Here is a 288358-nt window from a genome sequence, read left to right on the forward strand (position 1 = left end):
GCCAAGGCTACCTGGCCTGTACGCAAAAGTAGGCTTACAAATGTGCCCAATTTGGATATGTCTGACAGTATTTTTGATTATCTTAACTCAACACCACTAATGAGCTGCAGACTTTCTCAAAGTAAATTTTTCTTCACTTCAAACTGCAAGTAATCAGTCTGTTTTTAGAATCCATTGATAGACAATAGTTCCTCATTGTATTTGAAAAATATTTCGAGCTCTCTCCCTTTCGATAAACATTTGACATGAAAGGGAAAAATGTAATGTTCTGATCCAATGCGATTTACTTCATATCACTTGCACAAATAGCCTACAGCTGTGTCTGTTCTAAGTTCACTGGTGCAGTAAACTGAGGGCCCAGAATATATTTTTTTAAAAGTGAGTTTCAGGCCAGACACAGTTGGTAGTTGCTACAATGTTTCAAGTACGTTGCAGACAGGTCATGCGTAGCCAATGTGATTTATAGGATAGTTCTTTTTAGCAGGATATTTTGTACCTGCAGGCTGCAATGTTATGTTGGTTTTATGTAGGCTATTACATAGTTGGCAGTGGCAATTTAATTAAGTAACATTTAGGTTTGTATCATTTTAATTTAGATTAACCAAATAAATAAAAAAATTACATAAAGACTATTATAAATTTTATTTTAGCCTATTCCTGGCAACTTCAGGAGCGTAACGGAAGTATCTGCGAAGGCCATCTGGAGGAGGGTCGAACTTTTTTTTCTTTTTTTCTGGTTAGGCTATCTTCATCTCTTGCTCCTTATTGAGTCATTTTGTGTTGTAATTATTTAATCAAACAGCGTGCTTAAAGCATCAGACAAGCTGTGTATATATAGTTGATTTTATTAAAACGCATGGGGAAAATACACTTTTTAAAAATTCGACCATTCGATTGGTGGAAAGAAAAGACGTATTGATCGAACCAAGATTGTTTTTAGTTGGGAACAGCCCTAGACTGTTAGGATGGTTTCAGCAATTACAGCTTTCTTATGATCCATGCTATGTGGTCAGGAAATACTTCTCTCCCTATGTATATAAGAACATTTTTGGAGCCTAAAATGTCCTTCTAGGACACTGTTTGTCAGATACTGCAAAAGTCATATGTTGGTCAATGATGTTATGTAAAAGGTCTGACGCCCAGTTCCCACTCCCTGCTATCCGTCGGCTCCCAACAGCCCCTGCTCTACCCCCAGCATGCTCTAGTTGTGCATCGTTGGACACAGGGGCTGCTGACATAGAGGATAACCTCACATCCTGTGTCTCTAAGAGACCATGGCGTCACTGTGTTGATGGACATCCAACAGAACCAATCACTAAGGGGTATCAAGCTGTGGTACGGGGCTGGGCCGCTGATCTCAACTTTCAAACTGAGACCATACCTGTTTTCACAAACGCAAAAGGCAATGCTCTTTCCATTCACCTTAATGTGGCTGGGCCAATAAGAGATGCTGTTTTTTTTGTCGCACAACCCACCCAGCACACACTGACAGGCCACAGCGGGAAGGTGCTGGCGGCTCGTTTTCTTCTGGACAACACTCGCATCGTCTCCGGGAGCTACAACAGGACTTTAAAATTGTGGGACCTAAGTTGTATTTTTCCCCATTGGTGTTAGCATTTCGTTGACATTCCTCTTTCTGTTTCCTCTTTTAAAGGATTTTTTTTTCCAGCCACACAACGGCTTTTTTAAGAGATTAATGTGGATTGTTCTTTAAGAGATTCATGCGTGTATGTTCTACTCGTTGGGGATTCGTTTTTCTTGTGGGTGGAGCCTTTGGTCAGTTCTAAACGCCCACTCTGTTTCTTCCTCTCAGGCATGAAGACTGTATTTGCTGGATCCAGCTGTAATGACATAGTCTGCACAGAGCAGTTTGTCATGAGTGGCCAGTTCGATAAGAAAGTGCCGTTCTGGGACATCAGGTGAGTGTGGAGGGTGAAACTTTATTTGGATAGTCCCCAATAGATGGTTTATAGACGTCCACCTAACTATCTACTAACCTTAAAGGGGCAATCTACAGTTAAAACAAAGTCTTTTCCCTGTCCATTTCAGTGAAAAGCTGCGGGATAGGGCTGGAGAAATGTAACCACTCTCAAAATATATAAACCAGAGCTATGGATACAAGGACTGACCATCCATGATATCAAAATTAGTTTTGAGGCTATATACTGTTTTACAACTACTTTAACAAACATTGGAGTAAAATATGCTTGTATTTTGTGTTTTGATGTGGTAAGACAGTTGAACTAACCTCATGAGGCATTTATAAGTTATTTTCTTCAAGTCAATGGGTACATATCATTAATTTACCAAAACGGTAAACCTAACCATATCCCTAGTAAAGCTTAATGTATGCTTTCCATTTGTTTTTCAAGCTCTGACATGAAATTAGCAGCAGCAGTACAAAAACTAAGCAAGCAAACGCATTCCTTGCTCCTAGAAGAGGAAGAATTAAAGGGGAATTGCAATCAATCTAAATTTGTTTGTATTTTCCCCAGACTTAAATGGTCTTCGGATGTGATTTAGACTTGGAACATCCCATTTCGTTGTTTCTCTAAATAATTGCAATTCTGAATTAATAACACAATGATCCAAAACCAGGAAAAATGGTCCAACTGAAAACAGAATTTCATGTGAAGCACAATTTGATTTAACTTCCATTTATTTACTCATCTCCTATAGCTTATTGTGGCAGGGTAGCCTAGTGGTTAGAGCGTTGGACTAGTAACCGGAAGGTTGCAAGTTCAAACCCCCGAGCTGACAAGGTACAAATCTGTCAATCTGGCCCTGAACAGGCAGTTAACCCACTGTTCCTAGGCCGTCATTGAAAATAAGAATTTGTTCTTAACTGGCTTGCCTAGTTAAATAAAGGTAAAATGCAATCTGGTTTCCGAGCTGGTCATGGGTGCACCTCAGCCACGCTCAAGGTCCTAAACAATGTCATAACCGCCATCGATAAGAGACATTACTGTGCAGCCGTATTCATCGACCTGGCCAAGGCTTTCGACTGTCAATCACCACATTATATATATATATACAATATATATAAATATACATTATATTACCACTTATCGTCAGACTCAACAGCCTTGGTTTCTCAAATGACTGCCTCGCCTGGTTCACCAACTACTTCTCTGATAGAGTTCAGTGTGTCAAATCGGAGGGCCATTTGTCCAGACCTCTGGCAGTCTGGGGGTGCCACAGGGTTCAATTCTCTGGCTCACTCTCTTCTCTGTATACATCAATGATGTCGCTCTTGCTGCTGGTGATTCTCTGATCCACCTCTACGCAGACACCCTTCTGTATACGTCTGGCCCTTCTTTGGACACTGTGCTAACTAACCTCCAGACGGGCTTCAATGCCATACAACTCTCCTTCCGTGGCCTCCAACTGCTTTTAAATGCAAGTAAAACTAAACGCATGCTCTTCAACCGATCGCTGCCTACTATGGACGGTTCTGACCTAGGATATGTGGACAACTATAAATACCTGGATGGCTGGTTAGACTGTGAACTCTCCTTCCTTCCACATTAAGCATCTCCAATCCAAAATTAAATCTAGAATCGGCTTCCTATTTCGCAACAAAGCAGCCTTCACTCATGCTGCCAAACATACATACCCTCGTAAAACTCACTGTCCTACCGATTTTAGACTTCAGCGATGTCATTTACAAAATAGCCCCGAGGACAAACCATTCAGATGTTGTTGTTTTTTAAGTCACTGTCTTTTCAATATGCTTTCATGGGGAATCCAGAATTCTAATCGACTTTCCTGCAGTTCCTACCGCTTTCCACTGGATGTCACCAGTTTGGAAATTGGTTGATGTTTTTCCTTTGTAATAATGAAGGACCATAGCTCAGAACGAACGTCACTTCATGTGTACCTTTTGATAGAGGCGCGTAACCAGAAAAGTAGCGTCAGTTTGTTTTGCTCCTGTATTGAACACAGATCATCCCGTCTTCAATTTGATCGTATTATATAAGTTTAGAAATACCTAAAGTTGTATTACAAAAGTAGTTTGGAATGTTTTGGCAAAGTTTACAGGTAACTTTTGAGAGATTTTGTAGCGGCGTTGTGTAAGTTGGAAGCTGTGTTTTCCTGGATAAAATGATCCAAATAAATGGACATTTTGGATATATATCAACGGAATTAATCGAACAAAAGGACCATTTGTGATGTTTATGGGACATATAGGAGTGCCAACAAAAGAAGCTTGTCAAAGTTAAGGCATGATTTTATATTTTATTTCTGCGTTTTGTCACGCCTGCAGAGTTGAAATATGCTACTCTCATTGTTTACTGTTGTGCTATCATCAGATAATAGCATCTTATGCTTTAGCCGAAAAGCCTTTTTGAAATCTGACATGAGTGTAGCTTTAATTTGCTAACTTGCATTTCCCCTGGCTATTGGCCATGTGGGCCTAGCCCAGAGAGCTTAACCATTAACTTCTGGTGTAACAAGTGTTTGAAATTACAACCCCAAAAAAGTCCCTCCTATTTGAATAGTAATTCCATAATGTTCAATATCACAAACTTAAGACTTATACAGTTGTGGCCAAAAGTTTTGAGAATTACATATTAATTAAATATTAATTTTCAGTCTGCTGCCTCAGATTGTATGATGGCAATTTGCATATACTCCAGAATGTTACTGTGCGTGCAGATTCATCTGATCACCCTTTACACAAATATAAATTTTCAGTATGCTGCTTCAGATTGTATGATGGCAATTTGCATATACTCCAGAATGTTAACATTACTGATAGAAATTTGGTAACTGATTTGTCACCCTGCATTAAAGTCCCCAGCCACTAAGAGTGCCGCATCTGCATGAGCAGTTTTCTGTTTGCTTATTTCCTTATACAGCTGACGAGTGCCGTCTTAATGCCAGCATCTGTCTCTGGTGGTAAATAAACAGCCACAAAAAATATAGATTTATCATCAAAGTTTATCATGAGACTCTACTTCAGGCGAGCAAAATCTAGAGACTTCCTTAGATTTCGTGCTCCAGCTGTTGTATACAAATATACACAGCCTCCCCACCTCGTCTTACCGGAGTGTGCTGTTCTGTCTAGCTGGTGCAGCGTATATCCCGTCAGCTGAATGTTATCCATGTTGTCATTCAGCCACGATTTTTGTGAAACATAAGATATTACAGTTTTTGATGGTAGGATATTCGTGATCGTACCTCGTCCAATGATTGTACATTGGCAAATAATACTGTAGGTATGGGCAGCTTTCCCACTCGCCATCGGAGGATCCTTACAAGGCACCCCACCCTGTGTCCTATATACATGCGTCTCTTGCCAATCACTGGGGTTTTGGCCTTGTCGGGTGTCTGAAGTATACCCTGTGCGTCCTGCTTGTTGAAGAATTAATCTTTGTCTAATCCGAGGTGATTGATTGCTGTCCTGATATCCAGAAGATACGGTGGCAAACATTATGTACAAAATAAGTTACAAATAACTCTGAAAAAGAACACAATAGCACAATTAGTTAGGGCCCGTAAAACGGCTGCCATTTTTTCCGGCGCCATCTTATGGGGATATATGCCTTCTATTAACAATTTTCCAAGGAAGTGATACCCACTTCCCCCGGAGAGTAGTTATGGTTTTTGTGCCTATTAATTGGTCATGATACCTTGTTTTCGAACCAATACTGAAGCGTCTGCAGATTTACGACTGGAGATTACGGGTGACCAAATGTCTTATACCAGCCTCATATCATTGACAACACACATTACCAAAACTATTCAGTTGTCTTCCTATTTCCACATAGGGTTTCCCCTCCCAAAAGGGCATAAACCAACCTCTCTCCTTTTTGCTACTACAAATACACACATTTGAATATCTTTTTTTAATTTTTTTAACCATGAATGTGGCTTTTGTTCAGAATTTATAGACAACCTTATCACCATCCACATTACCTCCGGTTGGCCTTCTCCATGGACTACTACTTTACAACCTACCGTAGTAGTACACAAGCCTAACAATTTATCCATACAGGGCAACACCCCCACTAGGGACCTATCCTGAACGAAACCTACCAGACACTGTAGTGTCACTCACAGATCTCGCAAAGAACTAGCTCGACTCTGGATCTATCCTTATGGAACTTACATTAAAATATATGGTGTAGGGTATCTCGCTGACAAACACCTCCACTCAGGACCTATCCTTAAAGGAACCTACCCTACACCATATATTTATGACCTGTCGTTACACAATGGGCCTACTGAATAAACTTTCTAGGTCTGTATCCTATAATTGTTCAGCCTACGATTCTCATCTGCCCAATATGTCAGAATGAATGGTAACAGGTGTAGGAACTGAGCCTACCTTGGTGCTGGCTCCTGTTTCACTGATTCGGACTCTAGTTTGACTGTATAATTGTGGTGAACCCTGCTCGCAGAGCCAACTGTTAAGTTCTAAATAGTTTTTACTCTAACGGACAACTAGTCAAAGCTTAAACCAAGTGTATTCACCCAAAGGGTCAAACCGCTACAAAGACCTGTTTCCCCTAGCACAAGTATTTATACCCTGGTTTTAGGCAGCGTACCCTCCTTTTCTCTAAACACTAAACAATTTTTGTTGCTAGGCAGGAAGTTAATTTACGTGGGTAATAAACTATTCCTTCATCTGACCTCGACCCACATTCCACCCTTATCAGTGACCACAACATGTACATTTCTCCTTCATATAACCATTAACTTCTGGTGTAGCAAGTATTTCAAATTACAACCCAATACTTGCGACATGTTTACATTTTTAAAGTAGATCTCATGTTAGAAAAAAGGGGGGGGGGGGGTAGGTCTCATGCTGCTATAGGGGAATATCCAAATAATGAGAATGTTTGGAGGTGGAGAACCCAGCTGGGGAAATCATACATACCCAGTGCATTTGTGTCATGGGTAATGGTTGTATGGGGTCTTTGCCTAGGGGGTCATTTTATTATCATGACATTGGCTTTTTGTCCTGGGGTGTGTTCATTAGGAACCCAGAGGAACGAAAATCTGCCTTAACGGGGAGGGACCTACCTGAATTTGTACAATACGGTGTGCTCTAATAAATATCCCCTCTTGCAACACTTAACTTTTTTAGCTTGCGCCGTCTGTTCATTTTGGTTGTTCTGACTTTTTTTTTTAAGAGCGGAGAGTATAGTCTGCGAGCTGGAGCTTCTGGGCCGAGTCATGTCTCTTGACCTGAACCACGACCGCACCGAACTGCTCACCTTCTCTCGGGGCGACCTGGTTAAGATCATCGACTTGCGCAGCAACACGGTCCGTCAGACCTTCAGGTACAGGGACATGTCACTTTAGTACTGTAGACTCGAGCTCATTTACCTGACCACCACACCCCACTTGATGTCTTGTAAATTTGTAGTCCTGAATAGCCTCATCCATATTGTCAATTAAGATAATCTGAGGTGATTGCATGGGTGGTCAGAGATTCTCTTTATTCTTATTGGTGAATAGATGCTGTATGTGGGCAATGGAATAGTCCTAATAATGCAAACCCTGCCTGTCTGACACTCAACGTATTTCAAAGGAAACCTAATATTATTGGAACCCAGGTCTGCTATAGATTAGTGGTGTTGGTTTGTCAACAGTGTTTACCAATCTTTCCTCCCAGTGCTCAGGGCTTCAATTGTGGCACTGACTGGACCAGAGTCACCTTCAGGTGAGTGGACACCACTTTTTTATACCAATGGGTGTCCTAAATGTCACTCTATTCCCTATATGGTGCACTACTTTTGACCAGAGCCCAATCATTGGTTTATAGTTTTACGAACATTGGTCATGGTCAAATTCCCTACCATCCTCCGTGAAAGTGTGCACATGCTCACCTATCCAACCACAGTCCCATGAGTCTCCACTCGAGAACCTTGTTTTGATCCTCCTGTTTCCTTGTGTTCTCAGTCTCGATGGCAGTTATGTGGCGGGGGGCTCTGCAGACTGAGAGCTGTATGTGTGGAACGTCCTGACAGGCAAGTTGGACCGCACCCTGGGCCAGAACCACTGGTAAGTTTGAACTTCTGGAGTAGGATCGTCTCCCTTCGACAATTCTTTCTAGTCCATTTTGCATTTTTTAAGTTTCAGGTTCAGAATTTGAGGGATAAGCCATAGACTTGGATAGACAGATCTCGTGCCACAAAGCCTGTTTAACAGGCAGGGCCATTGAGGGCTTTTACAATTTTTAAGTAGTGAGCTGGGTGGGACTTTCTTTGCAGAGTTTCCCTTAAAATTTTAGCAGTTGTCAGGGAAGGATGGTGGGAGGAGGGTCTCAAGAGAGCCCCACTGGGAATGGACTGAAGGTCCAACAAGTCTACTATGGGGTTGTCTGATGCTGTTCATTACTCTTGTTGACCGAGGGAAAGTACTTGTTGATAGTTCTAGCATCTTCAAAGTGTGGCAGGTGGACGTGTGTTAGGGCACAGCTTGTCCCATCAATTAATCATAGAAAGTGTGGATTAGCTGATAACTACGAAACAAACATTCTGGATAATATATATATAGGATCTTGAACTATTTATTGATCAGCATTTTGATATGCTCGAAAAAGAATCGGATACACTGACGTGAACAAAATACATTTCCTCGAGCTCTGCGATCGAAACTGAAGGGAAGCCGCTGTCTAAAATTCTAAATTTAATATAGGGGAGGGATGTTTTTATAATATCTCCAGAAGATAGAGCATTGCTTATAAGCATGAGTGAGCCATTTAAAAAAAAAAAAAAGATCTATTGCCTGGGCTACTGGGGGAGGTTGAGGCCTTAAACAGGTATGGATTATAGTAGGGATGCACGATATATCGGTGAACATATCGGAATCGGCCAATGTTAGCTACAAATGGCAACATCGGTATCGGCCGATGTCTAGTTTTAATGGCCCGATGTTTAAAACCGTCAAATGCCAAAGCTGACGTGCGTACCTATATAATGTATGTACATGCCGTAATTACGCTACGTTAAGTTTTGCACTATACGTGCAACACAGCATTCCTAAACTAGCCCACAATGTTTGCTGTGTGGATTGAGCAGTAAACAAGTCGATATATGCACTGCATCGCAGTAATTAGTGTCACTACAAACCCAGATTCGATCCCAGGCTGTGTCACAACCGGGCCGAGGCCAGTGAGGCGACGCACAATTGGCCCAGTGTCGCCCAGGTTAGGGGAGGGATTGGCCGGCTAGGATTTCCTTGCTCTAACGACTAGTTGTGGCGGGCCGGGCACCTGCAAGCTGACTTCTCTCGCCAGCTGGACGGTGTTTCCTCCGACACATTGGTGCGGCTGGCTTCCGGGTTAAGCAAGCAGTGTGTCAAGAAGCAGTGCGGCTTGGCAAGGTCGTGTTCCAAAGGACACATGGGACTCGGGAGAGGCGAAGGTCGAGGGCCATTGCTGCAAATTCCCTACGGACAAGACTAACTACCAATTGGATATCACAAAATTGGGGAGGGAGAAAAATCCTCTATGGTGCTGCCCATGCTGTCATAGAAGCCATTATGGCACAGATGAAAGGAAGGGATCTTTCTCCATCTCTGAGATACCTTCTACCTGATACTCCTGTTCTGCCGTCCTGCTCAATTCTGACGTTCTGTTTTCTCTTCTCTCTCAGCTCGGCCATCAACTCTGTGTCCTGGTCACCGTCGGGAGCCTACATGATTAGTGTGGAGAAATTCAGCAAGGCCGTGCTCTGGTCCGACATGTGATTGGCTCTGCTCTAGCCCTCTGCCATTGGTTGACTGGCTGGCTGTCTGTCTGGACTGTTCAATGGAAGCACAGACTGGACAAGGGGTTCCCTAGCCCCACCCTCTAATGTCCAATCCCCCCATTGGCATTGGACCATTCTGTGCTCAAATGCGTGGGGGGTGGCTTGCCTATAGGGGGAGGTCATCTGTTGGGCAGCAGAGAATTAGTTTGTGTCCAGTTGGAAGTGTCAGTGGAAGAGCCATGAAGGCAGTTCTCTAAGTATAAAACTATCATATATCCGGAGGAGGGACTGGTGCACTGGTGCACTTCACAAAATAGATGGCATCATGAGGTAGGGAAATTATGTGGATATATTGAAGCAACATCTCAAGACATCAGTCAGGAAGTTAAAGCTTGGTCGCAAATTGTAAATGAGAACTTGTTCTCAACTCAATTGTTGCATGCTGCGTTTATATTTTTGTTCTACAGTTCAGCAGGGGCATAGTCATAAAGCATCTGAGTAGAAGTGCTGATCTAGGATCAGTTCACCCCTTTCATATCCATTATGTTCTAAAAGGCTAAACTGATCTGAGACATTTTATGCCCTGGAGGATGCAAGGCACTGATAAGAATGAACCTGGTTAAATAAAGGTTAAATAAAAAATATATATATATATGGGTCTTCCAAATCGACAATGACCTCAAGCATACTTCCAAAGTTGTGGCAAAATGGCTTAAAGGACAACAAAGTCAAGGTATTGGAGTGGCCATCACAAAGCCCTGACCACAATCCTATAGAAAATTTGTGGGCAGAACTGAAAAAGTGTGTGCGAGCAAGGAGGCATACAAACCTGACTCGGTTACACCAGCTCTGTCAGGAGGAATGGGCCAAAAATATCCCAACTTGTTGTGGGTAGCTTGTAGAAGGCTAACTGAAATGTTTGACCCAAGTTAAACAATTTGAAGGCAATACTACCAAATACTAATTGACTGTATGTAAACTTCTGACCCACTGGGAATGTGATGAAAGAAGTCAAAGCTGAAATAAATCACTCTCTCTACTATTCTGACATTTCACATTCCTAAAATAATGTGGTGATCCTAACTGACCTAAGACGAGGTGTATGTAAACTGTTCATAATGTATTTGTATCTGAACTTTTATGTTGGCCTAAAGCTGACCCCATCTTCCAAAGATGCTAAACAGACACTAGCCCCCCAGAGACTGGATTAGCTCCACTCAACACTTGCATGTTGTTTTTGTTTGTCTTTTTAATTACAATGGACTCGTTGACACACATGACATGTCAGCTTTACATAATGCTGTTCTAAATACCAATGACTTGTAATCTAAATATCTATATTTTGCCACATGGGCAGGGAACCCCTGTCCCTCAAGGATCACCTGGTCCAATGGGATCTGCTGACAAAGGGCCAGGTTCAGTAGTGAAACATTGCAGGTAGGAATACCCTAAATAGATTCAAAATGATTAATTGCTTCAATATGTCCGAGCCATGTTCTACATATTTATATCTGAACGTTCCACAACGTTGAGGCCTGAGGGTTATACTTCAAAACAAGTTAAATGCTTTAGCTTGCTAACTTGCCTAAATATTCTGAAAATGTATTTATTTTTTAGAAAGATAAGCTTGAAAAAGACATGGTATGATTGAAAAAATGTATCTTAGTTTAGCTTTCCTAATGAACCAGAAAATCTGTAGTTATTTGTTTATCAAAGTTGGCTGGCCATCTCATTGATCATGCTTTAATATACACTTCCACTGAAAGCACCCACATTTGCACTTGTAATTTTTCCTGAGGGGAAAAGTTGAAGGAAATGTTTGAAGGTGGATGGCGTTGTGTGTTTAGCTTTGTTAGTCGTGTTTTTCAATCACTGGTGCAAACGCTCACTAAATGTGTCCCAGAAAAGTATATATCACTCATTAATAATGGAATGGTCACTATCTGACTCACCTCAACAAAAATATAAATGCAAAATGTCAAGTGTTGGTCCCATGTTTCATAAACTGTGTGAACAGAGTGCCCCAAGGTGACTGGAGTTATGGTATGGGCAGGCATAAGCTACGGACAACAAACACAATTGCATTTTATCGATAGCAATTTTAATGCTCAGAAATATCTTGATGAGATCCTGAGGCCTATTTTATTTCAAGTTATCTTTGACCAACAGCTGCATATCTGTATTCCCAGTCATGTGAAATCCATAGATTAGGGCTAATGAATTTATTTAAATTGACTGATTTCCTTATGAACTGTAACTCAGTAAAACCTTTAATTGTTGCATGCTGCATTTATATTTTGTTCATTACAGTTTAGCAGGGGCGTAGTCATAAAGCATCTGAGTAGGAGTGCTGATCTAGGATCAATTCACCCCTTTCATATCCATTATGTTCTAAAAGGCTAAACTGATCTGAGACATGTTATGCCCTGGAGGATACAAGGCACTGATAAGAATGAACAAGGGATTCTCTCCTTTTAGCATGTCAGCATGTCCTGCCCTCTTCAGGGTCATTCATGTTCAGTAGGCACCAAACAGAAGAACCCTGATTTGAAACAGGGAGGGACTACCTGGACTTGTCCAATAACTCCTTTTCATTTACTGTTTTTAAAACATTTGTTGCATGCCCTAATCAACAAGACCCATTTAATGACATTTTACATCGTCACATCAGAGTGTACCTTCAATGTCCCTTGCCCAAGTGAGGGAGCGTGGTGTTCGGAGAGGCAATGTCCTTGAAAATCTTGAAGTTGAGCTTAAAAATAACCAACCTGAAGCTATTAATGCACCTAGCAAGTGAACGTAGCTAGCTAGCACTGCAGTCAGGTAGCTAGCTACAGTTACCCATAGCTGGCTTGTTAGTTTTATTCCAATACATTTCAGAATTCCCAAAAAAGGTATTTGAAGCTAGCTACGTTTTTATAGGCTCCTCCTCTACAAGACTAAGCCAATTTGCCAACGCTAAAATCAATGTAAATCTACTACTCTTTTTTTTTTGCAAGCTAGCGTCATTTTGTCCGAAAATACAGCAGTGTTGATTTAAATTTGACACTTCACTACCATCAGTTTGACACGTGACTACAGTTTGCATTGAATTGTGTGTCATCTCAACCCCACAAGTGGCAAAATCTTCACTCGCTCCCTCAAGGTAAATCGACGGCCGGAGGGGGCAACCTCGGCCAAGGTTTGTGAATTGGACCGCCACTTTAGATGACAATCGAACTGAATCATGTTCCCCCGAGGGAAAGTGGCTAGCGCAAGGGCTGATGGTGTAAAAAAATGTGTTTGTAGTGCAACCATGGTGTACAGGGGAAGGAGAGGTTGGTTTCGAAATGTGCTTGGTAAGCTGCTTATCAGCAGTCCCCTCTGCTGTCAGCAAGAAGATTGTAAAGCTTAAATGATATATTGATATGAAACATTCTGTTTGTGTTAGTGTATGCACACTGAGAAAGTGTGGGAACATTTGTGTTCTTTTTGGGTGGGGTTAGGCAGATGGGAGCTGATTTACAGATGACGTGTCAATGCGATGACAATCATGGTGGTAATGTGCACTAACTGAAACTAGAGCTACTACAATTAGTAATATGAGATACTCTATCTAGGCATATCATATTCTCCATAAAATGTTAGGGAAACCATACAAACGGACATATTTTCCACAAATTGTGTAATTGTTGCATAATCTCAGTTAACCCAGAACTAAAATGATCTGTGATTTGTTCTGATGCTCAATTGGGTGCTGGTAAGCATGTTAGAAATCAAGATGTCTGGTTTGTGAAGTCTCCACCCTTGCAAATGAAACTCAGCCTATGTTTATCATCTGTCGAGGCGAAACAGTTTAAGCACCGCCTTCACCCAATCCTGATATGTCCAAATAACCAGTGATGAAAATCCAAGAACTATCACTGATGCTGCTTGTTATCTCACGCATCCCATAAGATGGTGACAGATTCTATGGTACTAGAAGTTATTTTTACGTAGGTCTGTCCACGAGAGATTAATGGTTGCATAATGTCAGAAATATTGGATCCCTAAAAGTACAACTGTGATATTTACAGTAATTTCGATTAATGGTATACTTGTGGATTCTGTTTGATCCTGTATTTTACATTATAGCCATTACCATATATATGATTGAATATTATCTGCTGTTGGCTTGTGTGGATGTATGTATGTGTTATGCAACATAGCTGACTTGAAACATTGTTAAAAGTATCAGGGCCATGGGACTTTCTCATGATGGAACAATACAGAGAAGCATGAAGACAGGAACTGTTCAAATTAGTTGGGAGGGGGACACATTCAGAGCGGGGTGTTGCGAGAACAAGCGGTCTTTTGTTAGATAACAGGAGCCAGGTGCGAGATAACGGTATGGAGCATAAGAGCCTGGATGTTCTTCACATCTATCAACAGAAGCGCCAAGAGGCGGGGACCCGCCTGAGCGCCTGCAATAGGCTGTGCAAGTTTAAACCACGCCCAGTCTCTACTGTGATAGGCCAACAGACGGGTTGGAACTTTCTATCACAGTATAAAGAATACTGTTTTACATACGTCTCGTCAGTTCTCTGTTCTGCCCTGCGTGGTATTACAGTGAGCCCGTATATACGAAAGTTGCATTTGCCATTTATTACTTAGCTAAATAAATAAAAAATACATAGTATAAAATCGGTGACTCATTGTTATATTTATCCTGATACCAGATTTGAATTTACGCAACCCTAACAATTCTTAGTAAATAACTTTAATGAAAAGCCTCATGAGCTTAGTTGAACTGTCCAACCCCATCATAGCGCAACATAAGTATGTATATTTAAAATAGATCTTTACAAAGTGTTTCGTGCCACAGTACAAAACTATCATGTTGATCTCATTGACTAAGTCCCTTGCATCCATAGAATTGTTGTCCATTTTCCTTAGATGACATTTGTGCCTGCATTAGTTTGTTGGAAAGTTCCATAACGTGTTTTAGAAAGGGGTACTGTCTGTTTTACACACTTAGAGTAAATTATGCCCTATGCTAATATACTGGCAAAACACAATGGCCATGTTGCAGCAAACTTGCTGTATCTAAATTGCGTATATAATAAGTAGTAACATGCATATGGGCTGCAGTATTCTGGATAAGTTGAGGTCTGGGACTGTAGGAATCAAGCGTCTCTGAGTAAAAGTTCTGACCTAGGATAAAGTGTTAACAGGTGGTTTAGTGGGAGTGTGCAGAGATTGTGGAACAGGATTGGTGATTTCCAATTGAGATTTTGTTTGAACATGTGTAAACCATTGATTCTTGACTGTCGCTACTTTGCAGGACTGAGACAAACACACACACACACACACAGGATCATCGGGTTGAGGTTAGTGCCCCGTTTATTGTAGTCTGGCAACAAAAAAAAAGCACACCACGTAGGTGTTCAAATTAGAATCAGACGATTATGAATTTACATTCCTCTGTCTTCGTCATAATCATACATGAAAGGCCAAATGTAGCTATAATAATGCAAATCACGAGAACACTTTATTTTACAGTAACATGAACCAAGGCTCAAATGGATGAATGGTGGCATTTGGCAAAACTGAAAGCGCGGTCCACTGCATTTAACCATGGAAAGAGGTCTGGGGAGATGTCTGAATATAAAGTGTTGCTATTCCCTCCGTAGTGCAATCAAACAAGCAAAATGCCAGTACAGGGACAAGGTGGAGTCGTAATTCAATGGCTCAGACACAAGATGTATGTGGCAGGGTCTACAGGAAATCACAGACTACAAAAATAAATCCAGCCACGTCACGCTTCCAGATAAACTACACACCTTTGCCTGCTTTGAGAATAATACAGTGCCACCGTCGTGGCCCGTTTACGGGCATGATACACTAGCACAGGTTGCCATGCGGTGAAACACCAGTGAGAAGCGGAGAGGGCAGGGGACCTTTGGGCGGTGCGAAGGTGGCGTGGGAGGCGGTGGAAAAAGATGAACTTTTCCAACTTTATGCAAATCACCAGCGGCGACTGCTGGGTGATGACCAATCATATCGATTGGTTCCCATGACGAATTTGACTCTATGCGACCCAAGGCTGGAGACTTCCTTCAGCAAAGATGGCTGACAAAAATACTAGGATGGAAGCAAAGGTAAGTGGTCATAACAAATCATGCAAAAAATGTACAGTTGACAGGAATATGTTAATGTAGAGACAAACAAGTATGCATTTTTTAAAATCAAAGTTATTTTACGAAAATTGCGATTTAGCAAGCTAGCTGACTAGCTAACATTAGCCATCTAGCTGGCTAGCTTTATGGATGTTGTGACATAAGTATGAACTTGTAATTCTGGTTGTTTGTTTTAGGGACTCCTGAAACAACCAGCAAACCAGGCTGTCATTTTGTGAAACAGTGGATGTAAATAATCTAGCTAGCAAAAGCATTTACTGCAAGTTGAATGTACAATTTTGTAAGCTTCCCTTGCTGATATCTGCCATGCAATGCAGATAGCTAGCTCTGTTACTTCATCTATGTACTTGGTTATTGTGCAGTGGAGGATAAAAATACCTGTATGCCTATGGATGTGTAGCTAGCTATCTAGACGATCTGTGTATGGACCCAAACGTTTGGTATACATATTAGTCCAGAACCTAGCTATGAACCTTCGCTATCATAGCCAGTTGTATCAACTTCAAAACAGTCTGAATGACACTAATGAAGCCTATGGACTGAGTAGAATATAATTTAACTTTGTGCCAAGGCTGCAAGTCGTATATACATGTAGTTATTACCATGCGTGGGATCTACACATTGTAGCCTGTACTCTACATTGGCAAATAAAGGTGTAGTTCAGGTATGAATGTCTAAGATTTCAGTCATATCCAATACCAGGAGTTTCAAATTCCAGTCTGAATGATGCTGTCTGCATGTATGTATGTATTACAATTATACACTTCAGTGTTTACCAATCTTGGTCCTGGGTTATCAATGGTTACATATTGTAACTATTAGACTAGAAACAGGATTGAACTAGTTAAAGGGTGATTTGTCATTTATATACAGATATAATAAAACAAACAGTACACTATACTTCCTATGCATCATGTAAATACTCTAAAACCAGTTCATCTCAATATCTAATGCCCTTCAACTGCATTGATCAGCTACAGGATAGGTGTATTTCATAAAATGAGACTTAATTTCAACCAGTAGAGAATGTGAAACGCTTTATTGAAAGAAGTTCATTATCCAAGTGTTTAGTACATGCATTATAGTATTATAAATACAAGTTTAATCTGTACTTCAATGGCTGGCATCCTCTCTCACATCAAAACATATCTGCAGACGAGAGATGTTTTAAGCCTTTTGTTTTTTGTTTTTATTCTAACATGGTTAGTCATCATAATAATCAGGAGGTGAAATACAAAACTGACCTTGGATCATTAACTCTGGGACTTCTGTACTTCAATGTAAAGCATCTCTTTAATAATACTTCCTGTTGACCTGACCAAGTGACCTCTCACCTCTGATCATGCTGTGCCCTCTATGTAGCCAGTTCAGATGCGGAAGGGGTTCACCGACACAGCTGATTTAATCTACAGGATTTAGGGAGAAGAGAGAGGGATGAAGTGAAGGAGAGAGACTTTTTGAGAAAACAAGGTAGTTAAAGACACCGTGTTAAACAGGAATCTGTGTGCGTGGCCTCACCTGGTGTCCACACCCACACTAAGTTGCTGCAGACTACTTTATGCTAGAAAACATGAACGGACACAGGAACACAAACAATATAGCGTAGTTTTGAAATAATGAAGTGTCTTACTATTCACCATAGTTGGCCCTCTTGCCTGTTCTTTGAAGGTGGAAGGAGCCACAGTTATACACTTGAGCCTGCATACTGCACAACACAATCCATCAATTAGATTGTTACATGACTGTGTAGGTGTGGGTTATAGGGCGTCTAATTGTTCTACATTTTCTCAATATGGGTGATTTAAAATAGCCTGTTTTGTTTTTGTAGAGACATCATACCCTTACCTAAACAGCACCCCCACCTGAGAAGTAGAAATCAAAGGGAGAGAAACTGGGAATTTAATAACAGCTATGTCAACTGCAAAGTAAATGGAAGAATATTATTTTTGCAATGTAAATGACTCTTAAAAGAGCCTTTGGTTGTGCATAGTGTAGTCTATGGTGTTGCCAAGGAACAGCACCCTCTTCGAAGAAGTAGGAGGTGAAGATCTCCCGCACACGCATTGCCTCTTGCTGCGTTGTTGGACCCCATCCTTGAAACATCCTGCAGAGCAGCAAACTTCTCCTCTGGCACACGGTGGCGAGTTGCAGATCCCATACTGGTCCTCGTGTCCATCCTCATGAAGTTATGCAGGACAGAGATAGCCTTCACACACCTGAATTCCTCCAGGAGGCAGTCCCAGATGGCCCTGGTCACCAAACCCTGCAATGCCCTACACATTAACTAGGCAATTGTTTTGAAGGAATCTCCAGCTACAAGGTATCTGTTGGAATATGGAAGACAATGTAATAATGAGACTTTTACATCACCAGGTCATTGTGGACACCTAAAGTATAATATCCCTGATAGCAAATCATGATAACATTGGAAATATAGATGCACGGGCACACATGTAGCATGTGACAAAAACAGGATCATATCAAGGATAGCGTCACAAATTAATACATAAATACCACTTGAAGTTTGATGATGAGTTGATCATTTGAATCAGCTGTGCAAGGCGAAGGCAAAATAAAAAATGTGCACGAGGACTGAGAACCGCTGCTCTTCATATGTAGACAGGCTTTCATAGCTCTCTTTATCTGAGGACAGAAAACCTCACAAGAAACAGACTTCATTATAGTCAAATTACACCTCACTGAATATTATGTTACCGTTATCCCCATCCTCACTTCTAGGGACAGGAACTACACAAAGGTACCTACCCTATCCAGAATAGCCTACTCGCTCACTGATAGTTGAGGCTTCTATCCTATCACCCTCCTCCATGGCTGTTAGCTAGCTACCTATCTAAAAATTAATCAATTTCTTTTACAGTGATAAATACATCAAGATAGCTAGCTAATATGAAGTTAGGTAGATGGTGATATTTAATTCACTTAGCTAGCTATCTATACAGTGTGTGAAGTTAGCTAGCCAACTAGCTAGCTCATTTAGCAGCTCATTTGAGTTAGCCTGCACTGTAGCTAGTTAGCTAATAATACATGTTTTATACATATTCAAAATGTATTTACTTACTTGAATAGGTCCTCCCAGCTATCTGTACAATTGGAAACATGGCAAAAAAGTTTGTCACCAGAGCATTTAGAGGATAATTAGCTAATAATACATGTTTTATACATATTCAAAATGTATTTACTTACTTGAATAGGTCCTCCCAGCTATCTGTACAATTGGAAACATGGCAAAAAAGTTTGTCACCAGAGCATTTAGAGGATATTGAACTATGTACCCATTAATAACTAGACCTTCATACAAACTTGCTATGCTGAATTCTTAAAGCACAATCGAACATACTGCCAGAATGCCCACGAGCGAGTCACAATGGGTGGCCTAAGCGGCACGCGGCAATTTGGAGAGCCTCAAACCGCAAGGCTCTCCAGAGGGTGGTGCGGTTTGCACAACCCATCACCGGGGGCAAACTACCTGTCCTCCATGACACCTACAGCACCCGATGTCACAGGAAGGCCAAAAAGATAATCAAGGACATCAACCACCCGAGCCACTGCCTGTTCACACCGCTAACGTGTGTCTCACGGTCAATGCGTGAGAGTTGGCAACTCAGGAGTTGTTATTTTTCAGTTTCATCCTAATAACAGATTGTATTGGCAAAATACAATAAGGTAGACATTTTTTGGTGCCATTTAGGGAACATTTTATTCTCAGCATCACTCCAGTGAGGAGAGGCTCAGCAACAGTTTGTTTCAATTCTTTTGACATGGCTTCACAATAGTGTTCCAGCTCAGCCAACGTTACAATGATCTATTCCAGTGCTTAATTTGAACCGGATCCTGTCCAAACAGGATCAGGCACCTCTCCGTTTTGGACTGTTTCATTCTGGAATCTATTTGGCTGGATCCGATACCTCTAATGGCATGAAAGATAATTGTCACTTTTTGCAATGTAAACATTCTAATAAACGCAAAGTTCATTCGAGTTGCCTCTTACTTAATTCTCCTTGTATCTCTCACAGAACTAGAATGAGATTCACTTTCTTTGATCTCTCTCCCTCTGCTCAGATAGACATAAGCCTGCAACTCATCTCTCCAGCACTGCACTTAATAATTTATTTCCTTATAGAATCATAACCGCACGAAGTGTTCTGTAGGAACTGCAGCACACCTGATAAATTGAGACAGATTTGCAAAATTTATAGAGTTACTGCTGTCTGTTCAGAAAGAAATGAAATAATTCAGAATAGCCTACTATACCATGAGAAAGCCTACAATTTTGCCACAGAGGATAAACAGCTTATTTAAAAAATTGCCTAGCTGTGGAGTGTAGCACAATAACAAGTCGTTGTCTACTGCCGGGAACAAGGCCAATCTGTCAGTGAACAAACATCATGCAGACAAAATTGGCCTTTCGCAATATTTCAAATACCCTACAAATTCGGGAAAACACAGGTTGGAAAGCAAATGGCTCCTGCTGAAAAGAGAAGAGTCTAATCTGTTAGCTGTAAGCTACCAAAATATTTGATACAAAACGAGAGAGAGCAAGATAGAAAGGCTTTTGGTACGAGCATATAGGCCATCACCAGCTAGTGAGCTGGCATCATTGATTGAGTCAGTGAAAGTGGAAAGCATTTTTAGGACTATCATTTCCACCTGATATTGTAGCATTAAAATAGGTGTCTCCACACACGTAGGCCTAGGCTATTGATAGATTCAAGGAGATAGATTCGTCTCGTTTTGCTGCACGGAGTCCTTGCTTTAGGGTTTGCACAAAGCGCTCTTCCAGCCCATTGGTGGCAGGGTGGTACGGAGCTGAGGTTGAGTGTTTGATTCCATTTACTGACATGAATCTTGTAAACTCGTCACTTACAAAAGCTTGCGCGTTGTCACTTACCAGCTGCAGTGGCAAACCAAAGCGTGCAAACGTTGTTCTGAGACACTCTATCGTCTGAGCTGAGGTGGAGGAGTCAGTGCAAAACACCTCTGGCCATTTGGAATGGGCATCAACTATAACCAGAAACATGTGCTTTTCAAAGGGACCAGAGTAGTCCACAGGAATTCTCTGCCATGGCTCTGTGGGCCATTCCCATGGGTGGACTGGGACAGGAGCAGGCATGTGAAGGGTTTCCAAACATCCACTACAGTTCTTTGCCATATTTTCTATCTGTTGGTCCAGACCTGGCCACCAGAAGTGGCTCCTTGCGAGCAGCTTCATTTTGACAATTCCAACATGACCTTCATGTAGTTGCTGCAAGACTAGATGCTGGCATTTCTGGGGTATCATGACTCTCATTCCCCACATCAAACATCCTTGGTACGTTGTAATTTCGTTTATCTGCTGGAAATACGGAGTCAGCTCCTTTCTGCCAGTAGCTGGCCATCCTGACATGGTGTAGGTGTACACTTTTGACAAGGTCACATCTTTCCTTGTCTCCTGTTTGATAACTGTGCTTGTGACTGGTAGGGCCTCAAGCTGAGCGGTATGGAACATGTCCACTGCATCCACCCTCCTTTGTCTTTCTCTTGTACACGGCAGTCTGGATAATCCATCTGCATTTGTGTGGAGGGATGACGGCTTAAACTCAATGTCATACATATGACTGGCAAGGAACAGGGCATATCGCTGTAACCTGGCTGCTGTCATTGCCGGAATGCCTTTCTTTGGACTGAAAATGGAAAGCAATGGCTGGTGATCTGTAACCAGTGTGAAACGCTTGCCATATAGGTATGGGTGGAATTTCTTGACGCCCCGCACTAGTGCCAGTGCTTCTTTGTCGATTTGTGAGTAGTTTTTCTCTGCATCATTCAATGTTCGTGACGCAAATGCAACTGGCCTCTCTGACCCATCTTTCAGTGTGTGTGAAAGGACTGCCCCTAATCCATAAGGGGACGCATCACAAGCCAACTTCACTGGCATTTCCGGGTCGTAATACATCAGGCCCTGTTCAGATGTTATGAGCCGTTTTGCCTCCAGAAATGCATTTTCACACTGCTCTGTCCACCGCCATGTCCTATTCTTTTCCAGGAGCTGATTTAGAGGCTGGAGTACTGCTGAAAGGTTTGGGAGGAATCTTCTGTAGTAATTGATCAGTCCAGTGAAAGATCTCACTTCTGTGATATTTTGTGGTCGTGGTGCCTGTACCACTGCCTCAATTTTGTCCTGTGTTTCGTGCAATCCATTGCAGTCAATCTCATGTCCACAGAAGACAATCTTGTCTTTGAAGAACTCACACTTCTTTAAGTTTGCCTGTAGACCATACTCTTTCAGTCTTTTCAGGACCTCTTCCAGGTTAGCCAGGTGCTCTTTGTCGGTGCGTCCTGTTATGATCATGTCATCCAGGATACACTGGGTTCCTGGGATTCCTTGCAAAATCTGGTCAATAGTTCGTTGCCAAATGGCTGGGGCTGATGCAATGCCAAAAACCAGGCGGTTATACCTGTATAGACCTTTTTGTGTGTTTATTGTCAGGTACTGTTTGGAACTCTCTTCAACCGGTAGCTGCAGGTAAGCCTGTTTCAGATCGATTTTACTGAAGTGTTTCCCACCAGCTAGTGCAGCAAAGATGTCATCCAGACGTGGTAGGGGGTATTGGTCCACATGCAACATTGGATTCACAGTTACCTTGAAGTCCCCACACATTCTAACAGACCCGTCTTTCTTCACAATAGGAACTATGGGTGTGGCCCATTCGCTTCTGTCCACTTTCGTCAGGATCCCTGTATCCTGCAAGCGATCGATTTCCGCTTCCACCTTTGGTCTCAGGGAGTATGGAACAGATCTGGCTTTGCAGAATTTTGGGTTTGCGTCATCTCTTAGTACAAGTTTTGCTGTGAAGCCTTTTACTGTTCCCATCTGATCACTGAAAACTGTGTTGTATTTCTTCCGCAAGTGTTCCAGTGTTTGGTCTGTGCCTTTCTCTTTGGACTGGAACGTGTGGAGCATTTTCAAATCACACCAATTCAGCTTTATTTTTGAAAGCCATTCCCTGCCAAATAATGGGGGGCCAGTTCCAGGCACCACATACAGCTGTAACTGCTGTGTTTGCCCCCCATAATGCACTCTGACTTGCAACGCCCCCATTGGGCTCAATCTCTCTCCTGAGTATGTCTTCAGCAACACATTTGTGTTCTTCAGCTTGATAGCCTTAAAGTGCTCATTGTAGACAGTAGTGGAAATTATAGACACTACAGATCCTGTGTCCAGCTCCATTTTGAGGGGTTTGCCTTCGATATCTGGTGTCACCCATATTATGCTACTGCTGGGAGAAGTCACTGTGTTTAACTCCATTGTACCAATTAATCGTTCATCTGAATCACTGCCACTGTTCTCTGCTAGTGCATTCACAGACCCTTTAATTTTCCTGTTGTGACTGAATTTAGCTTTGCATGCTCTTTGAATGTGCCCCCTTCTACTGCATTTGTGACATATTTCGTCTTTGAAACGGCAGTCCTCTGCTCTGTGACCATCTCTGTCACACCTGTTGCATTTTTCGGCCACACGGGGGCGCTGTCGACTGCGTGAAAACTTGTGCAGGGAAATTTGTGACAGGTCAGTACTTCTTTTACTTTGCAACTCAATTGCATCTTTAGTCGCGATTTCCATAGCCACAGCAATTTCAACAGCCTTTGCAAACGTGAGCTCTGATTCTGTGAGCAAACGTTTTTGAATGTGTTCATGTTTCAGTCCACAAACAAATCTATCCCTTAATGTGTCATTTAGGTTCTCTCCCAACTGGCAATGTTCAGACAGTTTCTTCAACACTGCTACATATGTACTAACACCCTCCCCCTCATTCTGATCTCTCTTGTGGAACCGAAAACGTTCCGCGATGAGGAGTGGTTTGGGTGATAGGTGATTTTGCAATATCTCCACAATCTCTGTGAATGTTTTATTTGAGGGCTTCAGAGGGGCAGCCAGATCTCTTAGCAAACTGTATGTTTTTGGGCCAATTAAACTCAACAACGCTGGTACTCTTTTGTTATCAGCAATGTCGTTTGCAATGAAGTACTGTTCCAGTCGTTCAATGTAAGTTTCCCAGTTTTCTTGCGTGTCATCAAACACATCGATTTTCCCGATGCTAGCCATTCTCTTTACCTCTGGCTCCACGGGTCTTTGATCTGCCGCCTCGTTCTCGTCAGCTCTCCCCTCGTCTTCACTGCTTGCTAGCTGTTGTGCTACAGGGTCAAAATCTTCCTCTCTTCCTACGAACTCCATCTGTATTCGTGATGCACACTGCAGGTAATCATCCTCGTCGCCATTGTAGTGTCTTAACACTTAGTACTTATTTATGTAATAAGAAAGACTCTGAATACAAGTAATTGAACTGGAGCTTCACATTTACTCAAACTAGTTAGTACCAGAATAACATAGAACAACACTGCGCATGACCAAGGGTGCTCCTGCCTTAAAGGGGACATCAGTAATTAACAGAACATAACAAAGCTAGCCCAAGAACTACTGCAGTGAGAGCTCATAAAGCAGGGGTGCCCAACCAGTCTATCGCGATCTACTGGTTGATCACGGAGTGCTTGCCAGTCGATCGTGAGATGATTATACATCTACTAAAATTCAGCCACACAAATCAATGCCTATAATCTTTTTCTGTTTTAATGTTCGACAGTCCTCCATTCACAGCAATGTCTGAAAAGTGATTTACATAAAATATGACCTGTCCCTGCCCACTTATTGACGTATGCCTAGTTAGCGCGGTCAAATGGCGCCCGGCAAATCCAAGTCGAAGTAACAGTGATGCCAGTCAGGTAGCTAGCTAGCTAACTTTGTAGCCAGACTCGTTCTTAAATTGTTCTTAAATTGTGTGGTCGACAGCAGCAATAATGAGTGAAGGGAAGGATACAAAAAAAACGTATACCGTTTCCACAAGGAATGGGAGGATGATTATTTTTTCTTCATGTCATACTCAAAATGTGTGTGCCTTATCTGCCATAATAGCAATCGCTACCCCAAAGAAAGGTAACATAGAACAACCTTTTAAAACCACACAAAACCCAGGAAAGAGATTTTCCAAAGACTGAATTACAAAGAAGAAGAGAACAAGAACAAGAACTAAAAAATCAACTGGCAGCGCAGCAGCCAATTTCAACAAGGCCTGTGGCCAAAGGGAAGGCGGCAACCATAGCATCTTATCGTGTGATTCACGTTCTTGCTAAACATAAAACGCTGTTCAAAGATGGGGGGGATGATGAAGGAAGCATTTATTGAGGCTGCAGACTTGTTGTTTGGGCATTTTAAGAATAAGACTGAAATTATGGCTGCCATCAATGACATTCAGTTGCACAGAAAGGGGAGGGAATAGCGGAGAACCTCGAGGATCAATTGAAGAAGGATATTGACACCTGCGAGTGTTATTTCCTCAAGTTTGACAAGTCCACAGATATGGTAGATGTGGCACAGTTATGCATTTTCAGCAGAGGGGTATTTGACAACATGAGTATAGAGGAGGAACTACTCGCCATTTTGCCACTGAAAGGACGGCAAAGATATTTTTCAAGCTTTTATGAAATTTGCTAACAAATTCCAACTGCCCTTTTGTAAGCTTGTCTCCATTACTACCGATGGGGCACCCGCTATGGTAGGCTGCATTCGTGGGTTCGTTGCACTGTGCAAACGGGATGGTTCTTTCCCTGACTTTCTTAGTTATCACTGCGTAATTCATCAGCAAGCTTTGTGCGGGAAGATGTTAAACATGAAAGAGGTGATGGATGTTGCAATTAAGATTGTGTGTTCTAGTCAAGCAAGAAGCCTACAGCGGAGGCTAATTCCCGCTCACTTAGAAGAGACTGAAGTGGAGCACACAGACCTGTTGCTGCACACAGATGTGCGGTGGCTGAGCAGAGGTACATTTTTAGGGAGATTCAGTGAGTTGTTGCCTGAAATCGAGGAGTTTCTCAAGGTCTCCAAGCATGTAGAATATGCACAGTTAGAGGACACACAGTGGCTCCTGGATTTAGCTTTTCTCACTGACATAATTTACATGCTTAATGAATTGAATGTAGAGCTACAAGGAAAAGGCAAACATGTAATTGACATGATCAGCTGTGTGAACACTTTTAAATGCAAACTACAACTGCTCACAAGAAAGCTGCAACGTAAGGACCTGCACTTCTTTCAACACATGCATTTAAAACTTGAACGTCAGCGCAAGGATACAGCACAGCCTGACAGTGCACATTGCGTGGCGCAAGTCCAGAGCATCTTATCCGAGTTTGACAGTCGTTTCACTGACTTTGCATCACTTGAGCCTATTGCCACTTATATGTGCTTTCCCTTTGACACAGACATACATGTGGAAGTCATTGCCCCCAAAATGGGATCACTTTTTCAGTTGGACACAACCATAGCATAAACTGAAATTCTCACCCTTCAAAATGACATTCAGCTGAAATCCAGGGCAACCACTGACATGAAGGAGAGTTCTGGGAGCTACTGCTATCCCAACATAAGAAGATGTGCTCTCAACTTATCAGCTCCTTTTGGATCAACCTACCTCTAAGTCTGCATTTTCTCACATGAAGATAATAAAGTCCAAGTACAGATCTACTATGACTGATGACCACCTTGTGGCCTGCATGAGACTGCTACAGCCTTGACTATGAAAAACGACTTGCCTCCACCAATGCCAAAAATCACACTAAGGTAGGAAATTAAATGAGTTGTACTTATTTGTGGAAAACATGTTATTGGTCCACATTATATTTGGGTATCAAATAGGTATCATAGCAGCAGGTCCATACTCAGTGGTGTGTTGCTTTTCATACATTTTGTTGGTTGGTTTAGATTTAGAGACTGGTAGATCTCATCAGGCTAGCAAATGAAAAAGTAGATCTCACGTCAAAGAAGGTTGGGCACACCCGCCGTAAAGCAACCGCTAGAGTCAGCAGCACCCTCTGTTGGCCAAAACCAGCGCAACCCCACTTACATAAATAAATGATTAGCTAGAAATGACAAAGTTGACCATATATCTCACAATACTTCAGCATAGCACCATACACTACATACACTACATACATATACAATACACGGCCCAACATAGTCAGCACAGCTACCGCATGCCATAGGTAGTATGTCAAAGAATTGCATGTTCCTCTGTTCCTTTAGTTACTGCAATGACATTTTTTTATTTTTTTTATTTTGTCAGAAGTAGTTTCATTCAGAAATGTTAGAGCTTTGAAGATGCAATTTGTAATATTTACTGTCATTTTAATTAACGATACAGTCCATTCAGAAAGTATTCAGACCCCTTGACTTTTTACACATTTTGTTACGTTACAGCCTTATTGTAAAATGTATTAAATTGCTTTTCCCCCTAATCAATACACAAAAACCCATAAATATATCAACCCCTACAAAAAAAATATTAATTATAAGCTCCATAATATTTCACATGTCCTGTTGCTGCAGGATTATTTTCCTGCTGTGAGAAACTGGTCAAATTAAGATCTGTGCCTGTTGATTCTTGAAGAATATACCTATATGCCTCATGAGCTTTGTACCACTTGTAACCCCCATCATAGCTAAATATTAGGTCATAGTACTTCATCGTTTACTCCATGTTAAGAACATGTTTATATAGTTTCAAAATATTCATGATACTATAACATTGATCTCATGGACTATAAGTCCCTGCATATCCACAGTTCCAGCAAAGAAGAAGAATACTTTGTCTATTTTCCTTTCAGATGATGAAAATTTGTCTTTTTCTTTCAAACCCGGCTTGGAATACTGGGTCAGCCACAGTACAGCGCCCCTGAAAATGGCATTGGGATAACAAAGCCAGCAACCCTATGGTTGCCAGCTCACTGCTGTTGATAGCCCGCCTTTAAACTACTGCAAACAACCCCAAAATACATAAGACAACCCCAACTACCCCATGTCTATGTGTTTGATTCAGTTCAGCAGTACTCAATACACTACCACACTCCATATCCTAATCCTACTATACTCCAGCAAAAACACTAAACACTCGTACAATACACACCCCAACAAACAGTCAATACGGCTACCGACCGCATGTCAATATGTATGTCAAAGAATAAATGCATTACACGGTAACCTCAAACAACCCCAAACTATCCCTTCCACAAACAGCTACCACAGATTACCACAAACAACTCTAAACAATCTCAAAATACCAAAGTGCCCAAAACAGTTACCACAAACTACCACAAATAACCTAAAATAACCCCAAAATACCCATATACTGTAACATCAACAAACCACCACAAAATACCATAATCTTGGGTTGTTTCTAGTTTGTGCTATTTCGGGATTGTTTGTTGTAGTTTGTGGTATTTTTGGGGGGTTATTTGTGGTAGTCTTGGGTAATTCGTAGGAATGAAATTCCGTCACAAAGGGTCTATCTTTAATGTCACAAATAGTTTATTTCAGATATACTGGAGCTAAAATTCATGTAATATATAATAATCTATGCCAACAGCCACACAGGATCACATTAATGTGATTATACCATTAGACATTGAATACACCATCAGACATTGAATGCGGGAGCAACTCTTTCAGGTGCATGTGGGAAAATGCATGTCAGTATTGTCAGTATTAAATGCAGGAAGACTGTAAACTCCCTCTGCCCATCTTTCTGTTTACCTACACTCTTCGAAAAAAAGGGTCCAAAGGGTTCTGCGGCTGTCCCCATAGGAGAACCCTTTTTGGTTCCAGGTAGAACCTGCTGTGGAAAAGGTTTTACCTGGAACCAAAAGGGGTTCTTCAAAGGGTTCTCGTATGGGGACAGCCAAGGAACAGTTTTTGGTTATAAATAGCACCTTTTTTCCCGTAAGAGTGTACTGTAACGACAGTTGGTGTGTAGGGTGGTCTGTGAGAGAACAGATTGCAGTGATTCATCTCTGTTGATTTAATATTCAAAGTGAAATCCCATAAGGCCCTCTGATCAAGTCAGTCTGCAGACTGCTGATTTTGACAACAAGGTCTTTACAGCTCAGTCAGGCGAGAGAGACTGCACTGTAGTACACATGTACAGTGTCCATATTAGAACAGCCAAGTCCTAGTGAGATTGAGGCTGTCCTAATATGGACACCTAATTACAGACCTGACTGACTGACCCCCCAGGTCTAACAAGTTTTTATTTAACCTTTTATTTTGACAGGGAGTCAATGCTGAGACCAAGGTCTCTTTTCCAGATGAGCCCTGTATAGCACCACAATACAATACACATCAAAATACAATAACACATTAAACTACACATTCATAATCCCCTTGACTTATTCCACATTTTGCTCTGTTACAGCCTGAATTCAAAATGGATAAAATATATTTTTTAAATCCCATCCACACACAATACCACATAATGACAAATGTATTGAAAATGAAAAACAGAAAGATCTAATTTACATAAGTATTCACACCCATACATTACATTACTTTATAAAAGCATTTGCCCGTTATTATTTTCAAAATTCTTCAAGCTATGTCAAATTGGTGGTAGATCATTGCTAGACAACCATTTAAGTATTGCCATAGATTTTCAGGTAGATTTAAGTCTTCTATCACAGCCATTAAACTCTGTAACTGTTTTAAAGTGACCATTGACCTCATGGTGAAATCCCAGAACGGTTACTTTCCTCTCCGGCAAATGAGTTAGGTAGGACGCCTGTATCTTTATAGTGACTGGGTGTATTGATACACCATCCAAAGTGTAATTAATCTACCAATGCCTTTCTTTGTGAGGCATTGGGAAAACCTCCCTGGTCTTTGTGGTTGAATCTGTGTTTTAAATTCAGATAATTGTATGTGTGGGGTACAGAGATGAGGTAATACACAGATTCAAAGAGGAGTCCGTAAAGAAGTTCATGAATTCAAGAATTCATCATTCATTTCGATAGTATAGAAAATAGATTTTGGATTGTTCTTATTCTCCTCAATTAAGTTGGAAAAGCAGGCTGATCGAGCAGCAGTGAGGGATCTTTGATATTCCACTGTGCTGTCTTTCCAAGCTAGTCAAGAAGACTTCCTGTTTGGCAGAGAATGCACTCGGAGCATGAGAGTGTGGAGCATGGTAGAATGCATATTGTGTCTGCTGAACCTCTCTCCATCCATGATTTTGGGCCAGACGCAGGCAAACTGTCATGTCGACAGAGGCCAAAGACCCATTCATGTTCCCCTACAACATGGTGCAGGATGCCTCTCCACATGTTCTACAACATCGAAAACCATTTATCAGTAACCATTTATTTACTACACAATAGCCTGCCATATGATTAATCACTGTAATGACAGTGCTGAAATTACGGTTTTAGCGTGATTACCAGCCATTACAATATAAATCATCCAATAGTTGGATTTTCTTAGTGCCACAGTATTTCACTTACAATGAACTCTTCATATGTCCCAGCCTTTTTACAGCACCACCAGAAGTGGTTGACTATGTCCTTACTCCACTGGAGAAGGATGGAGTACCCTGCCTCCTGCCTTGCCTTTTTTGAGAGAACGTTTTGAGAGGGGGTTGAGAGAATTAAATGTACTTGCACACTGTTGATGAGACTGTTGTACTGATGATATTGTCAGTGTCCCCAATAGTCATTTGCATACAAGGTAAAACTTTTTTTGGCTATTATTAGTTTGAATTCATGCCCTCTTACCTGACCGACACAGTCTAGCTTGAAGCAATGCCAATGCTAGACAGAACATGCACTTCGAATGCTCCATCTTTGGCATGAGTGGATGTGGATTGACCTCATAGTCCCTTCTGGTATCTGAGGATATGTTACCAGAAGGATGAGGATATGTGATATGTTACTATGAGGATTATATGAGGATATAATATGAAAGATATTGCTGTGCATTACAACAACATATTCTCCCAATTACAGACACTATTTGGCAAACTATCCTAACCTTGCAAATTGGTTAATTAATGTTTACATAACGTTAGCTAGCTAGCCAGGCTGGGTAGTAATGTCACACATCACACAAACGGTAACAAATTGACAGTTGGTGTCGAAAGCTGCCGTGTCATTGTAGCTAGCTAGCTACTGTAGCAAAGAATAACAGAGCAGAGCATGTCACTGTGTACTGGTAGCTAGTAACAACTTTGTAGCCATTTTACAAATAGCTACTTTGTTTCAAGAGTGTCACTGTTAGAAGTAGACTAGTAGTTAGTTTGCTTAATTCGGTTATTTTGCCGGCTAGTCATTGACGAACACATCATCAGCTAACATTAGCTACAAGGAAGAAAGTGGTTGTATCTGTGATGTTCCTTTTCTATATATGTCTAGCATACTTTTACAATCTTTTTTATTCTGAAAAATTCCAGTTATGCTAGAAATACATTAAAACCTATAAAATGCCATTTAAAGCGGTATAAATCAATTACTAATTCGCCGTTTGTCACAGAAACATCAAACTAGGTATGATTTATTCTATAAAGGTCTAGCGTACTTTTACAATCTTTGCTTTGAGTAAACATTCCAGTTGTGATTTGATAGAAATACATAACATCTATAAAATGCCATTTAAAGCTATATAAATCAATAACTTTTTCACTGATTATGACAATCATCAAGCTAGGTATTCGTTATTCTATAAATGTCTAGCATACTTTTACAACATTTTGTTTTGATTAAACAGTTTTGGTTTGATAGAAATACATAAAATCGATAAGATGCCATTTTAAGCGGTATAAATCAATAACTAATTCACCTTTTGTCACAGAAACATCAAACTAGGTATGATTTATTATATAAATGTCTAGTATACTTTTTACAACCTTTTCTTTGAGTAGAAATCCCAGTTTTGATTTGATAGAAATGCATAAAACCTCAAATATTGCATTTAAAGATGAAGAAATCAATAACCAATTCAGTGATTGTAGCAGAAAAATTTGAAAATATGCATTTATTTGCAATAACTTTAAAGAAATTTTCATTTCAAGTGCAATTTCTTCTAAATTTTGTTAGACTCTGTTTACATAAAGTTGTACAATGTTTACAATCTTAAATTGTATGCCAAATCAATGTTTGCATTTTTAGTGCAACGGTTCCACATTTTAATTTAGTTACAAGGCACAACAGTCATTTATTTGTACATCTCTAATTTAACAGCAAAGAGGCCACTTGCAATCATTTTCTATTTTGGCTTTGTTGAAGTCATTCTTTGTCATCCCCAGGCAAGCTGAATGGTATCTCCTGAGGTAATATATTGAACTGTTCAACACTTACAGCAAAACACATTCTGGAAAAGTCTATAGATTCAGTGTTCACTTTATTAGGTACAAACCCTGTTGCATCTGGAACAGCGTGAATTCAAAAGTGTTGATGAACCTGGGAAAGGAGATAGTGTTCAAGTTAAGTCCAGTTGGAGTTTATTACAGTCAGTTCACGTTTTGGAACTTTTCTGAGTTACAAAATACAATCACAGACTGTGCTGTCATTTTGGACAATATAAAGTTCAAACAAACAGTAACAGAATACATTAATACTTCTCTGCATGCTTTAGTGTCTAGCAAGCCATGACCACGGGACTTGGTGTATGTAGGCGCAATTTATTTTTGTGAATAGGGTGGTGAACCTAATAAAGTGGCAAATGAGTGTAGATATCACAAACAACTCCTTTTGAGCAGTGTCTGTCTGTTATACGTTTGATCAATAGGTATAATGGTCAATCTGATCCCCAAGGTCCTCATAGGCTCACTTGGATATATAGAGTTGGAGGTAAAGAAAAAATATGAAAATATGAAACTTGGACATTAAAACACATTAAGTTTTACACACACAAGACAACACAAAGCAATATAAATAATATACTCAATTGGAAAAAATACAAATAATACATTTTTTTTTTTATCTTTAAAGATAGCATACTTTAGACAAGTTAAACACACCAGGCAGAAGGCTACAAAGGTTAAAGGGCAAACTATAGTACAGGGACAGAGCAAACACCTCACCATTGTTCCTGTAAACAGTCAAGAGATATTAATGGAGAAATGCAACCACTCACAGACAGTCATGGCCACAGACCGACCATCCACTGGACCAAAAATGAAATTATGAATAATAATCATTTTATGTAGGCATGAACAAAAAAAAATATATATATTTTTTTTTAAACGGGGAAAAAAAGCTCACATTTGAGTCTCTTACTGGGCAAGATGAACAAGGCATCCGTAGGTCACAATCAATAAGCACATCAACCTTAAAAAACACAAAGAAAAGCTCATCCAACCCTTAAGTTACAGGGGGGTAAAATGCAGACTTATTTTTGTTTTAATAGGAATGCCATCAGAGGATAGACTGTTTAAAGGTGTAAAGTAAGACCAGAATGGAGCCCAAGCCTCATTAAACAGTTTGGGGTTCCCACGTGAATTGAAATTTTTCTAGTTTCAGAGAGCACAATATCACTCAATATTTATAAGATGGGGGAGCTGCCATCTTCCAGTTCTGTAGTATTAGCCGTCTAGCTAAAATAATTGTATAAGCAACAGTGTCCGACTGGATTCTTGACAGGGGGGTACCTATGGGCAGTACTCCAAAAAGGGCTAAATATTAATTCCCAGAAACCTGACAGTTTATGACAGCCCCAAAACATATGCAACAGTGTGGCTAATTCGATTTTAGATCTGACACAGGTAGGATCAAAATCAGAGAATATTCTTCCAAGTGGCAGTAGATTGCACAGGGGTTCACATACAGTTCAGAGGAAAATCATAATGTATACATTTAGCCCAATAACAAAACATGTACCGTCCACTTCTTATATTAGTGTTTTTTTTTGTTATGCACCCTCTGGTATCTTTCAATACCCATGCTAATAGTTTGGGATCACTTAGAAATGATTGTTTCTGAAAGAAAAGCCATTTTTTAAATCAATTTAAAATAACATCAAATTGATCAGAAATACAGTGTAGACATTGTTAACGTTGTAAATGACTATTGTAGCTAGAAACGGCTGACTTTTAAGGGAATCATAGGCGTACAGAGGCCCATTATCAGCAACCATCATGCCTGTGTTCCAATGGCACATTGTGTTAGCCTTTTAAAATGATAAACTTGGATTAGCTAACTGATCAGTAGAAAATCCTTTTGCAATTATGTAAACACAGATGAAAACTGATTAAAGAAGCAATAAAATGGAGTGGCAGGGTAGCCTAGTGGTTAGAGTGTTGGGCTAGTAACCGAAAGGTTGCAAGTTCGAATCCCCAAGCTGACAAGATACAAATCTGTCATTCTGCTCCTCAACAAGGCTGTTAACCTACTGTTCCTAGGCCGTCATTGAAAATAAGAATTTGTTCTTAACTGACTTGCCTGGTAAAATAAAAACTGGCCTTCTTTAGACTAGTTGAGTATCTGGAGCATCAGCATTTGTGGGTTTGATTACAGGCAAAAAATGGCCAGAAACAAGTAACTTTCTTCTATTCTTGTTTTGAGGAATTAAGGCTATTCCAGGTGAGAAATTGCCAAGTAACTGAAGATCTCGTACAAAGCTGTGTACTTCTCCCTTCACAGAACAGCGCGTACTGGCTCTAACCAGAATAAAAAGAGGAGTGGGAGGCCCCAGTGCACAACTGAGCAAGAGGACAAGTACATTAGAATGTCTAGTTTGAGAAACAGACGCCTCACAAGTCCTCAACTGGCAGCTTCATTAAATAGTACCTGCAAAACACCAGTCTCAATGTCAACAGTGAAGAGGTGACTCCGGGATGCTGGCTTTCTAGGCAGAGTTGCAAAAGAAAAAGCTAAATCTCTGTCCAGTATCTATGTTATTTTGCCCATCTTAATCTCCTCTTTTTATTGGCCAGTCTGAGATATGGCTTTATCTTTGCAACTCTGCCTAGAAGGCCAGCATCCAGGATTTTTACCATTTTAAATAGCTTTTGGTGAATGTCTGTTGAATGTCTGAATGTGTGAATATCAAACCAACTTTACCTCGGTACTCCGCAGCTCCCGTCACCTTTCAAAACTGTCACCAATATTTACTCTTGACCTCCCAATATCTTGTTGTTGTTTTCATTTTTTCATTTTTTTCTTCGGTTGATAGTGACACTCAAAATATTGGGTAGCCAGGCATTTGTCTGTCATTTGATGAGATTTCCAAGAAGACGTTTGCTGCTTTGTGCCAGAGAACTGTCTTGTGAGAACAATGATTCCGATATAGTCTTGCTGTGTACATCTGATGCAAACACATTCCATAGATTTTTTTTTGTCACCCTAACATAACAAATAATTAATATAAACAAACTGATATAGCATATTTCGAACTGACACTTACTGAGTCTGGCTTTAATGTTTCATTTTTGTTCTGTAATATTACTAGCCACCTAGCAATTTTAAGAAGTTGGCTTTAGCTAGCCCATATACTGTAGGTTCCCAATCTCCCAACCTCATAACTAGCTACCAAGAAACAATTTCAAGCTATCAAACAGGTTATAGTAGCTAGCTTGTCTAACTGTCTTAGCTGGCATGCCTGCTGGCAAGGTTGGAAGACTTTAGAAAAGCAAGCAATTACTAAATGTACTGAATAAGACTCACATTCCTTTCAATCTTTTACCCAGATTTGAGCACAGATGCAGAGAAGCATATTTAGTTTTTTTTTTCGCAAGTCAGGATGATACAGACAGCTCAAGAAGTATGCTTATTATGCAGAAAAATATATACAGTTGAAGTCGGATGTTTACAACCGCCACTGCTCCTCGGTTACATTTTTATTGCTGACCAGTGTCATTGATATGTAACAGTTTGACCTATAAAAGTTTAATATATTATTATTTACTTGAGAGAAGGTTAAATATCATCCATTCTGCACTTCTTCTATATGCTTTATTGAAACTATCCTCACATTCAATATAGTTGCCTGGTTTGGCTCACTCGCATGGGTAAGCCATAATACACTGGAGAGAGTTGTACAAGTCAGTGGAAAGATAGGCTTTTGTTTACTCCCACTGAGACATATCCCACTGGGCACAAACTGGTTGAATCAATGTTGTTTGCACATAATTTCAACAACAACAATTCAGTCTTACCACTTCTGATGCCGCTGAATCAACGTGGAAAAGTGATTTGATTTGTAAAAAGTCAACAACGTAAAATAATTCTGTGACTTTTAACCTAAATCATGGTTCAAAGTTTTGTTGATTTCACTCGGAATTCATGTTAGTTGACAACTCCATCAAGTGTCAATCAAAACTAGACTTGAACTGATGGCTGTGCCGAGTGGATCTGAGACATCTAAAAATGTTCACCATAAAAATTCACATTTATTGTAAAATATTCCATGCATCATTGCATTACAGACTTAATCTTCTTTTTTTTAAACCAATAATTATTTTTCTATATTGTATTCATATGTTTTTAATTATTACTTCAAAACATAAATGTTTAATTTAATGCTGCTTCTTATCATAAAATAATAATTGCACTGCTAGTTTCTGTAGATTTCCGTCCGCTGCTTTGTAGGAAACCTTTTCTAACATTACAACACATGATAGCTTATTATTCGTAATGTGATGAGTAAATTGGATAGTCATAATTTAACTCAATTATTGTTTGCAAAAAAGACTGTTCAATGCATGGCTGAGCGCTTACACTCTTCGAAAAAAAGGTTCCAAAAGGGTTCTGTCGCTGTCCCCATAGGAGAACCCTTTTTGGTTCAAGATATAACTATTCTGTGGAAAGGGTTCTACATGGAATCCAAAAGGGTTCTACCTGGAACCAAAATGGTTTATTCAAAGGGTTATCATATGGTTCCCAATGTGTTTAGAAAAGGCAACATGTTGTGCAAAGAAAAAAGAAACGTATCTGATATAGCCTATAGCTTAGGTATACTCTATGCTATACACTCTTAGAAAAAAAGGTACCTTTTTTCTAAGAGTCTATAGTACATAGTATAGCGTAGAGTTCGTTCAATTAAGTTGAGAATTTTCATAGCCTAACTAAAAGACATATTAGAGTCTTTTCATTGTATTCTCTTTACAGCAATAGCAATTTGCTTTCAAAACTATGTTTTTACCACGATTGTATTTTGAAATATTGCAATATGCAATATATTTCCACTGACAGGAGCAAAAATGTTGTGCTATCCAGGAGCACGAGTAGAGGACATCAATAAGCTGCTCCCAAACATTTCAAACCAGCATCAGGAAATTGAGTCAGTTTGTCATAATTAATGTGGGATTCAATTGCATTATGAAGTGCAGCTCAGAACAGATTCATTTGAAAGAACTGATTGGGTCACGAATTGACACCAACTTCATACAAGCGCATTTTCGTAATCTTTCCTTCTCCTCGCCGCCTCTCCTCGATTACCTTTGACCCTTTTCCAAAAGAAGGCGAGAGGAGCAGGAGGATGCATGAGTTGAGAAAAACCCCGAGTGGTGCTGCTTTGCCCTGTCTTGACCACAAGGGGGTGCTAATTCCTCTTGACTCCACCTTCCACTCATTGTATATATAATTCCCTGGGGGCGAATGATATGGCGGTGGCAGTCCGAGTCGAGGCCACGGCAAGATGCCTGGATGAATCTTCGGACAGTGAACCAGAGCAGGAACATGGATCTCCGCAGAAATTAATACGCAAAGTTTCCACATCGGGTCAGATACGAAGCAAGGTAACCTGTAATTGCATTGGTAACATTGCAATTCAAAGCCAAAGGCGACCATACTTTTCGGTAGCTGTTCACTCCATCCGCTATGCTAATTTTCTAGCTTTGCGAGGCCAGATGGGAAACACCGCTCTTTCCTGTCTCTCTACATCCGCGAGATGGCGAGTAGGGTCCCCGGACAGGTCTCGCTTGCGCTAGCTGGAACTATAATAGCTCGAGCTCTCGATATCAGTAACGTTACTGTACTATCATCAGCACCACACCTAACGGTATCATTACTGAGTGTTGATAAATCGTAACGTTAGCTAACCTTCATCAAAACCTTAATCTATTTTAATTTAACATATATTAAATCCGTGGATTACTGCCGCTAAATAGCTCCATATGTGAATGGCCAGCTGTTTCATAGCAATATGATACTCCTCGATTCTGTTGGCCAGCTCTAGCTAGTTTTTGCTTCTAACTACTATCGCAATTGATTCATTCGGCATCTCGTTTGATATTCATAAATATATATACGTTTTCAGGAGCACTTATCTGCCAACAAATATGTTGTAATATACAATATTGTACATTGGAGACAGGCTATGTTTTGGCTAATGATTTTCCTTTCAAGAGTGATTTCACATATAGGCCCCCTTTTTTTTAAATAACCGATTTCAGTCCTCTTTAAAGTGAACTCTGAGAAGAAGAAAAAATAAGCTAAATAACAGTTGTCGTTGTATTCACACTGCCCTTTCCTTTGAAAGAGGACTCAACTGTTTTGCCACTTCACTTCACCTATTTTGTGGGCCGAGTCCTATTTGCGTTCACATTGCTGTATTTAGAAAGGAAGGAAAGAAAGGAACCAATATATTCTCTGGGTTTATACAAAGCATAGGACGAGCCATTCCATCAGAATGTGTTGTCAGTTGGCTGGCAGAAACATGGTCTCAGAGCATTTCGTATTATTCTGTACGTAAATCCGTTAGCTAGGCTAGGATTTAGGGTTAAGTTTAGGAGTTAGTTAAAAGGTTAAGTTTTGGTTAGGGGAAGGATTGCAGTTAAGGGACGTGTTAGCTAACATGCTAAGTTGCAAAGTAGCTAAAACATAGTAAGTAGTTAATTAGTTAAAATGCTAAAGTTGTCTGTGTAGTATCTGGGATCTACATCTGTTTATATTAGTTACTGTGCTGTTACTAAGCAGTAATGCATTACGGCAGTGTTACGTTACTACACCTAATAGGAAATGCACTGGGGTGCCGGGAACTGTAGAGCACGAGGGGTTTTGACTAAACGAAAACTAACTGTACTCCCGTCTCCTGCCTGGTCATTTCTCCACAACACAAATATTACAGTCTGTGATGAGATTTGAGCTCGCAACCTTTGTTGCTGGATGTTCGTGTTATACGCTCGTCCATCCACCCTGTCTTATGTAAGCGTACCAAACGCAACATATCATACTAATTTGCGTGTTCTTGATTTACGTTTACTACGTTACGTCTATGACACCAGGTGCGACAGCTAGATATACCTACTTACATTTTGAAAGCTAACAGATTTGAGTTAAAAGATGACACATTAATTGTAGTCAGAAAATATTATTAACATGTCAATATTATTGGTAACATAATAAATAAAAGAAGAATAATTGCAGATGAAAAACATTAATTCCACATCTATTCAATGTTGGTTCAATGTAATTTCATTGAAATGTGGAAACAACGTTGATTCAACCAGTGTGTGCCCAGTGGGAATGCTGTAATTCAACCGAGACTCTGAGCATTTTGTATTATTCTTTACCTAAATCCAAGCTGCTCCATTTATTATGTTATGTTTCGTATGGTATGTATTAATGTGGGAATGTCCATCATCCATTTCTTATGATATGTTACGAAATCCATTTAGTTGGGATAGCTGGCTAACATTAGCTAGGCTAGGTATTAGGGTTCAAGTCCTGTAAAATTGTATTTGTCACATGCCGAATACAACAACATTACCTTGAAATGCTTACTTACGAGCCCTTAACCAACAATGCATAATAATGCTAAAGAAAAAATAGTAACACAATAAAAAAGGAATAACGGGGCTATATAGAAGGGGTACAATGTGTAGGGCTACAGGGTAGTCAAGGTAATATCTACATGTAGGTATGGGTAACGTGACTATGCATAGATAATAAGCACAGAGTAGCAGCAGTGTTCAGTGCAGCAGTGTTCAGTGCATTCAGAAAGTATTCAGACTAGGTTTGCACAGTTTGGGGAATATTCAGAGGTGGAAACATCCCATAGGAATATTTGGGAAGTAACGGAAATATATGCAAATTAATATTAATACCATTTAAATGTAGATGTTTTTTGCAATGGATATATTTACCATATCATATGGAGACAGAAACATAAACCTTTTACCTTATCATAAGTAGACATAATTGAAAATGATTAAATCCTTCCAATAGAAATTTAAAAAAATATTTAGTTACGAACTTGAATGAAATGAGTTGACTCTTCACATGGGAGGATTTCACTGAACAACAAAAGAAAGGGAATATTGAATGATTCCCAATGATCCATCGTATCTCCCAAAAACGTTTTCAACATACATCTATAAAATAGTCTAGATAGTCTAGAAACTAAAGCTTTGGTTGTCTTCCTCTCAAGCTTCCATTGCTTCTCCCTGGACTTCCGCTTCTCCCTGGACCTCCTTAAAGTCCACCTCTTGAACATCAGACTCTGAGGCTCTGAGGCCTCATCTTCACGGTCACTTTCCAATCTTGTTGAGGATGGCTCGTTGTCAGGCTCAAAAAGCCTCAAATTTTCCCGGATGGCCACTAATTTTTCAACCCTTGTATTGGTAAAGCCCGTTGCGTGTTTTGGTGTGTGTGTTCCCAAACAAGAAACAGTTGCGCTCTAAGGCGGCTGATGTTGGTGGAATTTAGAGAATGATGGAGGCAACAGGGGAAAGAGCCTCAGATCCACAAAGTCCCTTCCACCAGGTGGCTGATGAGATATGTTGGCATGACTGCCATATTGCATCACCATCCCAAAGCCCTTGCTTGGACGTGTACTTTGCCAAACTGCCAAGAACCTTGCCCTCATCCAGGCCAAGGTGGCGTGACAAGGTACTGATGACCTTGTTGATCTCTGCACCAGACAGGATGTTCTTGCCAGCATACATGTACGCTGCGGCGTGTATTGACTTCAGGCAGAAGTCTTCACGCTTTTTGATGTATTTCAAAACTTCAGTTTCCTCTGCTTGGCGCAACAGTGAAGTGGGCAGGGCAGTACAGATTTCTTCTCTTACATCTGCAAGCAGAGTCTGAACATCAGACAGGATGGTCTCCCTGCTGGGAAGCTTCAATGTGGTGCTCTTATTCTTCTCACTTTGCTTGGTGAGGTAGATTGGTGCTTGATGATCCTTCATATACAGTTGAAGTCGGAAGATTACATACACTTAGGTTGGAGTCATTAAAACTAGTTTTTTAACCACTCCACAAATGTCTTGTTAATGTCCCTTTGATAGGATAGTCTTGAACGGAGCTTATTCAGTTTATTCTCCAGTGATTGCACGTTAGCCAGTAGAACTGAGGGTAAAGGTAGATTATCCACTCTCCTTCCAGACTCACATTAAGCATCTCCAATCCAAAGTTAAATCTAGAATTGGCTTCCTGTTTCACAACAAAGCATCCTTCACTCATGCTGCCAAACATACCATCGTAAAACTGACCATCCTACCGATCCTCGACTTCGGCGATGTCATTTACAAAATAGCCTCCAATACCCTACTCAATAAATTGGATGCAGTCTATTACAGTGCCGTCCGTTTGGTCACCAAAGCCCCATATACTACCCACCACTGCGACCTGTACACTCTCGTTGGCTGGCCCTCGCTTCATACTCGTCGCCAAACCCACTGGCTCCGGGTCATCTACAAGACCCTGCAAGGTAAAGGCCCCCCCCCCTTATCTCAGCTCGCTGGTCACCATGGCAGCACCCACCTGTAGCACGCGCTCCAGCAAGTATATCTCTGGTCACCCCCAAAACCAATTCTTTCTTTGGTCTCTCCTTCCAGTTCTCTGCTGCCAATGACTTGAACGAACTACAAAAATCTCTGAAACTGGAAAACTTATCTCCCTCACTAGCTTTAACCACCAGCTGTCAGAGTAGCTCACAGATTACTGCACCTGTACATAGCCCATCTATAATTTAGCCCAAACAACTCTCTTTCCCTACTGTATTTATTTTGCTCCTTTACACCCCATTATTTCTATCTCTACTTTGCACATTCTTCCACTGCAAATCTACCATTCCAGTGTTTTACTTGCTATATTTTTTTACTTCGCCACCATGGCCTTTTTTTCCTTTACCTCCCTTATCTCACCTCATTTTCTCACATTGTATATAGAGTTATTTTTCTACTGTATTATTGACTGTATGTTTGTTTTACTCCATGTGTAACTCTGTGTTGTTGTATGTGTCGAACTGCTTCGCTTTATCTTGCCCAGGTCGCAATTGTAAATGAGAACTTGTTCTCAACTTGCCTACCTGGTTAAATAAAAGTGAAATAAATAAAGAATTCTCCTATATTAATTTCACATTTCCACAAATGGCAAAGGGTTTCCTTTCAAATGGTATCAAGAATATGCATATCCTTGCTTCAGATCCTGAGCTACAGGCAGTTAGATTTGGGTATGTTATTTTGGGTGAAAATGGAAAAAAAGGGTCAGATCCTTAATTAAGTAATGGAGTACAAGATTGAAGCAGTCCACACCAACTACATCATTCTCATGGAAAACCAGGGGATTGCAGTAAACAAAAACTGTGTCCATCGGGGCTCTTCCTTTTCATGTTTAGCTGGCTCTCATTTCATTGTTGTTGTGCTTCAGTCTTGTTAATTACTTCCTTTTATATTTGTTCCTAAGCTGCTACATTTTGTGTGTACACAACACATTTTTCCTATACTAACCGTTGGTAGCGGAAGGCACACTAACGCCCTGGACCAGAGCTAAGCTGTCACCTGCTACCACCCATTGAGCAGCAGTTCCTATTGAAATGAATTTATAGCCGTGGTGACAGCTCTGTGCCCATTCTTACAGTCATATTGGCTACCACAGTATTAGGCTAACTTTCTTGTTAACAAGGAATCATATTCACCTCAGACCTTCAAAGCCTTTACATTTTTTTTTAAAGCTATGCTATGATGATAAAGCTGTTATGACTAGGGCTGTGGCGGACAACCAGTGATTGTCATGCAAATAACTTCAGGTCTCACAGGTATTGGACCATTAATTAACATTAACACGTTTAGTATCTATCTCCTGGCTTCCACACACAGCCTACAAGCCACTGATACAGACCTTTTGGAACATCTACATTTTCAGTCTAAATCCATGTAATATAGCCTACACCATCACAATAAATCCATTATTTATTTTAGACAGGTCTAAAGAAACATGATATGAAGAAAATGTAATCTATTTTAAAAGAACAGCATACCCTCATATCTGGCTATTTTATATGGCTGTGGGCTATGCTAGTTCATTTAGCAGACAAAATTAGCTTAGAATTCCTTGGCATTATTTTATAGTATGAAGAATACAATTGAACATAGCTGAATAAAATAGAAAATGCATTTTCTCCATGCGATTTCGAGGGAGTGTCAGGAGTGTGCAAATGTGGCTGTTCTGTGTGGAGCGGTTAACAAAGAAACAGGTTCTCATATGCTTCATTTTGAGTTATTTATGTAACTTTAGTTGTGATACAAAAGTTAAGCTATATGCTTTGATTTAATACATTCTAAGGCTGCATTCGACTCTAATGATTTGAAAGAAGTCGCATGAAAGGCATGCTCTCTCCTTGCTCAGGCTGCACACTTCATTAGTCTCATCACCTACTCCTGTTTATACCAAAAAAAATACAATCATTCAAAATAGGCTACTAAAACATGATTTTGGCCACAGAGATATTTAGCTTATTTTTTATAATAAGTTGGGTATTGTTTTAAATTGTATTGTTTACAGTCGGAAGGAAAGGCAGAAAGCAATTTGACCAGATTATTGTTGAGTTGCGTCTCTGTGAAAAGTAGAGGCCAAGCCAGGCATACCGCAATTTTCAAAATACAATTGCAGGTAAACATAATTTGGAAAGAAAATGGTTATTGCTATAGAACGAAGACAATGAAAGGACTATTATGTCTTTTTAGTTATCAAAAATTATCAACCTAATTGAGCGAACAACAGTATAGCACCAGCGGAGAGCATCTGTCATCTCCCCGGTGATTTCCCTGTGAGTGCGCACTGTGCATATTCACTATTTATCATTGTTGGTTCAGTGCTACTTAAAAGTTTGTTTTTGGAAAATAATTTCCTCCTCAAGGACGTTCAGAGACTTGTTCCAAAGTCTCACTCCTGCGTTGTCTTGGCTGTGTGCTTAGGGTCGTTGTCCTGTTGGAAGGTGAACCTTCGCCCCAGTCTGAGGTCCTGAGCGCTCTGTGGCAGGTTTTCATCAAGGATCTCTCTGTACTTTTCTCCATTCATCTTTCCCTCATGCAAAGACAGAAGAAACATAGGCCTACTATACGTGCTCAGCCATGCATTGAACTGTCTTTTTTTTTTTGCGAACAGTGATTGAGTTGTATTATTAGCCTAAATTATGACGATCCAATCTACTCATCACATTACCAATAGGTCTGCAATTGGTAGTAGGTCTGCAATTACATAGGTCTGCAAATGCGATTATGCATGTAATGCATTATTATAAAGGTGCATTTTTATGGTAACTGATTTTCCCCAAACTTGAAACTCAGGAGCCGCCGGTTAGGCTAACCCGGTTGTAAAGTGGATTAATGTGCTTAATTTTAAGCAGCACGAGAAAGCTGGATCCTCTTTTAGATAGTGGCCAGTCAAAACTCTCTTTTCACACGCTGGGCATCATTCACAAGTGATAGATAATACATCATTCACAAGTGATAATATTGTCGCCCATCAGACTATTGTTCATTTAACCTGGTCTTTTACATGTATTAAATAATATGTGACATTTTTAAAATATATTTTAGAATGGACTATTTATCATTCACCTGTCAGAAGCAGGGGGGGATGATCTATGCATATAAATAGCGAATGGAGGACGCTTTTCCCTTATTTCATTTTCATGCCAGCCAGGTAGGCTATACTCCTGTTATAAAGTGAAGCAATGTGCTTAATATAGTAGGCCTAGCCTATTAAGCTGATGGGATCCTCCTCTTTTTAATAGAGGCCATCAAAACTCTGTTTTCTCACGCAATTGCTTAACCAATAGAAAATTGGGCAACGTGAGCTCATGGTCTCTAATGATGTTTGATTTGATTTTCGAAAGCATTTGCATTGATGTCAGAGGGATTAGAGTGCCAATAGAGTGCTGAGTACCAGGCCATTACTGACTGGCATTTAGCACGTTTGGTAGATTATTATTGACCATCAGCAGCATCAAAGCACAGCTTTGGAGTTACACCGCGGTAATACGTCACTGTAACACTGTAGTTATGACTGACTGCTTAGATTTAGATGTATTCAAATCTGGACTTCAAAGCCAGTTCCACTGCTGATTTTCACCTGGGACTGATTTAGACCTGGGATACCAAGTGGGTAAAATTATCAGGTAGAACAGAAAACCAGCAGTACTCTGGACCTCCAGAATCGGATTTGAATATCCCTGCCTTAGGTGATGCTTTACTGCGCAGCACTGCTTTTCAAAGCAGAGGATGACTGTGGAGAGCATGCGGTCAGAGAAAAATGTTGGTTCATCAACAATTCTCTGGTTGCCCCTAATGCTAACATTGGATGCTCACCCAAAATGTTGTCTCCACTGGAAGGCTAAGTCCCAATACTCCACTCTCTGACTTTTTCGCATAGATTTAACAATGGTGAGCAACTTCTTCCAGTAACTTCTTCCTATGCATTTAAATCCATGCCATGGAGTTTGCAAGTGCACACTTTGGAAGAAGGTTGGAGATTTTGGAACACACCCTATCTTTTTTTGCTGAGTCTCTAATTGGTTAGGTAGAATTCAAGATAGTAGGCCTACCTCCTTCCTACATTTAGACACTAGGTGGGTTTATTTGTGAAATGACTGTGTGTCTCCGCTCTCCAGCTTTGGCAATGTCTTAATGTCAAGCCCAGTTCAGTGACTCTGCCTCCCTGGATATGTAAATCAACCATGGCCAATGCTACTGTCCAAACCCCCTATATGTCAGAGTAGAGGAGCTAGGCTAGGCTATATCTCTGTGCAGAGATGATATAACGGTGCTGGTGGTAAGAGTGCTCAGTGCTGCAGGGGTTCGGGTAGCTAAGCTTGGTAGATTAAGGGAGACATCGTTCAGACATTGTGAATGGCTGGCATTGTTAGTGCAGCTCAGGGGATTATACATTCGATTTCACAGACGTTCCCGAGAAAAGGTTGTGTGGTTCATGATGATATTATATTCTTACCTATTTATATAGTCATGGGGTTGATGTTTTGATAAGGCTGCACATTGATGATCCCATGCATCACTTGTGTTTGTGTGTATGTGCATGTACTTTAGTGTGTGTGTGTGTTTGGGAGGATGGGGACGTCACTGACTAGTCTCCCTACGTTGTCATCCTGTGCAGACGATCCTGAAGGAGGGCAAATTGGTAAAACAAACCAACTCGTTCCAGCGCTGGAAGAGACGCTACTTCAAACTGCGTGGGAGGACTCTGTACTATGCCAAGACTGCCAAGGTTGGTATTAATTTTTACCCTTTATGTATACAGTGAGACATTTTTTTGTTGTTTTGGCTCTGTACTTTAGCAAATGATACAATTACTATTAATTTGAAGATATTTTCATCCATATCGAGTAAACCATTTTAGGGGACCAAAAGTATTGGGACAAATTCATGTAATTGTATTTGTTTTTATTATCTATCCCCACTTCCTGGGGCCAATCAACATTAAGGCAATTATATACAATTTTAAAAACATTTCACAACACATTAAGTGTCTGCCCTCAGGCTACTACTCTACTACCACATATCCACATATCTACAATGCAAAATCTGTGTGTGTGTGTGTGTGTGTGTGTGTGTCTCCATAGTCCTCTCTGTTCCATAAAAAAAAAAAAAAAAGACCCCTTTTTCTCCCCAATTTCGTGGTGTCCAATTGTTTTTAATAGCTACTATCTTGTCTCATTACTACAACTCCCGTGCGGACTCGGGAGAGACGAAGGTTGAAAAAAGTAATGCGTCCTCCGACACACAACCCAACCAAGCCGCACTGCTTCTTAACACAGCGCGCATCCAACCTGGAAGCCAGCCGCACCAATGTGTTGGAGGAAACACCGTGCACCTGGCAACCTTGGTTGAAAAAAGTAATGCGTCCTCCGACACACAACCCAACCAAGCCGCACTGCTTCTTAACACAGCGCGCATCCAACCCGGAAGCCAGCCGCACCAATGTGTTGGAGGAAACACCGTGCACCTGGCAACCTTGGTTAGCGTGCACTGCACCCGGCCCGCCACAGGAGTCGCTGGTGCGCGATGAGTCAAGGATATCCTTGACTGGAACGAACTACAAAAATCTCTGAAACTGGAAACACTTATCTCCCTCACTAGCTTTAAGCACCAACTGTCAGAGCAGCTCACAGATTACTGCACCTGTACATAGCCCACCTATAATTTAGCCCAAACAACTACCTCTTTCCCAACTGTATTTAATTTTAATTAATTTATTTATTTTGCTCCTTTGCACCCCATTATTTTTATTTCTACTTTGCACATTCTTCCATTGCAAAACTACCATTCCAGTATTTTACTTGCTATATTGTATTTACTTTGCCATCATGGCCTTTTTTGCCTTTACCTCCCTTCTCACCTCATTTGCTCACATTGTATATAGACTTGTTTATACTGCATTATTGACTGTATGTTTGTTTTTACTCCATGTGTAACTCTGTGTCGTTTTATCTGTCGAACTGCTTTGCTTTATCTTGGCCAGGTCGCAATTGTAAATGAGAACTTGTTCTCAACTTGCCTACCTGGTTAAATAAAGGTAAAATAAAAATAAAATAAATAAATATCCCTACCGGCCAACCCCTCCCTAACCCGGACGACGCTGGGCCAATTGTGCGTCGCCCCACGGACCTCCTGGTCGCGGCCGGTTGCGACAGAGCAGTGCCCTTAACCACTGTGCCACCCGGGAGGCCCCCATAGGTGTATTTTTATCAGTTTTTTTTACATCAGATTTTACTGGTTGCATGAGTTACTTGATGTGGAATAGACTTCCATGTAGTCATAGCTCTATGTAGTACTGAAAAACAGCTTCTATCTCAAGGCCATCAGACTGTTAAACAGCCATCACTAACACATTAGAGGCTGCTGCCTATAGGCATAGACTAGGAATCACTGGCCACTTTAAGGAATGGAACACTAGTCACTTTAATAATGTTTACATGTGTGGAGTTACTTATCTCGTATGTATATACTGCATTTTATACTATTCTACTGTATCTCATTCACTTAATAATGCTTACATACCTTGCATTACTTATCTCATATGTACAGTTGAAGTCGAAGTTGCCAAGCACATTTAAACTTAGTTTTTCACAATTCCTGACATTTAATCCTAATAAAAATTCCCAGTCTTATGTCAGTTAGGATCACCACTATATTTTAAGAACGTGACAAGTCAGAATAATAGTAGAGAGGGATTTATTTCAGCTTTTATTTCTTTCATCACATTCCCAGTGGGTCAGAAGTTTACGTACTCTCAATTAGTATTTGGTAGCATTGCCTTTAAATTGTTTAATTTGGGTCCAATGTTTTGGGTAGCCTTCCACAAGCTTTCCACAATAAGTTGGGTGAATTTTGGCCCATTCCTTCTGACAGAGCTGGTGCAACTGAGTCAGGTTTGTAGGCCTCCTTGTTCGCACACACTTTTTCAGTTCTGCCCACAAATTTTCTATAGGATTGAGGTCAGGGATTTGTGATGGCCACTCCAATTGACTTTGTTGTCCTTAAGCCATTTTGCCACAACTTTGGAAGTATGCCTTGGGTCATTGTCCATTTGGAAGACCCATTTGCGACCAAGCTTTAACTGATGCCTTGATATGTTGCTTCAATATATCCACATACTTTCCTTCCTCATGATGCCATCTATTTTGTGAAGTGCACCAGTCCCTCCTGCAGCAAAATACCCCACAACATCATGCTGCCACCCCCGTGTTTCACGGTTGGGATGGTGTTCTTCGGCTTGCAAGCTTCCCCCTTTTTCCCCCAAACATAACGATGGTCCTAATGGCCAAACAGTTCTATTTTTGTTTCATCAGACCAGAGGACATTTCTCCAAAAAGTACGATCTTTGTCCCCATGTGCAGTTGCAAACCGTAGTCTGACTATTTTATGGCGGTTTTGGAGCAGTGGCTTCTTCCTTGCTGAGCGGCCTTTCAGGTTATGTTGATTTAGGACTTGTTTTACTGTGGATGTAGATATTTTGGTACCGGTTTCCTCCAGCATCTTCACAAGGTCTTTTGCTGCTGTTCTGGGATTGATTTGCACTTTTCACACCACGGTACGTTCATCTCTAGGAGATAGAACGCGTCTCCTTCCTGAGCGGTATGAAGGCTGCGTGGTCCCAGGGTGTTTATACTTGCATACTATTGTTTGTACAGATGAACGTGGTACCTTCAGGCGTTTGGAAATTGCTCCCACCGATGAACCAGACTTGTGGAGGTCTACAATTTTTTTCTGAGGTCTTGGCTGATTTCTTTCTATTTTCCCATGATGATGTCAAGCAGAGGCACCGAGTTTGAAGGTAGGCCTTGAAATACATCCACAGGTACACCTCCAATTGACTCAAATTATGTCAATTAGCCTATCAGAAGCTTCTAAAGCAATGACATAATTTTCTGGAATTTTCCAAGCTGTTTAAAGGCACAGTCATCTTAGTGTATGTAAACTTCTGACCCATTGGAATTGTGATACAGTGCATTTATAAGTGAAATCATCTGTCTGTAGACAATTGTTGAAAAAATTACTTGTGTCATGCGCACAGTAGATGTCCTAACCGACTTGCCAAAACTATAGTTTGTTAACAAGAAATTTGTGGAGTGGTTGAAAAACAAGTTTTAATAACTCCAACCTAATTGTATGTAAACTTCCGACTTCAACTGTATATGAAGGATCATCAAGCACCAATCTACCTCACCAAGCAAAGTGAGAAGAATAAGAGCACCACATTGAAGCTGCCCAGCAGGGAGACCATCCTGTCTGATGTTCAGACTCTGCTTGCAGATGTAAGAGAAGAAATCTGTACTGCCCTGCCCACTTCACTGTTGCGCCAAGCAGAGGAAACTGAAGTTTTGAAATACATCAAAAAGCGTGAAGACTTCTGCCTGAAGTCAATACACGCGTACCTGTATGCTGGCAAGAACATCCTGTCTGGTGCAGAGATCAACAAGGTCATCAGTACCTTGTCATGCCACCTTGGCCTGGATGAGGGCAAGTACTGTTTTTTTCTATACTATTCTACTGTGTCTTAGTCCGTTCCGCTCTGACATCACTTGTCCAAATGTATACAGTCTTAATTCATTCCTACTTAGAATTGTGTTTATTGGGTATACAGTGCCTTGCGAAAGTATTCGGCCCCCTTGAACTTTGCGACCTTTTGCCACATTTCAGGCTTCAAACATAAAGATATAAAACTGTATTTTTTGTGAAGAATCAACAACAAGTGGGACACAATCATGAAGTGGAACGACATTTATTGGATATTTCAAACTTTTTTAACAAATCAAAAACAGAAAAATTGGGCGTGCAAAATTATTCAGCCCCTTTACTTTCAGTGCAGCAAACTCTCTCCAGAAGTTCAGTGAGGATCTCTGAATGATCCAATGTTGACCTAAGTGACTAATGATGATAAATACAATCCCACCTGTGTGTAATCAAGTCTCCGTATAAATGCACCTGCACTGTGATAGTCTCAGAGGTCCGTTAAAAGCGTCAGCATCATGAAGAACAAGGAACACACCAGGCAGGTCCGATATACTGTTGTGAAGAAGTTTAAAGCCGGATTTGGATACAAAAATATTTCCCAAGCTTTAAACATCCCAAGGAGCACTGTGCAAGCGATAATATTGAAATGGAAGGAGTATCAGACCACTGCAAATCTACCAAGACCTGGCCGTCCCTCTAAACATTCAGCTCATACAAGGAGAAGACTGATCAGAGATGCAGCCCAGAGGCCCATGATCACTCTGGATGATCTGCAGAGATATACAGCTGAGGTGGGAGACTCTGTCCATAGGACAACAATCAGTCGTATATTGCACAAATCTGGCCTTTATGGAAGAGTGGCAAGAAGAAAGCCATTTCTTAAAGATATCCATAAAAAGTGTTGTTTAAAGTTTGCCACAAGCCACCTGGGAGACACACCAAACATGTGGAAGAAGGTGCTCTGGTCAGATGAAACCAAAATTGAACTTTTTGGCAACAATGCAAAACGTTATGTTTGGCGTAAAAGCAACACAGCTCATCACTCTGAACACAACATCCCCACTGTCAAACATGGTGGTGGCAGTATCATGGTTTGGGCTTGCTTTTCTTCAGCAGGGACAGGGAAGATGGTTAAAATTGATGGGAAGATGGATGGAGCCAAATACAGGACCATTCTGGAAGAAAACCTGATGGAGTCTGCAAAAGACCTGAGACTGGGACGGAGATTTGTCTTCCAACAAGACAATGATCCAAAACATAAAGCAAAATCTACACTGGAATGGTTCAAAAATAAACATATCCAGGTGTTAGAATGGCCAAGTCAAAGTCCAGACCTGAATCCAATCGAGAATCTGTGGAAAGAACTGAAAACTGCTGTTCACAAATGCTCTCCATCCAACCTCACTGAGCTCGAGCTGTTTTGCAAGGAGGAATGGGAAAAAATGTCAGTCTCTCGATGTGCAAAACTGATAGAGACATACCCCAAGCGACTTACAGCTGTAATCGCAGCAAAAGGTGGCGCTACAAAGTATTAACTTAAGGGGGCTGAATAATTTTGCACGCCCAATTTTTCAGTTTTTGATTTGTTAAAAACGTTTGAAATATCCAATAAATGTCGTTCCACTTCATGATTGTGTCCCACTTGTTGTTGATTCTTCACAAAAAAATACAGTTTTATATCTTTATGTTTGAAGCCTGAAATGTGGCAAAAGGTCGCAAAGTTCAAGGGGGCCGAATACTTTCGCAAGGCACTGTATGTCATGTAATTTGTTAAATATTACTGCACAATTGAAGCTAGAAGCACTAGCATTTTGCTACACCTGCAATAACATCTGCTAATCACGTGTATGTGACCAATAAAATGTTATTTTATTTACTGTGTGTCTGCCCATAGTCTGTGCTGGACTTGGGATCTGTGAATAGACCTCTGTTGGCATGTATTGGGTATGCATAGGTGTCTGAGCTGTGTGCTAGTTGTTTAAACAAACAACTCAGTGCATTCATCATATCAATTCTTCTCACAAATACAAGTAGTGATGAAGTCGATCTCTCCTCTACCTTGAGCCAGGAGAGATTGACATGCATATAATTAATTTTAGCTCTCCGTGTACATTTAAGGGCCAGCCGTGCTGCACTGTTCTGGGCCAGTTGTACATTTCCTACGTCCCTCTTTGTGGCACCTGACCACATAACTGGAAAGTAGTCCAGGTGCGACAAATCTAGGGCCTGTAGCACCTACCTTATTGGTAGCATTGTTAAGAAGGCTGATCAGCGCTTTATTATGGACAGACCTCTCCCCATCTTAGCTACTGTTGCATCAATATGTTTTGACCATGACAATGCTATCGGTATCGGCCAAAATTGTCATATCGGTGCATCACTACTAAGAATAGTAAAGCCCCCCTTACTGGCTCAAGCCAACCAGCAGTTTCGTCTCATCAACTTGTTAAATTTCCACATTATTCATTACAAGATTTAGTTGAGGTTTAGGGTTTAGTGAATGATTTGTCCCAAATAGAATGCTTTTAGTTTATGTAATATTTAGGACTAATTTATTTCTTGCCACCATTCTGAAACTGACTGCAGCTCTTTAAGTGTTGCAGTAATTTCACTTGCTGTAGTAGCTGACATGTATAGTGTTGAGTTATCAGCATGCATACAATAGACACAGGCTTTACTCAGAGCCAGTGGTAGGTCATTAGTTAAGATTGAAAAAATTAATGAGCCTAGACAGCTGCCCTGGGAAATGCCTGACTCTACCTGGAGGCCCCACTGAACACCCTCTGTGTTCTGTTAGATAGGTAACTCTCGATCCACAATATAGCAGGGGATGTAAAGCCATAACACTTATGTTTTTCCAGTAGCAGGCTATGATCGATAATGTCAAAAGCTGCACTGAAGTCTAACACAACAACGACCACAATCTTTTTATCTGCAATTTCTCTCAGCCATTCAGTCATTTGTGTAAGTGCTGTGCTTATTGAATGTCCTTCCCTATTAAGCATGCTGATAGTCTTGTCAATTTGTTTACTGTAAAATAGCATTGTATCTGGTCAAACACAATTTTTTGGTAACAGTCTGGTTGGCTTGAGCCAGTAAGGGGGGCTTTACTATTCTTAGTAGTGATGCACCGATATGACAATTTTGGCCGATACCGATATCCGATATTTTCCTTGCCAAAAAAAACCAGATACCGATAACCGATTATAAACATTCTAGTACAGTTAAATAGTTAACACACACACACACATGGACGCAGTGGTCTAAGGCACTGCATCTCAGTGCAAGAGGTGTCACTACAGTCCCTGGTTCGAATCCTGGCTATCACATCCGGCCGTGATCTGGAGTCCTAAAGGGCGGCGCACAATTAGCCCAGCGTCGTCAGGGTTTGGCCGGGATAGGCCGTCATTGTAAATAAGAATTTGTTCTTAACTGACTCGCCTAGTTAAATAAAGCTTACACACACACACACCGCACTGACCAAAAAGTTATTTTGTTGCCGTTTACGTATGTCCCCATTACCAGTAAAACATAATCAAAACCTATTTCTTTCACTTACTTGCTGTTCTATTTCGTTGTTAATTTGCTCAGTCGTTTCATTCTCAACCAGGATTTGAATGGAACGCCGTTTGGGTCTTTGCATGTCAAAAAATAAAACATTGACCAGTAGATAACACTATTTGACGTGTCAACTTAGCTCGTTGACCAATCAGGGCCTGACTATGAGTTCACATCACATAGTATTTTAACGCATACATACATTTTTTACGTTGTTATTACACATTGATTACACTATCACTTATATTTCATGTCACAACGTACGTAGGCTATGATGCTGGTAAAATTGTCTCGTGCACCTACAGTGCTGGTCATAAAAAAAAGAGTTTGTTTGCATCCATGAGCTAGCTATGTTCTTCCCCCAAAAACATAGAAAAACAACAATCTGTTTCAGTAGCTATAGTTAGCTAGCTAGCTAACTATATAGCTAGGTGGCATCATCTTAACTAACCCTAATTTATAATAATTGATTATTATAAACTAATTATAACTAATTTATATAATTGATTAATAGTGATCAGACCCATCTATGTGAAGATAGCCACAATAAGGATTAGCCCCAATAGTGGACTTTGCAGTTAGCCTTCAAAATAAAATTATGAGATAATTCTACTATTTGTTTTCATTTGCATCACTGTCAATGACATACTTTTATTTTGAAGGCAAACCGCATATTCCACTATTTGTGCCTAATCCTTATTGTGGCTAGCTTCACAACACATAACCAAGTCCAGTCGAGCCTCACTAGCCAGATTAAGCTAGCTGGTTGCTTATAACGGTAGATTTGGGCAACAGGGTTAAGTAGCTGGCTAGCTATTTATTTTCATTAACTAAAGTTCAATTTCAATAGGCAAAAAACAAGTGGCAACCTAGCTAATACTTACTCACAAGGATTCCTGAATCATTGCTAAGAATAATGAAAATGACTGCAGTTTCTACTGGTCGTTGTTTTCAGGCTGATTGTATTGGTGCTAGCCAGGTACCAAGCTAAAACTAGCTACCCCCGAAGTTGTGGTCGAACAAATTATGCTTTATTACCAATGCGGTTTTGTAAACACATCGTTCATGGCCGTTGTTTTCTTGTTTGCAGACTTTTTTTGTACAGCTTTGACAACGCTTGATAGCCCCCCATCTTTCTTCAGAGATCGTTCTGTTAGGTGACATAAACTGGGATATGCTTAACACCCCGGCAGTCCTACAATCTAAGCTAGATGCCCTCAATCTCACACAAATTCAATAAGTAAAATTTCAATAATTTCAATAAGCTGGCCATGCTACGGCTGGCCATGCTTTCCTCCTGGCCACCCCAACCTGGCCAACAGCTCCGCACCCCCCGCAGCTACTTGCCCAAGCCTCCCCAGCTTCTCCTTCACCCAAATCCAGATAGCAGATGTTCTGAAAGAGCTGCAAAACCTGGACCCGTACAAATCAACTGGGCGTTTTGTCACCAAAGCCCCATAACCACCCCCCACTGCGACCTAGTGTGCTGGCCCTCGCCAAATATTTGTCGCCAGAAACACTGGCTCCAGGTCATCTACGAGTCTATGCTAGGTAAAGCTCCGCCTTATTTCAGCTCACTGGTCACCATAGCAGCACCCATCCCAAAGCCAACACCTCTTTGGCCGCCTTTCCTTCCAGTTCTCTGCTGCCAATGACTGGAACGAACTGCAAAAATCACTGAAGCTAGCTTTAAGCCACAGCTGTCAGAGCAGCTCACAGATCACTGCACCTGTACATAGCCCATCTGTAAATAGCCCACCCAATCTACCTACCTCATCCCCATATTGTTTTTATTAACTTTTTTGCTCTTTTGCACACCAGTATTTCTACTTGCACATCACCATCTGCTCATCTATCACTCCAGTGTTAATTTGCTAAATTGTAATTACTTTACTACTATGGCCTATTTACTGCCTTACCTCCTCACGCCATTTGCACACACTGTATATAGACTTTCTTTTTTTATATTGTGTTATTGACTGTACGCTTGTTTATTCCATGTTAAACTCTGTGTTGTTGTTTGTGATGCACTGCTTTGCTTTATCTTGGCCAGAATGCAGTTGTATATGAGAACTTGTTCTCAATTTACCAGCTTACCTGGTTAAATAAAGGTGAAATTAAAAATAAATAAAAAAGTGCTACTGTATGTTTTTTTTACACGCAAAGACCCAAACAGCGTTCTATAGTATGTATGTTGTGAAGCTAATAGAAGTGACGCTATTACTGTGTAACTCCGGTAGGGCAACATCTGAAAAATAGAACACTTGGTAGTGTGTACCGGTGCTCGACCAGTCGGTGAAAGCCAACATCACCCATGGCAGAGAACGGTTGATTGTCAAGGGCAATGAATACCATTATCTTGGCTTTAATGGATTTCGTCTTTGAGTTGTCTCGCTGAAATGTTCTTTTTTTTTCAAATGACTGCTGGACTTGTTGACTGCTCGATCCACATAGCAGACATTGTGGGCTAGGTTATGAATGCTGTGTTGCAGGTGTAGTGCAACATTTTACGTGGAGTCATTAAGGCACGTTATATAGGTATGCACGTCAGCTTTGACATCGTTTTTGCACATCGGCGTTACACTAGACATCGGCCAATACTGATGTTGCCATTTTTAGCTAATGTCGGCCAATTCAGATATGTTCACCGATTATATCGTGCATCCCTAATTCTTAGGTAGCAGAATTACTTTCGCTTCCCACCAGGTCTGAGGGCACACACTTTGTAGTAGGCTTTAATTGAAGATATGGCAAAAAGGAGTGGTAATCTCATCCGCTATTATCCTCAGTAGTTTCCATCCAAGTTGTCAGACCCAAAATTTCATTGAATGTGCTCCAAAGCTTCTTTATTTAATTTATCTTGGTTTCAAAGTGTAGTTTATTTTTATTCAGTTTAGTCACATGATTTCTCTATTTGCAGTATGTTTGCCAATCGGTTGTGCAGCAACCATACCATTTTTTCAATTTCTCATCCATCCAAGGGGATTTTTACATTAATTTTCGTAATGTGTGCTTGCTTATTAGTAACTGGGATAAGCAATTTCATAAATGTGTCAAGTGCAACATCTGTTTGCTCCTCATTACACACCACGGACCAACAAATATTATTTACATCAACAACATAGGAATCACTACAAAACTTATTGTATGACCTCTTATACACTATTTTATGCCCAGCCTTTGGAACTTTGGTTTTCCTAGATATGGTTACTAAATTGTGATCACTACATCCGATCTGGATACTGCATTCAAGCACATTTCTGCAGCATTAGTAAAGATGTGATCAATACATATTGATGATTTGAGTCCTGTGCTGTTTGTAACTACTCTGGTAGGTTGACTGATAACCTGAACCAGGTTGCAGGCACTGGTTACAGTTTTAAGCTTTTTCTTGAGTGGACAGCTTGATAAAAGCCAGTCAATATTGAAATCACCCAGAAAATATACCTCTGTTGATATCACATACATTATCAAGCATTTCACACATGTTATCCAGATACTGACTGTTAGCACTTGGTGGTCTAAAACAGCTTCCCACAAGAATGGGTTTTTAGGTTAGGCAGGTGAACCTGTAGCCATATTATTTCAACAGCATTTGACATGAGATCCTCTCTAAGCCTTACAGGAATATGACTTTGAACATAAACGGCAACACTTCCAACATTGGCATGTGCCTCTTCTGAAGCTGTTGAACCATGTATTGCTACCACTGTATCATCAAAGGCATTATCTAAGTAAGTTTTAGAGTTAGTCAGTATATGCATGTCATCTGTTACTAGCAAGTTACCAATTTCATAAACCTTGCTTCTTAGGTTGCATATGTTAACGTGGGCTATTTTTAGCACTTTTCTGCGATTTTTGTTTTTATTGGTTTATTGGGAGACTTATCTGAGGTATACACGACAGTGCTATTTATGTTTGAGCTGAGGGTAAATTGTAGGGTGAGTTGCACACAGTGGACCTCCTACTAGGGAAAACTGCCTACGTGCTAACAGTATAATTCAGGTTCATAGGATCATGATTACTGCATACAATTGCTGCAAAATTGACAGAGGCATTTAGGGAAGTTAGAGGGACATACATTAGGTTACTTACATTATGACTGCCAACTCCCATGGGACAATGTACATTTGCAGCAGCACTATGACAACTCAGCGACACAATGGTAGGGATTATCTGAGCAGGGTTTGGGTCACTGATAAATCATTGTCTCAATGTAGCTTTGAAATGTGCGGACAGGGTCCAGGAGGCAAGATGATTTGGATAGACACTGTCATTCACTTTTATATGTAATTAAAGTTTAGTATTTGTTCCCATATTCGTAGCACGCAGTGACTATATCAAGCTTGTGACTACAAATTTGTGTGTGTTTCAGATTAATTTATTGTAAATAAGAATAGAATATGTTTCTAAACACCTCTACATTAATGTGGATGCTACCATGATTACAGATCATCCTGAATGAAACGTGGATATATATGAGTGAGGAAGTTAGAGGCATAAATATCTTATATATATTTGTGCGTCTAACTTTCTCACTCAGGACTATCCGTAATCGTGGTAGCATCCACATTAAGTGTTTAGAAACATATTATATTCTTATTTACAATAAAAGTTACTCCAAAATGACACAATACATTATTTACTATTCATTTCTATGGGCACAAAATAATCTGAAACACAACCAAACAAACCGCAAATACATCCAACAAGTTTGTAAAGTCACAAGCTTGAGGTAATCATTGTGTGTTAGGAATATGGGACAAAATACTAAACTTTTTACTACTTTAATACAAAAGTTAATTTGTCGGAATACTTTTGGTCCCCTAAAATGGAGGGACTATGTACAATAAGTGTAGTAATTTCAAAATGGTTCATCTGATATGGATGAAAATACCCTCAAATTAAAGCTGTTTGCACTTTAACCTGATAGTATTGAGAGCTATTGACATGTTGAAAGCACCGAGCCGTCTGTTTAAACGGCTAGCACACAGTTCAGACACCCACGCATATCCCACAAGACAAGCCACCAGAGGTCTCTTCACAGTCCCCAAGTCCAGAACAGACTATGGGAGACGCACAGTACTACATAGAGCCACGACTACATGGAACTCTATTCCACATCAGGTAACTGATGCCAGCAGTGGAATCAGATAAAAATACACCTTATGGAACAGAGGGGACTGTGAAGCAACACAAACATAGGCACAGACACACGCATACACACACATGATAACATACGCACTATACACACAAGTACACATGGATTGTGGAGTATGGGCCTGAGGGCAGATACTTAGTGTGTTGTGAATTCTGTAATGAATGTTTTGTAATGTTTTTTAAATTGTATAACTGCCTTAATTTTGCCGGACCCCAAGAAGAGTAGATGCTGCCTTGGCAGATAGTCATTGAATCATTTCAAATCCAAGGTGCTGGAGTACAGTTCCAGAACAACAAAACCTTTGTCACTGTCCCAATACCTTTGGAGCTAAATGTATATGTATTTTTTTATTGAGCCAGTATAGTGAAGAGGAGATAGGAAAGGTAGGAGGGATTGTGAGTCAGAAGGACAGTGGGTCCAATTCAAACTCATGCTTAATTCTGTAAGCCTAGGCTGTACGTGTGTGCCAGGGTCAGCGACACTAACCCCTGGACCACACAGGCCACATTACTTTTGAAAATAGTTCAGTAGTACCTATCTACAGACAGTTTTCTGTATTTTTGATTTAGACCTAACAGTCAGATGATGTAACAATTTCTTCTTTTTTTCCCTCAGTCCATCATCTTTGATGAGGTTGACCTGACAGATGCGAGCGTGGCCGAATCCAGCACTAAGAACGTCAACAATAGTTTCACTGTGGGTCCCTTCTTTCTATTTCTTTCTTTCTTTAGCCTACTTCTTTAGATTTTTCTGTCCGTCTTTCTATATTTACAGTACCAGTCAAAAGTTTGGACACACCTACTCATTCAAGGGTTTTTCTTTATTTTACTATGTTCTACATTTTAAAATATTAGTGAAGACATCAAAACTATGAAATAATACGTATGGAATCATGTAGTAACCAAAAAAGTGTTAAACAAATCAGCATTTATTTTATATTTTAAATTCTTCAAAGTAGCCACCCTTTGCCTTGATGACAGCTTTCCACACTCTTGCCATTCTCTCAACCAGCTTCATGAGGAATGCTTTTCCAACAATCTTCGAAGGAGTTCCCACATATGCTGAGCACTTGTTGGCTGCTTTCAATTCACTCTGCGGACCAATTCATCCCAAACCATCTAAATTGGGTAGAGGTTGGGTGATTGTGGAGGCCAGGTCATCTGATGCAGCACTCCATCACTCTCCTTGGTCAGATAGCCCTTACACAGCCTGGAGGTGTATTTTGGGTCATTGTCCTGTTGAAAAACAAATGATAGTCACACTGAGTGCAAACCAGATGGGATGGCGTATTGCTGCAGAATGCTGTGGTAGCCATGCTGGTTAAGTGTGCCTTGAATTCTAAATAAATCACTGACATTGTCACCAGCAAAGCACCCCCACACCATCACACCTCATCTTCCATGCTTCACGGTGGGGAACCACACAATGCGGAGATCATGCATTCACCTACTCTGCATCTCACAAAGACACAGCGGTTGGGACCAAAAATGTAAAATCTGGACTCGTCAGACCAAAGGACAGATTTCCACCAGTCTAATGTCCATTGCTCATGTTTCTTGGCCCAAGCAAGTCACTTCTTATTATTAATGTCCTTTAGTAGTTTCCTCTGAACACTTGATTTTGAGATGTGTCTGTTACTTGAAGTCTGTGAAGCTTTTATTTGGGCTGCAATCTGAGGTGCAGTTAAATTTAATGAACTTCTCCTCTGCAGCAGAGGTAACTCCGGGTCTTCCTTTCCTTTGGCAGTCCTCATAAGAGACAGTTTCATCATAGCGCTTGATAGTTTTAGCGACTGCACTTGAAGAAACTTTCAAAGACCTTGACATTTTTGGGATTTACCTTCATGTCTTAAAGTAATGATGATGGACTGTCATTTCTCTCTGCTTATTTGAGATGTTCTTGCCATAATATGGACTTGGTCTTTTACTAAATAGGGCTATCTTCTGTATACCACCCCTACCTAACACAACTAATTGGCTGAAAAGCATTAATAAGGAAAGAAATTCCACAAATGAACTTTTAACAAGGCACACCTGTTAATTGCAATGCATTCCAGGTGACTACCCCATGAAGCTGGTTGAGAGAATTTCAAGAGTGTGCGAAGCTGTCATCAAGGCAAAGGGTGGCTACTTTGAAGAATCTCAAATATAAAATAGATTTTTATTTGTTTAACACTTTTTTGGTTACTACATGATTCCATACGTGTTATTTCATAGTTTTGATTTATTCACTATTATTCTACAATGCAGAAAATAGTAAAAAAAACAACAAAAAAACACTTGAATGAGTATAGGTGTGTCCAAACTTTTGACTGGTACTGTATGTCTTTCTGTCTCTTGGCTACTGTCCAGCCATATATCAGCCCTGTGTTGGCCGTGGTCATTCTAACCTAAGGGTCATCATCATGTGGTCATGCGGTGGTCAAACGACCAAACTGCAGGATGAACACCACTAAAAGTGTTGCGGTGTGTTTATAGGTTGCCTTTGGGGTCGTTTCACCATAAAAAGCAAATGAAAGAGGATTTTGACACCCGCCATCTGATTTGTTCTGAAATTGTTTTGGTTGTTGGAAACGGATAAGTTTAGCATTCCTGCAAAACGATTTTGTTGAAGTATAATCCCCACGCCAATCCCACCCCAACAACAAGTATTTAGTATCAGTTCTTTGTTTGACAAGTAGAATGGAGCTGCAGATGAAATCATTTATGAGGAAAGTGCATAGTGATGAGTTCGATGCTCATTTCCAATAAATATTGAGGGTTTTGTTCTGGTGACATGATGATTTGATGCTTGGCTGCCGTTTGACAAGTAAATAATCTCGCTCCTTTGTCCATAATAATCTGATCATGTAGGCTTATACCTGCAAGTTTTTGGCTAGAGCGCACGTGCCAAGACCGGAGTGGGCACATTTACTATATAACGCAACAGGTTTTGTAACAAAACCATCAGTGGAGTTAAAAATAATATGGCAACCCATTTAAAGTGGTGCGTATCCTAGTGGTTAGAGCGTTGGACTAGTAACCGAAAGGTTGCAAGATCGCATCCCTGAGCTGACAAGGTACAAAATCTGTCATTCTGCCCCTGAACAAGGCAGTTAACCCACTGTTCCTAGGCTGTCATTGAAAATAAGAATTTGTTCTTAACTGACTTGCCTAGTTAAATAAAGGTAAAATGAAAATTAATTTTAAAAAAGCAAGATTGACCTATTTTGAATGTCATATTGTTTTTGTGCATCTCTGAGCGATGTTCTATTTAGACCCTGGGTAATTTCATGTTTATCTGAGCTATTGCCGTTCAAAGAAACTACACTATGAAACAGAGATAAAAGACAAAGAATGATAGTAAAAAGCTTTTGGGTTAAAAAATACACTCAGCTACATTATTCATTGAATCAGATGATTATGATGATTTTTTCATTGGCAAGATTACCAAACTTAGGCATGACATGCTGGCAACAAACGCTGACACTACACTTCCAAGTATATCTGACCAAATTGTGAAAGACACAAATTGTAATTTTTAATTCCGTAAAGCGAGTGTGGAAGAAGTGAAACAATTATTGTTGTCTATGAACAATGACAAGCCACCAGGGTCTGACAATTTGGATGGAAAATTACTGAATATAATAGCGGACAATATTGCCACTCCTATTTGCCATATCTTTAATTTAAGCCTACTAGAAAGTGTGTGCCCTCTGGCACGGAGGGAAGCAAAAGTAATTCCGCTATCAAAGAATAGTAAAGCCCCCTTTACTGGCTCAAATATCTGACCAATCAGCCTGTTACCAACCTTTTAGTAATGTTTTGGAAAAAATTGTCTTTGACCAGATACAATGCTATTTTACAGTAAACAAATTGACCACAGACTTTCAGCACACTTATAGGGAAGGAAATTCAACAAGCACTTAAACTGAGAGACTGAGAGAAATTTATGATAAAAATATTGTTGGGGCTGTTTTGTTAGACTTCAGTGTAGCTTTTGACATTATCGATCATAATCTGCTGCTGGAAAAAGTGATGTGTTATGGCTTTCCACCCTCTGATATATTATGGATATATATTATTGTGGATAAAGAGTTACCTGTCTAACAGAACACAGAGGGTGTTCTTTTAATGGAAGCCTGTCCAACATAATCCAGGTAGAATCAGGAATTCCCCAGGGTAGCTGTCTAGGCCCCTTACTTTTTTTTCAATCTTTACTAACGACATGTCACTGGCTTTGAGTAAAGCCAGTGTTTCTATGTATGCGGATGACTCAACACTATACACGTCAGCTATTACAGCAACTGAAATGACTGCAACACTTAACAAAGAGCTGCAGTTAGTTTCAGAATGGGTGGCACGGAATAAGTCAGTCTGAAATATTTAAAAAACTAAAAGCATTGTGTTTGCGACAAATCATTCACTAAACCCTAAACCTCAACTAAATCTTGTAATGAATCATGTGGAAATTCAGCAAGTTGAGGTCAACTGTCTTGGTCAAAACATTGATACAAAAGTAGCTAATATCGGGAGAAGTCTGTCCATAATAAAGTGCAGCTCTGACTTCTTAACAGCACTATCAACAAGGCAGGTCATACAGGTCCTAGTTTAGTCACACCTGCACTACTGTTCAGTCGTGTGGTCAGGTGCCACAGAGGGACTTAGGAAAATTGCAATTGGCTCAGAACAGGGCAGCAAAGCTGGCCCTTGGATGTATACAGTAGAGGTCGACCGATTAATCGGAATGGCCGATTAATTAGGGCCGATTTAAAGTTTTCATAACAATCGGGAATCAGTATTTTTGGACACCAATTTGTCCGATTTAATTTTAATTTTAATTTGATTTAACTAGGAAAGTCAGTTAAGAACACTTATTTTCAATGACGGCCTAGGAATGGTGAGTTAACTGCCTTGTTCAGTGGCAGAACGACAGATTTTGGACCTTGTCAGCTCGAGGATTCAATCTTGCAACCTTAGGGTTAACTAGTCCAACGCTCTAACCACCTGCTTTACATTGCACTCCACCAGGAGCCTGCCTGTTACGCGAATGCAGTAAGAAGCCACAGTAAGTTGCTAGCTAGCATTAAACTTATCTTATAACAAACAATCAATCAATCAATCATAATCACTAGTTAACTAAACATGGTTGATGATATTACTAGTTTATCTAGCGTGTCCTGCGTTGCATATAATCGATGCGGTGCCCATTCGCGAAAAAGGACTGTTGTTGCTCCAACATGTACCTAACCGTAAACATCAATGCCCTTCTTAAAATCAATGCACAGAAGTATATATTTTTAAACCTGCATATTTAGCTAAAAGAAATCCAGGTTAGCAGGCAATATTAACCAGGGGAAATTGTGTCACTTCTCTTGCGTTCATTGCACGCAGAGTCAGGGTATATGCAACAGTTTGGGCCTCCTGGCTCGTTGCAAACTAATTTGCCAGAATTTGACGTAATTATGACATAAAATTGAAGGTTGTGCAATGTAACAGGAATATTTAGACTTATTGATGATTAGATAAAATACGGAACGGTTCCGTATTTCATTGAAAGAATAAACGTCTTGTTTTCAAGATGATAGTTTCCAGATTCGACCATATTGATGACCTAAGGCTCGTATTTCTGTGTGTTATTATGTTATAATTAAGTCTATGATTTGATAGAGCAGTCTGAGCGATGGTAGGCACCAGCAGGCTAGTAAGCATTCATTCAAACAGCACTTTCGTGCGGTTTGCCAGCTTTGTTTTTGCATTATTTAATCCAAATTGAACATGTTTCATTATTTATTTGAGGAATTGATTTTATTGATGTATTATATTAAGTTAAAATAAGTGTTCATTCAATATTGTTGTAATTGTCATTATTACAAATAAATGTTTAAAAAAAACAATCGGCTGATTAAACGGTATCGGCTTTTTTGGTCCTCCAATAATCGGTATCGGCGTTGAAAAATCATAATCGGTCGACCTCTAGAACACAGAGAGCAAACATTAATAATATGAATGTGAATCTCTCATCGCTCAAAGTGGAGAAAAAAAAAAGTGGAAAAGTGGAACGTTTTCACAAGCTGAATGCACCTATCTGTCTGTTTAAACAGCTCAGACACCCATGCATACCCCACAAGACATGCCATCAGTGGTCTCTTCACAGTCCACTAGTCCAGAACAGACTATGGGAGGCGCACAGTACCACCTACAGCCATGACTACATGGAAATCTATTCCACATCAGGTAACTGATGCAAGCAGTGGAATCAGTTTTAAATAACATATACACATTACACCTTATGGAACAGCGTGGACTGTGAAGCAACATAAACATAGAAACATGCATACACACATGTACACATGGATTTTGTGTTGTAGATATATGGTAGTGGAGTGTGGGCATGAGGGCACACACTTCGTGTGTTGTGAATTCTGTAATTAATGTATTGTAATGCTTTTAAAAATGTATCACTGTTAATTTTGCCGGATCCCAGGAAGAGTAGATGCTGCTAAATACAAATTAATGAAAAGGTTTGCATTTGAATCAGTGACCAGGTAAAATAGCCTAATTTCTCAGAGATCAAATTATATTTAAACAAAATTAATGTTGCAGGAACGCTCATCTTATCTGTTTCTAACTGTTTCTAAAAGATTTCAGAACGATCTGAGATGGTGGGTGTCATGGCTTGATGAAATGATATGGAACAACCCCTTGGACTCATTTACATTTAATAACTGGGTGGGGCTGTGTTAGTCAGTGAGTATCCGGAAGTGGCGGCTTGTGTTTGTGTGTGTGTGTGTGCATGTCTGTGCATGCGTGATAGAGAATGTTGACAGTATGCGAATGCGTCCACAGAGCTGCATTTTCTGTGTTGAGGTTAATTCCTCCTGCTCTATTTCTATTGGTTTCTCACGCTGGCTGGAGTGGAGCTCTCCTAGTGTCTTGTTGATGAAAGCCCAAACCCAAGCAGACCTGTGTACAAATACTATTTGAAATAGTTTCTAATACTTTAGTTTTGCTTGATTTAACTTGACTGCTGCAATGGAACCAATAGAATAATCGCAAACTATCTGGCACTCCAGGAAGCCTAAAGCAAACACTCAAAGTATTTGGAAGATTTCAAATAGTATCTGAACCCAGGTCTGAGCTCAGGCGAAGGTGGTCTTTCAGTTCCAGACAGCCAAATTAAGTACTTGCCTTTCACCGCCTGTCTCTCTGTGTTGTAAAGAGGGGCTGCTTTGTGGCCTTCAACACCCCCACTCACACCCCTCCCTCCACTCCAGCCCCCTGTGTGGGATCGCCTTGACGACAGGAAGTTTATATATGTGAGTCAGAGAACAGAGGCAGGCGGATGGGGGAGGGGCCTGCACCACGGTTCCCTGCTCTCTCCCAGTAAGAGACCGCTAAGCTGGCTAGGCTAACAGAGCTAACAGCCGAGTGGGGAGAGAAGGAAAACCCTCCTGGAACACCTTCCACTACAGAGATCCACAGAAGGAAATGACTAAGAGAATTCTGGGAATTCTCTGCTGGCTAGAACACTCAGACTACGGGAAAAAAGGAACAAAAGCCAGGCAGTAACGGAAGGTACCTCTTTCGCGACTCCGGAGTGAGAGGCTTCCTTGGGCCAGTTTTTAGATAAGATAGGAGAACTCTACGCCAGCCACGTAGAACTGTTTGTCATTGCTTCGTCAGGAGGACTTCAGGAAAGAGACTGCAGCCGGTAGAGCCAGTGACTTGCTGTCAAGGAGTAAATAGTGATAGTACAGCTCCTAGACCTGGACCTGACCCATTCTCTCCCAACCCCAGACCAAATATAGCAGAGCACACTCAGCACAGTCTGGAGAAGAAGAGAGGAGAGGGGGAGAGAGAAGGAGAACCACCGGAGCCAAATTTGACTGGACTTCACGCTGGAAGTAAGGCAGAAGAATGTCAGGAATGAGAGTGTGTGGGGGAGCACAGAGACGTGTGTTAGTGGTGCGCGGGTCGGCTGTTTGTTCACCCTCACCTGCCATCAATTGCTAATAACCCATCTGTAACCGCCGACTATGTGATAAAGTGAAAATCTGTGGCTGAAGGGTGGGTGGCGGGATGTTTTATAAAGAGAAACAATACTTGAAAAAAAACATACATTTATAATTATTGTTCAATATCTATTGGCTACATGTAGTTTTTTTCTCTATTATTTTAGGCTCTGGTATTAGTGCATGAGCCTAAGCTTTAGGGCTTAACTGTACCAAATAGCCTACATCGCCAAATAATTAAAAAGTTACCGTCAGTCCACGGAAATGTTATTCAATAAGACGAAAGCTGCGAAAGGAAAGTTGAAAAAAGAGCAGGGAGGGCCAGAAAAGTCATGTTTGGGAAATATTTGGTGAAGTGGTAAAAAAGGATCATGTGTGATGTCGACAGTCACAAGACGGGACTTCAAATAGGCCTATGGCATGTCAATGGAACTGTAGTCTACTGTTTAGATGGGTTAAATGGAAACTGAAATCTGGGCGGGCCCCCGAGTGGCTCAGCGGTCTAAGGCAGTGCATCTCAGTGCTAGAGGCGTCACTAAAGACACTGGTTCGACTCCAGGCTGTGATTGGGAGTCCCATAGGGCGGCTCACAATTGGCCCAGCGCTGTCCAGTTTAGGGTTTTGCCGGGGTAGGCCGTCATTATAAATAATAATTTGTTCTTAACTAACTTGCTTAGTTAAATAAAATAACAATTACAAAAATGGACTGTAGGTCTATCACCTCTCACATAGCCTTAATAATAACTCCTGCAGAATTAAGCATTTCTTGCAGTAAAATGATACACCAAATGTAGGCAAAATTTGGACTTGGGAACAGGAGTGGAGAAACATGATTTCTTTCTTTCTGCTTCTTGAGAGATCGCAATGCTCAGTTAGATACCATCTGTAGATGTGCTGTCTTCATCATAAAAGCATCACAAATGCTGATAGTATTTCAACCTTATAAAATATGCATCGAAGACAAACTGAAATCTTATGGGAAACACGTTGGGTAGTTTTCACAGCTTTCTTTTTCAAACTGATGACATTTTGTACAGAAAATCTTTCCAAGTCTCTAAATGTCTTTGCTATGCAAAAGATAACAGAGAACTTTACCGATGTCAACAAGATTGAAGCATTCATTCTATCGATCTATTACATTATTCTGTTGAGAAAGAGTTTATTTAGTCTTCTAGGGCAGCATATAATGACAAAAGATAAGGTACATAATAATTATAGACAAGTTGACTAACAAATAGCCTACCAAAATGTTTGAAATTATAAGCAGAAACATATCTAAAATCAGGAACAAAAAAAATCCTGCACCCTGTCAAATCGTTCTGCAGTCTTTGTCAAATCGTTCTGCAGTCAGCATTTTCTATATTTGCGGGTTATGGTTGGATGCGGGCCTCCAGATTTTCACTTTATCACATATATTTGGGCGGTTGCGGATGGGTTATTAGCAATTGCGGACAGGTGCGGGTGAACAAACAGCTGACCCGCGCACCACTAGCTCACTTACACTTTATCAGTGCTGTATCTTCTCTCCATCTCTCTATAGTAGGGGTCTCCAACCATGTGCTAGATTAGGGTTGGGGTGAAAACCTACAGGACAGTAGCTCTCCATGAACAGGGTTGGAGAGCCCTGCCAATAGCCTAGAAGTGTCTAGTGCACGAGTCAATCTCATTCCACGGAGGGCAGAGTGTCTTCGGGTTTTCGCTCCTTCCTTGAACTTTATTTATGAATTAAGGTCACAAATTAAGGAACTCCCCTCACCTGGTTGTCTTAATTGAAAGGAAAAACCAAAAACCAGCATACACTAGGCCCTCCATGGAATGAGTTTCAAACCCCTGCTCTAGTGGGTAAGCCATGCATTGTCCGCTCACTTTTTGGCATACACAGTGATGGCGTCCCAAATGGCACCCTATTCCCTACATAGTGTGCTACTTTTGAACAGAGCCCCATGTGCCCAGGTCAAAAGTAGTGTTCTATATAGGGAATAGGGTTCCATTTGGGACACAACCACCGTGTATGCCCGAGTGTGTGGACAACACATTGTTGGACTGCCAGTGCGTGTGTATTACATCAGCCTTTTTAGATATAGGCAACTGTGCCTTTTGAGGGCCTTTCGCTTTAAGTAGGTGCGTGCGTGGGTGTGTGCGTGCGCCATAGACTTACATAGACAACTCTAGTAGCTTAAAGCCTGTTTTACCATGGACGGCGCCATTGAAGAACTTCCTATAGGTTAAGTAAGGGTCACATAATTCCATCCTCGTCGTCAGAAGGGATCAGCCAATAAATTATACTCTAAAGCAAACATTCCATAACTGCAGGTGATAGTACAGTGTATTCGGAAAGTATTCAGACCCCTTGACTTTTTCCACGTATTGCTACATTACAGCCTTATTGTAAAATGGATTAAATTGTTTTTTCTCCCTCATAAATCTATACACAATACCCCATAATGACAAAGCAAAAACTGTTTTTTATAAATATTTCCAAAAAACAAGTAAAAAAAAACCTCACTGAAAAATCCCATTCACATAAGTATTCAGACCCTTTACTCAGTACTTTGTTGAAGGATCTTTGGCAGTTATTACAGCCTTGAGTCTTCTTGGGTATGACGCTACAAGCTTGGCACACCTGTATTTGGGGAGTTTCTCCCAGTCTTCTCTGCAGATCCTCTCAAGCCCTGTCAGATTGGATGGGGAGCGTCACTACACAGCTATTTTCAGGTCTCTCCACAGGGTTCAAGTCCGGGCTCTGGCTGGGCCACTCAAGGACATTCAGAGACTTGTCCCGAAGCCACACCTGCGTTGTCTTTGCTATGTGCTTACGGTCATTGTCCTGTTGGAAGGTGAACCTTCACCCTAGCCTGAGGTTCTGAGCGCTCTGTAGCGGGTTTTCATCAAGGATCTCTCTGTACTTTGCTGTTTCCCTCGATCCTAATAATCAAGTCAAATTTTATTTGTCACATGCGCCAAATACAACCTTACAGTGAAATGCTTACTTACAAGCCAATAAGCAACAATGCAGTTTTAAGACAAGTAAGAAATAAGAAATTAAAGTAACAAGTAATTAAAGAGCAGTAAAATAACAATAGCGAGGCTATATACCGGGGGTACCAGTACAGAGTCAATGTGCGGAGGCACCGGTTAGTCGAGGTAATTTTTTATTTATTTTTATTTATTTTACCTTTATTTAACCAGGTAGGCAAGTTGAGAACAAGTTCTCATTTACAATTGCGACCTGGCCAAGATAAAGCAAAGCAGTTCGACAGATAAAACGACACAGAGTTACACATGGAGTAAAAACAAACATACAGTCAATAATGCAGTATAAACAAGTCTATATACAATGTGAGCAAATGAGGTGAGAAGGGAGGTAAAGGCAAAAAAGGCCATGATGGCAAAGTAAATACAATATAGCAAGTAAAATACTGGAATGGTAGTTTTGCAATGGAAGAATGTGCAAAGTAGAAATAAAAAATAATGGGGTGCAAAGGAGCATAATAAATAAATAAATTAAAATTAAATACAGTTGGGAAAGAGGTAGTTGTTTGGGCTAAATTATAGGTGGGCTATGTACGGGTGCAGTAATCTGTGAGCTGCTCTGACAGTTGGTGCTTAAAGCTAGTGAGGGAGATAAGTGTTTCCAGTTTCAGAGATTTTTGTAGTTCGTTCCAGTCATTGGCAGCAGAGGCGGCCAAAGAAAGAATTGGTTTTGGGGGTGACTAGAGAGATATACCTGCTGGAGCGTGTGCTACAGGTGGGAGATGCTATGGTGACCAGCGAGCTGAGATAAGGGGGGACTTTACCTAGCAGGGTCTTGTAGATGACATGGAGCCAGTGGGTTTGGCGACGAGTATGAAGCGAGGGCCAGCCAACGAGAGCGTACAGGTCGCAATGGTGGGTAGTATATGGGGCTTTGGTGATAAAACGGATTGCACTGTGATAGACTGCATCCAATTTGTTGAGTAGGGTATTGGAGGCTATTTTGTAAATGACATCGCCAAAGTCGAGGATTGGTAGGATGGTCAGTTTTACAAGGGTATGTTTGGCAGCATGAGTGAAGGATGCTTTGTTGCGAAATAGGAAGCCAATTCTAGATTTAACTTTGGATTGGAGATGTTTGATATGGGTCTGGAAGGAGAGTTTACAGTCTAACCAGACACCTAAGTATTTGTAGTTGTCCACGTATTCTAAGTCAGAGCCGTCCAGAGTAGTGATGTTGGACAGGCGGGTAGGTGCAGGTAGCGATCGGTTGAAGAGCATGCATTTAGTTTTACTTGTATTTAAGAGCAATTGGAGGCCACGGAAGGAGAGTTGTATGGCATTGAAGCTTGCCTGGAGGGTTGTTAACACAGTGTCCAAAGAAGGGCCGGAAGTATACAGAATGGTGTCGTCTGCGTAGAGGTGGATCAGGGACTCACCAGCAGCAAGAGCGACCTCATTGATGTATACAGAGAAGAGAGTCGGTCCAAGAATTGAACCCTGTGGCACCCCCATAGAGACTGCCAGAGGTCCGGACAGCAGACCCTCCGATTTGACACACTGAACTCTATCAGAGAAGTAGTTGGTGAACCAGGCGAGGCAATCATTTGAGAAACCAAGGCTGTCGAGTCTGCCGATGAGGATATGGTGATTGACAGAGTCGAAAGCCTTGGCCAGATCAATGAATACGGCTGCACAGTAATGTTTCTAATCGATGGCGGTTAAGATATCGTTTAGGACCTTGAGGTAATATGTACATGTAGATTAAAGTGACAATGTATCGATAATAAACAGAGAATAGCATCAGTGCTACCGCTTGCCATGCAGTAGCAGAGAGAACAGTCTAGGGTGGCTGGAGTCTTTGACACCTTTTATGGCCTTCCTCTGACACTGCCTGGTATAGAGGTCTTGGATGGCAGGAAGCTTTGCCCCAGTGAATTACTGGGCCGTACGGCCGGAGGCCGAGCAGTTGCCATACCAGGCAGTGATGCTCCCAATGGTGTAGCTGTAGAACTTTTTGAGGATCTGAGGACCCATGCCAAATATTTTCAGTCTCCTGAGGGGGAATAGGTTTTGTCGTGCCTTCTTCACGACTGTCTTGGTCTGCTTGGACCATGTTAGTTTGTTGGTGATGTGGACACCAAGGAACTTGAAGCTCTCAAACTGCTCCACTACAACCCCGTTGATGAGAATGGGGGCATGCTCTGTCCTCCTTTTCCTGTAGTCCACAATCATTAAATTTTTCTGGATCACGTTGATGGAGAGGTAGTTGTCCTGGCACCACACGGTCAGGTCTCTGACCTCCTTCCTATAGACTCATTGTTGTCGGTGATCGGGCCTACCACTGTTGTGTCATCAGCAAACTTAATGATGGTGTTGGAGTCGTTCCTGGCCATGCAGTCATGAGTGAACAGGGAGTAAATGAGGGGACTGAGCACGCCCCTGAGGGGCCCCCGTGTTGAGGATCAGCGTGGCGGATGTGTTGTTACCTACCCTTGTTACCGGCCCATCAGGAAGTCCAGGATCCAGTTTCAGAGGTAGGTGTTTAGTCCCAGGGTCCTTAGCTTAGTGATGAGCTTTGAGGGCACTATGGTGTTGAACGCTGAGCTGTAGTCAGTGAATAGTAGTCTCACATATGTGTTTTTTTGTCCAGGTGGGAAAGGGCAGTGTGAATGCAATACCGATTGTGTCATCTGTGGATCTGTTGGGGTGGTATGCAAATTCCGGGGTAATGGTGTTGATGTGAGCCATGACCAGCCTTTCAAAGCACTTCATGGCTACAGATGTGAGTGCTATGGGTCGTTAGTCATTTAGGCAGGTTACCTTAGTGTTCTTGGGCACAGGGACTATGGTGGACTGCTTGAAACATGTTGGTATTACAGACTCAGTCAGGGAGAGGTTGAAAATGTCAGTGAAAACACTTGCCAGTTGGTCAGTACATATCCTGGTAATCCGTCTGGCCCTTGTGAATGTTTGACCTGTTTTAAAGGTCTTACTATATATCGGCTATGGAGAGCGTGATCACACAATCGTCCGGCACAGCTAATGGTCTCATGCATGTTTCAGTATTATATGCCTCGAAGCGAGCATAGAAGTAATTTAGCTTTTCTGGTAGGCCTGTGTCACTGGGCAGCTCGCGGCTGCGCTTCCTTCCTTGTAGTTTGTAATTGTTTGCAAGCCCTGCCACATCCGACAGGCGTCAGAGCCGGTGTGGTGTGATGGGATCTTAGTCCTGTATTGATGCTTTGCCTGTTTGGTGGTTCGTCTGAGAGCATAGCGGGATTTCTTACAAGCTTCCGGGTTGGAGTCCCGCTCCTTGAAAGCGGCAGCTCTACCCTTTAGCTCAGTACGGATGTTGCCTGAAATCTATGGCTTCTGGTCGTGGTATGTACAGTCACTGTGGTGACTTGATGCACTTATTGATGAAGCCAGTGACTGATGTGGTGTACTCCTCAATGCCATCGGACTAATCCCAGAACATATTCCAGTCTGTGCTAGCAAAACAGTCCTGTAGTTTAGCATCTGCTTCATCTGACCACTTTTTTATTGACAGAGTCATTGGTGCTTCCTGCTTTAGTTATTAGCAGGAATCAGGAGGATAGAATTATGGTCAGATTTGCCAAATGGAGGGTGAGGGAGAGCTTTGTATGCATCTCTGTGTGTGAAGTAAAGGTGGTCTAGAGTTTTTTCCCTCTGGTTGCACATTTAACAAGCTGGCAGAAAGTTGGTGAAATGGATTTAAGTTTCCCTGCATTAAAGTCCCTGGCCACTAGGAGCGCCTCCTCTGGATGAGATTTTTCCTGTTTGCTTATGGCCCTATACAGCTCATTGAGTGCGGTCTTAGTGCCAGCATCGGTTTGTGGTGGTAAATAGACAGCGACATTGAATATAGATAAACTCTCTTGGTAAATAGTGTGGTCTACAGCTTATCATGAGATACTCTACCTCAGGCGAGCAAACCTTGAGACTTTTAGATATCATGCACTAGCTGTTGTTTACAAATATACATAGACCGACACTCCTTGTCTTACCAGAGGCTACTCTTCTATCCTGCTGATACATTGTATAATCCGCCAACTGTATGCTATTCATGTCATCGTTCAGCCACGACTCGGTGAAACATACGTTTATAAAAAAAATGTAATGTCCTGTTGGTAGGATATACGTGCTTGTAGTTCGTGTTTTTTTATTATTCAATGATTGTACCTTGGCTAATAGGACCCATGGTAAGGGAAAATTACTCACTCATCACGGGATCCTTACAAGGCACCTTGACCTTTGTCCTCGATGTCTCATTCTCTTTCTCCTGCGAATGACGAGTTAAGGGCCTTGTCGGTTGTCTGGAGTAAATGTCTCTCGTCCGACTGCTTAAAGATTAAGTTGTCTTTCAGTACGAGGTGAGTAATCACTGTTCTGATTTCTAGAAGTTATTTTCGGTCATAACATGTGTCAGAAACATTATGTACAAAATTAGGAGACCGTAAAACGTCAGCCATTCTCTCCGGTGCCATCATCATCATCATTAGTCTACTTGCCACTGAAAAACATCCCCATAGCATGATGCTGCCACCACCGTGCTTCACCGTAGGGATGGTGCCAGGTTTCCTCCAGATGTGATGCTTGGCATTCAGGCCAAAGAGTTCCATTGTAGTTTCATCAGACAAGATAATCTTGTTTCTCATTGTCTGAGAGTCCTTTGGCAAACTCCAAGCGGGCTGTCATGTGCCTTTTACTGAGGAGTGGCTTTCGTCTGGCCACTCTACCATAAAGGCCGGATTGTTGGAGTGCTAAAGAGATGGTTGTCCTTCTGGAAGGTTCTCCCATCTTCACAGAGGAACTCTGGAGCTCTGTCAGAGTGACCGTCGGGTTCTTGGTCACATCCCTGACCAAGGCCCTTCTCCCCCGATTGCTCAGTTTGGCCAGGCAGCCAGCTTTAGGAAGAGTGTAGGTGGTTCCAATCTTCTTTCATTTAGGAATGATGGATGCCACTGTGAGCTTGGGGACCTTCATTGCTGCAGACATTTTTTGGTACCCTTCACCAGACCTGTGCCTCGACACAATCCTGGCTCAACGGACAATTCTTTCGACCTCATGGCTTGGTTTTTGTTCACACATGCTCTGTAAACTGTGGGACTTTATATAGACAGTGTGTGCCTTTCCAAATCATGCCCAATCCATTGAATTTACCACAGGTGGACTCTAATCAAGTTGTAGAAACATCTCAAGGATGATAAATCGACACAGTTTGCACCTGAGCTCAACTGGTCTGAATACTTATGTTAAAAAAATAATGTTTTTCCTTTGTCATTATGGGGTATTGTGTGTAGAATGTTGAGGGGGAAAAAAGATTTGATCCATTTTAGAATAAGGCTGTAACGTAACAAAATGTGGAAAAAGGGAAGGGGCCAAGAATACTTTCCGAATGCACTGTATACCAAAATTGGCTTTATACCTGTTTCAACAACACACTCCAGGTGGCAGTATGTACCCTTACAGTTTGTTTACCAACTCATAGAAGAAGAAATGGACTACTTTAAAATGGAGATGGCCTCAATGGTCCCCCATGGTGTCACAGATGCCATAATGCGACAGATGCAAAGAGGAGAAGTCTTACTAAGTCTATAGTGTGTGTGTGTGGGTGGATGGGCCATCTTAAGTGCGTGCGTGTTTGCGGTGCTGGTCTCTGGGAGAGAGGAAAGGCGTGCGACTATTTTTATCCATCTGGGAACAGGAGCCCCTTTGTGAAGAAGCTGTGGAGGAAAGGAAATGGACGTCCGCTCTGTGGAAATAGCGCTACTTATCCACATTCATCCACATCCTCTGACCCAATCAATCTATCAATACATACACACAAGCACAGACTTCACAATGTTTCCAAAAACGTTGTACATCTAATAAAGCTGATACACAATACACAGGCACGTTCACCCTCACACACATCTTTGTGTCACATGTGTGTACACACACATACTCAAGTTGGCCCATCAACTCAGTCAGAGTGCCAAAGCATGGGACTGGATGTGCTTCCTCCTCTGTTTGTATTCCTGGCCACATGGCATTGCACAACCCCTGGTTTCATTTCTCTGAGCACTTGGTGTGTCTTGCGCTCTCTCTCGCTCTCTCTTTCTGTCAAGTGATATTTGTCTTGTCCTCTCTCTGTGTAGATCATCACTCCTTGTCGCCGGCTGATTCTGTGTGCAGAGAGCAGGAAAGAGATGGAGGACTGGATGGCAGCCCTGAAGAGCGTTCAGAACAGAGAACACTTTGAGGTGAGGGCAAGGTCACAGAGTCAGGGGTAAGAGGTCAAGGTTCACTCTTCTACCTGTTTTCTCATCCAATCCCAGGGTAAGTCCCATTAATCTCTCCTTCCTCTTGAAGTGTGCGCTCATTCACTACTCCACACAAATGGAAAAGCATTAGATTGGTGTAGGCATGGGCTAGAGGGAGATTCCATGTACCAGTCATTTCCTTCCAAATCCCTGAAGGTATGTGATGCACACTTTGGTAAGCAGAGATACCTGGGACCCCCCTCCCCCCAAAAAATTGACCGCTGGACTTTACTCTCCTAGCCTAGACACTTGTGTGGAAGGAAAGGAGAAGCGAGGTACCTAGTCAGTTGTCCAACTGAATGTGTTCAACTGAAATGTGTCTTCCCGGGAAAGGATACATACGACAGGTATAAGTAATATGGTAGTAGCAACGATTTGACCTTTAGTAGGTTACAGTGGTTCTTCCTTTAAAAGTTTTGAGCTCATGCCGCGACCATTAGTGGTAGATGGTGGCATTCTGTCATTGCACCACCCTATCACTAGGACGAGTTAGAATGCTAATCTATCGGTAGTCTAAACTGTGGCACAAATGGACTATCTTTTCGTAAATTAATGGAGGTGTTTTCAGTTTGAGTCTTTTCTCTGGCACTAGAGTCCTGCATCAGGGAACAACAACAAAAAACAGTTGGAGAGAACTTGGGTAAATACAATGGGGGAATTTCACTTGACCAGGCACTGGTTTCTCTCCCTCTAAAAACAAATAAATAATTCTAAATAACAAATTGGCTTTATTTATATTTTTTTAGACTTACTATATAACGTATTGGATCACAAAAAAATACAACTTTTCCATTTGCGTGTAGTTTACCAATAAAATGGACTGACGGGGATGTGGACATACTCGATATACATATCCCGGAAGAAAGAAATGATCTCACTCCAGTACATTTAATAGAAAGCTGGCAAAAATAGTTAGATCTTGCTACCATGGAAAGGAAAATAGCTGTCTATTTGTGGAAAAATCACCCTGATTAACTCTTTAGTCACATCACAGTTGAACTGTTTGCTTATGGTTTTTCCTACACCTAGCGACCTATTTAAATTATATGAGAATGGCAAACCAGACATAATTAAAAGGGCCTATTGTCTCAAGAATGGCCTTTTTCCCTTTATTCAGATTACATCTGCTCACTTTCAGTTATTTGACTTCTTTTTAAACAAGCCAAAGAAAGTTAGTTGCAATTTCAGTTTAATCCACCAGAAAATACAAATAATACAACAAATATTGTGGTTAAATTCAAATATACTGTAACGGCGTTCGTCTGTAGAAGGAGAAGCGGACCAAAATGCAGCGTGGTGGTTACTCATGTTCTTTAATAAAGATGAACAAACAAACAATACAAAACAACAAACGTAACACGAAAACCTATACAGCCTATCTTATGACAACTAACACAGAGACAGGAACAATCACCCACAAACACACAGTGAAACCCGGGCTACCTAAATATGGTTCCCAATCAGAGACAACGAAAATCACCTGACTCTGATTGAGAACCGCTCAGGCAGCCATAGACTTTACTAGACAACCCTACTCAGCCACAATCCCAATACCTACTAAAACCCCAATACAAAAACACAACACAAAATAAACCCATGTCACACCCTGGCCTGACCAAATAAATATATAAACACAAAATACTAAGACCAGGGCGTGACAGAACCCCCCCCCCCCCCCCCCCCCCCCAAGGTGCGGACTCCCGGCCGCACACTAAAACCCATAGGGGAGGGTCCGGGTGGGCGTCTGTCCACGGTGGCGGCTCCGGCTCGGGACGTGGACCCCACTCCAACCAAGTCTTAGTCCCCCTGTAACGCGTCCTTTGATTGGCGACCCTCGCCGCCGACCTTGGCCTAATAACCCTCACCAAGGACCCCACTGGACTGAGGGGGAGCTCGGGACTGAGGTAGAAGCTCGGGACTGAGGGGAAGCTCGGGACTGAGGGGAAGCTCGGCACTGAGAGGAAGCTCAGCACAGAGGGGAAGCTCAGTACCGAGAGGAAGCCCAGTATTGAGAGGAAGCCCAGTATTGAGAGGAAACTCAGGCAGGTAGTATGCTCTGGCAGATCCTGGCTAACTGGCGGATCCTGGCTGACTGGCGGATCTGGAGGATCATGGCTGACTGGCGGATACTGGCGGATCTGGAAGATCATGGCTGACTGGCGGATCTGGAGGATCATGGCTGACTGGCGGATACTGGCGGATCTGGAAGATCATGGCTGACTGGCGGATCCTGGCTGAATGGCGGATCTGGAAGATCCTGGCTGACTGGTGGATCCTGGCTGACAGGCGGATCTGGAAGATCCTGGCTGAATGGCGCATCTGGAGGATCATGGCTGACTGGCGGATCCTGGCTGACTGGCGGATCTGGAAGATCCTGGCTGACTGGCGGATCTGGAAGATCCTGGCTGACTGGTGGATCCTGGCTGACTGGCGGATCCTGGCTGACTGGCGGATCCTGGCTGACTGGCAGATCTGGAAGATCCTGGCTGACTGGCGGCTCTAGCTGCTCCATGCAGACAGGCAGCTCTGGCTGCTCCATGCAGACTGGCAGCTCTGGCTGCTCCATGCAGACTGGCAGCTCTGGCTGCTCCATGCAGACTGGCAGCTCTGGCTGCTCCATGCAGACTGGCAGCTCTGGCTGCTCCATGCAGACTGGCAGCTCTGGCTGCTCCATGCAGACTGGCAGCTCTGGCTGCTCCATGCAGACTGGCAGCTCTGGCTGCTCCATGCAGACTGGCAGCTCTGGCTGCTCCATGCAGACTAGCAGCTCTGGCTGCGTTGAACAGGCAGGAGACTCCGGCAGCGCTGGAGAGAAGGAAGGCTCTGGCAGCGCTAAACAGGCGGGAGACTCCGGCAGCGCTGGAGAGGAGGAAGGCTCTGGTGCGTGGTGCTGGCACTGGTGGTACTGAACCGAGGACACGCACAGGAAGCCTGGTGCGGGGAGCTGCCACCGGAGAACTGGTGTGTGAAGGTGGCACAGGATGGACCGGACCGTGAAGGTGTACTGGAGAGCCTGAGAGCAGGACTGGCACAGGACGTGCAAGGCTAGGTAGGTACACAGGAGGCCTAGTGCGTGAGGCTGGCACACTCTTCACCAGCCGACTAACACGCACCTCAGGACGAGTATGGAGCGCTGACCCAGGTGCCATCAAATCCCCGACACGCTCCGTCGGACGAATATCATACCTAAAACACCAAACTAGCAACTCCCTCATAACTCTCTCCTCCACTTTCCCCATTAATTCCTTCAGTCTCTGCTTCACTCACCTCCAACACCGGCTCTGGTTCTGGTCTCCTCCTTGGCTCCTCACGATAAACAGGGGGATTTGGCTCAGGTCTGAACCCTGACTCTGCCACACTCTCCCTGAGCCCCCCCCCAATACATTTTTGGGGCGGACTCTCGGGCTTCCATCCGCGTCGCCGTGCTGCCTCTTCATACCAGCGCCTTTACGATTTTTCCGCCTCCAGTTCTTCTTTGGGGCGGTGATATTCTCCAGGCTGTGTCCAGGGTCCTTTTCCGTCCAATATCTCCTCCCACGTCCAGAAGTCCTGTGATCGCTGCTCCTCACGATAAACAGGAGGAGTTGGCTCAGGTTTGAACCCTGACTCTGCCGCACTCTCCCTGAGCCCCCCCCCCCCCCAAGAAATTTTTGGGGCTGACTCTCGGGCTTCCTTCTGCGCCGTCGTGCTTGTCTCTTCGACTCCATTCTCCTATAGCCCTCTTCGCACTGCTCCAGCGAATCCCAGGCGGGCTCCGGCACTCTCTCTGGGTCGACCGCCCACCTGTCTATTTCCTCCCAAGTCGTATACTCTATACTCTTGCTGTCCATAACGTCCTCCCATGTCCATTCCTCTTTTCGCTGCTGTTGCTGTCGCTGCCTGTCACCACGCTGCTTGGTCCAGTTGTGGTGGGTGATTCTGTAACGGCGTTCGTCTGTAGAAGGAGAAGCGGACCAAAATGCAGCGTGGTGGTTACTCATGTTCTTTAATAAAGATGAACAAACGAACAATACAAAACAACAAACGTAACGGGAAAACCTATACAGCCTATCTTATGACAACTAACACAGAGACAGGAACAATCACCCACAAACACACAGTGAAACCCGGGCTACCTAAATATGGTTCCCAATCAGAGACAACGAAAATCACCTGACTGATTGAGAACCGCCTCAGGCAGCCATAGACTTTACTAGACAACCCTACTCAGCAACAAACCCAATACCTACTAAAACCCCAATACAAAAACACAACACAAAATAAACCCATGTCACACCCTGGCCTGACCAAATAAATATATAAACACAAAATACTAAGACCAGGGTGTGATATATACTAATTGATCAAAAAAGCTTTATCAATTGGAACCTTTATCAAGTGGAAGGGGGAAAAAGTAAGGAACTTGTCTGTTGACCCAGCATTAAAGACCAAAATTGGTCAATGAAAATTGTGATAAATAAAAATATATACCAGTTTCATTTAAGGACCAAAAAATTGACAGCTGTGGCATTATAATTTGCAAAATAGTTGGGAGGAGATTTTTGATGTACTGATTCCATGGCACATGGTTTATGAATTGACACGCAATTTCTCATTCCTCCTTAAAAGCCCTAATCTGCTCACTTAAATTAATAGTGATCCTGGTCATTGTTATAGCATAATCAAAGTGAGGACAATCAGTAGTACTCCTCACCCCGCCCCAAACTCCACCCTTAAAACCTGTTGTGACTCGGGGGAAGTATCTTCATTTTTGGAAAAAAAACGTTCCCGTAGTAAATGGGATATTTTGTCAGGACAAGATGCTAGAATATGCATATAATTGACAGCTTAGGATAGAAAACCCTCTAACGTTTCCAAAACTGTAAAGATATTGTCCGTGAGTATATACCAGAACTGATGTTGCAGGCGAAAGCCTGAGAAAAATCCAACCCGGAACTGCCCCATATTTTGAAAGTGCTGCGTTCCAATGAGTCCCTACTGAGCTGTGAATGGGCTATCAACCAGATTACACTTTCTACGTATTCCCCAAGGTGTCTACAGCATTGTGACGTAGTTTTACGCATTTATGTTGAAGAATAGCCGTAGGCGGCTACATTGCGCAAGTGGTCACCTGATGCCCCCAGAGAGATTCTCGCGTAAAATACAGAGGTAGCCATTACTCCAACCGGTCCTACTGAAAAACGAATTGTCCCGATGGATATATTATCGAATAGATATTTGAAAAACACCTTGAGGATTGATTATAAACAATGTTTGTCATGTTTCTGTCGATATTATGGAGCTAATTTGGAATCTTTTTTGCCGTTTTCGTGACTGCAATTTCCGGGCGATTTCTCAGCCAAACGTGAAGAACAAACGAGCCATTTCGCCTACAAAAATAATATTTTGGGAAAAAAGGAACATTTGCTATCTAACTGGGAGTCTCGTGAGTGAAAACATCCGAAGCTCATCAAAGGTAAACGATTTAACTTGATTGCTTTTCTGATTTCCGTGATCAAGTTACCTGCTGCTAGCTGGACAAAAAGCTATGCTAGGCTATCGATAAACTTACACAAATGCTTGTGATTTTCAAGAATAGGAATATTTTCTAGGGATATTTATGTCCGTTGCATTATGCTAATTAGTGTCAGGCGATGATTACGCTCCCGCATGCGGGATGGGGAGTCAGTAGAAGAAAATGTAGCACAGTTACCATTGAAAAACAAGCTGTTTATCCCAAAAAAATATTACATTGCATCCAAAGATTAAATGGACATAGTTTTCATCAAGCCAGCTTTTTTCTATGGTGCTACCCGTTCCAGGGTTAGGAGTGTAACCACCAGAGGACTAGAAAATGAGATTGTGAACTCTGCAAATAACGTTTCCACTCTGAGAATGAGAATGGTAAATTACTGTAATTAATACATTCAGTCAATGCATTGGACTACAAAAGTGACCATCCACCCATGATGGGATATTAGCAGGACAATAGACTCTTGCCAAGGAGGGTAGGAAGGAGGGTAAGAGGAGCATTGTATTTAAAGACACTGCACAGTAGCCTACTAAACATATGTATTTTGAAATAGTAAAAAAAAAAAACGGATTCAATAACATATTTCTACCACGGTAGATGCTGTGTTTTTGGTTGATGGCCAATATTAAAAATGGACAAATGCATTCTCTCCGTCGCCCACACGCACTTTAAACATTTGGATAATAAAGCATTTAAAGGCTGACATTGGTTGATTTTAATACTTTCTGATAGACAAAATTTTAACTCCACCCATAACTTTTGAACTTTTGAACATTCCCAGAAGGCAGATTATTATAACCTACCGCAGGCCTAAAACCTATGGGTTTAATGTTCTGAATTAATGATTATATTGAAGATAGAAGCCGCCTCTTAATGAGGGCTGATCTCTGAGAGCTGATCTGTTATCCAACGATTATTATTATTATTTACCCTGCATTATAATGATATAAAAGCCCCTTAGATATTATCTGTAAGCTTTTACATTTCTAAATCAATATCACACACCAGTTTTGCCATAAAGTTTTGCCATAATAAAAAATGCCCCTTAAATATTAATTTTGAATCCTCCAATTTAGTCCACTCAAGTTTCTTCAACTGTCTTCCGACTGTGATTAGAGCGATGTTGTTGTGCCGTGATGCCAGCAGATTCCAGATTGCCTTTGCTGATCGTTCATCATCTTCAATCATCCGTGAGTCGATGGCTTGAATAGTCTCGTTAGAAATGTAATTTAATGTAAAAATGTACAGCATACAGTAAAGACCAGCAGTCAATTTATTTCAGCATTATTTTTAGCATTATTAGGCCTACTTTACTGTATTGTAGCCTACGGTACCTGTTCATTTTCCTGGGCTTTGGAGTTCGGCGTAACACAGGGGAATAGCACTGTCCATGACCATAATCCCCAAGTCTAACAGTATTTTACTGACATGTTTAATTATTCAAGGCTCCTTTCTTTTCTCTGTGCTGGAGTTCTTTTAAGAATACAAAAGAATCCAACCAGCCTTGATAGGCTATCAGCAGGACAATAGACTCTTACCGAGTCCACCAAACACATTGTTTTCGAACCAAATCTGGATGGATCCATAACGAATTACTATGGGAGTAAATATCACTGAATGACAGAAGTATTGCAATACAGTAGGCTAATGAAGGAAACAAAGTGTTGCTTACTGGAACACCCAAAGTCATCCAATTGTTATAATATGATATGAAGCAATAGCCTACCCGTGTATGGTCAACTATTTCAGCACCGTTTCGCGCTGCTCTGAGACAAGCATGGGGACTGGTCTTGATAAATCAATGAGATTGTTATTTTCACTGAATCTCCATTTGGGTATTGGTTACCCTAAAATTAGGGTGTGGAAATGTTATGATTATTTTGCTCTTCACTCGCAGTCACTTAGTAGCCTACTCCCGATCGGTCACGTTGTACAGTTCCATATTTTCCTAACTGAAACCCTGAGGGTTTCATTTTTCATGGAATAATATTAAATCAAATTAATTAATCTACATTTCTTAAAATCGAACCCATATACTATGTCTTTACAAATTCTCTAGTGCAGCCAACAATATGAAATTTTATTTTACCTTTATTTAACCAGGCAAGTCAGTCAAGAACAAATTCTTATTTTCAATGATGCCCTAGGAACAGTGGGTTAACTGCCTTGTTCAGGGGCAGAACGACAGATTTGTACCTTGTCAGCACGGGGGTTTGAACTAGTCCAACGCTCTAACCACTAGGCTACCCTGCCGCCCCAAACAGTCAAATGCTTCTCAAAGATGCCCTCTGGTGACCAAACTAGCACTAACTAGCATTAGAATTCTGTGGCAGCCCGCAATCTGTGCTGCAGTACGATGCAACTTTTAAAAGTTTCGCTGTATACATTTTTTAGCAAGGCAATAACGATATCTACGCTATTGTCTGCACTGGGTTTCTTATCCCTGATCCTGTTGGACTGACAGGGGTGCACGTTTTTGTTATAGCCCAACACTAACACACCTGATTTCAACTTCTTAAGCCTTTGATAAGTTGAATCAAGTGTAGCCTATTAGTGGTGGGTAGAAGATGGACATAAATCCTATCCTCTGTGGGAGGATATCCCAAATGGGACCCTATTAGGATATCCCAAATGGGACCCTATTTCCTATAAACTGCACTACTTTTGACCAGGGCCCATAGGACTCTGTATAGGGTGCTATTTGGGATGCAACACAGGATGAAGAAATCCTGAAATGAGTAGTGGTTATTAACGGGGACGATTTAGAGCTTATTTCCCCTCTCTTGTCTCCTCTGTTCCCATCGCAGTCCACCCAGTATAGCATGGATCACTTCTCTGGGATGCATAACTGGTACGCCTGCTCCCACGCCCGCCCCACCTACTGCAACGTGTGCCGCGAGGCCCTGTCCGGAGTCACCTCGCACGGACTGTCCTGTGAAGGTACGTACCTCTCTGTACACATACACACTGCCCTGGCTATATGCCAGCTAAAGGTCTTCACGGATCCACCTGTACCTGAATATCTGAGACCCAATCCGACCCGAGCGGTTCTGGATCTACAGGTCCGATCTGATATGATTGTCATGGATCTTGGGTATGTGTAATGTTAATTGACTTGTCTGGAAGATTGGAACGCGAATGGAGACACTATGCGCGAGACAGAGACGGTGCACACGAAAGAGAGACTGGTGGAATGCTGCGTCACAGTGTGTGAATGTGCATCTGTGTGTCTGTCTCTTTGGCTGTGTATGTGTTTGTCAATCTGATGCGTTTCTCCTTCTCACAGTGTGTAAGTTCAAGGCCCACAAACGTTGTGCTGTCCGAGCGACCAACAACTGCAAGTGGACTACTCTGGCATCCATTGGGAAGGACATCATCGAAGATGAGGATGGGGTGAGTGAGTAAGGGGTCAGTTTAGCATTTTCCCCCACTAATGGTGGAGGTTAGGATTGGGGAAGGGGAAGCTGAACCTAGATCTGTACCTAGGGGAAACTTCACCCCGGAGCTGTGTGAGGGCTCCTCAAAAATAAGGCTAGAGATATCCCCTGTACCCCAGCTAGAGAGAAGTGCAGTGTTGCCGGTTTATTAAACATCATTGTACGTTATGCAAAGTATACATCAAATATGTCGAACAGTATAAATAATTTTTTTTTTTTTTTTAAACAGTAAAAACAATCCATAATATCCTACATGCACAGTGTATCAAGAAATGGCATATACGTATAGGCTATATAGACTCACTTCAATCAACGATTTGTTGAATATATTGCCTTATAATAAATATATTCAACAAATCGTTGATTACAAGTAGTAACCTATAGTGCCATTGCTCACTATTCCTACTGTTAAAGACTTCTGAAATTATACCTACAACAGGGACTATCAGTTTGTTCTCAAAGCTAATCCTCATTCACTACTAGGTAAACACTCACTGCCCTCACTCTTTCACTCACTGACACTGCGGTGACATGTCATTGGGTGCAGAACATCATTCTGTGGGAACAAAGAACTAAAATCACAGGTGTAGTGTGTACAAAGCAGGACAGGGCTTGGTTTTGTACTGTGCAGTGATATTTGAGAGTTAAGAGGATGCTGTTCAGACAAACACACCAGAAAGGAACTATTTGTTTACATGACTAAATATCTAAAGTCAGTTTTCTAATGTTTTTATCATATAAAGTATAAAACTGCTAGAATAATATGGCACTGTGTTAGTTATGTGAAGAAACATTTACACTGAACATGCATCCCTGTTAGTGAGCATTTATTTGCCAAGATCGTGCATCCACCTGACAGGGGTGGCTTATCAAGAAACTGATTAAACAGCATGATCATTACACAGGTGCACCTTGTGTTGGAGACTATAAAAGGCCACTCTAAAAGTTGTAGTTTTGTCACACAACACAATCCCACAGATGTCTCAAATTTTGAGGGAGAATGCAATTGGCATGCTAACTGCAGAAATATCGACCCGAGCTGTTGCCAAATAATTTAATGTAATTTTTTCTAACATAAGCCGCCTGAATCACAGGTTCAACAGTACAGGGCAGATGGCAGACAGCGTGTATGGCGTCGTATGGGCGAGTGGTTTGCTGATGTTACGGTTGTGAACAGAGTGCCCCATCGTGGCGGTGGGGTTATGGTATGGGCAGGCATAAGCTACAGACAACAAACACAATTGCATTTTATGGATGGCAATTTGAATGTACAGAGATGCCATGATGATATCCTGAGGCCCATTATCGTGCCATTCATCCGCCGCCATCACGTCATGGTTCAGCATGATAATGCACTGCCCTGTGTCGCAAGGATCTGTTCACATTTCCTGGAAGCTGAAAATGTCCCAGTTCTTCTATGGCCTGCATACTCATCAGACATGTCACCCATTGAGCATTTTAAGGATGCTCTGGATCAATGTATACGACAGTGTGTTCCAGTTCCTGCCAATATCCAGCAACTTTGCACAGCCATTGATGAGGAGTGGGACAACATTCCACAGGCCATAATCAACATCCTGATCAACTCTATGAGAAGGAGATGTTGCGCTGCATGAGGCAAATGGTGGTCACACCAGATACTGACTGGTTTTCCGATCCACGACCCTACATCTCTTTTTAAATGTATCTGTGACCAACAGATGCATATCTGTATTCCCAGTTATGTGAAATTCATAGATTAGGGCCTAATGAATTTATTTCAATTTACTGATTTTGTCACGGTCATCATAACGAGGGGACCAAGGCGCAGCGTGATTGGAATACATTTTTATTTTATTTAACAAAGAACACTTAAACAAAACGACGTGACGCTATAAACAACTAGTGCTGACCTGCAACTAACCATAGACAATAACCCACCAAACCAAAATGGAAAATGGCAACCTAAATAGGATCCCCAATCAGAGACAATGATAAACAGCTGTCCCTGATTGGGAACCAATTCAGGCCTCCATATACCTAGACATACCAAAACCCTATAGATATATAAAAAGCCAAAACACACATACCACCCTCGTCACACCCTGACCTAACCAAAATAATAAAGAAAACAAAGATAACTAAGGTCAGGGCGTGACAGATTTACTTATATGAACTGTAACTCAGTAAAATGTTTGAAATTGTTGTTTATATTTTTGGTTCAGTGTATATTCCCTTTGGTACAAATTGTTGTCTAATGGGCAAAGGTTGGTTGTGCTCTCTCTCTCTCTCCCTCTCTCTCTCTCAATACTAAAGGCTTTATTGCCATGAGAAGTGTAACCACATAGTGTTGCCAAAGCAAACATATATAAACATATTAAGTCAATGATGACAGAAATAAATACTTACTGAATAATAACAGTGACTTCTCCCTCACTGCAGATCTCTATGCCTCACCAGTGGCTGGAGGGCAACCTGCCAGTTAGTGCTAAGTGTACAGTGTGTGACAAGACGTGTGGCAGTGTCCTCCGACTGCAGGATTGGCGCTGCCTCTGGTGCAAGGCCATGGTGAGTCTGCATGCGTGTCCATGTGTGCATATTTGGGTGGTGCTTCTTTGGGTTAAGTGCAAATCAGATAAGTGCAAACTTCATTACTACTATGCCACAATACAGTGGTAATGCACTTTTGTTTCTGCATGCACTGACTTATGACGTATTCACAGCAGTCACAAGGCCATTGTACTTATCAGGTTGTTGACTGTACATACTTTCCGTAATGCTCTTGTGTAGTGTGACCTAAAATGTGTGTCGATGTCCAGGTGCACACGCTGTGTAAGGAGCAGCTGTCCACTAAGTGTCCCTTGGGGCAGTGTAAGGTTTCGGTCATCCCCCCCACAGCCCTCAACAGCATCGACTCCGACGGTGAGTTCTGCTCCTCACTTCATCTCCGGGGCCAAGTTTCCCCTAGGTACAGATCTAGGATCAGCTTTCCCTCTCCCAATGCTAACCTTAACCGTTATTGGCGCTCAATGGAGACGCTCAATGGAGATTCTCCATTAATCTGTGTCTGGGAAACCAACCCTAGAAGTTCAGGTGTATGCCAGAGTCTGGTATAGAGGTTAAAGCTCCCGACTCCGGACCTTGTTTATCCTCCTGAATATGGGGGGTTTGGGGCTGTTCCTGTTTGTGGCCCTCTATGTGCCAGTCATTGGTCCTCATCTGCCTGTCATTGGTCCTCATCCCGCCTGTCATTGGTTCTCATTGTTCATCATCTGCCTGTCATTGGTCCTCAGGGTTCTGGAAGGCCACCTGCCCGCCTTCCTGCACCAGCCCTCTCCTGGTGTTCGTCAACAGTAAGAGTGGAGACAACCAGGGCATCAAGTTCCTGCGCCGCTTTAAACAGCTGCTCAACCCTGCCCAAGTCTTTGACCTCATGAACGGTGGGCCGCACCTTGGGTGAGTCTGCCCTGTGAGTCTGCCCATGCTTCTGACATGGCTGTGTGTGTTTCCGACAGCACTGTGTTTATTGCTGCTTGTCTTAGGGGGCTCTCTTCTGTGTCTCCTAGTTTACGGCTCTTCCAGAAGTTCGACACGTTCCGGATCCTGGTTTGTGGGGGTGACGGCAGCGTGGGCTGGGTCCTCTCTGAGATCGACACTCTGACGCTCCACAAACAAGCAAGTTTATCCCGCCCCGTCTCCATCTGCAATGAGCTGAAAATAAGCTTCCATCAGTTGGGCTACACCAACTGACTCTTGGGCTCTTTCTCAATTTGTGTTTCCTCTATTTCTCATGTTCTTGGACATCAGACTTTCTCATCTAATGGGTTTTGTGAAGGAGGCAAGGAGAGGAATCAGGAAAAGATGAATTGAGAAAGAGCTTTTGCTACTTTCCCATCATCCCTCAGCAATCCCTGAGCCTAGCAGGCTACTCTGCCAGCCAGCCACTCTCATGTTTCCCTTGTCCCTCTTTTAGCAATCTAGTAACAAAGCTACCATTTTATAACACTCCCTCCCTCTATTAGATAGATAGACAGAGAAACAGACAGTCCACCACTGCCCTCTGCTGGTCGTGAGGTACACACAGTCCTGGCTTTCCGGGCTCTGTGTTCACATATATTAGTTATTTTCGGTTGCTTGAACACTTTTCTTGAAACAGGGTTCACTGCAAAACAGTTACCACATCCCACTAAACTGAAGTGCGTTTGCCAAAACAACATATTTCCCTTTCGAAATACACTTAACACCATCAACTTAAAATACCTATCACAAAATTACACAAAATTACTCTCAAAACAGTATAATTTGTTGTTTAATGAGAAGAGGACTTCTGCAACATCCTAGAGCATATAATACATGTGACTGAACAATCTGAATCCATCAAAACAGTATAATTGTTAATGAATAAGTAGGTAATTTCACCATTCAATAGGTAATGCCTCAACAAATACTACACTGAACAAAAATAAACGCAACATGTAATCTGTTGGTCCCAGGTTTCAAGAGCTGAAATAAAAAATCGCAGAAATGTTCTATACTCACAAAAAGCTTATTTCGCTAAAATGTTGCACAAAAATGTGTTTACATCCATGTTAGTGAGCATTTCTCCTTAGCCAAGATAATCCATCCACCTGACAGGTCAAGAAGCTGATTAAACAGCATGATCATTACACAGGTGCATTGACTGATTTTCTAATATGAACTGTAACTCAGTAAAATCAATGAAATTGTTCCATGTTTATATTTTTGTTCAGTATATTAATTGGGTTTTGTTTGGAGCGCACCTGTCAATGTTGAGTAAGGACGCGGACCTGATTGTGCATAGAAGTAGGCCTAGGCTACCTGGCCTGCAATTAAATGTAGGCTTATAAATGTGCCCATTTGGGGATCTGATAGTATTTTTGATTGACTTAACTCACCACCACTAATGAGCTGTGTAGCTTCTTAAAGTAATTTTTTCTTCACCTCAAACAGCAAGTAAACAAAGTCTGTTTCTACGTCCATTGAGAATGACAATACTTCCTCAATGTAGTCTATTTGAAAAATGTTTCCAGCTCTCTCCGTTTTGATAACCACTCGGTATAAAAGTGAAAACAAATGTCATGCTCTGATCCGGTGGAAACATCATAAAATATGCCTAACCCTTGCGTAAATAAATAATGCCACAGATGTCTCAAGTTTTAAGGGGGTGATAAATTGGCATGCTGACTGCACAGAGCTGTTTCCAGATAATTTAATGTTAATTTCTCTACCATAAGCTGCCTCCAACGTAATTTTAGAGAATTTGGCAGTACGTCCAACCGGCCTCACAACTGCAGACCACGTGTAACCACACCAGCTCAGGACCTCTGCATCCGGCTTCTTAACCTGCAGGATCGTCTGAGGGGGGTTGCTGAGGAGTATTTATGTCTGTAATAAAGCCCTTTTGTGGAAAATAATTAATTCTGAGTGGGCCTTGGAGAGGCCCACCCATGAATGCACCCCTGCCCAGCCATGTGAAAACTATAGATTAGGGCCTGATTTGTTTTATATGAACTGTAACTCAGTAAAATCATTGAAGTAGTTGCGTTTATATTTTTGTTTAGTATAAATATAACCATCAATATGCATTTCTATGACAAAAACAAAATGGTAGGAGTTACTAATCAAAGATTTGATATGTGAGCTATATTCGTGTTTTCTGAATTAGGATTAAATGGGGGAGAACGGGGTTAAATGTAACGGGGGTCAGTTGTAACTGGATAAATAACTTGTTGTTTTGCAGTGCCAGCTGGGTGTTCTGCCACTGGGGACAGGAAATGACCTCGCCCGCGTCCTGGGCTGGGGCTCGGCCTGTGACGATGACGCACAGCTGCCTCAAATACTGGAGAAGCTTGAGAGGGCCAGCACCAAGATGCTTGACAGGTAGGAGAGGGAGGTAGGATGGGAGGAATGTAGAGGGGGGAGAAGCTGTAGAGAGCCAGCACCAAGATGCTCGACATGTAGGTGAGGGAGGGAGGAGGGAAAGAGAGAGAGACTTAGGGAGGGAGGAAGAGAGAGGGAGGAGAACGGGGTGAGGGAAATATTCACCAATATGCTTGACAGGTGTGAGAGGGAGGAAGAGCATGTAACTAACTGTTAAAAAGGTACCATTAAAGGAACCATTTGCAGAAATAGCTCCACCATTTTCTGGTTGTTAAAATTCTAACAGTTGGCCTAATTTCAGATTGTGTAGAGAGTCATTTTACCATCTAAACCGCTGTGAAATATCAATGAGAATGAGAATGGCAGATTTCTAACTCAGATTTCTATGTAAATTTGGTCAGGTTGCCCAAAAATGTATATATTGTAGCTTTTAAGCCAGTCCAGGAGTTTCTTCTGGTCAGGTCAGAAAGAAAGAAAAAAAAGCAGGCCCTATATTATCCATTGTTTTTATTTTTCGTCTAGGTGGAGTATTATGGTGTATGAGACAAAGTTCCCACGGCAACATTCCAGCTCTACGGTGACAGAGGATTGCAGCGATGACTCTGAGGTACCTGGTCTGTGGTGTTTAATAAGAAGCACATTTATGAAATAGCTTATTCCAGTTACTAATAAGCATGTACCCATTTAAGAAAATGACTGTAAAAACTGTTGAATCCCCTTGTATTGATGGGGAATTTAAAAATGGTATGGTTGAGATGGCAAAAGCTATGACAAATAAGTCTGACGGCACAAATTGAGAAATCATGTGACTAAACTAAATAAAAAGAAGAAGAAACTATACTATGAAATAAAAAATAATAATATAAAGAATGATAGTAAAAAGTTTTGGAGCACCTTTAAAAAAAAATTGGGCAAAAAGACAAACTCGGCTCATCATTCAATGAATCAGATGGCTCATTCATCCCAAAACCCACTGATATTACCAACTACTTTAATGATTTTTGCATTGACAAGATGAGTAAACTTGAGGCATGACATGCCATCAACAAACGCTGACACTACACATCCAAGTATATATGACCAAATTATGAAGGACAAGCATTGTACTTTTGAATTCTGTAGTGAGTGTGTAAGAGGTGAAAAAATGAATTGTTGTCTATCAACAATGACATGCCACCGGGGTTTGACAACTTGGATGGAATTTTACTGAGGATAATAGCGGACGATATTGTCAATATAAGCCTACTAGATGGGGCGGCAGGTAGCCTAGTGGTTAGAGTTTTGGGCCAGAAACGGAAAGGTTGCTAGATCGAATCCCTGTGCTGACAAGGTAAAAATATGTTGTTCTGCCCCTGAACAAGGCAGTTAACCTACTGTTCCTAGGCTATCATTGTAAATAAGAACACTTAACAAATAGCTGCAGTTAGTTTCAGAATGGGTGGCAAGGAATAAGTTAGTCCTAAATATTTCTAAAACTAAAAGCATTGTATTTGGAACAATTAATTAATTCACCAAACCCTTAACCTCAACTAAATCTTGTAATGAATAATGGATTGTAAACTGACATGGTCAAAACATATTGATATTGAACAGTGACTAAGATGGGGAGAAGTCTGTCCATAATAAAGCGCTGCTCTGCCTTCTTAACAACGCTATCAACAAGGCAGGTCCTACAGGCCCTAGTTTTGTCACACCTGGACTACTGTTCAGTTGTGTGGTCAGGTGCCACGAAGAGTGAGGAAAATTACAATTGGCTCAGAATAGGGCAGAACGGCTAGCCCTTAACAGTACAAGGGATCTAACATTAATGAAATGCATGTCATTCTCTCGTGGCTCAAAGTGGAGGAGAGATTGACTTCGTCACTACTACTTTTTGTAAGAAGTGTTGACAAGCTGAATGCACCGAGCTATCTGTTAAAACTACTAGCACATAGCTTAGACACCCACTCACTTCACAGTCCCCAAGTACAGAACAGACTATGGGAGGTGCACAAAACTACATAGAGCCATGACTACACAGAACTCTATTCCACATCAGGTAACTGATGCAAGCAGTAGAATCAGATTTAACACATTAAAATATATCTTATGGAACAGCGGGGACTGTGAAGAGACAGACAAAGTTACAGACACACAAATATGCACACAAGTGCTAGCACACGCACTCTACACACGTACAATGTAATATTATTGTATGGTGGTGTATTATACGTTTGGTATTGTATATATGCAGTGGTGTAATAATGTTGGTAGCAGCTAATGGGGATCCCTAATAAATACAAATACAAATGGATTAGTCCACTAAGACAGGCATCAATTAAGATGTGCTATAAAACTGGCCAATAGCGTATTAACCCAAACAATCCACCAGTCGACTAAATGAGGTCAGCCCTAGTATTTACAGTGCATTCGGAAAGTTTTCAGACTACTTGACTTTTTCCTAATTTTGTTACATAACAGCCGTGTTCTAAAATTGATTAAATAAAAAATGTTCCTCGTCAATTTTCACACAATACCCCATAATGACAAAGCGAAAACAACAGGTTTTTAGATTTTTTTTCTAAATTCATTAAAAAAATTCATTAAAGATACAAAACAGAACTCTAATCCAATTTTATTTGTCGAATACAACAGGTGTGCCGAATACAACAGGTGTAGACCTTACAGTGAAATGCTTACAAGCCCTTAACCCTTAACCAACAATAAAAATAAAAGAGCAACAATAAAATAATAACGAGGCAATATACAGGGTGTACAGGTACAGAGTCAATGTACGGGGGTACAGGCTAATCGAGATAAATGTAGGTACGGGTAAAGTAACTGTAAGGGTTTTCGTAGTATGAAGGATCAGAGGACCAAAATGCAGCGTGGTAAGTGTTCATGTTTTTTAATGAATAACGAACACTGAACAAAACAATAAACCTGAAGTAAATCAAACCGAAACAGTCCCGTGTGGCACAGACACTAACACGGAAAATAAACACCCACAACTCAAAAGTGAAACCAGGCTATGATTCTCAATCAGGGACAACGATTGACAGCTGCCTTTGATTGAGAATCATACTAGGCCGAACACAGAAATCCCAAATGATAGAAAAACGAACATAGACAACCCACCCAACTCACGCCCTGACCATACTAAAACAAAGACATAACAAAGGAACTAAGGTCAGAACGTGACAGTACCCCCCCCAAAAGGTGCGGACTCCGGCCGCAAAACCTAAACCTATAGGGGAGGATCTGGGTGGGTATCTGTCCGCGGTGGCGGCTCTGGCGCGGGACGTGGACCCCACTCCACCATAGTCTTTGTCCGCCTCCTCAACCGCCACCGTGGCCTCTTAAAAACGGCGACCCTCACCGCCGACCTCGGACTGGGGACCCAAGCCACGGGTCCCGAATGGATGGGAGTTTCCGGCAGCGCCGGACAGGTGGGAGACTCCGGCAGCGCCGGACAGGCGGGAGACTCCGGCAGCGCCGGACAGGCGGGAGACTCCGGCCGCGCCGGACAGGCGGGAGACTCCGGCCGCGCCGGACAGGCGGGAGACTCCGGCAGCGCTGGGCAGGAGGGAGGCTCTGGCAGCGCTGGACAGGCGGGAGCACCTGTAGGGAGGAGACAGAGAGACAGCCTGGTGCGTGGGGCTGCCACAGGGCCCACCAGGCGGTGGAGACCTACAGGAGGCCTTGATGCATGGAGCAGGCTCTGGATGGACCGCGCTGTGGGGGAGCTCTGGTGCGCAACCATGGCACCACTCCTCCAGGCTGGATTCCCACTTTAGCCCGGACCCTTCCGAGTGCAGGCACAGGTTGAATCGGGCTGTGGGTAAGCACTGGAGCTCTGGTGCATACCACTCGCACCTCTCCCTTCGGCTCAATACCCACATTTGCCCGGCACGGGCGGAGCGCAGGCATAGAACGCACTGCACCCACCCAGCACCTTGGAGACACAGCACGCAGCGCCGGCGCAGGATACCCTTGACGGAAATGGCGTACTGGAGACCAAACACGCTGGGCTGGCACAACACGCCCTGGCTGGATGCCTACTCTCGCATGGCACTTGCGGGGGGCTGGCCTATAGCCCACTGGGCTATGAGCGCGTACTGGCGACACTGTGCGTTTGACCGCATAATAAGGTGCCTGACCAGTACTGCACTTCTTCCGATAAGCACGAGGAGTGGGCTCAGATCTCCAACCTGACTCTGCCCCATTCCCCGTGTGCCCCTCCCATTTTTGGGGGGAGGGGGGGGGCTGCCTCTCGTGCCTGTCGCGCTGCCTCCTCATATCGCCGCCGCTCAGCTCTCGCTGCCTCCAGCTCTGCCTTGGGGCGGCGATATTCCCCAGCCTGTGCCCAGGGTCCCTTGCCGTCAAGTATTTCCTCCCATGACTAGGAGTCCTGCGTTCACTGCTGCTGCTGCTGCTGCTGCCGCCCGTTACCATGCTGCTTGGTCCTTGGTTGGTGGGTGTCTTCTGCCGAAGAGGAGTAGTATGAAGGATCGGAGGACCAAAATGCAGCGTGGTAAGTGTTCATGTTTTTTAATGAATAACGAACACTGAACAAAACAATAAACGTGAAGTAAGTCAAACCGAAACAGTCCCGTGTGGCACAGACACTAACACGGAAAATAAACACCCACAACTCAAAAGTGAAACCAGGCTACCTAAGTATGATTCTCAATCAGGGACAATGATTGACAGCTGCCTCTGATTGAGAACCATACTAGGCCAAACACAGAAATCCCAAATTATAGAAAAGCGATCATAGACAACCCACTCAACTCACGCCCTGACCATACTAAAACAAAGACATAACAAAGGAACTAAGGTCAGAATGTGACAGTAACTACTCTTAGATAGTAAACAGCGAGCCGCAGCACCGTAAAAATGGGGGGGGGGGTCAATGCAAATAGTCCAGGTAGCCTTTTGATTAGCTGTTCAGCAGTCTCATGGCTTGGGGGTAGAAGCTGTTAACTTCTTGGTGACAGGGGGGCAGTATTGAGTAGCTTGGATGAATAAAGTGCCCAGAGTAAACTGCCTGCTACTCTGTCACAAATGCTAATATATGCATAATAGTATTGGATAGAAAACACTCTGAAGTTTCTAAAACTTTATGAATGATGTCTGTGAGGATAACAGAACTCATATGGCAGGTGAAAACCTGAGACAAATCCAACCAGGAAGTGGGAAATCTGAGGTTTGTAGTTTCATTTAAGTGATTGCCTATCCAATATGCTGTGTCTATGGGGACAGATTGCACTTCCCAAGGGTTCCAGCAGATGTCAACAGTCTTTAGAAAGTTGTTTGAGGCTTCTATTGTGGAAGGTGGTCGAATAAGAGCTGTTTCAACAAGTGGACTAGGCTGAGGCCAATCAGTTGTTTACTACGCGGGTTCGCCGTGCCTTCTTTTTCCTCTGTAATGAATACGCTATTGTCCGGTTGGAATATTATTGAAGATTTATTATAAAAAGACTCTAAGGATTGATTGTAAACATCGTTTGACATGTTTCCATGAACTGTAATGGAACTATTTTGACTTTTCGTCTGGATTTTGCGCTCGGCATTGTGCCTTTGGAATAGTGAACTAAACGTGCGAACAAAATGGAGGTATTTGGACTTAAATATGGACCTATCAAACAAAACAAACATTTCTTGTGGAAGTGGGAGTGGGATTCCTGGGAGTGCATTCCAACGAAGATCAGCAAAGGTAAGTGAAGATTTATAATGCCATTTATTAATTTTGTTGACTCCACAACTTGGCGGGTAACTGTATTGCTTGCTTTTGTGGCTGAACGCTGTTCTCAGATTATTGAATATTGTGCTTTTGCCGTAAAGCTTTTTGAAATCTGATACAGCGGTTGCATTAAGAACAAGATTATCTTTTAATTCTATGTAAAACATGTATCTTTCATCAAAGTTTATGATGAGTATTTCTGTTATTTGATGTGGCTCTCTGCAATTTTTCCGGATGTTTTGGAGGCATTTCTGAACATAGCGCCAATGCAAACTTAGGTTTTTGGATATAAATATGAACTTGATCGAACAAAACATACGTATTGTGTAACGTTGAGTCCTGGGAGTGTCATCTGATGAAGATCGTCAAAGGCTAGTGATTAATTTTATCTATATTTCTGTTTTTTTGTGACACCTCTCTGGTTGGAAAATGGCTGAATGCTTTATGTGACTAGTTGCTGACCTAACAATGTGTTCTGCTTTCACCGAAAAACCTTTTTGAAATCGGACACTGTGGTTGGTTTAACGAGATCTGTATCTTTAAAATGGTGTAAAATACTTGTATGGTTTAGGAATTTTAATTATGAGATTTCTGTTGTTTTGAATTTGGCGCCCTGCAATTTCACTGGCTGTTGGCGAGGTGGGACGCTTTCGTCCCGAACGATCCCAGAGTGGTTAAGAAGCCTTTTGGACCTAGACTTGATGCTTGGTGCAAGTTGGAGTGGGTCTAGGGTTTCTGGGATGATGGTGTGGATGTGAGCCATGAGCAGCCTTTCAAAGCACTTTATGGCTACAGACATGAGTGCTACGGGTCGGTAGTCATTTAGGCAGATTACCTTGGTGTTCTTGGGCACAGGGACTATGGTGGTCTGCTTGAAACATTTATGTATTACAGACTCTGCCAGGGACATGTTGAAAATGTCAGTGAAGACCCTTGCCAGTTGGTCAGTGCGTGCTCGGAGTACACGTCCTGGTTTTCCGTCTGGCCCTGCGGCCTTGAGAATGTTGACCTGTTTAGAGGCTCTACCCTTTAGCTCTTTGCGGATGCTGCCTGTAGTGCATAGCTCCGGTTTGGGGTATGTACGTACAGTCACTGTGGGGACAACGTCATCGATGCACATATTGATGAAGCCGGTGACTGATGTGGTGTACTCCTCAATGCCATCGGATGAGTCCCGGAACATATTCCAGTCTGTGCTAGCAAAACAGTCCTGTAACTTAGCATCTGTGTCATCTGACCACTTCCATATTGAGTGAGTCCCTGGTACTTCCCGCTTTAGTTTTTGCTTGTAAGCAGGAATCAGGAGGATGTAATTATGGTCAGATTTGTCAATGAGGGCGAGGGAGAGCTTTGTACATATGTATGTCTCTGTGTGTGGTGTAACGGTGGTCTAGAGTTTTTTTCCCCCTCTTGTTGCACATGTAACATGCAGATTTAAGTTTGCCTGCATTAAAGTCCCTGGCCACTAGGAGTGCTTCCTCTGCATGAGCATTTTCTTGTTTGCTTATGGCTTTATACAGCTCGTTGAGTGCGGTCTTAGTGCCAGAATCAGTTTGTCGTGCAAAATAGACAGCTACGAAGCTATAAATGAAAACTCTCTTGTTAAATAGTGTGGTCTACAGCTTATAATGAGATACTTATCATCAAGATACTTGAGACTTCCTTAATATTTGATTTTGCACACCAGCTGTTATTGACGAATAGACACAGACCGCCACCCCATGTCTTACCGGAGGCAGATGTTCAGCCTTGCCAATGCACGGAAAGACCAGCCAACTATATATTATCCATGTCGTCACTCATCCACGACTCGTGAAACATAAGATATTGCAGTTTTTAATGTCCCATTGATAGGATAATCTTGAAGGGATCTCATCCAGTTTATTCTCCAATGATTGCATGTTGGCCAATAGGACGGATGGTAGAGACGGGTTACCCACTCGCCGACGAATTCTAACAAGGCACCCGGACCTACGTCCCCTGTATCGCCGTCTTCTCTTCATGCGAATGACAGAGATTTTGGCCTGGTCGGGTATCTGGAGTAAATCCTGTGTTCGACTTCTTTAAAAATTATTTCTCCAGTTCGAGGTGAGTAATCGCTGTTCTTAATATCCAGAGGCTCTTACAAACAATGCGAAAAACCACACAGAATTCCACAATTGGTTAGGAGCCCGTAAAACGGCAGCCATGTCCTCCGGCGCCATTCTTTCTTATTTACATAAGAAGTATTCAGACCCTTTGCTATGAGTCTCAAAATTGAGGTGCATCCTGTTTTCATTGATCATCCTTGAGATGTTTCTACAACTTGATTGGAATCCACCTATGGTAAATTCAATTGATTGTACATGATTTGGAAAGGCACACACCTGTCTATATAAGATTCCACAGTTGACAATGCATGTCAGCAAAAACCAAGCCATGAGATCGAAGGAACTGTCCGTTGAGCTCTGAGACAGGACTGGTTAGAGGCATCGATCTGGGGAAGGGTACAAAAAATTTCTGCAGCATTGAAGGTCCCCAAGAACACTGGCCTCCATCATTCTTATATGGAAGAATTTTGGAGCCACCAAGACTCTTCCTAGAGCTGGCTGCCTGCCAAACTGAGCAATCGGGGGAGATATTCCTTGGTCAGGGAGGTGACTAAGAACCCGATGGTCACAGAGCTCCAGAGCTCCTCTGTGGAGATGGGAGAACCTTCCAGAAGGACAACAATCTCTGCAGCACTCTACCAATCAGGCCTTTATGGTAGAGTGGCCAGACGGAAGCCACTCCTCAGTAAAAGGCACATGACAGCCCACTTGGAGTTTGCCAAAAGGCACCTAAAGGACTCTCAGACCATGAGAAACAAGATTCTCTGGTCTGATGAAACCACGATTTAACACTTTGGCACCATCCCTACGGTGAAGCATTATTGTGGCAGTATCATGATTGTCTTGTGAGGATAACAATGGGTCAGATCAGCTTGGCAGTGTCTGACAATAACCAGACCCTCTCCCACCTGCAAAGGGGGGTGGAGGGCACTGTACCGGTTTGACAGCTCACACCCGGTCATAAATTTAAGCAGGAGAGAACTCTCTCTCTACCCTTTTGTATCAACCAAGGAAATGCCTTCATCTAGAGAGATTTTTGCCCGCCCAAAACTCTTAACGCCCACAAGTGGATAATGGAACAATAATTCTAACATGGGGAAATGGGTCAGTGGGGAGATGTAGAAAACTAATGTCATATTGTTTTTTATGTTGTGATGTTATTAAAAACTATATGGACCAAATACTGTAACTTGGAAATGATACCCCCTTTATCTGTCAAGTTTTCATCCAATATGTCCGGCATAGTCTATGATAAATGAAGGTATATGTGCTAAGATAAATCAAATCAAATTTTATTGGTCACGTACACATGGTTAGTAGATGTTATTGCGATTGCAGTGAAATGCTTGTGCTTCTAGTTCTGACAGGACAGCAATATCTAACATGTAGTCTAACAATTCCACAACAGCAACCTAATACACACAAATCTAAGTAAGGAATGGAATATAAATCTGTTGTTAGTGCCAGTAAAGGCCGCTTTACCACTCTTGGGTAGTGGAATTACTGTGGCTTCCCTCCAGGCCTGAGGACAAAACTTTCCTCTAGGCTCAGATAAAACATTTGACAGACAGGAGTGGCTATAGAGTCAGCTACCATCCTTAGTAGCTTTCCATCTAAGTTGTCAATGCCAGGTTTGTCATTATTGATTGTTAACAATCATTTTTCCACTTCTCCCACACAAACTTTACACAATTCAAACTTGCACTGCTATTCTTTCGTTATTCTTTTTTTTAAATACATAAATATAATGGCTCACTGTTTGTTGTGGTCATTTCCTGCCCAAGTATGTCCACTTTGCCAATGAAATAATCATTAAAATAATTGGCTACATCAAATGGTTTTGTGATGAATAAGCCATCTAATTTGATGAAAGATGGAGTTGAATTTGTCTTCCTGCCCATAATTTAATTTAAAGTACTCCAAAGTTTTTTTCCCATCCTTTATTTAATTGATCTTGGCTTCATAATAAAGTGTATTCTTCTATTTGTTGAGTTTAGTCACATAATTTCTCAAATTGCAGTAAGTAAGCCAGTCAGATGTACAGCCAGACTTATGAGCCCCTCCTTTTGCCCCGTCTTTTTCAACCATACAGTTTTTCAATTCCTCATCAATCCATGGAGCCTTAACAGTTCTGACAGTCAGTTTCTTAACAGGTGCATGTTTATCAGTAATTGGATGAAGCAATTTCATAAATTCATCAAGTGCAGCGTCTGGATTAATGATATCATTAATGACATCAGACCAACAAATATTTTTAACATCATCCACATAAGAGTCACCGCAAAATCTTTTGTATGATCTCTTATACACTATTTTAGGCCCAGCTGTTGGAACTCTGCCTTTCCTGGATATAGCCACTATGCCACTATATTGTGATCTCTGCATCCAATGGGTATGGATATACCTTTAGAACAAAGTTTTACTGCATTAGTAAAAATGTGATCAATACATGTGGATGATCTTGTTCCTGTAGTGTTTGTTAACACTATGTTAGGTTGATTAATAACCTGAACTAGATTACAGGCACTGGTTACAGTAAGAAGCTTCCTCTTGAGCGGACAGCTTGATTGAAAACCAGGTCCCCAAAAAAGTAGACCACTCTGTTTACATCACCTACACTATCCAGCATTTCACACATATGATTTAGATACTGACTGTTAGCACTTGGTGGCCTATAGCAACACCCCAATAGAAAAGGTTTTAGATGTGCCAAGTGAACCTGCAGCCACAACACTTCAATAACACTTGACATAAGATCTTCTCTAAGCATTACAGGGATATGGCTCTCAATCTATCTATCTATCTATCTACAGAGGGGCAAAAAAGTATTTAGTCAGCCACCAATTGTGCAAGTTCTCCCACTTAAAAAGATGAGAGAGGCCTGTAATTTTCATCATAGGTACACTTCAACTATGACAGACAAAATGAGGAAACAAAATCCAGAAAATCACATTGTAGGATTTTTAATGAATTTATTTGCAAATTATGGTGGAAAATAAGTATTTGGTCAATAACAAAAGTTTATCTCAATACTTTGTTATATACCCTTTGTCGGCAATGACAGAGGTCAAACGTTTTCTGTAAGTCTTCACAAGGTTTTCACACACTGTTGCTGGTATTTTGGCCCATTCCTCCATGCAGATCTCCTCTAGAGCAGTGATGTTTTGGGGCTGTTGCTGGGCAACATGGACTTTCAACTCCCTCCAAAGATTTTCTATGGGGTTGAGATCTGGAGACTGGCTAGGCCACTCCAGTGTTTGGGATCATTGTCATGCTGAAAGACCCAGCCACGTTTCATCTTCAATGCCCTTGCTGATGGAAGGAGGTTTTCACTCAGAATCTCACGATACATGGCCCCATTCATTCTTTCCTTTACACGGATCAGTCGTCCTGGTCCCTTTGTAGATAAACAGCCCCAAAGCATGATGTTTCCACCCCAATGCTTCACAGTAGGTATGGTGTTCTTTGGATGCAACTCAGCAGTCTTTGTCCTGCAAACATGACGAGTTGAGTTTTTACCAAAACATTTTCGCTTCATCTGACCATATGACATTCTCCCAATCTTCTTATGGATCATCCAAATGCTCTCTAGCAAACTTCAGACGGGCCTGGACATGTACTGGCTTAAGCAGGGGGACACGTCTGGCACTGCAGGATTTGAGTCCCTGGCGACGTAGTGTGTTACTGGTAGGCTTTGTTACTTTGGTCCCAGCTCTCTGCAGGTCATTCACTAGGTCCCCCCGTGTGGTTCTGGGATTTTTGCTCACCGTTCTTGTGATAATTTTGACCCCACGGGGTGAGATCTTGCGTGGAGCCCCAGATCGAGGGAGATTATCAGTGGTCTTGTATGTCTTCCATTTCCTAATAATTGCTCCCACAGTTGATTTCTTCAAACCAAGCTGCTTACCTATTGCAGATTCAGTCTTCCCAGCCTGGTGCAGGTCTACAATTTTGTTTCTGGTGTCCTTTGACAACTCTTTGGTATTGGCCATAGTGGAGTTTGGAGTGTGACTGTTTGAGGTTGTGGACAGGTGTCTTTTATACTGACAACAAGTTCAAACAGGTGCCATGAATACAGGTAACGAGTGGAGGACAGAGGAGCCTCTTAAAGAAGGTCTGTGAGAGCCAGAAATCTTGCTTGTAGGTGACCAAATACTTATTTTCCACCATAATTTGCAAATAAATTCATTAAAAATCCTACAATGTGATTTTCTGGATTTTTTGTCTTCTCACTTTGTCTGTCATAGTTGAAGTGTACCTATGATGAAAATTACAGGCCACTCTCATCTTTTTAAGTGGGAGAACTTGCACAATTGTTGGCTGACTAAATACTTTTTTTGCCCCAGTGTGTGTGTGTGTGTGTGTGTGTGTGTGTGTGTGTCTGATCTGATCCATAAGCATTTTTGTCTCTTCTATAAATGTTATATCCTTGTATTGCTACTGATGTATCATCAAATGGATTATCTAAGTGAGTCTCAGAAATGGCTAATATACAGTGCCTTGCGAAAGTATTCGCCCCCCTTGAACTTTGCGACCTTTTGCCACATTTCAGGCTTCAAACATAAAGATATAAAACTGTATTTTTTTGTGAAGAATCAACAACAAGTGGGACACAATCATGAAGTGGAACGACATTTATTGGATATTTCAAACATTTTTAACAAATCAAAAACTGAAAAATTGGCCGTGCAAAATTATTCAGCCCCCTTAAGTTAATACTTTGTAGCGCCACCTTTTGCTGCGATTACAGCTGTAAGTCGCTTGGGGTATGTCTCTATCAGTTTTGCACATCGAGAGACTGAATTTTTTTCCCATTCCTCCTTGCAAAACAGCTCGAGCTCAGCGAGGTTGGATGGAGAGCATTTGTGAACAGCAGTTTTCAGTTCTTTCCACAGATTCTCGATTGGATTCAGGTCTGGACTTTGACTTGGCCATTCTAACACCTGGATATGTTTATTTTTGAACCATTCCATTGTAGATTTTGCTTTATGTTTTGGATCATTGTCTTGTTGGAAGAAAAATCTCCGTCCCAGTCTCAGGTCTTTTGCAGACTCCATCAGGTTTTCTTCCAGAATGGTCCTGTATTTGGCTCCATCCATCTTCCCATCAATTTTAACCATCTTCCCTGTCCCTGCTGAAGAAAAGCAGGCCCAAACCATGATGCTGCCACCACCATGTTTGACAGTGGGGATGGTGTGTTCAAGGTGTTGCTTTTACGCCAAACATAACGTTTTGCATTGTTGCCAAAAAGTTCAATTTTGGTTTCATCTGACCAGAGCACCTTCTTCCACATGTTTGGTGTGTCTCCCAGGTGGCTTGTGGCAAACTTTAAACGACACTTTTTATGGATATCTTTAAGAAATGGCTTTCTTCTTGCCACTCTTCCATAAATGCCAGATTTGTGCAATATAAGGCTGATTGTTGTCCTATGGACAGAGTCTCCCACCTCAGCTGTAGATCTCTGCAGTTCATCCAGAGTGATCATGGGCCTCTTGGCTGCATCTCTGATCAGTCTTCTCCTTGTATGAGTTGAAAGTTTAGAGGGACGGCCAGGTCTTGGTAGATTTGCAGTGGTCTGATACTCCTTCCATTTCAATATTATTGCTTGCACAGTGCTCCTTGGGATGTTTAAAACTTGGGAAATCTTTTTGTATCCAAATCCGGCTTTAAACTTCTTCACAACAGTATCTTGGACCTGCCTGGTGTGTTCCTTGTTCTTCATGATGCTCTCTGCGCTTTTAACGGACCTCTGAGACTATCACAGTGCAGGTGCATTTATACGGAGACTTGATTACACACAGGTGGATTGTATTTATCATCATTAATCATTTAGGTCAACATTGGATCATTCAGAGATCCTCACTGAACTTCTGGAGAGAGTTTGCGGCACTGAAAGTAAAGGGGCTGAATAATTTTGCACGCCCAATTTTTCAGTTTTTGATTTGTTAAAAAAGTTTGAAATATCCAATAAATGTCGTTCCACTTCATGATTGTGTCCCACTTGTTGTCGATTCTTCACAAAAAAATACAGTTTTATATCTTTATGTTTGAAGCCTGAAATGTGGCAAAAGGTCGCAAAGTTCAAGGGGGCCGAATACTTTCGCAAGGCACTGTATGAATCTTATCTGATGTTAACAAGTTATTGATTTCATAAACCTTATTTCTAAGGCTACATATATTAATATGGGTTATTTTCAGCCCTTTCCTGGGTAGCTTATTAGAGATGGACATAATATTGAAAAGAGCAGACAAAGCAAGAGAAAAAAATATACATTCAGCAGTCCATTAATCAATTGGTGTGTGTGCTGCGGGTTTGAGGCTATGAACCCATAGGCTTGACTCTCTCATCCCTTCCAGGCTTCTGGGTGGGAGTGTGAACAATGAGCCTGTTGTAGCAGATGTACGCAATGTCCCCACGTGCTCTGGCAGCTTTCATGGCTGGGATCAGTTCTTTCCTCTTCTGGCGCAAAGAATAGCTACCTTGTCCATGAACCTTAGGAACTTGACCACTATCGGCCTGGGCCTATCACCTGGACCGGCGGTGGGTTTTCCAGTCCTGTGGGTGTGCGCTCCACCTCAATCTTCCTGTGGTCCATCTTCAATTTCTCAGAGATAATTTCCCTCACTTTGTCCTCAGACTCCATCCACGTCTCGGGCAGATTCTGCAATTCCGTCCACAACCATGTTGTTTCGCCTTGATTGTCCCTCGAGATAATCACATTTCTCTGTCATTGTTATCATGGATTCACATACAGAACTGATGTCCTCTCTCAATGGTTTATAGATTGCTGTCATCATGCCGTTCTCCTATTTCAACTCGTCGAGCTGACCCTGGGAGAATTGCAAACTATTCTTCAGGTCCTGAACCTCTCTGGTCATTTTGTCCATTCTTTTATTAGTAGAATCCACAAGTATATGAACAAAACACTTGAAACTTTGTTCTTGTTGTTGTAACAACTGCTTATAGGTTTCTTTTTGTTAATTAAAAGATCCTCAACGTGTGATAGACACCACTGGCACTGTCCTCAACGGTACTCCCGCCGGCTTGGTCTTTGTCATGATAGCTAGCAATGTATGTTAGGCTTGTTACACCTCGCAGTTCCAGACAGGGCAGGTGACAGGGAAAATTGAAAACAACAAACAGCAAGGATCTAGACAGCCACAAACTCGGGACAATCCGCGGGTCCCAGCCACAATGGCTAACTGCGTCGCGGGCTGCGTTCAAGAACACCTCGCTAGCTTGATGTCCAGCTAGCTAGCAGCTAGGCTAGCTGTGACGCCAAATAGCTCCTCAGACCCGTCCTTGGTCGGCAGGATAACTGTAAAGATGCAAGCAGTCCCAGCAACTGATGCCAACTGCGTCACGGGATCCAACATAAGAAGCTAGGTAGCTACCAAAAACTTTCCAATATACTTTTAAACAATAAACTTTCCAAACAAACAAAACTGAGCTCTTCCTTGTTCTGTGTACAACAGGAAGTGACAATAAACAAAGTAATAAATCCCCAAATGTTTGCAGAAGTGAACACCCAAACGCAGTTGCCGTACCAAGCGGTGATACAGCCCGACAGGATGCTTTCAATTGTGCATCTGTAAAAGTTTGTGAGGGTTTTAGGTGACAAGCCATATTTCTTCAGCCTCCTTTCCACCTTCTTCACTGCTGTCCCATCGATATGGATAAGGGTGTGCTCCCTCTGCTCTTTCCTGAAGTCTACGATAAGCTCCTTTGTTTTGTTGACATTGAGTAAGAGATTATTTAACTGGCACCACTCTCCCAGTACCCTCACCTCTTCCTTGTAGGCTGTCTCGTCATTGTTGGTAATCAGGCCTACCAATGTTGTGTCGTTGGTAAACTTGATTGAGTTGGAGGTGCGCGTGGCCATGCAGTCATGGGTGAACAGGGAGTACAAGGAGGGGGTGAACACTCACCCTTGTGGGGTGTGTTGTTTCCTACTTTCACCATCTGGGTGTGGCACATCTGGAAGTCCAGGAACCGATTGCACAAGGCAGGGTTCAGACCCAGGACCCTGAGCTTAATGATGAGCTTGGAGGGTACTATTGTGTTGAATGCTGAGCTCAAGTCAATTAACAGCATTCTTACATAGGTATTCCTCTTCTCCACGTGGAATAGGATAGTGTGCAGTACGATGGCAATTGCATCGTCTGTGGATCTATTGGGGCGGTAAGCAAATTGAAGTGGGTCTAGGGTGTCAGGTAAGGTATAGGTGATATGATCCTTAACTAGCCTCTCAAAGCACTTCATGATGACAGAAGTGAGTGCTACGGGGTGATAGTCATTTTGTTCAGTTACCTATGCTTTCTTGGGTACAGGAACAATGTACAATGTAAACTATGTACAATGTAAACAATCTTGAAGCAAGTGGGGACAGCAGACTGGGATAGGGACAGAGTTAATATATGTCTGTAAACACTCCAGCCAGCTGGTCTGCTCATGCTCTGAAGGTCGTCTGGGCCGGCAGCTCTGAAGGCTGTCTGGGCCGGCAGCCTTGCGAGGGTTAACACTCTTAAATGTCTTACGTCGGCCACAGAGAAGGAGAGCCCCCAGTCCTTGGTAGCGTGCTGCATCGGTGGCACTGTGTTATCCTCAAAGCGGGTGAAGAAGGTGTTTAGCTTGTCCGGAAGCAAGACGACGGTGTCCGCGACGTGGCTGGTTTTCCATTTGTAGTCCGTGATTGTCTGTCGACCCGGCCACGTACGTCTCATGTTTGAGGCGTTGAATTGTGACTCCACTTTGTCTCTACTGACGTTATGCCTGTTTGATTGCCTTACGGAGGGAATAACTACACTGTTTGTATTTGGCAATATTCCCAGTCACCTTGCCATGGTTAAATGCGGTGGTTCGCACTTTCAGTTTTGAGCAAATGCTGCCATCTATCCACTGTTTCTGGTTTGGGTAGGTTTTAATAGTTACAGTGGGTACAACATCTCCTATACACTTCCTGATGAACTGTGTATCCGTCAATGTTATTCTCAGAGGCTACCCGGAACATGTCCCAGTTCGTGTGTGCAAAACAATCTTAAAGCATGGAATCTGATTGGTCACACCAGCGTTGAATAGACCTGAGCACATGTATTTCCTGTTTGAGTTTCTGCCTGTAGAAAGGGAGTCGTGATCAGATTTGCCGAAGGAAGGTGCTTCAACAAAGGACTGAGTAAAGGGTCTGAAAACTTATGTAAATGTGATATTTCCAGGTTTTTAAAAAATCATTATAATTGCAAAAATTTATAGAAACCTGTTTTTGCTTTGTCATTTTTTTGTGTGTAGATTGATAGGGGGGGGGGGACGATTTAATCAATTTTAGAATAATCTATAACGTAACAAAATGTGGAAAAGTCAAGGGGTCTGAACAATTTCCGAATGCACTGTATGTTGCACTGTAGGTGGTGATGCTCTGCAGTTCAAGACACAATTCCTGAAGACTAGCCTGTTTTTGACCTTGATTGTTACCTGTGCCACAGGTGCAACAGATTCTGACCTACGAAGACTCTGTTGCAGCCCACCTGTCCAAGATCTTGACTTCAGATCAGCACTCAGTGGTCATCTCCTCAGCTAAGTATGTTTGTCGCTTCAATCAGTCTGTCTGCCTGCTCACTCCATACCGTTTCTTAGGTGTAGGTTTCCGTTGCCCTGAGTGTGTTGTGTGTTGTGCATGTTCGTAGGGTACTGTGTGAAACAGTGAAGGACTTTGTGGCTCGAGTGGGGAAGGCCTACGAGAAGAACAAGGAGAGCTCCGAGGAGTCAGAGGCTATGGCCAAGAAGGTAAGCTGTGAGGAACCATGGCTTTGTACCAATTATCTCACCTTGATGACATCCCTTCACTGATTTTATGTAAATGACTGGTTTAGGAGATATGGTGGAAACTCCCTCCAGCCATATTTGCACTAATCAAGTGAATCAGAGCTGTTGCTGATTGGTCGGTTGGTTGCAGTGTGGGGTTCTGAGGGAAAAGCTGGACTCGCTGCTGAAGACGCTCAACGAGGAGGCGCAGGCATCTACTATGATGCCTGCCCCCCCCCCCACCATCGCTGAGGAGCAGGAGGAGGGCGAGGGAGTTCTGGTGCCATCGTCGCCCGCACCCGCCACCATCTCGTGCTCCCCCAGGCCCCTGACGGCCATCTTTAAACCCAGGGAACAGCTGATGCTGAGAGCCAACAGCCTGAAGAAAGCCATCAGGCAGATAATCGAGCACACTGAGAAAGGTGAGATGTTACCTTCCTACCGCTACTTCTGTTCTAATTGGTATGGGTCAATTCAGGAAGTAAACTGAAAGACTTCCGTGAAAAGCAATTCTGAATATTGGAATTAGATTTACAGTAAGGTTATTTGTCCTGTAAGGGAAGTTTTTGTCTGTGGTATAATATTTTTTTTTTTAAACATAGTAGACTACACTGACCGACTTGGCATATTTGATGTTTCATATGTTACATAAAAACAGAGGACAGACGAAAACTTCAATGCCATAAGCATTGCAACAGTAGAGCAGGACTCCTGGGCAATCTTGTGGCCAGTCTCAGATCAGGCTATGATAGTTATTGGAATAGGAATTTCAGTTAACTTCCTGAATTGAGTGAAGCGAAATGGAATGGATGTACCCCGACCCCCATATAATATAGTTGCTATCTATACTTATCCAAAAGAGAGCGGTTTTACCTCTCTACTTTTTCAACATACCTGCTCTTGTTGCTGAACGGTCTTTCTCTCCATTCTTCTATCAGCGGTGGACGAGCAGAATGCCCAGACTCAGGAGGTGTTTACTCTGGGGGTGGAGGAGGAGGAGGAGGAAGAGCAGGACAAGCTGTCTCTGCAGTCGTCCTACAGCGGGAACGCCTGTAACAGCACCAGGGGCCATCCAGTCCGCAGAGGTTAGTCATTGAACCCTGAGTCTCCTAACCTGGGTTGTGTTAATTTGGTACCAAACATGAGAAAACAGTCCGAACCAGGGAAGGATCACCTTTTAAATTGTTTTTAATTGCATGCCCTAATGAACACGGCCCAGACGAAATTGATGATTTTAATTAAAGATGCGTGCCTATTTAGTATTGAAGATTATCACTTATAAATGTGCATTTTTCAAATTTAAGGAGTGGGCCTTTAATCAAGATCCCAGTGTCTCATGTCTTTCTGTGTCTTTATTTCATCCTGTAGTGTCCAAGACTCCTTGTGAGAAGCTCATCAGCAAAGGAAGCCTGTCAGTGAGCAGTTCTGCGTTACTTCCCGCCCAGACAGGAAGTCGCGAGAACATGCCGATGCTCAACACCAAGATCCTCTACCCAAGTAAGGGCATAAGTTCTCACCAGCTCTGTACCGAGGGCCCTCAGTTCCCTAATCCCAAATCAACCCCTACTCCCTTGGACACTATTGTACACTGTAGTGCTGTGCGATTAGTGCTTTTTGAAGTCTGTTCGATTATAAAAAACAAATCACAATTTTCAATATCTTTTTTAGACAAATGCACTATGCATTATGTGGGTTGAATGCTGTAACAACACAGAATAAAACAAATAATAAAAGTCCCTGGATAGTAGTGACTGCCCATTACTGTTAATCACTTAATAACCATCAGTTATTCACATTACTTTACTTTAATAAAATATTTCAGTTGGTGTATATAACATTTGTTTTGTTTGATCATATTATTTAATTCCAAGTAATCATCTCATCTCTATAGAACTGCTGCCTATGCTGTCTGACAAAATCACTATTTTAGTAGTTCTTCAAAGCAAAGTACAGTTGAAGTCGGAAGTTTACATGCACTTAGATTGGAGTCATTAAAACTAGTTTTTAAACCACTCCACAATTTTCTTATTAACAAACTATAGCTTTGGCAAGTTGGTTAGGACGTCTACTTTGTCCAACAATTGTTTACAGACAGATTATTTAACATATAGTTCACTGTATCACAATTCCAGTGGGTCAGAAGTCTACAAGTTGACTGTGCCTCTAAACAGCTTGGAAAGTTCCAGAAAATGATGTCATTGCTTTAGAAGCTTCTGATAGGCCAATTGACATAATTTGAGTCACTTGGAGGTGTACCTGTGGATGTCAAGGCCTACCTTCAAACTCAGTGCCTCTTTGCTTTACATCATGGGGAAATCAGCCAAGACCTCTTGTCTGGTTCTGGTTCATCCTTGGGAGCAATTTCCAAATGCCTGAAGGTACCACGTTCATCTGTACAAACAATAGTATGCAAGTATAAACTCCATGGGACCACGCAGCCATCATATCGCTCAGGAAGGAGATGCGTTCTGTCTCCTGGAGATGAACGTACTTTGGTGCAAAAAGTGCAAATCAATCCCAGAACACCAGCAAAGGACCTTGTGAAGATGCTGGAGGAAACCGGTACAAAAGTATCTATATCCAAAGTCAAACGAGTCGTATATCGACTCAACCTGGAAGGCCGCACAGCAAGGAAGAAGCCACTACTCCAAAATCGCCATTAAAAAAGAGACCAAGTTCGTACTTTTTGGAGAAATGTCCTCTGGTCTGATTAAACAAAAATAGAACTGTTTGGCCATAATGACCATCGTTATGTTTGGAGGAAAAGGGGGCGGCTTGCAAGCTGAAGAACACCATCCCAACCGTGAAGAACTGGGGTGGCAGCATCATGTTGTGGGGGTGCTATTCTGCACAAGGGACTGGTGCACTTCACAAAATAGACTGCATCATGAGGAAATAAAATTATGTGGATATATTGAAGCAACATCTCAAGACATCAGTCAGGAAGTTAAAGCTTGGTCGCAAATGTGTCTTCCAAATGGACAATGACCCCTAGCATACTTCCAAAGTTGTGGCAAAATGGCTTAAAGACAACAAAGTCAAGGTATTGGAGTGGCCATCACAAAGCCCTGACCTCAATCCCATAGAAAATGTATGGGCAGAACTGAAAAAGCATGTGCAAGCAAGGAGGCCTACAAACCTGACTCAGTTACACCAGCTCAGGAGGAATGGGCCAAAATTCACCCAATTTATTGTGGGAAGCTTGTGGAAGGCTTCCCGAAACGTTTGACCCAAGTTAAACAATTTAAAGACAATGCTACCAAATACTAATTGAGTGTTTGTGAACTTCTGACCCACTGGGAATGTGATGAAAGAAATAAAAGCTGAAATAAATCATTCTCTCTACTATTATTCTGACATTTCACATTCTTAAAATAACGTGGTGATCCTAACTGACCTAAGACAGGGAATTTTTACTAGGATTAATGTCAGGAATTGTGAAAAACTGAGTTGAAATGTATTTGGTTAAGGTGTCTGTAAACTTCCGACTTCAACTGTAAATAAGGCATACATTTAGGACTGCTGAATACCAACTATCAATCACTTAGATCATGTATTTTCAGGTAAATATACCTTGCGAAGAAACTGCCTACTATGTATCCCCTCACGGTCCACATTCTTCTGTCCCTTACGTAGCAGGCGAAAAAGAAACACAGACCTGACAAGTATCCACGCAATGGATTATGGTCATTGTAGTTAGGGTTGCCCAGAAAACTTGATAATTATGTAGAACATTGGCCTGTAGGCTCCCAACTACAACGCACAGTTTTGGCATGATCTGATTAATCTCTAGAGAAACTCACATTGAACTCACAGCTTATTGAACTCACAGAAAATTGAATTCAAAGAATTGAACCAACGTTGGACAATTAGTTGTTTAAATAACGAAAAATTGCTGACATTTTGGTTAGTCGCTCAGCTCTAGTGCACCGACTTTTAACAATATTACACTTTATATTCCTGTGATATACTTTTGCTCTCTTTGTGCTCAATTATTTGTCAGTGTGTGTTAAATGTGTGTGTGTTTATGTGTGTGTTCAGGTCTCAAGGCTGGTATCTCTGGCTCCCTCTCCAGCAGTTCAGTCATCAGCAGACTGCTGGTCAATGCTGACTCCTTCAGCTGCGACCCAGAGACCTTGTGAGTGTCCCGTTTCAGTCTTTCTCCTCCTTCCCTTAAAGGGTTAGTTAACTTTTTAGGTTTTAGATTATTTTCAACTCAACTGTTGTTATTTCATCCAAACCGTTTGTAGGTTTTTACCTGGTTATTAAACAATGTCTAGAATCTCCTGACCAGTGTCTTTGGAGCATGGAGCAATGCTAGTGGAAATGGATTGAACTAGCTAGTGGTGTATTGAATGAGTTTTGCGTTCCTCTTTCCATGTTTCTGCTTTCCCCATGCGTTTGAAGTGAACTATCACTTTAAGCCCAACCTCATCATCATCTACCTTTTGCCCCAGAGTTGTGAGTGACCATAATACTGTGTTTGGTTTCAGTGACTGCTACACTGAGAAATGTGTGATGAACAACTACTTTGGGATCGGCCTGGATGCTAAGATCTCACTGGACTTCAACAATAAGAGGGATGAGCATCCAGAGAAGTGCAGGTAACTGAGGAATGAGGCAGAGCCTCTTGTCTGCTAACTAAACCAGATACACCCAGTACTGGATAGGGTGATAAGCAGAGATGGAGTCTGATCTCGTGGTCTTTGTCTTGAGACTGCATAAATACAGTGTTGGTCTGGTCATGGTCTCAATACACAGGGTCTAGATCTTGATAGATTGGGTCTGGGTCTCATGGGGTCTATTCTTGGTCAGTGTAAAACTGTAAAATAAACCAAACCATTTAGAAATTAACTTTTGGGATTGGAAAAACGCTTTCAGTGCAAACTTATACGACAAAAATGACATCAAGTATGTAGAAAAGATTATGGAAATAACAATCACCTAAGTAAAACAACAACATCGAAAATTCAAAAAATTATTAATTCAGGAGTATTTTTGTCTTGGCTGACCGGGCAAGAAGGGCACACCAATTGGGGCCCACTTTGATTTTCTTATAATGTTTGAGCATAAGAACACAGCGTTACGCCAAGGAAAAATGCTCAGAATTGTATGAAATTACTCCCCGTCAGTGCATTTTCGTGATTATTTGGACAAAAATCTTTGCAAAATGTCTGTATTGCCGCAGCAAAATCAAGCATTTTTGGAAGAAACACCCAAAATCCCTTTATAGTTCAGACACACCGCAAAGACCAACGGCTAAAAGCAGTGAGTGGCAGCGGTGTGTTTTGTCCTTTAGAATAGCAATTTCTTCCAGTTCTGTGCTACTGCTCTCCACAAAGAGCCTAACCTTTGTTTGTTGAACATAAAGTACATTTCTTTGTGTGTGTGTGTGTGTGTGCGTGTGTGTGTGTGTGTGTGTGTGTGTGTTGTGGCTCAGTCACTGTGTTCATTTGTGGTTCGGTCTGTGTTAAGGAGTCGCACCAAAAACATGATGTGGTACGGGGTTCTGGGCACCAAGGAGCTGCTGCATCGCACCTACAAGAACCTAGAGCAGAAGGTATTGTTGGAGGTAAGAAAACACAACAGTAGCCAAGTTGGTGCAACTAACGGTACGGCCACATTGAGATTTTGTCTGAATATTCTGGGTGGAGCCAATGGTTTTTCAATGGGTGTCATCCATTGCTGGATGAACGACAATGGAGATTAGTTGAAATTGTCCAACAAAAAACTTGTCCGACAAAGAACAATATATTCGCCTTTGTTCGTGCGCAACTCATCCGTAAAAAAAGCAGAGATGCGTTAACATTTCAACAGACAAAAACGGACAATGATGAACGTCATATACTATTTTATCTGTGTCATGCGCCTCAGTGTGCCATACACTAAAGAGACGTGACTGTCATACCATAACCACTTACCCTGACCCTAACCCTGTTGGGCAATCTGGAATTGGCATATCCGTTTTTAGACTTTTCAATTAATGTCTGGTGGTGTTAATTGTGATTGTGGGAGTTTGTAACCGAACATATGCAGACAGTTTTGTTCTGTTACTGTATGATAATGTGTGTGTGTGTGTGTGTTTAGTGCGACGGGAGGCCTATCCCCCTCCCCAGCCTGCAGGGCATAGCTGTCCTGAACATCCCAAGCTATGCAGGCGGCACCAACTTCTGGGGCGGGACCAAAGAGGATGATGTAAGTGTCATCAAAACCCTCTCTTTGTGTTGTTGTTGCATAAGTACAATATGACTCTATAGGCAGATGGATATTTTTTTATAACACTAATACATAAAGATTATATGACATTGTAACAGTACTCACATGTTTCCTCCACATTTTTGTTTTTAATGTTACTAAAGCATCTTTAGGTCATTGTTATGTAAATCGCATGTATTCGTAATATTTTTATTATAATAATAATGATTATTTATCCCCTTCCCTTTACAAAACCAGAATACCCCCTGGACAAATCTAACCCATTTCACATCAACCCCCCCCCCAGTCAGCGTTCATGTGTGACTAACCACATATGAGATATACAATGAGTGTATAAAACATGCTCTTTTCATGACATAGACAGGCCAGGTGAATCCAGGTGAAAGTTATGATCCCTTATTGATGTCACTTGTTAAATAGATGAAGGGGAGGAGATGGGTTAAAAAAATAAGCATTGAGACATGGATTGTGTATGTATGCCATTCAGAGGGTTCAAAACATATTGATGCAGTAGTAGCTAAGATGGGGGGGGAAGTCTGTCTATAATAAAGCAATGCTCTGCCTTAACACTATCAACAAGGCAGGTCCTACAGGCCCTAGACTACTGTTCAGTCGTGTGTTCAAATGCAACAAAAAAGGACTTAGGAAAATTGCAATTGGTTCAGAACAGGGCAGGACGGTTGGTCCTTGAATGTACACAAAGAGCTAATATTAATAATATGCATGTCAATCTCTCCTGGCTGAAAGTGGAGGAGAGATTGACTTCATCACCACTTTTATTTATGAGTGGTGTAGACATGTTGAATGCACCAAGCTGTCTGTCTAAACTACTGGCACACACCTCGGACACCCATGCATACCCCACAAGACGAGGTCTCTTCACAGTCCACAAGTCCAGAACAAACAATGGGAGGCACACAGTACTACATAGAGCCATGACTACATGGAACTCTATTCCACATCAAGTTACTGATGCAAGCAGTAAAATTAGATTTAAAAAACAGATGAAATAACACCTTATGGAATAGCGGGAACTGTGAAGCAACACAAACATTGGCACAAACACATGCATACACACACACACACACACAATAACATACGCCCGTTACATACACATGGATTTAGTACTGTAGATAGAGTGGAAGTCGGAAGATTACATACACATTAGCCAAATACATTTAAACTCCGTTTTTCACAATTCCTGACCTTAATCCTCTTAAAAATGTCCTGTCTTAGGTCAGTTAGGATCACCACATTATTTTAAGAATGTGAAATGTCAGAATAATAGTAGAGAGAATGATTTATTTCAGCTTTTATTTATTTCATCACATTCCCAGTGGGTCAGAAGTTTACATACACTCAATTAGTATTTGGTAGCATTGCCTTTAAATTGTTTAATTCTTGCAGCTCCCCCCCTACTTTGTGCAATTTCCACCTGAAGACATACCCAAATCTAACAGCTTGTAGCTCAGTCACGGAACCAAGGAAATGCATATTCTTGGTACCATTTGAAAGAAAACACTCTGAAGTTTGTGTAAATGTGAATTGAATGTAGGAGAATAACACACAATAGATCTGGGTTAGATAAAACAATGAAAAAAAACATACGTCATCATCATCTTTAAAATGAACAAGATAAAACAAACATTCAGATAGGATGATGGGGACAATTTCAGTGAAAAATATAAGAGGGCAACAGTACTTGTGCAAATTTTCAGAATGATAACTTCCAAAATGAGTGTGCTTACATGACATTTATCATGAAGTCACCCAGGTGTCCCACACAAGTAGCCCAAAATGTACCCAAGTGGCCAAATTGGTGAAGGTATACATTTTGAAACAAATAACTATATACAAAATACCAAAATGGTATTCTAACACACACCCCCCCCCAAAATTGAGAAAAATAAATGGAAAAAAAATTAAATGAAAATAATAATAATAATTGATTAAAAAAAAACCATATATATATATATATACATTTACAAAATAACATGGGTAACTATTTACACACTTTCAATATTTGGAAGACCCTCAGTCCTCTATCAAATCAAATAAATTTATATAGCCCCAGCCTAAAACCCCAAACAGCAAGCAAATGCAGGTGTAGAAGCACGGTGGCTAGGAAAAACTCCCTAGAAAGGCAAAAACCTAGGAAGAAACCTAGAGAGGAACCAGGCTATGAGGGGTGTCCAGTCCTCTTCTGGCTGTGCCGGGTGGAGATCACAGTGGTTGTAGAGGGTGCAACAGGACAGCACCTCAAGAGTAAAAATTAACAGTTTAGGGTTCCATAGCCGAAGGCAGAACAGTTGAAACTGGAACAGCGGCAAGGCCAGGTGGGCTGGGGACAGCAAGGAGTCATCATGCCAGGTAGTCCTGACGCATGGTCCTAGGGCTCAGGTCCTCCGAGAGAGAGAAAGAGAGAATTAGAGAGAGCATACTTAACCTGTAGTGACACCCCATCCCATGAACGGGACCGTTGTCATCATCTGACACTAATTAGCATAACGCAACGGACATAAATCTTCCTAGAAAATCTTCCTATTCATGAAAATCACAAGTGAAATATATTGGAACACAGCTTAGCCTTTTGTTAATCACCCTGTCATCTCAGATTTTCAAAATATGCTTTACAGCCATGTACATTCACAGCTGAATAGGAAGTCATTGGAACGCAGCGCTTTCAAAACCTGGGGCACTTCCGGATTGGATTTTTCTCAGGCTTTCGCCTGCAACATCAGTTCTGTTATACTCACAGACAATATCTTTACAGTTTTGAAAACGTTAGAGTGTTTTCTATCCAAAGCTGTCAATTATATGCATATTCTAGCATCTTTTCCTGACAAAATATCCTGTTTAAAACGGGAACATTTTTTTCCAAAAATGAAAATACTGCCCCCTAACACCACACAGGACACCGGATAAGACTCCCATTCAGTGTCAGTGTCACCGTGAAAGAAAATGTTCAGTTAGAATAGTTTCACATATGAGCCCTGTATCAACAGGTATAATAAACAGATAGAGAGTTGAAGGTTGAATATATTAGGTTGAATATATTATTATATTATTATTACCTGCTAGATCTACTGTCTCTTTTATATTATGACATTCCAGCTAGATCTACTGTCCTCAACAGCCTCAAATAGGCTATTTCATGTGGGTTGGGGTGGGGCGGCAGGCACACGCATCTCACATTTCATGACATTACATGTTTATATATTGCTTCTAAATGTAAAAAAAATCACAAATAATATTTTATATTATTAATTTCAAACAAGGGCATTAGCATGATAAGAACTTACCAGTCCAAAACGATGTCCTCTCCCGTTCAAAAATTATTCCTCCACAATCACTAAATGAAGCGTCCTACAACAATCTCTGTCTCACCTTCCCAATCAATTTATTCTAAAATTGTGTGCACATCTGTATATCTAGACTTAGATTTAGCTTTCCCTGACTTAGTCGCCATAATGATTGATATATAAACAGCTGAATCTGCGCGTTCACCAAACAATGCAGTGCGTAATATGCATAGCTCTTTCCGGTATGAAACTTCAATAGCGAATGACTCACTTTACGCTGACGCTTACTACATGGTTGGTCTTGCAACACATAAACATGGCGTATTGCCGTTTAGCTCAGCTCATTGGCTATCTACCCAGCTAGATTTCAAGACGAACAGTGGTCATTATGTTAAAAGACAGTCAATCAACGAAACAGTGGGCAAATCATTGGTGCACAATGATGTCATGACTTGTTGTCTTCAAATCGGTTTCTTTCTGTCAATACGTCCCGCGAAATGGCCCATCACATTTGATTGTGTTACAAACAAACCAGTTGATTGCAGTGAAACCAAACATGACTGGAAAAGTCACGTTCTGTGTGGGTTATTTACCTGTTATGTGTCGTCGAAAATGGAATGAGACGGAATTCACGACACAAGCGGTTCACAAAATGTGTTAGGCTATAAAAACAGATTTTATCAAACAAAAGATCATGCATTGTGTAACAATGAGCATTGGAATTGCAAACAGACGAAGATCGTCAAAGGTAAACGATTTATTTTAATGCAGTTTGTGATTATGTTACGCCTGTGCTGGTTAAAATAGTTTTTTTATGGGGCTCTATGCTCAGATAATCGCATCGTATTCTTTCGCAGTAAATCCTTTTTTAAATCTGACAACGCAGTTGGATTTGCAAGATTCTAGGCTTTCGATACATGTGAGACACTTGTATTTCCATGAATGTTTAATATGACTATTTATGTAGCGATCACCGTATGTTGTGGAATTTCAGCCCGCTAGCGAGTTCCGTGCGCAGAGAGGTTAACTTGGATCAAACGTTTCGGGGTAAACTTCCACAAGCTTCCCACAATAAATTGGTTGACAGAGCTGGTGTAACTGAGTCAGGTTTGTAGGCCTCCTTGCTCGCGCACGCTTTTTCAGTTTTGCCCACAAATATTCAATAGGATTGAGTTCAGGGCTTTGTGATGGCCAGTCCAATACCTTGACTTTGTTGTCCTTAACTTCTTATGGGCAGCGTCCCACCTGGCCAACATCCGGTGAAATTGCAGAGCGCAAAATTCAAACTACAGAATTATAAATATTTCACTTTCATACAATCACAAGTGTAATACATCAAAATAAAGCTTAACTTCTTATTAATCCAGCCGCTGTGTCAGATTTCAAAAAGGCTTTACGGAGTAAGCACGCCATGCGATTATCTGAGGACAGCGTCCCGCATACAAAGCATGAAAAATATATTTCAACCAGGCAGGTGCCTGAAAGTCAGAATTAGCGATATAATAAATGCCTTACCTTTGATGATCTTCTTCTGTTGGCACTCCAAAAGGTCCCAGATACATCACAAATGGTCCTTTTGTTCAATAATGTCTTTCTTTATATCCATAAAAACTCAGTTTTGCTGGCGCGCTTCAGTCAATAATCCACCCAGTTTCCCTCCATCAAAATGCATACAAAATGAATACCAAACATTACTGATAAACTTTTCCAAACAAAAATGTTTATTATCAAACCTTAGTTACCCTAATATGTAAATAAACTATAAAATTTAAGACGGAGAATCGTTATTGCCTTTACCGGAGAAAAATACCAAAGAACACGCTCTCATCCACGCACTTGGAAACACTACAGACAAAATGGGAGCCACCTAGAAAAACTAACATTTCTGGCTAATTTATCCAAAAACCAGCATGAAACTCTTTCTAAAGACTGTTGACATCTAGTGGAAGCCCTAGGAACTGCAATCTGGGAGGATTTCGCCTTATAATAAAAGTGTCAGCCATTGAAAACAGTGGTAGGCTGAAAATGTTTTTTTGGGGGGTGGGATGGTTTGTCCTCGGGGTTTCGCCTGCCATATCAGTTATGTTATACTCACAGACATTATTTTAACAGTTTTAGAAATTTTTGAGTGTTTTATATCCAAATCTACAAATTATATGCATATCCTAGCTTCTGGGCCTGAGTAACAGGCAGTTTACTTTGGGCATGCTTTTCATCCGGACGTGAAAATACTGCCCCCATACCCAAAAGAGGTTAAGCCATTTTGCCATAACTTTGGAAGTATGTTTGGGGTCACTGTCCATTTGGAAGACCCATTTGCGACCAAGCTTTGACTTCCTGACTGATGTTGTGGGAGAAAGATGTACATATAGGGAGGAACATAATACTGTAACACAAGAGAAAGATACACTTAGAGTGGATTTGTCATTCTGGTAAAATGCATGGTCTATTGTATAGGACAGGAGCCCAGAGTAAGGCCATGAGAGTATAGGACAGCTGAACATTAAAAACAGACCACACGAAGAGAAGGCGACACATAGGCGCCTAGGACAACTGGACACACTAAAGATAGAGGAGACACATAGTCTGCTGATCCTAGATAAGAACACACATACAAAAGAACGCATTTAAGCTAAGTGCAGGGACAAAGCAAGCCTATAGAATAGAGGAATGTATATTATTTTTAGGACAAAGCAAGGGTCTTGCCACCATTATAATCTGACGAAAAGCAGATATGGGCGTTATTGGGCGTGAACTAAAAAGATAATGGTAGGCAGAAGAATTAGGGGAAGTATGTTTATCTGCATATGGGTTGGACCCATATGCTATATGTGTATAAATACAGGAGCCGGGGCTCTGGGAAGTGGTGTGTGTTCGCCACTCCGGCTTGCTATACTTTGTATTAAAAGCCTATTTGATTTCACAAGTTCTTGCAAGTGTCATATTTGAACCGATTTTCCACGACAATGTCTTGAGATGTTGCTTCAATATATCCACATAATTTCCTTTCCTCATGATGTCATGTATTTTGTGAAGTGCTCCAGGCCCTCCTGCAGCAAAGCACCCCCACAACATGATGCTGCCACCCCTGTGCTTCATGTTTGGGATGTTGTTCTTCGGCTTGCAAGCCTACCCCTTTTTCCTCCAAACATAATGATGGTCATTATGGCCAAACAGTTCTATTTTTGTTTCATCAGACCAGAGGACATTTCTCCCAAAAAATACGATCTTTGTCCCCATGTGCAGATGCAAACCGTAGTCTGGATTTTTTTGGGCGGTTTTGGAGCAGTGGCTTCTTCCTTGCTGAGCGGCCTTTCAGGTTATGTCGATATAGGACTCGTTTGACTGTGGATATAGATACTTTTGTACCTGTTTCCTCCAGCATCTTCACCAGGTCCTTTGCTGTTGTTCTGGGATTGATTTGCACTTTTCGCACCAAAGTACGTTCATCTCTAGGAGACAGAACACGTCTCCTTCCTGAGCGGTATGATGGCTGCATGGTCCCATGGTGTTTATACTTGCGTACTATTATTTGTACAGATGAACATGGTACCTTCAGGCGTTTGGAAATTGCTCACAAGAATGAGCCGATTTCTTTTGATTATCCCATGATGTCATGCAAAGAGGCACTGAGTTTGAAGGTAGGCTTTGAAATACATCCACAGGTACACCTCCAATTTTCTAAAATTATGTCAATTAGCCTATCAGAAAAATCTAAAGCAATGACATCATTTTCTGGAATTCTCCAAGCTGTTTAAAGGCACAGCCAACTTAGTGTATGTAAACGTCTGACCCACTGGAATTGTGATACAGTGAAATATAAGTGAAATAATCTGTCTGTAAACAATTGTTGGAAAAATTACTTGTGTCATATACAAAGTAGATGTCCTAACCGACTTGCCAAAACTATAGTTTGTTAAGCAAGAAATTTGTGGAGTGGTTAATCCAATCTAAGTGAATGTAAACTTCCTACCAAATAGGGATTTAGTACTGTAGATATGTGGTAGTGGTGGAGTAGGAGCCTGAGGGCACACAGTGTTGTGAAATCTGTGAATGTATTGTCATGTTTTTTAAAATGTATAAACTGCATTAATGGGGAGCCATAATAAATATAAATGGGCAAGACGAAAGATTCAAGTGAATTTGAATGGGTAGTAGGTGCCAGGCGCACCGGTTTGAGTGTGTCAAGAACTGCAATGCTGCTGGGTTTTTCAACTGATGTCAACCACCCAATGGACATCCAGCCAACTTGACACTATGGGAAGCATTGGAGTCAACATGGGCCAGCATCCCTGTGGAATGCTTTCGACACCTTGTAGAGTTCATGCCCTTACACATTGAGGCTGTTCTGAGGGCAAAAGGCTGTTCTGAAGGTGTTCCTAATGTTTTGCACACTCAGTGTGTACAGTGCATTCGGAAAGTATTGAGACCCCTTGACTTTTTCACATTTTGTTAAGTAACAGACTTATTCTAAAATGTATTAAAATGTTTTTCCCTATCATCAATCTACACACAATACCCCATTATGACAAAGCAACAAATGTTTTTTAGACATTTTTGCTAATTTATAAAAAATGAAAAACAGAAAAAAACAGACCCTTTTACTCAGCACTTTGTTGAAGCACCTTTGGCAGTGATTACAGCCTCAAGTCTTCTTCGGTATGATGCTTGCAGATCCTCTCAAGCTCTGTGAGGTTGGATGGGGAGTGTCGCTGCACAGCTATTTTCAGGTCTCTCCAGAGATGTTCGATTGGGTTCAAGTCTGGGCTCTGGCTGGGCTACTCAAGATAATTCAGAGACTTGTCTTGGCTGTGTGGTTAGGGTCGTTGTCTTGTTGGAAGGTCGCCCCAGTCTGAGGTCCAGAGCGCTCTAGAGCAGGTTTTGATCAAGGATCTCTCTACTTTGCTCCGTTCATCTTTGCCTCGATCCTGACTAGTCTCCCAGTACCTGCCACTGAAAAGCATCCCCACAGCATCATGCTGCCACCATCTTGCTTCACCGTAGAGAAGGTGCCTTATTTACTCCAGACGTGATACTTGGCATTCAGATGAAAGAGTTCAATCTTGGTTTCATCAGACCAGAGAATCTTGTTTCTCATGGTCTGAGAGTCCTTTGGGTGCCTTTTGGCAAACTCCAAACGGGCTGTTGTGTCTTTTACTACGGAGTGGCTTCCATCTGGTCACTCTACCATAAAGGCCTAATTGATGTAGTGCTGCAGAGATGGTTGTCCTTCTGGAAGGTTGTCCCATCTCCACAGAGGAATTCTAGAGCTCAGTCAGAGTGACCATTGGGTTTTTGGTCACCTCCCTGACCAAGGCCCTTCTCACTCGATTGCTCAGTTTGGCCGGGCAGCCAGCTCTTGGAAGAGTCTTGGTGGTTCCAAACCTCTTCCATTTAATAATGATGGAGACCACTGTGTTCTTTGGGGACCTTCAATGCTGCAGAAAGGTTTTGGTAGCCTTTCCCAGCCTTTCCCAGATCTGTTCCTCGGCACGATCCTGTCTCGGAGCTCTATGGACTATCCCTTTGACCTCATGGCTTGGTTTTTGCTCTGGCATGCACTGTGAAACCTTATATAGACAGGTCTGTGCCTTTCCAAATCTTGTCTAATCAATTGAATTTACCACAGGTGGACTCTAATCAAGTTGTAGAAACATCTCAAGGATGGTCAATGGAAACAGAATGCACCTGAGCTCAATTTCGAGTCTCATAGCAAATGGTGTGAATAAGTTTCTGTCTTTGGTGTTTAATAAAGTTGCAAACATTTTAAAAACACTGTTTTCACTTCGTGTGTAGATTGCTGAGGAAATTGTTTTATTTAATCCATTTTAGACTAAGGCTGTAACATTACAAAATGTAGAAATAGTCAAGGGGTCTGAATACTTTCTGAAGGCACAGTATGTTCACACCCCCTGACTTTTTTTGTCACTGGCCTACATAAAATACCCCATAATGTCAGTGGAATTATGTTTTTCAAAATGTTTACAAATTCATTTGAAAAAAACACAGACATGTCTGAGTCAATAAGTATTCAACACCTTGGTTATGGCAAGCCTGAATAAGTTCAAGAGTAAACATTTGCTTACCAAGTCAAATAAGGCAAAGGACCAAACAGATTTAATCGCAAATATCAGGGAGGTTTTCCAATGCCTCACAAAGAAGGGCACCTATTGGTAGATGTGTAAAGTACGAAAACCAGACATTGAATATCCATTTGAGTATGGTGAAGTTGTTAATTACACATTGGAGTGTTTATCAATACACAGTTACTACAAAGATACAGGCGTCCTTCCTAACTCAGTTGCCGGAGAGGACGGTGACTGCTCACAGATTTTTTACATTTACCCACCTACCAGTAAGTGCTCTTCTTTACTACGAGGAGGCATTGGAAAACCTCCCTGGTCTTTGTAATTTAATCTTTGTTTGAAATTCACTGCTCGACTGAGGGACCTTACAGATTATTGTATGTGTGGGGTACAGAGATGAGGTAGTCATTCATGTTATACACTATTATTGCACACAGTGTGCACTTATTTAGGCTTGCCATAACAAAGGGTTTGAATACTTATTGACTCAAGACATTTCAGCTTTTAGTTTTTATTAATTTGAATAAAAGTCTAAAAACATAATTCCATGTATGGGGTATTGTGTGTGTAAGCCAGTGATACAACCTCAATTTAATCTATTTTAAACAACAATGTTTTGAATAGGTCAAGGGGTGTGAATACTTTCTGAAGGCACTGTATATGTGACAGGTGCCGAGGAGTGTTGCCACTTGACCACAGCTCTGCACAATATATTTGGAATTTACACTGAGTCTACAAAACATATGAAACACCTGCTCTTTCTATGACACCGACTGACCAGGTGAATCCAGGTGAAAAATCCACTTCAGTCAGTGTAGATGAAGGGGGAGACGGGTAAAAATATATACTTTTAAGCCTTGAGACATGGATTGTGTATGTGTGCCATTCAGATGGTGAATGTGCAAAAGACAAAATATTTAAGTGCCTTTGAGTGGGGTATGGTAGCAGGTGCCAGGCACACCGGTTTGAGTGTGTCAAGAATGCTCAAAAGTTTCCTTTGTGTATCAAGAATGGTCCACCACCCAAAGGACATCCAGCCAACTTGACACAACTATGGGAAGCATTGGAGTCAACATGGGCCTTGTAGAGCTCATGCCCCAATGACTCAATATTAGGAAGGTGTTCCTAATGTTTTGTACAATCAGTTTATGTAAAAAATGACATGTCCTCATCCCTGCAGACGTTCACGGCGCCGTCCTTTGACGATAAGATCCTGGAAGTGGTGGCGGTGTTTGGCAGCATTCAAATGGCTGTGTCCAGAGTCATCAACCTGCAGCACCACCGTATCGCACAGGTAACACACACAACATTTTCACAAACTCTGAGAGTGTGGAATCCCTCGACATCCTCATAGAGGATCTAGATACTTTTTCAAACCTCTCTGGATTAAAACCAAATTGTGATAAATATTATGTATTCGAACACAAGAAAAGACAACTTTTACATTACCGTGTAGTTTACCAATAAAGTTTTCTGACGGGGATGTGGACGTACACAGTATACATATCTCGAAAGCAAGAAATAATCTCACTCAAATACATTTTAATAGAAAATGAGCAAAAGTAGATAAGATCTTGCTGCCGTGAGAAGGAAAATAGCTGTCTATTTGTGGAAAATTCTGCCTGATTTATCTCTTTAGTCACATCACAGTTGACCTATTTGCTTATGGTTTTGCCTACACCTAGCAACCTGTTTTTTTTAATTATATGAGCAAAAAATATAGATTTTTTTTTGGAATGGCCTATTTATGTAATGAATATGAATTCGGAGTGCAGAAATGATTAAATATTAAAGCTTAGACCTTTCACTAAAGGAGTCAGTCATACAAAAGTTATACTTAAACCAATCTGGTTCTCTTGCAAATTAGTAAGAATGTCTCACCGATGTTCAAGAATGGCCCGTTTTCCCATTATTCAGATTACAGCCGCTCGCTTTCGGTTATTTGAAAACAAAATTATCTCAAAAATATAGTTATTTTTTTAACAAGCCATAAAAAGTTGGTTGCAATTTCAGTTTAATCCACTAGAAAAGACAGAAGAAATAATACAACAAATATTGTGATTAAACTCAAGTATACTAATTGATATAAACCGTTATAAAAAATAAAAAAATACATTTACAAAAAGTTATAATATTTGTAAATTATATCATAAATAGGACTGGTGGAGTTATGTCACACATGGAGCTAACACAAATATATGGAAATGTATGCTCTACCCAAAATTACAACCAAGTAATTGCAGCATTACCACAAAAATGGAAGAGGCAAGTGGAAGGGGGAAAAAGTAAGGAACTTGTCTGTCGGCCCTGCATTATGGCTGCAATCCCGTTAACAAGAGCGATATGCCAACAACCAGTGAAAGTACAGGGCGCCATATTCAAAAGAACAGAAATCTCATAATTAAAATTCCTCAAACATACCATCTTATATGGTTTTCAAGGTAGTCTTGTTGTTAATCCCACCACAGTGTCCGATTTCAAATAGGATTTACGGGGAAAGCACCACAAACGAATATGTTAGGTCACCAACAACTCACTAAAATACACAGCCAATTTTACCAGCCAAAGAGAGAGAGAAAAAAAGCACAAATAGAGATAAAATTAATCACTAACCTTTGATAATCTTCATCAGATGACACTCATAGGACTTCATGTTACACAATACATGTATGTTGTGTTTGATAAAGTTCATATTTATATAAAAAAATCTGAGTTTACATTGGCGCGTTACATTCACTAGTTCCAAAAACATCCAGCGATTCAACAGAAATACTCATCATAAATGTAGATGATAAGACAAGTTTACACATGGAATTATAGATATACCTCTCCTTAATGCAACCGCTGTGTCAGATTTCAAAAAAACTTTACGGAAAAATAAAACCATGCAATAATCTGAGACGGCGCTCAGAATAATAGTCGCATAGCCGCCATGTTGGAGTCAACTATAACCATAAATTACATGCTAAATATTCCCTTACCTTTGATGATCTTCATCAGAAAGTCTCCCAGGAATCCCAGGTCCACAATAAATGCTTGATTTGTTCGATAATGTCCATTATTTATGTCCAATTAGCTACTTTTGTTAGCGCGTTTGGTACACCTATCCAAACACTGGAGCTGGTCGACAGTTTCTTCGGACAAAAACTTCAAAAAGTTATATTACAGGTCGAAGAAACATTTCAAACTAACTACGGAATCAATCATTAGGATGTTTTTAACATATAGCTTCAATAGTTCCAACCGGAAAATTGCTTTGTGTCTAGAGGATGAACAGAACGCAGGAAGATATCATTTGCTTTGCGCGTGACCTGGAACTGGCACTCTGCCAGTAGTCTGATGCATTCTGTTCTTATTCAGCCCCACTTCACAGCATAATCTTCATTCATATCTAACAGGGATTTCAAAAGGGAATGGTTTGAAAATATACCAGCCTCAGATTTCTCACTTCCTGTTTGGATTCCTTCTCAGGTTTTTGCCTGCCATATGAGTTCTGTTATACTCACAGACATCATTCAAACAGTTTCAGAAACGTCAGAGTGTTTTCTATCCAATACTAATAATAATATGCATATATTAGCAAATGAGACTGAGGAGCAGGCCATTTACTCTGGGCACCTTTCATCCAAGCTACTCAATAGTGCTCCTGCAGCCATAAGAAGTTAAAGACCAAAATTGGTTAAAGAAAATTGTGATGAATAAAATTATACCAGTTTCATTTAAGGATCAAAAATGAGACAGATGTGCCATATAGATTCCAAAATAGTTGGGAATAAATGTTCGATTCCGTGGCAGATGGGTTATGAATTGATACGCAAAACGACACTGTCCATATGTAGCTCAGTTTTGGTCACAGGTCCAGGAATGGCTGAAGAATTGCAGCATTTACCTGGAGCTAATGCTGCAAATAGCAATACTGGGTGATTTAAAAAGTCATAGTCAATTGATATAATAATAATTTTAGCAAAAGTCTTTGTGCAATATTGCTTTTGATATGATTTTCTGGTAATTTGTTAGTTTTTTCAATAATTTATTTAGTGCTTCTCAGTTTTAAGTGGTATATTTTCAAAATTCATAAGTACCAATCTCTAAACTGATAACACTTGTAATGCTCCCTATCTTTATAGTCAGAACCTTTGATTGTGCTTTCACCCTTGAGCCATTCATGAAAAATGTATGTTTTCCGTGAAATACCATGAGAACATTTTCATTTAGTCACCAATACATCAGATATAATTGGCTTACCATTTTAGTCATGTTAACTTCCATTTAATCCAATAGCAAAAAATACAAGATACACATTTCAAAACTATTCTTTTTGAAGTGCTTAATAGAAAAAATAGTAGATGGTAAATATCTTTTTCATACAGTTACAAAAAACATTTTATTTTATCATTTTTAACCAATGGCAGGTTTCATTATCCTTAGACATTACATACATAGGACAACTCATCAGGAATAAGGGTATTGTAAAGCAGTTGGCGACTAACAATGTAGCATGGTATGCTGGTGTGTGGTATGCCATTTCTGCCGCATCCAACATGTACAAGATCACCTTTTCGACGTGACTTGTCAACTGATACAGTATTGCCTGTCTCTCTGCTTGAAGCCACATTCATATATAATTTGGTTTTACGTTCCAACATACAGTGGGGCAAAAAAGTATTTAGTCAGCCACCAATTGTGCAAGTTCTCCCACTTAAAAAGATGAGAGAGGCCTGTAAATTTTCTTAAACTATATTGCTATTATAGTTCAAGTAAGTGCTATGTCATCAATCCGTAAAGTTCTATAATGCAGGACGAATTCAACTATGACAGACAAAATGAGAAAAAAATCCAGAAAATCACATTGTAGGATTTTTTATGAATTTATTTGCAAATTATGGTGGAAAATAAGTATTTGGTCAATAACAAAAGTTTATCTCAATACTTTGTTATATACCCTTTGTTGGCAATGACAGAGGTCAAACGTTTTCTGTAAGTCTTCACAAGGTTTTCACACACTGTTGCTGGTATTTTGGCCCATTCCTCCATGCAGATCTCCTCTAGAGCAGTGATGTTTTGGGGTTGTTGCTGGGCAACACGGACTTTCAACTCCCTCCAAAGATTGTCTATGGGGTTGAGATCTGGAGACTGGCTAGGCCACTCCAGGACCTTGAAATGCTTCTTACGAAGCCACTCCTTCGTTGCCCGGGCGGTGTGTTTGGGATCATTGTCATGCTGAAAGACCCAGCCACGTTTCATCTTCAATGCCCTTGCTGATGGAAGGAGGTTTTCACTCAAAATCTCACGATACATGGCCCCATTCATTCTTTCCTTTACACGGATCAGTCGTCCTGGTCCCTTTGCAGAAAAACAGCCCCAAAGCATGATGTTTCCACCCCCATGCTTCACAGTAGGTATGGTGTTCTTTGGATGCAACTCAGCATTCTTTGTCCTCCAAACACAACGAGTTGAGTTTTTACCAAAAAGTTATATTTTGGTTTCATCTGACCATATGACATTCTCCCAATCTTCTTATGGATCATCCAAATGCTCTCTAGCAAACTTCAGACGGGCCTGGACATGTACTGGCTTAAGCAGGGGGACACGTCTGGCACTGCAGGATTTGAGTCCCTGGCGGCGTAGTGTGTTACTGATGGTAGGCTTTGTTACTTTGGTCCCAGCTCTCTGCAGGTCATTCACTAGGTCCCCCCGTGTGGTTCTGGAATTTTTTCCCTCCGTTCTTGTGATCATTTTGACCCCACGGGGTGAGATCTTGCGTGGAGCCCCAGATGGAGGGAGATTATCAGTTGGTCTTGTATGTCTTCCATTTCCTAATAATTGCTCCCACAGTTGATTTCTTCAAACTAAGCTGCTTACCTATTGCAGATTCAGTCTTCCCAGCCTGGTGCAGGTCTACAATTTTGTTTCTGGTGTCCTTTGACAGCTCTTTGGTCTTGGCCATAGTGGAGTTTGGAGTGTGACTGTTTGAGGTTGTGGACAGGTGTCTTTTATACTGATAACAAGTTCAAACAGGTGCCATTAATACAGGTAATGAGTGGAGGACAGGGGAGCCTCTTAAAGAAGAAGTTACAGGTCTGTGAGAGCCAGAAATCTTGCTTGTTTGTAGGTGACCAAATACTTATTTTCCACCATAATTTGCAAATAAATTCATAAAAAATCCTACAATGTGATTTTCTGGATTTTTTTCTCATTTTGTCTGTCATAATTGAAGTGTACCTATGATGAAAATTACAGGCCTCTCTCATCTTTTTAAGTGGGAGAACTTGCACAATTGGTGGCTGACTAAATACTTTTTTGCCCCACTGTAAATTGATGCCAAATTGATACATTTGAGGTAAAAATATAGAATTTCAGTGTTCAGCAGATATCAAACTACACTGAGTATACCAAACATTAGGACCACCTAATATTGAGTTGCACCCCCCTTTGCCCTCAGAATAGCCTCAATTCGTCAGGGCATGGACTCAACAAGGTGTCGAAAGCGTTCCACACGGATGCTGGCCAAATTAACTCCAATGCGTCCCACAGTTGTTTCAAGTTAGCTGGATGTCCTTTGGGTGCTGGACTATTCTTGACACACACGGGAGACACTTTAGCGTGAAAAACGCATCAGCGCTGCAGTTCTTGACACAAACCAGTGCGCTTGGCACCTACTACCAATGTTCCCTCTATTTGTTTTGTCATTGAGCAAATGTCAGGTCTGCTGAGTGCAACTTGAACGTTGTGAAAATTCTGTGCAACTTCCAGAGCACGTTTATTGTGAACACTGATATACCCACTTTGTTAAAGTTTTAACATTGGCCAAATAAGCCAAATGTTGTTGTGCTGTTTGATGCATGAAACCACTTTACAAATAAAATATACTATTATTCACATATCATTATTACAGAGAATCAGACAAATGATGCTACCCTCTGCCTATTGGCTACTTAGCTTATTCAAGCCTCCCCTTTAAGCAAAAAAAAAGCTTTTTAACTGACTCACTTTTCAAAGTCTAGAAATGTACATGTTTTGTGCTCTTGTAGGAAGCAATCACTCCCCTATTGCTGACTACAAACTATCTTTAACTGGGCTAGTAACTTACTAACTAGCAAAGGATATGAACAAAATGTGCACACCTTGCTACATGCAGCTCTCGCTTTGATCTCAAAACAAGTGTATCTACTCACGACTGCTCATTCTGTAAACAAAGTCCAGTTTACCGGTCTGTGTAGAGTACGGGCTGAGTCGTGCGTGCTAATCCATTCTTACTCTAATGTGTTGTGCCTAAAACAAAATCTAGTTAGTTAGTTTTGTTCCTGTATGTTGCATTGAAAGTGGCTAATATTGAGTTGATTCGATCACAATTGCTACAGCAAAGGGTAGCGTGGATAGTGTTAACAGGGAAAACTCTAGAACATCGGTCACCAAACTTTCCTGAGTCAAGATCACTTTCTTAGTCAAAATGCAAGCCGAGATCTACCACTCAGGTTTTTTTTTAACATGACCAATTAAAAACCGTACCATAGCAATGAGGTTTGTGTAGTAAGCTATATGCCCAATACTTTATCACCGCATATTGGCTTTGCTTGAATTGCCCTCCATGTGAATTGCCCTGCATTGTTGTTTGGGCCATTTAGAAATATATATATTTTAAAATTTGAGGTAGGCTATATGATCACACCGGTAATTGATCCATTGTTGTTTTACTTGTGAGGCACAGCTGAGTGAGGATACATTTAAATCATTTGCTTTTAAATTGTATTTTACTGGGCTGATGGTGCCTGCATCTGATGGTCAGTCTCAGCAGAGGGAGAGAGCAGCAGACTGAGGATCCACCTCTCATCATCCCTCCACTCTCCCTTTTCACCACTGACACTGACGAAAAAGGGACACCGTCTTCTAGCTGATGGTGAAACTTGAGTCGCACCGTATTATTTCTGCCTCATGCACAAATTCATGTTGTTACTCCTATGAACAGAGAAAGTTAAATATTCCTCAATATTAAAAAGACCAAGCCGCTAATAATAATAACAACGCAAGCCTATAGATAATGTTAGGTTCTAAATGAACCGAGTAAAACTCACAGACGATTAGGAAAGCTCAAACCAAGTTTGTTCACCGGAAGGCTCGAACAGTTGAACAGACAAAGACATATTGCCACCAGCACAAGTGTATATATACCCCGATTTAGGTGAATTATCCTCCTTCTCTCGAACTTTATTGCTAGGGCAGGAAGTTAAGCGATGCGAACAATAAACTGTTCCTTCTCCCTGAATGTGATCTGACCTGACCTCGGCCCCCATTCTTCACTAAACCACATCTCTCCAACCTTATCAGTGCCTGCAACCATGTGATTCCTCCTACAGATAACCATTAACTTCTGGTTTAGAAATCAGACTATGGCACTCAATATTTCAAATTCAGGAGTCAGAACCCATTCCATATACTTTCTTACTCATTCATTACTGCTGCAGTGCTTGTTGTAGTGCTGAGTTGAAATAGGAAGAATGCGCATTTTATGGCTTATAAAATTATTGAATAAAAAGTGTTGATAGTGCTGAGTAAGAAGTTAAACATGAACTCAGTCATAAAAACAGCTCTTTGCTGTGTTTGTTGACAGTCTCTCTCTAGTCATGGTTTTAAACATGTTGAAATCTCACAGTATCAACTTTGCTGTAGGTTTCTTTTATGCCTGCTATGTTACTGCAGACACAGTAATCTGAGCTATCTGATTGGCCAGTGGCTTTTTTACAGAAATGTTTGGCGATTGACCGGTTGGTGACCACTGCTCCAGAAAGTTGAGTGAAGTTAAATCTCGTGTTTCTCTATGTGGCTGATATTTCTTCTGCACGGCAGTCCCGGTGGAGTTGCGCAGCAGTCTTGGGGTTACTGCACGCTTAGAGGGAGCATTGCCTACTATCTTAGTCTGTTCAAAGGCACTTCTATATTTTTTCTTGCCCATTTCTATTTGTATTTATTATGGATCCCCATTAGCTGCTGCCAAGGCAGTAGCTACTCTTCTTGGGGTCTGGCAAAATTAAGGCAGTTATACAATTTTAAAAACATTACAATACATTCATTACAGAATTCACAACACACTAAGTGTGTGCCCACAGGCCCATGCTCCACTACCACATATCTACAAAATCCATGTGTACTTTGTGCGTATGTTATCATGTGTGGGTATGCATGTGTCTGTGCCTATGTTTGTGTTACTTCCCCCTGTTCCATAAGGTGTATTTCTTTACCTGCTTTTTAAATCTGATTCTACTGCTTGCATCAGTTACCTGATTTGGAACAGAGTTCCATGTAGTCATGGCTCTATCTGTGTAGTACTGTGCACCTCCCATAGTCTTTTCTGGACTTGGAGACTGTGAAGAGACCTCTGGTGGCATGTCTTGTGGGGTATGCATGGGTGTCCGAGCTGTGTGCTAGTATTTTAAATAGACCGCTCGGTACCGTCAGCTTATCAACACCTCTTACAAAAATAAGTAATGAGGAAGTCAATCTCTTTTCCACTTTGAGCAATGAGAGATTGACATGCATGTCATTAATGTTAGCTCTCTGTGTACCTTTAAGGGCCAGCCTTGCTGCCCTGTTCTGAGCCAACTGCAAGTGGCACCTGACCAAACGACTGAACAGTAGTCCAGGTGCGACAAAACCAGGGCCTGTAGGACCTGCCTTGTTGGTAGTGTTGTTAGAAGGCAGAGCAGCGCTTTTTTATGTACAGACTTCTCCACATCTTAGCTACTGTCATGGTCCAAACATATTGATACGACACCCTCTGAATGGCACACCTACACAATCCATGTCTCAATCCATGTCTCAATTGTCTCCAGGCTTAAAAATCCTTATTTAACCTGTCTCCTCCCCTTCATCTACACTGATTGAAGTGGATTTAACAAGTGACAATAAGAGATAGCTTTCACCTGTATTCACCTGGACAGTCTGTCAGGGAAGGAGCAGGTGAGCATGTTTTGTATGCTCATTGTATATACAGTACGTTAACCAAGCCATACATACCTTTGGATCAGTAGTTATCTGTTTTCAGCAATTGATTTAAGCGATATAGTGATTCCGCAATTACAAATTTTGAGCTTTTGCTGCGGCGCGTTTGAGGAAGATGGTGGCAGATTGTGGCGAATTGCGTCATTCCGTCATTGTGCCAGACTATCGCAAGAGGGAATTAAAACGCTGATAAAGCTTTTTGTTTCTCTCCCTCTAAAAAACGAAATAATGAATTATAAAATAACAAGCTGGGTTTATTTACCACAGTGTGGAAAGAGCGATAGCCCCGAGTGTATATAAAGTGAGTTTCTGAAACTCAGAGTCATTCTTTGAAGATCTAAGTTATTTATATTTATTTGTTTTATTTATTACATTTATACTGAGCAAAAATATAAAGGCAGCATGCAACATTTTCATTGATTTTACAGTTCATATGAGGAAATCAGACAATTGAAATAAATTCATTAAGGCCCTAATCTATGGATTTTACTTGAATGGGAATATAGATATGCATCTGTTGGTCACTCTTTAAAAAAAATGGGCCCCGGGATCTCAGCATGATATTTTTGTGCATTCAAATTGCCATTTTCGTTGTCTGTAGCTTATGCCTACCCATACCATAACCCCACTGCCACCATGGGGCACTCTATTCACAATGTTGCTCACCCCACACAACGCCATACACGTGGTCTGCGGTTCTGAGGCTGCAATGAGGAATGTAAACAAATTAAATCAAATAAATCCTATTCATAATAAATAATCAGATGTGTGTTGCGAGCTTGTCATATTCCAACATTAGCTATTAGCCTATAGCGTTTGAATTGAATTAACAATGTTGTGTAAAAGTCTATAACATGCCACTCCCTTTCTACTGTACATACTGTAGGCAGTAAAATCAAATAAAAAATGTACCTGGTAATCTAATTTAATTTTCTGCGTGCCTAAGACCTATGAGTTTTAACCTTCTGAATGAATGATTATAATGAATGACAATTTAGCCCAATTGTTTTCATGACCAACAAATAAAGCTACTGAAACAATAACTTGAAAACAGTTTATTTACTCAAACTTCTGCAAATTCCTATGCAGGAAAAGTATGCCGTCTTCTCTCTGACACCAAAAATACAGCTGTAGGTGACGCTTTTTCCTTTGGAACCACACAATTACCAGGTGAAGAGTAGTCTGTTTGCTTGTTTCTAAGGCGAGTTTTGCATCTGAAGTGATAGAGAAAATCAATATCCCCAAGTGTTCTTTCAAAATAGTTGGCCTTATATTATCTGCAGTTTTGCACAAGAAACTGTCCCACTGCCCCACGCTGTGGTGGATAACGCCTCTCCAAACACACTCACTCCTTTGTTTATGTAATCGGCTGAAAGGCACAAGTATCCTATTTTTTTTAAAATTGTCAGTCCACACCATTTTGTACTTACCCAAGTTCTCTCTCAACTCCGGGACCACCTAATTTTTTTATTTTGCCTAGCGCAGAGGAAAGAGACTCTCGGACAGAAGCATTCAACACCTCCATTAATTTACAAAAGGATAGTCTTAAAGCTTGGTTAGGTGTGAAAAATTCCTAAATTTGTGCCACAGTTTAGGCTACCGGTAGATTCGGTCAGTCATCTGAGCGAGGGTAGGAGCGAGGTTTTAACCTTCCTAATGAACGGGTTTAACCTACTGAATTAATGAAGAATGATTATATTGAAGAAAGAATGTAAAAAGAAGGAAAACAAATTACCAATCAGCAGATAGATAGAACAAACAAACAACGAGCTCATCCACAACATAGTATAATAAATATTGCTTAGATTAAATATGAACACTGACAAGTGTGAAATGTATGTACTAAGACAGAAGTTAATGTGTGTCGACCCACATTGTTAACTTATCTGATAGCGGAGCAGGGAGGAGTGATGAAGGTGTGCGTGCGTTAAAGTACCAAATGCTGCCCGCGGCCAGTGACGGACTTCTACGTCACACTGTTCTAAAAAATTAAAAAATGTTTTTAAATCCTAATTAATCTACGCGCAATACCCCATAATGACAAAGCTAAAATAGTTTAAAAAAATGTTTTATAGCCCATTAAACAGGATGAGTTGAGCTCAATTTAGAGTCTCATAGGTAAAGGTCTGAATACTTATGTCAATAAGGTATTTCTGTTTTAAATTTGTATACATTTGCAAACATTTCTAAAAACCTGTTTTCGCTTTGTCATTATGGGGTGTTGTGTGTAGATTGATGAGGAACATGTTTTATTTAATCCATTTTAGGATAAGGCTGTAACGTAACAAAATGTTGAAAAAGTCAAGGGGTCTGAACACCTTCCGAATGCACTGTATTACTACTACTGTAGATGCTGTGTTTTTATTTTTTTGAATGAACTACTGGGTTTACAGCAGTGATGGACATTGGTCACAAGTTCACACCTTGATGAGCCATTAAATTGGACAATAGCCGACGGATACTCTCATAATAGCTAATTGGTTACCAAAACGAATTTGAATGAGGGGTTGGTGTGAATGGTTTGTGTTCTTCAGGGGAAAAAATAAAATACATTCTTTAAAACAATAATAATCGTAAATAAAGGCCAGGATATAATATCAACAAAAGAACAGAGAATGGAAAATTTGAGTTAGAAACGACCAAATGTCAGCTTTTAACCATCCAAATAGATTTCTATTTTTGAAGGACATGTATTAACGGATGTTTTAGTACAGTAGGATATAGGCCTACATAGGCTACTGTAAAATGTATTTTCTTTTTTATATATAATCTCAAACTGCAGCTGTCAAATTATGTTTGCATAAAATCAAGCACTAACACGGATTGTATTAACGGATGTTTTAAGTAGAGTAGAGGAATTCAATTGAATTTGAATCATGAAGTGTATTCATGATTGCATGGCATGCATTCATGATTGCATCTGTACGGCTTCAAATACCCTGATTTTAATAAATGTAGTAGATTTGCTCAAAGATACCCTCTGATGGTTTGAACAAACATTAACGGCAAGCACTGTAACACACTGTACCGTACCACTGTGTCGTGTCTTTGGCTATGCTGGATTAAGTGGGTATGACATGCTATTCTATTAAATAATTTCTCCGTAATTATTATCATCTGATTGAGCTAATCATGTAAATGTAATTAACTAGAGAGTCGGGCACCACAAAATAATATTTATAGAGCTGTTATCTTCCGAATAACTCTTAAAGACCTAGTAATATTTTACATCAATAGCAGTCAATATTAATCGTCTTCTTAATTCAGTCTCAACCAAGAATTTACAACTTTCAGATATCTGCACGAACCCTGGCTAACAATTTGAATCAGCAATACAAAATTGGGTTTAATCATTTATTTACTAAATACCTAACTAATCACACAGAATTACACATACACATAATTAAATCATAACTTGATTACAAATTACGTCATAAAGGAAAACGTCCCTAGCGTGCGGAACAGATATGACAGCTTGTTACACAAAGGAAAAGGGGCTGGGTTAGAGTGAAAGAGCGGGAAGACTGAGGGACACAGGGAGAAGCTGTGCTATCATAAATACAGTATCTGATGTGTTCTAAATTAACGCCCATTTGGAAAAGGAAAATGCAATAAATATTTACTCTAAGCTGCGCTTCGGTAGGTTGGTGGTAGATGGTGTTGCCAAACCGAGTCCTTTGAAGAATGTCTCTGGTTGTCAATTGGATACATTGTAGTAACGTCGTTGTGTGGTAGACGGGATACTCTGTCTGTTCCTTCCTAACCTGCGTTTGCATCTGCTGTTGCTTACTCAACGTCTAGGAGGTATCACTTCTGTAGTGAATAAGAGTTCAAAGTTCATACCATTCGCAACAAACGCTCACACTGATGATGGCTTCGTTCTGTAGTTATGATCTGAACCATTCTGGCATAGGACCGTCGTCCTATATCCTCGGAACAGAAAGTTATATTGAGGTCAAGGGCTTATATAGGAAGGGAGAAAGGGGGGTGTTTTATAGCCCATGTCCCTTCACAGGGCGGGCCACTGATTGAGCAGCCCTATCTTATGAAAACCCACATCTCACATTTTAGAAGCTAAAATCACATTTCATCCCATCACAAATAATTTCATATTCAAACATTGAACAACAATTCCATGTGAATCCGATAACTCTGGAGTGTAGACTTTCCACTGTAGAGTTTATGTCATCTGATCATTGATGCGAATGTCTCAGATGACAACCGAACTGACATCATATTCATTAAGTACCATGTTCCATTGGTCGGATTACCAGAATATAGTTAATTTCCCCCCACCTTCTGACGTTCCCAGAATCTCTATGTTAACCAAGTGTTTTGCAAATGTAACCTCAGTAGGGTAGAGAGAGGAAAAAGGAGGGAAGAGGTATTTATGACTGTCATAAACCTACCCCCCAGGCCAACGTCATGACAACTGTATACCGCACGCTATATGATGCGACTTTTAATTCAGGAACCAATCGTTAATTGTGTTTTCACTTTGGATGAATTGCATGCCCAAGTGAACTGCATCCTACTCTGTCCTTAGATGCTAATATATTCATATTATTATTACTATTGGATAGAAAACACTCTGAAGTTTCTAAAACTGTTTGAATTATGTCTGTGAGTATAACAGAACTCATAGGGCAGGCAAACTTCCAAACAGGAAGTGGAAATTCTAGGGCTGGTCGAATTTCAAGTCATCGCCTATCCACATCCAAACAAGATATGGTTCTGTTCGCGCTTCCTTCCACTAGATGTCAACAGTCAGTAGAACATGGAATGAAGCCTCTAGTGTGATGTATGACTGGATGGGAGGAGAATGAGTCACTGGTCTGTCAGAATGCCTGGTTGCGCACATTTCTGTTGATAACGCCTGCGTTCCATGACTCTGTAGACAAAAACGAATGCTCCGGTTGGAACGTTATTGGATATATATATGAAAATAACATGCTGAAGATTGATTCTACTTAGTTTTACCAGTTTATTCGACCTGGAATATAACTTTTTGAAGTTTTCGTGCGAGTTCGCCTGGACCAGCGCCAGCTTTTGGACATGTGAACTAACCGTGCTAGCAAAAGCAGTTAATTACACTAGTAATGGACATTATGGAACAAAACAACGATTTATTGTGGAACTAGGACTCCTTGCACTGCATTCTGATGAAAGATCAAAGGTACGGGAATATTGATGTAATTTCGTATTTCTGTCGACTCCACCATGGCGGAGAAATATTGTTACTTCTTAGCGCCTTTTTAGATTATTGCATGGTATGCTTTTTTCGTAACATTTAAAACAAATCTGACACGGCGGTTGCATTAAGAACCAGTGTATCTTTAATTATATGTAAAACATGTATCTTTTGTCAAAGTTTATTATGAGTATTTCTGTTATCTGGCGTAGCTCTCACTGTGGACTAGGGATGTGATTAAGGCAATGGACTGCTAATCCATTGTGCTCTGCACTAGTGGCTTCAGCATTGTAATTACTCTGGATATTTTGGAGGCATTTCTGAACATGGCATCAATGTAAACCGAGATTTGTGGATATAAATCTACATATTATCGAACAAAACATAAATGTATTGTGTAACATGATGTCATATGAATGTCATCGTATGAAGATTATCAAAGGTTAGTGATTAATTTTATCTCAAATTCTGCTTTTGTCACTATCTTTGGCTGGGAAAAATGGCTGTGTGTTTTTTGGGATTTGGTGGTGATCTAACATAAGTATATGTTGTGTTTTCGCTGTAAAACATTTTAAAAAACGGACACGATGGGTAGATTAACAAGATCTTTATCTTTCATTTGCTGTATTGGACTTGTCAATGTGAAAGTTAAATATTTCAAAAAAATATTTTTGAATATCCCGCGCTGCCTTTTCAGTGGAATGTTGGGAACCCCTAGCCATATTAATTAACAAATGACAATAAAATCATATAAAAAAAGTTAAGTCAATATTCTATTTTGAAAAGCAGATACTGCCATTTGAATATGTATCCAAATTGAAAGAGTGATTTGGTGCCGTGAACAAGTGACTCTGAATTTGTTTGTTGTACTTAAGTGTGCTGCGAGTTTTGAAACGAGACATTTTGATGATCTGTGTCAGAGACGTGTGTATAGGTGGCAGGGAAGTCAGGCGCAGGAGAGTCAAACGGAGTGTAAAATGGAGTCTTTTAATAAATGTCCAAGTAACATGCTCCATAACACTAATAAGAAAAATGAATATAAACAAATATGGGTGCGAAGACCCGTCGCGCACCTATACAAATAAACACTACACCGACAATAAACAATCTCTGACAAAGACATGAGGGGAAACAGAGGGTTAAATACACAACAGGTAATGGATGGGATTGAAAACAGGTGTGTGGGAAGACAAGACAAAACCAATGGAAAATGAAAAATGGATCGATGATGGCTAGAAGACCGGTGACGCCGACCGCCGAGCACCGCCCGAACAAGGAGAGGCAACGACTTCGGCAGAAGTCGTGAAAGTACCCCCCTCCTGACGCACTGCTCCAGCAGCGCGTCGACACCGGCCTCGGGGACGACCCGGAGGGCGAGGTGCAGGGCGATCCGGATGGAGAAGGTGGAATTATTTTTACATGGAAGGATCTAACACGTCCTCCACCGGAACCCAGCATCTCTCCTCCGGCCCGTACCCCTCCCAGTCCACAAGGTACTGAAGGCCCCTCGTCCGACGTCTCGAATTCAAAATGGATCGAACAGAGTACGCCGGGACCCCCTCGATGTCTAGAGGAGGCGGAGGAACATCACGCACTTCAGCCTCCTGGAGGGGCCAGCCACCACCGGCCTGAGGAGAGACACATGGAACGAGGGGTTAATACGGTAATTAGTGGGCAGTTGTAACCTATAACATACCTCGTTCACTCTCCTCAGGACTTTAAACGGCCCCACAAACCGCGGACCCAGCTTCCGGCAGAGCAGGCGGAGGGGCAGGTTTCGGGTCAAGAGCCAGACCCTGTCCCCTGGTGCGAACACCGGGGCCTCACTGCGGCGACGGCCTGCGGCAATTTTCTGGCGCCTTATGGTGCGCTGAAGGTGGACGTGGGCTGCCTCCCAGGTTTCCTCAGCGCGCCGAAACCAATTATCCACCGCAGGAGCCTCAGTCTGACTCTGATGCCAAGGAGCCAGAACCAGCTGATATCCTAATACACATTGAAAAGGAGTTAGTGGAGGAAAAGGTTAGTGGAAAAGGTTAGTGGAGGAGTGACGTAGCGAGTTCTGGGCCATCTCTGCCCAGGGCACGAACTTTGCCCACTCCCCCGGCCGGTCCTAGCAATAGGACCGCAGAAACCTACCCACATCCTGGTTAACTCTCTCCACCTGCCCATTACTCTCGGGGTGAAAACCAGAGGTAAGACTAACCGAGATCCCCAGACGTTCCATGAACACCTTCCAGACCCTTGATGTGAACTGGGGACCCCGATCAGACGCTATATCCTCAGGCACCCCATAGTGCCGGAAAATGTGTGTAAACAGGGCCTCTGCAGTTTGTAAGGACGTAGGGAGACCGGGCAAAGGGAGGAGACGACAGGACTTCGAAAACGGATCCACAACGACCAGGATCGTGGTGTAACCCTGTGAAGGTGGAAGATCAGTCAACAAATCCACCGACAGGTGCGACCACGGCCGTTGAGGAACGTGTAAAGGTTGTAGCTTACCTCTGGGAAGGTGTCTAGGAGCCTTGCACTGGGCGCACAGCGCAGGAGGAAACATAAATCCTCACGTCCTTAGCTAAAGTGGGCAACCAGTACCTCCCATCAAGACAGCGCATCGTCCGACCTATCCCAGGATGACCAGAGGAGGGTGACGTGTGAGCCCAATAGATAAATCGGTCGCAGACAGCAGACGGAACGTACAGACGTCCAGCTGGACACTCAGGGGGAGAGGGCTCTGCACGTGACGCCCGCTCAATGTCCGCGTCCAGCTCCCACACTACTGGCGCCACCAAACACGAAGCTGGGAGTATGGGAGTGGGATCCATGGACCGCTCCTCTGTGTCATACAGCCGAGACAATGCGTCAATGCCTTGATGTTCTGGGAGCCTGGTCTCTAAGAAAGAGTAAACACAAAACGAGTGGAAAAACATGGCCCACCTTGCCTGGTGAGGATTCAGTCTCTTCGCCTGCCGGATGTACTCCAGATTGCGGTGGTCAGTCCAGATGAGAAAAGGGTGTTTAGCCCCTCAAGCCAATGCCTCCACGGCTTCAAGGCTTTTACGACAGCTAACAGCTCCCGGTCCCCCACATCATAGTTTCGCTCCGCCGGGCTGAGCTTCTTACGAAAAGAAAGCACAGGGGCGAAGCTTCAGTGGCACACCCGAACGCTGAGAGAGCACTGCTCCTATCCCAGCTTCGGATGCGTCCACCTCCACTATGAATGGCAAAGAGGGATCCGGATGAGCCAACACAGGTACCGAGGTAAACAGAGTCTTCAGGTGTCCAAAAGCCCTGTTCGCCTCAGCCGACCACTGCAAGCGCACCGGGCCCCCCTTTAGCAGTGAGGTAATGGGAGCAGCAACCTGACCAAAACCCCGGATAAACCTCCGGTAGTAATTGGCAAACCCTAAAGAACGCTGCACCTCCTTTACCGTGGTTGGAGTCGGCCAAATACACACGGCTGTAATGCGGTCGCTCTCCATTTCCACTCCTGAAGTGGAAATCCGATGCCCTAGGAAGGAGTTGGATTGTTGGAAGAACAAGCATTTCTCAGTCTTGACATATAGATCATGCTCCAACAGGCGACCAAGCACCCTGCGCACCAGGGACACATGCTTGGCGCGTGTAGCGGAGTATATCAGAATATCATCGATATACACCACTACACCCTGCCCGTGCAGGTCCCTGAAGATCTCATCTACAAATGATTAGAAGACTGATGGAGCATTCATCAACCCATATGGCATGACACTGTACTCATAATGACCTGAAGTGCTAAATGACGTCTTCCACTCATCACCCTTCCGAATACACACCAGATTGTACGCACTCCTGAGATCCAATTATGTGAAGAAGCGTGCCCCGTGCATTGACTCAATAACCGTATTTATCAGAGGTAGCGGGTAACTATATTTCACCGTGATTTTATTTAGACCTCGATAATCAATGCACAATGCGCCATCCTTCTTCACAAAAAAGAAACTCGAAGAGACGGGTGAAATGGATGGCTGAATGTACCCCTGACGCAGGGATTCAGAAACATATGTATCCATAGCCACCGTCTCCGCTTGCGACAGGGGATACACGTGACTCCTGCACAATCCCTCCGTCGATGGGGTGGTAATTGAGTCGCCTTCTTTTTACAGAAGGCGAGAGCCAAATCGGCATATTCGGGGGGAATGCGCACGGTGGAGAACTGGTCTGGAATTTCCACCCTAGTAGCTCCAACGGAAACCCCTAAACACCTACCTGAGCACACTCGCAACCACCCTGTGAGAGCCCTCTGTGGCCAAGAAACAGTGGGGTTATGACAAGCTAACCAGGGTAGGCCTAGCACCACAGAATACATAGAATCAATAAGGAAAATACTGATCTTCTCCTTGTGACCCTCCTGCGTTATCATACACAAAGGTGCGGTGACCTTCCTGATAAACCCTGACCCTAATGGTCGACTATCTAAGGCATGAATAGGGAAAGGCATATCCACAGAAACAATAGGGCCAAATGAGCAAAATTTTTATTAATGAAATTCCCAGCCGCGCCTGAATCTACTAGCTAGCGCCTTATACTGGGAATGCAGGGAAAAATCCAGAAAAGTGACAGAGACAAACATTAGTGCAACAGCAGGCTCTGGATGAGAATGGTGCCTACTCACCTGGGGTGATGCCAGAGTGCCCTGCCTGCCTTCTCTATTCCCAGAGGAACCAACCCGGCACCGACCAGCAGTGTGATCTCTGCGTCCATAGATGGTGCTCGAGTGGGAACCCCCTCCGGTCTCCCTGCGCACCATCCCTCTCAATTCCATAGGTTCGGGAGAGAGGGTGCGGGAGGATGGAACAACCAGACCCGATCTAGACGTCCACGAGTAGCCAGCATGTTGTCCAGCCTGATGGACATGTCCAACCGGCTGGTCGAAGTTGAGGGTGGTGTCTCTACAGGCCAGCTTCCGACGGACGAACTCGCGTAGACTACAACGGTAATGGTCGATCAGGGCCCTGTCGCTCCATCCAGCGCCGGCAGTCAAGGTCCTAAACTCCAAAGCAAACTCTTGTGCACTCCTCGTCTCCTGCCTCAGATGATAGAGGCGCTCACCCGCCGCTTTGTCTTCGGGTGGGTGCTCGAATACTATCCGAAAATGGCGGGTGAACTCCTCAAAATGGTCCAATGCCGCATCCTCCTCTCTACACAGAGCGCTGGCCCACTGCCGGGCTTTCCCGGTGAGGCATGAGACGAGGGCGCAACTCTTCTCACGGTCCGATGGTACTTGGGAGACCGTGGCCAGATACAAACTCAATTTAAGGAGGAAACCCTGGCAGCCGGCAGTATCTCCATTGTATCCCGTGGGTAAGGGTAAATGGATCTTGTTCAGTTCAGGAGGGGAAAAAGCGTTCAAGGGAGATCCCGGTTGTGGTGGTGTAGGCGCTGGAGAAACTCCCTGTCTCCATGACGATCCATGACGGCGCTTAAACAGTTAATCTCCTCTGCTTGTTCCCGGACGTGTTCCTCCACCTCCATGAGCGTAGTGTCCTCTCCTGCTGACTTCATATATTTTGGTCAGAGATTCTGTCAGAGACGTGTGTATAGGTGGCAGGGAAGTCAGGCGCAGGAGTCAAACGGAGTGTAAAATGGAGTCTTTTAATAAATGTCCAAGTAACATGCTCTATAACACTAATAAGAAAAAATAATATAAACAACTATGGGTACGAAGACCCGTCGCGTTGAAAACAGTTGAAAAGTCACATAGAAAATTAGATGTTATACATTGTTACATGGGGCAGAAATGGCATACACACACCGTGCTACTGCAATACAATAACCCTTTTTTTATGATTTGTCAATTCGTATGTTCTGTATTCAGTAAGAATAATTCAACTGTAAGACTGAAATCATTCTCAACACGCTCTCAACCTGACATTGAAAACAAAGCATAAAAAATGTGGTTTGCAAAACAAAAAGATAATGTCAAAAAAATGTCAAGTTATAGCCTAATACTGTATGGAAAATTATATTTACCATCTACTATTCCTTTTCAAACACTGAAAAAAGTTGTTTTTGTTTAGAAAATGTACCTTGCATTTTTTGCTATTGAATTAAACAAAATGTTCTCATGGTATTTCATGGAAAACATAAATGTTGCATGAATGACTCAGGGGTGAAAGATGTGTTCAGCTCCAATGAATGCACAATCAAAGGTACTGAACAAAATACAAGTGTCATCACCTTTGTACTTTTTGAAAATATGCCACTTACATCTGTAAAATGCACCAAAGTAATTGAAAACATTTTCAATATTTTCATTTAAGGGATAGTTCACCAAAATCAGGAAATAACATTTTGGTTACCTTTCCCTGTAGGCAGTCTATGTACAAGGTATGACAGCAATCCACAGTATCCATTGACTTGCATTGGATTTGAACCACAAATGGTAAAAAGTTTGCATTTGGAAACAGTGGCCAGGTAAACAAAAGCAAATCATGGATTGCTGTCATACCTTGTCCATAGACTGCTTACAGGGTAAGGAAACCAATTAGTAATTTTGTAATTTGGGTGAACTATCTCTTTTTAAATGGAAGCATATACAGTGTGCAGGCCTTTGGGTTATTCTAATGTACCGTGCATTCGGAAAGTATTCGGACCCCTTGACTTTTTCCACATTTTGTTACGTTACAGCCTTATTCTAAAATAGATTTTCCTTTTCAATCTACGTACAATACCCCATAATGACAAAGGGAAAACAGGTTTTAGATGTATTTATATTCATATTCAGACCCTTTGCTATGAGACTCGAAATTGAGCTTAGGTGCATCCTGTTTCCATTGATCATCCTTCAGATTTTTTATACAATTTTCTTGGTTTCATAGCGTACTGTCTGGTTGAATGTTTCTCCCCATTTGCACTCCTATTGCAGTGTCGTACAGTGAAGATCACCATCCTTGGGGATGAGGGCGTGCCGGTGCAGGTGGACGGAGAGGCCTGGGTCCAGCCCCCGGGGTACATCAAGATTATCCACAAGAACCGAACGCAGACTCTCACCAGAGACCGAGTGAGTACACATCTATGGGGTCACACATTTTAAATGACATTTGCATTGATGTTAGAGGGATTAGAGGGACCGTAGAGTGCTGAGTACCAGGCAGTTAGCAAGTTTTATAGACTACTAATGACCATCAGCAGTATCAGAGCTTGGAGAAGCCTAATTACCGTGACTACATGGTCACGTTGAATTTGACTGCCGTCATGACTAGTGATCACCGGTGTAGCGCTAATACGGTCACCGTAACAGCTCTACTCATGCTATTTATGTTAGTACAGGGTGAGCTACACAAAGTGGACTTCCTACTAAAGTACACCGCCACAGTGCTAACAGTATAACTCTGCTTCATAGGCACATGAATACTGCATACAGTACAGTGGTTCCTCCTTTAAAAGTTGCGAGCTTACACCGCGGGACTTAGAGGTACCCGGAGTCACGGCTTCATTGCTCCAGACCACCGCAAGGGGGAGTTAGAGCACTCATTATGCATTTGGGTCCCAAGGTTTCTATATGACCAGTCATATCGAGTGGTTCCAATGACGAATTTGACGCAAGCCACCCGTCCCTGGTGACTTTCTTCAGCAAAGATGGCTGACAAAACATTATGGTGGAAGCCAATTTAAGTAACTATAACATCATAGCGAGTCAAGCTAAAAATGTACACTTGAGAGGAATATGTTAGTTAACTTCTTGACGCTACCTATCCCGTTAGCGAGATAATTGTCATCAACAACTGCTGAATTGCATAGCGCCACATTCAAATAATAAATATATTTAATATTTATATTCATGAAATCACAAGTGCAATATAGCAAAAGACAGTTTAGCATTTTGTTAATCCACTTGTCGTTTCAGATTTTTAAAATATGCTTTACAGCGAAAGCAATCCAAGCGTTTGTGTAAGTTTATCGATCACTAGACAAAACATTATGAATACCTAGCATCAAAGTAGCTTGGTCACGAAAATCAGCAATAAAATTAATCGCTTACTTTTGATGATCTTCGGATGTGTTCACTTACGAGACTCCCAATTACACAATAAATGTTCCTTTTGTTCCATAAAGATGATTTTTATATCCAAAATACCTCCGTTTGTTTGGTGCGTTATGTTCAGAAATCCACAGGCTCGAGCGGTCACGACAACGCAAAAGAAAATTCGAAATAGTATCCGTAATGTCCACAGAAACATCTTTATGTCCAAATACCTCCTTTTTGTTCGCACATTTAGTCCAGTAATCCAAATGCACAAAGCGCAGGCACAAAGTCTGGACGAAAAGTCAAAAAAGTTCCATTAAATTCGTAGAAACATGTCAAACGATGTATATAATCAATCTTTAGGATGTTTTTATCATAAATCTTCAATAATATTCCAACCGGACAATTTCGTCATTAGAAAGGAAAGAGAATGAACTCACGGCCTTGCGCGAGACTAAACTAATGTCTTTCAGCTTGACCACTTGTTGAAACAGCTTTTATTCGATCCCCTTTCACAATACAAGCCTGAAACAACTTCTAAAGACTGTTGACATCTGCTGGAAGCCTTAGGAAGTGCAATCTGACCCCACAGACACAGGGTATTGGATAGGCAATCATTTAAAAAAACTACAAACCTCAGATTTCCCGCTTCCTGGTTGGATTTTTCTCAGGTTTTCGCCTGCCATATGAGTTATGTTATACTCACAGACATTATTGTAACAGTTTTGGAAACTGTAGAGGGTTTTCTATCCAAATCTATAAATTATATGCATATCCTAGCTTCTGGGCCTGAGTAACAGGCAATTTACTCTGGGCACGCTTTTCATCCAAACTTCCCAATGCTGCCCGCTAATCCCAATGAAGTTAACAGAAAAAATGGCTGACAAATAGATAACGTGCCACTGAATGCTGCAGCAGCCCAGAAGGTGTGCCGCAGTATGACACAACTTTTAAAGGAGGAACCAATGTAGCTGTGGGATCAGCAGGAGATCATGCCAAGATGGCTGCTTGAACAGATGCTTTTTTCCCGAGCTCCGTACCAAACATCAGAAAGATTGTGAAAACATTTAAAAAAAAAGTTTTGTCATTATTCTTTTTATTTGTTCAAGATATAAGACCTTTCCTGTGACTGGAATGATAATTGGATCATTTATTTCAGCATGTCCATGCAAAGTCGTGACAAAAAAAGAAAGGAAAAAGTTAGCCGTTCTATTGCTAATCAACAAGAGAGAAACGTGCTTATAGACAACTGCCATAACTACACTTGGCCTATGGATAATATCATGCTTTCGAATGCTGAAGATGACGAATTCCCCTCTTTACCGGTTACTCCGTGCAAACCTCCACCCTCCAAAAAACCCAACATGAACTCTGACATCGTGGCTACCCTCTCCTTACTCATCAACTCCAGGTGTGACGCCATTGAGAAAATGGTAGGCGCGAACACCATGGTTATCGAAGGCTTGAAAAAGACTGTGGAGTTTGCATGTGGTGAAATTAATGATGTGAAAACGAGAGTGGCAAAAGTTGAAAAAAATGTGGAAAGGGTTGAAAAGAATAACAATGTCTACCATAGACGTCTCACTGATCTGGAACAATACACAAGAAAATGGAACCTGAGACTCTACGGCTTGCCAGAGGTGGAGAATGAAGATGTGCGAGGAGAGGCTATCCGTATCTGCCAAGAAGTTTTGCCTGCAGAGAAGAACAAAGTTGGTGATACCATCGACGTTGTACATCGCCTCGGCAAGAAGCAACAGCAAAGCGATTCAAGACCCAGGGGTATCATCATCCTATTCACTACCAGATTCTACAGGGATGCTGTCTGGGAAGCTGCTAGGAAGAACGCCTTCCTTCAGAGCCATGGTATGCGTTTCGCCGAGCATCTCAGCCCGGAAGACATAGAAAGAAGGAACAAGTTGTGGCCAACGATCAAGATAGCACGAAGTGAGGGGAAGGCTGCTTACTTCGTTGGAGGACGAGGTTTCATCAACGGTTCAGAAATCCATATTCCTCCCTAAAATCTCACCAGAAGGAACAGGTTGATGGTTTCAGCCATGGTATTCTCATTTTCCTTATGTGGTTTACCTAACAAGCATCAGGTGACTATTTTACAGGAATACTCAGGTATTTCAATTCATTAGTTTGTTCTTGTATGACCAGAAGTCCTATTTTGTTTACAAACTTACGAAGAAGATTGAAAGCTGAATTTATGTTTTATGTATACAGTAACTAAGATACTGTTTTAAATGGCATACAGGTCTGCTCTGACTTTACACGGTTATTGTTCTATTTAGTTATTAATACTTATTTCCAAAAAAGGTCTTAGGAACGTTTATATGTAAAACATTTTGTTATTCAATTATTTTATGATCAGTTTTCATATGTACTTAAAAAAGTAGGTACCCTTTTATTTAAATTATTATTTGTTGTTTTATTTCTCAGAATAGTTCCTGATTACACTAGAGGGTTTTTAGTCTCTTACTACAAGAACCCTTGGTTTGGTCTTGAACATAATTTCCAGTTGAGTTGAATTTCAAAGGTTATGGAATAAGCTATTTTCACTTTAAATTGACTTAAATGGTGCAGATCTCGGTTCCTTATCGTTTACGTTCACTGCTCCTACGTCTTTGACTCATCCTACTACAGTTTATACTTTTATATAATCTTTGTTGTTTTGTCTTTGTCTATATTATCTCTTAATGCTAGGGGGTTACGAAACAGTGTGAAGCGCAAGGCCTTATTTTTATTTGCTAAACAATTTCGAACAGATTTTTGCTTTTTTCAAGAGTCTCACTCAATTTCTGCTGATGCCAACTTCTGGAGGTTACAGTGGGGCAACGATATTTGGCTTTCTCATGGATCTGAACGCTCTGCTGGTGTCACTACAATGAAAAATACCTTTGGTGGTAATATTCTACACTCGGAATGTGACCCCTTTGTCACTTTATTTGTCTTGTGATCAGTTACAATGACATTACACTCATTACTGTAAACTTCTACGGGTACAACACCAAACATGAGAATGATGAGTTGCTTGAATCTATAGAGAAACATATACTTCATTGGTTATCTAAATTTCCCAATTCGTTATTATTGATAGGAGGGGACTTTAACATTACAATAGATAATTCAACTGATAGATGGCCCCCAGGTAGGCCAATCAATCAGAATTTGGGTTTAATACTTTTTATGGAAAAGTTTGATCTTACTGATATATGGAGAGAGAGGTTTCCGGCCGAAAGATCATTCACTTGGAGTAACAAAACAGGCTCCAGACAATCCAGAATAGATTTTTGGCTTATATCCAAATGTATTGATAGTGAGTGTGTTACTACAAATATTTGTACTACTCCCCTCACAGACCATAAGGCTATTTACATTGATATCAAAATATTTACCCCTGATACGAACCTTGGTAGAGCATCCTACTGGAAGCTAAATAGCTCATTATTAAATAATGATATAGTTACATTTGAGGTTAAAGATCTGCTCTCACACTTTTGGGAAAGGGCTTGTGAAGAAAAATCTTATTGCAAGAACTGGGAGCTCTTTAAATTTGAGGTGTCCAAATATCTTAGAAAATATGTTAGTAATCTTGCTAAGACCAGAAGAGCTGAGGAGGAAAAGGTGATCATTAAGATAACTTCCCTTTCTCAGAGGTCCCCAGCTGACCTCTTGGGGGAGGAGAAGATGGAACTAATTGAGTTACAAAATAAACTGGATAATATATATAAATTAAAAGCAGAAGGAGCTTTTTAGATCTAGGAAAAAATGGATTGAGGAGGGAGAACAGAATTCATCCTACTTGAGAAATTTCACTCTAAAAATAACACTATCCATAAGTTAAACATTGATGGTGTTATTACAGATGACCAATAATTAATCGCTAAATACTGCAGCAATTTTTACAGAAAATTGTATAGCTCTTACGTACTGTCAGGAATCCACAGATATGTTTTTTAACTCACTGAATAATGTTCACTCTATCAGTGATATAGAATCTAAACAGTGTGATGAACCCATCAAAGTTGAAGAGATTATAGAGTCTATCGAACATCTAAAGAACAATAAATCACCAGGTGTTGATGGAATTACATCAGAATTTTACAAACTATTTTCTGAACAAGTAGCTCCCTTCCTATTTGAAGTATTTTTAGAGAGTATTAAAAACAATGTTATCCCTCCTACAATGAGTCAGGGGTTAATAACACTGATACCTAAGCCTAAAAAATAAGTGCTACTCATCGATAACTGGCGTCCAATTTGTCTTCTTAATAATGACTATAAGATAGTAGCCTCACTACTTGCAAAAATAATTCAAGAAGTCCTGGATGCAATCATTGATGAAACACAGTCTGGCTTCATGAGGAACAGACATATTTCTAACAATGTCAGACTAGTATTAGACGTACTTGACTACTCAGACCTAATAACTGAGGATAGCTTCATATTATTTTTAGATTTTTATAAAGCATTTGACACAGTAGAGCATCAGTTTCTCTTCCACTCCCTTGAGAGACTTGGCTTTGGGGATTTTTTCTGTAAGGCTATTAAGACTCTCTATGCAAATGGTAACAGCTCTATCAAATTGAAATATGGCACCTCACCTAGATTTGAGTTAAAGAGAGGAATTAGGCAAGGTTGTCCTATCTCTCCGTACCTGTTTTTATTAATCACCCAACTTCTTGCAAATTCTTTAAATAATAGTCCTGTACAAGGTATTTCCATAGCTGGTAAAGAAATTATTATAGCCAGCTGGCTACACTTTTTCTGAAAGACGCTAACCAAATTCCCATATCGATCAATGTGATACAATCCTATTCCAAAGCGTCTGGTCTATATCTTAACATTAAGAAATGTGAACTCATGGCTGTCAAAGATTGTGTGACACCTTCATATTATGGTATTCCAGTAAAAGAAGAACTTACATATTTAAGTTCCATTACAAAGGATCAGAAGTCTAGAGGCTTACTAAATTTTAACCCTCTTATTAAAAAAAACCAGAAGAAACTAAATCAATGGCTACAGAGGGACTTATCTTTAAAAGGTAGAGTCCTAATAACCAAGGCTGAAGGTATCTCTAGACTAACATATGGTGCTCTATCTTTATATCTTGACCGTAAAATAAGCAAGGAGATAGACCAGATGCTTTTCAACTTTCTTTGGAGAAACCGTACCCATTACATTAGGAAAACTGTTGTAATGAACACTTATGAGAATGGTGGACTGAATTTTCTGAATTTTCTTTAAATAATACTTTCAAGATCAATTGGATAAAACAATTCCTAAGAAGACCCACTTCTATCTGGAATTTTATTCCTCATCATGTCTTCTCTACTTTTGGTGGCCTTAACTTCATGTTGTTTTGCAATTATAATATTGATATAATATAATATAATATAATTCTGCTTTTCATCGGCAGGTTTTCTTGTCATGGTCCTTAATTTATAAACACAATTTTTCTCCACACAGATATTATATATGGAATAATCGGGATATATTGTATAAAAATACCTCTCTGTTTTTAGAATATTGGTTCAGAAATAATATCCTATTGGTGTGCCAACTGGTAAATGCAGAGGGTCTTTTACTCAGTTATAAAGAATTCTTATCACTTTACAAGGTCCCTGTAACACCTAAAGATTTTGCAATTGTTTTAGATGCCATTCCCTCAGGTGTTGCTATGTTATTCAGGAACATGTCAAGACCTGACCAGAGCCTACCTTCTATTGACCCTGTTGACTCATCAATAGGAAAGATTTGTTTCTCTTTTGGTCCATTCAACAACAGAGCGATACGATCCTTGTTTCAGCAGGATGTTGTATCTATACCTTATGTCATGCCTTATTGGAATGGATTTATTGATAATATCTGTTGGAAAAAGGTTTGGATGTTGCCACACACATACCTACTTGTTAACAAAATTAAGGAAGTTTCCTTATATGAAGAAGTTTAAGGAAAACATCAACTCAAATTGCTCCTTTTGTAATGACCACCCAGAAACAGTTGTGCATCTTTTTTGGCATTGTATGCATGTAAGAAAACTGTGGCAAGACATCAGTAGGTTTATAATTGAACACATTTATGAAGATTTTACACTATTGTGGAGAGATGTTTGGATTCTTTACATACAATAGAAATAAGCGGAATCATTTTTATGTAATTAATTTCATCATTCTTTTGGCCAAATTTCATATACACAAATGTAAATTTACAAACAGAAAACCACATTTTCGTACCCTACAAAAAGAAATTGAACTGTATTTTAAGACGGTTAAATGCTCTACTAACAGAAAAGCTGTTAGAATTGTAAGTATATGCATGTCCCTTAAGGTCCTTGTGTAATTGTAATGTGAAATTGTACCCCCTAGCTCGATTGTCTATTGTTTGTAATCTATGTATGCTTGTGTTCCCTCATGTGCTTTATGTATTGATTTGATATTAAAAAATATAATCATATTTTTTTTTAAAGCTGTGGGATCAGCAGGAGCATCAGGGTAGTTACAGGGATATAAGTTAGGTTACCTATATTGTGTCTTCCAACGCCCCTGGGATAATGTACATTTGTTGAAGCATTATGACAACTCAGCGACATAATGATAGGAATTAACTGAGTTGGCCTTAGGTCATTGTCTCAACGCTGCCTTATAATGCTGTGAAGGGATACAGGAACCCAAATGATTTGGGTGGAACCCATCATCCTTATAAAATGAGTTTAGTTTCCAGAAGGTATCAAAATTGTCAATAAATATTATACCCACAGAGCCGCAATTGTCTAGTAGCCAGTGATGGAGGGCTAAAAGTTTGCTGAAATGTTCAATGCCACGATTTAGGGAGGGCAGAGGGACAGATATTATGGGGCGTTTCTTTTTGTCAAGCAGTGACCCAATCAGTTCTTTAAAATCCATCTTCAGCTGTTCTGAGCTGCCCTTCATAATGTCATTGAATCTCACATGAACTATCATATACTTAATTTCCTGATGCTGGTTTATAATGTTTTGGAGCAGCTTATTGATGTCCTGTACACATGCTCCTGGATAGCACAACGTGTTTGCTCCAGGGACTGAGGCATTTTCCACCATTGAACTGCCCAATACAACGGCTGGAGAAGGGAATGGAGAATCCACCCATGCCTACCCCTCACACAATTCGTTGAACCTTTCATGGTTCAAAGATTTGACATGATTTGTTTGTATAGTATTTGTATGTCTTGTGTGAATGTTGCTGTTATATTGCGGTCATATTTTTTATTGACGTATCGCATCTAACGTACCACAACTATAGTTCCCTCTGGGAAGAATACAGCTATTCTATCCTATTCTATTCTATTCATCCTGTTGCCTGCTTGTCTCAGGCCTTCGAGAGCACGCTGAAGTCGTGGGAAGACAAGCAGAGGTGCGAGTTCCCCCGGCCGCTGCCCCAGTATGCATTGCAGCCGGAGATCGTATCCGAGGAAGAAGCCTCCCAGATCAACCTGTTTGGACAGGCGGCCGGCGCCCTCATCCACAGGTAAGAGAACATTGATTCATTAATAATAACATTGGATTAAAGCAGGGTATGGTTGAATTCCATTTAGATTGAAAATTGTCCTAGACCATGATATACAATTCCCTCGTGGTTTACCTAACGGCCAAACTATACAGATAGTATGCCAAAAACATCACTTACAGAACGCTTGTGATATGCTTGCAGTGTAGTTTCCCAGTAACATTAGATGTTCGATGTCGTGACGAACTGTGTGTGTTCCCAGTATCCGAGAAATCGCTCAGTCCCACCACAGTATGGAGCAGGAGCTGGCCCATGCCGTCAACGCAAGCTCAAAGGCCATGGACGTGGTCTACGCCAATTCCAAGAGCACAGGGGTACGTGGAGTTCCTGTTCTACATTTTATACCAGTCAACCAACTTCTAGTAATACAGGGGTTCCCAACATACATGTGCCAAATGCGGGAGATCTTTTTTGGCTCATACGGTGCCTTCAGAAAGTATTCATATTATGTTGTTTACAGCCTGAATTCATATTAGGTAAAAACAATCCTCACCCATCTATACACAATGCTCCGTAAATGACAAAGTGAAAACATGTTTTTTGACATTTTTGCAAATGTATTGAAAGGGAAATACAGAAATATGACATTTACAAAAGTATTCACACTCCTGAGTGAATAGAATCACTTTTAGCAGCGATGACAGCTTTGAGGTCTTGGATTGTGCAACATTTGCCCATTATTCTTTTAAAAATTCTTCAAGCTCTGTCAAATTGGTTGTTGATCATTGCTAGACAACAATTTTCGGGTTATGCAATATATTTTCAAGTATATTTACAGTACCAGTCAAACATTTGGATACACCTACTCATTTAACCCTACTTAGGGTTTTTCTTTATTTTGACTATTTTATACGTTGTAGAATAATAGTGAAGATATCAAAACTACGAATTAACACATATGGAATCATGTATTAACCAAACAAGTGTTAAACAAATAAAACTATGTTTTAGATTATTCAAAGTAGCCACCCTTTGCCTTGATGACAGATTTGCACACTCTTGGCATTCTCTTAAGGAGCCTTCTGGTCCTAGACTTGGTGCTCCTGTACCGCTTGCTGTGCAAAGAAAACAGTCTATAACTTGGGTGACTGGGGTCTTTGACAATTTGCTGGGGATTTCCTCTGACGCCGCCTAGTATATAGGTCCTGGATTTGATTGGATTTGATTTCGATCTCTTTTAGTCCCCATTTGGACTAATCTTCCAAGAGTCCTTAAACATTAAAATACAATTTATAATACGAACACATTTTCACATATAACACACTATTACAAACATACATAATATACTAACATAATGACCAAATAAATACTCAATCTAAAACAATATTGATTCTTCATCTACTATAGTCCCACAACATTTCTATGTATTATATTTAAATAATTTTTAAAAAATGTTTACATTTATATATTGAAAGGTTTCTGGTTTGCTCAGTTAAATCGAAATGTTATTTTGCCTATTTCTCTTTTCTGTCTGAATAATGCATAGATGGTGAACAATCTATTCCTAGTATTTACGGAATGTCTGTCTCTTAACAACTGAATACCGTTGTGAATAGAACTTTGCCGTTTTAAATTATGTATATTATGAAATAAAATAAGCATGTTTTTTTCAATTATCTTGTCGATTGATGACCAACCAAGAACATTGCGCATGACTGCAACAGAAGAACCATATCTCCACCTTAAAACAATCCTTGCTGCTTTGTTCTGTGCATTCTGCAGCGTAACTTCACTTGATGATGCATTTCCCCAGACCACAGAACAGTAGTTCACCTGACTCTCAATTAATGCTTGTGTTATTTGCTTAATAATTTTTCCTGTTTTAAATAACCTCCTTAAAACCTCCTTAAAACCACAATGCATTAATTTTGTCAAAATTATTTAATGATCCACTAAATCAAATGCTGCACTGAAATCTAAAAATAGTACACCCACAAACGTGCCATTATCCATAGCATTAAGCCACTGGTCAACCAATGCAGTGGTCGTGGAATGGTTTTTGCGATAAGCATGTTGATTGGCTGTAATCAGATCATTCATTTCCACGTACTCCCATATTTGTCTACTCACAATACCCTCCAATATCTTACTGAGTGTAGGGAGTAGACTAATTGGTCGACTATTGGCAGGAGTAATGGGTTCTTTGCAGTCTTTCGGAATAGGACACAGTTTCGCATGCTTCCATACATTTGCAAACATCCCCTTTTCCAGTGACCAATTAATTATGTATCTCAGTGGAACTGCAATCTGGGGACCAGCACAGCGAAGCAAAAAATTGTCAAGTAATGACTTCAATATGTTTAACACCTCCTCCACTGACACAGTTTACAGACTAAAAGAGCAGATCTTTTTGCTCATAATATGATCATCAATCCATTGGACAACGGCTTGTTTGGAAGAATGTATGTTTACGTTGTTGCTCAGTAAATTAATTTTCTTTGTAAAATAAAATCTGCAAAATGATTGGCAATATCAACTGGTTTTGTTATTTTTCTCTCGTCAACCTCCATACTAGATGGGCATGATGAGATAGATGTACCAAGTAAGCCCTTAACTGTGTTCCAAACCTTTTTAGAATCATTTTTACAATCAATAAAAGCATTGTTGTAAAATAACTTTTTTTTCTTTCGATTCAATTTAACTGCATAATTACGTAATGTTCTATAATTCTGTTAATTAATTTCTGATTTTGACTTGGCTGCCATATTTCTTTGAGAAAAAGCTTCACCCAGTTCATCATCAATCCATGGAGATGGACGAGCACCAACTGTACTCTTTCTTATGGGGGCATGATGGTCCATTAACTCAGTGAGCAAATCAAAAAAACATTCTGTAGTGTGATTTAAATCATCCTCTAGATAAATCAGCTCCCAGGGTACAGCAGCCAAATCATTTAGAAAAAGCTCATGATTAAATGTTTGAAAATTTCTCTTGACCACAATCCTAGGGTGTTTCTTTGGAACCTTGGTGTTCATGGTTATGGTCACAATATTATGGTCTGTCCAGCCCACTTATTACAGAAGATCAGATCAATGCATGTGTCTGAACGATGACCCAACTTAATTGATGATCTAGTAGTATCATTAACCATTTGTTTCAAACCACAGTTCTTGGCATATCTCATCAATTTTGTTATATTTGAATTATTGTGATCCTTACAATTTATATTAAAATCACCCAAGATAAATACATATCTGCTATCTGTGGCCTGGTCAAACCCAGTACATAAGTCATCCAAATATGACACCTTAGAGCTAGGAGGTCTTTACACACGCCCTACCAATATATGGCTGCCTGGTGAGGCAGATGTACTTGAGCCCATAGTGCCTCTACTTGACATACATTTAAAAAAAATTTTTTTAAAAATCACCTTTATTTAACCAGGTAGGCTAGTTGAGAACAAATTCTCATTTGCAACTGCGACCTGGCCAAGATAAAGCATAGCAGTGTGAACAGACAACACAGAGTTACACATGGAGTAAACAATTAACAAGTCAATAACACAGTAGAAAAAAAGGGGAGTCTATATACATTGTGTGCTAAAGGCATGAGGAGGTAGGAGAATAATAAAATTTTTGCAGATTAACACTGGAGTGATAAATGATCAGATGGTCATGTACAGGTAGAGATATTGGTGTGCAAAAGAGCAGAAAAGTAAATCAATAAAAACAGTATGGGAATGAGGTAGGTAAAAATGGGTGGGCTATTTACCGATAGACTATGTACAGCTGCAGCGATCGGTTAGCTGCTCAGATAGCAGATGTTTGAAGTTGGTGATGGAGATAAAAGTCTCCAACTTCAGCGATTTTTGCAATTCGTTCCAGTCACAGGCAGCAGAGAACTGGAACGAAAGGCGGCCAAATGAGGTGTTGGCTTTAGGGATGAAGGTCATCCCTCCTCTTAAAAGGTATACGATTCTGAATGTACAGTGCTACACCCCCACCATTCCTATTCCTGTCCCTTCTCAGTAGACTATATCCATGAATGTTAATTTGCCCATCATTTACAGAAGCATATAAATGCGTTTCGGTCAAAGCCAAAATGTAAATGTTATTTACGTTGACCAAGTTAAAAACCTCAGGTATTTTGTTAGGAAGGCTACATACATTAACCTGAGCTATATGCAACCCTTTCCTTGTCAAGTGAAGATCAATAGAGCATATATTCATTATAGTTGAAGTTGTCATGATACACTACATTACAACACACAAACTCAAATTTGAACATTAAATTAAAATATCCAGGGAGTTACTCTAGACTCCTGATACAATTGCCCGTTGATATAAACTTTATCCATCACCATGGAGACTCGTTGATTCAGGCAACGCTTTTCCTTCATGATAGGATATAGTTTTTTTCTTCATTCATTGATCTCAGTGGGGAAGTGATCATTCATTCCAAAATCTGTGTTTCTGAGTTCTCTGCCCATGTTCTTCATCATTTCCTTTTGCTCAAAACATGCAATAATAGCCCGTGGCCTATTTCCAGAGGCCTTACCTATTCTATGGACTCTGGAGAAAGTGACATTACGCACAACATCAGTGGGCAGTTTTAGTTGAGTTGACATAAAGTCTCAGACTGTGTCCTCACAGCCTCTGCTGTTGTCATTCTCCGGTATCCCTGAAAATATGAGATTGTCCCGCATTGATCGACACTGTACATCAAGCAAGGTTTCTTTAAATTGTTTGTTCTCCCTTTGCACTCCCTCCACCTTGCTATGAATAGAATCTACAGTACCTTTCAGCGCCGTGTTCTCTTTCCTTAGATCATCAATCTGACGTTGGCTGAGTTCTAGACTAGCACATAATGCATTGATGTCCTCTCGTAATATATACAAGATATCAAGTTTGGCAAGCCTTTCATTGATGGATTTTAACAAGTCAACATCCATATCAGTAAACCTTTCCCCACTCGCCACACCCGTCCTCTTACTAGGGGATGGTTTGGTTCCAACGTTGATACCTATTGGCCAACCTGGTTTTGGTTTGTTTTGTTGATTGGGTTGGTTGTCCTTAATAAATGGACATTTTCGATATATATGGACGGAATTAATCGTACAAAAGGACCAATTGTGATGTTTATGGGACATATTGGAGTGCCAACAAAAGAAGCTCGTCAAAGGTAATGCATATTTTATATTTTATTTCAGCGTTTTGTGTAGCGCCTGCTGCGCTAGCTCTTTTGTTTACTACTGGTGCAGATGGGTGCATGCTATCAGATAATAGTTTCTTATGCTTTCGCTGAAAAGCATTTTTAAAATCTGACATGTTGGCTGGATTCACAACGAGTGTAGCTTTAATTGAGTATCTTACATGTGTGATTTAATGAAAGTTTGAATTTTATAGCATTTTATTTGAATCTGGCGCTCTGCATTTCCCCTGGCAATTGGCCAGTTGAGACGCTAGCGTCTCCCTATCCTCAAGAGGTTTTAACCTCTTAAAGCTATAGGGGGCAGAATTTTCACTTTTGGATAAATAGCGTGCCCAATTTCAACTTCCTGCTACTCATGCCAAGAATATAAGATATGCATATTATTCATAGATGTGGATAAAGAAGTTTCTAAAACTGTTTGAATCATGTATGTGAGTATAACAGAACTTATGTAGCAGGCAAAACTCAGAGGACTAACTGTTCAGAATTTTTTTCCCCCCCATCTCTCTTCCCTATTTTGTCTTTTGCCATTGGATATTTAATATCAATCTATTTTCAGTTCCTACCGCTTCCACACGATGTCGCCAGTCTTTGAATATGGCTGAGATTATTCCTTTGTTTTATCAGTAAAGTAGGCCAACTCGGAACGGGGGACACTTTTGTGAGTTGCTCAAGACGTGAAGAGCAGAGCTTTTTTCTTTTAGTTTATGTATTGAATACAGATTGCCCCATCTACAATTTGATCGATTATTAACGTTTAAAAATATCTAACGTTGTATTACAAAAGTAGTTTGAAATATTTTGGCAAAGTTTATAGGCAACTTTTGAAATATTTTGTAGTGACGTTGCGTTTTTCTAAGCAGTTTTTTTATGGATCAAACGCGCTTAAGAGAATCTGTCCACACCTCCTGACCTCAACTCCTCCTTCGTCTAATCTACAAATGCCCATTTGTCTCCCCTGTTTCCCACGTTGCTCTCATCCCCCCAACACATTCCAAAGCCATCTGTCTTTCTTTAGAGTACCATTAACTTCTGACATAAAATCCATTCTCTTTCATTTCCTATCATTAATTTACTATCTCAATGATCAAAGTTTAGCCAATTCCATCAATACATTTTAGAATAACGCTGTTACATAACAAAATGTGGAAAAAGTGAAGGGGTCTGAATACTTTCTGAATGCACTGTACATCTTAAATTGTAAAATGTCATTATGTTTTGTGATTTTATGATTTGTGTCTAGGGATTAAGCCCATATGGGCTGGCACTAAATGGTGTACATGTATGACAATCAATCAGTCAAATATATACACAGTCACACACATTTAATGCACATTGTACCCCTGCTTCTGTGGTTTGTAATGTGTTTGTGTTCGTCTCTGTTCTACGCAGGGTCTGAACTGCAGTGTTGTGGTTCAGATGGTCAGTAATGTCAAGGCCCTTCACAGTGAGACAGAGCTGCTACTGGCAGGCAAGATGTGCCTGGTAAGTCTCAAAGCTGTTTGCTGTCTGCCTGTCTGTCGGTCTGTCTGTTTGTGTGTAGGTGCAGCTGCATGTGTCTGTGTGTGGGGGGGTTATTATGTTTTTGTAAATGGGTATGTCTTTTCAGCAGTTGGATCCTCCTCAGAAGGAGCAGTTAACTGGAGCCCTGGGAACTGTGGCCCAGCAGCTACGCAGACTCCCAGACATACCCTGGCTGTGTCAGCTCATCGAACCTGGGGATGATGAGGTAGATCTAGATGCGACCACAAACACACAATCACTCACACACACACTATACACACCAGCCGCTTACCTCAGTGCTTTTCTATCTTAGTCCCAGTCCAGTAATACCACACCTGATTTAACCCATTACACTTGTGGGAATTGGCCTATATGGATAGGGCTACATTGAAATGTTTCTTAGAGAAGTGGAAATATGGAAAGCATCTATAACCATGGTAACAATTAAAAGGGAACCGTTTGGAGATTATGGGGAAATTATTAGACTAAAGAGGAGAACACAACAGTTCACCTGACAAAAGACTGAATCCAAAACAAAAGACGCTGTTGATTTTATGTGCATTTGTAGTTTTCTTTGGAACATATCGCTGCATCACCGCCTACACAATTACTATTGTTGTTTCCACAATCCAAAAACGGTCCATTATAAATCGCAATCTGGTAAAATGGGCATAATTTGAAAGCTTGTTCTATTACCAACATGACTACCTAAATTATAAAATACGATCTTACAGTGTTAGGCTTTCATTTGGAGGCTACTTCTTGTTGTGCACGGTGCTCAAGTACAGAACGGCTGTCAGTCAAAACCAATACAGGTCTGTGAAGCAGAGACCTCGAGCTCTGACGTCATGTATAGCATGTTACTGTATAGCCAGTGTACAGTGTATAGCCACTGTGTTCCCATTTAGGCACTTATTAGTGTCCAAATCTACTATTTTCAACCCGTTTACAGGTACAAGTGTAAATGGGCTACTTAATCAAAACCTTGGTGATTGATTAATTGAATCAGGTCAGTGTGTTAGTGCTGGGCTAGAGTAAACTGTTCAACTCTGTGGGTCCATAGTACTGGACAGTCTGTATCACCCAATATCTAATCTGTCTGTCTGTCTTTCTCTCTAACCTGTCTGGTCTGGTCTGGTCTGTCTGTCTGTCTGTCTGTCTGTCTGTCTGTCTGTCTGTCTGTCTGTCTGTCTGTCTGTCTGTCTGTCTGTCTGTCTGTCTGTCTGTCTGTCTGTCTGTCTTTTTCTTTAACCTGTCTGTCTAGCTGTCTAACCTGTCTGTGTTTCTGCAGGGACACCTGACGGATTTCTCCAAGCGCAGCCGCAGTGCCAAGTTCCGTCTCGTCCCCAAGTTCAAGAAGGACAAAAACAACAAGAACAAGGAGGCCTGTGCCACTCTCACACTGCCAGGTACTATCTACCTCTCTTTTTCTCTCACTCTCTCACAGGAATTACTCTGGAACACTGTATTAAATCATGTTTGGACAATGACAAATCATGGTCAACACTCTTTGAAAATCACATTCAATTCTTTCTGAGATCGCCACAACATTCCACACACCATCATCACTGTAATGGTCAAAGTTAGGATTTAGGGTAGGTTCATCTTATCCTAGAGCTGCGGTTAAGGGCTGTGCAGGGTTGTGGCGTCTCTCTGTGGTGTCTTTCTGTGGTGTGGTTGGGGGTCTGAAGGGGGTCTTGCTTTCTGCAGTGCACCAGTGGGGCACAGAGGAGGTAGCCGCCTGGCTGGAGCTCATCTGTCTCACCGAGTACAAGGAGATCTTTATTGGGCACGACGTGCGCGGCGCCGAGCTGCTGCACCTGGAGAGGAGGGATCTCAAGGTACTACACACATACAGGCTGTCCCAAATATCTATCCTTCTTCCCAAAGTGTGCACTTGTTTACTTCCCTTCACTGATTTGAAAGGAAATTTAGTGGCATAAGAAACTCCCACTAGCCCATGCCTCCACCAATCCAATGCTTTTAGGTTTGTGGGAAGTAGTGAAAGAGCAGTGATGGGAAGTAGAGAACTACATGTAGTTTAACTAGTAATTTAATTACATTTTGCTCTAGCTTGGTGGTAGTTTAACTAAATTCAAATATTTGTAGTGATTTCAGTAGTTAGTTATTTTTTTGCTGAGTAGCTAAATACTGGAACTGGAACACTTCCTTTTTTGCAAAAAGAACAAAAAATACGGATAAAGTAGGCAAAATTTCAGTTCTTTTTCGACATCAGACCTGCCTAATTTTCACTTGAAACATAGTTTTTGTGTTTAAAAGGCAAAATTACACATTATGTTAACATCTGACTCCAGAGTGTACTTTGTAATTTATGACATTTCAGATTTAGATATGATAATTTTTCATAAAGCATACTGAACAAAAATAAAAATGCAACATGTAAAGTGTCGGTCCCATGTTTCTTGAGTTAAAATAAAAGATCCCAGGAATGTTCCTTACGCACAAAATGTTATTTCTCTCAAATTCTGTGCACAAATTTGTTTAAATACCGGTTAGGGAGCATTTTTCTTTTGCCAGGATAATCCATCCACTTGACAGGTGTGGCATTTCAAGAAGCTGATTAAACAGCATGCTCATTACACAGGTGTACCTTGTGCTTGGGACAATAAAAGGCCACTCTAAAATGTGCCGTTTTGCAACAGATGTCTCAAGTTTTGAGGGAGCGTGCAATTGGCATGCTGACTGCAGGAATGTCCGCCAGAGCTGTTGCCAGATAATTGAGTGATAATTTCACTACCATAAAGCAGCCTTCAGTGTACGTTCAACCAGCCTCACAACCGCAGACCATGTGTATGGCGTCCTGTGTGCGAACTGTTTGCTGATGTCAACGTTGGGAACAGAGTGACCCATGGTGGGGTTATGGTTGGGCAGGCATAAGCTACGGACAACGAACACAATTGCATTTTATTAATGGAAATTTCAATGCACAGAGATACCGTGATGAGCTCCTGAGGCCCATTGTCATGCCATTCATCCGCCGCCATCACCTCATGTTTCAGCATGTTAATGCATGTTGAAAAGGTATCTACACAATTCCTGGAAGCTGAAAATGTTCCAGTTCTTCCATGGCCTGCATACTCACCAGACATGTCACCCATTGAGCATGTTTGGGATGCTCTGGATTGACGTGTACAACAGCGTGTTTAAGTTACTGCCAATATCCAGAAACTTCGCACAGCCATTGAAGAGGAGTGATACAACATTCCACAGGCTACAATCAACAACCTGATCAACTCTATGCGAAGTGGATGTGTCGCACTGCATGAAGCAAATGGTGGTCACACCAGACAGTGACTGGTTTTCTGATCCACGGCCCTACTTTTATTAAATTTGTATACCCCCTTTTTCTCCCCAATTTCTATCTTGTCTCATTGCTGCAACTCCCCAACCACCGGGAGGCAAAAGTCTTGTCTTGCGTCCCCCGAAACATGACCCGCCAAACCGTGCTTCTTAACATCCGCCCGCTTAACCTGGAGGCCAGCTGTGTCGGAGGAAACACTGTTCACCTGACGACCGAGGTTAATCTGCCCGCCACAAGGACACTGCCCAAGATCGAACCTGGGTCTGAAGTGAAGCCTATAGCACTGCGATGCAGTGCCTTAGACCACTGCGCCACTCGGGATCCCCCTAGTTTTTTATTTTTTAAAGGTATCTGTGACCAACAGATGCAGAACCGTATTCCCAGTTATGTGAAATCCATAGATTATGGTTTAATGAATTGATTTCAATTGATTGATTTCTTCTTTTGAACTGAAACTCAGTAAAATCTTTGAAATTTTTGCATGTTGTTGCATGTTGCATTTACATTTTTTTTCAGTAATAGTTTGGATGTAGTGAACTACTTGTTGAAAATTACTGTTTCTTAAGGGTAGCTTTATTGTAGCTTAACTTATTGTAGCTTAACTTATTCCAGTGTGAAGTAATTGGTAGCCTGGTAAACTATATTTTCAGAGTAGCTTCCCCAACATTGTGAACGAGTGCACACGTCATGTGAAAGGATATGTTATTGGGACACAACCATTCTTTCAGGTGCCAGGTAGAGCTTTCTTATGTTTCACTACTATGGGGCTTTACCACGGGTGTTTAATTTAACTCCCTGTTCATTGATTTAAGTTATTTGTAGTCTATAAAGAGCTTGGTTTTCCCTGCCAGGTGACATCTGGAAAAAGTTCTGACCCTACATGGTACATGGGTCCACATGTGTGTCCTGGTGTTTGATCTAATTTGTGTGTGTGTGTGTCCATCCATTGCAGGACTTGGGGGTGACGAAGGTTGGTCACATGAAGCGTATTCTCCAGGGTATCAGAGAGTTGAGTCGCAGCAGCACTGCCAGCGAAGCCTAGGCTCTCTCCTGTACAACTGTGTGTGCTGCACCAGACCCTCTACCTAAACTGACTGTACCCAGCCATGCTGTACACACACCTACCGAGCCTTGAACAGCTTGAACCCAACGGGACCTCTATACACTCAAATATGGATATGAGTTTAGTCAACCAATAAAATGTACCACAGTGCCTTTCTTCACACCCCATCTCTGCAGCGTCCATGTCTGGGATCAACCAACTGAACTGCAAACGGAGGAGGCCAAACCACTATCGCCACTGGGGAGGGGTGTTCAATGATGTCAGTTAAGAGTGGAAGGTCAGGAGAGATTGCAGAGAATCCAATCGGGCTGACTACCAGGAACAAAGTCTGCTGACAGAAAAACTCAACTACCCAGAATGCCTTATCATCAAACCAGCGCCAGACTCCACCAACTAACGTTTGACCAATTGACCTTTTTAAACAGTTGATACATTTCAGAAGCTTGTTTGCCAAGTCAAGGAAGATTCAGAAACTAGCAAGGCTGCATCTCAAATGACCCTATTCCTCATATAGGACACTATTTTTTACCAGAGCTTTATAGGTCAAGAGGTAATGCACTGCATGATACTAGGAGGTGTCTTTTGAACATATAGAGTGGGCACCATAGGTTATATTTCCATAGTTTCCACTGACTGGATCATGGAAAAGACTTATGGAAGAGGCTGAGTTTTTGTATTGAAATATGTATCTATTTATTTCATATGCGTTGTACTGGATATGTTGAGTTTGAATGTGTTTGAACCAGGAAGTTTCTGAAAATGACGTGGGATGCCAGGTAATATGTTCCCAAAAGAAAAACAGATAGACTGGAAGAGGTCTGAACTACAAGGATAAGCAGCGACAATCAACCAATCACTCCAACAACCTTCAGCCTTTTCCCAGGTGCATGTGTAATTTCTCTTTCTCCTCCATCTCTCATCGTCCCTGTCCTTTTTATATGAATAACAATTACAATTCTAACTACCTAGGTTGAATGCGGGGCTGGTAAATTAGACGAAAGCGACGACCCTGCTTTGTCACCAAATGTCATTTTAGAGCGTGATGGGCCCCCGATGTTCGTGTTTATTATTGCACATCAGAGATTCAGGTAGTCTCCCCATTTCAAAAGGTTTCCCTCCTACTGAACACAACACTTATGTATTGTAGGGAGAAGCCAAACTTGACCATGCCTTAAATAATCTACAAACTGTCATATCAGGCAGATATCAGGCAGATCTCTTGGTGTGTGGAGCATGTCAATAAGATAATTTTTCGAACACTGCCTTAAGATTATTCACCCCGGTTAAAGTAGTTTCCTGGACCCAGGTTAAGCCTATTTCTGGATTAAACATGCACACTCAATGGAGAATCTACCTCGAAAGTGCTTTTTAGTCCAAGAGTTGGCTCAATCTGGGTCCAAGAAACTGTCCGGTAATGTTTAAGGCCTCTGGTTTTTCCTGACCACGTTATATCCTGAAACTCAAATCAACCACTAGTCCCTACCCCTGTGGGCATTTGTGTAGATATGACAGGATTGGATCGGTCAATAAGCAATATGGTGGCAGCTCAGTTTTGCCCCCCGACAGGCCAGGTGGAATTGTCGCCAATTGCTTATACCTATCCTCTTAGGTCTGCACAAACGAATAGGAGGTAGGGATTAAGGGTTTATTTGGGATTCGGTAATATCTAGGGTATAATAAGTATGGCCCAGTGTTCTTCCTGGTCAAGTCCCTGGGTCAGAAGACACTCTTTGGCCTAGTCATGTTCTCTCCCACTCAGTCCCGTGTGGATGTCCAGGTTCTGTTTTATGTCTGGCTGTGCAGTGATGCAATTGTTTTCATTATGGTCTGTATGGTCATATAATTTCCCTCCTCGCAACCTTTGGGGTTGTCCCTTTCTTCTTTGCTTGTCGAGAACCCCTGGGAAGCGGTCTCTTCCGTTCCAGTATTTATTGATAATTTATACATTAGAAATAATACTGTATGCTATACCTCTTTTTTCCATGTACATAAGCCCGACCCACTTGGTTGTAAATATGTCTTGTATATTGAAATACCGCCATCCTGTAATAAAAATTATATATGTGTGAGTTGGGTCTTTGGATGTGTTTTTTCAGTCAATAACATCATGTGGATTACGTTCAAGATTTCAATGTTTAGCCATGTTTAAAAATGTTTAGTTCATAAATTGAAGGTCCAACATTGTTTTTAACATGTATACGGCTTCCCTGACCACACTTTAGAACTATGGCAGAACATTTTTTTTTTCATTAAGACATTCAGTCTCATGATACTTTAGAAGCAGACATGATAAATGAATAGTATGATGAATAGCGCAAAACTGTTGAGTGCCTTGAACGCTGCCCTGGCCAGTGCCAATGATTCACTATGTCAACATTTAGAATCACCTTAAAGATCAATATCCGAGCTTGTGGGGAAAAGCCACCATTTTAGCAGACACCCACAGAAAACGGTAGGTTATTTCTCATAACTACATCTTGATTAGTAATCTGAAGGGGTAATGTGTGCTCCAGGCACAGAGTAGATATCTCGAAGTATGTACTACATGGACACTGATTAAATAAAGACAACAATAGGATTCTCAGAAATTCAGACCACAACTGCAAAAGGATTAGCGCTGTCAATTTGGTTGTTTTACCAAGGAAATTCTGTGGTAATATGGATAAAGCAGTCCTGGTTTACTATTCCAGTTCCTGCCTTTCTCACCATTTTGTATACTTGTGTCCACACAGAAAAGTCTAGCTGATCCCAGTTCACCCCTTCAACTTCTACCTGGAGCGGAGGAATGTCACAGTCTGACGGTTGGCTCCTTACAGTACTTCTGGTTTCTGTCTGTTCCCTGTTTGAATCAAAAGGTAACACCTCACCTTGTAGTCAGAGTGGAACGTGCCCATTTATTGTACTGTATTTGCAATCTTTAATTAAACCACCTCAATTCCAGATTACTAGATACTTATTGAGATATTTACGTTTGTGATGGGTGTCATACATTAAAATATAACTAAATTCAGTGATATGATTAAGCTACACAACTAAAACCAGCAAATCTCTGCTCTTGAGGCCCTTGTCAATGTCTGGGTTGCAGATGTCAGTATTGTATATGAATGCCACTTAACAGACACTTTTTTTTCAAAGCAGCTTACATATGCCAACATGTTTTATGTGTTGTGATCACTGCGAGAATTGAACCCACAACCCTGCCATTGTTAGTGTCATGCTCTTACCAACTGATCCACACAGGACTAAAGCATTGTGCCCGCTCTGGGGTGAAGTTCCCCCTAGGTACAGATCTAGGATCAGCTTCCCCTCCCCCAATCTTAACTTTAACCATAAGTGGGGAAAATGCTAAATTGATTCAAGATCAACGTCTAGTGGCGACTTCACCCTACTCCATTGTACCCAGTGTTTCTGGAGCAGAGGGATGCAGGGCAGCTGCTCCGAGGGCCCCGGCGGCCCAGGGCCAACTTCTTCCTTGAGGAGATGATGCCCGGCAACCTGGAGCGGGAGTGCTATGAGGAAACCTGCTCCCAGGAGGAGGCTGCCGAGATCTTCCAGACCAAGGAGAAGACGGTACTAGAACAGCGCCATCACATGAAAGCTCTGGTCCAGGGAACTGATGCCCTGGACCAGAGCTTATGAGCGCTCTGTTTATACTTTGCGCTAACATGTGTCCTATGTCCAGGTTATGCCCTCATCTGGTCACAGTAGACCAATAAGAGATACATTTTAATACCATGTGTAGACTCACCGAGCCTTGATTAGATAGTGATTGGATCATCTTGACTGGAAGACAAACTTAAGGTTACTTGCGTAACCCCGGTTCTCTGATATTATTCTCACTAGTGGAATTAACCAGAATCTCCTAAGTAGCCTGAAGAACCAATCATATACGTCTATCGAAGCCCTTCACCTCATACTAAAGAGTCACCCGCCTGACCTCTGAGCTTGCAAGTTAGGTGAATGTGGTTAGATGTCTCACTCATAATATCAGAGGACTGGGGTTACACAAGTAGCCTTTAGTTCTCTTTCAATTACTTGTTTTGACATCTCACTAGTGTGATAAGACCAACTCCCATATCGCACACGATCGCCGAAGCCAGGTACTCTCAATATCAACCCTCGGAGGTCCCGACGCTAAGGACAATATGCACAAAAGAGGGTGCAGTGACAGCTAGTCGATAGAACCTCATAAAAGTATGAGGGCATCCCCCAACAAGCCATATAGCAAATCTCATGCATGGAGATGCCTTTGAACAGTGCCCAAGAGGTAGCCATACCTCTGATGGAGTTAGCCCTTAGGCCCTCTGGAGGCTGTAAACCCTTGCTTTTATAGGCCAATATAATAGCTTCCACATAACCGTTGACGAGAGAAGGGCCTCCCCTTGCAGGGGGAGTTGTTTGCTTTTGCTCAAAGCTCTCGCCCTACCCAAGTTTTTGCACAGAGTTCGTTCTGGACACAGAGGGCCATGAAAATCTCTCTGTTTGCTTGGGTCAGCAGATCAACTAAAATGTTATGTCGCATGCGCCAAATACACCTTACAGTGAAATGCTTACTTTACAAGCCCTTAACCAACAATGCAGTTAAGAAAAAATTAAGTTAAGAAAAATACCTAAAAATAAGAAATAAAAGTAACAAATAATTAAAGAGCAGCAGTAAAATAATAATAGCGAGGCTATATACAGGGGGTACCGGTACAGAGTCAATGTGCGTGGGCACCGGTTAGTCGAGGTAATTGAGGTAATATGTACATGTAGGTGGAGTTTTTAAAAGTGACTATGCATAGATAATAACAGAGTAGCAGCAGCGTAAAAGTTTGGGTAGCCATTTGATTAGATGTTCAGGAGTCTTATGGCTTGGAGGTAGAAGCTCTTTAGAAGCCTCTTGGTCCTAGACTTGGCGCTCCGGTACCGCTTGCCATGTGGTAGCAGAGAAAACAGTCTATGCCTTCCTCTGACACCGCCTGGTATAGAGGTCCTGGATGGCAGGAAGCTTGGCCCCAGTGATGTACTGGGCCATACGTATTACCCTCTGTAGTCTCTTGAGGTCGGAGGCCGAGCAGTTGCCATACCAGGCAGTGATGCAAACCGCAAGGATGCTCTCGATGGTGCAGCTGTAGAACCTTTTGAGGACCTGAGGACCCATGCCAAATCTTTTCAGTCTCCTCAGGGGGAATAGGTTTTGTCGTGCCCTCTTCACGACTGTCTTGGTGTGCTTGGACCATGTTAGTTTGTTGGTGATGTGGACACCAAGGAACTTGAAGCTCTCAACCTGCTCCACTACAGCCCCGCCGATGAGGGGCGTGCTCGGTCCTCCTTTTCCTGTAGACAACAATCTTCTCCTTTGTCTTGATCACATTGAGGGAGAGATTGTTATCCTTTCACCACATGGCCAGGTCTCTGACCTCCTCCCTATAGGCTGTCTCGTCATTGTCGGTGATCAGGCCTACCACTGTTGTGTAATCTGCAAAGTTAATGATAGTGTTGGAGTCAGACCTGGCCGTGCAGTCATGAGTGAACAGGGAGTACAGGAGGGGACTGAGCACGCACCCCTGAGGGGCACCCATGTTGAGGATCAGTGTGGCAGTTGTGTTGTTACCTATCCTTACCACCTGGGGGAGGCCCGTAAGGAAGTCCAGGATCCAGTTGCAGAGGGAGGTGTTTAATCCCATAGACCTTAGCTTAGTGATGAAATTTAAGGGCACTATGGTGTTGAACGCTTAGCCATAGTCAATGAATAGCATTCTGGGTTAATGGTGTTGATGTGAGCCATGACCAGCCTTTCAAAGTACTTTATGACTGCAGACGTGAGTGATACGGGTCGGTAGTCATTTAGGCAGGTTACCTTAGTGTTCTTGGTCACAGGGACTATGGTGGTCTGCTTGAAACATGTTAGCATTACAGACACGGAGAGGTTGAAAATGTCAGTGAAGACACTTGCCAGTTGGTCAGCGCATGCTCGGTGTACACGTCCTGGTAATCCGTATGTGTATGTTGACCTGTTTAAAGGTCTTACTCACATTTGCTCCGGATAGCGTGATCACACAGTTGTTCCAGATCAGCTGATGCTCTCATGCATGTTTCAGTGTTACTTGCCTCAAAGTGAGCATAGAAGTAATTTAACACATCTGGTAGGCTCGTGTCACTGAACAGCTCTCTCTTCCTTTTGTAGTCTGTAATAGTTTGCAAGCCCTGCCACATCCGACAAGCGTCGGAGCTGGTGTAGAGGATTTGATCTTAGTCCTGTGTTGATGCTTTGCCTGTTTGATGGTTCGTCGGGGGGGAATAGTGGGATTTCTTATAAGCTTCCGCGTTAGAGTCCTGCTCCTTGAAAGTGACAGCTCTAACCTTTAGCTCAGTGCGAATGTTGCCTGTAATCCATGGCTGCTGGTTGGGGTATGTATGTGCAGTCACTGTGGGGACGACGTCATCAATGCATTTATTGATGAAGCCAGTGACCGATGTGGTGTACCCTTTTTTTATTGATCGAGTCACTGGTGCTTCCTGCTTAAATTTTATGCTTGTAAGCAGGAATCAGGAGGATAGAATTCTGGTCAGATTTGCCAAATGGAGGGCGATGGAGAGCTTTGTACGCATCTCTGTGTGTGGAGTAAAGGTGATCTACAGCAGGTATTCCCAAACTGGGGTACGCGCAATGCCGTCGGGGGTACGAAATTTATTTTCTTCACATTTTCAAACAGTCCATTTATATTTTCTCACCTGAATAGCCTCGTTTCACTGCCAAAAATCTAATTAAACCATCTAGTGTTCAGCGAAATAACAACACAATGTCAAATACAGGTAGCCTAGTCAAATAATTAACATCCAATCACATTAACCATTACTCTCTCGCAGGAATTCCACTCATGTGAGCATCTGTACTGATGGCGCAAAAGCCATGACATGGAGACATAGTGGAGTGGTAACGCGCATTCAAGCAGTTGCTCCCGATGCCATTTGGTTACATTGCAGTACCCACCAGAATCTCTTACTTCCAAGGGAATGTCTGACAGCTTGAAAGACGTTTTGGACACCACAGTGAAAATGGTTAACTTTGTTAAAGCAAGGTCCCTGAACTCTCGTGTATTTTTTGCACTATGAAATGATATGGGCAGCGACCATGTAATGCTTTTACAACATACAGAAATGCTCTATCAAGGGGCAAAGTATTGACATGTATTTTTTTAATTGAGAGACAAGCTTAAAGTTTTCTTTACTGACCATAATTTTCACTTGTCTGACCGCTTGCATGATGACGTCCGGGTGATGTGTTCTCTCGTCTGAATGATCTGAATCTTAGAATTCAGGGACTCTACGCAACTCTATACAATGTGCGGGCCAAAATTGAGGCTATTGGAGCTCTTTTCTGTCTGCATTAACAAGGACAACACACAGGTCTTTCCATCATTGTATGATTTTTTTGTGTTCAAATTAACTCATGCTTACGGACATTGTCCGTAATATAGCGAAGCACCTGGTACTTGAAACAGATGACAGAAACAACTGGATTCATTATCCCTTTCATGCCCTGCCTCCAGTTCACTTACCTATATCTGAACAAGAGAGCCTCATCAAAATTGCATCAGGCGGTTATGTTAAAATTGGATTTCATCAGAAGCCACTGCCACTACCCTTTGCAACCACGTACCTATGTGAGAGTGATTCTAAATACAAGCACAGACTGTGTGTGGATAATGATTTAAGACAGACTCCCTCAAATACAACCCAACATTGCATAGTTGTGCATCCTTTCAAGCACACCCATCGCATTAACCTGCGGTGAGTAATTCACCATTTTCAATTAACAAATAAGGTTTTATATGTAAGATGGTTAAATAAATAGCAGAATTATTGATTGTTATTATATTATTATTTGTGCCCTGGTCGTATAAGAGCTCTGTCACTTCCCACGAGCCGGGTTGTGACAAAAACTCCCACTCATTCTTATGTTTAATAAATGTATCGTATAGTGTGTGTGTGGCAGGCTTACATTTGATGGCAAAAAACAACATTTGAGAGTGCGCTGACCCTGATGCTAGAGGGGGTACACAGCTGGAGGTTGAAAGTTTGAAGGGGTACGGGACTATAAATGTTTGTATTGTTTTCTTCCCTCTTTTTGCACATTTAACATGCATGTAGAAATGAGGTAAAATGGATTTAAGTTTCCCTGCATTAAAGTCCTGGCCACAAGGACTGCCGCCCCTGGGTTAACTTTTTCCTGTTTGCTTAGGGCCGTATACAGCTCATTGAGTGCCGTCATATTGCCAGCATTGGTTTGTGATGGTACATAGACAGCTACGAATAATATAGTTGACAACTCTAGGTAGATAGTGTGGTCTACAGCTTATCATGAGATACTCTACCTCAGGCGAGCAAAACCTCAAGATTTCTATAGATATCGTGCACCAGCTGTTGTTTACAAATATACATAGAACGCCACTCCTTATCTTACCAGAGGCTGCTGTTCTATCCTGCCGATAGAACAGCAGCATATCTTATTTTCATGTCGTCGTTCAGCCACGACTCGGTGAAACATATAGAAACATATAAGATAGTACTGTTTTTAATGTCCTGTTGCTAGGATATACTTGCTTGTAGTTCATCCAATTTATTATCCAGCGATAGTACATTGGCCAATAGTACCGACTCTTTTAGTACCGACTTTGTTTGTCCAGTTCAAGGTGAGTAATCACTGTCCAGAAGCTCTTTTTGGTGATAAGAGACAGTAGCAGCAAAATTACGTTGTTAGGTTCTTATTTTTCTGAGTAAATAACTCACGGACACTAGAGAAGCTTTAACCAAGTTTAATTCTTCCCAAAGGTTCTGTACAGCTGTATTCAGACACCAAAACATTTCTCTCCATCAGTTATATACATCCTACTTAAGACAAGCCTTCTCCCCAATCCTTACATCTTATGGTTCAACAGAAAGAGGGTAACAGGATACCAAACCCTTATTACTCACTTAAGGGAATCTGTCCTCACCTCCTGACCTCAACCCCTCCTTCATCTAATCCACAGATGTCCATCTGTCTCCCCTGTATCAACACGGTGCTCGGCTCCCATCCCCCAACACATTCCACAGCCATCTGTCTTTCTACAGAGGCCCAGTCTCTTTCTCCTTTGATTCTAAGCTTCTTTCCTATCATTAATTTAATATCTTCAAAATGTCGAATCCAATAATGTACAAAATAAGTTAAACAATATGAAAAAAAACTAAATTGCACGGTTGGTTAAGAGCCCATAAAACGGCAGCCACCCCCTTCGCCGGCTTCTTTCACACCGTCTACTTAGTAACGGTAGTTGACAAGGCTCGTCATATAGCAGGAGAGTGATCTGCGCTATACAGAGCTTGCCTTGCCATTGAGGGGCTATCAAGATGAGGGATAAGCCTTTTTCCCCTCAGTCTGGCCAGAGTGGGGAGTGAGGGGAGGAAATGTATAAAGCAACACCTTCATCCAACCCCAGTGGTGCGTCTCCTGCACGAGAAACAACAGGCAGTAAGCGTTTTCTTGTGATGCAAAGAGCTCTACGGACGCTTGACCCCATCTCGCCCAGATCTGTTTCAACACTTGGGGAAAGAGTCTCCAGTCCCTTAGTTGGGGATTCCCTCTGGAAAATGAGTCCTCTCCTATGTTCAGTACGCCTGAGACATGAGCCGTGTGTATGGGAAGTAAGTGTGCTCTGCGCCAAAGAATAATCCTGGCAGATAGTCTGTGTAGTCAACCTGTCGGTTGATGTACGCCACTACACTTCATTAGCTGTGCCTTGAAAAGCAAACTTCAGAAACCTCCTGTGTACTGGCAGAATGCTTAAGTGAAAATGAGCATCCTGCAGGCCAACTGAGGTGAATGCCTTGACCACAGCTCGATCAACTCTCGCTCACCAGTGATGCCAGAGCACTCAGGTGGCTATGGAGAATGTATATTTTTCATTGTCCTTGGCATGACGCCTGGATACAACAGATGCTTTTTTATTGAAATGGAACGTGTTGACACACTGGAACATGGGGACGGTGCTTGCTGGCGACTGACAATTTGCCGCCCTGCCCCAGCTACTTTAACTGGGGGAGAGCCGTGGCACAGAGGGCATAGTGGATTCCCTCCATCTTCCTAGAGCGTAAACACGTGAAAATGAGTAGCTGCACAAAGGGTAGGATTTTATGAGCACAAAGGTGCCTCTCCCCCATAGTGGTGGGGAGAAAGTCTGCACCACCCGAGAGGCGGCAGGCCAGAACACGGAGTGAACTGTTGGCTACCCTGAACTGTGGGGTAGATCTGGCAGTCTGCGAGGCAGTCTCCCCACTCGAGTTAGAAGTGGGAGACAAACTACGTTGGGCTGCTCTGCGCACTCTCCGGTGGAGGGTGTTAGCAGCAAAAACCCTGCAATGGATGCATGACCGGGGGTCGTCAAACGCTGCTTCTGCGTGTTCGACACCCAGGCAGATGACACACAGGGAGTGTGTGTCCTTACCCGAAATGGTCGCCCCCGCATAGGCATGGATGTGCCGGGGCTGGGGACTTGCTTGGTGCCCTCTGGACCGAGCTAGCAGGTTCCATGGCTCCAGAAAACAGCTAATCCGAGAACAAAGTGAAGCCTAACCAGCATTCGCCACTTGATCTAGTAGCCTAGCTAGGTAGCACAGTCCTCCCCAGAGAAGCTAATCCTTTTGCAATGTGAACGTAGCTAGCATTCATCACGTGGACTATTAGCCTAGCTAGTTAGGACAAAGTTAGCGCTAGCTTCCTTTTGGCTATGTTGGTCTTGCGACAAAGAGAAACGTGGCTCTCAACCGATAAACAGTGATGCTAGGATGGTCGGCCTAGTCGACGCCGTTAGTGGGTTGAGCTAAACGATAGAGCTAACTAGTAATTCCACCTTTCCCGCTAGCCGTGTGACGCTAGCTACAAAAGGGGGAAATAATGAAGAAAAGCAGTGAAGCAAATTCTTAACCAAAGTGAAAACGTTTCATTTTTTCGGTATAGTCACCTAACGCAGAAGACGAGAGCTGATAAATCCCGCGCTCGGCTGCACACCTGTGAACAGTTAAAGAGGGAAACCGATTAAGTCGTGCTGAGATGAGCAAAGTCGAACTCTTCTGTGAAGAAAAGATGCGAGAATGATCAGAGGGCAGGCGGGTGGCTCGCCACTCGACCTGTCTGTTTCTGACAAACGTGTATGATTGGTTCTTCGAGCTTCTTAGGAGATTCTGGTGAATTCCACTAGTGAGATGTAGAACCAAATAATTGAAAGAGAACACATTAGTGATGCGAGTGTCAGCTGGTTGTTCACCTGCACCCGCCTGCAATTGCTAATAACCCATCCGCAACCGTCCGACTATATGTGATGAAGTGAAAATCTCAGGCCCGCACCTGACACTAAACCGCAAATAGGCAGATTGAAAATGCGCTGTTCTGACATGGACGGCAGAAGGCATTTTTGACAGGGGGTGTAGGATTTTGTTTTTTTGTGGCAAAAAATATTTGTGCTCATTTCCGACATTTTGGCAGGCTATTTGTCAGTCAACTTGTCTTTAATTACATATATGCAGTTTCTCTTCCGTCATTACTGCCCTAGAACACTAAATAAAACCTTGCTCACCTGAATAATGTGAATGCTTAAATCTCTAGTTGATATCGGTAAACTTTTCTGCTTCTCTCACGCAGTAGACGTTTCGGGACCGAGCAGGAAAATGCAATAAAAATACATTAAAAAACAGGAAAGATTGTGAAAAATTTCCAAATGACATCAGTTTGACCTGTTTTAAGGAAATTTAAATCAGTGAGAACGACCCAACATGTTTCTGATAAGATTTCAGTTCGGCTTGGATGCATATTTTTGTGGTTTGAAATACTATCAGTTTGTATGATGCTGATAAAGATGGCACCTTTACAGACGGTCTCTAACTGCACAATCATTCTCTCAAGATGCTGAAATAAATCAATAATATTTCTCCACTCCTTTTCCCATGTCATAATGTACATTTTGTGTATAATTTTACTGCAAAAAAATGCTTCATTCTGCAGGAGTTCATATTATATTAGGCTATGTGAAAGGTCAGTGTCCAGATTTCAGTAATATTCTAAACAGTAGTTCCCTTGAAGTGCCATATTTGAAGTCCCCGTCTTGACTCTTGAATTTGTGTAGTGCCTCACAATCATCATGCACAACATAGCCGGCACTGCTGTCATCTTCTTTAACCACTTCACAAAATCATTCCGAAACATTACTGTTCTGGCCCACCCTTCTCTTTATTTTCAACTATCCATTTCTCAGCTTTTCTCTTATTGAGTTCAACTCTGACATTGTCCTTTTTGCCTCAGTGGATTGACGTTGCATTTTAGTGCCCATGTTCCCAAAAGCATTTGGCGATTGGCATGTATTTTGCGACAGACAGTTCCAGTTGTTATTCGGTTTTCACCAACACCAAATTCAGAGCAGAATTGTGTTAGTGGAAATTTATTTATTTATTTATTTACCTTTATTTAACCAGGTAGGCAAGTTGAGAACAAGTTCTCATTTACAATTGCGACCTGGCCAAGATAAAGCAAAGCAGTTCGACAGATAAAACGACACAGAGTTACACATGGAGTAAAAACAAACATACAGTCAATAATGCAGTATAAACAAGTCTATATACAATGTGAGCAAATGAGGTGAGAAGGGAGGTAAAGGCAAAAAAGGCCATGATGGCAAAGTAAATACAATATAGCAAGTAAAATACTGGAATGGTAGTTTAGCAATGGAAGAATGAGCAAAGTAGAAATAAAAAAATAATGGGGTGCAAAGGAGCAAAATAAATAAATAAATAAAAATTAAATACAGTTGGGAAAGAGGTAGTTGTTTGGGCTAAATTATAGGTGGGCTATGTACAGGTGCAGTAATCTGTGAGCTGCTCTGACAGTTGGTGCTTAAAGCTAGTGAGGGAGATAAGTGTTTCCAGTTTCAGAGATTTTTGTAGTTCGTTCCAGTCATTGGCAGCAGAGAACTGGAAGGAGAGGCGGCCAAAGAAAGAATTGGTTTTGGGGGTGACTAGAGAGATATACCTGCTGGAGCGTGTGCTACAGGTGGGAGATGCTATGGTGACCAGCGAGCTGAGATAAGGGGGGACTTTACCTAGCAGGGTCTTGTAGATGACATGGAGCCAGTGGGTTTGGCGACGAGTATGAAGCGAGGGCCAGCCAACGAGAGCGTACAGGTCGCAATGGTGGGTAGTATATGGGGCTTTGGTGATAAAACGGATTGCACTGTGATAGACTGCATCCAATTTGTTGAGTAGGGTATTGGAGGCTATTTTGTAAATGACATCGCCAAAGTCGAGGATTGGTAGGATGGTCAGTTTTACAAGGGTATGTTTGGCAGCATGAGTGAAGGATGCTTTGTTGCGAAATAGGAAGCCAATTCTAGATTTAACTTTGGATTGGAGATGTTTGATATGGGTCTGGAAGGAGAGTTTACAGTCTAACCAGACACCTAAGTATTTGTAGTTGTCCACGTATTCTAAGTCAGAGCCGTCCAGAGTAGTGATGTTGGACAGGCGGGTAGGTGCAGGTAGCGATCGGTTGAAGAGCATGCATTTAGTTTTACTTGTATTTAAGAGCAATTGGAGGCCACGGAAGGAGAGTTGTATGGCATTGAAGCTTGCCTGGAGGGTTGTTAACACAGTGTCCAAAGAAGGGCCGGAAGTATACAGAATGGTGTCGTCTGCGTAGAGGTGGATCAGGGACTCACCAGCAGCAAGAGCGACCTCATTGATGTATACAGAGAAGAGAGTCGGTCCAAGAATTGAACCCTGTGGCACCCCCATAGAGACTGCCAGAGGTCCGGACAGCAGACCCTCCGATTTGACACACTGAACTCTATCAGAGAAGTAGTTGGTGAACCAGGCGAGGCAATCATTTGAGAAACCAAGGCTGTCGAGTCTGCCGATGAGGATATGGTGATTGACAGAGTCGAAAGCCTTGGCCAGATCAATGAATACGGCTGCACAGTAATGTTTCTTATCGATGGCGGTTAAGATATCGTTTAGGACCTTGAGCGTGGCTGAGGTGCACCCATGACCAGCTCTGAAACCGGATTGCATAGCAGAGAAGGTATGGTGAGATTCGAAATGGTCGGTAATCTGTTGGTTGACTTGGCTTTCGAAGACCTTAGAAAGGCACGGTAGGATAGATATAGGTCTGTAGCAGTTTGGGTCAAGAGTGTCCCCCCCTTTGAAGAGGGGGATGACCGCAGCTGCTTTCCAATCTTTGGGAATCTCAGACGACACGAAAGAGAGGTTGAACAGGCTAGTGATAGGGGTGGCAACAATTTCGGCGGATAATTTTAGAAAGAACGGGTCCAGATTGTCTAGCCCGGCTGATTTGTAGGGGTCCAGATTTTGCAGCTCTTTCAGAACATCAGCTGAATGGATTTGGGAGAAGGAGAAATGGGGAAGGCTTGGGCGAGTTGCTGTTGGGGGTGCAGTGCTGTTGTCCGGGGTAGGAGTAGCCAGGTGGAAAGCATGGCCAGCCGTAGAAAAATGCTTATTGAAATTCTCAATTATGGTGGATTTATCAGTGGTGACAGTGTTTCCTATCTTCAGTGCAGTGGGCAGCTGGGAGGAGGCGTTCTTATTCTCCATGGACTTTACAGTGTCCCAGAACTTTTTTGAGTTAGTGTTGCAGGAAGCAAATTTCTGCTTGAAAAAGCTAGCCTTGGCTTTTCTAACTGCCTGTGTATAATGATTTCTAGCTTCCCTGAACAGCTGCATATCACGGGGGCTGTTCGATGCTAATGCAGAACGCCATAGGATGTTTTTGTGTTGGTTAAGGGCAGTCAGGTCTGGGGAGAACCAAGGGCTATATCTGTTCCTGGTTCTAAATTTCTTAAATGGGGCATGTTTATTTAAGATGGTTAGGAAGGCATTTTTAAAAAATATCCAGGCATCCTCTACTGACGGGATGAGATCAATATCCTTCCAGGATACCCCGGCCAGGTCGATTAGAAAGGCCTGCTCGCAGAAGTGTTTCAGGGAGCGTTTTACAGTGATGAGTGGAGGTCGTTTGACCGCTGACCCATTACGGATGCAGGCAATGAGGCAGTGATCGCTGAGATCTTGGTTGAAGACAGCAGAGGTGTATTTAGAGGGGAAGTTGGTTAGGATGATATCTATGAGGGTGCCCGTGTTTAAGGTTTTGGGGAGGTACCTGGTAGGTTCATTGATTATTTGTGTGAGATTGAGGGCATCAAGTTTAGATTGTAGGATGGCTGGGGTGTTAAGCATGTTCCAGTTTAGGTCGCCTAGCAGCACGAACTCTGAAGATAGATGGGGGGCAATCAGTTCACATATGGTGTCCAGAGCACAGCTGGGGGCAGAGGGTGGTCTATAGCAGGCGGCAACGGTGAGAGACTTGTTTTTAGAGAGGTGGATTTTTAAAAGTAGAAGTTCAAATTGTTTGGGTACAGACCTGGATAGTAGGACAGAACTCTGCAGGCTATCTTTGCAGTAGATTGCAACACCGCCCCCTTTGGCAGTTCTATCTTGTCTGAAAATGTTGTAGTTTGGAATTAAAATGTCTGAGTTTTTGGTGGTCTTCCTAAGCCAGGATTCAGACACAGCTAGAACATCCGGGTTGGCAGAGTGTGCTAAAGCAGTGAATAGAACAAACTTAGGGAGGAGGCTTCTAATGTTAACATGCATGAAACCAAGGCTATTACGGTTACAGAAGTCGTCAAAAGAGAGCGCCTGGGGAATAGGAGTGGAGCTAGGCACTGCAGGGCCTGGATTCACCTCTACATCGCCAGAGGAACATAGGAGGAGTAGAATAAGGGTACGGCTAAAAGCTATGAGAATTGGTCGTCTAGAACGTCTGGAACATAGAGTAAAAGGAGGTTTCTGGGGGCGATAAAATAGCATCAAGGTATAATGTACAGACAAATGTATGGTAGGATGTGAATACAGTGGAGGTAAACCTAGGTATTGAGTGATGAAGAGAGAGATATTGTCTCTAGAAACATCGTTGAAACCAGGAGATGTCATTGCATGTGTGGGTGGTGGAACTAATAGGTTGGATAAGGTATAGTGAGCAGGACTAGAGGCTCTACAGTGAAATAAGCCAATAAACACTAACCAGAACAGAAATGGACAAGACATATTGACATTAAGGAGAGGCATGCTTAGTCGAGTGATCAAAAGGGTCCGGTGAGTGGAGAGGTTGGTTGGTGATTTAGACAGCTAGCCAGGGCATCGGTAGCAAGCTAGCATAGGATGGAGGTCTGTTGTTAGCCACCTCCTGCGCTCCGTCAGTAGATTAGTGGGGTTCCGTGTGGTAGAGGGGATCAATCCAAATCACACAACAACAACAAAAATAAAAACAATAGATATAGTTATAGAGGCCCAAGAAGAAAACAATAATAATAATAAAAAAATAATAATAAAAAATAATGTCCGATTGTCTATTCAGATAGCAGCCGGTAAGACAGCTAACGGTTAGCAGGCCGCAGATGGGCGTTCAGGTAACGTCGCGACGGAGGAGCCAGCCGAATAACTCCTTCGGGTAGATAACGTCGGCAGTCCAGTTGTGAAGGCCCGGTGGGGCTCCGCGAAGGCAGCAAAACGGGTCCGGATAGGCGACTGCAGCCCAGGTGCGATTGATGGAACTCAGGAGTGATTGACGGAGCTTGCTAGCTCCGGAACAATTGATGTTTGCTCCGGAATCGACGAAGGCCGATAGTCACACGGATAGCAGCTAGCTAGCTGTGAGATCCGGGCATGAATGTCCAGAGAGCAGTCGAAATCCAGGGACATGGAGAGAAAAATTGGTCCGGTATGCTCCGCTCCGAGCCGCGCTGCGCCGTACAGAACTGGCGATAGACTTTCGAGCCAAAGGATAGCCGATGACCACAAACCGTGGTTAGCTGAACACCAACGACTTGCCAGTAAAGGAGCCAACTAGCTTCTGAACTAGCTTCTGGATTAGCTTCTGGCTAGTTTCAGGCCAGCCTCCTGGAGTTTCTGGCTAGCTTCTTGGAGGATTACAGATCTGAGGTAAATAATACTTTTTTATAAATATACATTGGTGAGGCGGGTTGCAGGAGAGTGTTTTGAAGATGAGTTGATGGAAAATAAAAATAAAATGTATGTGAAAAAGTTGTAAATATATATATATACAGGACACGACAAGACGAGGACAAAAGACGTCTGAACTGCTATGCCACCTTGGAGAAATGAAAACTGCCCTCAAAATAGTATGTTACTCCGCATCGCTGATTGGTCAGTTCACAGTGCTGGTAAACCACTTGTTTCTGATTGGCTAGCTTCACAAGCCTAATTTTTTTTTTTTTTTCACCTTTATTTAACCAGGTAGGCTAGTTGAGAACAAGTTCTCATTTGCAACTGCGACCTGGCCAAGATAAAGCATAGCAGTGTGAGCATACAACAAAGAGTTACACATGGAGTAAACAATTAACAAGTCAATAACACAGTAGAAAACAAACGGTCTCCCGCTGGCTGTGCGAAAATGCTCACGAATCAACGATGACTGAACCCACAAGGTAATCATATTTAAGATATATTATTTCGAACTTATCACTTGTAAAAAACAGAACTAAATCATATTTAGCCCTTGTGAACTCCAGTCTAGGGAAACCTCTGCTGTTAGTTTGTTTATTAACAAGCCTAAGATTTCTTTACCTGTCTCTGGAAGTTCCAATAAATAATTACCTAAACTATCATTTAGCCAGCTGCTATTGTGACAGCTGGCTAACATACTCATGTTAATACTAGTAAAGTACATTTCCTGAAGAAAATGTGGTGTGCTTGCTAGCTTGTGTAGGATCGATTGATTGATTGATAGGATAGCCTGAACAATGTTAAATTTGGTTTGGTGTCTCTAGCTTGAATGGTTCAAGAGTTGTTGGGTTATTTTATGCAAATGTATATAATTATACTTGATACAAGTTTAAGAATTTGAAGTTACAATAGCCTGAACATGTGAAAGTTGGTTTTGTGTCTCTAGCTTGAATGGTTCAAGAGTTAATGTCGGTGAATTATTTTATGCAAATGTACACTACCTGTCAAAAGTTTTAGAACACTTGCTCATTCTAGGGTTTTTCTTTATTTTTACTATTTTCTACATTGTAGAATAATAGTGAAGACATCAAAACTATGAAATAACACATATGGAATCATATAGTAATCAAAAAAGTGTTAAACAAATATATTTTATATTTGAGATTCTTCAAATAGCCACCTTTTGCCTTGATGACAGCTTTGCACACTCTTGACATTCTCTCAACCAGCTTCATGAGGTAGTCAACTGGAATGCAATTCCATATGTGTAATTTCATAGTTTTGATGTCTTCACTATATTATTCTGGACCCCTCTGCTACACAGAACCCTACTAATCCCACGACTGGTCTATCTAACTGCACGAGGAGGCTGAAACAGACTTTCCTCCACCGCGACGTCCCTCTAAGGCCCTTCTGCTAGCCCCGGGCCTGCTAGCTGTCTGAATCGCCGTGTCTCCAGCCAGCCCAACCATTCACTGGACCCTTATGATCACTCGGCTACGCATGCCTCTCCCTAATGTTAATATGCCTTGTCCATTACTGTTCTGGTTAGTGATTATTGTTTTATTTCACTGTAAAGACTCTAGCCCTGCTCCATATGCCTTAACCAACCATTTAGTTTCACCTCCCACATATGCGATGACATCACCTGATTTAAATGTTTCTAGAGACAATATCTCTCTCATCATCGCACAGTGCCTAGGTTTACCTCCAATGTATTCACATCCTACCATACCTGTACATTATGCCTTGAATCTATTCTATCGCGCCCAGAAACGTGCTCCTTTTACTCTCTGTTCCAAACGTACTAGATAACCAGTTCTTATAGCCTTTAGCCATACGCTTACCCTACTCCTCCTCTGTTCCTCTGGTGATGTAGAGGTTAATCCAGGACCTGCAGTACCTAGCTCCACTCCTATTCCCCAGGTGCTCTCATTTGTTGACTTCCGTTACTGTAAAAGCCTTGGTTTCATGCATGTTAACATTAGAAGATTCCTCCTTAAGTTTGGTTTATTCACTGCTTTAGCACACTCTGCCAACCCGGATGTCTTAGCCGAGTCTGAATGCTGGCTTAGAAAGACCACCAAAAACTCTGAAATGTCCATCCCCAACTATAACATTTTCCGCCAAGATAGAACTGCCAATGGGAGCGGAGTTGCAATCTATGGCAGAGACAGCCTGCAGAGTTCTGTCTTACTATCCAGGTCTGTACCCAATCAATTTGAGCTTCTACTTTTAAAAATCCACCTTTCCAGAAACAAGTCTCTCACCATTGCCGCTTGCTATAGACCACCCTCTGCCCCCAGCTGTGCCCTGGACACCATATGTGAATTGATGTCCCCCATCTATCTTCAGAGCTCGTGCTGCTAGGTGACCTAAACTGGGACATGCCTCAGCCATCCTACAATCTAGGCTTGATGCCCTCAATCTCACACAAATTATCAATGAACCTACCAGGTACAACCCCAAATCCGTTAACACGGGCACCCTCATAGATATCATCCTAACCAACCTGCCCTCCAAATACACCTCTGCTGTTCTCAGATCTCAGAAATCACTGCCTCATTGCCTGCATCCGCTATGGGTCAAATGACCACCCCTCATCACTGTCAAACGCTCCCTAAAACACTTCAGAGAGCAGGCCTTTCTAATCGACCTGATGGGATGAGGTCAATATCCTGGAATGATATTGACCTCATCCCGTCAGTAGAGGATGCCTTCCGGCGCCGACAGAGATGGCCGCCTCGCTTCGCGTTCCTAGGAAACTATGCAGTTTTTTGTTTTTTTAGGTGTTATTTTTTTACATGTTATTTCTTACATTGGTACCCCAGGTCATCTTAGGTTTCATTACATACAGTCGAGAAGAACTACTGAATATAAGAGCAGCGTCAACTCACCATCAGTACGACCAAGAATATGACTTTCCTGGAGCGGATCCTGTGTTCTGTCTTTCACCCAGGACAACGGAATGGATCCCAGCCTGCGACCCAAAACAACGACGTCGTAAAAGAGGCAAACGAAGCGGTCTTCTGGTCAGGCTCCGGAGACAGGCACATCGCGTGCCTCTCCCTAGCATACTACTCGCCAATGTCCAGTCTCTTGACAACAAGGTTGATGAAATCCGAGCAAGGGTAGCATTCCAGAGGGACATCAGGGACTGTAACGTTCTTTGCTTCACGGAAACATGGCTCACTCGAAGAGACGCTATCGGAGTCGGTGCAGCCAGCTGGTTTCTCCATCGCCCCGACAGAAACAAACATCTTTCTGGTAAGAAGAGGGGCGGGGGTGTATGCTTTATGGTTAACGAGACGTGGTGTGGTCACAACAACATACAGGAACTCAAGTCCTTCTGTTCACCTGATTTAGAATTCCTCACAATCAAATGTCGCCCGCATTATCTACAAAGGGAATTCTCTTCGATTATAATCACAGCCGTATATATTCCCCCCCAAGCAGACACATCGATGGCTCTGAACGAACTTTATTTGACTCTTTGCAAACTGGAATCCATATATCCTGAGGCTGCATTCATTGTAGCTGGGGATTTTAACAAGGCTAATCTGAAAACAAGACTCCCTAAATTGTATCAGCATATCGATTACGCAACCAGGGCTGGTAAAACCTTGGATCATTGCTATTCTAACTTCCGTGATGCATATAAGGCCCTCCCCCGCCCTCCCTTCGGAAAAGCTGACCACGACTCCATTTTGTTGCTCCCTGCCTACAGACAGAAGCTAAAACAAGAAGCTCCCACGCTGAGGTCTGTTCAACGCTGGTCCGACCAATCTGATTCCACGCTCCAAGACTGCTTCCATCACGTGGACTGGGATATGTTTCGTATTGCGTCAGACAACAACATTGACGAATACGCTGATTCAGTGAGCGAGTTCATTAGAACGTGCGTTGAAGATGTCGTTCCCATAGCAACGATTAAAACATTCCCAAACCAGAAACCGTGGATTGATGGCAGCATTCGCGTGAAACTGAAAGCGCGAACCACTGCTTTTAATCAGGGCAAGGTGATCGGAAACATGACCGAATACAAACAGTGTAGCTATTCCCTCCGCAAGGCAATCAAACAAGCTAAGCGTCAGTATAGAGACAAAGTATAGAATCGCAATTCAACGGCTCAGACACAAGAGGTATGTGGCAGGGTCTACAGTCAATCACGGATTACAAAAAGAAAACCAGCCCAGTCACGGACCAGGATGCCTTGCTCCCAGGCAGACTAAATAACTTTTTTGCCCGCTTTGAGGACAATACAGTGCCACTGACACGGCCCGCAACCAAAACATGCGGACTCTCCTTCACTGCAGCCAAGGTGAGTAAAACATTTAAACGTGTTAACCTTTGCAAGGCTGCAGGCCCAGACGGCATCCCCAGCCGCGCCCTCAGAGCATGCGCAGACCAGCTGGCTGGTGTGTTTACGGACATATTCAATCGATCCCTATCCCAGTCTGCTGTTCCCACATGCTTCAAGAGGGCCACCATTGTTCCTGTTCCCAAGAAAGCTAAGGTAACTGAGCTAAACGACTACCCGTAGCACTCACCTCCGTCAATTATTTGAGGAACAGAACAGAAAACGAAAGTGATCTATACTGTTCCTGGGCAGAACTGTTATTTTGAAAGCATGGGAACTGGTTAATAACTTCATTTTAAGTTCCAAGCGCCTACACAAAGCCCTCAGTCTGTCACTCAGAAATGTATTCCAGCGTCTGCCTGCCAGCTGGAAATTATTGCCGGTGTTTGTCTGTAAGCTACCTGTCTCACCCCTCTGAAGCATAGGTTACTGTAGCCGACAGATGAGATTAGAAGAGTAATTCAGAAATTAGGGAGAGATGTTAGAGAAGAATGGATTGCCTTTTTCTGTGCGAGTTAAGTATAAGTGATTATTTTTGTAACTTTTTGTAAAAAGTGAAGACATTTTTAATTATAGTACTGCTCTGCACACAAAAGCTTTGGTCAAAAGTGGGGAGGCAGGAGCAGCATTCTCAAACAGTAATCTGTGCCACTCGATAATTTTGTCAACAGGGCATTGTTTATCTTCCAGAAATCTCTTTTCCATAAAATAAATGTTGGAATTTTTCATTGGGAAAGCAGATAAAGCATTTCTATAAAAAGCTATCACTTTTGCATGGGAAAACACAGAATCCTTTTTTAATTTTTTATTATTTCACCTTTATTTAACCAGGTAGGCTAGTTGAGAACAAGTTCTCATTTACAACTGCGACCTGGCCAAGATAAAGCACAGCAGTTCGACACATAAAACAACACAGTTACACATGGAATAAACAAATGTACAGTCAATAAAACAGTAGAAAAAAGAAAAATCTATATACAGTGAGTGCAAATGAGGTAAGATAAGGCAATAAATAGGCCATGGTGGCGAAGTAATTACAATATAGCAATTAGACACTGGAATGGTAGATGTGCAGAAGATGAATGTGCAAATGGAGATACTGGGGTGCAAAAAAGCATGATAAATAAATACATTATGGGGATGAGGTAGTTGGATGGGCTGTTTACAGATGGGCTATGTACAGGTGCAGTGATCTGTGAGCTGCTCTGACAGCTGGTGCTTAAAGCTAGTAAGGGAGATATGGGACTCCAGCTTCAGTGATTTTTGCAGTTCATTACAGTCATTGGCAGCAGAGAACTGGAAGGAGAGGCGGCCAAATGAGGAATTGGCTTTGGTGGTGACCAGTGAGATATACCTGCTGGAGCGCGTGCTACGTGTGGGTGCTGCTATGGTGACCAGTGAGCTGAGATAAGGCGGGGCTTTACCTAGCAGAGACTTGTAGATGACCTGGAGCCAGTGGGTTTGGCGACGAGTATGAAGCGATGGCCAGCTTCCAATTTGTTGAGTAGAGTGTTGGAGGCTATTTTATAGATGACATTGTCGAAGACGAGGATCGGTAGGATGGTCAGTTTTACGAGGATATGTTTGGCAGCATGAGTGAAGGATGCTTTGTTGCGGAATAGGAAGCCGATTCTAGATTTAATTTTGGATTGGAGATGATTAATGTGAGTCTGGAAGAAGAGTTTATAGTCTAGACAGACACCTAGGTATTTGTAGATGTCCACATATTCTAAGTCAGAACTGTCCAGAGTAGTGATGCTGGTGTTGTCTGCGTAGAGGTTGATCAGAGAATCACCAGCAGCGAGAGCGACATCATTGATGTGTACAGAGAAGAGAGTCGGCCCGAGAATTGAACCCTGTGGCACCCTCATAGAAACTGCAAGAAGTCCGGACAACAGACCTTCCAATTTGACACACTGAGCTCTATCAGAGAAGAAGTTGGTGAACCAGGCGAGGCAGTCATTTGAGAAACCAAGGCTGTTGAGTCTGCCAATAAGAATGTGGTGATTGACAGAATCGAGAGCCTTGGCCAGGTCGATGAATACGGCTGCACAGTAATGTCTCTGATCGATGGCGGTTATGATATCGTTTAGGACCTTGAGCGTGGCTCAGGTGCACCCCATGACCAGCTCTGAAACCAGATTGCATAGCGGAGAAGGTACGGTGAGATTCTAAATGGTTGGTAATCTGTTTGTTTTCTTGGCTTTCGAAGACCTTAGAAAGGCAGGGTAGGATAGATATAGGCCTGTAGCAATTTGGTCTAGAGTGTCTCCCCATTTGAAGAGGGGGATGACCGTGGCAGCTTTCCGATCTTTGGGAATCTCAGACGATACGAAAGAGAGGTTGAACAGGCTAGTAAGAGAGGTTGCAACAATTTCGGCAGATAATAAAAAAAAGAGGGTCCAGATTGTCTAGCCCGGCTGATTTGTAGGGGTCCAGGTTTTGCAGTTCTTTAAGAACATCAGCTATCTGCATTTGGGTGAAGGAGAAATGAGGGGGGCTTGGGCGAGTTGCTGTGGGGAGTGCAGGGCTGTTGACCAGGGTAGGGGTAGCCAGGTGGAAAGCATGGCCAGCCGTAGAAAAATGTTTATTGAAATTCTCAAGTATAGTGGATTTATCGTTGGTGACAGTGTTTACTAGCCTCAGTGCAGTGGGCAGCTGGGAGGAGGTGCTCTTATTCTCCATGGACTTTACAGTGCTTAATTACTACACGTGCTTAATTACGTCACTTTTGTTTTGAGCCAACATCTCAGTAGGCTTTGAATTGGGCACCTGGCTCATGCCCTGGTGGCAACCTGGTTCCAAATCCAATCAACTTTCAGCCGATGCAAAACATGCCTACACGGGCGGGATAATTCGAACCTGCTCAGCATGATTAAACCATGCGGTTACTTCAAAATACAATTTGCTTTTAACTACTTTCCTATACATATTAAATTGCTTATCTGCTCCACAGCAAGCTGCTCTATCTGATTGGTGAAGTAGTTTAATGTTGAGCTAAATGTAAAAGAATATATATATACTTCAGAGGTTTAACAAGAAACAGAAAGGAATGATATAAACCAGAACTTGTTGTTGTTAGAACCGGTTCAGAACTTAATTTTGCTGGTCGGAACAGTGGAACTGAATTTAAAAAAGAATGGTTCTGTTCAGAATGAAATGATTGGAAAATAATTTGTTCCAAACCCTGGTTATAATTGATAAAGTTAGGATAGCCTGAACATGTTATTTGGTTGGTGTCTCTAGCTTGAACAGATCAAGAGTTACTGTTGGTGTGATATTTTGTGCCAATTCATTTTTGTATAGTTTCTAAAGGTTTTAGAGAATTTGAAGTTAGGATAGCCGGAACGTTTTAAAGTTGTCTTATAGCTTGATTAACCAAGGAGCAGGACAATTTTGAATTAGCAACCAGTGTATTCCTATGGTTCTCATTCAAACCCATGTTAATTTATGCAAATGGTTAAAGTTCCAAAAGTATACATTGTATCAAATATCCTTTGACAAGCAATCTAAGTTGGGCCAGTGTGAATATCTCAACATTACTTGTGCCAGGCCAAGAGTAAAAATCCAAAGATCCGTAGGCAGAGAAGGATTCACCCATTTCTCTAAAATGTGAAGTTAGTGAAATAGAAGTTAATAGATTCAGGGCAGCTCACCGTTCGTGAGCCATTCATGGCTAAACAACGTCAGTGCTACGGGGCTTTATTCATTTAGGTAGGTTACCTTTGCATTCTTGGGCACAGGGACTATGGTGGTCTGCTTGAAACACGGGCATTACAGACTCAGAGAGTTTGAAAATGTCAGTGAAACACTTGCCAGTTGGTCTGCGCATGCTGAGTACACACCCTGGTAATCCATCTGGCCCTCCGGCCTTGTGAATGTTGACCTGCTTAAAGGGCTTGCTCACATCGGTTACAGAGAAGGTGATATCACAGTCGTCCGGAACAGCTGGTGCTCTCATGCATTCTTCAGTGTTGCTTGCCTTGAAGCGAGCATAGAAGGAACTTAGCTCGTCTGGTAGGCTTGCGTCACTGGGCAGCTCGTGGCTGGGTTTCCCTTTGTAGTCCGTAATAGTTTGCAAGCCCTGCCACATCCGGCCAGCGTCATAGCCAGTGTAGTAGGATTCAATCTTAGTCCTGTATTCACACTTTGCCTGTTTGATGGTTCGTCTGAGGGCATCGCGGGATTTCTTATAAGTGTCTGAATTAGTGTCCTGCTCCAGTGTGAGTCACTGGTACTTCCTGCTTTAGTTTTTGCTTGTAAGCAGGAATCAGGAGGATAGAATTATGGTCAGATTTGCCAAATGGAGGGAGAGCTTTGTATGCATCTCTGTGTGTGGAGTAAAGGTTGTCTAGAGGTTTTTTCCCCTCTGGTTGCACATGTAACATGCTTGTAGAAATGAGGTAAAACAGATTTAAGTTTGCCTGCATTAAAGTCCCAGGCCACTAGGAGCGCCGGTTCTGGATGAGCATTTTCTTGTTTGCTTATGGCCTTATACAGCTCATTGAGTGCGGTCTTAGTGCCAGCATCAGTTTGTCGTGGTAAATAGACGGCTACGAATAATATCTATGAGAACTCTTGGTAGATAGTGTAGTCTCCAGCTTATCATGAGGTCCTCTACCTCAGGCAAGCAATACCACAAGACTTCTTTAATATTAGATTGCGCACCAACTGTTATTGAAAAATAGACACACATCCCTGCCCCTCGTCTTACCAGACGTAGCTGCTCTGTCCTGTCAATGCACAGAAAACCCAGTCAGCTCTATATTATCCGTGTCGTCGTTCAGACTCGGTGAAACAAATCAAATCAAATGTATTTATATAGCCCTTCGTACATCAGCTGATATCTCAAAGTGCTGTACAGAAACCCAGCCTAAAACCCCAAACAGCAAGCAATGCAGGTGTAGAAGCACGGTGGCTAGGAAAAACTCCCTAGAAAGGCCAAAACCTAGGAAGAAACCTAGAGAGGAACCAGGCTATGTGGGGTGGCCAGTCCTCTTCTGGCTGTGCCAGGTGGAGATTATAACAGAACATGGCCAAGATGTTCAAATGTTCATAAATGACCAGCATGGTCAAATAATAATAAGGCAGAACAGTTGAAACTGGAGCAGCAGCACAGTCAGGTGGAAGTTGAAACTGGAGCAGCAGCATGGCCAGGTGGACTGGGGACAGCAAGGAGTCATCATGTCAGGTAGTCCTGGGGCATGGTCCTAGGGCTCAGGTCCTCCGAGAGAGAGAAAGAAAGAGAGAAGGAGAGAATTAGAGAACGCACACTTAGATTCACACAGGACACCGAATAGGACAGGAGAAGTACTCCAGATATAACAAACTGACCCCAGCCCCCCGACACATAAACTACTGCAGCATAAATACTGGAGGCTGAGACGGGAGGGGTCAGGAGACACTGTGGCCCCATCCGAGGACACCCCCGGACAGGGCCAAACAGGAAGGATATAACCCCACCCACTTTGCCAAAGCACAGCCCCCACACCACTAGAGGGATATCTTCAACCACCAACTTACCATCCTGAGACAAGGCTGAGTATAGCCCACAAAGATCTCCGCCACGGCACAACCCAAGGGGGGGGGCGCCAACCCAGACAGGACAAAATATATATTACAGTTTTTATTGTTTTTGTTTTATTATATTATTGTTTTTATTGTCCTGTTGGTAGGATAGTCTCAACCGCAGATCGAGTTTTCCAGTGATTGCACGTTGGCCAATAGAACCCGATGGTAATGGTGATTTATTCACTTGCTTATTAATCCTAACAAGGCACCCCGACCTTCTCTCTCTGTATCTCCGCCTTTTCTTCATGCAAATGACTGGGATTTGGGCCTGGTCTCCGGAGTGTAGCATATCCTTTGCGTCGGACTCATTAAAGAAAAAATCTTCGTCCAGTTCGAGGCCTCCGTCACTCTTGACCATCCAACTGTGCATATCCTATAAATGGAAAACATAGTATATTACTAATCACATTAATACAGGAGGGTGAAGAAATTCAGCTTGTCACCAAAAGCACTCACAAACTTCTACAGATGCACAATCGAGAGCATCCTGTCGGGCTGTATCACCACCTGGTACGGCAACTGCTCCGCCCACAACCGTAAGGCTCTCCAGAGGGTAGTGAGGTCTGCACAACGCATCACCAGGGGCAAACTACCTGCCCTCCAGGACACCTACACCACCCGATGTCACAGGAAGGCCATAAAGATCATCAAGGACAACAACCACCCGAGCCACTGCCTGTTCACCCCGCTATCATCCAGAAGGCGAGGTCAGTACAGGTGCATCAAAGCTGGGACCGAGAGACTGAAAAACAGCTTCTATCTCAAGGCCATCAGACTGTTAAACAGCCACCACTAACATTGAGTGGCTGCTGCCAACACACTGACTCAACTCCAGCCACTTTAATAATGGGAATTGATGTAAAATATATCACTAGCCACTTTAAACAATGCTACTTAATATAATGTTTACATACCCTACATTATTTATCTCATATGTATACGTATATACTGTACTCTATATCATCTACTGCATCTTTATGTAATACATGTATCACTAGCCACTTTGAACTATGCCACTTTGTTTACATACTCATCTCATATGTATATACTGTACTCAATACCATCTACTGCATCTTGCCTATGCCGCTCTGTACCATCACTCATTCATATATCTTTATGTACATATTCTTTATCCCTTTACACTTGTGTGTATAAGGTAGTAGTTTTGGAATTGTTAGCTAGATTACTCGTTGGTTATCGCTACACTCGCATTAACATCTACTAACCATGTGTATGTGACAAATAAAATTTGATTTGATTTGATTTACCAGGGTTGGGCTCAATTCAGATTTGAATTGAAAATGCCTCAAATTCCAATTAAAATCTTGAGTTTGAATTGAAGTAGTCAACAAGATACCACATTTTTATTAAAGTAAATGGAATTTAATTTATTGAAATTCCTATTGTTTGGGCAGAGACATAAGGATCTCTTCATTATATCCAGTATCTCTGACTGAATTAAATGCTACTTCCTGTCACTCAAACTCTATATCCTGTGGCCAATTCAATTCGAATAGGAGTCAATTTCAAAATTCTGAATAGAGCCCAACCCTGATTAATAATGTTTTATTTAAATGTATGTTCTGTTAAACACTGGTTGAAACTTACCTGCAAGACATGGAACCAACACAAGAGAATGCTGGAGGTAGTCTTCAATGAAGCACTCTCTTGGCTGTCTCAGAATGTATATCTCCCTTTCCACTCTTTGGTCCTGCTCTTTTCTCTAACTTGAGTCGATGGAGAGTAACCAACCACAGTTGCTCTATTGGGTTGCTTTCTTGGCCTGTAAATGCTGCGTTTAGGTGAGGGACGCAAAAACTGTCATACCTGTTGGCATAGAGGGACAAAAAAGCAAGAAAGAGGGTGATGGCAAAAGCAAGCCAGTGCGATGGTATGTGTTGCTGTGGTGTATTAAACAACACTACAGCAGGAAAAATATGACTTTGGCGGAAAGTCCTGTCTGCCGTGGCGGCATTCACCGCCAACCTCAACAGTATTTATCGTCGTGCTCTCATTGAAAACAATGACATCCGGTTTGCCGTCTACCTCGTGCCATGTTATGTAAACGCGGCATAAGGAGGATAAATTGAAGTTACTGAAAAATATCCTTCTCTAAATTAAAGCATACAGTACTTTACTACCACTGTGTCTGTAAAATTAAGCTATTTTATTTCATGAATACTGCCAAAGATATATTGATGTACTGACAAGATACATGTTGTCAGTATATCAAGTTGTCCGTTTTGACACCAAATACTACCCACCACTGCGACCTGTATGCTCTCATTGGCTGGCCCTCGCTACATATTTGTCGCCAAACCCACTGGCTCCAGGTCATCTATAAGTATTTGTAGGTAAAGCTCCACCTTATCTCAGCTCACTGGTCACCATAGCAATACCCACCCGTAGCACGCACTCCAGCAGGTATATTTCACTGGTCATCCCCCAAAGCCAACACCTCCTTTGGCCACCTTTCCTTCCAGTTTTTTGCTGCCAATGACTGGAACGAATTGCAAAAATTACTGAAGCTAGAGACATATCTCCCTCACTAGCTTTAAGCGTCAGCTGTAAGAGCAGCTTACCGATCGCTGCAGCTCCATCTGTAAATTGCCCATCCAACCAACTACCTCATCCCCATATTTGTTTTTCTGCTCTTTTGCACATCAGTATTTTCTAATTGCACATATCACTCCAGTGTAAATTGCTAAATTGTAATTACTTCACCACTATTGGCCTATTTAATGCCTTACCTCTTTAATTCATTTTGCACATACTGTATATTGCTTTTTCTATTGTGTTGTTTTTGTCGCACTGCTTTGCTTCATCTTGGCCATGTCGCAGTTGTAAATGACAACTTGTCTCAACTGGCCTACCTGGTTAAATAAAGGTGAAATTAAAAATGTCTCTCCTTAACCTAACACTGGGGAGTTACAAAGCAGCACAGAGGGCTGTCTAGCTTCCTATTCTTTCTTTGGATTGGTGGATACATCTCATTATTGTGTTGATGACATAAACCGCCTATATTCAATGAAGAGAAATGGTCGGAATATGCATCGAAACAACTTCTATTCGATCAAATAACCATTAATGTTTTTGTTGACCAAATTCGACACTCATTGACCTTCATACAAATAGTCCTTGCTTGATGGACGAAAAACGCCACCTGCTGGAGGGAGACAGATTTTCCGGAGAGTCTTCCTCATACACTCCATTGCACATGATTTACAGATACCTTCATAAGATTAGTACACTCCCTTCTAAAAACACATTGACATAGCATGAATTAATATATTACAACTAATAATAAGCTAACATACATGTTATGAGTTTTGGACCACTGTTCCTGGACTTTTCTCAGTTTAGCCAGTCTGTCATCAAAGTGAGAAAACCTCTTTTAAAAGAACATTAGCTAGAGCAACTAGCTAGCTATGACTGGTCAAAACCCACTGTTAAGCTTACCCACTAATGGCAGATAAAAAATAATGAAAGAAAACCTCAATGTAGCCTATAGATATGAATTGCACAAGAATGTATACATTTATGGATTTTTTTATGCATCGTTTTCTCTTTATTCAACCCACCCGCCCTTCATTCACAAAATATTTCATGACCCTAAACCCCCCCGCTCACATGTTAATGCAAGGTGTAAGTAACCAGGCCTTCCTACATGACAGGATAGTCAGAGGAGTAGGCTAAAGTGCCTACAGCTCAAAATACCACATTTAAACTGACTGTATCCCTTTTGTTTTATCTTACAGATGGAGTTTTGGTATAGGTATAAGAGTGAGTACCGTATTGCTTCATTAGATTATTTTCAGTTGTTTTGAAAATATCTGAAATCCGCATTGTCACTTAAAAGGAACGCTTGTGATGAGATGTCTCTGTATGAATTGTGAATTAGATCTAAATCCTTGCCACTACAACCCATGTAAGAATGGAGGAATCTGCACCATCGATCGGGATGGATACCTCTGTCTGTGTCCCCCACGCTACGATGGGAAAACCTGTGCAATAGGTATGGTTTTACTCAGTCATAATCTATCTGTTTTCCTGTGTCTATAAACTCTCACCTCCTGAATTACATGACCCTGGACCTCCCAGTCATAGACTGGAATCCACACTGAATATTGCTTTGTTACAGGACTGGTGCCATTCACACTGGCAAGTCTACAACAGAGGTGGCAAATGGGAGGAAATATAGGAGGTTACAATGGCATAAATGGAACGGTATCAAACATATGACTCTGTTCCATTCCAGTCATTAAAATGAGCCCATCCTCCTATAGCTCATCCCACCAGCCTCCTCTGGTCTACAATCATTGTACAACACGTCCCAACTGTTGTGGCACGGCAGATTATTTTGTGAATGTGACCTCACTGGACAATTTACAGGACAGTTGTTGGAAAACCACTTGCAGAAGTTACTGTACAACCCTTCTCGTAGTTGAATGAGTGTAATGTGAACTCTCCACATTGCTTTCACATTTTGCTCCCATCTTGGTGGTTCCAAACTTCTTCCATTTAAGAATGATGGAGGCTGCTGTGTTCTTGGGGACCTTCAATTCTGTAGAAATGTTTTGGTAACCTTCCCCAGATCTGTGCCTCACCACAATCCTGTCTCTTTCGGACAAATCCTTTGTCATAGCTTGATTCTTGTTCTGTAATGCACTGTTTAGAATAAGGCTGTAACGTAACAAAATATGGGAAAAGTCCAGGGGTCTGAATGCCCTATCTAAACAATAGAATTAGGACTTGTTTATAAAACTCGCTAGCAAACTAATTACTGTAGGAAGTATTTGTACGCTAACTTTGATTGATACTGTAGGAAAAAAAAAAAGAAAAGCTAATTGCCTAGTCAATAAAATACCATTTAGGAGTCAATTCTTTTCTACTCTTCTAATACCACAAAATGGCAATTTCGTTGAAACTTGTTCTGTTCCTCCAGAGGTGTTTGAGTGCCAGTTTAAGAATGGCGGCTGTCTGCATTACTGCACCAACCAGGAGCGCACCACAGGGGTCCAGTGCAGCTGTGCAGAGGGCTACCAGTTAGATGAGGACGGCAAGACCTGCTCTGAAGCAGGTAGACAAAGCACTGAAAAACAAATCACCTATTTCTTTACAGTCTCTAGAGGCATATGCTCTAGATAGTTATGGTTTTCCTGTACTGTACATTTTCATTGCCAGTGGCGTTCCCTTGTGGGAAGAAGCAGAGTGAGGCTTCCCTGCATCGCTCTCTGCTGGACGAGTCCGAGGCCTTGACCCTCCGCAACTCTGACGGGAACCTCAACATCTCCATGGAGGTAGAAGGGAACTCAACTTCCAGACTGTCTGGGATTAACTCAACCCAGCCAGGTGGGAACAGCACTGAATACATGGAGGGTGTTAATGAAGACAACCGGATAGTGGGAGGACAGCTGGAGAGGCAGGGAGGAAGTCCATGGCAGGTAGGCCTACAACACAGGGCTACGAGGTGGCATTATTTTTTATAAATACAGTACCAGTCAAAGGTTTGGGGACACCTACTCATTAAAGGGTGTTTATTTTTTTATTATTGTAGAATAATAGTGAAGACATCAAAACTATGAAATAATGTAGTAACCAATAAAGTGTTAAAGTATTTTATATTTGAGATTCTACAAAGTAGCCACCCTTTGCCTTGATAGCTTTGCACACTTGTGGCAGCTTCATGAGGTAGTCACCTGGAATGCATTTAAATTAACAGGTTTCTTTCTTCTACTTTCTTTGCTCAATCAGTTGTCTTGTGACAAGGTAGGGGTGGAATATAGAAGATAGCCCTATTTGGTAAAAGACCAAGTCCATATTATGGCAAGAACAGCTCAAATAAACAAAGCGAAACGAGAGTACATCATTACTTTAAGACGTAGGTCAGTCAATTTGAAAAATTTCAAGAACTTTGAAAGTTTCTTCAAGTGCAGTCACAAGAACCATCAAGCGCTATGTTGAAACTGTCTCTCATGAGGACCGCAACAGGAAAGGAAGACCCAGAGTTACCTCTGCTGCAGAGGAGAAGTTCATTCCAGAAATGGCAGCCCAAACAAAGTTCAAGTAACAGACACATCTCAGCATCAACTGTTCAGAGGAGACTGTGTGAATCAGGCCTTCATGGTCAAATTGCTGCAAAGAAACCACCACTAAAGGACACCAATAATAATAAGAGACTTGCTTGTGCCAAGAAACACAAGCAATGGACATTAGACTGGTGTAAATCTGTCCTTTGGTCTGATGAGTCCAAATTTGAGATTTTTGGTTCCAACCGCCGTGTCTTTGAGACGCAGTGTAGGTGAACGGATGATCGCCGCATGTGTGGTTCCTACCGTGAAGCATGGAGTAGGTGTGTTGTGGGGGTGCTTTGCTGGTGACACTGTAGGTGATTTATTTAGAATTCAAGGCACACTTAACCACCATGGCTACCACAGTATTATGCAGCGATACGCCAACCCATCTGGTTTGCGCTTCAGTGGGACATTTGTTTTTTCAACAAGACAATGACCCAAAACACACCTCCAGGCTGTGTAAGGGCTATTTGACCAAGGAGAGTAATGGAGTGCTGCATCAGATGACCTTGCCTCCACAATCACCTGACCTAAACCCAAATGAGATGGTTTGGGATGAGTCGGCTGCTTTTCCTTCACTCTGCGGTCCAACAAGGGCTCACCATCTGTGGAAACTCCTTCAAGACTGTTGGAAAAGTATTCCTCATGAAGCTGGTTGAGAGAATGCCAAGACTGTGCAAAGCTGTCATCAAGGCAAAGGGTGGCTACTTTGAAGAATCTAAAATATTATTATTATTTGTTTAAAACTTTTTTGGTTACTACATCAAATTTTGTTTGTCACATGCACCACATACAAAAGGGTGTTAGTGAAGTGCTTACTTTACAAGTCCTTAACCAACAATGCAGTTGAAGAAAAATACGTGTTAAGAAATGATTTACTAAAATAAACTGAAATTATTATTTACTAAAATAAAAACAGAAGTGAGTCTTTGTACAGCGGGTACCGGTACAGGGTCAATCTGCGGGGGCACAGGTTGGTCGAGGTAATATGTACATGTAGGTAGAGGTAAAGTGACTAAGCATGAATAATAAACAGAGAGTAGCAGCAGCATAAACATGGTTGTGGGAGGGACAATGCAAATAGTCTGAGTAGCAAATTGATTAGCTGTTAAGGAGTCTTATGGCTTGGGGTAGAAGCTTTTAAGAAGCATTTTGGGCCTAGACTTTAGTGCTCCGGTACCGCTTGCCATGCCGTAGCATGGGCAATTTTTAGGGCCTACTTCTGACACCGCCTGGTATAGAGGTCCTTGATGGCAGGAAGTTTGGCCCCAGTGATATACTGGTCCGTACGCACTGCACTCTGTAGTGCCTTGCGGTCGGAGGCCGAGCAGTTGCCATACCAGGCAGTGATGCAACCAGCCAGGATGTTCTCGATGGTGCAGCTGTCGAACATTTTGAGGATCTGAGGACCCATACCAAATCTTTTCAGTCTCCTCAGGGGGAATAGGTTTGATCGTGACCTCTTCACAACTGTCTTGGTGTGCTTGGACCATGTTAGTTTGTTGGTGATGTAGACACCAAGGTACTTGAAGCTCTCAACCTGCTCCACTACAGCCCCATCAATGAGAATGGGGTCGTGCTCGGTCCTCCTTTCCTGTAGTCCACAATCTTCTCCTTTGTCTTTATCACGTTGAGGGAGAGGTTGCTATCCTGGCACCACACTACCAGGTCTCTGACATCCCTATAGGCTATCTCATCCTTGTCGGTGATCAGGCCTACCACTGTTGTGTCATTGGAAAACTTAATGCTGTTGGAGTCGTGCTTGGCCATAGTCATGGGTGATCAGGGTGTACAGGAGGGGACTGAGCAAGCACCCCTGAGGGGCCCCTGTGTTGAGGTTCAGCATAGCAGTTGTGATGTTGCCTACCCTTACCACCTGGGGGTGGCCCGTCCGGAAGTCCTGGATCCAGTTACAGAGGGAAGTGTTTAGTCCCAGGGTCCTTAGCTGAGTTGAGAGCACTATGGTGTTGAACGTTGAGCTGTAATCAATTAATAGCATTCTCACGTAAGTGTTCCTTTTATGCAGGTGGGAAAGGGCAGTGTAGAGTGCAAGAGAGATTGCATATGTGGATTTGTTGGGGCGGTATTCAAATTAGAGTGGGTTTAGGGTTTCTGGAGTGGGTCTAGGGTTTCTGGAATAATGGTGTTGTGAGCCATGACCAGCCTTTCAAAGCAGTTGCTGGCTACAGACGTGAGTACACCAGGTTAGTAGTCATTTAGGCAGGTTACTTTGGTCTGCTTGAAACATGTTGGTATTACAGACTCAGTCAGGGACAGGTTGAAAATGTCAGTGAAGACACCTGCCAGTTGGTCAGCGCATGCTCAGAGTACACGTCCTGGTAATCCGTCTGGCCCCGCGGCCTTGTGAATGTTGACCTGTTTAAAGGTCTTACATCTGCTGCGGAAAGGGTGATCACACAGTTGTCCAGAACAGCTGATGCTCTCATGCATGCTTCAGTGTTGCTTGCCTCTAAGCGAGCATAAAAGTTATTTAGCTCATCTGGTAGGCTCGTGTCACTGGGCAGCTCTCGGCTGTGCTTCCCTTTGTTGTCCGTAATAGTTTGCAAGCCCTACCGTGTCCGACGAGCATCAGAGCCAGTGTAGTATGTTTCAATCTTAGTCCTGTATTGACACTTTGTTTGATGGTTCGTCGGAAAGCATAGCGGGATTTCTTATAAGCGTCCAGGTTAGAGTCCCGCTCCTTGAACGCAGCAGCTCTACCCTTTAGCTCAGTGCTGATGTTCCCTGTCATCCATGGCTTCTGGTATGTACGTGCAGTGACTGTGGGGATGACATCATCGATGCACTTATTGATGAAGCCAGTGACTGATGTGGTGTACTCAACGCCATCGGAAGAATCCCGGAACATATTCCAGTCTGTGCTAGCAAAACAGTCCTGTAGCTTAGCATCTGCATCATCTGACCACTTCCTTATTGAGCAAGTCACTGGTAGTTCCTACTTTAGTTTTTGCTTGTAAGCAGGAATCAGGAGGATAGCGTGATGGTCAGATTGGCCAAATGGAGGGGGAGGGAGAGCTTTGTAGCATCTCTGTGTGTGTGTGGAGTAAAAGTGGTCTAGAATATTTTTTTTCCTCTGGTTGCACATGTAACATGCTGGTAGAAATTAGGTCAAATGGATTTAATTTTCCCTGCATTAAAGTGCCCGGCCATTAGGAGCGCCTCCTCTGGGTGAGCATTTTCTTGTTTGCTTATGGCCTTACACAGGTCGTTGAGTGCCGTCTTAGTGCCAGCATCGGGTTTGCGGTGGTAAATAGACAGCTACGAAAAAATGGGATCTACAGCTTATCATGAGATACTCTACCTCAGGCGAGCAAAACGGAGACTTCCTTAATATTAGATTTTGTGCACCAAATAGACAGACCGTCACCCCTTGTCTTACGGAGGTGACTGTTCTATCTTGCCAATGGACCAAAAACCCAGCCAGCTGCATGTTATCCATGTCGTTGTTTAGCCACAACTTGATGAAACATAACATTTTCATTTTTAATGTCCCGTTAGTAAGAGTCTTGATTGGAGCTCTACTGACACAACCCGGTGGCACTGCAGGCACTAATCTCAGAAATCATAATGCATGTAGTGTATGATGATGACAATAGTGTTTGTGGCAGGCCCCTAATACTAGTCCTACCTGTTCCATGTCCCTGCAGGTCATGCTCTGGAGGGAGGATGGGTATGGCTTCTGCGGGGGAACTCTGATCAGTCAGCGGTGGGTGGTCAGTGCCGCACACTGCATGCAGGAAACCCCTGACCATGTGACTATCGGTGAGGCTGTGTGATCCACTGTTTAGAAGTAGTGAGCATACTGTCAAATGCTCTAGCAGTTTGAGTGTCGGTTGAGTTTTTTTACTCTGAGAATTAGAACCTAACACAATGAAAGCTTAACCAAGTTCTCCCAGGGGGTCAATACAGCTGCATCAGACGACATTTCACACAAGCACTGATATTTAACCCTTCCTTCTGAGTCTCCTGCACATCTGAACAGCCAATGCATCTGTTGCTAGACAGAACCTTGGTGATATCTGTTCTTCCTCTGACCTCTACCCCAAAGTGCTCACTCCTCCCAAACTCACAGCTGTCATGGTTCCTGGTACCAGACTGTCTCTTCCCAGAGGATCCCTCCTGGCTAACAAAAACATATCCTGACATAATGTCAATGTCATACATTACCCACTCTCCCCTAGTGACATGAATAAGTATATTTCATATTCTCAGAACTCAACAAGTGCAACATGTTGATGAGCCATTGTGCCCGTTTAAACTGTCTGTCTGTGTTTTACAGGGGACTATGACAAGCGACGTCCCGACCCAAACGAGCAGAAGATCAAAGTGGCGAAGGTCGTCGTCCACCCTCACTTCCATGACTACACCTTCGATAGCGACATTGCTCTCGTCTACCTCTCTGCCCCTGTGGCGCTGAGCCCTGTGGCGGTGCCCGCCTGCCTTCCCAATGGTCAGCTGGCCCACCACCTCCAGAGGGAGGATGTGAGGGGCTTGGTCACAGGCTGGGGCGCCACACAGTACCTGGGGCGCTCCTCACGCTTCCTGAGGAAAGTCGCTCTGCCCGTGGTCGACCAGCAGAAGTGCATCCGCTCCACGGAGCAGGTCATCACAGACAACATGTTCTGCGCGGGCTACCTGGAGGCCAGCTTGGATGCCTGCAGTGGGGACAGTGGGGGTCCCTTTGTGGTCAACTACCGCGGGACCTGGTTCCTCACAGGGGTGGTGAGCTGGGGGGAGAAGTGTGCCGCCAAGGGGAAGTATGGCATCTACACCCGGCTAGGGAACTACCTGCATTGGATACAAGATACTATAGAAAGGCAGGCGCATAACAGTTCACATACCTGAGGTGCAGCTCGGAGACAATCCCAATTCATTCCCTACCCCTTGGTGCTTTGATTATCTGAAGGGTCTGGATAGGTGCAAGCAGTTTAGTGGTGGCGCTTCTACCATATTGCTTACACACCTGCAAAGATCAAAGGGTTAGGGACAAGGAACAAATTGGGAGTGGCTGATAATGAATTCCAAGTCAAACCCTAGCCCCTAAACAATTTATGTAGATTTCAATTGCCCTCCACATTAAAATTGCCTTCTGAGGAAGAATTTAAACCATATAGGGTACAACTGTCCAATCCATTTAGCTCTACAGAAATGCACAAGTTATGGAATGAGTTGCATCAGGGGGTTCAGAAGATAGTTCAGAGGATACACTGCAACAGAGCATTCAGATAACTGCATATCATGTCAGAACATTGCAGATAGAAATGCAATGAATAGAGCTTCAACAAGTTAGTTACCTTATTTCATTTTATTATGAATAACATATTACAAGTTAAAGATTTGACCACATACAAACTGTGCATATTGTTAATCAGGTATAATTTGGTTCCCAGAGCACTTTCAGTTTCCCTGCCCCATTAAAAACAATGTACCCCCAAGTAAATGCAACATTTTAGGACTGTTATTGAAACTTAACAGTACATGTGTTGCAATAAGTAGTTTGAATTATTTCACTCAATTCAATGCTTCATGTTTTTAAGACATCAACAGAGTGAAATGAGATTGATATAGTTCAAGGCCTTAGGTAACCTTTCTCAAATAAAGAAGAGAAATCAAGAGATCTGGTGAAACCCTCTTTATTATGAAAGTAACTTCGGAACCAACCAGCACACAGTGAAGACACACAGGCAAGCTCCTAAGTCTGTACAGCTTCTTCAGAAACAAAGTAAAACAATGAAGGCCTAATGTATATTCAATATGGAGCAATTGCAATTTAAGGGCAATGTTTGGTAAACGCTAAATGTCTGCTCAATCGTGCTACAACGTGAATCTTCCACACTCCGTATTGAATCTATCCCAGTCTAGAGGACCGAAGGCCAACCAGCTTGTGAATCCACACCACTATCATACATTCAGGCTGGGCTGAGGGGGTTTGTATAGGGAATGGTCCCATGTGCTTTAGCCAACTCTTCTAAACATGCTAGTTAGAGGAGTTGGCTAAAGTGCACAGAACTGGGACCCTGGCCCAAATCAAAGAAATAATTGCATTATTCTATCATCCCTTCCTTGGAATAATCACAGCTCTGAATTGAAACCTATGCTTTCATGTAGCCAATCACTTCAAGAAAGTAATGATGAACAATTTGAACTGGGACCATGCTATAGGAGCAACATATAAAAAAGGAGAAATAAAAAAAGTCTGAAAAAAACTAGAAGTTTTAAAAATCAGAGGGGCATCCGGTTGCCCTGGACGCTGATTTTCACAGCGTGGCCCGTCTTCGTCATACGCTTGATGTCGGCAAAGCGACGCAACTGTTTGTCTACCCGTGACATGCCCTTCTTAACCGGGGCCTGGGAGACAGAGGGAGGAGGAGAGGATTAGTGAAGGGGAGAGGAGAAAGTTAAACTACTCACTAAAACAGTGTTTCTTCGACAACATATATATATATTTGCCGTAGTGGTAATATACTGTAGCACCACTATAAACCTAGCGAGTGAGGTTTACCAAGACACAAACACTCTTTTTGGAATCATGAAAATTGGAATGTTCTGCATTCGAAACCCTAGTATTTAAAACACAACACTAAGTTGAATAGTAACACATTCCCCACGCCGGACACAGAAACTCAAGCGGCATGCTGGTATAGCCTAATGTCTTAAAACCAGCGTACTTATTAAATTATTAGGTGGCTGGCAACAGCGTGCAGAGCCGTTTGACCTGGTGGGAGGGTTACTCTCCTACCCAGGACCAGCAAGAGGCATGCAGATGGCACTTACTGCCCCGTGTGGTGACAGTAGGTACTACAGGGGCATGCCATTGCCGTCCACATTGATCTTCACCGCCATGATGCGCCGCTGTGACCTCTGCTGGGCGATGCGACGCTTGTGCTTTTCCAATCGGCTTATCCCTTTCTTAAAGCCTGTCTACAGTCGGGAACCAATCACATTCAACTCCTTACCATCCTTCCTTTACTGATGCCCAAGTAGTGACAAAACAGCTAACAAGCTACAATTCAGACCCAGTTCAGTCACACCTAAGGTAACATAACTAAAATAACCATTTCTAGGTCATGTCCAGAATGCAGGTCTGATGAGAAAATTATTGGTCTGGTCAAGACAGTCAAAATAAATGGACAACTATCATGGGTCCTTCTCTCTGGCAGACAGATGGAAAACCAAACACTCACTGCTCTGGACTCGCTCTCCACGTTCCATTTGGGCCGCACAACGTAGTCCTTGTTGGATGGCATGGGCACCCTGGCTCGGGCACAGAACCCAGGGTCGCCTGGGCGCAGAGCTCTGTCGGGCAACAAACACAGGAGGGGTGTCAGCAGAAAGCAACATACACAGACTCAAGACAGACATACAAAGGACTCAGCTACTCACTTCTCTTCTCCTGTCAGTACTTTCTCCAGGTCTCTATGAGGAGTCTGTCCCCCTGAGCTGTAGAGAGGGAGAGAGAGAGAGAGATACTGTCAACTCTCTCTGGTCCTGAGTGACCACTGACTGCTTAGGCCACACACAATTTACCAAATGTAAATGTTCAGCTACAGTAGCACTCTGCACACTGGTCTTAAGTCTTAACACATGCCATACTACCACTTCCCTGTTCTCAAAGGGTTCAAGTTTGAGTAGTAGCAAAGACAGGCAGAAACTGCTTCTTCAATAAAAATCCCAGATCACACTTATAGACTATGTCATGGCAACGTTGGCTAGCTAAGCTCATGCGTAGAAACACATCAGCGGGTCGAGGTTGGAGTAATAACATGTTAACTACTTAAACATTGGCTCGAATCTAGGTTGTGCTTTTAGATTGAGAAAATTAACTAAAAGAATCATTTCACTTCTCAAACCCCACAGGAAAGTGCTGTTTGAATGAATGCTTATGAGCCTGCTGCTGCCAACCACCGCTCAGTCAGACTGATCTATCAAATATTAAAATCATAGACTTAATTTTAATAAACACACAGAAATACGAGCCTTAGGTCAGTAATATGGTAAAATCCGGAAATTATCGTTTCGAAAACAACATTTATTCTTTCAGTGAAATACGCAACCGTTCTGTATTATATCGAACGGGTAAGCAACCCTAAGTCTAAATATCGCTGTTACATTGCACAACCTTCAATGTACAATTCCGGCAAATTAATTACGGTCTTTGTTAGGAAGAAATGGTCTTCACACTGTTCGCAACGAGCCAGGCAGCCCAAAATGCTGCATACAGTGGGGCAAAAGTATTTAGTCAGAAAAGTATTTAGTCAGCCACCAATTGTGCAAGTTCTCCCACTTAAAAAGATGAGGCCTGTAATTTTCATCATAGGTACACTTCAACTATGACAGACAAAATGAGAAAAAAAAAATCCAGAAAATCACATTGTAGGATTTTTTATGAATTTATTTGCAAATTATGGTGGAAAATAAGCATTGAACTATCAAAACATGATGCACACCCAAACAAAACGTACAGGCTACACAAAGAAAAACTAAACACCCCAAAAAACGAGTTGTTCATTCCTCAGCTGGAAAGAGATGTCATTTGAAGAGCAAAACGGTATGAAGAGCACAAAGGGTAGGGTTAATTAAGGTCAGCGAGAGGGCAAATGGCCAGACAACCTTCACTACTAACTGAGGGAAGCTATACTCTGCTTTATGCCAAGATCGAAACCCTGGCCCAGTGATCCATTTTAGCTTCTCACAGACATGGTTAGAGTTAAAACAGCAAACACTGATCCAGCATGATTCAAATGAAGAGAATCTCCCACACAAACAATACATTTACAAAGTAGCCTTTCGAATCCCAAACAAAATGGAAAAAGAAACAAACTCAAAATTAAGCCACTGACACAACAAAGCCTCAGTAAAGCTAGGCTCAATTTGACTCTATCCTCTATAGGCTCAATTTGACTCTATCATTCATACCAACAACTGTATCATTGTCTTTGTGTGTGGGGGGGGGGCGGACGACATCAAGCATAACAACCTGGAGAGGTTGAAAATCTGACTGCAGCCAAAGTCACTCGGGAGGCGGAGCAACCATGCAACCACACTGAACCTGAGTTGCTGCGGGGAGAAGACATCCGGTTCCTTGGACCTATCCACCGTTTGGGGCTGACTGGGGGGAAAGGAAGGGAAGGAGGGACCACATCGAGAAGTATAGACAGATGTCATGGAAAGAGCGGATTTGACAAACATGAGAATGACAGTGAAAGGAGGAGAGAGGACTGAAAAGTGGATGGAGGATTTGATAGGACAGTGGGACAATGAGCTGGAAAGGGTGGGAGGGGGTTGGTTGGAGAACAGATCATGTCTACAGTGATAATGTGAAACAACCGCATGTGTGTTTCAGGAGTATATTGTATAACGAGTGTGTGGTACATCTACACGTGTCAGGGTTTTCGTTAGTCGGCAATATGCAGATGGAGAAAAAAATTAAGCAGATAAAAAAAGACCAGGAGAAAATAAATTCCATTGCAAAATAATGCTTTTTATAAAATTGATGGAAATACATTTGACTGTCATGCTTATAGGTCTATAGGTTCATTTGCATAATTTTATGGAATTAAATTGGCCCGTGTGCATTTTCATTAGTTGTTGGATAAATAAGATGCATGATGACTATCACAAACGATGATAATAAAGCCTAATATAACTCAAACGGAAAGCATTTGCATTTTTGCGCAGTCCAGGCAGTGCTGAGAGGGATAGTTTGGCCTGCTATTTGTCTGGTTCTGATTTTTTGATTTTCTCACTCTCGTACTTACGAATAACACTCTCACTCTATAAAAGGTGTCTTTTAGGAGCCCAGGTTGGTTTTTATTATATTTGTATGGTAAGAAGCACAAGGGCAGAGTATCATCACTTTTGAGCGGGATTTCACCTGCAGTTCCTCAGCTGGAGTAAAACGTGGTTTTATATGCCCATTTATTGTGCAACAATTATAAATCCAGTTAAAAACAGTTTTGGGACACGATTGAAATGCACTACCATTTTTATTTCTCAACTGGTAGTTGAAGCACGCATCCCATTCACCATTAAAGTGCAGGCAACAGGCTATCAGTGCGTCAACCACCACTTTACAATGTGAGCAGGGGGCAGTATGCATTTTGAAAACATTGAACCCTGAACATTTTATTACATTATGAGGTATGTCTTACCTTGCTTCAAAGTAGCCTATAGGCAAAATCCAACCATGTAAACATGGAGGAAATTATTTTATTAAAAAAGACAATAGAAATTTAAAAAAGACACCAGTCTTAATGTCAACAGTGAAGCGGCGACTCCGGGATGCAGGCCTTCAATGGCCAATAAAAGAAAAGATTAACACTGGACAGAGGAACTCTGCCTAGAAGGCCAGCATCCCAGAGTCTCATCTTCACTGTTGACGTTGAGACTGGTGTTTTGCAGGTACTATTTAATGAAGCTGCTAGTTGAGGACGTGTGAAGTGTCTGTTTCTCAAACTAGGCCTCCCACTCCTCTTTCTATTCTGGTTAGAGCCAGTTTGCCCTGTTCTGTGAAGGGAGTAGTACACAGCGTTGTACAAGATCTTCAGTTTCTTGGCTATTCCATGCAAGAAATTGCCTTCATTTCTCAGAACAAGAATAGACAACTTTCAGAAGAAGGTTTCTTTGTTTCTGGCCATTTTGAGCCTGTAATCGAACCCACAAATGCTGATGCACCAGATACTCAACTCGTCTAAAGAATGCCAGTTTTATTGCTTCTTTAAAATCAGAACAACTGTTTTCAGCTGTGCTAACATAATTGCAAAAGGGTTTTCTAATGATCAATTAGCCTTTTAAAATGATCAACTTGGATTAGCTAACACAACGTGCCATTGGAACACAGGAGTGATGCTTGCTGATAATAGGCCTCTGTACGCCTATGTAGATATTCCATTAAAAATATATATTTAAAAAATAATAATAATCTGCCGTTTCCAGCTACAATAGTCATTTACAACATTAACCATGTCTACACTGTATTTTTGATCCATTTTACGTTATTTTAAATGGACAAAAGATGTGATTTACTTGCAAAAACCATTTACATTTCTAAGTGACCCCAAACTTTTGAACGGTAGTGTATATATTTTTTCAAATAAATTGCCGGTCACCTTATCCAGCGCCACATTTTCCTAAAGGAAACCCTGGGGTGTGCACACATTTACCTGAGGAGTCTTTTTTGCGGCATTTGCTGGTCAAGGTCTCTCTGTTGTCTCTCCTCGCGCGTCATGCCCTTGTAGTTGGATGTCAGGCCAAAGATGGGGCGGGACCACTCGTCTGTGCAGACACGGCACGTATCAATACTAATACTCTACCAACACCCAAACACTATTTACCTCTACAGGGGGACCGTGTCCCATTGCATGCTCGTTAGAAGCCACTGGAACTTACTAAAAACCAAAGCTATGAAACAGGTGAGTGAAAATAAGATAAATGTTTTAATCCCTTTAATAACCTACTTCCCTTTTCAGAGTCAGACAATATTTGGTCAGCTATTAATGTCACCAAAATGCACATTATTGTATGCATATTATATGTTTTGAGCGTAGATATCTAGGCACTTACTGATGAGTTTAAGGGCGAGGTCCTTGTTGGGGCGCGACTCCTTGGGGTGTTTGTAGAGGAACATGACAGCTCGGCCAATCCCGCTGTGTTTAAGAGTCTCCTGACTCACGCTGGGGAGCTGGGGGGAGAACCGAAAACTATATGAAAACACAGGTCTTTACAAAGATTAAAAACCACGGTGGCGTTTCAGGGGGGAGTTGGCAGAAATGGAATCACTAGCACTTACTTCCTGTAGGATCTTGAGGAGATCCTCTCTGATTTTGAGGGCCGGGAGACTCTTGTCTGGCAGCGGGCCAATCCACTCCTTGATGGCCGACATCACTCCACTGTCGATGAACGTCTCCTTGAGGTCTTGCCTGAAAACACACACACACACACACACACCTCAGACCATATATGCAGGCAAAACGCCAATCACCTACGTGCTACACATTAACTCAATTGAACTACATTTGAATTTAAAAACTCTAAATCATTCAGTCTGTGCGCACACATACAGTGGGGCAAAAAATAATTTAGTCAACCACCAATTGTGCGAGTTCTCCCACTTAAAAAGATGAGGCCTGTAATTGTCATCATAGGTACACTTCAACTATAACAGACAAAATTAGAAGAAAAAAAATCCAGAAAATCACATTGTAGGATTTTTAATGAATTTATTTGCAAATTATGGTGGAAGTATATACACACACACATATATGTATATACACACACACACACATATATGTATACACACACACACACACATATATGTATACACACACACACACACATATATGTATACACACACACATATATGTATACACACACATATATATGTATACACACACACACACACACACACACACATATACACACTGCATGCATGTACTTACGTACAGTACCAATCAATTTAGGACACACCTCATTTAAGTTTTAAAAAATACATTTTTAACTATTTTCTACATTGTAGAATTATAGTGAAGACATCAAAACTATGAAATAACACACATGAAATCATGTAGTAACCAAAAAAGTGTTAACAAATCAAAATAAACATCCCTTTTCAGGACCCTGTCTTTCAAAGATAATTTGTAAAAATCCAAATAATTTCACAGATCTTCATTGTAAAGGGTTTAAACAATGTTGCCCATGCTTGTTCAATGAACCATAAACAATTAATGAACATGCACCTGTGGGACGGTCGTTAAGACACTAACAGTTTACAGACGGTAGGCAATTAAGGTCACAGTTATGAAAACTTAGGACACTAGAGGCCTTTCTACTGACTCTGAAAAACACCAAAAGAAAGATGCCCAGGGTCCCTGCTCATCTGTGCAAGGAGGAATGAGGACTGCAGATGTGGCCAGGGCAATAAATTGCAATGTCCGTACTGTGAGACACCTAAGACAGCGCAACAGGGAGACAGGACGGGCAGCTGATCGCACTAGCAGTGGCAGATCAAGTGTAACACCTGCACAGGATCAGTACAGGATGGCAACAACTGCCCGAGTTACACCAGGAAAGCACAATCCCTCCATCAGCACAGACTGTCCGCAATAGGCTGAGAGAGGCTGGACTGAGGGCATGCAGGCATGTTGTAAGGCAGGTCCTCACCAGACATCACCGGCAACAAAGTCGCCTATGGGCGCAAACCCACCATTGCTGGACCAGACGGGACTGGCAAAAAGTGCTCTTCACTCACGAGTCGCGGTTTTGTCTCAACAGAGGTGATGGTCGGATTCGCATTTCTCATTGAAGGAATGAGCGTTATACCGAGGTCTGTACTCTGGAGCGGGATCGATTTGGAGGTGGTGGGTCCGTCATTGGGGCGGTATGTCACAGCATCATCGGACTGAGCCTGTTGTCATTGCAGGCAATCTCAACGCTGTGCATTACAGGGAAGACATCCTCCTCCCTCATGTGGTACCCTTCCTGCAGGCTCATCCTGACATGATCCTCCAGCATGACAAATGCCACCAGCCATACTGCTCGTTCTGTGCGTGATTTCCTGCGACACTGGAATGTCAGTGTTCTGCCACGACCAGCGTAGAGCCCGGATCTCAATCCCATTGAGCAGGTCTGGGACATGTTGGATCGTAGGGTGAGGGCTAGGGCCAGGGCCATTCCCGCCAGAAATGTCCGGGAACTTGCAGGTGTCTTGGTGGAAGAGTGGGGTAACATCTCACAGCAAGAACTGGCAACTCTGGTGCAGTCCATGAGGAGATGCACTGCAGTACTTAATGCAGCTGGTCTCCACACCAGATCCTGACTGTTACTTTTGATTTGGGAGGCCAGGTCATCTGATGCAGCACTCCATCACTCTCCTTGGTCAAATTGCCCTTACACAGCCTGGAGGTGTGTGTTTGGGTCATTGTCCTATAAATGATTGTGGAACTAAGCGCAAATCAGATGGGATGGCATATCGCTGCAGAATGCTGTGGTAGCCATGCTGGTTAAGTGTGCCTTGAATTCTAAATAAATCACAGACCGTGTCACCAGCAAAGCACCCCCACACTATCACACCTCCATGTCTCACGGTGTGAACCACACATGCGGAGATCATCCGTTCACATACACTGCGTCTCACAGACATGGCGGTTGGAACCAAAAATCTCAAAATTTGGACTCTAGACCAAATGACAGATTTCCACCGATCTACTGTCCATTGCTCGTGTTTCTTGGCCCGAGCAAGTTTCTTCTTATTATTGGTGTCCTTTAGTAGTGGTTTCTTTGCAGCAATTCGACCGTGAAGGCCTGATTCACGCAGTCTCTGAACAGTTGATGGTGAAATGTCTGTTACTTGAAGTCTGTGAAGCATTCATTTGGGCTGCAATATCTGAGGTTGGTAACTAATAAACTTATCCTCTGCAGCAGAGGTAACACCTGGGTCATCCTTTCCTGTGGCGGTTCTCACGAGAGACAGTTCATCATAGCGCTTGATGGTTTTTACGACTGCACTTGAATAAACTTGGAAAATTCTCAAATCTTAAATATATTTTGATTTGTTTAACACTTTTTTGGTTACTACATGATTCCATGTGGTATTTCTCACACACAGTGTACGAAACATTAGGAACACTTGCTCTTTCCATTACATAGACTGATCAGGTGAAAGCTATGATCTCTTATTGATGTCACTTGGTAAATCCACTTCAAATCAGTGTAGACGAAGGGGAGGAGACAAGTTAAAGAATAATTTTTAAACCTTGAGACATGGATTGTGTATGTAGCTGTTACGGTGACTATTACCACCACACCGGGGGTCACGAGTCATGACGACAGTCAAATTCCATGTGACCGTTTTGTCACGGTAATTAGGCTTCTCCAAGCTCCGATGCTGCTGATGGTCATTAGCAGTCTACCAAACATGTTAACTGCCTGGTACTCAGCACTCCATTGTCCCTCTAATCACTCTGACATCAATGCAAATGTGTTCTAAAATCTAATCAAACACTTCATGAGAGCCCATTAGCTCATTTTGAGCAACATTTCAATAGGCTATGCAGTTACGTGAGAAAACAGATTGACTACCTCTACTAAAAAGAGGACCCCCTAAGCCTTCTATAGCCTAGGCCTACTATATTTCTCTCAACTTTCCTAATATTAAGCACATTGTTTATCTTCACAACAGGAGTAAAGCCTACCTGGCTGGCATGAAAATTATCCACCGGAAAAGCATCATCCATTTGCTATTTAAGTGCATAGATTACATGTATTTTAACCCGCTGCCTGTTTTGAGACAGGTGCATGATAAGTGTCCATTCTAAATCAAAAGAAATTTCACACATACATAATTTTGTATATGTAAAGACCAGATTAAATCAACAATAGGTTACAATATTAGCCTATTAAACAATCACTTGTGAATGATGCCCAGCATAAGAAACAATGCCGTTCGAATCATAGTCGCACACCTCATGTAGCCTAGCCCATAGACCTATATGTTTTGATAAGGTTTGTATCACAACTAAAGTGACCAAATAACTTCTTAAAATGAAGCACATTAATCTGCTTTTCAATGTGTTTAGAGCTTAACTGGCACACTTAAGCAGCATGTGAGATTCAAGTTTAGGGTAGAATTTACCATAAAAACACAACGTTATAATAAAAGCATTACATGTATAATCACCTTTGCGGTCACCTTTGATAATGGTGTTTTCGGGTAATGGAACATTCACGCTTATAGCCTACTGCCATGTACACACTGCTCTGCTTATAATGTGAAGAAATAGCCTCAGTTTATCAACAATTTAAGCTAAATGTTCTGATTTGTTGCGTCAGCCACATTACATAAAAAAGCTTTTTTTGATGCTAGTGGGGTTGTATTAATTTGGGATCTATAGTGTCCCACAACTGTCCCAGACTATGTTTGGAATATTTATTTATCGTACAGAACAGGTCAACTTCTGTATTATGGGGGTTAGTAGATTGACATAGGCTAGTGCTTTTGCTGTTCTTTTAGGCCTACTCATCTTGGTGGCTGACGAAAAGTAAAATTTGGACAGTCTTCCATATGCATCTCGGAATTGCATAAGGATGCGCGCAGTTGCGTCCCCTGTCCCTTCACTTGTAGCCTGTGAGAAAGACCCGATCACCCGATGGAGAGCCATCTGAGTGAGAGGTGCTTAGGAGTGCACAGTGAGAGGGGCACAACGCAGCACTCCAGGCCAAGGGCACAACGGCCACTGGCTGCAAAAGGCATGGATTTTTTAGGGGGCATTACAGCCACAAAGGGGATGCCGCCGTGAAATTCGAGGCATTATCAAGCGCTTGTCAAATTGAATGAGAGACTAATGAAGTGTGTACAGCCTGCGCAAAAAACATGTATTAAATGTATTAAAAATCTAAACATAAAGCTAGTGCTTAATTTGAGCTGGATCCTGCCGGAACAGGATCCGGCACTGCTCAGATTGGACTCTGTTTGTTCCGACACTTATTTCCCCGATCCGGTACCTCTCGCGGCATGATTTATTAATTGTTTCACTGCTTGCACTGTAGACATTCTAATAAAAGCGATCAGGGTTAAAATCACTTCCCCTGCCACCCAGAAAGACCATCAAGTAAATGCGGGGTGATCCTTTTGTGTAAGCATTCCATCCTGCCACATTGATCCCAGACCTGCGCTATTATTTGTACATAGAGGTTATGGGGAGGGCCAGTGTTGGAAGTAACTGATCCTGACACAGGTCTTGGTAGTGGTGATCAGCTGGTGAAGAGGTCCCTACGTAAATCACGTCACGTTGTCTAGGCCAGTCCAGGCCCTACTGAATTTGAAATGTGGGAAAGACAAATATATATTTTTAAATTGATAAGAAAAGGCAATCAAGGTTGATGACATTTTCCAAGTCCGAAAATCCAGAGAACGAGCCTGAGATCGGTCAGTGCGGAGGAGAGGCATGAGAGGCATTCCTGATGGCAATGCCTCTTAGCTTGCAGTGCTGCTAATCCCACCAGTTCAGCATCACCACCAGCACCCCCACTGTAGGCCTACTAGCGAGTCAGACTCAGCATGAGAGGGAGATGGGGAGCTGGAGGGAAGGGGGCGGTGCATCCACCGACGAAGTGCTCAGAGCATGTGTAATTTGCTGTTCAACAACAAGCAAACCCATAACCCCTGGCTTGTCATGCAGAATTCAAAGTTGGGCTGTACAACACCCAACCAAGGCGCATTTGGTGGCAGGAAGCAGTTAACAGTAAAAAAAAAAAAAAAAGAGACTACAGCCATCCTTCAGAACAGCCTGGGGAGGTTGGAACCTACTACAATACCCCATTCCAAGGCACTTAAATATTAGGTCTTGCTAATTCACCCTCAATGGAACACACACACAATGTCTCAAGACTTAGAAATTATTCTTTAACCGGTCTCCTCCCCTTCATCAACACTGTTTGAAGTGGATTTAACAAGTGACATCAATAAGAGATCACATCTTTCACCTGGTCATTGTCATGGAAAGTTCCTAATGTTTTGTAAAGTCAATGAATATGTTTGTGGTAGTATCGAGAGCCATAGATGGACTCACTTTTTCAGGTGCATAACTACAGTGGGGAGGAGGGTCAGCTTTTTTAAGGCTGGCTTCTTCTGAGCATTCAGTGTTCTGTCCTCCTGTAAATCACAGTTAGAATGGTACACCCGCATCTGCATTGAAGAGCTGACAGAACACATACACAGTTTGGGGCCAGAACATCACCTCTGCAGCCTCTGTCATCTTGGTGATCATGGCACTGACCACATCATCAGCATCACTTATGAACGTTCCCCCGTCTCGGTTCCGTCGTCGCTTCCCGCTCTGGGCCTTCTTACGAGCCAGCATCACGTCAAAGTCTGACATGAAGCTGGTGCTGAATAGAGACAGTCAGCCAGTTAGCCATGCCTCCACTATAGAATGAAAGTATAGTGGCAAGAGGAAATCGATTGATTGAAAATATTGACAAAGACTTCATGAGATACTCACTCTTGGACACCACCCCTGTCCACGCCCTCGTCAGAGTCCGAGTCGTCTTCCATTGCTTTCTTTGCCGAGGCCTGTGATAGGTTCTTATCCCCCTCCAGATCCTCCTGATTGAAACCCTATTGGTGCAGAAACAACATCAGTCGTTTTGATCGGAAATCAAAGATGAGGTATAGTTTCGGTGTCTGGACAATTCCCAAAAGATTTGGGGGCAGTTTCCCCAGACAGATTAAGTCTAATCCTGGACTAAAAGCCATTTCAATGGAGATTCTCCATTAAGAATGCTTTTTAGTCCAGGACAAGCTTAATCTGTGATTGGGACCCTTGATGTTCACAGATCTGAAAGGACTGGATATGGTAATAAAAAAAACAATCACAGTATTTCTCTAATTTTTGACTGTATTGTATGTTCCTGAATAATACAAGTTATAGGATAAATATGCTTTATGGCTAGCTCTCACTTGTCCAGTACTTTAAGATCTGTAAAAAGTGCAGGGGTAGGATTGCTAGCGGGACCAATGGAGACAGAACACTAGGAGAGGAGGCAGAACAGCAAGATAACATACTGCTTGACATCTGACCCGCAAGTGGCTACCCTCTGTTGTGCATACGGCCCAGTACATCTACACCAGGCGGTGTCAGAGAAAGGTCCTAAAAATGTACAAACTTTAGCCACCCAAGTCATAGACTGTTCCTCTGTGCAGGGCATGCGGTAACGATGCTAGAACAAACAGGACCCTGAATAGCTTCTACACCCAAGCCATGAGACTGCTAAATAGTTTGTTAAATAGTTAACCAAATAGCTACCACAAAGTCTAAGTGTAATTTTATTTTTTAGAAATAAACAAAAAATAAATGTTAAAGCTGAAATGCCTTGAGTCACTAAGTATTCAACCGCTTTGTTATGGCAAGTCTACATACGTTCAGGAGTAAGAATTTGCTTAACAAGTCACAGAAGTTGCATAGACTTATTCTGTGTGCAATAACAGTGGTTAACAATTTATGAGTACCCAATATACAAATAATTGTAAATTCCTTCAGTCGAGTAGTGAATTCCAAGCAAAGACCATGGATGTTTTACAATGTCTCGCAAAGAAGAAGTGCACCTATTGGTAGATGTGGAGGAAAAAAAGCAGACACTGAATATCCCTTTCAGTATGATGAAGTTATTAATTACGCTTTGGATGGTGTATCAATACACACAGGGGCCCCAAAGGGGTGTGTGCTCAGCGCCCTTCTGTACCCCCTGTTCACACACACACACACGACTGCATGGCCACGCACGCCTCCAACTCAAATCATCAAGTTTGCAGACAACACAACAGTAGTAGGACTGATTACCAACAATGAGACAGCCTACAGGGTTGAGGTGAGGGCTCTGGGAGAGTGGTGCTAGGAAAATAAGCTCTCACAACAAAACAAAGGAGCTGATCGTGGACTTCAGGAAACAGCAGAGGGGAGCACGCACCTATCCACATCGACGGGACCGCAGTAGAGAAGGTGGAAAGCTTCAAGTTCCTCAGCGTATACATCACTTACGATGTGAAATGGTCCACCCACACATACAGTGTGGTGAAGACACTGCAATAGCACCTCTTCAACCTCAGGAGGCTGAAGACATGTGGCTTGGCCCCTAAAGCCCTTAAACTTTTACAGATGCACAATTGAGAGCATCCAGTCGGGCTGTATCACCACCTGGTACAGGACCTGCACCGCCCGAAACGCATCACGCATCACCAGGGGCAAACTACATGCCCTCCAGTACACCTACAGCACCTTCACAGGAAGGCCAAAAAGATCATTAAGTACATCAACCATCCGAGCCACGGCCTGTGGACACCGCTATAATCCAGAAGGTCGAGGTCAGTACAGGTTCATCAAAGCTGGGACTGAGAGACTGAAAACTACATTAAGGCCATCAAAGGCTGTTTATTTATTTATACCCCATTTTCTACCCAATTTCGTGATATCCAAATTGGTAGTTACAGTCTTGTCCCATCGCTGCAACTCCCGTACGGACTCGGGAGGCGAAAATAGTAAAAATAAAGAAAAACCATGGAGTATGTGTCCAAACTTTTGAAATTTGATTTGTAAAGTTAGTAAAACTCACCGTAAACTCTTCCCCCTCTTCATCACCTGAGTCACCAAAAATGTCTGCAATCATTTTCCTATATGAGAGAGAGCATAGGAACCCTACAAATCAGAACCAACCATACAGTCTAGAATACATACGCATCCTTTCAGTACATATGTATCGCATGTACTGCAGACAATGCGATACTTTTGGGTAAGCTGTCATTAATAGGACTGGGATCAGAAGCCTGTCGTTGGTTTCATGACTATCTAAAGGATAGAAGTCAGGCTGTTAGAGTCGACGGCATCCAGTCAGAGCCATTGGAGTTGGTTAAAGGGGTCCCACAAGGTTCTATACTTGGTCCATCACTGTTCACGCTCTACATAAACAATATCGGTGATGAGATAAGTGTAAAATGTATTTATATGCTGATGACACTCATGTAACTATCGCTTCAACAGCTGACCAAGCATTATCACAATTGGAGACAGATTAAGATTTTACAAGGGTATTTTATAAAGCTGAAACCTGTTTTAAATGCAAAGAAAACAATTTTTTAAATTTTGAATAGGTTAAAAAAGTTGGTTGAAAATACACTTGCACTTACAAGCTTAGATGGCTCTCGAAAGAATCAGGTCTCTGCATATAAATACTTGGGGATATGGTTGGATGATAAACTGTCTTTTAAAATGCATGTTGACGAACTTTGTAAACGGCTAAAAATCAAGCTAGGCTTCCTCTATAGAAACAGGACATGTTTGTCCTCTACAAATAGAAGACAAATTGTGCAAGCTACTTTTATGTCTGTATTAGATTATGTGGATATCATCTACATGCACGCTACGGCATCCACACTTAAATTGCTGGATGCTACTTATCACTGCGCACTTAGGTTTATTACGGGTGCTAGCTACAGAACTCACCACTGAGTTGTCTCACCGCTGTCCATGAGACGAGAACAACATGCTCTCGTGTGTCTATAAAGCACTTCTGAATAAACTACCTTATCATCACTCATCAACATTATAACTATAATTCATAAAACCAGGTCTCAAGCCAGGATTACACGTGACGCCCCTGCGATCTCCACAGAGTTGGGTATGGCTGCCTTTTCCTGTTATGCTCCTTGCTTATGGAATAGCCTGCAGACTAAACTTAAACTTGAGACTTGTCCCCCTTGCCCATTTTAAACAATTATTGGAGGATTTTTATTTTTGTATTGCTTGCAACTGATTCAGGTAAATGCAAGTTCTTGTGCTATTAGGGGAATAACCTGTGTGTAAATGTAACAATATGCTACTGTATTTTTTTAATGTTATCTGTGATCGCTTTGTTTGTCTTGTGTAATTTCTTAATCATTGTACCAAAACTGTATGTGTAAACATGTATACGCAGGGCTCAGCTGTAAAAGAGACCTTGGTCTCAGTCTGTGTTCCTTGTTTTAAATAAAGGTATAATAATAACCACCTCATACACCAGCACAGCGACTCGGTACTGGTACTCCCATTTTTACTCATTGTTATTTGTTACTCACTGTGTATTTATTCCTTTTGTCACTATTTTAATATAATTTTTTGCAATCTATCTTTAACTCTACATTGTTTGAAAATGACCCGTAAGTAAGCATTTCACCTGTTGTTTATGAAGCATGTGAAAAATCCAAAATAATTGTATTTATGTCAAGTTACAGAATAAAAATAACAATAATACCTTGTACAGTGTTATCATTACAGAAAGAATGACAAAGTTAGTAAAAAGCAAACAGCAAATTCTCATTTATATAAGGAAATTCAAAACTCCAACGGAGTGTGAGTGTAGGGATCGGAATACTTACTCTTCCTCGTCACCTGATTCGCTGTCGCTACCAAACAGTGTTTTCTCATCCTTCCCTCCTGTCGCCTTCTGTCCATCATCCTCGTCTTCGCTTTCTGAGCCCAGTTCCCGCAGTTTGGCCATGGTTTTGTCGGGCGCTTCTGAGTTCTCGTCGTCAGACACAGTGTGGCTCTTCTTCGACGCTGAGGAAGAGGAGTCACCATCATTATGATCATAGAGCCCCACGGCTCTGACCACAACTATTTATCTAGGAAGTCCGATTGAGGTCAGAAGACCTCTTTTACAAGGGAGACCTGGCCAACAGAGCAGCTCAATAAAAAAATACATAGACCTAACACACCACAGTGTACACTATGGAGTAATTTAAGATGCAGCCTTAATCTCTACACACTCGCTAACCATCATAGACTTCAAGATATGGTGAGTATCTTAAATGGCACCCTATTCCCCATACAGTACATTACGTTTGACCAGAGCCACCCAATTGCACTGGTCCAGCTGCCGGGCTTTCATTTTACCTGGTTCGTCAGCCTTTTCCTCCTCATCTTCACTGTCTGACAGGATGGCTTTCTTCCTCTTCACTGTAACAGCACATACACATTCAACAAAATCACATTAAGAAACCAACAGATGGAGTTAGAGACCTGATAGATACAGTGCAGGGATGTGCATCTTTCATTGAGAAAAGTAACAATACATTTTGAAACAATTTGGTGCGATTCATTTCGATTCAACGCCCTAACATTTCTTGCATAAACACATTAATAGTCCATTCTAAATTAAAAATATGCTGCTGATAGAGTACATGAATGAGTTGGACCTCTCTGAGCTGGATCTGTCCAAGCTGACGCCTGCCTGTGTCTGTCCGAGCTGAATTGTGTGGTCTAACTTCACTATCATTTTGGGTTCCAAAAGTCCTCACAAGGGTAGTAAAACAATGGGGATTAAAAAAAAAAAAATTATATGTATTTAAAACGAGACATTTCGCCAGTCGCCAAAATAAAACATGTTTGTTCGATTTGGACTTCAGTAAGGCTTTTCTCGGCTGTTCGGGCGCACACAAAAATATTGAGGCAAGCCAGAGTTGATAGCCGAAGTCTATGCCCCTTTGTCGGTGATTGGTCAACAGTACGGATTATTCAATAAAGTCTGTTGTCATTCAACAAGAGGACTTGTTTTCATGCACATTTTTTATTTGAGAAATACTGCAAACATCTTAGATGTAAAATTGCACAACTAAGATCTCCTCTGCTAAAACAAAGTATGACATTTGAGTCATCTTAGATTCATTCTGACTATTTTGAGGAAGTGTATGGCTATGGCACCAAAAAATTGACAGTACTATATTTCTTCGTTTTTCAAACGAAGGACTTTTAAGGGAGTATGCGAGCACACTCGTTTGGTTCGCCTGGCATGCTAACGCCTTTAGGTTTAGGGATACAAATAGGGTTATTTTTACGGTTAGGGGTTATGGAAAATAGGATTTTGAATGGGAATAAATGTTTGGTCCCCAATGGGCAGTAAAACCAAGGCGTGTCTGTGACAAGTATATATGTCTATGGTGTATGCAGACACCTGAGCTGAGTTATACGGGAGACTGGGCATCTACCACCCCGCAATGTAGCCTATGGGCAAGACAATATTTAAGGGCCTTTGAACAGGGTATGGTAATAGGTGCCAGGGGCACCAGTTTGAGTGTCATAATCTGCAACACTGCTGGGTTTTTCACACTCAACAATACTCCATGCTGAGCACTTGTTGGCTGCTTTTCCTTCACTCTGCGGACTAAATCATCCCAAACCATCTCAATTTGGTTGAGATCGGATGATTGTAGAGGCCAGGCCATCTGATGCAGCACTCCATCACTCTCCTTGGCCAAATAGCCCTTACACAGCCTGGAGGTGTGTTTTGGGTCATTGTCCTGTTGAAAAACAAATGATAGTGGGACTAAGCACAAACCAGATGGGATGGTGTATCACTACAGAATGCTGTGGTAGCCATGCTGGTTAAGTGTGCCTTGAATTCTAAATAAATCACTGACAGTGTCACCAGCAAAGCACCCCCACACCATCTCCTCCATGCTTCATGGTGGGAACCACACAAGCGGAGATCATCCGTTCACCTACTCTGCATCTCACAAAGACACAGCGGTTGAAACCAACTCATCAGATCAAGGACACAGTTGATGTTGAGATGTGTCTCTTACTTGAACTCTGTGAAGCATTGATTTGGGACGCAATCTGAGGTGCAGTTAACTCTAATGAACTTATCCTCTGCAGCAGAGATAACGTTGGGTCTTCCATTCCTGTGGCGGTTCCCATGAGAGCCAGTTTCATCATAGCGCTTGATGGTTTTAGCAACTGCACTTGATGAAACTTTCAAAGTTCTTGAAATGTTCCGGATTGACTGACCTTTGTGTCTTAAAGTAATGATAGACTGTCATTTCTGTTTGCTTATTTGAGCTGTTCTTGCCATAATATGGACTTGGTCTTTTACCAAATTGGGCCATATTCTGTATACCACCCCTACCTTGACACAATACAACAACTGAATGGCTCAAACACATTAAGGAAAGAAATTCCACAAATTAACTTTAACAAGGCACGCTTTTTAATTGAAATGCATTCCAGGTGATTATATCATGAAGCTGGTTGAGAGAATGCCAAGAGTGTGCAAAGCGGTCATGAGTGCAAACGGAAGCTACTTTGAAGAATCTCAAAATATATGTTGATTTGTTTAACACCTTTTTGGTTACTAAATGATTCCATATGTGATTTCATATTTTTAATGTCTTCACTATTATCCTACAATGTAGAAAATAGTTTTTAAAAAACAACCCTGGAATGAGTTTTGACCGGTACTGTATGTGTTCGTGAGAGTCACCTTTCCAAAAAGGGGCCCGTGTGTGTTTGGACGCTACAGACAGAAGTTGGCATGTAGGCTGTACCGACTTCAGATGAGTCCCAAGACACTTGTGGGGTTGTGATAGAAAAATTATGTATTCACCTTATTTGTTGGATATGTAACAATTATTTTCTTAACAAAGAGTAAGGCATTTCTGTCCTGCTAATACTGTGCTTTATGGTCTCCACTTCAGCTAGTCTGGGTGTTGAGGACAGGGGTTTTACTGAAGATAGCTTCAAGCTGACTACTGATGTTGGTGATAAAAACGTAAAAGCTGGCATTCCATAGGACAAGATGTGGTGTGTGTGTGACCCGAGACAGCCTGGAATAGTTTAGAACAATGTCTCATTGTCTCATCTTCCTGGCACCTGGGAAACTAATCTGGGTTGGGTAAAACACCATCCTGTATAGATAACCAAGGTGGCTTATGGGAAATAGAACCATTGTGACTAAGCATTTTTAGGTCCGAATGCATTGTAACAGCAATTATGTTTATTTGTTTTGTATTATTTTTTTTTGTGTTGCTAAATATGTTTTTTCATTTCCAGTTAGGCTCTCAGCCTAACAGTCAGAACAAGACTGTTGGGCTGACTGTTTCATTATTACAATAATGAATCGATATTAAATAAAGATGATTGTTTGAAGAAATGACCAAGTCTCTCTCAGTACTGAATTTCTACAACAGGGGTGAAAATGGACAACATCATCGTGTTCGTCTGTCTCTTCTTTCCATAGACTAATGCGAATTAGATTTCCGTGGTTGAAATGTTGAAACATGATTTTCCATATATGCGTTTTAATCAAATCAACTATATTCACTGAGCTTGTTTGATGCTTTAAGTACCCGGTTTGATGAAATATTTAAGACACACAAATGACTAGAGGGAGTCCGACCAGCAATTGATTTAGACGTACTGTCCTATTTTAAAAAAAAGTTCTAGATAAAAAAGACGGCAAGTGACTGACTAGCACCCATTGTCTCTCTCCATGCTGCAGCAACCACCAAAGAACATCAAAGTGTTTATCACGCTGACCGTGTTGCTAAAGCTGCAACATAATTACAACAAATTGACTGGAAAGTTGTTACCGATATCCCTAATTTGTTTAGGAAAAACATTCCCTAGTCCCTCAACCCTTGCCCTCTTTACTTGACACATATATGCATCACATGCACGTGACCGAATAACTATTCGCAGTGGACTAGTATTACTAGAGATTTTTGGTTATTTAATTACTACTCCAGAATGGCCGTTATTCCTGAGGACAAAAGAGAACAGGGTTCCAGAGGACAATTCGAACAGGGTTCGATTTTTCCAACCTGCCCCCTGTAATTATTTATATTTTTTCAATCAATTGACAGTTATGACGGAAGCCTGGAAGTTTTTATTCTAGGCATTAAGAAAGTATTTCAACATGTCCAGGTGATAGGGCCACAATGATAATGCGAGCTTGGTGTCACCATAATATTTGAATTGAGGAAGTGTGATCATAATCAATAGGAGATTTTTGCGATCCGCAGCAGGTCCTAAATGCACCCCGGCTTTCAGATTTGAGCTAAGGCTATGGATGAAGTTTACTTATTTCCAAACGTTTAGGTGAGTTGTATGCTGCTTTGCGATCTATTAACAAGGGTTGCATTAAATAGGCAGATCTATTAACAACAAGGGTTGCATTAAATAGGCAAAGTATTTTTACTGCCGCATTCGGCAATATTACATTTATACGCACAAAACAAACAAAAGCATTCACTGTGAAAGTTGATAGGCTACATGTAGGCCATTCATATATAGCTTATGCGTAGCACTTAGTTCAATTTATCGAATCAGTTATTGTTTCTTGCACAAACCGTGACAAACACTTGGCAAACTCAGACATCGCTCATCGCTCAAATCGACAGGGATGTCGATTTGCACGGGACTAGGAGTTAGCCCCAAAAGTTATTCTGGCTGAAATTGTTACTCTGCTGCCATGTAAAAAAAATAATACTGACATGACAGTAACAGACACGACTAAAATTACAGATGGGTAATTTTGTACACAAACACCACAACTTCCCACAGTAAAACTAATCCCATCTGAATAGGGCCTGACCTATAACATATAATCACATCAATAAATTGTTTATAACAAACTCTGAACACCATGACAGCAAAATGGACGCGGATGTGACAAATAAACTTGAAAAGGGGGAATGTTTACTGGTTGCTCAGGAGGTAAAGTCAGATGTGTGGAATAAAATGTGATTAGTTATGGAAAATATTGGAGATCAAGAAAAAGATGGTAAGGAGCAAGCGCTCCTTGCATATTGTGTGCGCCAAAGGTATAGATTACAATATCATTTTTCTGACCGTTTGGAACAATGTAAACACTAAATAAATTAGTGTACCAGAGAGTCCGTTTAAGTTTTTTTATCCTTTGTTACAGCAAAGACAAAAAAAACAGTCGCATTCATTGGTGAATGCAATTTCCGAAATGGAAGGTTTATTTGTTTAAGAAAATGATTCAAGGCTTGCTTTATTTTATCTAAAAACTAAAAAGCTTGATTGCATTTCAAATCATGAATGACTCGTATGCTGTGTGATGACATTAACAAATAAATGACTGGCTGAAATCTAAACAAGTTACAGTATTAAGACTAAACCGGATTTGCTCTTAGGCCTACAGCTCCATTAAGGTTATACAAGGCTTCTATACTAAGCCTACTAATGTTAAATGACATTACTTAATAATAGTAATATAAGGAGATCAAGAAAAAGGAGTGTTATTGTTGTAAAAAATATTTGGAGCAGTGTAAACAAACCTAAATAATTAACAAAAAATAAGTGTAAAGTCTCCATTACAGCAAAGCAAAGATGAAAAACAGCCAAATTAGTGAAATTGTTTACTTGACATGTCGTTGTGAGGCTTGGTGCTCACGGAATTAATAAGCTATTAAACACTGACAGGCAACAGAAACAGGATCCGTCTTATTTCTGTAGATATATTGATGACTTCTAAAGCCAGGCACATTTAACAGTTTGGCTATTGATTATAGACCTATTCTATAATCTGCTGGTGCATCAATTGTTCTCAAAACCAATATGCTGGTCAACTTTGCTATTATGCACATAGCAAGCAACATGGTCTAGGAAAAGGCGCCATTTCAACAGCGCACTGATGTTTCAGAACTACTTTCTCCCTCTATCCACAACGAGGGAGAAAGTGCATTTGTTATAAAATAATATTTTTATTAGTTTTGCACCATTGTTATTATTACCACATACAATTTCAGTAGCACATGTCTTCGAGTGATTGACTGACATCCCCACAGCCTCCACAATGGATTATTCCACTAACACAGGTGTGAAATCACAATGAATTGTTTTGTTTTTTCTGCTATATGCTTTATTATTGACATCTCGATTGACCAACAGCCTATTGACCAAACAACCGACTAAAGGGGTCAACCCCAACGCAGTTACATGGTTAATTCAACACTGAAAGAGAGGACACATCAGCTGTCACAACAAGAAAAAGTTTCAGAAGGTAGAAAGTAATATGCGCAACAAAAAAAATGTGAACCGGAGATTCATTGGTTTGGGGTTCCAATGGCCGATGAACTCAAATCTTAAAACACCCACTCCTTTAGAAATCCACTTTTTCAAGCTGAAAGACAATGGCCAGAGCTTACCCATGATGTTGCACAACAATGCAAGTCACTGTTTTAGTCAAAGTATGATATATTTGGGCTTGAAGTGACAAAACCGAACTGCCCGCTTTGTGCACATTTGTGCGTTCCAAAATCTTAGTTTAGATAATTCTAACATATGCAGCCCTAATTTTATAAGAAAAGTGAATCTCTCGTGAAGTTTAATGACTTTACTTACATAAAAATATTGTATATAATGCAAAAAGTCCAGAATGGGCTTATATACAGGACTAACTGTTCAGAATTTGGATATTTAATAGCAATCTATTTTCAGTTCCTACCGCTTCCACACGATGTCGCCAGTCTTTGGAATATGGCTGAGATTATTCCTTTGTTATCAGGAAGTAGGCCAACTCGGAACAGGGGACACTTTTGTGAGTTGCGCAAGACGTGAAGAGCAGAGCTTTCTTATTTTCGTTCATGTATTGAATACAGATTGCCCCATCTACAATTTGATCGATTATTAACGTTTTAAAAAACCTAACGTTGTATTACAAAAAGTAGTTTGAAATATTTTGGAGCGACGTTGCGTTTTTCTAAGCTGTTTTTTTTATGGATCAAACGCGCTTTATAAATGGACATTTTCGATATATATGGACGGAATTAATCGTACAAAAGGACCAATTGTGATGTTTATGGGACATATTGAAGTGGCAACAAAAGAAGATCGTCAAAGGTAATGCATATTTTATTTCAGCGTTTTGTGTAGCGCCTGCTACGCTAGCTCTTTTGTTTACTACTGGTGCAGATGGATGCATGCTATCAGATAATAGCTTCTTAAGCTTTCGCCGAAAAGCATTTTTAAAATCTGACATGTTGGCTGGATTCACAATGAGTGTAGCTTTAAATGAGTATCTTACTTAATGAAAGTTTGAATTTGACAGCATTTTATTTGAATCTGGCGCTCTGCATTTCCCCTGGAAATTGGCCAGTTGAGACGCTAGCGTCTCCCTATCCTCAAGAGGTTTAAGAGGCTCCTCTGTCCTCCACTCGTTACCTGTATTAATGGCACCTGTTTGAACTTGTTATCAGTATAAAAGACACCTGTCCACAACCTCAAACAGTCACACTCCAAACTCCACTATGGCCAAGACCAAAGAGCTGTCAAAGGACAAATTGTAGACCTGCACCAGGCTGGGAAGACTGAATCTGGGAAGACTGAATCTGCATTAGGTAAGCAGCTTGGTTTGAAGAAATCAACTGTGGGAGCAATTATTAGGAAATGGAAGACATACAAGACCACTGATAATCTCCCTCGATCTGGGGCTCCACGCAAGATCTCACCCCGTGGGGTCAAAATGATCACAAGAACAGTGAGCAAAAATCCCAGAACCACACGGGGGGACCTAGTGAATGACCTGCAGAGAGCTGGGACCAAAGTAACAAAGCCTACCATCAGTAACACACTACGCCACCAGGGACTCAAATCCTGCAGTGCCAGACGTGTCCCCCTGCTTAAGCCAGTACATGTCCAGGCCCGTCTGAAGTTTGCTAGAGAGCATTTGGATGATCCAGATGAAACCAAAATATAACTTTTTGGTAAAAACTCAACTCATCGTGTTTGGAGGACAAAGAATGCTGAGTTGCATCCAAAGAACACCATACCTACTGTGAAGCATGGGGGTGGAAACATCATGCTTTGGGGCCATTTTTCTGCAAAGGGACCAGGACGACTGATCCATGTAAAGGAAAGAATGAATGGGGCCATGTAATCGTGAGATTTTGAGTGAAAACCTCCTTCCATCAGCAAGGGCTGATCATCTTCAATAGATGAAACGTGGCTGGGTCTTTCAGCATGACAATGATCCCAAACACACTGCCCGGGCAACGAAGGAGTGGCTTCGCAAGAATCATTTCAAGGTTCTGGAGTGGCCTAGCCCGTCTCCAGATCTCAACCCCATAGACAATCTTTGGAGGGAGTTGAAAGTCCGTGTTGCCCAGCAACAGCCCCAAAACATCACTGCTCTAGAGGAGATCTGCATGGAGGAATGGGACAAAATACCAGCAACAGTGTGTGAAAACCTTGTGAAGACTTACAGAAAACGTTTGACCTCCGTCATTGCCAACAAAGGGTATATAACAAAGTATTGAGATAAACTTTTGTTATTGACCAAATACTTATTTTCCACCATAATAAAGCAAATAAAGTCATTAAAAATCCCACAATGTGATTTTCTGGATTTTTTCCCTCATTTTGTCTGTCATAGTTGAAGTGTACCTATGATGAAAATTACAGGCCTCTCATCTTTTTAAGTGGCTGACTAAATACTTTTTTGCCCCACTGTAGCTTTTTGAGCAAATATAGCTTTTTGATCATGTCCGTGTGCATATCCACATATTAATGACGTCTGGAATCCAACAGGGTCGCTGGAATTATCAAAAGGTCAAAAGTCAGACAAGACAACAACAAAAGCCAGGTAGTCTTTCTGAAATAATAATTTTTCATCTGACTTTCAGTATTGCCCGTCTTAACTGAAATGGTGCTCACATAACTTGTATTAGCTAGCTACGGTTAGCATACTAGCTAACAGCTATCAGTCAGTGCCTTATTTGTTGTTATTTCTCTGCTACACGTGGAAATAACCACAACGTTTAAACATTTGAACTGGGGAACGACGCATGTGACAAATGTAAAAAATGTGGTTAATGTTTAAACTGCCATTTATTAATCGTTAAATTATGAGAAAATGTTATGATTTATGTGACTTCACTATTCAGATATGGTCCTCCGTATGACCACTAAGGGGCAATGCAGTTCAATCTACCGCAATCCAGTTCGACCAGACGGTCGTCACTAGTTACCACAGCCACAGTCATAAACCCCACCTATTTATACAACCTGTCTTAATTAACTTCTTACCTCTTGTTAATCCAGCCTCTTTGTCAGATATCAAAAAGGCTTTACGGCTAAAGCATACCATGCGATTAATCTGAGGACAGCGCCGCGTATACAAAGGCATGAAAAACATTTTTCAGCCAGCCAGGTGTGCCACGAAAGTCAGAAATAGCAATATAATAAATGCCTTACCTTTGAAGATCTTTTTCTGTTGGCACTCCAAAAGGTCCCAGCTACATCACAAATGGTCCTTTTGTTTGATAAATAACTCAGTTTAGCTGGCACGCCTCATTCAATAATCCACCGGTTTCCCTCCTTCAAAACACATACAAAATGAATCCCAAACTTTACCAATAAACTTCTCCAAACAAGTCAATCAACGTTTATAATCAAAACTCAGGTACACTAATACATAAATAAACAATACATTTTAAGACGGAGAATCATTATTGTCTTTACAGGAGATAAACAACAAAGAACGCGCTCTCATCCACGCGCATGAAAACACTACAGCCAAAATGGGAGCCACTTAGAAAAACTACAAATTCTAGTAGAAGTCCTAGGAACTGCAATCTGGCAGTTCCATTGGAAACAGTAGTGGCCGAATTATATATATTTTTTTTGATGGTTTGTCCTCAGGGTTTCGCCTGCCATATCAGTTCTGTTATACTCACAGACATAATTTTATAAAGTTTCTAAAACTGTTAAAATAATATGCATATCCTAGCTTCTGGGCCCGAGTAACAGGCAGTTCACTTTGTGCACGCTTTTCATCCGGATGTCAAAATACTGCCCCCTAGCCCAAAGAGGTTATTAAAGCAGCAATGTGTAACTTTTTGTGCGACACAAACAAATTTCACATAGAAATTTGAGTTATAGATCTGTAATTCTCATTGAAAGCAAGTTTAAGGAGAAGTAGATTCGTTCTGTATGCGCTATTTCTATGCTTAAGTTTCTATGCTTAAGTTTTGTTTTTGCGACTTTTACCTTTAGTTTTGTACACCAGCTTCAAAACAGCTGAAAATACAAGATTATTGGTTATTGTTTTTATTTTTACAATATAGACAATAATGACTTTGTGATCTAGTGGAAACCCTACCAGAAGGCGCTCACCTTACTACTGGTGAGCGCCGTCTGGTAGGGCTTACTGCACCAATTCTCTGCTGTGTGCCTGTTCCCACTTCTCAATGTGATGGCTCGTTGCAGTGATGTGTGACAGCGTGTTCATAAACTTCCAACAATCTGGTGTTTGAGAGCTTGCACTTTGTACCTACAGAGCAATCATTATACAATTTCTACATCCAGACATTCACAGTTTGGCATATTGTAGTCTGGCTCTATTACATGCCATTAAGGCAACATTGAAGCCGACATCCTCTACCATTGACATGGGCTGCATATCAACTGCAATCATCTCTGTCCCTAATCGCACTGCTGAAAGCAACAGGTTGGGTCTCACAGTGCCTCCCTTCAGCATTGCAACTGACACGTGTACTGCCACCTAGAACTCAATTCCACATCAAAGTTTGCATTACACAACTTTCTCATTTAACTTTTCAAACTATTGCCATACAGGACTTTGTTGCTCTCGCTTCCCTGTCTCACTCTCTGCCATTTTCCCAACTGTGAATGACAATGACATGCAGAACGCTTTATAACTGTGGCAGTCTGGGATGGCTCAGTTGGTGCAGCATGGCACTTGCACTGCCAGGGTTGGGGGTTCGATTCCCACGGGGGACCAGTATGAAAAATGTATGCACTCACTACTGTAAGTCGCTCTTGATAAGAGCATCTGCTAAATTACTAAAATGTAAATAATTTGAAAGATGCATATCTCCTCCTACTAACATTAAAGTATTGTTGTGTTAGGTATGTTTAAATTTCCCCCTTTATGATGATCGGGACATGTTAGTGGTAGTTTAGTGATTCATTTTGTAAAACTTTTTTATCTTCTGAATTTCACTTAATGTCACACCCCTACTTGATATAGTGCAATAACTTAGAACTGTTGTAGTATGAATGTGTGTACTAATCCAGAGCATGCCGATATCTGGAGAAAGTGAATAGAAAATATATTTGAATAGGGATCAGTAGATTGATTGATTGTGTACTTATCAGGAGTCAACGGTTTCCCCCCATCCCAATACGCTGATGTAGATGGCACCTACTTGGCATTGCGTCATCATCCTCACTATCGTCCACCACCCGTTTTGCGGGACTATCCTTCTCCTGGCCACTGCCTGCAGCTGCTTTCACTGACCGAGCCTCCACCTCATCCTCACTGTCGGAATGCATTACAGCCTTCCACTTCCCTTTCTTCTCACCGCACTCCTCCTCCTTTCCATCAGACTTGATCTGCGCTTTGTGTTCGGGCACCTCAGTCTCAGAATCACTGCGTGCATTTGAGTGTCTGCTCCGTGCTGGAGACGGGGGCTGATCCTCGTTCTCAGAGTCACTCCCGACTGCAGCCTGCTTGGTTTCTTTCTCCTCCATGTCAGAGGTGCAGCCTCTGTGTTTGATTGGGGGCCCCTCAATGTCCGAGTTGCTGCCTCTGCGTTTGGTTGGGGGGGTGCACTCTATGTCTGAGGTGCTGCGTTTGACTGGTGCCTCCTCCTCAGAGTCACTGTCCTCCCTTTTGTGGCCCTTGTTGTCTGACCCACTGGCCAAACCATTTGTCTCCATGGCCTGAGCTGCTCCCTCACCATGACTATTCTCATCCTGCATAACAAAAAGTGGAAATAAGTCTAAGGTTAGGATAGATACAGGGTTCTACAGTGCCACCATTTCACTTGCATATGAGCCTAAATATTTTGCTGTGCGATCTGACATTTTAATTTAGGAGCACCAACGCGCCTAGAAAAATGAAGTATTCTAGCTTTATTGTGCTCCTAAATGTCTGTGTGCACCTCTGTTTTTCCTTGTAAAAAAAGGTCCGCATAGAGCCCTGGGATATTATACATATTTTTAAAATGTTAATCTGTATGTGCAAGATGGTTGGGAAATCAAGAGGGTTTGACCACCACACTAGACTGGTGTTGAACACGTCTTGCTTAGATGACAATCCCCTTACCTCTGAGTGGCACGACTCATTCCTCGTCTCCTCTTCCGCATCTGAACCGGGAGCATTTTCGTCCTGTACGGGGGTGCCACCACCATCTACAAGACCAGGACACAACCAACACATTTTTTGGCATTCCAGAATGAATGTTTACAACTATTGGTATCATATACAATGGGCATGATGACAATGTAAGCAATAATATTGATGTAACAGTAGCTCAGACGAGGAGAGGCCTGCCCATACTAAAGCGCTGCGCTGCCTTGTTAACAACATTATCAACTAGGCAGGCCCTCCAGGCCCTGAGTTTTGTTGATCCTGGACTCTTGCCCAGTTGCGTGGTCAGGTGCCAAAAAGAGGAACGTGGGAAAATTACAACTGGCCCAGGACAGGGCAGCACGGCTGGCCCTTAAAATGTACATGCAGAGTTAACATGAATAATACGCATGTCAATCACTCATGGCTCAAAGAGACTGACTTCATCATTACATGTTTTTGTATAAAGAAAATAGCCCTATTTAGTAAAATACCATGTCCAGATTATGGCAAGATCAGCTCAAATAAGCAAAGAGAAACAACAGTCCATCATTACTTTAAGACAAGAAGATCAGTCAATCCGGAAAATGTCAAGAACTTTGAACGTTTCTTCAAATGCAGTCGTAAAAATCATTAAGCACTATGACAAAACAGGCTCTCATGAGGACCGCCACAGGAATGGAAGACCCAGTTACCTCTGCAGCAGAAGATAAGTTCATTAGAGTCACCAGCCTAAATAAATGCTTCAGAGTTCAAGTAACAGATATCAACAGCAACTGTCCAGAGGAGACTGTGAATCAGACCTTCATGATCAAATTGCTGCCAAGAACACACTACTAAAGGACACCAATAAGAAGAAGAGACTTGCTTGGGCCAAGAAACATGAGCAATTGACATTAAACCGGTGGAAACTTGTCATTTGGTCTGGAGTCCAAATGTGAGATTTTTGGTTCCAACTGCTGTCTTTGTGAGACGCGGTGTGGGTCAACAGATGATCTCCGCATGTGTATTTTCCACCGTAAATTATAGAAGGGGAGGTGCTATGGTGTGAGGGTGCTTGCTGGTGACACCGTCTGATTTATTTAGAATTCAAGGCACACTTAACCAGCATGCCTACCACAGCATTCTGCAGCAATACGCCATTCATGTGGTTTGGGCTTAGTGGGACTATCATTTGTTTTTCAACAGGACAATGTCCCAATATACCTCCAGGCTGTTTAAGGGCTATTTTACCAAGAAGGAGAGTGATGGAGTTCTGCACCAGATGACCTGGCCTCCGCAATCGCCGGGCCTCAACCCAATTGAGATGGTTTGGGATGAGTCGGAACGCAGAGAAGGAAAAGCAGCCAACAAGTGCTCAGCATATGTGGGATGTCCTTCAAAACTGGTGGAAAAGCATTCCAGATTAAGCTGGTTGAGAGAATGCCAAGAGTGTGCGAAGCGGTCATCAAGGCAAAGGATGGCTATTTTAAGAATCTCACATATAAATATATATTTTTGGTTGCTCTATGATTTCATATGTGTTATTTAATAGTTATGATGTCTTCACTATTATTATACAATGTATACAATGTACAATTATATTTTACAATGGTAGAAAGTTAAGAAAAACCCACCACAACACCACAAATGAAGCCACGCGTTATTGACATTCGTATTATTCATTTAAGGTCCAGCCGTGCTGCCCTGTTCTGGGCCAGTTGTAATTTTCCCATGTTCTTCTTTGTGGCAACTGACCAGTAGTCCAGAAGCGACAAAACTAGGCCTGTAAGACCTGCCTTGCGGGGAACCATAATAAATACACGAAAGAACAGACAACTCGTTGCTGGTGCAGTAAACAACAAACCAATTGGACCTAGCTGGCAAGCAAGCCCCCGCCGAGGCGGAATCAAAGCAGTTCTTACCAGAGTGGTTCCCGGAGAAGAATTCGTCCTCTTCGCCATCCATTTGTCTGAAAAACACTATGGACAATCCGCTCAGTACTTAGGCTCGCCGATTAATCAATGTTATCTGTCTTTATTAAATCAATGAGAAAATATAAGTTCTGAAACAAGAAATCTGCACCGACAAAATAATAGGCCAATCTGCAAGGTAGTTAGCAACCACAACTTGAACGTCAAGATCTAGCTAATTAACTAATACTATCTGGTCAGAAAGCTAGCCAGCAATGATAGTGTACCATGCAGGTCAACAAATTAAAACAATAGCTAATTGATCAACATTAGCAAATACCTGAAGAAAAACAGTCCTGCGATGTTTCAAATGGCGTCAAAGGACTGGGACCGTCATATGCGCATGCGTTTAGTTTTGGTCGCGCTTCGATATACGTAGTTCCTATGCGTCTTTACTTGCATTGAAATTCATTCGTACTTCTGTTGTATTTTTTTTTTAAATTTAAGCTTTGTTTAACCTGGCAAGTCAGTTAAGAACAAATTCATTATTTACAATGACGGCCTACCAGAAGGCAAAAGGCACCCTGCAGGGACGGGGGCTGGGATTAAAAAATTTAATATAGGACAAAACACAGATCACAAGCATAGTAGCTGTTTCAATATGCTTTGTGTTGGTTGTAGTCACGACAGACAAAGATATATAGTTAAGCAAACTTTACTATGCATGTTGTCTTTTTTTTATTAACAACAAATCGATACAGAAAGTACATGAGGGAACACAAGTATATATAAATTATAAACAATGGACAATCGAGCTAGGGGGTACAATATCACATTACAATTACACAAGGACCTTAAGGGACATACATACACTTACAATCCTAACAGCTTTTTTGTTAGTAGAGTATTTAACTGTCTTAAAATACAGTTCAATTTCTTTTTGTAGGGTAAGATTTTTATTTTTTTTTGTTTGTAAATTTACATTTGTGTATATGAAATTTGGTCAAAAGAATAATGAAATTAATTACATAAAAATGTTTCAGCTTATTTCTATCGTATGTAAAGAATCCAAGCAGTACATCTCTCCACAATAGTGTAAAATCTTCATAAATGTGTTCAATTATAAATCTACTGATGTCTTTACCACAGTTTTCATACATGAATACAATGCCAAAAAAGATGCAACACTGTTTCTGGGTGGTCATTACAAAAGGAGGAATTTGAGTTGATGTTTTCCTTAAACCCCTTCATGTAGTGGTTGGCAGGATAATATTTATGAATAATTTTAAAGGAAACTTCCTTAATTTTGTTAACAAGTAGGTATGTGTGTGGCAACCTCCAAACTTTTTTCCAACCGATATTATCAATAAATCCATTCCAATAAGGCATGACATAAGGTATAGATACAACATCCTGCTGAAACAAGATTCACATCGCTCTGTTGTTGAATGGACCAAAAGAGAAACAAATCTTTCCTACTGATGAGTCAACAGGGTCAATAGAAGGTAGGCTCTGAGGGTCAGGTCTTGACACGTTTCTGAATAACAGAGCAACACCTGAGGGAATGGCATCTAAAACAATTTCAAAATCTTTAGGTGTTAGAGGGACCTTATAAAGTGATAAGAATTCCTTATAACTGAGTAAAAGACCCTCTGCATTTACCAGTTGTCTCATCAATAGGATATTATTTCGGAACCAATATTCTAAAAACAAAGAAGTATTTTTATACAATATATCACGATTATTCCATATATAATATCTGTGTGGAGAAAAATTGTGTTTATAAATTAAAGACCATGACAAGAAAACCTGCCGATGAAAAGCAGAACGTTTCACTGGAACTTTTTCAATATTATAATTGCAAAAAACATGAAGTTAAGGCCACCAAAAGTAGAGAAGACTAGGAATAAAATTAGGAATAAAATTCCAGATAGAAGTGGGTCTTCTTAGGAATTGTTTTATCCAGTTGATCTTAAAAGTATTATTTCAGGTAGTAAAGTCCAGAAAATTCAGCCCACCATTCTTATAAGTGTTCATTGCAACAGTTTTCCTAATGTAATGGGTACAGTTTCTCCACAGAAAGTTGAAAAGCATCTGGTCTATCTCCTTACTTATTTTACTGTCACGATATAAAGATAGAGCGCCATGTGTTAGTCTAGAGATACCTTCAGCCTTGGTAATTAGGACTCTACCTTTTAAAGATAAGTCCCTCTGTAGCCATTGATTTAGCTTCTTCTGGGTTAAAAAAAAAAGAGGGTTAAAATGTAGTAAGCCTCTAGACTTCTGATCCTTTGTAATGGTTATGCCTAAATACGTATACCATAATATTAACGTGTCACAATATTTGACAGCTATGAGTTCACATTTATTAATGTTAAGATGTAGACTAGACGCTTTGTAAAAGGATTGTAATCACATTGATCGATATGGGAATTTGGTTAGCGTCTTTCAGAAAAGTGTAGTGTGTCAGCCAGCTTGCTTATAATAATTTATTTATCAGCTATGGAAATACCTTGTACAGGACTATTATTTAAAGAATTTGCAAGAAGTTGGGTGATTAATAAAAATAGGTACGGAGAGATAGGACAACCTTGCCTAATTCCTCTCTTTAACTCAAATCTAGGTGAGGTGCCATATTTCAATTTGATAGAGCTGTTACCGTTTGCATAGAGAGTCTTAATTTTTGCAGTTAGTAAGGCTAATATTTATAGTCATTATTAAGAAGACAAATTGGACGGCAGTTATCGATGAGCAGCACTTCTTTTTTAGACTTTAGGTATCAGTGTTATTAACCCTGACTCATTGTAGGAGGGAGAACATTACTTCAAATAGGAAGGGAGCTACTTGTTCAGAAAATAATTAGTAAAATTCTGATGTAATTCCATCAACACCTGGTGATTTATTGTTCTTTAGATGTTTGATAGACTATAATTTCTTCAACTTTGATGGGTTCGTCACACTGTTTAGATTCTATATGAGTGTAGAATATTACCACCAAAGGTATTTTTCAATGTAGTGACACCAGCGGAGCATTAAGATCCATGGGAAAGCCAAATATCGTTGCCTCACTGCGACCTCCAGAAGTTGGCATCAGCCGAACTCAGTGAGTTAAAAAACATATCTGTGGATTCCCGACAGTACGTAGAGCTATACAATTTTCTGCAAAAATTGCTACAGTATTTAGCGATTAATTTTTGGTCATCTGTAATAACACCCATGTTTAACTTATGGATAGTGTTATTTTTAGAGTGAAATTTCTCAAGTCTAAAGAAATAGGATGAATTCTGTTCTCCCTCAATCAATTTTTTCCTAGATCTAATAAAGGCTCCTTCTGCTTTTAATCTATATATATTATCCAGTTTATTTTGTAACTCAATTAGTTCCATCTTCTCCTCCCCCGAGAGGCCAGCTGGGGACCTCTGAGAAAGGGAAGTTATTTTAATGATCACCTTTTCCTCCTCAGCTCTTCTGATCTTAGCAAGATTACTTGCAAGGTTACAAGGTATTTGGACACCTCAAATTTATAGAGCTCCCAGTTCTTGCAATAAGATTTTTCTTCACAAGCCCTTTCCCAAAAGTGTGAGAGCAGATCTTTAACCTCAAATTTAACTATATTATTATTTAATAATGAGCTATTTAGCTTCCAGTAGGATGCTCTACCAAGGTTAGTATCAGGGGTAAATATTTTGATATCAATGTAAATGGTCCTATGGTCTGTGAGGGGAGTAGTACAAATATTTGTGGTAACACACTCACTGTCAATACATTTGGATATAAGCCAAAAATCTATTCTGGATTGTCTGGAACCTGTTTTGTTACTCCAAGTGAATGAATAATCTGTCAGCCGGAAACCTCTCTCTCCATATATCAGTAAGATCAAACTTTTCCATAAAATTATTAAACCCAAATTCTGATTGATTGGCCTACTATCAGTTGAATTATCTATAGTAATGTTAAAGTCCCCTCCTATCAATAATAACGAATTGGGAAATTTAGATAACCAATGAAGTATATGTTTCTCTACAGATTCAAGCAACTCATCATTCTCATGTTTGGTGTTGTACCCGTAGAAGTTTACAGTAATGAGTGTAATGGCATTGTATCTGATCACAAGACAAATAAAGTGACCAAAGTGGTCACATTCCGAGTGTAGAATATTACCACCAAAGGTATTTTTCAATGTAGTGACACCAGCGGAGCATTAAGATCCATGGGAAAGCCAAATATCGTTGCCTCACTGCGACCTCCAGAAGTTGGCATCAGCCGAAATTGAGTGAGACTCTTGAAAAAAGCAAAAATCTGTTTGAAATTATTTAGCAAATAAAAATAAGGCCTTGCACTTCACATAGTTTCATAACCCCCTAGCATTAAGAGAAGGTATAGACAAAGACAAAACAACAAAGATGATATAAAGGTATAAACTGTAGTAGGATGAGTCAAAGACGTAGGAGCAGTGAACGTAAACAATAAAGAACCGAGATCTGCACCATTTAAGTCTATTTAAAGTGAAAATAGCTTATTCCATAAACTTTGAGCTAGACGTTATCTGGCTTTGAAATTCAACTCAACTGAAAATTATGTTCAAGACCAAACCAAGGGTTCTTGTAGTAAGAGAGACTAAAAACCCTCTTTAGTGTAATCAGGAACTATTCTGAGAAATAAAATGCAAAATAATAATTTAAATAAAAGGGTATTTTAAGTGCATATGAAAACTGATCATACATTTTTTTAATAAAACATGTTTTACATATACATGTTCCTACCTTTTTCACTTGGAAATATGTATTAATAACTAAATAGAACAATACCCATGTAAAGTCAGAGCAGACCTGTATGCCCTTTAAAACAATATCTTAGTTACTGTATATATAAAAAATAAATACAGCTTTCAGCCTTCTTCGTAAGTTTGTAAACAAAATAGGTATTCTGGTCTGGTCATACAAGAACAAGCTAATACATTATTGAGGTACCGGAGTGTTCTGAAAAATAGTCACCTGATGCTTGTTAGGTAAACAATATAAGGAAAATGAGAATAAAATGAGAATAAAATGGCTGAAACCATCAATCTCTGTTCCTTCTGGTGAGATTTTAGGGAGGAATGTGGATTTCTGAACTGTTGATGAAGCCTCGTTCTCCGAAGAAGTAGGCAGCCTTTCCCTCAATTCCTGCTATCTTGATCGTTGGCCACAACTTGTTCCTTCTTTCTATGTCCTCCGGGCTGAGATGCTCGGCGAAATGCATACCATGGCTCTGAAGGAAGGCGTTCTTCCTAGCAGCTTTCCAGACAGCATCCCTGTAGAATCTGGCAGTGAAGAAGATGATGATACCCCTTGGTCTTGAATCGTTTTGCTGTTGCTTCTTGCCGAGACAATGCACAACGTCGATGGTATCACCAACTTTGTTCTTCTCTGCAGGCATAACTTCTTGGCAGATGCGGATAGCCTCTCCACGCACATCTTCATTCTCCACCTCTGGCAAGCCTTAGAGTCTCAGGTTCCATCTTCTTGTGTATTATTCCAGATCAGTGAGACGTCTGTGGTAGACATTGTTATTCTTTTCCACCTTTTTTCCAACTTTTGCCACTCTCGTGTTCACATCCTTGATTTCACCACATGCAAACTCCACAGTCTTTTTCAAGCCTTCGATAACCATGGTGTTTGTTATGGGTGTAAGATGGCACAGTGATGCCATCTGTTGGTAAATGTTCATTACTGCAACTCATGTGTTTTACCGGTGTGCTCAGATACCCGGATGTATTGTGATGTACTGAACAAGACTGGTTACTAGCATCAATGCCCCTGTCTCGTCATTTAACATTCAAACATGGTGTCAGAGTCGGATAACTAACCATGCTTTCCACAAATTAGAGTCACCTGTTCTGGTTTACCAAACAAATGCTTATTTGAGTAAAATTTCGCCGGAATTGGCCTTAGCTAGAGTGAGTTTGCTAGTTAGCTTCAGTGTTGTTAGCACCGGTTAGACATGGCAGCGAACATTCCCCCTGAAGGGAACGACACCGCTATGAAGCTCAGCGGGGATTGGAGCACGAACTGGAATACGTTTAGAGGTGAATGGGAGGACTATGCGCTAGCAACTGGACTTCTGGAAAAGGACGATGAGGTAGTGGCTGCCACTTTGAGGACTATAATGGGAATTGAATGGCGACACGTATACAAACACAACCTGAACCTAACAGCAGCTCAGCAAGGTAACGCTATAGCTATTCTTGATGCTCTTGAACATTACTTTAAGCCAGCAAAGAACGTCATCTACGAGCGTTGTGTTTTCGGTTGTTGCAAACAGGAGGACGGGGAGTCCATTGACAGCTTTGTCACTAGGTTAAGGGAAAAGGCAGCTATATGTGACTATGGTGCTTTAAGAGATGAACTAATCAGAGATAAGATTGTGCGTGGCATAACTGATGAGGGCACCCGCAGACATTTGCTGAGAGAACGTGACCTGACACTGGTCTTGGCAGTGGAGACATGTCGTGCAGCAGAGCTTACTGATAAGGTCCATGGAGCTAGAAAGGCAACATATGGACAATGTCAATGCTACATTCAGGCAGCCAGTAAAGAAATTCCCCTTTGCCACAGCTAATGCTAATACTACAGCCAACTCTGCAGTAGACAACCCCAATACATGCCGATATTGTGGCATTTCTCATGGACGAGGAAAAGAACACTGCTCAGCCTATGGAAAAATATGCAAATCCTGTGGTACAGCTAATCACTTCGCAAGGGTCTGCATGAAAAGCAAGAGAAAGGAGGGTAAAGTGCACTCCATGGAAACAAACACAGATGAAGGGAACGACAGCACAGAGGATGTATATGCTAGCGAGTGCATAGGGGCAGTGAGGGCAAAAGGACAAAAGTGGTTTCTCATTCTGCTACTTAATAATAAACCACAGCAATGCCAGCTAGATTCAGGGCCACATGCAACGTTATGAGCCTTAAAGACAAAAGGACAGAGACAAACTCACACAGAGTAGCACCAAGCTGAAACTGTATTCAGGCCAGTTCATGACCTCTTTAGGCCTGTTTGTGACAGAGTGTGTTTTACGTGGCCAGAAACACACCCTTGAGTTTGAAATAGTTGAGGCTAGTCAACAGCCATTACTGTCAGGTTCTACATGTGAGCGCCTTGGGCTTATTAACTTCACCATCCCAGCTGATCTTAACATTATAGACAAAGTCCAGGCTGGGCCCCTGAGCAAGGAGACACTCCTAAGCAAGTACCATGATGTCTTCAACGCACCGGTCGAGTCAGTTCCCGGGGAAGTCCACTTTGAGTTGGACGCAGCAATCCAGCCTGTCCAGTGTGCACCACGCAATGTACCAGTGGCCATGAAAGCAGCTACGAAGGCTCAGCTTGACAAATACGAAGCAGATGGCCACATCATATCCGTCACCGAGCCTACAGACTGGATAAGTAATATGGTTATCATCAAGAAACCAGACAAGCTACGGATATGCATTGATCCTAAACACCTCAACCGGGCTCTGCGACGTTCACATTACATTATGCCCACGTTGGAGGATGTTCTTTACAAGCTCCCAAAGGCCAGAGTCTTCACGCTCGTGGATGCCAGAGATGCCTTCCTGCAGTGCAAGCTCGACGAGCCCAGCAGCTACATGACCACCTTTTGGACACCCTGGGGCAGGAAGAGGTGGTTGAACTTCCGTTTGGTGTCTCCGTGGCTCCAGAGGTGTATCAGCGGAAACAGCGTGAGCTGTTGATGGGACTCAGTGGCATGGAACCCATAGCAGATGACATCCTCGTAGTGGGCTGTGGGGACAGTGATGAGGAGGCAGAATGTGACCATGACGCCAAGCTGCTGGCCCTGATGGTAAGATGCAGACAGGTCAAGCTAAGGCTAAGCATAAAAAAGCTTCAGTTTAAAGTGCCAGAGGTCTGCTTTCATGGGCACATCTTGTACTCCACCGGATTGAAGGCGGATCCTGAAAAAGTGAAGGCTGTCTTGGAAAGGCTGTCTTGGAAATGTGAAATCAAAGACTATGTCAGTAAATGCTCAATCTGCAATGAATATGCCATTGAGCAACAGAGAGAGACGATGATGTCCTACGAGCTACCGATGCGCCCCTGGCAGATAGTAAGTCTAGATCTCTTCCAGCACAGTGGAAAAGACTTTCTGCTGGTAGTCGATAATTACTCTGACTTTTGGGAGATTGACCTCCTCCCCGACCTCTCAGCAGAGACAACGATCAAATGCTGCAAGGCTCAGTTTGCCCGCTATGGCCAGCCAGATAGGGTAATTTCAGACAATGGACCCCAATTCTCTGGAGTTGAGTTCCGAAAATTTGCTGCAGGATGGGAATTTGAGCACATCACTTCATCACCACGACATCCAAAAGCTAATGGGAAGGCGGAGTCCGCAGTAAAAATCGCAAAGAACCTCTGCAAAAAGGCTCTGCGAGAGGGCAAAGATGCCTGGAAAGCAATCCTGCAGTGGCGCTATACCCCGACAGAAGGCATGGATAGCAGCTCGGCCAAGCGCCTCATGACACGGTGCTTAAAAGTCAGCACTCTCCTGGAGCCATGTGTGGTGACAGACGTGCTGGTGAAGCTACGTCACAGAAGACAGGTCTCCAAGTTCATCTACGACAAATCAGCAAAAGACTTAACCTGAGCTCAGGGTGGGTGAAACGGTGCGAATGAAGCCACTACCAGGGGACCGGACAGGCCTCTGGAGACTCGGATCCTGTGTACAGAATGTGGCCCCACTCTCCTACTTGGTCAAAGTGAATGGATCACTATACCGTCGTAACAGGGTTGACCATCGGATTGCTGAGCCAGCACCTACTCAGAACCCTGATGGTCAAAGGGGTCGCATGACAAAAGACGGAACCCCAGCAAGTCACAGGGGATCACAGGTTGGCCGCTACCCTTGCCCATCAATACTCCCCTTAGACAGTCAGGTGACACGCCTGTGCGGGAACCCGCAGTCCTCGCAGACAAGCTCCCTGTCTTTTCACGCTGCGGGCGTCTGTCCCAGCCACCAAAAATACTTAATCTGTAGGTTTCCCATCAGGGATTGTTGACAGACAGAGATAAAAGTGAAGAGAATATCAAAATGTGTTGTTGTTACCTGAGAAAAAAAAAGAAAAAATACTAAACTGCTCATGTTGGAAATTATTACTAGGTTTGTTTTGTTAGTGAATTGACACCTTCTGTCCTATTTTATTAAAGGGAAGACGTTATGGGTGTAAGATGGCACAGTGATGCCATCTGTTGGTAAATGTTCATTACTGCAACTCTTGTGTTTTACCGGTGTGCTTAAGATACCTGGATGTATTGTGATGTACTGAACAAGACTGGTTACTCGCATCAATGCCTCTGTCTCGTCATTCAAACTGTTCGCGCCTACCATTTTCTCAATGGCGTCAGACCTGGAGTTGATGAGTAAGGAGAGGGTAGCCACGATGTCAGAGTTCATGTTGTTTTTTTTGGAGGGTGTAGGTTTGCACGGAGTAACCGGTAAAGAGGGGAATTCATCATCTTCAACAGCATTCGAAAGCATGATTTTATCCATAGGCCAAGTGTAGTTATTGCAGTTGTCTATAAGCACGTTTCTCTCTTGTTGATTAGCAATAGAACGGCTAACTTCTTCCTTTCTTTTTTTGTCACGACTTTGCATGGACATGCCAAAATAAATTATCCATATTCCAGTCACAGGAAAGGTCTTATATCTTTAACAAATAAAAACAGTAATAGTAATGACTGTAAACTTGTTTTTTTTCACAATCTTTCTGAAGTTTGGTATGGAGCTCGGTAAAAATAGCATCTGTTCAAGCCGCCATCTTGGCACCTCCCCACTTGGCAAGAAGGGCCTGGCAGCAGAGCCTACCGGTTGATGTCTCAATCGCACTGTGCTTGTTTAGGCCAACAGAGGGGGCTGCTCGCTATAGCAGCTTCTTCTTCTACCAACTACTTGCTCGCGATAGTTTTAAAGAAAACTGCTGTGGAAAACTCGGCCAGAAGCTAGCAAGTATCAAGTGAATCCACAACATCACCACAAACGTCTTTTCAAGCAAGGTAAGTAGTTACAATCGTTTGAGATACTAGCTAGTGATGTTATAATGTCACAATTGATTATATAGATGGATGATCTGCTCTATAAGGTTTTAAATAGGTTATGCTAGCTAGGTTAGCTATGCTAGCTATGTAGACTAAGTTAGCTAGCTAGGTTAGCTAGCTACTGTTATGGTAGCTACAGTGCCTTGTGAAAGTATTCGGCCCCCTTGAACTTTGCGACCTTTTGCCACATTTCAGGCTTCAAACATAAAGATATAAAACTGTATTTTTTTGTGAAGAATCAACAACAAGTGGGACACAATCATGAAGTGGAACGACATTTATTGGATATTTCAAACTTTTTTAACAATCAAAAACTGAAAAATTGGGCGTGCAAAATTATTCAGCCCCCTTAAGTTAATACTTTGTAGCGCCACCTTTTGCTGCGATTACAGCTGTATGTCGCTTGGGGTATGTCTCTATCAGTTTTGCACATTGAGAGACTGACATTTTTTCCCATTCCTCCTTGCAAAACAGCTCGAGCTCAGTGAGGTTGGATGGAGAGCATTTGTGAACAGCAGTTTTCAGTTCTTTCCACAGATTCTCGATTGGATTCAGGTCTGGACTTTGACTTGGCCATTCTAACACCTGGATATGTTTATTTTTTAACCATTCCATTGTAGATTTTGCTTTATGTTTTGGATCATTGTCTTGTTGGAAGACAAATCTCCGTCCCAGTCTCAGGTCTTTTGCAGACTCCATCAGGTTTTCTTCCAGAATGGTCCTGTATTTGGCTCCATCCATCTTCCCATCAATTTTAACCATCTTCCCTGTCCCTGCTGAAGAAAAGCAGGCCCAAACCATGATGCTGCCACCACCATGTTTGACAGTGGGGATGGTGTGTTCAGGGTGATGAGCTGTGTTGCTTTTACGCCAAACATAACGTTTTGCATTGTTGCCAAAAAGTTCAATTTTGGTTTCATCTGACCAGAGCACCTTCTTCCACATGTTTGGTGTGTCTCCCAGGTGGCTTGTGGCAAACTTTAAACGACACTTTTTATGGATATCTTTAAGAAATGGCTTTCTTCTTGCCACTCTTCCATAATGGCCAGATTTGTGCAATATACGACTGATTGTTGTCCTATGGACAGAGTCTCCCACCTCAGCTGTAGATCTCTGCAGTTCATCCAGAGTGATCATGGGCCTCTTGGCTGCATCTCTGATCAGTCTTCTCCTTGTATGAGCTGAAAGTTTAGAGGGACGGCCAGGTCTCGGTAGATTTGCAGTGGTCTGATACTCCTTCCATTTCAATATTATCGCTTGCACAGTGCTCCTTGGGATGTTTAAAGCTTGGGAAATCTTTTTGTATCCAAATCCGGCTTTAAACCTCTTCACAACAGTATCTCGGACCTGCCTGGTGTGTTCCTTGTTCTTCATGATGCTCTCTGCGCTTTTAACGGACCTCTGAGACTATCACAGTGCAGGTGCATTTATACGGAGACTTGATTACACACAGGTGGATTGTATTTATCATCATTAGTCATTTAGGTCAACATTGGATCATTCAGAGATCCTCACTGAACTTCTGGAGAGAGTTTGCTGCACTGAAAGTAAAGGGGGCTGAATAATTTTGCACGCCCAATTTTATATATGATGGCAGCACATCTGTGGAAACAAAACTGCTTGATTTTGTTGAATTGAATGGAGAAACAGCAGAGAAAATTTCAGCTGAGGTCCTGGTGGTCATCCAAAAATGTAACCTGGAAAACATTCTCAGTCGACAACAAATACCAACTTTGGAGGACTGAATAGGCTGGGGAGGGTCAATGTCCATACCAAAATAAAAAATATTCTGCAGCGGGAGGCGATTGGCTTAGGTTGTCCTGCCCACATCATTCATATCACGGCCAGAACAGCTTTGGATATGATGTTGAGTATCTGCTCACAAAGATATTTGGGTATGTTCATATTTTCACCGTCAGAGTAGAAAGACTGAAGGGTTTCGTGAGTTTGTTGGCCAGGAGTACCATAACATTTTAGGACACAGCAATGTTCGCTGGCTGTCCATGCTTCCTGCTCTAGAAAGAGTGCTGAAAATGTATGTGCCATTGAAATCCTTTTTTATTTCTGAAGACAAATGCCCTTGTTGTCCTGCGAACAATGTTTGAAGATCCACTGACTGAACTTCGGCTGGCCTTTGTCCATGGAAACTTGATTGTATTCAGTGACAGGATCAAGATGCTTGGAGGCCAGAACCACTGTGCTGTGGAGTCCGCTGCAATTCTGAGAAATGTTGAAGCAAAATTGACTGCAAGACGTGATGACAACTTCATTCCAGTTTTTGTCAGAGGACTTCTGAGAGAGCTAGAGGAAAATAGAGCCATGTCTAAAGAGAGCTTTCTCAAAATATCCAATCATTCTTCACTATGGCTGTGAACTACTTGCAAGCATGGAGAAAGCACACAGATAATCTAAAAGATTTACATTGTCTCCTTTTTAAAAAGGCATCCTCTGTGTGAAGAGATCCAGAAGGCAGCAGGCACACTGCAGGAAAAATGCCCCCCAAAAATGCCCCTCATTGTGACCATCAATGAGGATGCATTGTGTGACAAGGCTACTGGCCTGCAAGAGTTCCTAAAGGGGGGATCACTTGAAGAATGGAAAACATCTGAGACACCGCTTAGTCAGTTTCCAAGATGGCGTAGCAGTCAGACGTCTTTGTCCTGTCCCTTGTATATATCGTTTTACATCTTTTTCGTCGCATATCCTTTAAAATATTTAGCTAAACTACTTGCTCGCGATAGTTTTATTTACCTCATCCCCATACTGTTTTTATTTATTTACTTTTCTGCTCTTTTGCACACCAATATCTCTACCTGTACATGACCATCTGATCATTTATCACTCCAGTGTTAATCTGCAAAATTGTAATTAATCGCCTACCTCCTCATGCCTTTTTGCACACAATGTATATAGACTCTCTTTTTTTTCTACTGTGTTATTGACTTGTTAATTGTTTACTCCATGTGTAACTCTGTGTTGTCTGTTCACACTGCTATGCCAGGTCGCAGTTGCAAATGAGAACTTGTTCTCAACTAGCCTACCTGGTTAAATAAAGGTGAAATTTAAAAAAATATTTTTAAAAACCCGCCTCACCCAATGTGGCATGGATCTGCTTTTTTCCCCTAAAGTATTTATATTTACTTCGGATCCGGAATCCCTTACTGAAGCTAGCCAGCTAACTACCAGCTATCAGTCAGCAAACCATTGCCAGCGGTCTTCAGCTAACCTTCAGCTCGGAAAGCTCTCGTCAGTTCGAACAAACTAACTCTAACCAGAGCATAATGGACCTGTTATTTTATCCCCGGATTCCTACCGCAAACGGAACATTTTCATCTGGATCTTCACAACTAGCTAACCGCAATCCCGGATGACTACTCCTGGCTAGCGTTTCCATCCCAGAACAAGCACCAATTAGATCTCCTACGACCGGAATACCGACATAATCTGCCCGAGGACTCCAACAGGCCCCTCAGGCGCGACACCCGCTGAAGGTCCATTATGCTAACCAGCTAGGCCTGCTAGCTACCTAGAGCTACTTGGAACCCTACCAATTCCACGACTGGTCTATTGACGTCACCGCACGAAGAGGTAAAAACAGACTTACCCCCATTGCGACGTCCCCCAAAGGCTAACTTTCTAGCCCCTGCTATCTGCTTGCTTGCTAACCTGGTCTGCTAACTGCTAGCTTGCCTGCCCGGTCTGCTAACTGCTAGCCCTTGCTAACTGCTTGCTTGCTAACCCGGTCTGCTAACTGCTAGCCCCTGCTAACTGCTTGCTAACCCGGCCTGCTAACTGCTAGCTTGCTAACCCGGCCTGCTAACTGCTAGCTTGCCCCGGTCTACTAACTGCTAGCTGCCGGCCCCGGCCTGCTAATTGCTAGCTTACTTGCCCGGTCTGTAACTGCTAGCCCATGCTAACTGCTTGCTTGCTAACCCGGCCAGCTAACTGCTACCTTGCCCCGGTCTACTAGCTCCTAGCTTGTTTAGCCCCGGCCTTCTAACTGTTAGCGTGTTAGCCTGCTAACTGTCTGAATCGCTGTGTCCCCAGCCAGCCCAACCACTCACTGGACCCATATGTTCACTTGGCTACGCATGCCTCTCTCTAATATCAATATGCCTTGTCCATTACTGTCCTGGTTAGTGATTACTGTCTTATTTCACTGTAGAGCCTCTAGCCCTGCTCAATATGCCTTAACCAACCATGTTGTTTCACCTCCTACATATGCGATGACATCACCTGGTTTAAACATATCTAGAGACTATATCTCTCTCTTCATTACTCAATGCCTAGGTTTACCTCCAATGTACCCACATCCTACCTTACCTTTGTCTGTACACTATGCCTTGAATCTATGCTATCGTGCCCAGAAACCTGCTCCTTTTACTCTCTGTTCTGAACATGCTAGACGGCCAGTTCTTATAGTCTTTAGCCGTACCCTTATCCTACTTCTCCTCTGTTCCTCTGGTGATGTGGAGGTTAATCCAGGTCCTGCAGTGCCTAGCTCCACTCCCACCACCAGGTGCTCTCATTTGTTGACTTCTGTAAACGTAAAAGCCTTGGTTTCATGCATGTTAACATTAGAATCCTACTCCTTAAGTTTGTTTTACTCACTGCTTTAGCACACTCTGCCAACCCAGATGTCTTAGCCGTGTCTGAATCCTGGCTTAGGAAAACCACCAAAAACCCGGAAATCTCCATTGCTAACTATAACATTTTCCGCCAAGATAGAACTGCCAAAGGGTGGCGGTGTTGCAATCTACTGCAAATATAGTAATACAGAACTCCGCAGGCTATCTAAGTCTGTATCCAAACAATTTGAGCTTCTACTTCAAAAAATTCACCTCTCACTGTTGCCGCTTGCTATAGACCTCCCTCTGCCCCCAGTTGTGCCCTCGATACCATATGTGAATTGATAGCCCCCCATCTATCTTCTGAGCTCGTGCTACTAGGTGACCTAAACTGGGACATGCTTTTAACACCCCGGCCATCCTACAAACTAAACTTGATGCCCTCAATCTCACACAAATTATCAATGAACCTACCAGGTACAACCCCAAATCAGCAAACACGGCACCCTCATAGATGTCATGCTAACTAATTCACTCTCCAAATACACCTCTGCTGTTTTCAATCAAGATCTCAGTGATCACTGCCTCATTGCTTGCATCCGTAATGGTTCTGCGACCAAACGACCACCCCTCAGAGTGTGTCAAACGCTCCCTGAAACACTTCTGCGAGCAGGCCTTTCTAATCGACCTGGCCGGGGTATGACATTGACCTCATCCCGTCAGTAGATGATGCTGGCTATTCTTTAAAAGTGCCTTCCTCACCATCTTAAATAAGCCTTCCTCACCATCTTAAATAAGCATGCCCCTTTAGAACTAGGAATAGATATAGTCCTTGGTTCACTCCAGACCTGTCTGCCCTTGACCAGCACAAAAACATCCTGTGGCGTTCTGCATTGGCATCGAATAGCCCCCGTGATATGCAACTTTTCAGGGAAGTTAGGAACAAATATACACAGGCAGTTAGAAAAGCTAAGGCAAGCTTTTTCAAACAGAAATTTGCATCCTGTAGTATTAACTCAAAAAAGTTCTGGGACACTGTAAAGTCCATGGAGAATAAGAGCACCTCCTCCCAGCTGCCCACTGCTCTGAGGCTAGGAAACACTGTCACCACTGATAAATCCACTATAATTGAGAATTTCAATAAGCATTTCTCTATGGCTGGCAATGCTTTCCACATGGCTACCCCTACCCCGGTCAACTGCCCGGTACCCTCCTCAGCAACCCGCCAAAGCCCCCACCATTTCTCCTTTACCCAAATCCAGATAGCTTATGTTCTGAAAGAGCTGCAAAATCTGGACCCCTACAAATCAGCCGGGCTAGACAATCTGGACCCTCTCTTTCTAAAATTATCTGCCGAAATTGTTGCAACCCCTATTACTAGCCTGTTCAACCTCTCTTTCCTATCGTCTGAGATTCCCAAAGATTGCAAAGCTGCCGCGGTCATCCCCCTCTTCAAAGGGGCTGACACTCTTAGACCCAAACTGCTACAGACCTATATCTATCCTACCCTGTCTTTCTAAGGTCTTCGAAAGCCAAGTTAACAAACAGATTACTGACCATTTCGAATCCCACCATACCTTCTCCGCTATGCAATCTGGTTTCAGAGCTGGTCATGGGTGCACCTCAGCCACGCTCAAGGTTCTAAACGATATCATAACCGCCATCGATAAGAGACATTACTGTGCAGCCGTATTCATCGACCTGGCCAAGGCTTTCGACTCTGTCAATCACAACATTCTTATTGGCAGATTCGACAGCCTTGGTTTCTCAAATGATTGCCTCACCTATTTCACCAACTACTTCTCTGATAGAGTTCAGTGTGTCAAATCGGAGGTCCTATTGTCCGGACCTCTAGCAGTCTCTATGGGTGTGCCACAGGGTTCAATTCTTGGGCCGACTCTCTTTTCTGTATACATCAATGATGTTGCTCTTGCTGCTGGTGATTCTCTGATCCACCTCTACGCAGACGACACCATTCTGTATACTTCTGGCCCCTCCTTGGACACTGTTCACTAACCTCCAGACGAGCTTCAATGCCATACAACTCTCCTTCTGTGGCCTCCAACTGCTCTTAAACGCAAGTAAAACTAAATGCATGCTATTCAATCGATCACTACCCGCACCTGCTCGCCCGTCCAGCATCACTACTCTGGACGGCTCTGACTTAGAACACGTGGACAACTACAAATACCTGGGTGTCTGGTTAGACTGTAAACTCTCCTTCCAGACTCACATTAAGCATCTCCAATCCAAAATGAAAAAAAAATCCAAAAATCTAGAATCTGCTTCCTATATCGCAACAAAGCATCCTTCACTCATGATGCCAAACATACCCTCATAAAACGGACCATCCTACCGATCCTCGACTTCGGTGATGTCATCTATAAAATAGCCTCCAACACTCTACTCAACAAACTGGATGCAGTCTATCACAGTGCCATCCGTTTTGTCACCAAAGCCCCATACTCTACCCACGATTGCGACCTGTACGCTCTCGTGGGTTGGCCCTCGCTTCATACTCGTTGCCAAACCCACTGGCTACAGGTTATCTACAAGTCTCTGCTAGGTAAAGCTCCGTCTTATCTCAGCTCACTGGTCACCATAGCAGCACCCACTTGTAGCACGCGCTCCAGCAGGTATATCTCACTGGTCACCCCCAAAGCCAATTCCTCCTTTGGTCGTCTTTCCTTCCAGTTCTCTGCTGCCCATGACTGGAACGAATTGCAAAAATCTCTGAAGCTGGAGACTCACATCTCCCTCACTAGCTTTAAGCACCAGCTGTCAGAGCAGCTTACAGATCACTGCACCTGTACATAGCCCATCTGTAAACAGCCCATTTATCTACCTACCTCATCCCCATACTGGTATTTATTTATTTTGCTCCTTTGCACCCCAGTATCTCTACCTGCACATTCATCTTCTGCCGATCTACCATTCCAGTGTTTAATTGCTATATTGTAATTACTTCGCCACCATGGCCTATTTACAGACAGATACCACAGAAGGTGAAAGAACAAAGTTTACCCACAAAGTTTAGATAGACTTTGTTGGGTCGATGTATTCACTGGAAATCACTATGACTTGCAACTCTGTGGGAATCGGGCCAATATGGATAGGGCTAAATTGAACTGTTTCTTACAGAAGAAATATGAAAAGCATATGTATAAGCATGGCAGCAATTGAAAGGGAACAGTTTGGAATTTATGGGAAATTATTCAACCAAAGTAGAGAACACAACAGTTCATTGCAGGACTGTTTTCTGTGCATTTTACATTTACTGTACTTTTTGCCACATTTGTTGATAACAAAATCTGAAAATACTCTGAATACATTTTGTAACATGATAAGAATATTTCTGGAAAATGTGTGGTAGGTGCAACATAAGACAAAACAATGACAAGGGTTTGAGTGAGAGGACTAACTGGTGTCTCGAAGTGACCACACAACTCTCCAAAGTATGCACAGTAATTTCAATGCACTTTTATGTATCAAAGAACAGTCTTCAACTATAAGGTTATTTTTTGAGCTCTCTTAGCTGTGCTGTTAAGGAAGTAGAGCAAGCACACTTGTAGATGTTTTGATCAGAGCCCTGCATCCCGTCCATCACACATTACTGTTGTTGTTTACACAATCCAAAAATGGCCCATTATAAATGGCAGTCTGGGTCAGGTGGGTATAATTTGAAACCTTGTTATTTTTCCAACATGACTAGCTAAGTTATAAAATACAATCCTAAAGGAGTCATGCGTACATTCAGGTGCATGTTCCGCGGCAAATTTTCTTCACAATAGACAAACATCGGCTCATTCTGTTCACATCGGCTCATCTTGTAACTGTACAATCGAACATAATGATCATATGATAGGGAAATGTGAAGTGCACAATTGGATTTACAGGTGTTTGCTTGCTTGTATGACATCAAAGTGTAATTTATTATAATCCTCCACGTCTCATCTTTCAAAATACTCTTAATTTACAGAATTTCCCTCACTCAGACAAAACATTTGCAAAAGTTGCCCAATTAGCAGGAGGAATGGGGGCAACTTCTTGTTATGTGCAGTGCTCAAGTTCAGAAAAACTGTCCTTGAAAAACCATACAGCAATGTGAAGGGGAGACCCTGAGCTCCGATGTCATGTATAGCATGTTACTGTACAGCCACTGCGTTCCAATTTAGGTACTTATCAGTGCCCAAATCTGCAATTTTCAACTCGTATACAGGTACAAGTGTAAAGGGTATAGGTGAGAAACAAATTAAGTTATCTGCATTTTATTAAACATCAACATAGTGAATTTTACCCATAGACCCAAAGAATCCCCCTGAGTCTCTCCTCTCTTCATTCATGCGAGCTATTTGTAGTCTGGAAGACAGTCCCCCAAAAATAGAGGGCATTAACAAACTACCACAAAACGTCCACTTATCCTGCATTTCATTGAGTAGATTTACTTACAGGGTCACAATATCGGCGTGTCCTGTCTCTATGGCAATGGCGAGTGGGTCCTGCCCCTTCTCGTCAACTACATACTGATTGGCTTCCTTCTTTAGAAGTAGACACACTTGCCTGTGAGGAACATGAGGCATACATGTTATTAATTTGTACCCGCCGAACTGATTTGAACCAATCATAGACTTTGATATACTGTAGCCTAAGACAGCAGTGGTTCTCAAAATGGGGTGCGCAGACCCGAGGTACTGCTATTGTTCCAATAGCCACTTGGGCATGCATAGTGTGGATATTGTAAAATACCCAGCCGTAGTCTATGGTGTTGCTCACAGCTACCTACCTGTGGCTCTATATACTGTATTCCCTATCTGTGTTAGGGTTGGACAATGTTATCACACCCTATTGGCTAGTAAGTGCCTTAGTGCAGGATTTTCACGTAGACTCCTCAGTTACTGGACCAACGCGCCGCTAGGCTATCTGGCTGTCAGTCATCGTCAATACTATCGTAATATCACCCAACCCTAGTCTGTGAAAGCATTGGTGTGAATTAAATAGAACACTATTCAACACCATACATCAGTTACATATACTGTGTCTCTATTGGTGTGACCCTCACCATGTGAGGCCCCAGGTGGCTGCAGTGTGAAGGGCTCCTTGACCGTGCTGGTCATGGTCATGGTAGTTTACATCGCTTCCATTCTGCAGTAGGAACTCACAGGCCGATAGGGAGCCATGCAGACAGACAGATAAAACTATACAGTGCATTCAGAAGGTATACAGGCCCCTTCACTTTTTCCACATTTTGTTACGTTACAACCTTATTCTAAAAATGGATTACATTTTTCCCTTTAAATCTACACACAATACCTCAAAGTGAAAACAGGTTTGTAGAAACAGAAATATCTTATTTATATACGTTTTCAGCCCCTTTGCAATGACACTCGAAATTGAGCTCAGGTGCATCCTGTTTCCATTGATCATCCTTGAGATGTTTCTACAACCTGTTTGGAGTCATGGAGGTGACCAAGAACCTGATGGTCACTCTGACAGAGCTCCAGAGTTCCTCTGTGGAGAGATGAGAGAACCTTCCAGAAGGACCACCATCTCTGCAGCACTCCACCAATCAGGCCTTTATGGTAGAGTGGCTAGACGGAAGCCACTCATCAGTAAAAGGGCACATGACAGCCCGCTTGGAGTTTGCCAAAAGCTACCTAAAGACTCTCAGACCATGAGAACAAGATTCTCTGGTCCGATGAAACCAATATTGAACTCTTTGGCATGAATGCCAAGCGTCACGTCTAGAGGAAGCCTGGCACTATCCCTACGTTGAAGCATGGTGGTGGCAGCATCATGCTGTGGGAATGTTTTTCAGTGGCAGGAATTGGGAAACTAGTCAGGATCGAGGGAAAGATGAACGGAGCAAAGTACAGAGGGATCCTTGATGAAAACCTGCTCCAGAGTGCTCAGGACTGGGGCGAAGGTTCACTTTCCAACAGGACAACGACCCTAAGCACACAACCAAGACAACATAGGAGTGGCTTCAGGACAAGTCTCTGAATCTCCTTGAGTGGCCCAGCCAGAGCCCGGACTTGAACCCGATCTAACATCTCTGGAGAGACCGGAAAATAGCTGTGCAGCGACGCTACCCATCCAACCTGAAAGAGCTTGAGAGGATATGCAGAGAAGAATGGGAGAAACTCCCCAAATACAGGTTTGCCAAGCTTGTAGCTTCCCAAGAAGACTCTTACTTATGTAAATGTGATATTTCAGCTTCGATCCCGGGATGCGGGAGACCCATGAGGCGGCGCACAATTGGCCCAGCGTTGTCCATGTTAGGGGATGGTTTGGCCGGCTAGGATGTTATTCGCGCTCATTGCGGGCCAGGCGCATGCACACCGACTTTGGTCACCAGCTGTACAGTGTTTCCTCCAACACATTAGTGCAGCTGTCTTCCGGGTTAAGCAAGCAGTGCAGCTTGGTGGGGTTGTGTGTTGGAGGAAGCATGTCTCTCGACCTTCACTTCTCCCGAGTTGTAGCAATGGGACAAGACTAACTACCAATTGGGGAGAAAAAGGTGTAAAAAGTACCCAACAAAATACGTTTTTTATTTATTTAAGACCACTATTTAAAAATACAATGTTCAGACTGGTATGCGACAATATTGCCCTTATAGTGTTATTTCTGCCCCCCAAATGTGGGTTTGGGAGTACTCAGTAGGGTCTGTAGAATGTGGTGTCATTTCATGGGGCACTAAATAATGTGGAGTGTTGCTGGCCTTTTACTCTGCCCATTGCATTGGCCACAATGCAAATCACTGTGTATGCATTACATATAGGCTTATAGTGAAAAAACGTACTTGTGCTGATGTAAAAGTGGGGTTGGGAGTACTCAGTAGGGTCTGTAGAATATATATTTGGTGTCATTTCATGGGGCGTGGAGGTCTATATGTCCAGCAGCGCTTTCTACTGCTCACATTCTGTAGGCCTATAAATGGCATATAGCGAAAACACTATTATAGGTGCCGATGCCAGTCTACTCACTAGTCCCTGGAATACCACACAGGTGAGTTTGGACAAAAAGCTAGGTCATGCTGCTAGCTTTATGATGACATTTGAACAGTGCAACACATATCAGCACCATGAACAGCTACTGTTTTAGCATGTAATGTTGTCAGCCTATCTTCAAATATGTGTACCAAAACCATATAAACATGATTTCATATTTTAGTCCACACACTGGTCTCCAGTAAGATCTTGGATAAAAAAGGTAAGAAGTGAGAGGATTTAAGGTTTGGAATGTTAATTAGGAGGGTCTGGAGTCATTGTGCACTTGACACACATGCCAATATTACCACGAGACACCAAGATGCAATGGAAATCTGGTTTGTCATTAGTGTGCTTACAGACAGGCATACCTGTTCTTGGCATTTGTCTTGATTAGAGTGCCTCTGGCCTTTTGCTCTGCCAAATCCATTGGCCCCCAATGCACTACACTGTAAATGAAATACATATTGGACTGTAGAGAACACTTTACCTGTCTCGAACTGGGGTGGAAAATAGTACATTCTTTGAAAAGATTTGCTATCTAGAACCTAAAAGGGTTCTTCGGCTGTCCCCATATGAGAACCCTTTGAAGAACCCTTTTGGGTTCAATGTAGAACCAACACGTGTGCTTCTATGGGGAAAGCCAAAGAACCCTTTTGAAACCTTTTTTCTAAGACTGTAGGGTCTCTACTAACCAAATAGAAATCATTTTTCAGGGAGGGGCTGTGTTTTGAACGGCTGGTTATTACAGTCTTTCTTAGACACATGCATTTAATCCTATAAAGACAAAAGTAATCTGTGCTCATACAAATGCACAAAGAATGACTCATCTAGGTCTAAAGTTCATATTCCAAAGAAAACCAAAACTCTTCCTTCTCTTTTAACTAAAGAGGATTATAATATATTAAGCAATGACAACAAGATCACAGGCAAGTGATAGTGCCTGTGAACTTAAAGTAATATTGGACAGTTAGATTTTTAAAATAAAGTTAGTAGTAGTAATTGCATTACTTTAAATATTAAGATGATGGATTCCTTAAGCCAGTATGAAAGAGAATAAGGATATTTTTTTTGGGGGGGGGGGGGGGGGGAGTTCCGGTTATTTTAAAATAATTGTCAACATACACTACCGTTCAAAAGTTTGGGGTCACTTAGAAATGTCCTTGTTTTTGAAAGAAAAGCACATTTTCTACCTAGAAAGCCAGCATCCTGGAGTCTCCTCTTTACTGTTGACATTGAGACTGGTGTTTTGCAGGTACTATTTAATGAAGCTGCCATTTGAGGACTTGTGAGGCGTCTGATTCTCAAACTAGACACACTGATGTACTTGTCCTCTTGCTCAGTTGTGCACCGGGGCCTCCCACTCCTCTTTCTATTCTGGTCAGAGCCAGTTTGCGCTGTTCTGTGAAGGGAGTAGTACACAGCGTTGTAAGACATCTTCAGTTTCTTGGCAATTTCTCGCATGAAATAGCTTTCATTTCTCAGAACAAGAAGAGACTGACAAGTTTCAGAAGAAATTTGTTTCTGGCCATTTTGAGCCTGTAATCGAACCCACAAATGCTCATGCTCCAGATACTCAACTCGTCTAAAGAATGCCAATTTTATTGCTTCTTTAATCAGAACAACATTTTTCAGCTGTGCTAACATAATTGCAAAATGGTTTTTTAATGATCAATTAGCCTTTTAAAATGATCAACTTGGATTAGCTAACACAACATGCCATTGGAACACAGGAGTGATGGTTGCTGATAATGGGCCTCTGTACGCCTATGTAGATATTCCATTTAAAAAATCTGCAGTTTCCAGCTACAATAGTAGCTGGAACATTAACAATATCTACACTGTATTTGATACATTGTATGTTATTTTAATGGACAAAAAAAAAAGCTTTTCTTTCAAAAACAAAGATATTTCTATGTGACCCCAAACTTTTGAACGGTAGTGTATATAACATCGCATTAAGGTGTGGGACATTCACTCTATTACAAGGAGCAACAGTAGCTCTATTTCACTCCAGCAGGTAGCATAATCTGTCCATTCACAATTCACCTGTGGGAACATGGCAGCTATCAACACCCGACAATAGAGAGTTGGCCACTCCTTTCTGAGAGTTTGTTCGTGAGGATGTTAACTCTGCCCTCGATTTGCAATTAAAACCAATCAATGAATCTCTTGCACTGCTCATTTCTAAAGTGGATACCTACTCAACTAAAGTGGAAAGTTTTGAGACAGTGGCCTATGTGACCGGGAAACATTGCAATAGAAGTTGGAAGGGGAAATCAACCTGCTAAAAAAGAAAACCGAATCACTCAAAAATAATTCAGTCAATTCAATGTGCAGGTCACAGGACTTGAAACTGGTGTGGAAGTAGGCAACCCAACTTCTTTCATGAGCAATCTTTTTTATGAACTGTTTTGGTAGGGGAAGCCGATAAATCAAATCAAATTTATTTATATAGCCCTTCGTACATCAGCTGATATCTCAAAGTGCTGTACAGAAACCCAGCCTAAAACCCCAAACAGCAAGCAATGCAGGTGTAGAAGCACGGTGGCTAGGAAAAACTCCCTAGAAAGGCCAAAACCTAGGAAGAAACCTAGAGAGGAACCAGGCTATGTGGGGTGGCCAGTCCTCTTCTGGCTCTGCCGGGTGGAGATTATAACAGAACATGGCCAAGATGTTCAAATGTTCAAGTTGACTGTGCCTTTAAACAGCTTGTAAAATAATGTCATGGCTTTAGAAGCTTCTGATAGGCTAATTGACACAATTTACATAATTTGAGTCAATTGGAGGTGTACCTGTGGATGTACTTCAAGACCTACCTCCAAACTCAGTGCCTCTTTGCTTGACATCATGGGAAAATCAAAAGAAATCAACCAAGATTGTAGACCTGCACAAGTCTGGTTCATCGTTGGGAGAAATGTCCAAATGCCTGAAGGTACCACGTTCATCTGTACAAGCAATAGCACACAAGTATAAATACCATGGGACCACGCAGCTGTCATACCGCTCAAGAAGGAGCGGAGCGGAGTTCTGTCTCCTAGAGATGAGTGTACTTTTGTGCGAAAAGTGCAAATCAATCCCAGAACAACAGCAAAGGACCTTGTGAAGATGCTGGAGGAAACGAGTACAAAAGTATCTATATCGACAGTAAAACGATTCCTATATCGACATAACCTGAAAGGCCGCTCAGCAAGGAAGAAGCCACTCCAAAACCGCCATAAAAAGCCAGACTACGGATTGCAACTGCACATGGGGACAAAGATCGTACTTTTTGGAGAAATGTCCTCTGGTCTGATGAAACAAAAATAGAACTGTTTGGCCATAATGATCATCGTTATGTTTGGAGGAAAAAGGGGGAGGCTTGCAAGCTGCAGAACACCATCCCAACCGTGAAGGACGGGGGTGGCAGCATCATGTTGTGGAGGTGCTTTGCTGCAGGAGGGACTGGTGCACTTCACAAAATGGACTGCATCATGAGGAAAGAAAATTATGTGGATATATTGAAGCAACATCTCAAGACATCAGTCAGGAAGTTAAAGCTTGGTCGCAAATGGCTCTTCCAAATGGACAATGACCCCAAGCATAATTCCAAAGTTGTGGCAAAATGGCTTATGGACAACAAAGTCAAGGTATTGGAGTGGCCATCACAAAGCCCTGACCTCAATCCTATTGAACATTTGTGGGCAGAACTGAAAAAGCGTGTGAGAGCAAGGAGGCCTGCAAACCTGACTCAGTTACACCAGCTCTGTCAGGAGGAATGGGCCAAAATTCCCCCAATTTATTGTGGGAAGCTTGTGGAAGCTACAATTTAAAGGCAATGCTATCAAATACTAATTGAGTGTATGTAAACTGCTGACATTTCACATTCTTAAAATAAAGTAGTGATCATAACTGACCTAAGACACCGCATTTCTACTTGGATTAAATGTCAGGAATTGTGAAAAACTGAGTTTAAATGTTTTTGGCTAAGGTGTATGTAAACTTCCGACTTCAACTGTATGTCCTTTCTCACGGCAGTAATGACAAACTGGCAGATATGAAAAAACAGTTTTCTGCCGATCTTTATCTTGGGGCACTATAGAAAAAGACTGACACCTCGCAGTAGGTGGTGTCTCCTCCGTATTGCCTTTTGCGTGGGTATAACTACTGGGTGCTTTGTTACAGTAGTTTTATGTGTCAACACAAAATCTGCAAGAACTGCAGCTTTCTCAAGAGTGAGATCCTTGTGCTCATAAATGTAGGTAGCAACACTTCCGTGAAGGTAATTCTTGAACTGCTCGAGAAGTATGAGTGTCTTTGTATCCTCAAGGTCCTTGACCTCTTGAGAACCACACATCCGATCAAAATTACATGCTTGTTCCCTTGCAGACTCAACATCCGTAATTTACGGAATTGTTGCCTGTATGCCTCTATGACCAACTCGTAAGCCAGAAGGATAAGCTTTAACAGTGTCATAATCTGAACTCTGGTCAAGAGATAAAGCAGATTACACTTTGGGCTTTTCCCACAAGAACACTTTGCAGGATCGGTGACCAAATACCTTGCGGCCATTTTAGGGATGTGTCAATCCGCTCAAACAGAGTAAAATATACGTCAACCTCCTTTTCGTTTCAAGGCGGTACAAATCGGCTAAGATGAAACACTGTTGAGGTTGCAGGATGGCCTGACTGGATTTGGAGTGCTACCAGATCTCTCTCTCTTAATCGAATGGCATGCTCACATTCCTGTTCTTGTTGTCTGGCTGCACGTTCTCTTTCTCTTTCCTTGAGCTCAAGCTCTAATTTCTGTTGTACCCATTTTGCCTTTAGTTCTAAATCAAATCAAATTAAAATGTATTTATATAGCCCTTCGTACATCAGCTGATATCTCAAAGTGCTGTACAGAAACCCAGCCTAAAACCCCAAACAGCAAGCAATGCAGGTGTAGAAGCACGGTAGCTAGGAAAAACTCCCTAGAAAGGCCAAAACCTAGGAAGAAACCTAGAGAGGAACCAGGCTATGTGGGGTGGTCAGTCCTCTTCTGGCTGTGCCGGGTGGAGATTATAACAGAACATGGCCAAGATGTTCAAATGTTCATAAATGACCAGCATGGTCATTCTCAGTTGTACATCTATGGAGTGTATTCTACCACCTGTAGGACCATTTTCAGCATCCTTCCTCTATGGAAGGATTTCCTCCTCCACCAAAGCAGTATAGACAAACTCTTTGACAACTGCTTTTGAATAATGCTTTGCAATGATGAGAAGATTTGCCTTCATATATATATAGTCTAGCATATCCCATGTAGGGTTTTCTAAAGGCTTAAAGTCCATGGCTTTGAAAAAAAAGATGTATATATTTTTTATTTATATAAAAAATGTTGTATTTTACCCCCTTTGTCACCCCAATTTCGATCTTGTCTCATCGCTGCAACTCCCCAATGGGCTCTGGAGGCGAAGGTCCTCTGAAACATGACCCGCCAAACCACGCTTCTTAACACCCGCCCGCTTAACCCAGAAGCCAGCCGCACCAATGTGTTGGAGGAAACACCATTTAACTGATGACTGCAGGCGCTCGACCCATCACAAGGAGTCGCTAGATTGCGATGAGCCAAGTAGAGCCATACCTTCCCTGGACGACGCTGGGCTAATTGTACACTGCCCTATGGGATCCTGATCACGGCCAGTTGTGATACAGTCCGGGATCGAACCCGGGTCTGTAGTGAGGCCTCCTAGCACTGCGATTTTTTATTTTTTTTATTTCACCTTTATTTAACCAGGTAGGCTAGTTGAGAACAAGTTCTCATTTGCAACTGCGACCTGGCCAAGATTAAGCATAGCAGTGTGAGCAGACAACAAAGAGTTACACATGGAGTAAACAATTAACAAGTCAATAACACAGTAGAAAACAAAGGGGGAGTCTATATACAATGTGTGCAAAAGGCATGAGGTAGGCAAATAATTACAATTTTGCAGATTAACACTGGAGTGATGAATGATCAGATGGTCATGTACAGGTAGAGAATTGGTGTGCAAAAGAGCAGAAAAGTAAATAAATAAAAACAGTATGGGGATGAGGTAGGTGAAAAAGGGTGGGCTATTTACCAATAGACTATGTACAGCTGCAGCGATCGGTTAGCTGCTCAGATAGCTGATGTTTGAAGTTGGTGAGGGAGATAAAAGTCTCCAACTTCAGCGATTTTTGCAATTCGTTCCAGTCACAGGCAGCAGAGTACTGGAACGAAAGGCGGCCAAATGAGGTGTTGGCTTTAGGGATGATCAGTGAGATACACCTGCTGGAGCGCGTGCTACGGATGGGTGTTGCCATCGTGACCAGTGAGCTGAGATAAGGCGGAGCTTTACCTAGCATGGACTTGTAGATGACCTGGAGCCAGTGGGTCTGGCGACGAATATGTAGCGAGGGCCAGCCGACTAGAGCATACAAGTCGCAGTGGTGGGTGGTATAAGGTGCTTTAGTGACAAAACGGATGGCACTGTGATAAACTGCATCCAGTTTGCTGAGTAGAGTGTTGGAAGCCATTTTGTAGATGACATCGCCGAAGTCGAGGATCGGTAGGATAGTCAGTTTTACTAGGGTAAGCTTGGCGGCGTGAGTGAAGGAGGCTTTGTTGCGGAATAGAAAGCCGACTCTTGATTTGATTTTCGATTGGAGATGTTTGATATGAGTCGGGAAGGAGAGTTTGCAGTCTAGCCAGACACCTAGGTACTTATAGACGTCCGCATATTCTAGGTCGGAACCATCCAGGGTGGTGATGCTAGTCGGGCATGCGGGTGCAAGCAGCGACCGGTTGAAAAGCATGCATTTGGTTTTACTAGCGTTTAAGAGCAGTTGGAGGCCACGGAAGGAGTGTTGTATGGCATTGAAGCTTGTTTGGAGGTTAGATAGCACAGTGTCCAAAGACGGGCCGAAAGTATATAGAATGGTGTCGTCTGCGTAGAGGTGGATCAGGGAGTCGCCCGCAGCAAGAGCAACATCATTGATATACACAGAGAAAAGAGTCGGCCCGAGAATTGAACCCTGTGGCACCCCCATAGAGACTGCCAGAGGACCGGACAGCATGCCCTCCGATTTGACACACTGAACTCTGTCTGCAAAGTAATTGGTGAACCAGGCAAGGCAGTCATCCGAAAAACCGAGGCTACTGAGTCTGCCGATAAGAATATGGTGATTGACAGAGTTGCGACAATGGTGGCAGATAGTTTCGACAATGGTGGCAGATAGTTTCAGAAATAGAGGGTCCAGATTGTCAAGCCCAGCTGATTTGTACGGGTCCAGGTTTTGCAGCTCTTTCAGAACATCTGCTATCTGGATTTGGGTAAAGGAGAACCTGGAGAGGCTTGGGCGAGGAGCTGCGGGGGGGGCGGAGCTGTTGGCCGAGGTTGAAGTAGCCAGGCGGAAGGCATGGCCAGCCGTTGAGAAATGCTTATTGAAGTTTTCGATAATCATGGATTTATCAGTGGTGACCGTGTTACCTAGCCTCAGTGCAGTGGGCAGCTGGGAGGAGGTGCTCTTGTTCTCCATGGACTTCACAGTGTCCCAGAACTTTTTGGAGTTGGAGCTACAGGATGCAAAGTTCTGCCTGAAGAAGCTGGCCTTCGCTTTCCTGACTGACTGCGTGTATTGGTTCCGGACTTCCCTGAACAGTTGCATATCACGGGGACTATTCGATGCTATGCAGTCCGCCACAGGATGTTTTTGTGCTGGTCGAGGGCGATGAAGTGAAGAAACCCATTCTGTTTGAGAGACATTTTTGGTGAACTAATAAATGAGACAGGTGGGGTTCTAGGAGACACTCATGGGGGTGTCCACTGAAAGTTGACTTGCAACAAGAAATAGGACCTAAAAGTCACCACCATGAGCGCCCACTACATTTGCCCAAGAAGAGGTAAACAAAATAAAACCCACACCAAACTTAAAAGAAAGCAAACCAAAAAGGTGAAGCAACACAAAAACATGGAAGATCAGATAAAGGATTACATTTTTTTTTACCAAAACCGGCAAGCCAACTGAAGGTCCAGTTAAGGCTCGGGACAATACTGCCCCCTTTGGATTAATTGCGTGCCCATAGTAAACTGAATCCAAAATTGCTAATATATGCATATAATAATAATAATTGAATAGAAAACACTCTAAAGCTTCTAAAACCGTTTGAATTATGTCTGTAAGTATAGCAGAACTCACAGGGAAGACTATTTTTGGGAGCCTGAAACTTGGGGCAACTTTGACGTCATCGCCCCCACCCTTCCCAACCAGCTATGGATCTGGAGACACTTTCTATGTCTTCCACTAGATGTCCTCATTCAGTACAGCGTTTAATTGTGCAAAACCCTTTGGGAGGCAAAAGACTGAGTGTCGCGAGAAAATACCAAGTCAGGAGAGCGCGCATTTTGGAGAGACGTCCCTTTGTTCCAGAATGCCTGAGAGCAAGCAAGAATGTCCGATAGATTAGATCATTGTTTTGTACGTTTAGAACATCCTAAAGCTTGATTCTGCACTTAGTTTGACCAGTTTAGTCGACATATAATATGTAATTTTGAAGTTTTGATGCGCAACTGTTCGTGACCAGAAGTTATTTTTGGTAGTATTTCAGCTGGAACTTGCAGCATATGCTAATACAAAGACACACGACTTGAAACCAAACGATGTTTTGGGTAAGTATGACTTCTTCCACTACATTCTGATCGAAGACCATCAAAGGTAAGGGAATATTTATGTTGTAATTTTGTGTTTCTGTTGACTCCAACATAGCGGAGAAATATTGCTTATGTCTGAGCGCCGTCTCAGATTATTGAAAAATGAACGATTTCTGTAACGTTAAAAAGAAATTTGACAAAGCGATTGCATTAAGAAGCAGTGTATCTTTCTAACTATATGTAGAACATGTATATTTAGTCAAAGTTTATGATGTGTATTGCTGTTATCTGGCGTTATCTGGCGGAGTTATCTATAATTTCTCCGGACATTATTTAGCATTTTCTGAACATGGCGTCAATGTGATTTATGGATATAAATTGCATATTATTTAGATTAGATTTTCAAAAGGTTAGTGAATTATTTTTCTTTTAATCCTGCATTTGTGATTGCATCTTTAGTTCGACAAAATGGCTGTATATCGGCTGTGTCTTTGGTGGTGGTTTGACATAAATATGTGCTATGTTTTCGCCGTAAAACATTTTAGAAATCTGACACGCTGGCTAGATGAACAAGGTGTTTATCTTTCATTTGAGCTATTGGACTTGTTAATGTGTGGAGGTTAAATATTTCTAAGAATATTTTTGCATTCTGTGCGCCACTGTTTCAGTTGAGCAGGGGGGTGTGGTACCCCTAGGGGAACCTGTACCGTTAACACGTTAACCCTTCATATCTCTCAAGCCAACCCGAGCACTGGGACAGATGCTTTTAAACATAGGGGGAAACACCTTCTGACAAACGAGATGACAAACCAGCACAGGTGTGAAACATACTAACGAGGTGACACCAATCGGTGCGGCCAACGTGCTAACATCCAGCCTCGAAATATAAATGGAAAAACCAAAGCCTGTAATAGGGGGTATGGTAGTTATGCCTCTAACTTTCTCACTGATCATTATTAACGATTAATTCAGGATTATCCGTAATCATGGTAGCATCCACAATAACGTGGAAGTATTTAGAAACATTCTATTCTTATTTACAATAAAAGTGACTCCAAAATGACAACAAATTATTTACCATTCAATTTTTTTTGTGCCCAATAGAAATGAAACACAACCAAAACAAACAGCAAATGCATCCAATAAATGTGTAGAGTCACAAGCTTGATGTAGTCATTGCATGCTATTATTATGGAATCAAATACTTAACCTTTTACTACACATACTGTAAGTGAATTGTTCCCATTACCTTTGGTCCCCTAACATTGGGGGACTATGTACAAAAAGTGCTGCAATTTCTAAACGTTTCACCCGATATGGATGAAAATACCTTCAAACTAAAGTTGACAGTCTGAACTACAACCTAAGTCATTGTATCATTTCAAATTCAAAGTGCTGGAGTACAGAGACAAAAAACATATTGTCACCGTCCCAATACTTTGAGCTCACTGGATTTACATACCCCACCTTACCATGACACATCTATATCTTCACCACTGAAAAAAATACTGTTGAGTTTGATATCATTTGAAAGTTCACAAACAGTTGTATACTTTCTTAAATTACAAAGATAAATGTAATTTATTAACCTTTGACATCAATTATCTAAACACGTAAACTAATTATTTTCCTGGTCAAAATTAGTCCACTACATAGGGTGCAATTTGGGAAGCATCCCTGGACATGAAACCCATTACATGTATAGTATTACAGAGAATCATTGACTTGAGCAATGTCAGTTCTAAGGATAGCCAGTGAGCTTAATGCCCTATGCATTCTATGTTTTCTCCCACAATCAGGCTAGACTTACTTTATGTTTTTATCAACTGTCTCTCCTGTGAGGTAGAAATGTAATTCAGACATGCTAAAGTTCTACTGATAAACACAACATTATTGTTTGTTTTGTGGGATAGTTGAGACCCATACTCCCTGGCTGCTAGAGACGTTTCATCCTGATCTGGTACTGTACGATGCTGGAGTTGAACCTCACTGGGATGACAAGCTGGGGAGGCTGCGGCTGACTGAGCAGGGCGAGTTGGGTCAGTGTTTCCCAATCCTGGGGACCCAAAAGGTTGCACGTTTAATGTTTGCCCTAATGTAAAGGACGTCACGGTCAAGCTGCTTGCTTAGAGAACCGACTTCCCCATGATCGGCTCATACCGAGACTAGAACTCAGGACCTCTGCATCACAAACACACAGACTGCCCTCCTGAAGCATTCCAACCAATTGCAAAAGGCCTTCTTCAATGGTCCAAGGGTCAACACTTCAGGCTGAGGAGTGAGTTTCACAGAGCTTCCCCATCTGCTACATTCACACCCCAAACCCACTCCACAGCAACCCCAGCAGTCGAGCGGAATGTAGATCCGAGTCTAGCGGCACCATTGTAAAGGATGTCACGCTGCTTGCTTAGCAAGTACCTCTTTCCCCTGATTCAGCTCATACCGAGTTTCAAACTCAGGACCTCTGCCTCGCAAACAGATGTGACTGCCCTCCTAAAGCATTTGAACCCACTGCACTATTAAAAAAGGAGTGAATTTCACATATCCCCAGCTACACTAGCACTAACTCACTTGATTCAACTAATCAACTCAACATCAAGCCTTTATTTGAATCAGTTGTGTTAGCGATAGTGTAAATGTATTGCTTCCATCCCTCTTCTTTCCCCAACCTGGACTCAAACCAAGGACCTTCTGCACACATCGACAACTGCCTTCCCACAAAGCAGCGTTACCTAACGCCCAACAAAAGCCGTGGCCCTTGCAGAGCAAGAAAAAAACTGCGATGATGCTGGGACACACCGCCCCAGACCATGACGGACCCTCCACCTCCAAATCGATCTCGCTCCAGAGTAGAGGCCTCGGTGGAATGCTCATTCCTTAGACGATAAAGGCGAATCCGAATCCCCTGGTGAGACAAAACCGCAACTCGTTAGTGAAGAGCACTTTTTGCCAGTCCGGTCTGATCCAGCGATGGTGGGTTTGTGCCCATAGGCGACGTTGTTGCCGGTGATGTAAGGCAGGTCCTCACCAGACAACAGGCCTACAGTCCAGCCTCTCTCAGCCTATTGCAGACAGCCTGAGCACTGATGGAGGAATTGTGCGTTCCTGGTGTAACTCGGGCAGTTGTTGTTGCCATCCTGTACCTGTCCCACAGGTGTGATGTTCGGATGTACCGATCCTGTGCAGGTGTTGTTACATGTCATCTGTAGCGCTGTCTTAGGCGTTTCACAGTACGGACATTGCAATTTATTGCCCTGGCCACATCTGCAGTCCTCATGCCTCCTTGCAGCATGCCTAAGGCACATTCACGCAGATGAGCAGGGATCCTGGGCATCTTTCTTTGTGTTTTTCGAGTCAGTAGAAAGGCCTCTTTAGTGTCCTAAGTTTTCATAACTGTGACCTTAATGTCCTATGGTCTGTAAGCTGTTAGTGTCTTAACGACCGTTCCACAGGTGCATGTTCATTAATTGTTTACGGTTCATTGAACAAGCATGGGAAACAGTGTTTAAACCCTTTACAATGAAGATCTGTGAAGTTATTTGGATTTTTACAAATGATCTTTGAAAGACAGGGTTCTGCAAAAGGGACTTTTCTTTTTTTGCTGAGTTAATGTAGTTCCCTGGCGTGCCACAGGATAGCACTAACAGTATTATGTAGTGTAGTCTATTAAATGTGTCTGAGATAGTTAATGTTGTTCTGTACCCGAATCCCTGGCCACGGCGTATCAGGAAATTGAAAACATTGGTAGAATAAACATTTGATTAGGACCAATAAACCAATAAGGAGATTCGTAAAAAATATTTATTAAAAATGGGGTAAACAAAATCATACACTGACAAATTATACTTAAAAATGTTCACTTTTAAGAAGTAAACCTGACATTTTATGTATGCTAGGGTGATATCCATCTCTATACCAGTAACATAGAAGTGGGTCTAGAACAGTTGCACTGCACTGACAGGCAACCTCCCTGGTTCACTGACTACAGAAATGTTTCAAGTTTTCCCGAGAGCTATTCATGTGCGAACCACTGACATTCAGCAAGCAGCAACATACATACAATGCAACATTTCACAGTATCATCTAGGATGTGTCTGTTCATTTGACCAAAAAATTATTAGTTCAGCTGGACAAAATATTAACACAAATCACACAGACAGTATTGAAATTATAGCACTTGCCTTAAGCATTCTTAATAACAGCACATGGCTCCTTAGAACATGACCCATTTATACACAGGTGGTCCATAGAAAGGGATACCAACACATCACAGAACGTTGCTGCAAGGTTGATTCCCCTTGTATATTGCGGAACATTTGAAGACAAATACAGGCTGAATTTGCATATATGAGAGACCCATTCCACCACTAATGAGTCTCAAGGGTTGTGGCTAAAAACACAGGAGAGTAAAAGTTTGGAGGGGAAAACTGAAATGACGCAGATCCTTGGCAGACATTTTTCATTGATTGTTATTGGTGATCCATCGATAGCAGCATTGGAACTGAGGATAGAAGTCTTGGGAATAGAGTGCCATTTGGGACGCAGTCATTTGGGTGCCATTTGGGACGCAGTATCCTGGCCCTCTGGATACTGCTTATTAGGTGCTATTAAATTTGCGAAACACAGTAACTCTTAAAACACCGTAAAATTGTGAACAGTACATTCAAAATATCTTTTAAAAAGTGTCATTTTGAGGTGCAAAATGAATAAATTATAAAAAATACAAATCAAACTTATTAAAACCAAGTCATATCTTCCAAACCTGGACCTTCTCGGCCACCACGCACCAGTTGGCATGGTCGAAGCAGGAGTAAAGGACGCGGAGCTCTTCGACCTTGATCAGCTCCGCCAGCTCGCCCTCCCGGAACACGTGGTAATAGCACAGACAAGAGGCAGCCTCCGGCTCCCCTTCACTGTTCCTGGGTGCTCTGACTGCTGTCCTGTTTGAGGTCTCCTGGTGGGCCTGCTTCCCTCTCCCCTGGCTGCCCTGGTCCCTCTGTGTGCTCCATCTGGTAGGAGGTGACCAAGTCAGGCAGGGCCATCGAGCCACACCCCTGGACCAAGGCTGTAGAGACACTGGTCTTCTCTGTGGAGTGGGAGTGGTTGTCGTTGGCCCTGGAGATGGTCAGACTGCCAAAGTCAAAGACTGAGTCCAGGGAGCGCGAGAAGAACCCCAGCCTCTGGCTCTGCTGGGGATTGCAGGCCATCTCTTCTTCCTGAATTGACGCCAACCCTGATGGACTGGATTTAAACCAACACCGTTATACATGTGCTCTGAAGGCAGTGGCAGCAACTGTTCTACCACCCGAGGCCACTGAAGGGCCAGTGTTTATTAATACTGTCCTAGGGCAAATGAGCACCCAAATCCTGCCTACTCACAGCGTTGGTAATTAGACACCACTTTACCTTGCAATAAAACCATTGATTATTTCCCAAACATACTCTTGTTACCTTGGTGACCCAGCTGCCTAGGCAACTAGGGCGGCTGTGCCAGGAAGTGCTTATCTCATGTCACCTGGTAACCTGCCTTGATTTCATAATTTCATTCATGTCACTCAACCACTTTGATTTGAAGTGAAGCACTGAACATGAACAGCTACAGCTCTTGGGCTACAAGCCCAAGAAGAGGCAGTTGCCAGTTTGTTAAATGAGCAATCTGTGATTCAAACAAAATGGCACCAGACACTTTTTGGGGAAAACAGCAGAGGGATGGAGCTGGAGAAATGTAATTCAGACAGAGCTATGGTTGCAAGGACTGACTAAAATTAGATCAAAATTATTTTTAACCATGTTGTGAAGATGTACAGTGTTTGTAAACAAACAATGGAGTAAAACCAGTTGATAAATATAATGGGTGATGGGTTAAGACAGTTTAACTAAGCTCATGAGGCATGCGTACACACACATCATTCACTTAAAAATCCCAAAATGTACAGTATCAGTTAAAAGTTGAAACCTACTTATTCAAGGGTTCCTTTGTTTTTACTATTTTCTAAATTGTAGAATAATAGTGAAGACATCAAAACTATGAAATAACACACATGTATTAACCAAAAAGAGTTAAACAAATCAAAATATATATAGCCAACCTTTGCCATGATGACAGCTTTTCACACTCTTGGCATTCTCTCAACCAGCTTCACCTGGAATACTTTCCCAACAGTCTTGAAGAATGTCCCACATATACTGACCACTTGTTGGCTGCTTTTCCTTCACTCTGCAGTCCAAATCATCCCAAACCATCTCAATTGGGTGGGAGGTTAGGTGACTGTGGAGGCCAGTTCATCTAATGCAGCACTCCATCACTCTCCTTCTTTGTCAAATAGCCCTTACACAGCCTGGAGGTGTGTTTTGGTTCATTGTCCTGTTGAAAAACAAAACGAGATGGGATGGCGGATCGCTTCAGAATGCTGTGGTAGCCGTGCTGGTTAAGTGTGTTTTGAATTCTAAATAAATCAGTCAGTGTCACCAGCAAAGCACCCCCACACCATCACAACTCCTCCTCAATGCTTCACGGTAGGAACCACACATGTGGAGGTCATTCGTTCACTCACAAAGACACAGCATTTGGAACCAAAAATCTCAAATTTGGACTCATCAGACCAAAGGACAGATTTCCAACTGTCTAACGTCCATTGCTCGTATTTCTTGGCCCAAGCAAGTCTCTTCTTATTGGTGTCCTTTAGTAGTGGTTTCTTTGCAGCAATTTGACCATGAAGACCTGATTCACACACTGATTCTGAACAGTTGATGTTGAGATGTATCTGTTACTTAAACTCTGTGAAGCATTTATTTGGGCTGCAATCTGAGGTGCGGTTAACTCTAATGAACGTATCATCTGCAGCAGAGGTAACTCTGGGTCTTCCTTTCCTGTGGCGGAGCCAGTTTCATCATAGCGCTTGATGGTTTTTGCGACTGCCCTTGAATAAACTTTTAAAATTCAAAAAATGTTCCAGATTGGCTGACCTTCGTGTCTTAAAGGAATGATGGACTGTTGTTTCTTTTTGCTTATTTAAGCTGTTCTTGCCATAATATGGACTTGGTCTTTTACTAAATAGGGATATCTTCTGGATACCACCCCTACCAGCCGGAGCGCCGTACTGGCACTTCTACATTTTTTGAGTAACGGTTCAGCGGTTCTTCTGTAAAACAAAGAAGCTCATCACTGGCCCAGATTCACAAACTGAGGCAAAAAAGGTTGATCAAAGAGGAATGAAGTCAGGATCTGCATTGAATAGCAATGGAAAGTGGGCATTCATTTCCTGATTCTGTTTTGCTCAAGTTTATTTGCCGCTAGTCTGTGAATCTGCGTGACAGTAGGCTTTGAGATTGCAAAGATTGAAAATGTGCCAGCCTGAATGAGCATGATGCGCTGTTCCAAATGGTCAAATTAGTGTTTGTAAAGTCAAGAAATTAGTTTCATAATTTAAAAAAATGTAATTCATGAATGCACACTTAAACATGATCAACCACTTAAAAATCTACATATCAGCCATTATCGTAAAGACCTTTCAGTGCAGGTCCGTGTGTGCCAGTGGGCCACTGCCAGAGGAGAAGGTGCGACATTTCAGCAACAGGTATACATTTTTTTATTGAACCTTTAGTTAACTAGGCAAGTCAGTTAAGAACAAATTCTTATTTACAATGACGGCCTACCAAAAGGCAAAAGACCTCCTGTGGGGACGGGGGCTGGGATAAAACATTTAAATATAGGACAAAACACACAACACGAGCGACACCACAACACTGCATAAAGAGAGACCTAAGACAACAGCATAGCATGGCAGCAACACACAACATGGCTGCAGCACAAAACAACAGCACAAAGGGAAAGAAGGTAGTGACAACAATACATGTGAAGCAGCCACAACTGTCAGTCCATGATTGAGTCTTTGAATGAAGAGTGTTTGTTGCAGCTCGTTCCAGTCGCTAGCTGCAGCGAACTGAAAAGAGGCAGGGATGTGTGCGCTTTGGGGACCTTTAACAGAATGTTACTGGCAGATCGGTGTTGTATGTGGAGGATGAGGGCTGCAGTAGATATCTCAGATAGGGGGGAGTGAGGCCTGACAGGGTTTTATAAATAAGTATCAGTGGGTCTTCCGATGGGTATACAGGGATGACCAGTTCCCAGAGTAGTATAGAGTGCAGGGAAGTGACCTATAAGGAGCATTGGTGGCGAATCTGATGGCCGAATGGTAAAGAACATCTAGCCACTCGAGAGAACCCTTACCTGCCGATCTATAAATTACGTCTCCGTAGTCTAGCATGGGTAGGATGGTCATCTAAATCCAGTAGTGTGCCGTGGTTCTGGGGCCTGGGCCTTCAGTGAAGTCCTACACAGTCCCACCCGAATTAATCCACCTCTTATTACCATCATTATGATGCCATGGCTCTAGACACTATACATTTAGACAGAAACGCAGTATAACCAGGCGTTGCGTCACCTTGAAATTGACATTTTTATTCAGAGAATTGCAGGGGAAGAGTACAATACCTTTTCATTGTGCAGCTTCGTTGCCCTGCGCGCTTGTTCGTTGAGCTGTAGATCCACTCGGGTGTCCCCAAAAGTTTTCAAAAGCACCATTGCTTGTAAGTGCCCAGCCGTACTTTGGTGTCTCGTTGCTGCCTTGGTTAGACAACTCAGGTTTGCAAAGCCAGTGTGGCTCCAAACACCAAATCGATCACTTGCAAATAATAGGCATTCCCAGCAGTACAGTTTGCCGTGCTTCTCGGAGCCTGTGAGTCATTGATATCGCCCATAGTTGAAAGTGGCGAACAAACCCCTTTCCAGCCTGTGACAGGCTTTGTAGCGTCGGTGTCTACCTCACCTGACAATGTCTAACTTTTCTTGAAAAGTTTGTCTTGAGAATGGCGTTATAATTATATCCTATAATTATATCTTCTCCTTCCGCCATTGTGGGTTGAAAAAACAGCTTAGTAGTATGCGAATTAATTCGTTGATCAATTTCAGTTTCCTAGTTCTGAGACCTGCCCATATAGGACCTGTCTCTCAATATTGGTAATCCAATCAAAAGACGTGCACGCACTACGCCTGCTAGCTGGCTCCTGTGTAACACTGGAGCCAGCCAGCAGGCGTACAATAGCCTACTTTAAAGCTGATTGGTTGACACTAAATTTGAATTTCCATTCACTTTAAGCTACAAGCGCCCGCACTGTTGATTCTGAAGGCCTGAGGGCAGATTTTAGACCCCTGGCAACACGATGGCTGAATATGATTGGATAAAAGATCTAACATAAAGACCAGCCCTCCAAATCTCAACCTGGGGCTGGAAGCAGTGCAACCAAGAGGAACGCTATGAAATGAAGAGTGTAACTCTTACTCTGGGGAATAATTTAATACATATTTGTTTGCGAAATATATTTAAAAAAATATATATTCTGATGATGTTTAGGCCAGCAGAGAAGGCCTTGCTGGCCCTGACGGCCCACCACTGTCTAAATCAGGGTTAGTTTGGCAGCTGGGGTGAAAGAGGAGCGATTACAATAGAGGAAACCAAGTCTAGATTTAACTTTAGCCTGCAGCTTTGATATGTGCTGAGAGAATGACACTGTACCACATACAAGTACTTGGTAGTATGGCTAGGTGGTGACTAACTCAAGCTCTAAACCCTCAGAAGTAGTAATCACACCGGTGGGGAGAGGGGCATTCTTCTTACCAAACCACATGACCTTTGTTTTGGAGGTATTCAGAACAAGGTTAAGGGCAGACAAAGCTTGTTGGACACTAAGAAAGCTTTGTGTAGAGCGTTTAACACAAAATCCAGGGAGAGGCCAGCTGAGTATAAGACTATCATCTGCATATAAATGGATGAGAGAGAGCTTGTTACTGCCTGAGCTGTTGTTGTTGATTTAAATTGAGAAGAGCGTGGGGCCTTGTGGTACTCCCTTGGTGACAGGCAGTGGTTGACACAGCAGATTTTCTGACTTTATACACGGCACTCTTTGAGGTAGTTCGCAAACCAGTCCAAGGACCGCCCAGAGACACCAATACTCCTTAGCTGGTACACAATAATAAAAATGGTCCACCGCATCAAAAGCTTTGGCCAAGTCAATAAAAATAGCAGCACAACATTGCCTAGAATCAAGGGCAATGGTGAGGACCTTTAAAAAGGTTGCAGTGACACATCCATAACCAGAGCGGAAACCAGATTGCATACCAGAGAGAATAAGATAGACGTCAAGAAAGCCAGTCAGTTGATTTTTGACAAGATTTTCCAATACTTTAGATAAACAGGGCAAACTAGAAATTGGTCTATAACAGTTAGGATCAGCTTGATCTCCCACCTTTAAATAAAGGACGCACCGTGGCTACCTTCCAAGCAATGGGAACCTCCCCAGAGAGGAGAGACAGGTTAAAAAGGTCAGAGATAGTTTTGGCGATGATGGGGCTGCAATCTTAAAGAAGAAAGGGTCTAAACCATCTGACATAGTTTTTTTGGGGTCAAGTTAAATGAGCTCCTTTAGCACCTCAGATTCAGTGACCACCTGCAGGGAGAAACTTTGTAGTGGAGCAGGAGAAAAAGTGGGAGCAGCATCGGGACTAATCTGCTCCTTGTCAGTAACAACCACATCATCAACATTATGGGACATGGGTAGCTGTGAGGAGGAGGCTTTATTTTCCAGGTCTTTAACCGTTTTCCAGAACTTCTTGGAATTAGGCCCACAGGGAGAGAACTGCTCCTTAAAGTAACACATTGGCCTTCTGGATAGCCTGAGTGGACTTATTTCTCATTTGCCTGAACAAGAGCCAGTCAGCCTGAGTATGCGTGTGTCGAGCGATTTGCCAAATGGAATTCTTGAGGTGGAGTAATTCTGCCAGATCATGGTCGAACCAGGGGCTGAACCTGTTTTTAATTCTCATTTTCTTTATGAAGTAATACCACTGAAAATATCCCAAAAAAGGTCCAAGCTTCTTTAACAGAGATCAAGCTGATTCTATTTTTTATTTTTTATTTCACCTTTATTTAACCAGGTAAGCTAGTTGAGAACAAGTTCTCATTTACAACTGCGGCCAAGATAAAGCAAAGCAGTGCGACAAAAGTAAACAAGCGTACAGTCAACACAATAGAACATTTTTAAATCTATATACAGTGTGTGCAAAATGGAGTATAGTAGTAGCGAAATAATTACAATTTAGCAGATTAACAAATGAGCAGATGATGATGTGCAAGTAGAGATACTGGCATCCAAAAGAGCAGAAAAGTAAATAAAAACGATATGGGGATGAGGTAGGTAGATTGGGTGGGCTATTTACAGATGGACTATGTACAGCTGCAGCAATTGGTTAGCAGCTCAGATAGCTGATGTTTAAAGTTAGTGGGAGAAATATGTCTCCAGCTTCAGCGATTTTTGCTATTCGTCACTGGCAGCAAAGAACTGGAAAGAAAAGCGGCCAAAGGAGGTGTTGGCTTTGGGGATGACCAGTGAGATATACCTGCTGGAGCACGTGTTACGGGTGGGTGTTGTTATCGTGACCAGTGAGCTGAGATAAGGTGGTGCTTTACCTAGCATAGACTTATAGATGACCTGGAGCCAGTTGGTCTGGCGATGAATATGTAGCGAGGGCCAGCTGACTAGAACATACAGGTGGATGGTATAAGGGGCTTTTGTGACAAAACAGATGGCACTGTGATAGACTGTATCCAGTTTGCTGAGAAAAGTATTGGAGGCTATTTTGTAGATGACATCGCCAAAGTTGAGGATCGGTAGGATAGTCAGTTTTACTAGGGTAAGTTTGGCAGAGTCGAAAGCCTTGGCCAGGTCGATGAAGGCGGCTGCACAGTACTGTCTTATCTATGGCAGTTATGATATTGTTTAGGACCTAGAGCGTGGCTGAGGTGCACCTGTGACCAGCTCGGAAACTGGATTGCACAGCGGAGAAGGTACGGTGGGATTCGAAATGGTCAGTGATCTGTTTATTAACTTGGTTTTCAAAGACTTTAGAGGAGGCAGGGCAGGATGGATATAGGTCTATAACAGTTTGGGTCTAGAGTGTCACCCCCTTTGAAGAGGGGGATGACTGCGGCAGCTTTCCAATCTTTAGGGATCTCGGACGATACGAAAGAGGTTGAACAGACTAGTAATAGGGGTTGCAACAATGGTGGCGGATAGTTTTAGAAATAGAGGGTCCAGATTGTCTAGCCCAGCTGATTTGTACGGGTCCAGGTTTTGCAGCTCTCTCAGAACATCTGCTATCTGGATTTGGGTGAAGGAGAAGCTGGGGAGGCTCGGGTAAGTAGCTGCGGGGGGGGGGGGGGGGAGCTGTTGGCCTATACCAATTTAGAGGCTAGGTCATGAAGGAAGGCTTGCTCAGCAAATCAAATTGTTTGGGGACAGACTTGGTGGAGACAACCGAGCACGGAAGGTGTTCCTTTGTAAAGATTGCCACTCCACCACCTTTGGAAGATCTGTCTTGTTATAACCAAAAAGGTTTATGTCAGTGTTCAAAACAATCTTTCTTAACCATGTCTCAGGAGCTGTGAACTCACACTTTCAATTGATAAATTTTGGGTAAAAAAGCCTCTAGCATTAACGTGCAGAAAATAATTCCAGACAGACTAACTAGATAGCCAATTAGAATAACTAGTGAGAAACTGCTACAGTTAACTATAGCTAACAAAGAATTCATGTTGTTGTCACCTTTCCACCGGCACTGTAGATAGCCTAAATCAGGGATCAAATAGATTTAGCCGGGGCCATTTTTTTTGTGAGAGGATGGTCGGGGGGCCAGAACATAATTACATATCATTTGTAGAATAATTCCAAACAGATGACAAAAATATGATCATTTCAAACCTTGCTTTCATTTGTATCTTTATTATGTGTGGGAATACTTGGGAACAGATTTCCAACATTTAAATAACTGGTGTTTTTACAATCTTTTATATCCAACAATGAAAGAAATTTTAAAATGTATACATTTATTTATTTTTGCTCTGCAAACTTGGGCCACCAGTTGGGGAATCCTGGACAAAAAAAATCTGCACCATTGGAAAGCTGGGTAATTGTAAGCCATGTAATTGCAACAACGTAAAAAAAAATGGTCTAAGAATAGCCTAATTGACAAATACCTTGATGTGCAAAGATCTCCCTTGAAACATGAATGTTTTAGCCTTATACTGCAGGCTATATAAACATGTATAATTAGATAAGGTAGGCTACTTCAAAGCAAGTTATTTGTTTGAGCACTGATTCATTGAATGAAGGAATCATTTAAAAAAAGACAAAAGTATTTGGTTGTAATGTTGCAATACTTTATTTATATCAAGGGTGGCAACCATCCTCCAGGATAGCTACTGGGTTTGCAGGCTTTTGTTCCAGCCCTGGTCTTACCACATTGTAACCTAAACATCAGCTGCTCAACAGGACCTTAATGAGCAGACTTGGATCAAAAGCCAAGCCTGCACACCCAGGAGCTCTCCAGATGGAGGGATGACAACATGTGACTAACAGTGCAGTTCTACTTTGTGGGGGGTTAAGTGCCTTGATCAAGGGCACAATTGCAGGAGATGGTGGCCTACATGGGATCAGACACAGCAGCCTTCCAGTGTCAATAATACTTACTCTTACATGTAGGCTATAATAATAGTCATAAACATGTAGTTAAAAGTCATGGAGAAGTCATGGAAAATGGGTATAAACCCTTAACAATGAATAATCAGAGGTCTCTATAGCATAATGTAATTTGAGAACTTCAGTGAACATACAATAGTCTAATGGACCGACTTGGAAAAAGACAGCTCCTGCACTTCTTTCATCCCAAGTCACTGATAACACCTATCCAGGCACTTCTGATACGCAAACATTGTAGGGTTACGCCCGAGGAGAGAGTGGGGGAACAGTGAAAATGAAACATGGTAGCAGGAGTGCGAGTTAGAATGCAAGCCTGTTTGCCGGATTCAAACCCATTTTGATTGACCTGGGGTTAGACACACTAACCGCTAGACCACTACCCATGTTGAGTGAAGTATAGGCCTACCTGCGATGGAAAGGACGCCGTAAAAGCAGCTGTCCCTGTAGGGCAGCCTGAGGCAGTCACACAGCTGCACCTCGTGGCCCTGGCTCCGAGCTAAGTCCACAAGGGGGAGACACACGTCACAGCCCAGCTTGAACACACTGCCATTGACGTGCAGGTACTTGCCATTGCCACAGCCTGTGATGTGGATGATGGCAGACAATCAACAACAAACACCAGGTCCCAGTTCTCTACCCTTCTCCCAAAGTGTGCACTTGCCATAATGGATTTCAAAGAATTGGATTGGTGTAAACATTGGCTGTAGGGAGTTTCCACCATGGTTTATCCCTGACTGGAAATTCTTTGGGAGAATGGCGGAGAATCAGGATGCAGCCTAGATGTCAACCCCAGAAGAAAGACATGCATGAGGCCAATACCAAATGGCACTACTTTTGGTGTGCTACTTGTGTTTTGACATTGATATCATGACTTGAAGCAAGGCCTCAGAATCAGAATGACTGGTACTTTCGAGTGTGAAAACCAATTCCTTAGCGTGAAATGAAGGATATCACAACATCTTACAGTAGCCGACTGCATGCGTAAAACAAAAAAAACGATTTGCTTGATGACAACGAAACATTGCATCAAGAAATCAATCAATAGCAGGTAGAAAACATGCTCTGCCTAAGGTTATTGGCCTTTTTGTTCGTTTCAATTAAACTCGGGCAACAACAGATAGTGGTAAGACAGACAGAGGCCAGTAAAAAGCCAGACACATACCCACTTAATGCATGTCCATCAGTAGTAGAACAGACACAGTAGCGTACATACCCACGTCAGCGATGATACTGCCAGGCTCATGCTCCAGTAGGAACTGGCGCACCTTGGGCCAGGCCTTGTCGCGGCTGTCGTTAAAATAGGGAGCAATCTTCTCATAGACGCTGTGCACATGCTCCCTCTCCAGCCGAGTGGCAGCGTCCTCAATCACAGTCATCCAGGCTCGCTCATAAATTCAGCCCACCTCAGCCGCACAGCTACAGGGAAGACGATAACAACAGGTTGGATTTTCAAGGCAGAGGCTGCATCCCAAATGGTGCTCCTATTCCCGAAATAGATGCCATTTGGGACATAGCCAGTGGTGTTATGGGCTAAGTTCAGGACAGGTAGTCCCTTGACCCATTTCCACCCCCAAAATCTGTTGTGTGTACAAAACAAGACCTTGGCCTTTTAGCTCAGGACAGGTCGTCCACAAGTTTGCGGACGACACAACAGTGGTAGGCTTGATTACCAACAACGACGAGACGGCCTACAGGGAGGAGGTGAGGGCCCTCGGAGTGTGGTGTCAGGAAAATAACCTCACACTCAACGTCAACAAAACTAAGGAGATGATTGTGGACTTCAGGAAACAGCAGAGGGAACACCCCCCTATCCACATCGATGGAACAGTAGTGGAGAGGGTAGCAAGTTTTAAGTTCCTCGGCATACACATCACAGACAAACTGAATTGGTCCACTCACACAGACAGCATCGTGAAGAAGGCGCAGCAGCGCCTCTTCAACCTCAGGAGGCTGAAGAAATTCGGCTTGTCACCAAAAGCACTCACAAACTTCTACAGATGCACAATCGAGAGCATCCTGGCGGGCTGTATCACCGCCTGGTATGGCAACTGCACCGCCCTCAACCGTAAGGCTCTCCAGAGGGTAGTGAGGTCTGCACAACGCATCACCGGGGGCAAACTACCTGCCCTCCAGGACACCTACACACCACCCGATGCTACAGGAAGGCCATAAAGATCATCAAGGACATCAACCACCCGAGCCACTGCCTGTTCACCCCGCTGTCATCCAGAAGGCGAGGTCAGTACAGGTGCATCAAAGCTGGGACCGAGAGACTGAAAAACAGCTTCTATCTCAAGGCCATCAGACTGTTAAACAGCCACCACTAACATTGAGTGGCTGCTGCCAACACACTGTCAATGACACTAACTCAACTCCAGCCACTTTACATATGGGAATTGATGGAAAATGATGTAAATATATCACTAGCCACTTTAAACAATGCTACCTTATATAATGTTACTTACCCTACATTATTAATCTCATATGCATACGTATATACTGTACTCTATATCATCGACGGCATCCTTATGTAATACATGAATCACTAGCCACTTTAACTATGCCACTTTGTTTACATACTCATCTCATATGTTATACTGTACTCGATATCATCTACTGTATCTTGCCTATGCTGCTCTGTACCATCACTCATTCATATATCCTTATGTACATATTCTTTATCCCCTTACACTGTGTATAAGACAGTAGTTTTTTGGAATTGTTAGTTAGATTACTTGTTCGTTATTACTGCATTGTCGGAACTAGAAGCACAAGCATTTCGCTACACTCGCATTAACATCTGCTAACCATGTGTATGTGACAAATAAAATTTGATTTGATTTGAGGTTGTTGTTCCATTTCAAAACATTTTCTGCCATTTTGTTCCTAAAGAACACAACCCTGGCCTTTTAATCTTCCTACATGATGAACAAAAGTATTCAATATAATGATCGGTGTGAGAATTACAATGTCAGTACAGATGTCAAACCCAGCAACATCACAGCAGATTTAGCATGATTGCTATAGGTCAAGTAAGGCTAAAGGATAACCAAAAGAGAGGATCCTAATGTCATTAGGGACAGACCAAAATGTACAGAATGGTAACTGGAGGTTTTAGTATTTCAAAGAAATCTAATCCAAGGGAGGGTAATGTAGTTTGTAATGAATGAAATTGTTACATTCCTCAGTGTTTCAGAATGAGTTGCTAATTAGAATATATATAATAAATATACACATAATAATAAATAAATAAAATAAATAAATACATATACACACACAATTATAAAAAATATACAGTTGAGGTCAGAGGTTTACATACACTTAGATTGGAGTCATTAAAAATAGTTTTTCAACCATCCACAAATTTCTTGTTAACAAACTATAATTTGTCGGTTAGGACATCTACTTTGTGCATGACACAAGTAATTCCTCAAACAATTGTTTACGGACAGATTATTTCACTGTATCACAATTCCAGTGGGTCAGAAGTTTACATACTCTAAGTTGACTGTGCCTTTAAACAGCTTGGAAAATGATGTCACGGCTTTAAAAGCTTCTGAAAAGCTAAATGACATCATTTGAGTCAATTGGAGGTGTACCTGTGGATGTATTTCAAGGTCTACCTTCAAACTCAGTGCCTCTTTGCTTTTGACACCATGGGAAAATCAAAAGAAATCAGCCAAGAACGCAGAGGAAAAAAATGTAGACCTCCACAAGTCTGGTTCATCCTTGGGAGCAATTACAAAACAACTGAAGATACCACGTTCATCTGTACAAACAATAGTACGCAAGTATAAACACCATGGGACCACGCTCAGGAAGGAGGCGCGTTCTGTCTCCTAGAGATGAATGTACTTTGGTGCAAAAAGTGAACAGCAAAGGACCTTGTGATGATACTGGAGGAAACAGGTCTATATCCGATCTATATCCACAGTAAACAGATTCCTATATCGACATAACCTGAAAGGCCGCTCAGCAAGGAGGAAGCCACTGCTCCAAAACCGCCATAAAAAAGCCAGACTATGGTTTGCAGCTGCACATGGGGACAAAGATCATACTTTTGAGAAATGTCCTCTGGTCTGATGAAACAAAAATAGAACTGTTTGGCCATAATGATCATCGTTATGTTTGGAGGAAAAAGGGGAGGCTTGCAAGCTGAAGAACACCATCCCAACCGTGAAGCATGGGGGTGGCAGCATCATGTTGTGGGGGTGCTTTGCTACAGGAGGGACTGGTGCACTTCACAAAATAGATGGCATCATGAGGAAAGAAAATTATGTGGATATATTGAAACAACATCTCAAGACATCAGTCAGGAAGTTAAAGCTGGGTTGCAAATGGGTCTTTCAAATGGACAATGACCCCAAGCATACTTCCAAAATTGTGGCAAATTGGCTTAAGGACAACAAAGTCAAGGTATTGGAGTGGCCATCACAAACCCTGACCTCAACCCTTTAGAAAATGTGTTGGCAGAACTGAAAAGGTGTGTGTGAGCAAGGAGGCCTACAAACCTGACTCAGTTACACCAGCTCTGTCAGGAGGAATGGTCCAAAATTCACCCAACATATTGTGGGAAGCTTGTGGAAGGCTACCCGGAACGTTTGACCCAAGTTAAACAATTTAAAGGCTATGCTACCAAATACTAATTGAGTGTATGTGAACTTCTGACCCACTGGGAATGTGATGAAAGAAATAAAAGCTGAAATAAATAATTATCTCTATTATTATTCTGACATTTCACATTCTTAAAATAGTGTGGTGATCTAACTGACCTAAACAAGGGAATTTTACTAGGATTTAATTTCAGGAATTGTGAAAAACTGAGTTTAAATCTATTTGACTAAGGTGTATGTAAACTTCCGACTTTAACTGTAAACAATGAGCTGTCATCAACTGAGGTTTACTTCTAGGCCGGCGAGCCAATCATCAACCCTATATCATCCAAATCTAGTAGGTTGCCACAACCAGCAGAATCAGTTTTCACCATGAGCACTAAGCTGACACACACACTGTTGTGAAGGAACTTTCTGAAACTGGCTAGACCCTTCATCGCTGTCCTTTCCCCTCATCTGTCGGCCTATACTGTAATTCGACTTTCAGCCGCAAATGTGCACAAGATAAACTAAACATTCAACACCAACTCTCAATACATACAGTTCTAAATATGACGCGATATTTCGCTCAGAATCAAATGTTTCATTATTTGAACCATAGAGAATGAGGCCTCTGGTGGCCAAAAGGCTATTTTAGCATGGGCAGCACCATTGAGTGCTTCCGCCATGCTTCCACCATTTTAAAGTAGCCAAAGTAGTCAACTGGGTGGGATTCCTGTGTTGTAGCCTCAATGGCGCTGCCCAAACTGTCACAGATTCTATAATGGCACAGATATAAAGATGCGCCCTCCATCTATCTCTATGATTTGAACAGACACAGCCTACTGAACTTTAAATCTCAGCAGTTACTAAAGGCTTTCTGCTGTGCAATGCGAGTCAGTTAGTTAGGTTAATGACGATACAAGGCCATTCACAGTCAGCTAGTGTTACTTCCTCTGCAGAGTAGCGATTAAAGAGGAACAGCCAGAGCAGGGCTTGAGCAATCCTACAGTTATAGGGAACATGCACAACATCTACCACCTGTGCTATAAAGGCAGGTCTCCTGGACACATTAAGCCTAGTCCTGGACTAAAAGCTATGTCAATGGCTAAATCACTGGAAGAGGGAGAGCACAATACTAAGTCTCATAAACCACAACAGAACCGGTTTTTCAGTGAAGCATGCCACTTAGATAGAGACAGTTGGTGACTCATTACCCAACGATTGACTATGGTCCCAAGAGTTCCATAGGGCAATTCCTCTAACAGAGTGAATACGATTCAGATTTCTCACTTTAAAACAAAAACCAAGGAGTGCAAAGTTAAACAAACCACACAACTCTATGCAGGACTACATTTAACAATGTTCACTGAATATTGTACAAAACCATATTTACTTGTACAGGGCAGATATAAAGTTTAGTAACAGAATGAAGGCTTGTGCCATTATTCTGTTACCAAACGTTGCATCTGAGCAGAAAAATCTGAGTCTGTGTCACTCTGTTAATAACGTGGAATTTCCCCATACAGTATTTACAAACAGATTATTTTACTTCTATTAGGCTGATACCGCTATAGAGGGACTCAGGGATCACAATAGAGATCAATCTTTTAGATCTGGGTTGACTACATTGATGTACCCTTACCCTACGAAAAGCTATATATACACAGGTTCTTCGTGTAGCATACTCAAATTTGTATCCCGTTCAATCGGCAACGTTATAACAATTTAACATGCATCATATTTACCGTATATTCTTCTGTCTGACAATTTTTCGTTTCGGTTACATGTCAGCAACAACAGCAAGATGGACAAATAGGAAGGCTTCGTTGATAAACGCTGAAATAAATTGGCGTTCTAACCTGTTTTGACTAGATGGGGTACAGTTTATGTCAGAATTGAGTTTCCGTAGCAGGTTAAAACAAAGGTTCGGGTTAGCTAAAATGCTAACTAATTCAACTACCATTCAGTCCGCGACCAAATCATTCTGGCGGCGTCTAATCCATGATTGCCATTGGTCAGCTATCTCACATGACCAACACACACAATACACACACATACAGTGACGATGTTCTGCATATTGTTGGTGGGATGTTGATGGATTATTCTCATGACCCACAGAAAACTGGACACATGAATGTTCTTGCAACATTCCACTGAAACGTGTCCAGAACATTAATATCTTAAATTCTGAAAACATGGTAACCACGTTCTAGGTAAATTCTAATTGACATTAAGGGGGTGGTCTCTTGGAAACATTCCTTGCACATCAGGGGAACATTCCTATGAAAACATAGTTAATGACCTAATGAGACTCTTAAAGGAATGTTCTCTAAAGTTGGGGGAACTTTGTTAACTGGGTGCTCACATGTCCTGCCAGACAAAACTGTTCAAAGGAGCATGGTCTGAATGCACAATCATCACAATACTACAGGAACAATAAACAAATCACTGTTATTATACACAAAGGTGCTTTTCCATGAACCAGTTGGGCTGGGATTACCATTTTATAACATATAGATTATAACATATACCTGGCAGATTAAGGACACTCCATTAAGATGTCCCAGAATTTGTGCCATACGCATTCTGGGATATTTGGGTGTTAGTTTGTGTTCAACTGGGGCAGTGCTTACATGTTGTGTCCCTTGTAATTTCAGTGATGTGGTAGGTATTCATATTGCTTGATGACAACGAAACATTGCATCAAGAAATCAATCAATAGCAGGTAGAAAACATGCTCTGCCTAAGGTTATTGGCCTTTTTGTTTGTTTCAATTAAACTCGGGCAACAACAGATAGTGGTAAGACAGACAGAGGCCAGTAAAAAGCCAGACACATACCCACTTAATGCATGTCCATCAGTAGTAGAACAGACACAGTAGCGTACATACCCACGTCAGCGATGATACTGCCAGGCTCATGCTCCAGTAGGAACTGGCGCACCTTGGGCCAGGCCTTGTCGCGGCTGTCGTTAAAATAGGGAGCAATCTTCTCATAGACGCTGTGCACATGCTCCCTCTCCAGCCGAGTGGCAGCGTCCTCAATCACAGTCATCCAGGCTCGCTCATAAATTCAGCCCACCTCAGCCGCACAGCTACAGGGAAGACGATAACAACAGGTTGGATTTTCAAGGCAGAGGCTGCATCCCAAATGGTGCTCCTATTCCCGAAATAGATGCCATTTGGGACATAGCCAGTGGTGTTATGGGCTAAGTTCAGGACAGGTAGTCCCTTGACCCATTTCCACCCCCAAAATCTGTTGTGTGTACAAAACAAGACCTTGGCCTTTTAGCTCAGGACAGGTCGTCCACAAGTTTGCGGACGACACAACAGTGGTAGGCTTGATTACCAACAACGACGAGACGGCCTACAGGGAGGAGGTGAGGGCCCTCGGAGTGTGGTGTCAGGAAAATAACCTCACACTCAACGTCAACAAAACTAAGGAGATGATTGTGGACTTCAGGAAACAGCAGAGGGAACACCCCCCTATCCACATCGATGGAACAGTAGTGGAGAGGGTAGCAAGTTTTAAGTTCCTCGGCATACACATCACAGACAAACTGAATTGGTCCACTCACACAGACAGCATCGTGAAGAAGGCGCAGCAGCGCCTCTTCAACCTCAGGAGGCTGAAGAAATTCGGCTTGTCACCAAAAGCACTCACAAACTTCTACAGATGCACAATCGAGAGCATCCTGGCGGGCTGTATCACCGCCTGGTATGGCAACTGCACCGCCCTCAACCGTAAGGCTCTCCAGAGGGTAGTGAGGTCTGCACAACGCATCACCGGGGGCAAACTACCTGCCCTCCAGGACACCTACACACCACCCGATGCTACAGGAAGGCCATAAAGATCATCAAGGACATCAACCACCCGAACCACTGCCTGTTCACCCCGCTGTCATCCAGAAGGCGAGGTCAGTACAGGTGCATCAAAGCTGGGACCGAGAGACTGAAAAACAGCTTCTATCTCAAGGCCATCAGACTGTTAAACAGCCACCACTAACATTGAGTGGCTGCTGCCAACACACTGTCAATGACACTAACTCAACTCCAGCCACTTTACATATGGGAATTGATGGAAAATGATGTAAATATATCACTAGCCACTTTAAACAATGCTACCTTATATAATGTTACTTACCCTACATTATTAATCTCATATGCATACGTATATACTGTACTCTATATCATCGACGGCATCCTTATGTAATACATGAATCACTAGCCACTTTAACTATGCCACTTTGTTTACATACTCATCTCATATGTTATACTGTACTCGATATCATCTACTGTATCTTGCCTATGCTGCTCTGTACCATCACTCATTCATATATCCTTATGTACATATTCTTTATCCCCTTACACTGTGTATAAGACAGTAGTTTTTTGGAATTGTTAGTTAGATTACTTGTTCGTTATTACTGCATTGTCGGAACTAGAAGCACAAGCATTTCGCTACACTCGCATTAACATCTGCTAACCATGTGTATGTGACAAATAAAATTTGATTTGATTTGAGGTTGTTGTTCCATTTCAAAACATTTTCTGCCATTTTGTTCCTAAAGAACACAACCCTGGCCTTTTAATCTTCCTACATGATGAACAAAAGTATTCAATATAATGATCGGTGTGAGAATTACAATGTCAGTACAGATGTCAAACCCAGCAACATCACAGCAGATTTAGCATGATTGCTATAGGTCAAGTAAGGCTAAAGGATA

General features: G+C 42.0%; 5 protein-coding genes, 1 non-coding gene and 1 pseudogene across 14 annotated transcripts; 4 read left to right on the top strand and 3 right to left on the bottom strand.

Moving 5' to 3' along the window:
* The window catches only part of LOC109910092 (autophagy-related protein 16-1-like), a 26418-nt pseudogene extending 14729 nt beyond the window's left edge, over window positions 1–11689 (top strand).
* Window positions 1109–1377, top strand: LOC116355124 (small Cajal body-specific RNA 6). Its single transcript, XR_004204368.1, has one exon.
* An 8211-nt stretch (window positions 11690–19900) lies between the features above and the next one.
* On the bottom strand, window positions 19901–24257 carry LOC116355105 (uncharacterized protein K02A2.6-like). Its single transcript, XM_031798672.1, has one exon. It carries the CDS (start codon window positions 24093–24095, stop codon window positions 20577–20579), a length of 3519 nt encoding a protein of 1172 aa, XP_031654532.1. The 5' UTR covers window positions 24096–24257; the 3' UTR covers window positions 19901–20576.
* Window positions 24258–37318: 13061 nt separating this feature from the next.
* On the top strand, window positions 37319–167841 carry dgkd (diacylglycerol kinase delta). 3 transcript variants are annotated; one of them, XM_031797590.1, is made up of 30 exons: window positions 37319–37467; window positions 46070–46180; window positions 59264–59344; window positions 75779–75883; window positions 84263–84395; window positions 84742–84848; window positions 87314–87439; window positions 87691–87793; window positions 88165–88327; window positions 88438–88546; window positions 90633–90772; window positions 91295–91379; window positions 108068–108162; window positions 108269–108368; window positions 108538–108808; window positions 109325–109471; window positions 109755–109883; window positions 112428–112524; window positions 112880–112990; window positions 113862–113958; window positions 114474–114581; window positions 125171–125284; window positions 146082–146216; window positions 154540–154694; window positions 154936–155047; window positions 161277–161369; window positions 161494–161613; window positions 162679–162796; window positions 163098–163228; window positions 165662–167841. In XM_031797590.1, the coding sequence occupies exons 1-30, from the start codon at window positions 37333–37335 to the stop codon at window positions 165749–165751; spliced, it is 3621 nt and encodes a 1206-aa protein (XP_031653450.1). In that variant the 5' UTR covers window positions 37319–37332; the 3' UTR covers window positions 165752–167841. The 3 variants fall into 3 exon arrangements, with proteins under 3 accessions (XP_031653450.1, XP_031653451.1, XP_031653452.1); XM_031797591.1 differs by lacking the exon at window positions 163098–163228; XM_031797592.1 differs by lacking the exons at window positions 37319–37467; window positions 46070–46180; window positions 59264–59344 and adding an exon at window positions 66427–66533.
* A 307-nt stretch (window positions 167842–168148) lies between these two features.
* On the top strand, window positions 168149–204460 carry LOC109864473 (coagulation factor IX-like). The gene is made up of 9 exons (XM_020452291.2): window positions 168149–168224; window positions 168505–168627; window positions 169176–169342; window positions 196511–196535; window positions 196654–196767; window positions 197698–197832; window positions 197937–198196; window positions 202495–202609; window positions 203127–204460. Exons 2-9 carry the CDS (start codon window positions 168558–168560, stop codon window positions 203690–203692), a joined length of 1452 nt encoding a protein of 483 aa, XP_020307880.1. The 5' UTR covers window positions 168149–168224; window positions 168505–168557; the 3' UTR covers window positions 203693–204460.
* Window positions 204461–204464: 4 nt separating this feature from the next.
* On the bottom strand, window positions 204465–235591 carry LOC109864470 (protein IWS1 homolog). 7 transcript variants are annotated; one of them, XM_020452285.2, is made up of 18 exons: window positions 235502–235591; window positions 235174–235230; window positions 233246–233331; window positions 232344–232893; window positions 221266–221328; window positions 220749–220929; window positions 218951–219008; window positions 216844–216959; window positions 216580–216730; window positions 216412–216494; window positions 210636–210765; window positions 210410–210527; window positions 210010–210121; window positions 207897–207956; window positions 206231–206287; window positions 206032–206143; window positions 205622–205768; window positions 205082–205195 (listed from the first exon to the last, which is right to left on the bottom strand). In XM_020452285.2, the coding sequence occupies exons 2-17, from the start codon at window positions 235214–235216 to the stop codon at window positions 205646–205648; spliced, it is 2043 nt and encodes a 680-aa protein (XP_020307874.1). In that variant the 5' UTR covers window positions 235217–235230; window positions 235502–235591; the 3' UTR covers window positions 205082–205195; window positions 205622–205645. The 7 variants fall into 7 exon arrangements, with proteins under 7 accessions (XP_020307872.1, XP_020307873.1, XP_020307875.1 ...); XM_020452283.2 differs by lacking the exon at window positions 205622–205768 and having other exon boundaries at window positions 204465–205195; XM_020452284.2 differs by lacking the exon at window positions 205622–205768 and having other exon boundaries at window positions 204465–205195; window positions 235174–235279; window positions 235502–235536.
* A 34601-nt stretch (window positions 235592–270192) lies between these two features.
* On the bottom strand, window positions 270193–280414 carry LOC109910093 (probable tRNA methyltransferase 9B). Its single transcript, XM_020509247.1, has 4 exons — window positions 280252–280414; window positions 279445–279618; window positions 270498–270678; window positions 270193–270454 (listed from the first exon to the last, which is right to left on the bottom strand). The coding sequence occupies exons 1-4, from the start codon at window positions 280412–280414 to the stop codon at window positions 270193–270195; spliced, it is 780 nt and encodes a 259-aa protein (XP_020364836.1).
* Window positions 280415–288358: the final 7944 nt, after the last annotated feature.

The sequence above is a fragment of the Oncorhynchus kisutch genome, linkage group LG19, assembly GCF_002021735.2.
Source record: "Oncorhynchus kisutch isolate 150728-3 linkage group LG19, Okis_V2, whole genome shotgun sequence".
NCBI classification, from domain to species: Eukaryota; Metazoa; Chordata; class Actinopteri; order Salmoniformes; family Salmonidae; genus Oncorhynchus; species Oncorhynchus kisutch.

Bases quoted from the DNA above. Each gene is read 5' to 3' on its own strand.
- dgkd (XM_031797590.1), top strand. From the start codon at position 37,333: ATGGCGGTGGCAGTCCGAGTCGAGGCCACGGCAAGATGCCTGGATGAA. The intron at 87,794-88,164 runs GTGAGTTCTGCT...ATTGGTCCTCAG, and splicing joins CAACAGCATCGACTCCGACG to GGTTCTGGAAGGCCACCTGC. The intron at 155,048-161,276 runs GTACGTGGAGTT...TGTTCTACGCAG, and splicing joins CCAATTCCAAGAGCACAGGG to GGTCTGAACTGCAGTGTTGT.
- LOC109864473 (XM_020452291.2), top strand. From the start codon at position 168,558: ATGTCACAGTCTGACGGTTGGCTCCTTACAGTACTTCTGGTTTCTGTC. The intron at 196,768-197,697 runs GTATGGTTTTAC...CTGTTCCTCCAG, and splicing joins TGGGAAAACCTGTGCAATAG to AGGTGTTTGAGTGCCAGTTT. The intron at 198,197-202,494 runs GTAGGCCTACAA...ATGTCCCTGCAG, and splicing joins AGGGAGGAAGTCCATGGCAG to GTCATGCTCTGGAGGGAGGA.
- LOC116355105 (XM_031798672.1), bottom strand. From the start codon at position 24,095: ATGGAGTTCGTAGGAAGAGAGGAAGATTTTGACCCTGTAGCACAACAG.
- LOC109910093 (XM_020509247.1), bottom strand. From the start codon at position 280,414: ATGACTGTGATTGAGGACGCTGCCACTCGGCTGGAGAGGGAGCATGTG. The intron at 279,619-280,251 runs GTATGTACGCTA...TCCACATCACAG, and splicing joins CAGTATCATCGCTGACGTGG to GCTGTGGCAATGGCAAGTAC. The intron at 270,679-279,444 runs GTAGGCCTATAC...CCAGTCCATCAG, and splicing joins CGGCGTCCTTTCCATCGCAG to GGTTGGCGTCAATTCAGGAA.
- LOC109864470 (XM_020452283.2), bottom strand. From the start codon at position 235,216: ATGGATGGCGAAGAGGACGAATTCTTCTCCGGGAACCACTCTG. The intron at 221,329-232,343 runs GTAGGTGCCATC...GTGCTGTTACAG, and splicing joins GGATGATGACGCAATGCCAA to TGAAGAGGAAGAAAGCCATC. The intron at 216,495-216,579 runs GTGATGTTCTGG...TGTGATTTACAG, and splicing joins AGATGACAGAGGCTGCAGAG to GAGGACAGAACACTGAATGC.